The 226,219-nt window shown below is 39.5% G+C and overlaps 3 protein-coding genes across 14 annotated transcripts; 1 reads left to right on the top strand and 2 right to left on the bottom strand.

Annotated features, from left to right (window-relative positions):
- Window positions 1-14,323: 14,323 nt before the first annotated feature.
- TNFSF13B (TNF superfamily member 13b) lies at window positions 14,324-47,837 on the bottom strand. 3 transcript variants are annotated; one of them, XM_072760989.1, is made up of 8 exons: window positions 47,706-47,837; window positions 46,291-46,382; window positions 45,562-45,715; window positions 45,377-45,464; window positions 29,936-29,992; window positions 19,374-19,486; window positions 19,139-19,289; window positions 14,324-15,931 (listed from the first exon to the last, which is right to left on the bottom strand). In XM_072760989.1, exons 2-8 carry the CDS (start codon window positions 46,338-46,340, stop codon window positions 15,819-15,821), a joined length of 726 nt encoding a protein of 241 aa, XP_072617090.1. In that variant the 5' UTR covers window positions 46,341-46,382; window positions 47,706-47,837; the 3' UTR covers window positions 14,324-15,818. The 3 variants fall into 3 exon arrangements, with proteins under 3 accessions (XP_072617090.1, XP_025864658.2, XP_072617089.1); XM_026008873.2 differs by lacking the exons at window positions 46,291-46,382; window positions 47,706-47,837 and having other exon boundaries at window positions 45,562-46,262; XM_072760988.1 differs by lacking the exons at window positions 29,936-29,992; window positions 46,291-46,382; window positions 47,706-47,837 and having other exon boundaries at window positions 45,562-46,082.
- A 24,479-nt stretch (window positions 47,838-72,316) lies between these two features.
- On the bottom strand, window positions 72,317-93,130 carry ABHD13 (abhydrolase domain containing 13). The gene is made up of 2 exons (XM_026008872.2): window positions 92,958-93,130; window positions 72,317-77,361 (listed from the first exon to the last, which is right to left on the bottom strand). Exon 2 carries the CDS (start codon window positions 77,339-77,341, stop codon window positions 76,328-76,330), a length of 1,014 nt encoding a protein of 337 aa, XP_025864657.2. The 5' UTR covers window positions 77,342-77,361; window positions 92,958-93,130; the 3' UTR covers window positions 72,317-76,327.
- LIG4 (DNA ligase 4) lies at window positions 92,968-225,904 on the top strand. 10 transcript variants are annotated; one of them, XR_012002048.1, is made up of 6 exons: window positions 95,689-95,780; window positions 121,364-121,417; window positions 157,826-157,930; window positions 161,756-161,831; window positions 222,692-222,718; window positions 225,784-225,904. XR_012002048.1 is itself a non-coding variant. In XM_026008870.2 (3 exons), the coding sequence occupies exons 2-3, from the start codon at window positions 96,716-96,718 to the stop codon at window positions 102,448-102,450; spliced, it is 2,709 nt and encodes a 902-aa protein (XP_025864655.1). In that variant the 5' UTR covers window positions 95,605-95,780; window positions 96,648-96,715; the 3' UTR covers window positions 102,451-103,745. The 10 variants fall into 10 exon arrangements, 8 of the variants coding, with proteins under 8 accessions (XP_025864654.1, XP_025864655.1, XP_025864651.1 ...); XR_012002049.1 differs by lacking the exons at window positions 121,364-121,417; window positions 157,826-157,930 and having other exon boundaries at window positions 95,687-95,780; XM_026008870.2 differs by lacking the exons at window positions 121,364-121,417; window positions 157,826-157,930; window positions 161,756-161,831; window positions 222,692-222,718; window positions 225,784-225,904 and adding exons at window positions 96,648-96,740; window positions 99,767-103,745 and having other exon boundaries at window positions 95,605-95,780.
- The last annotated feature ends 315 nt before the right edge of the window (window positions 225,905-226,219 follow it).

Genomic DNA, 226,219 nt, shown 5'->3' with positions numbered 1-226,219 from the left:
CGCGATACACCCACGATGAACTTCAAGAAATCACCATGACTTTTGTTGTGCCTCTTCTCTCTTCTCAGAAGAAGGCATATTGAATGCAATTTTCGATACACATACAGGAAGTTAGATTTCTGGTCAGCAACCTTGCACTGTTAGTGTCCCTACAGAGCGGCCCACGTTTGCGTGGGTGCTGTCCAAGGTTTACACTTTATTAAACAAGCAACAGATAATGGGAGTTACTTGCAATTTGGAAACTGCTTTTCAATCCTGAAATTTTTTCCCTACAAACTCCAAGCCAGTGATTGATTTATCCCTAAAGACAATCACTCTAATGAAAAAGAATCCTGTAAGATCACTTCGATTAATTGGTAGCAGCCACACACTGTACTGCATTGAGAAATGGCATGTGATGAGGCTGAAAGCAATTTAGCCAAAGCAATTTGGGTTACCGTGATGGAACGGAAAGTATGATGTTCAACATAAAAGCCTAATTGAAAAGGAATATTCTTCTGGTGATGTGTTTGTCTTTTAAGTATGGTGCTTCTTAAAATATCTAGGTGCCATGACAAATTTGGGGGGAAGGGATTTCTACTTTATTATTTCCTAATTTACTTTTTAAAAACCTATATTCTTTCCTTTGCTCTCTTTGCAATAGCAGAAGTGTGAAGAACCCCAGATACCCATTCACTGAGAACTGTGACATCTTTATACTGATTATCTCTGGATCATTAATGTTGGGATGTGTTCTCTGGGGGGGGGGGGGATGATTTTATTTTTTCCTCACATATTATGAAAAAACTGAGTGAAATCATTTGGAAAATTATGAAAAAGAAAATGAAGATACTGATAAAGATCTGAGAATTTGATGAAAATATTCAAAGACAGGAAGAGTGGCAAAACTCCGGCAATGTACTAGAGATACCAGTTTTCAAAGAATTTGTGTGTTCGTTATTATGCCTAATATTATTATTCTGACCAGATTATCCCGGGGGCGGGTTTACACTTGGCTAAACAATATTGATCACATCAGTAATGGATACATAGGGACGGATGGAAAGCCTCAGGGCTCAGCCAGGGAGAAGAGTTAGATTGATCAGAGGTGTCAGCAGTTACTTCAAGGGCAACAAAGTCACAGTGGTTGGTGAGAGGCTCACCTCCTGGAACATAAGCCATATTTCTATAAACAGAGAGAAAATGTTTGAAGAGCATGACTTGTCACCATCCTGCTGCAGTAAAAACAAAGAAATCAAAGACTCTAATTGCTCTATGCTTTAGCCTTTAGGGAGGGATATAACTTAAAATCTGCCAACTCAGAAATCTTCTCCATGAAGTCAGTACAGAAAGAAAACAGTTTTGTCACTGAATACGTGTTAAATCAGAATGTGGTTCACATAATGGGTAATCTGCTAAGAGATTGCAAAGAGAGAATGAAATGTCACCCTTGTGCGTCTGAGCCAGTGTACCCCCTATGTCCATGTTCTCAGGATGCACAGTAACTAGTCCTCAAGGGACAAGGCTTGACAGCACCACTTGTCTCACAAGGTCCATCCTACATCCACTTGGTAACTGGAGTGACCATCTGTGCTAGTTAAATGGCTTTATACAAAGTCAGGACTTTGGGTGCACCAGGACTTGGGGTGGCTCTCTTCCATGATGCTTCATCTCATAGAGAAGCCTCCCTAGTCCTCAAGAAGGATTTACTAGAGTTGGAAGACTGCCAAGAACAGCTTTTAAAAGATTGACATACATTCAAAGGGACAGAGAAAGAACCTACAAGTTTTTGAAGGAAAAAGAGGGGAGATGTCTCTTTCCTTAGCTTTAATGGGCACAACGACACTCTTGGTATACTTTTTGTTTACCCTACACAGTCCACTCCCACTCATTTTCACAGCGGCACCGCTACGTCTGCTGTCCCACATCTGCCTTGCCAGCTGGTCAGCTCTGTGCCACCACCTTCGCCCCCAGGAAGCTGCTTTCCAATGTCACCCCTCCTTCTGTGGTTCCTGCAGCCATCTCACTGCCTCTACCTCAGCTGCTCTGGGACCGAGCTTCCTGCACTCTACAACATTTTTAAGTGCTTTAAAATAGCTGTTGTCACATCATTTCACGTGATACTGCTGCTATGTGATCTGTAGTTTCCTTATAGACTTCAGCATAGACGTGTGATGGGTTGTGTGGCAAGGTGCCTCTAATTCATGCTGGAGGGATGAGAGGCAACAATGGATGAAGCATGAAACAAAACCTAGGGTGGAAGCTGAAGACCCTCATGGGGATTCCAGACGCCAGAGGCTAGAATGTCCAGCTCTATGAGTAATACCACCTGCACTGGAGGATTATTCATTAGTGTAATAGTCCATGGGAGAAATATGTGATGGTCACACTGTATGTTTACTGACAGTAGTTTAGGCATCTCAGCCCTTACGAGATCATGTATAAAAACCTGGTGAAAAAAAAAAACAAACAAACCTGGTGAGTGAATAGCTTAATCTTCCAGATGGTGCCAAAGGTCTAAACCTCTGGTGGATCCTGTGACAGACAGCTTCAAAACTTCGGTGTATCTACCTTCAGAACATGGTTGATTATGCAATTGAGTAAAACTTTCATGCAAACCACTTACTGAAGTATCTGAAAGTATCTGATAGGACACAGAACTAGTTGTCTGATTGCACAGCCAAATTCAATACTCTCTTTCTCTCTACAGCATACTTCCTCATGGACAGTTTGCTGGAGGGTGTGGTGGGGGGATATCTCCAATTGTTAGAAACTACTAATGCCTGCCAAAAAAGATATGGAGATTATGACCACCAAGTAGATTTGTGTGAGATTTTAGCAGATGGATATCTGTCTCAGGAAAAGCTTAACTCATGAAGCAATGAGAGAAGTGACTGGATGTGCCAATACAAGACCCTGCAATGAAACCCAAATCTAAGAGAACAAGTAAAGTTTAAGTGTTTTCCGGCAAACAAAAACAAAAAGAAAACCACGCTAGTAATAAATGAATGAGGGGTGCTTAGGTGGCTCCATCGGTTAATTGACTCTTGATTTCGGCTAAGGTCATGATGTCAGGGTTGTGGGATGAAAGCCCACGTGAGGTTCTGGGTTCTGTACTAGGTGTGGAGTCTGCTTAAGATTCTCTCCTCTTCCCCCCCCCCCTCCTTTCTCTCTCTCTCTCTAAAAAAAATAAATAAATGAAAAAGTAATTATGTAAAGGGAATAAGAGTGATTCTACAAATTTCAAATCCACCAACAACCTATAATGAAAATCTTAAAAGAAAATTTGGTAGGGCACTTTTCTTTTGAAACAGCTTATTAAAAAAAAAATCAAGCTAGTTGAATGAAAATAGATAAGCCAGAAAAGAGACAAAAGTCTCAGTTATTGTCAAATCAGGCTTCTCTGATTTTCATTTACTCCCACGTTTCTTTTGTATCAGAAAATACTCGCATGCAACAGCATTCAAAGTTTTGGGTACATGGGTTGGTGAATTTTGGGAATTGCACAAAATGATGTTTGCTGAGTTGGAACCGCAAACTATGTCCTGGACAGAGGTCTGGTCTCAGTTCAGATATTTTCCTTTTAGCTCTGTGCTTTCAGTCTGTCCTTTGCACTCGTGTGTCAGGGGTCAGACAGAGACATGGGGAGGTCGGCTTTGGTCTGCCATTCTCAGATCATTTCCATTCAACATCCCTGGCTCTCCCAAACAGGTATGTCCTCCCAGCTCTTTTCTGACTTCCCTTAGAGAACAAGCCTGGCTCTTTCCACATGTGTCCCACACCACCCAGAGAAAGTTCCAAATAGAGTTCCACCTCCCCCTCTCCAAGGAAATGAGCACCCCCTGTGGGAGTCTGTCTGCTTCTCCTCACCTGTCACAGCGTCAGATCACATCCAGGTTCCATAGTTGTTTTTTCTGGGGCTTTGTCTAGTGGAGATTTAGTCTTTATTATTTTATTTTGTATTTTTTAAGACTTTATTTATTTATTCATGAGAGACACAGAGAGAGAGGAGAGACATAGGCAAAGGGAGAAGCAGGCTCCCTGTGGAGAGTCTGATGTGGGACTCGATTCTAGGACCCCAGGATCACAACCTGAGCCAAAGGCAGATGCTCAACCGTTGAGCCACCCAGGTGTCCCGGAGATTTAGTCTTTAATGGCGACATTAGAGAGATCCTGTAGCAGAAGGCCCTCTGACTACAACTACTGACTTCATTCCCATCCTTACCAGAAACCACAGAAGGACAGGGTATACAGAGTAAAGAGAGGAAAGCCAAGTGTTTAAACCCTAAGCTTCCTAATTCAACCAGGTATAGAGTTAAAAGTACTTTACTAGTTAGCCTTTTCTAGGACATGTAAGTCCAAGAATAGAGAGATCAGGGAAATAATTGTCACAATCTCTCATAAAGCTTATCCATCAGGAACAAAAACAGGATCATTCAATCTTTCTTATCTGAGTGGTGACTTGTCTGGAGTCATTTTTATTAGCAGCTTCCTGCCAAGCGCTGTTGAACCACTGTGTTGACGCCAGGAGATGTGTGGACACAGGAGACAACCATGCACTTAGCACACATTCTCTGTGGGCGTCTCAATTCCCTCTATATTTTTTAAGATTGTATTTATTCATTCATGAGAGACACAGAGGCAGAGATATAGGTGGAGGGAGAAGCAGGGAGCCCAGGATCAGACCTGAGCCAAAGGCAGATGCTCAACCACTCAGCCACCAAGGTGCCCCTTAATTCTATTAACCTGAAATGTAAACAATGTTGTATTCGTCCCAATAAGACCTTAGGTGATGCACAACGAAAGTGCCATATGTCTTTACAAACTGACATAACATACACATACACATAACATAACATACACATAACATACACAGTCACACTGTGTGTTGACACACAGAAACTGACACAGGGCAAGAAAGTGGCTTTCTGGGTTTTCCTACGTTAGAGTTTCTAAGACACGTCATTCTTTTAACACTGAATTTCCTCAATCGAGAAACATAAACTGGCAGCTTTTAGAAGCAAAATGCTAAGTGATGGTGGTAGAAGGTAAGATAGCTATTCCCCTGCCCTCCCTGGATGACATCAGATGCCTGGTGACCGAGGACACATGGGCATGGGTGATGCCACAGCCACACGGGCAGGATGGAGCTGCGGGGCCTGTAAAGGCACGTCTGATTCCCGCACGGGCTCCGCACAGATCGCTCTCCCTGTTCCACGGATCAAGAAACCGAGGCTCACAGAAGGCTCACAGAACTTCGGCACGTCCTTAGGGCTGCCCTCTGGGGTTGGAAATCAGACCGGTTCCTCCGGGCTGGAGGTCCCAGGTTCCGTCACCAGTCCACGTCGCTTTTTGAGTTCATGTAATGAGATACATGAAAAATGCAGAAATGAAGTTCTGTGTGATTTCAGAGGAAGGCTTAAGCAATCCGAAACAGAAACAGACTCGGAATCTTTGTGGCAAAAAAAGTGAATTCTTAGTCGAATGGACATACTGGTTCTCAGTTGTGAATAGAATGCAGCAAGATAGAAGCATTCCATCCCAACGCCACTTCCGACACGTATACAGGCCATTCCGTGATTATTGATTCGTAGCTGGTAAGTTCCAAGAAAAGCACGTGGGTGAAGACTTATGGAAGGCTTCCTTTAGTTAAGGAGTAACATAGGTAGGGCCCTTGAAATATCAGCTACACCCTGCATGGTCTCATTGCTTGGGTCTGGTGCCTTCATTTAAAAGAAAACTGATGATCCGGAACTCCGAGATTAATATGAATAACACAATCACGAAAATTACAATATTTCAAGATATTGATAACACGACCACGGCGATTCTCTTATTGGATGGTGCGTTGTTCATCTAGTTCACAATAGGGCTCAATCCATTCGTGCCTAGTGATGCGTGGCCAGTCCAGGTCAAACTCAAGCGAGCGAAACGCACTGAGGCTGCGTCCAGGCCCAGAGTTCATTATTAAACTGAAAAGCTGATTAGAAGTGACAGGGAGTGGGCGCGTAGGTGCAGCGTCTTCCAGGAGCGGAGCGGGGTCAGGAGGCCAAGTGGCCTGGGCATCCCAGGCCTGGGCGGAATTGCCTCCCGCAACCTGCAGGGGCCCCAGGGGCTGCTTGGCGGCTGCAGGCAGGGCCGGGGACCACAGAGGGACCCGAGGCCCCCCCACCCCCCCAGTTCCTACAGCTCGCGGTGGACAGTTCGGGACACGGATCGGGTTGATTTGATTGACAGGGAAGGCAAAGGAATCCAAACCCTCCGGGCTGTGCCGCTGGGTGAGGCAGGGGTGCGGGGGAGGGTGGAGGGCAGGAAGGCCGGGAGCCCTCCACTCCGCCCCCACAGGTGGCCACCAGTAGGTGGGGCGGCCGCTGGTCCCCGAGGGACCCCGAGCTCTCCCTGCGGGCACGCAGCCCCCGAGCAGGGCTGCAGGAAGAGGCCGCGCCCGCCGGCGCCGTGTGCAGCAGCACTGCAGCCCCTCACCTGACAGCGGGGCGGGCTGGGGCACAGCGCTGCCGCCTGCCACCTGCCAGCTGCCCTGCCCTTAGGTTACTCTCGGCTGCCTCCCTCGGGTGAAGGGTGAAGGGACACAAAGCTTTCTGCTTGCTCTGACGCTGGATCCCGCCCTCTGGCCTGCAGCCTGCTGCTCTCTGGACCCTGGATGCAGGGCTCGGGCCTGGCGCTTGCGGGATGCTCCCTCCCTGTTCCCTCTCAGCAGCGGATCCCTGGGAAGAGCTTCTTTCGCCATCGGGACTGCTTGCGGTGATGCCTCCCCTCTGTCTTCCCCAGCTCCCACCCACGACTCTGTTGGCTGCCTGGTGACTGGGACTCGGCACTCCCAGATGCCTGCGCTCTCGGGCACTAGCTCCTCCTGTGGGCGCCCGCGGCAGCCCGGCCTCCCCCCCCCCCCCCCCCCCCCCCGGGCCTCTCCCCTCTGCTCCCAGCCCAGCCCTGAGGCCCCCAGATTAGATGGTTAGCGCTGCACCACAGGGAGTGTCATCGAGCCACATTCTGACCCTAAGGTAGCTGATTCCACGCAGGGGCAGCTGAATTTCCAGAAAACAAAATGTCCTTGTGTTGAAAGAAAAAATTGGCTCATGTTGAGTCTAGTTGTGCTCTTCCGAGTTATGTGGGACAGAGGAACTAATGCTGCTTCCTCAAGAAAGCATTTCAAATATTTGAGAGTGGCACCATCCCCCTCCACCCCCACCTCACTTTCCAGGTCCTCTGCTCTCTCTCTCTCTCTCTCTTTGTTTTGTTTTTAGGAAAATTGGTAGAGTTGATAATGCATTCACAGTACTGCTCGTCCACATTTTCTTCTGTGTTTGATTAAGTGAATTTCATAGCTCTCTCCCTGGAAATTTCCAGGCCAGGGTGATTTAAAATAAGGCCGGTTAACTCCCTGCCTCCACTCCTTGCAGATCCACTTTCATTTCCTCTAAGAAAACCACTAAACTCCCCTTGTTTAAGTTTCAGTGGAATTTTATGTGATCTTTCCAGAAACCATTCTATTCTCTGACATTGAAAAATCCCCACTGTTGGTCTGAATGCAACTCTTTGGAGGCTGGATATGATTTAAAAGTATTTAAAAGTCTCTTTTAAAGCACCTACTATTGCTAACTCACTGCGTTTCTAAATAAGCATTACTATCTGGCGAAATGTGAATGGCAAACAGACAAGTATCAGGGTCTCAACATCATAACCAACCTCAGTCAAGTACCGATGGCCTGTGTGCAAAGCTAATGGGCACTGAATATGGGGTGAAGATGCGGTCAGCTCAGCAGACTCTGCTCCATCTGGGTTCACGTTCCAGATCCACTGTACTTTAGCATTTGTGAGCTTGGATGGGATACATAACTTCCCCAGGACCTGATTTCCTCAGGTAATTACCATACCTGGCATCGCAGAGTTGATGATTTTTGCAACCTAGGAGAAAATCTTAGCAAAACACACATCTGATAAAGGACTTGTATCAGAAATATACACAGAGATTTTAGAACTCAACTATAAGAAAAGGAACTTACCAATTGGATGGTGGGCAAAAGATCTCAACAGGCACCTCACCAAAGAAGATACCCAGATGGCAAATAACCATAGGATAGATGCTCCACATCCTGCGTCATGAGGGAACTGCAAATTGAGTATAAATGAGATAACTCTACTCACCCATTAAATGGTGAAAACCTGACAGCAAATCCTGGTGAGGTTGTGGAGCAACACAACCGCTCATTCGTGGCTGTTAGGAATGCAAGATGGTGCCACCACTTTGGAAGACAGTTTGGCAATTACTTACAAAGCTAGACACACCTTACCCATATGTTCCAGCAGCACTCCTTGATTCCACTCAGGGGATATTATTCAGCAGTAAAAAGAAACAAGTCATCAAACACCAAAAAGGCCAGGGGAACCTTAAATGCATATTGCTAAGTGAAAGAGGCTGGTCTCAAGAGGCTGCACATGATATGGTCCAAACTCCATGGCATTCTGGAAAAAGCAAAACTAGGCAGACAATACAAGGATGAGTGGTTTGTCGGTGGCTTGGGGTGTGAAGGGGTGAATAGGTGGAGCACAGAGCACTTACAAGGCAGGGAAAGATTCCCTACGAAACTGCAGTGGTGGCTACATGACATCATGCACTTGTGGAAACCCATGGATTGCACAACACCAAGAAAGAACCCTAATGGAAACTGTGCACTTTAATAATCCTGTATCGGTGTCTGCTCATTAATTCTAGCAAGTTCATCACACTGATACAATGAATTAATCACAGGGGAAATTAGGGTGGTGGTGATTGGGTGTCCGGGAACTCTGTGCTTTATGTGGAATTTTCTGAAAACCTAAAGCTGCTCTAAAAGTAGTATATTGATTTTTTAATTAAAATTAGATAATGTGGGGCACCTGGATGGCTCAGTTGGTTAAGTGTCTGCCTTCAGCTGAGGTCGAGCCCCACGTCTGTCCATCCGACTCCCTGCTCAGCGGGGAGTCTGCCCCTCATCCAGCTCATGCTCTCTCTCTCTCTCTCTCTCTCTCTTACTTGCTGTCTGATAAATAAATAAAATCCTCAAAAAAATTAGATAATGTGTGCAGATTGGTCTAGTGCAGTGAATATATAAGTAGTTTAAAAATTTAACGGAAGTAGTCTGCTATGTGTAAGCATCAGAATATATCACTAACCATCTCCCAGTAAGGGGTCAGAGATGGGAAGAGATTTCTACAAAGCCCGAGCCTACTTAGCCAAGAGAGCCTGTCCCTCAACCTCCATCCCCTGTCTCTCCCTGCCCTTATTCTTTCCCCCTGCTCTGACTTTCCAGGATTGTATCTTTTCCAGGATTGTATCACAGCTTTCTGTGGACGAGCAGAAACCTATTTCCCAGGTTTGCGAACCATTTCATACAGTTGGACAGGAATCAATGTCCATCACGCAGGAACGGAGTAGAAATAGTGATACCACAACTTTTCATTAAAAGTTGAATGTGATTTGAGGAAACAGGGTCTGGTTTGTCTGTGAACCATCTTCCAGTCCCGGTTCTATCAATCCTAGGATTTCTTTAATGCCCTGGAGTAGAACGCAGGTGGTTTCCGTTCCTTGTTCTCGTGCTTCCCTCTAGTGGTGACACTTGGGCATAACATCTCAGCCAGGCAAAGGCAGGACTGCCCCCAAAACAGCATTTTGCGGGCTTCCAAAGAACTGTAGCATCTATAGTTGACAGTTTCATGACTAGAAAAATTGTGAATTTAAAACTAGTCCTTTGGGAACCTGGAAAACACTACCTGGCCAGGTGATCGTGTATCTGTGATTTGATAGGGTGGATGTGAAGGGTTCTCCAACTCTATGGTGTTCTTCCCTCAAAAGGCACATCAACTCCGTTCCAACCGTGAGAATATCAGGCAAACCCAGACTGAGCGACATCCTGCAGAACAGCTGCCCAGTACTCCTCAAAACTGCAGAGGCCACGAAACCAAGGAAAGTCAGAAGCTCAGAGCAGGGGAGGTGAAGGGGCTGGACATGCCCTGGATAGGATTCAAGGAAGAAAAAAGATAGCGGTGGGAATGCCAGTGAGATTCTGGTCAAGCATGGAGTTCAGCTAATCATAATGTATGGGTGTCCTTTCCCAGGTGTGATGATGTGAGAAACGTAGACGATGTAAGAAACACAAGAAACATGTAGGGGAACCTGGGTGAGGCATATCCAGAACTTTCTGTACTCCCTTTTGTAGCCTTTTGTAAATCTAAACCTACTTTAAAATTTTAAAAACGTGCTTCGCATATTTTCCTTAAAAGGTGGTAATGGTGGTTGTAGCTGGGAGACCCTTCTTTCCATTCCTGGCAATATAATCTCGAGTTCCTAATATTTTTGTTTTTGTTTTTTAAAAGATTCTATTTATTCATGAGACACACAGAGAGAGGCAGAGACACAGGCAGAGGGAGAAGCAGGCTCCCTGCAGGGAGCCCGATGCGGGACTCGATCCCGGGACTCCAGGATCACGCCCTGAACTAAAGGCAGATGCTCAACCACTGAGCCACCCAGGCACCCCTCAAGTTCCTAATGTTTTCAACTAAATTCTGTAACTTTCTGCACAGCTCTTCAAATTCATTTTAAAAAAAACATTGCATTTTGCACTTTATATGAGTAAATTTTACAGCATGTAATGTGTACCTTAATACATTTTTTTGAAAAGAAAAAAATTCTGTAAGTTCTATCCATTGATTCCAATTTTATCCTCTAGCTCTTTAAGTAATGAAAATGTTTCTTCCTTCCTCTTCCTCTCCTTTTTATTTTTTTTGGATTTTGGCAGGAGGGGCGGTGTCTTTCTTTTTTTATTTTTCCCTCTCGTATAGAAATTTCTACTATCTTTATGCTTCATTACTTGGGAGTTTCTATATTTTTCACAGTCAGGTGTCATGTTGGGAAAGGCACATATGCGCAGGTGAGGGCTCTACTTTCCTGAGAAGCTGTGGGATCCACTCCCCAGGACAAACAGGCCGGCAGCCAGGATTCCCGTTAGTGTTAAGTTGCACGAAGGGAAATCTCTGCAACTTCCCAGACTCGCCCAGTGGCTGCACCTGAGCTCATGTGGGAGCATGAGACAGTGTGCCAGGCTTGCCAGCCTCCTCTCTGGGACCCATGGTGAGACAGGTCCCCGGGAGCGTGGGCTGTCTTCTCTTGGGGAGTTTGCTCCGAGGCTGGAGACGGCCTGCCGACGTGGCGGAGAGCAGTCCTCAGCAGGTGATGCTGTTTAGAAACATCTTGTTCATTTTTGCTCTGAGTTTTGGACCCTAACTGAGCAGTCCAATCAACTCTGAGGTTTAGACTTTAAAAAACAATCACTTGCCTTAACTTCCAAGGCAGCCAGATGGCCCTGTATGATGCAGTGGACTTCTCTGAAATGCAAACCAATGTGTGGCTCTTTTCATTCTCACATGACTCTTCACCCACAGCGTCCTGCTCATCCCCGAGTGTGGCTCCTACTCCAGGGGGTCACTGTGCACCCCTCGGGACGCTCACTCCCTGGCGAGGCCCCTTACAAAGATCAGCTGTTTCTCAAGGTTTGGAGGGAGCCATGTGGGGGGCGATGCTGAGGGCTGTGGGCCGGTCCCCCTCATCTACCTCCTGAGTCTGCTGAGGCTGCAGGCTGGGCATGTAGGGCGCCCCCAGGGCCCAGGAGGCTCTTCCCTGTGGACGTTTTCTTTCTCATCACCACTACCCACCCCCTTTCTGTTTTCTTGCCACTCCCACCTGATCCCCTGGATCCAGGTCCTTTCACACTTACCAGGTTAAATTTAGGGCAGCCTTGGCTCCCACACTGACACTCTTGTCCCTACATCTTGGAAATGCTTAGCCTCTGGGGCAGGATTTCTGTTTCCATTGGCACCATCAGGCAGAGGCAGTTGTCCTTTTGGGACCTGAAGACAGGCAAGAGTGGTGTTCCCAACCCTGAGGGGCTGCATTCTTTCTTCTTTTAAAATTTTTGGTTTATTCAAGATCTCTTAAGACCAAACAAAACCAGGTTCTTTCAGATCTTTTGCTAAAATAAAACCAAACACTGCATGTCTCTTTACTTCTTTTGAATTCCATACTCATGCTGCATTATTAATATTCTTCTATAATTTTATCTTATTACCTTTATTTTTAAGTGATGGAAAACATAATTTCATTGCATTCATTTTTAAACAACGCGAGACTTAGTTGACTTAAATAAGGACAGTGGTGAATGTGAGGACCTCAAAGCAAGCCTGAAAGCTGGTCAGGCCACGGCTGGACAGGGATGTCCCCAGAGTATGGTATCACTGACCCTGCATGGGCCCCTCACTCCCGTGCATTACCTCACAACAGATGAGGAACCCCAAAGGAGAAGCTGCCCTGGTATCAGCATGACCAGGGATCTTGGGCCACTGCCTTTTAACGGTGATTTGTTTGTAAAAGTTAATCCAACGTATACAAAGTTACAGAACTGATGTATGAAAATGAATGTGCCCACAGATCATCAGGAGCAAAGTGCATTTGATAATCACTAGCCTTGGGCAGCCCCAGGTGGCTTAGCGGTTTAGCACCGCCTTCGGCCCAGGGCGGGATCCTGGAGACCCAGGATCAAGTCCCACCCACATCGGGCTCCCTGCATGGAGCCTGCTTCTCCCTCTGCCTGTGTCTCTGCCTCTCTCTCTGTCTCTCATGAATAAAAAAATAAAATCTTAAAAAAAAAAAAAAAGATAATCGCTGGCCTCCTCATGCAGGGCCGCAGGTGACAGGTGGGCAGAGAGTCCCATGGGGTCTGCAGCCCAGCACCGGCCTGGATAAAACTAGCCCACGGCACTGCTGCCTCTACAGCCTGCTTCTGTGCCACTTTCTGTTAACTCTTTACCCCTCAGATATCTTTCTGGCAGTATTTACTGAAGCTGAATGTATGAACATTCAATGTCACAATAGTTCGGCTTCTAGGTATCGTATCAATCCAGCAGAAAGGTGTCCATAGGTTTCCTCAAATATTTTCGGAGAATATTCATAGAAAGTTTAAATGTCCTGTTTTCATGTCACGAATCTAGATTTTTTATATTAGCAACCAAATCAAAAACCATAAAGTGACACGGAAGCCAAAGCAAACACATTAAGCTGGCAGCCTTGATGCCCCATTCACGGGTCACCACCTCTCTCCCGGGACAGGCAAGCCTGATTTGTAACTCAAATTACAACAGGATTCATTAAGTTCCCCTATCAATACACTCCTGCACCCATAATCACCCAGGCCAGGAAGATCCCCTCTCTGGCTCGTCTGTCCCACACGGGCGAGCAAGCCCACACCCTCAAGCTGTCAGTTGTCAGCCCCGTTCCTGCGTTCACATGTAAGACCAGAGCCTCAGGTCTGGGCTCATACACCCAACCTTAGAAATGCTCTGTTCTAGAAAATCCCAGTACAGCATCATTTTTCTTAAATTGGGGGAAAGATAGGGAAGAAGGAAGCTGGACCACCAGTGCTGCCATGGGGATCCCGCACCCCCCAACCCCTGCACTACCTCATCTTCGTCCCGTTTCCTCATTGCTAAATAAACTCCTATTGAACGAGTCTGACTCCACTCACAGCTTACACTCGAAGAGGATGGGATTCACATGTTTAATGCTGGTTTAAGCTGAAAACAAAGTAAGAGTTAAGAATATTTCATGCAACGGAATGCAGCATCTGCTGATAACTGCGCTAAGCCATTGAAGCACAGGGTAGCTGTAGACTACGGTGGCTGGTATGCAAGCCTGTTCATCTGTAGCACTACCTTCTTTACCCATGTGCTCCAAGAATTACTTATTTTCTATCTATCCTTTTTTTCTAACTATTATCTATCTATCTATCTATCTATCTATCTATCTATCTAATCTATCTATCTATCATCTATCATCTATCTATCCATAAAAGCAATGTGAACAAATTCTTTCTGAAATATGTAAAATATTCATAATTTCAAATGCTTTGTTTCATACCCTAACATATATTACTTTATAATGTTTTACAGGTATGCACTGAATTTTAATTTATTTATTTATTATTTTTTAAAAAAGATTTACTTATTTTAGAGAGAGAGAGGGAAGAGGAGAGAAAGAGAGTGTGGGGGAGATGGGGCAGAGGGAGAGAGATAGAGAATCTCAAGCAGGCTCCATGCTGAGCACTGAGCCTGTCCCGGGGCTCCATCTCATGCCCCCAAGATCATGACCTGAGCAGAAACCAAGAGTCGGACACTCAACCAGCTGTGCCAGCTGGGTACCTCTGCCCTGAATTTTTAAAATGGCATTTAGTTACGTGAGGAAAAGCCAAAAGATGAGTTGGTGTTAACCAAACTCCAATCAAAAAGCCAGGCAGAAGAAATTGAAGTTTTTTATTTGGCGATTCAACTTAGCAGCAACACTAGGAAAATGACTCACCCCCCAGATCAGGACTCCTGCTCCACCTACGCATTCAGATTATAATATTGTAAAACAAAGTAAGTTGCAAAATATATTTGATTTTAACCAAAAAAGCCAAAATTGTAGTAATCAGAGTTTTAAACAAAGTTTAATCTTAGACACAAAGTACAAATCATTTTTTGTTCTGTTGTGAAAAGCATATTCTTCAAAACATTTTAATGTAGACTGGAGAAAATGAGTGTAGATCTGGGTCTATTGTTTTCCATCTACTGTTTAAACTAGAGAAGGAAATTGTTTAATGGAGTAAACTCCTTAAACCGATGACATTTAACAACAACAACAAAAAAAGACAAGCAGAATAGGGAAACTGATGTTCTAAGGACAGTTATGACAGCATTTGCAAATAGATTGTCTATTAGACTGAAATGAGGGTGATGTCCCTGGCGCATTCTGAGCACACAGCTCAGCTCACCCTTAAGGAAGCCAAGAACTTTAATGAAACCTCCACTTCTGTAAAGCTAATCACAGGAGTATGTTGTAAAGGCTGTGATAATAGCAGCAGTTCAAAACAGAAGAATAGGAAATAAAGGGCAAATATATTCCATTGTTATAAATGTATTCATTAACTTCTCTTGGGAGATTTTATTTTTACATAAGAACAATTATAGCTGGGCTTTTTTTTCCCCACCTAATGCTCATATGAGTAATAATTGGAATTACCCCACAGTAAAATTTCTGAAGTGAATGAAATTAGCTACGAAAAAATACATCAGGTGCAGATACACAAGAGAATTACCTCCCTCCTGTGAAAAATATCTGGTGCTCCATCAGGTGATACATAATATTACAGGTAAAAACTGCACACTTGAAGTAAACCAGATGAATTTAAATAGTACCTGAATTTGAAGTCCAACTGCTTAATATATTTAAATGTAAGCTTTTAATTACTTTTTTCATGTGTTAAGTGCAAGATTTGTTTGTTTTTCTTACTTTCTACAATATTAACTGAAAGAGACTGGCAGATTGCACACGAAGAGAGAGGATGGACCTGAGAGTTCCCACATGTCCTAAGGTCCTGTGGACGCCGGCAGCTGGTGTGCAGCAGTGATGGAATGCCGTTTTGGAAGAAATGATTCTTGCTCTTTTGCAGCCTGTGCTTCCTCCAGGTCAAGAAGCTATGACTAAATTGTTTAACATGGCATTATAGGGAGAAGCCTATTTCTATCTTTCCTTAAATGGGCCCTATTTCTCATAATTCACATGACACCCTTTGGCTGTGGTTGTCTGTTAAATTTCCTGTTTTGGTCTAGTTTCAGCGAATCAAAACAAAGAGCTCACAGAGAAGGCTACGGTAACTACTGTTTTTCTTCCTTTTGGTGTTTCCAGTTAAGAGTCTTCTCCTTGGAGGTACAGAGAAAAGAAGGGATACAGCCACAAACGAGGTGTAAGTAGGTCACAGAAGCTTCAATGCACCAAAAAACGTGCCGTCCCCGTCTCGTGATATTTTAGCGTCCTCACGCGGTATTGCAAGCTGGAGCTCATCTCCTTCTTCCAGCTTTGCGATGCCTGGAAAACAGTGATTTACAGGGACTTTAAGTGATTGTACAACGCGGGAGGCCAGGGGCGGGGGCATTAAGTAAAACAATGTTATTTTGGAAAAATGTGAACATGGGCATTCACACTTCAAATGACAGCAGCAGACTTCTAAACCAGTTACTACTCTATCAGCCTAAAGACAAAAAAGAGCTAAAGCAAATGAGCACAAAGAATTACAACGGGTATAAGTGTATTTATCACCTACTATCTGTAAAATGGAGACTCTGAACAGAAAGCCATGTCTTAATTGAAGAAAAAAAGTTAAGTATGTCATGCACATTCCTCGATGGGATATTGTATGGTTAAAAGTGGTTTTGCTCCATTTTATTGACAAATAAAACTGTTTATAATAATGTTAACAAATAATGTTAAATACGAACACAAACAGAAATACAAAAAATTAATGGTGCTAAATAAAAATATAAAATAGAAACACAAAAAGTACTCACACCATGTAGTATGTATATACTGCATAGACACTCATAAATACACTTAAATGTGGATATAAAATGTGTGTATAATTAAAAATAAAAAACAAGGGGAGCCCGGGTGGCTCAGCAGTTTAGCGCCGCCTTCAGCCCAGGGTGTGATCCTGGAGACTGGGGATCAAGTCCCACATCGGGCTCCCTGCATGGAGCCTGCTTCTCCCTCTGCCTGTGTCTCTGCCTCTCTCTCTCTCTCTCTCTCTCTCTTTCTCTCTCTCTCTGTGCCTCTTATGAATAAATAAAAAATATTCTTAAAAAATATATTCTTAAAAAAATAATAAAATAAATAAAAAATAAAAAACAAAACACCACCTATTAGCAAAGCGCACCTGTTAACAGTTTTTTTCTGGAGTCCAGACAACCGGGGTTAGGAGTCATGTGGATTATTTTTTACAATGTTCTATATTTCCATGTTTCCTTAAATGACCATATTTGTCCTCATAATCAAAAGCAATAAAGTACTTAAACTGACTGAAAAACCTGTATGTGCCTAATTTACAATGATGTGTTCTGCATATGTGTACACAAGGAGTACACTCAGTACATCAGTGGGGACCCCACTTTAACAGACAAATATGAGGGAAAAGAAAGGAGAATCAAGGGAGGAGAAGACACAAAGAAACTAACAAAGTAAGAAACTAAGAATACCAAAGCTGTTAATACTTTCAATCAAGTATTTAAAAAGTAGTTGCATTTTCAAATATCTGCCATGAAAACGTATTTATGCGAATTATGTTGTGTATATTAACATCCATCATCCATCTAGACACGCACAGGGCTATGATCAGAATGACAAAAATTCTGTCTCCAAGGATCTTGGGTTTTTTTGTAATGGATTAAGACAATAAACAAAAGAACAGTTTCAGGTATTGTGGAGGGTGACGTGTACACTTTTGAGGATTAGCAAAGCATTTGATGACTACATGAAATAGTAAAAAATAGACTGGAATTTATTTGTTGAATAAGTCAGTTGTTATAAAGACTGAATATAATGTAATATTTTGACAAAGGCTATTGATCACACAGCATTAGGTAATACTAACTCTCAAAACAAAGTCAGAGTGAACCAACGATTTTAAAGTAGGTTCGGTTTAAAAATTGCAACACAGGGCTATTGGCTATTTCAATTCTTCCAGGTTATAGAAATCAGGTATAACTTTGATTTGTAACTTCACCACACACTCGCTTTGTTAATGAAATAGTAAGACTCAGCTTTGTGTAAAAGTGGGCCTTGATGTTACACCGGGCTCCTCAGATGGACCATTTACATTTTTTCCAGGTGGAAGTACTGCATTCTCTTATATATTAATATATAGTTTTTAACGGTTTTGAACAGAGTTGTCCTAGAACAGATTAAAATTGCACACCTGAAATGCTCTGGAGAATAGTTCTCATACATAACACGAAGCTGCTGGCACTGAGACGCAACTTTAAGGTTTGGTTAATTATACTTAAAAGGCAAGGCACCTAGGGAATGTGGCTTAGAGTGTGAGCAGGGAGGGGTCAACAGCCAGACACCACCCCAAGAGCTCCTGGGGAAGCTCTGAGGGCTGCTGCATCTGAACACGGTACCAGGCATGGCCCCAGGGAGCTCCTGAGGTACCGGTTTGGATCTGCAACGCCAGGATACTGGTCATCATCACTGGCTGCAGGGGAACATCTCTTTATGAAAATTAGGGAGTTTTAGTTCAACACACTTCCTCATCATCCCCTTACAGCTGTTTATGGCTGTGGGTCCATAGTGCCAACTGTCTTCACTTTTTGAACTATTTTCCTTCCTTCCTGATTGAGTTACTATGTACTTGTTAGCAGGCACCTTCACATCTCAGGGCCTCAGACTCGGCGGCCAGGCTCCCAGCCTGTGTGACAGTAACTGTCTGAACTGAAGACATTCCTCGGGTTCTCAAGGGATTTGTCAAATGACCAGAAAGGAACAAATGTATAAAAGGCAAATATTCCTCCCCCATACCAGCTTTGATAAATTTACCCCCAAAATAAAATGAAGAGTATGTTGGCAATTATAGCCCCAAAGACCTGACTGAACAAAGCCCTGCCTTTCTCTTTTCCTCTCTACATTTTCACTGCCCCTGATCTGAAGAAGCCTTGCTCCTCCATGTCCCCATCCCAAATCAGCTGTCTGGTGTCCACGTGCACCAGACGTCACCTGTAGGAGAGTGAGAGAAAGCCACTGAGCAATTTGACCAGACCCTCAGTTCAGTCAAGGGCATTTCTTCAGCAACACGTGGAGAAAAAAAAAAAAAAAGCAAACGCTAGAGGCTCATTCTCTGGGGTCAGACCAGTTGGTTTAATCCAAGTTCTGGAAATTAGAAGCTGTGCCACCTGGACAACGTGTACTACCTCTCTGTGCCTCAGATTCCACCTCCCTTAAAAAGGGAGGATCATATGAAGGAGCCCAGGTAAGGTGCAAGACAAGGATGTCTGGCACATGGTAATCATTCATCCTGTTATCCTCATCGCTGTTCTTATGCAATATTATATGCTGAAGCAAATGAAGTTTAGAATGGCTATCCATGTTGCCTGCCCTTTCTCAATTACAGAAGAGTGATAAAACTATCGGTCACAATTTTATCCATTTCAATGCATATGAACTAGCTTATCATTCCAGAGAATAAAAACCATGCAGTGTATCAAGGAACATCTTCCTGTCTATTGATACAGAACCGTTATTTACCAGCTGAATAACAGGAATTATTGGGTAGTGTTTCAGGCATATTTTGAATACATCGGAACAAAGTCACCAGGCTCAGTTCATCCCCAAAGACATGGACTTTTTTCCTCTGTATTAGGTGTCCCATGGCAAAGGTGTTATCGGTGTATAAAACCTGAGAAACAAACCAAAGAAGCTGGTCAGAAGTGAGCATGGGACGGAGGCTGGGCGGTTGGCAGCAGGTGCGCGGGGAACCTACCTGACTGTATATGAAAAAGTAACCGGCTTCTTTTACAAGTATTTTATTTTCTTTCTCCTCCAGAGCTCTTCCCCTTTTAAAGCTGAGCAGCCACGGAACAAATGTGTAAGCTCCTGTGATGAAGACAGAAAACTTGTGAGAGCAGCAGTTTTTCACCTCCACTTAATGGTAAAACCGAGTCTGAAACTTAAGAGACGAATTTTATCTTTTGGTAAAAGAGGAGAAGGAGACAAATCAGGATGCTCCGTGCTGTCTCAGCAGTGGTCTGCACATTACTACCACACCCCTCAGACACAGGAACCCAAGGGCAAGCACTTTGCTTTTATTCTCATGTATTTCAGCAGCACTCACCAGACAGCCTGGTCTGGATGGGAGAGGCTCTGAATGACACACTAATAATAGGGATTTTCTGGTTTTGCTTTGGTTTCCACAGAGAAGGGAGTTAGTATGGGGAAGAGGTCCTCTCCCCAGTACAGCACCAGAACAGCACTTAGGGACAGCAGGGAAGGGACCAAGACAAAACCTATAATAGGACACAGTCAAGGAACTCGGAGATATTCGTCGGTGATACTCAAGTTGAAGTGGTTACTGGTCAGCACACTAATTCTCCTCCAGGACCCCTGAGATCTCTCTGGGGAGTGACAGGGGAGCCAGAGCTCAGAGCAGCCAGCAGCTCCAGAAGCAGGCAGGCGGGAGGGGACCTGGTCCCCACGCCAGGGCACCCTGCTCTGGGATGAACACCCATGTGGAATGTGCAAACACTCCTCTCCTATGAATTCACACCACAAATTCACTACATCTCTCACCACCATGTAAAAATATTGGAATAAATGGTGAACTTTGAGGCTGGCTTAATAAATGAGGGGGGGTTATAAATAAGATGGCGTGAAATAAGTGAAAAGAAGATTAGGGAAGTGGTAATATGAGGAGAGAATAGTGAAATGAAACTGTGGTAGTATAAAATAGTCTAAAAAATGTTCCCATGTAGTTAGTACTGTAGAACCACAGGCGTCCCCGAGCTTCACCTTGCTCATTGCATAAAGGGAAATAATAAAACTCAGAGCCCACTGGACAATAAGCCAGAAGCTCAGCAAGAACAATTTGTCCTAGCAGGAGCTTAAAGAAAATGTTTCTCTGTGAATTTTTGTAAGAAGGTGGCACCACCCAAGGATGTGGTGTTGGAGATGCTTTCATGTTCATAGATACAACTGCTAGGTGAATGTGCCTGGGTCAGCCATTCCACCAAGGCAAACCCATCATATCTGAACTTTTTCTAAATAGATCTTTGAGGGAATAGTATAAAACAAGAACCACACATTCTCTGAACACTTCTGAGAAGTAAAGAACCTGAGGTGCTCACACAAAGCAAACGACAAGGTGAATCTGAGTTCAGTTCCCTCAGGCAGCCCTGTAAGTGGGCATGCCAGATTGGAGGGCAAGGAAGGAGCCTGGCAGGTGCCTGTGGACGCAGGTGCTCTCGTGCCTCCTCTGCTGCACTTCTAGGATGCACCTCTGTCTCCCACAAGTAGGCTCTGCTGTTCTCAAGAAGGTCTGTGAGGAAACTTGGCTTGGGTGAAAGTCCTCTGGTGCTGCGCTGAAAGGTGACAGTCCCTGGAGAAAGCCTCCTCAGTTACAAGTCGCAGAGGCAAACTCACCATCCCCTGCTGTTTACACAGCATCAGCATCCTTTCAGTGGAGAGGATTATGGTAGCATAGTTTTACATTTGTTTAAGTGAGATCATGTGCCCAAGGCACTTCTAAATGCAGTGTGTCCAAAAGAGGAGGAGGAACTAATGATCATGGCTGTTCTTACTGTAAAATAACTGATGATGGAAGGGGACTGCTCTCATGGTCATGAGGACACCTGCCCGATGGTCTGACCAAGGAGCGACTTCCTCCATTCAAAACCATACACGTCTTAGGTTCTGACCTCTCTGGGTTCAGGCATCACTGCTGTCTGGTTTCTGGCTCCTCCCCAGGGCCTAGTCACTGAATTAACTACTTCAATTTTAAACATATAATAATTCAAATTGGTGGGGTACGATGCAGTTGCCCACCAGCATCCTGTTGTTTTTTAACATTTTTTTAGGGCATCCTGGGATGCTCAGCAGTTTAGTGCCGCCGTCAGCTCAGGGCATGATCCTGGAGTCCTGGGATCGAGTCCCACGTCAGGCTCCCTGCATGGAGCCTGCTTCTCCCTCTGCCTGTGTCTCTGTCTCTCTTTCTCTCTCTGTGTCTCTCATGAATAAATAAATAAAATCTTTAAACAAAAAAAACCACATTTTAAAAAAATCTATTTTTAAAAGCATTTTACGAGCTAGGTGCTGGAACTAGCTAGTTGTGTGAGATGGAGCGCCACCACGGAGGCAAGATGCACTTGTGAGCTGAAAGAAAGATACACATTTCCAAAACCTCTTGCTCATATTCTGTCTAGAGATATTTATTTACTAAATTTCTTTTTCAACACCTTAAGTTGGTTTCCTACTTCTTTACACCATACATCTATCTATAAAATCAGTAAGCTGGTTTTTACCCAGTTTCACTGCTGCATTGTCAGAATAGAAAGAAAAACAAGTAGTTATTAGGTATAAATTTTTATGTTTTCTTGACATTTTCTTTTGGCATTTCATCCTATCTTGCTGGAAATATTCTTACAAGAGACAGTACATGGTTGCTGGTTTTTATGCACTGTCTATATTTCTCCTCCCAGCACATACATGTTGCACACACATGCACACTCACAAATTACACTGCATGAGGCCAAATGCCAAGGACACAGCCCTGCATGACATCTGCATTCAATGAATATGTGCTAATGAGTGAATCTTAAATCCTTTAAGAAAACAGACGAAACAATACATTAAAAGCTAACGTAGGGCAGCCCAGGTGGCTCAGCGGTTTAGTGCTGCCTTCAGCCCAGGGCCTGATCTTGAAGACCCGGGATGGAGTCCCATATCAGTCTCCCTGCATGGAGCCTACTTCTCCCTCTGCCTGTGTCTCTGCCTCTCTCTCCCTGTGTCTCTCATTAATAAATAAATAAAATATTTTTTTAAAAAGCTAAAGTAATTATAAACATAAGTATAAATATTATAAACATGTTTCTACATCTTAAAACTTAATTTAGATATTTAGCATGTTAAATTAGACTATGGATAAATGCTAACAAGAAAATATGCATGAAGTGCCTATTCTGTAGGATGCTTTTCTTTTCTTTTTTTTTTTTAATTTTTATTTATTTATGATAGTCACAGAGAGAGAGAGAGAGGCAGAGACACAGGCAGAGGGAGAAGCAGGCTCAGGCTCCATGCACCGGGAGCCCGACGTGGGATTCGATCCCGGGTCTCCAGGATCGCGCCCTGGGCCAAAGGCAGGCGCCAAACCGCTGCGCCACCCAGGGATCCCTGTAGGATGCTTTTCTAAGCCAGAATGTATCACTACCAATTGATATTTGAGAATTTGTAAATAAAGTCCGAGAGTATTACTGCTTCTCTCTCTCTCTGTTAGTCCACAGCTAAAATACAGATGTGCTGCGGCATGTAAAGGCTGAACTTCCCAGGTCCACCTAGCTGTAAATACTTGATGTATTTAAAGGTTTTTGAAAACTTAATATGTACAATAATATGTGAACTTAAATTAACAGAATGCCAGTATTAATATGTGAAAATAATTTATACATATACTTGAAAGTGTCCGCTCTTAAAGGAGCTCTTTCCTGATCAGACTTATACAAAATCTATAAATTTTAGGTTGACAACATTTCATAGAAAAATCTGATATATTTAATTAATACTTGCTTTTTATTTTACTTTATGAATAGGAGATTTCCTTGAAAGCATTCATACTTCCGGTGTTACCTCCCTCAGAAACTGAAAATAAATGTTGCAGAGAGCAGCTGTCAATTACACCTATCCTATTGGGTTACAACTCTTGATTTTGTAATCTTATTATCATACAGCTGCTGGAAATAGTTTTAGGGGATAAGATAATGATAATACTTTTTTAAAAGGCAGATTATGTCAATTAATTCAAGAAATAGTAATTTCTTGTATAAAACAAGTACTGTTTGGCATAGAAACCCACAGTTATGGCAGGTTTGGTTTTATAGTTGAGGCAAGCAGCTAGGCTGGTCATGGGGGCTGAGCTCTTCAAAGGGCTGTGAGCAGCAGACAGAGATGATTACTCTATTTTAGAGAAACCACTATGTGGCTACCAGTCAAGGAAAGGAACAAAACTGGGGCCAAGGAAACCAGCCATGGGGACACATGAGGGCGGTCTAGCAGGATGGTGAGATGGGAATGAAGGGGAATAGATTAATTCAGGTTATATTCATGGGAATAAATGATAGGGTTTTGAGATTAATGTACTGAGTCAGAGGGAACAGTCAAGAATGACACTCAAAATTCTACAGGAGGCAACCGAGGACACAGTCATCACACTCACTGAAATGGGAATGCTGGTGGAAGGAATTTGGGGACAAATTGTACAGCCCAGGCTGAGATGCCACTGAGTTACAAAGGAAGAAATGTTAAAGAGACAGAGGTGTATACAGGATTGGAACTGAGTGGTTTGGGCCAAAGTGCTACATTTAAACCATCTGCACATAGATGCTAAGTGACAACATAGGAGTATTTAGCCAAAGCAGAGAGAAGAATGAAAAGAGAATGAGACTGTATCAGAGGACTGAAGAGCATCTATAGTAAGTTACATTTAAGAGTAACTTGCAAGGAAATTTACAAAGGAGTGGCCTAAAGGGTCAGAAAATGGGTAGAGAAACAAACAAGGGCAGTGTGTGTTTCATCAAATGTCAAATTCTATTGGGATACTACAAGTAAATCTCATCATTTCCTGTAGAAAATACTCACATGGCAAAGGCAGAAATAAACAAGAGCCTTCTGCCACCAACATGAGTGTGGAAATAATGTCCATCCTTTTCTACCTCCTGTTCCATCATGTGAAAGAAGCAGACAGATGCATGTTCCAGAGTAGTCGTAAGGGCTGCAAAGTCACTGGGATCCCCCTGGTACTGGGTGTGGAAGGGGAGGGACGAAGCAAGGAGAGCAGTGACAGGTTCTGGAAGTGGCTGAGTCCACAAAGAGCCAGCAAAAATCACCCCCCTAAAGGTGAAGAAGCCCTCGTATGCATGCAGACATCTCTGACCAGTACACAGTCCAAGAAGTTTCTGTGTCACCTAAAAGAACTTGGAAGATGAGGAGGGGAAAAAAAAATCATTTAAATGAAAATAAAAGTTTCAGAGTGGAAAATAGGTTTTGTACAAAAGAAGATGGAAATAAAGAGTTTAGAATTTGAAAAAAAAAAAGGACTATAGAATATATAGGACCCATAAAATAGTCTTATCCACACACCTGTGAACAGACCCCTGGTAGGCAAAACCAGCAACAACAAAAAGTCAAGCAGAGCAACCACAGAGGGCTGCTACAGACAGAGAGGACACACCCCAGGCCAGGAAAGTTGATTCCAAATAGCTTCACTAGTTTTGTGCTGCTGTAACAAATCACCACAGACTTAGTGGCTTGAAACAACACACATTTACTAGCTCGTGGTTCTAAACATCAAAAGTCTCACTGGGCAGAAATCAAGGTGTTGGCAAGTCTGGGTTCTTTCTGGAAGCTGCAAAACCTATCCCTTTTCTGGCTCCTGCAGTTGGCCTGCTTTCCTTGGCTCATGGCTACCTCCATCTTCCCAGGCACCCATCACACCATGCCTATCTCCACCTGCATCACCACATCGCCTCTCTGACTCTGATCCTACCAACTCCCTCAGTAAGGATGCTTGTGATTACCCTGAGCTCCCCAGATCAGCCAGGGTAGTTCCCCCAAAGTTATTATCTTACATCTGCAAAAGTCCCCTTTCCCACATGACCTACAATACTCACAAATTTCAGGGATTAGGCTGCAGACATCTTTTGGAGCTGTTATTCTACCTACCATAATAGTCAACTCTGAAATATACAGTAAAACAAGCATTGACTTTTTAAGGTAAATAAACAATTCTTTGTATAATCAGGCAAGAAAGTCAAGCCACTTATGAGAAGAAAAATTTCTCTTACCTTGGTTTTCTTCAAAGTGCATTTAATGCCAAAAGAGAGCAGAGAAATTCCTACAACTCAAGTAAAGAAAAGATAAAATGGGGATTTTGCATCCAGCCACCTTTCTTTAAAATATAAAAACTACAGGGCAGTCTGGGTGGCTCAATCAGTTGAGCACCTTGCCTTTGGCTCAGGCCATGATCTCAGGGTCCTGGGATCATGTCCCACGTGGGGCTCCCAGGTCCTTTTTTTTTCTTTGATACTTCCTCACTTTATTAAGGTTAACAGGATACTTATACATCTAAACATTTACTCCAGGTATTCAGTGACATTTAAATTCTGAATTGCCTTCCCATAATTAAGTTTCGTTAGGCACATTGGTTTGTATTTTATAGAAAACACTTATCTTAGGTCACAAACAGGAAAGAGTATAATTTGCAAATGTTACAAAGATGATACCAAATCTCAGCTAACCTCTTTCCCAAATTGCAACCACTGTTAGTATTTAATGAAAACAGAGGCCCCAAATAATTGCTTACACATTATCACTGTATGATTGTGGTGACTAAGAAATCCCTGAAAGAGCAGTAAGCCATGATTATTGGAAAGCTCAGAAGACTAGCAAGGCTTAATTGCAAAGTATTTAACAGAAGGCCACAAATTGTGTTTTCCTAAGAGGAGCTAGGAACTATGGATGTCATTTAGTAATGCATTGGAATGGCATTGCCTAGTGCGAGTGTTGCACAAAAACTCCAGGTCACCTCTTCTTTATCATTATTTTGGATAAGCTTCCACAATCATAGCATGGCCCTGCCTACCAGCTGCACAGGCAGCCACTAAGCCTAAAGTAAAGACCCCTCCCCCCTGCTCATGCTCTCTCTCTCTCTCTCTCTCTCATGCTTGCTCTCTCTCTCTCAAAAAAAAAAAAATCTTAAGAAAAGAGTATTTGAAGAATAAGGGCCAAATTCTTCTTAATTTTGAAGAAAGAATGAATCTACACATCCAAGAAACTGCATGAATTCTAAAAAGGATAAACTCAAAGAGATCCATACCAAAGTGAGTTATAATTAAGGGGTTGAAAGAAAGAACCAGGAGAAAATCTTGAAAGCAGCAGGACAGAAGCAATTTTTCCAATACAAACAAGGGGGATGCTCAATAATATTAATAGTTGATTTCTTTCTTGAAACCATGTAGGCCGAAAACAGTGGGATGACACATTTAAAGTTCCAAATGAAGGATTACATCATCAAGGTGGCAGCATAGGAGTCTTACACATCATCCCTCCACAGAAACAATAATATTGGTGCCAAAACACCAGAAATTCAGAATCCAGCTAAGAAGTAGAAACTAAGTAGTAGAGCACAGACTGAGAAGTAGTCACATTTATATAGGTAAGAAGAGCAATTTCAACTTATTTACATTAGCCCCTCCCCCAAACATGCCTAGGTCAGCACCACAAGATGGCCTCAGCCTGTGATTCCCCTGTGGAGGAATGGTGAGATCTGACTGTGCTCCAGGCTCCATGGTCTCTCAGAGTGCCTTCTGTGGAGCTGGTTTCCATCTTGACCCATACTTTGTGCTGAACATCCAAAAGAGCTTGGTCCCTGCTACAGTTAGAAACAAAAAAAGGGAAGACATTCTTCTATAGCCCCAGTTTGTTTTCTTTGTTTTGTTTTACATGATTGAGGAAAAGCAAAGAACAGATTATTTTCCTCCAGGAGGGAAGGGAGGAAGCAAAGGAGACCTTGTCCCTGGCCTTACAGTGGATAATATTAGGCACTGCTGATCAGTAAAAGTGTCTCCCAGTCAAAATCAGTCCATGAGAGGTAGCTGCATAAGCAACAAAGCAACTCTGCAAGGAATGTGAAGAATCAAGAAAATCCAACACAATCAAAGGGATAAAACAAATCTCTAGTAAATCTGAAAGAAATAGCTATAAAAAGTTGTAGATTACTCTGAACTCTAGTATAAAAGTTAAAAGACAAAAAAAAGCATTAAAAGGAATTATAACTACAGTAATTTGTTAATAGACACACAATATAAAAAGTTGTAAATCAAAGTTGTTATCAGCTTAAAATAGACTACTGTAACTACGTTGTTTGATATAAGTGTCATGGTAAACACAAATTTAAAAACCTATAGCAGATATCCAAAATACAAAGAGAAAGGAATCAAAACATATAAATTCACAAAATAGTCAAGCCACAAAGGAAGACATCAAGAGAGGAAGAGAGGAACAAAGGAACTACAAAACAGCTAGAAAACAATTAACAAAGGAAAATAGTAAGTCCTCACTATCAGTAATTACCTTAAATGTAAATGGATTACATTATCCAATCAAAAGGCAAAGACTGGCTGAGTGAATTGAAAGAAAAACAAAATCCAAACATATTCCGCCTATAAGAAACTCCCTTCAGCTTTAAGGAAATATAGTGAAGGGCTGGAAAGCAATATTTCATCCAACTGTTAGACAAAAGAGACAAGAAGTGGCTATTCTTGTATTAGACAAAAAAGACTTCAAGTAAAAAAAATGTCACAAAAGACAAAGAAGGTCATTCATTATATGATGACAAGTAGATTGATTCATCAAAAGAATATAACAAGTATGTATGTGTGTATATATACACATACACACACATACACACACACACACATACACATATACACTCAACACTGGAGCCCCTAAATGTAATAGGCAAATACTAACAGATTTGAAGGGAGAAATTGACAGCATTTCAGTAACAGTAGGAGACTTCAATATCCTACTTTCAGTAATAGATAGATCACGCAAAAGAAAATCAGTAAGGAAAAAGTGTTCCTGAACAATACTATAGACCCGATGGACTTAGCAGATATGCACAGAATATTCTGTCCTACAGTCATAGAATATGCAATCTTCCTAAGGACACAAAGAAAATTCTCCAAGATAAATAAAATATTGGGACACAAAATAAATATGAACAGATTTAGGAAGACTGAAATCACACCAAGTATCTTTTCCGGCCACAATGATATGAAACTAGAATCAGTAGTAGGAGAAAAATAGGGATATTCAAAATATGTGGAAATTAAACAAAACACTCCTGAACACTAACAGGTCAAATGAAATTGAAAGGTAAATTTAAAAATATCCCGAGACAAATGAAAATGGAAACACAATCTATCAAACTTTATGGGACACAAGCAAGCAGTGATGCTACAACATGCCCATGTGCACCACCAGGTGCTGGTATCACAAGGCTAACCAATGGTTCCAAAGGGCAAGGCACCCAGTTCAGTACCCCTTGGTCAGTGAAGAGCAGTCACTACATAATATTCTTTGGAATTCATGTTCACGATCAAGGAGTAACTTCATCTTCTTGTGTGACTATTAGCATTTTCATTTTGTACAAATGTGTAAAACAAAGGTAATATTTTTAAAACGTTTTCTTTGGTCCTTAAGTTCTTCTTCTGACTTCATTTTAGTTCTTAGTAAACAGTCTGATGCCTATTAAAGTGGCAAGCATAGGACTTTGGAAAATGCAGAGAGATAAATAATAACAGAATCTCAAATAGTTTCCTCTGTGTTACATGTTACATTTGGGATCACTAAAGTCACTCAGAAAGATACAGATGCAAGACAGCACTCAAAAAAAAAAAAAAAACAAAAAAAAAACAGCACTCCTGGCACTCAAAGGCAAATCCAAAAACATTCTCTGGGCTCCTTCTCATTTCCATCCTGGCCTCCAGCTTGACTCTCTGATACTTGTGACCTCCCTGTTCTGGGTCGCAGTCCAGACATTCCCTAGCCCCTGGCCTGCTTTATTTTTCCCCATAGCACTTAATTTTATCATTCTACATTTTACTGATTCATTTGCTTTTTTTTTGTTATTTTTTTCCTGTTTTCCCCTCATCACAAGGTAAATTTCATGAAAGTGAGGAACTATACATATTTTCTTCATTGCTAAGCTCTATGGCTCACACAGAAATTGGAACATTGTATGTCTTTAACCAATATGTGTAAAATATAAAGCAGTCATTTCACATTAGATTATCATAAAAGTGTGATATTTATTTGCACACATTATATATTTATTAATAATTAATATTAAATGTTTGTGATATGTTCAGTTTCATCTTCATCCTATTATGATTTCTCAATCCTAGTAAAATAGGTGAACTGATATTTGTGCAGATGATCTCAAGTCATTAGAGAAGCCAAATTGATTTCTAAAAAATAAAAAAACCAAAAACTGAATTTGGCTTAGTATTGATTTTGTTTTATCATATGCTAATTTTAAAAAATTTCTAAGTATTAGCACCTCTACTAAACTAATTCTGTTTGTTAGATTATTATATTAGCCTAAATATTTACTCCCCAATCATTTTGAATACATTTCAGCTTCTTATTTTACATCTGATTCTGAGAAGCTTGGAGGCAGACAGCTGATGTGAGATGAAGTCTGAATATAGTCTTACAAGTGATTAGATTGGGTGGAACCGTAATAAGAAAAGTTATAGGAGATGATCTTATTACCTTTTCGTATAGTAGGTGTGTCACTGTCTGCAATCAGTTGCAAGCAGTCCTGAGTGACTGAAAAACAAAAATACATCCTTTTAGCTATTTGAATAAGAATGATAAGGGAAGTAAGATGTCTGAGCGCATAAGGCTACACAGCTGTTCTTCCAGAAACACGGAAACAATTATGCTTCCTACAGAGCCTGCACTTTGTTTTAAAACTGCTTTATGAAATCTGCACATAGATTTTTGTTACAAATTTTACTTAAAATATAGTACATACATGAAATTGATGGTTTAGAAAAGCTCTATGTGCTGTTTGAAACACAGTAAGTGTACCATCCTTAGAGTTCAACCTAACTTGCTGTAAGGTATGATGCCTGGACAGAAAGTGAGTTTAGTGATGATTATCATGTGCCTTTCAAGCCCACCGTACATATGAGCCAAATGTTCAGAATACTCTAATGTAATGTTTTTGTTTTAGAAAAATCCTAACATTAAGGAGTGCCTGGATGGCTCAGTCAGTTAAGTGTCCGACTCTTGATTTTAGCTCAGGTCATGATCTCAGAGTCATGAGATTAAGCCCTGCATCCAGCTCTGCGCTGGGCATGGACCTGCTTGAGATTCTCTCTCTCCCACCCCCACTCTCTCTCTCTTTCAAAACAAAAACAAAAACAAACAAAAAAAGCCAATGTTAAATAGCAATTCACTGTTACTGCTAATACAATTACCATTACTGAGAATAAAAATATTTACTGAGTAGATACAAATACAGGCAACCTCACAAAAATCCTAAAAATTATGTACGGGAAACTAAGTCCTGAAAAGTGTAAACAGCTCATTTGGGGCCCATGGTGAAAAGTGACAGGGCCAGAGCTTAACCCGTGCCTGTTTCACTCTGGAGCCAAAGTCAAGCTTTGGGTAAAGTATTTTGGACCAAGAAGAGAGAAGAGACAGCATCTTTCAAAATAAAATGGGAGATTTCCCTGAAACTGCATAATCAGTAAAGTTTCTGGGAAACATCAATTTGCATCACATATCACGTGTCCAATATTCCAGACAGCATTCAAGGAAACAGAGGACTATTCTGTTATATAAAGACAGATGCCTCCAGGTAAAAGCATATTGAGAACACTGCGTAGATATCATGAAAAATAGGACACAGAAATTTAAGTTTGCCTATTTTAAGTCAAGAAGACATTAATTTAGAGTTTTTTATTACCCAGCAAGTATCTTATTCAGAGTTGAAGTATTACTTTAAAAACATTCTTCCCACATTTTAAGAGCTTGGCACAGTGAATTCCTGCTTCATTGGATTATTTTAAAATGTTCTAAGTTCTAATATTTACAACACAACACCTAATAACAGATGTAATAGTTACAAGCTATTCCCAAGCTGCACAAACATACGGCTCTACAAAGATCACCGCTGCAGGGAATGATCACAGAAGAAAATCTGTTATGAAGTCTCCCTCCGTGTTTGGGTGGAAATACAATGTTGCAATTCCTTTATCACCCTGAAACTTTCCTAACATATTTCTCTGTTTATCTGATCATTTCAATAGGAGCAGAACATTCTGGACTACTTGTGATTCTTTTGTTGATCTGCAAAGCAATGGTGGCCATGTCTGTGCCACAGGGGAAATGTGACTCATTAGTGCTGTTACTATGGTAGACCTTCTGCCACCACAAATAAGTAAAAGCATCGCAAGAGGAAGAACTGTTGTGAATAAGGATGGCATGAAAGAAAGAAGAAACAAAACACCCACAGCAGTGAAAGACTGAAGAGCGGGCACAGTATCTAGCTAGAGTAGCCCTACTAACCCTACCTTAAACGTGTTCCTATCTTTCTAGCAAACACTTCTTAAGGAACTACCACTCATAGGGCACCATGGTAAGTTCTGTGAGGGATGCAAGGGTCAATCAGAGTTTGGGAGAAGAGGATGCTGACAAAGGTCAAGGTCAAATTTCCAAATGTTCCATCTTTCCCTTGCTGTATGTGCATATGCATACAGAGATTACTAAGTGAGATAGTGTATGTGGCCCATTTAGTACCATTTCTGGTCCACGATACTTACAAGGTCAATCTTGGCTATTATAGTGGGAACAGTGCTAGCATTATTGCTCTTCACACTATTGCACTCAATAAACTGGACACATAAAGGAAGAGCACCAGGAGGCCATTAAAACCAAATGACCCCAATACAGAGAGACAAGAAAAATTGTAATATGTTATTCTGATTCCAATTAACCCTTCTTGACCATTTACCTAACATCCCATAGAATACTTACATGTTTTATTCAGAGAAAGAGTCTACCTAGAAAACATCTGAATTTTAATCTCTGCAGCCCAACTAGAGTTGGCTACAACTTACATGTTAAAAAACAATGATCTATTCCATCATGTAGTAGCAGAAATATAATTTTTAATAGAAAATACACTGCGGTAAGAAAAGTGTATTCCAAGAAAATACTCTTCAGAAAGTGGAATATTACAATAAAAGTTCAGTAATATGTTTGAATTACACTCACTGAGACCAGTGACATTCTTTGACTTTTCTTGTTCCAGACAAAGTCAATGGGCTTTTGAACGAGTGCTGTCAGAAATAAGCCAAGGACATCCCACTTTGGCCTCATGAGTTGCTGCTTATGTGTTGTCAACCTCATCAGTGCTGTTTACCTCTTTGCTTTCAGCTCTTCCATTTTAGGAAATCTAATGTCCATTATCATCTTCTCTCTAGTACAATCCTTTAAGACTCTCCAATTCAACAGATCTGGCCTTAAAGTATGTATTGTTGCTCACAAAAAGTGGGTCAAAATAGCAATACTGCTTTTTCACATCTCCCAGTAGCACAGATAGCCAACCACAAGAGTTTTGAGAATGCACAGTCGAAGGTTAAGAAACACAATGCTGGTAACAATTATAATGGTCATCGATGTGTTTGGTTTTCAAGTCTTGCATACATCCTTCTCTCTACTAAAACTGAAGGAAACTTGAAGAGTGTGAGAATAATTTATCTTTTTAACTAAACAAGGTAACAGCATACATTAAAACCTTTCTGTATGATGGGGATATACATATTTCTAAATATATATATTTTATATTATAATAATGTGTGAAAAAGGATAATTGATAAGTACAAATTTACAGCATAATATTGATTCATAACATTGAATTTTGTGTAAAATGTTTCTAAAACAAAAATATTATATTGATGGCAAAAATAGTTTACAAAAGAGAATTCCTAAAATAAGAGTTTTTAGAACAAAAATAATTTGCTATTGCTCAATATTTGATATAATAAAATCCAACCAACCTCACAGTGAGAATACATTTAAATATTTTCCATACGGAAAACATTTTGAGTTTGAAAGCCATGTGTATGACATTTTTGCAGAGCCTGAGTGGCTCAGTCTGTTAAGCATCTGCCTTCAGCTCAGGTCATGATCCCAGCCCCACATTGGGCTCCTTGCTCAGTGGGGAGTCTGCCTCTCCCTCTTCTCCCCACCCCCCATGCTCTCTCTCTCAAATAAATAAAACCTTTAAAAAAAATAAGTATGACACCTATGCTACATTCAAACACCATTTAATTAGGAGAAGGGATTTGACAGTTTATGGGATTGCTAGTATCTGCTGTATTATTTTCTGTATTGGAACTAGACGTTTTCAAACTAGAATTGGGTTTACTGTACATTATTTCAAGAAAGTTCAACCTAATACAAACTACCATAAATAATGCAGTTATTGCAGATTATGCGTAATTCCAGTAGAAAGCACAGAGCTTCCCCCATTACATCTGCCCCATTCATATGGACCTCACCTACTTGTTCCTGATCATCCTTCTTACTCAGCTCATTCAAGCTGCTTCCAAGCTCCTCAGTCTGGATGAGAGGCCCTTCCTGCATTTCCCTGTATCTCTTCTTCCTCCCGTCCTCTTACTTACTGCACCATAGTTTCTGAAGGTGATGCCTCTCTCCTATTGCTGCATACTTTCGTTACCTGTCAGTATATGGAAGTCATGTAGTTTGATTTTTATGGAACTAATTTTTTAAATTTTATTTATTTATTCATGAGAGAGAGAGAGGCGGAGACATAGGCAGAGGGAGAAGCAGGCTCCCTGTGGGGAGCCCAACATGGGACTGATCCCAGAACCCTGGGGTCACAATCTGAGCCAAGGGCAGATGCTCAACCACCAAGCCACCCAGCTGTCCCTGGAACTAGTTTTGAACAAATAATCAGTGGAAAAGTCTAACTAGGAGAAATCCCATAAAGATCTAAATATTGACCTAATGATGGACATGGATTTATGAAGAAATTGAAGAAAACATGACTTTGGGATAAACATTCCTTAAGGAATGGGAATACAAGAATTTAGGGGTAAAAAAATGGATTTTAGAGTTTTATTTGACCATTGATAAACAGTTTGCCAAAACGAGTTAACAGAGTTTTAAAAGTCTTTCTAGAGATCTAAATTGTATATATTTGACTTACCAGAAAAGCTTTTAAAAATTCAGAATTTTTAATCTTGAGAGGGGCCTGCCTGATACATGTTGTGCTTTAGAAAGATCATAATGCATCCTTGTGTAGAATAAAATGCAGAGAGTATGAAAGCAAAGGGTCAGCTGTTGACTGGTAGTAAATATAACATGAGGATTTGATCTCAGAAGCAATTATATAAATAGAGCATCCGAGGTACATTGTGAGAAAAAAAAATAAAAGTTTGTAACTAATGAGTATGTGTCTGAAGGAGAATTAAAAACTAATAATGAAAACAAGATTTCAATTCTGGATAATTCAGAAAGATGGTAGTACTACAATTCTGAGGCAGTATAAAAGGGGAGCTGGTTCTTTGGAGGTTTTGGAAAGAGGTTGTAAAATAAAATAGAAATTACAAGGGTCAACAGGAGTAAAGAAAGATATCTCAATGTAAGATTTGTGTGTGTGTGTGTGTGTGTGTGTGTGTGTGTGTGTGTGCTGAGTCCTAAGCACTAACTGGGCATTGTTACATACCCTTCATAATGTGAGTGTATCTTCTATGCCTAAAGCACTGTAGGATATACAAAATGGTAGCCCTTTGCCTTGCCTCATAAACATCAAGAGTAAAAAAGCAGACAAAACAAAATAAAACAAACCCCGGAAAACAAGATGCCATCTTCATAAGTTATTTCATTTTACAACTGATGAACTATTTTAATTTAAAATTACTAATTTTATAATCAAGTCATCATCTCCACAGGATGTGTTTTTATTTTTATTTTGCCATGACTTCTTTGCATCACTTTAGAATATTTCTCATTATTAATGATGTATACTCATAAAGCCCTGGATATCAGTAACTTACCAGTGAAGAAAATTAGCTTCATGCAAATTCCACAACACGCAAACATACTTGAAGTCAAGGAAGGTAAAAACAAAGAGAGAAATACACAACTGAATGCGTGGAGAAAGCTACCAGAGAGCTGCACAACAAACTCTTACACCTTCAACTCCCCCTTGGATATTTCTGTCTAGATGTCACACTGATAATTCAAATTTAACATGACCCAAATCAATCTCTTTACCTTCCTCACATGCACTCACCTCCTACTCGTTTTCTCTTAGTGGCTATAACCATCCTCTTAGCTGCCCAATCTAGAAACTTTGTAAAAATGCCAGATTCCTTCCTCTGCAATCTTGAAACCCAGCAAATAATTCAGTTTTAATGGTTTGAATTTTCAAGTTTTGCTCAGTCATTTATCTCATTCAATAATTTCACTGAACACTAAATTTGGGTCATGGGTTGTGCTCTGGATAGCAAAAAAAGAAAAGAAACAGAGAATACACAACCCCTACCCCCATGGAGATTCTGATCTAGTGGAAGGAACAGGTATGAATCAACATCACGAATACAGAATTGAAGTTGCAAGAGAAACACAGTGCCCAGACTTTAGCCCAATCAGGAATGCTTCTCTGAAAGGGATGCTTAAACTGAAGTCAGAAGAAAGAAGGGGGGCATGAACATTCCAGACAAAATTAACAATCATGAGTATATACAAAGGCTGAGGTTGGAAAGACACAAGTATGGCCAAAGGGGAGAAAGACAGACAGACAAAGAGAGACAGGGAGAGGACAACACACAAGGACAAGACAAGCATGGCAGCCATGTTCAGATTTCTACGCTCACTGCTCTGGACAATTGTACTCATCCGCTGAATTGTGCCTCTTCTCTTTTCTGCAATTTCTATTCCATTGCTTGCATTCCCTCCAGATTTCCTTTCCTAAACCAAATTTTATCTTGTCCTTGTAACATTTATAAGTCCTTCAGTGGGTTTTCCCTGCACACAAAACCCAAGTCTACCTTTACACCTCCATCCTCCCACCCCACCCAGAATGGGAGCTCAGCCTCATGCCTCCGTGACTGTTTATCCACCATTCCCTCTGGCTACATATTCCTCACCTTGACATCTGGTGAAATCCATCCATCCCTCAGGGCTCAGACCAAATATCAACCCTTTCCCTCATCCTTCTAGCTAAATATTTGATCCTATTATACTTTGTGCACACATCTACTGAAATAGCATTTCATTATCCATCCTAATCGTTTCTATTATTGTCTCACTCCCTAGGTTGAGCTACTTGATATTAAGGACCATCACTTACAAATTTGCAGTGTCTGGTTTACATCAGAATAAAAAAAAGAAGAAAAGAAAGAAAATATGTGCAATCATTTAGAAACAAAAATGGACATCATAACAATATCCAACTTTTTCCAAATGGTTCTTAAAACTAAAATGCTTGAGGGCAAATAGGTTCTATAAAAACCACCACCACCACTGATATCTGGACTCTCTAACAATAAGTCCTTGGGCCCAGGGTTATATGGAAAAGACTTTCCATTGCAAATAATCCTCAAGAATAAGGATTTTGAGTTTTCATTTGTAGACCTGTAGCACACTATAACTATTTTTTGAAGCAAATGGTTGTGCAGTATTTCTCTAAAATTTTGTGCTATTTCCCAGAAGAAGTTCTAGTGTAGCAGATGGGAGAGAAACAGAACAAACTGTGAAGTATGACCTCACAGCCAGTGTCAGAGCTGTCACAGGGTAGTTATTTGCAGTCATCTCCCCATCTACCCCAAACGGCCGGACCATAGGAGGAGGAAGAGAAAGCCTGAACTTGTAAAAACACTTCAGGCAATTTTCCTTTGCAAAAATCCAAGCAAAGGAAGAATGCCAAGGCGGTGGCAGGCATTCTGTCACAGTAATGCCACTTCTTGCCTGTTGTAACTTCATGATGCATCACTGTTCCCATATTCTGGAACATTGTTGCTTCTTCCCCAAATCTGCTCAGTCTTCAAAATTCAGCTCAGCTCTTAACCATCATGGTGTCGACCATCGTTCAGCCTGTGATCTGAGCCAATATCCTGTGATACCACAGCTAAATGTCCTCTTATTGGTACTCATGTAGATAACAGTCTAGGCCTCTGGGGGACCCAACAGATTGTGTCAAATCTGGTGCATTACTTGACCATCAAGCATGTACAGCTCGCATAATGGAAAAAAAAAACAACCTCAGAATTTGTAGTCATTCATCTCATTTGATAACTTTCCTGAACGCTAAATTGGGGTCATGTATTGTGCTCAGGAGAGCAAAAGCCAATAACACCAACCTAGTAGGGATTACCGAGAAGGTAAATGGTATCACAGATGCACAGAGCCCAACCCAGAGCTTGTGCATGTAACATACCCAATAACTTTTCCACTCTCCTCGTTTCTGTATATTCTGGAGTGCTCACCTCAGACCTCTGCACAGTGGATGTTTCCTCTATTTTTGAGCAATATCTCTTTCTTCTCTAACTCTTAAGAAATGAGAACATCTTTTATTTTTTAAAACATTGTATTTATTTGAGAGAGAGAGAGAGCAGATTTGTGCAAGCGGGGTGACAGAGAGAGAGAATCTCAAGCAGAGCCCCCCTGGAGCGCAGAGCCCAACATGGGGTCGATCTCAGGACCTTGAAATCATGACCTGAGCCGAATCCAAAAATTAACTGAACCCACAGAGCACCCCCCCTCCCGCCCCAAGAGCCATTAGAATACTCTTTTTTTTTTTTTAATATTTTACCTATTTATTCATGAGAGACACAGAGAGAGAGAGAGAGAGAGAGAGAGAGAGAGAGAGAGAGGCAGAGACACAGGCAGAGGGAGAAGCAGGCGCCATGCAAGGAGCCCAACATGGGACTTGATCCCGGGTCTCCAGGATCACACCCTGGGCTGAAAGGCAGCACTAAACCGCTGAACCACCTGGGCTGCCCTAGAATACCCCTTAAAAGAAAATCTGACCACAAGAAAAGTGCAGCTGCCCAATACAGTTCTTTTAAATAGGACTTGACTTATAAAAATAATAATTAAACATTAAAATGAATCTCATCCATTCCTACAGGATTATTAAGAGGAACAACACATTCTTCAATATTATGAATTTAGTTTGAAAATATCAACCCAGGGCACCTGGATGGTTCAATTGGTGAAGCATCTGCCTTCAGCTCAGGTCATGATCCCAGGTCCTGAGATTGGGTCCTGAGATCGAGTTCCGCATCAGGCTTAGTGGGGGATTCTGTTTCTCCCTCTACCCTCTGCCCTTCGGCCCCACTTGTGCTCACTCTCTCTCATACTCACTCTCTCTCTCTCTCCTTCTCAAATAAATACATTAAAAAAATTTAAATATCCCTCCATTTCTGCAATTTTTTTTAAAGTTGAAAGTATAAAGAATTATTGAGCCTTTGAGGAGAAATAGAAAGACTTACCCTGGCCTTCCTTACATACGCTGCCCCTCCCCTCCTCCCACCCTTCACATTGCCCATCTTGTGAACCCCTGCCCAAGATATTTCACTTTTTCATGCTCTTTGCCATTTTGTATTGTAACTTACTCATTAATTGTGTTTATTGATTACTTTGTGTCTTTCCCCTTTGCAGTAATGTAATCTCCTGTGGGCAGGATACTTTTATCTGTTGTGTTTTCTGATCAGAACCCAACACCTAGAACAGTCCTTAAGACCTGGCAGGCCTGTGGCATACATGGAAGAGATGCAACATCACTTGTGGCTGCTTTGATTGACTCATTTCCTGGCTCTTCTGTTTCCCAAAACTTTAAACTTGACAAAAACAGGGTTCAGAGATTTGGTTGTGAGGTCACTAATTTATTTTATTACTTTTTTGGAAACTGAACAGAAGCCAGCTCTTGCAACACTGAAAAAAAGAAGTAATTATTGAAGCAAGGGGGAAAAAATAGCACTCGGGGAAGCTTCTGGTCAAAGATCACCATGACAGCAGCCAGCTGTTTCTGTTCTAGGAAGGAACACGCCCTTACTGGGTAAAAGCCTCCATCAGCCTAATTCTGGTACAAATTGGATGACATTGTATATGCTCTACATTGTATATGCTTTCAACACTCATTTTACAGTCTTGTAAGATACCGCCAAGCCAGAAATGTCAATGAAACAAAGACTGGATGTTACAGACCCATCAGACCTCCCATCTTTCCTTGCAAAGGAGATGGATTATGGATTTTAAGAAAGAATACTCAAAAATGGAGTTCAGTTATTTGTTAAGTACCAATGCTGGTATCTTAATTGTGACAAAGTATTGTAATGTAAGACAACAGGAGACACTGGATGGGGGCTAGATAGCAACTCTCTGCACTACCTTTGCAACTTTCCTATAATTCTAAAATAATTACAAACCAAGAAAGTTTATTTAAAAATGGAGAAAAATAAAGTAGATTGGCCAAAATCTTACAACAAATACTTAGAAGATGAAATATGAGTAATTTCCCCCCTCTTGTTTGTATATTTTGTTCATGCTTTCACACTGTTTTACTATTATAATTGAGACAAGTATAATACACATTATCAACAAAAATAATTTTTGTATTTCTATAATCTAAAACACATACATTTCTAATAACTTTTAAATTCCCTACTGAATAACAAGAGGAAAAATATAAAGGTTACCTAATTTTATTAATAAACTGAGCTCAGTGCAAATCCATTTGAAAGAACCTATTCTTTTGATGGCTCTTGGTATGGTTATCTCTACATTTTTTAAGTGGATGGAAGAGTTAGATGAGAACTGAACTACAGGGATCATGATGATTCCATTTGTGAAGAAATTTTAACATGTAATATTTCAAAGCCAGATCACTTTAGTTATTAATTTTATTTGGGAATATCTCCAAATACACTTATGGGCTGAAAAGTGAACTTTTGGCTAATGCAAGCCATTTGGCAATTCTTTGATCCTGGATTTCCCCACATTTCTGTTTGTTAGATTACAATCAGAAATTATCTTATGAAACACAGAAACTTAATAAGACTTCCATTTGAAACACAACACAATTAAGAAAAACAAAACCGGAGCCAAATACCCAAACTGTATAACTAAGTAAGAGCAGCATTTACCCTTGGGAGGACTGGAAGAATGTCAAGTGGGCACGTGGGCTGAGGCTGATGTCGTCCCTTCATCTACTGCTATTCATTTTGTGAATACTCACCAAGCTGTATCCTTAAGATACGTGCCCTTTTCCGCATGTAAATAATACTTCAATTAAAACCAAAACATTAAAGAAAACCAGAAATTCATGAAATTAGAGTAAGATTGCTGAATATGAGAGTTTGTCTCTGACTCTTCAGCGAACCCAGATTGTGCCTCTACCTGGTGAACCAAGAAGCTCTGGGACAAGGGGCCCCTGAACTCTCCCTGCAACTCTAGCCTTGCAAGCAAACTCATCCTTTGGTAAATTAGCTGCTTTCAATGTCAAGTTAAAAAACTGCATAAGATGGCCTCCAATCTAAACCTGAGAAATGAAGAAATATGGGAAAATCACTCCCTCTTCAAATGATGCCAAGTCATTGCATCTTACCTCATAGTAAACCCCAAATCAATCAGCAAATATTCATAGAACACCTACTGTGTGGAAGTATCACAATGAATGTGCCAAAGAAAGAGGACCTGGACCACAGAAGCCTCTACTCTTAGGGTGTACAGACAGGACACATACAAACCTCCCCTGGGTGCTATGTAATCCCAGGTGTGCTACATACTGAGGATGTGGTGTGTTCTAGCCCAACACCCTGGAGTTTACTTACAAACTGAACAAGCACACAATAAAACTGAAGTGCTGCTGAAATTTAGATTGGATTTACAGAGAAATAAAAATGGGCAACGTCCTGGGGTGTTATTTAGCAACAGTTAGTTCTGAACCTATTTGACATAGTTATAAAATGATGGCACACTAATATTGAGGAGTATATGTAGAAAGCAGACTACTCTTTAAAAAAATCTGAAACAATATTATAATTCTGTTAAGTACAAGTCCAGTAAGGGTGTTGATGTAGCTCAAAACTATCCATGAGATTGAATGCTACATTATTTGTTGAAAATTCTGTGTATTTTAAAACAGTTTAATAAGCTATTTGAAAATCCCAGAACTCCAAAATCACAACAAAACCTTTTTAATAATTAACTATGAAAGAACAGTAAAACCTAAGAAAATTCTAATTGGGAAATTTAAGATTTGTTATTTAATAAAAAGATATTAAGCATTATTGGTTATATAAATTAAACAGTGAACAAACTCATTTTCTTCTTCAGAGTTACAATTTGCATAAAATTCCAACAGAAACTGTCAATGGTTCTATAATGCATATAGAAAATTAATAAATAAGAACAAGAATGGACAGTTTGAAAGCAACAGGGACAACCTAAAGTTTTTGAGTCTTACTTCAAATAAATCAGGACAAGGGGTGCCTGGGTGGCTCAGTCGGTTAAGTGTCCAATTTGTGGTTTTGACTCAGGTCATGACCTCGGGGTCCTGGGATTGAGCTCCACATCTGGCTTCCTGGTCAGTGGGGTATCTGCCTTTCCCTCTGCCTCTGCCACTGCCTTCAGCTCATAGTCTCTCTCTCTCTCAAATAAATAAACAAATATCTTTTAAAAAAATCAGAACTAGACTAGAAACAAACAAAAACAAAGAAAGTTGCATAGATTCAAATTATACAGAATTTTCTCAACTCCAAAGAAAGGACATTACCAAACAGACAAAGAAAGAAAGAAAGAAAGAAAGAAAGAAAGAAAGAAAGAAAGAAAGAAAGAGTCAAGGAGTTCCAGACAACCCTCTTGGTTACATAAACATTACTCTTGTAGTACTAAGCAAATTACATTTTCCCTGCACAGAAGTATGGCATCTAAAATGCCATTCAAGCCAGTTTCACCAATGAGGAATAGAAGATATGACCTGTAACTGAGGTCCTCCTCTTCAAGGAGAGGAGATCTCCTCTCAGATCTATGGACGGTATGAGTGTTAGTGTGTATATATATAGCGGGGTACTATTTATTGCATATATATGTCATCTATACATATATTTGATATATTTATATACATACTATATATACCTATACTAATATATATATAATGTATATATACACACATATATACTATATGAAAGGTCTATGAAAATCTCAGGCAAATTATGATTATGAAAATAGCAGTTATATCTGGACTGTGGAAACTGGGTAAATTTTTATTCACTTGATACAATTTTTTGTTACTTTCCAAACTTTCTAAAAATTACAAATTTATTTAGAGAAAATTTTTAATCAGTATATGATTTTTGGATGCCATAGAATCACAAATTTGTAAAATTTTGCACATAGGAGGAAAATTTAAATATAATAGAGGGTATTTATGGAAGTGGGACTCTGGGAGTTAATTAATCTCTTATTCAATGTCCTTTCTTCTTAAACCTGCTATAATGAGCCCTTTGCAGCTCTTTTGCAATGGTAAAGTTAAGGATTATTCATAAACCTAATGTGCAGAGGCTGGAGAATACTAGCATGGAGGTTGAAGAAGATTGAAACATTCTGACTCTATGAGATATTAAAGCTCACTATATTACAAAATACTTAACATATTTTATTTAATACATATAAAAAGAATAATAAATCAATGAAAATGTCTCAAAATAGATTCAACTATATGTGAGAAACTTAATACAATACAGTAAGCTTTCCAATGCAAACAAGTTAAAAAGAATCATCTAATAAATTTAGTTGAGATATTAGGAATAATTTAGAAGGAAAAAAATTAAAGAAGAAAGGGAAAGTTAAAGCTAGTAGACATGATCTACCAAATGAATGCCAGGAGGATTAAGGAGTTAAATAACAACAAACTAAAACACAAAGTTATAAACAAGTCAAAGTGGTAGAGAATAGAATAGGCTATATAAGAAATTATGAAGAAATACATTTTTAGCTTTGACGTATGACAGAAGATCAGAAGGAAAAGTTTATCATATTACATACACAGATGCAAAATCTCTGCACACGTTTTAAATAAGCAAGATATTGGGAAGATATTTACAGCAAAATTTTGATAAACAGAATGTTTAATATAGTTCATTCAAAATCACAAAGAATTAGGACAAATGAGGGAAGTTATAAATAAAAATTAGCAGAAGATAAAATTAGAAGTTATGTAAATATGCAGAAAGAAATTCTTATTTGTAAGCAAGTAACAAATTACATTTGAGATACTGTTTACAACTACCAAGCTAGCCAACGTAAATTTTAAAAGATAAAACACTGTAAGAATGTGGAGAACTTGTACACTGCATTTCTGACTGCAATACATTTATAATTCATTTTGGAAGCAACATGGCAAAAGGGAGTAAGGGTGATAAAGATGTTTATCCTCTTTATCTCTGATATTCTTTCTATGGAACATTTAATTCATCAGAAATAAGAGGGTGGCCCAGGTGGCACAGCAGATTAGCGCCGCCTTCGGCTCAGGATGTGATCCTGGAATTCCAGGATCGAGTCCCACGTCGGGCTCCCTGCATGGAGCCTGCTTCTCCCTCTGCCTGTGTCTCTGCCTCTCTCTCTCTCTCTCTCTCTCTCTGTGTGTGTGTGTGTGTGTCTCATGAATAAATAAGCAAAACCTTTAAAAAAAAAAAGAAAAAAGAAAAAAGAAAAAAGAAACAAGAAATCTGCACAAAAGTTTTGGAAATGGTCATGTTAAATAACTGTGTGACAGGAAACTAACATGGATGTGTGAGAATAACTTAGTAGTAGGGAAAATGCTTATTGCATAATGATAAGTGAACACAAAATAAATCCATAGTATATATGCTGTATTTTTTCAGTTAGGTAGGAAATACATATGATAAAATTGCAAAGTATGAAAATAATTCACGTATTAAAGTATAGTAAAAGTACTCACATTTCCTAGTTTATATATATTTAAACCCAACTGTTTCTGATACTTGACACAAAGCATGTAGAAAATTATGGTTTTAAGAAAGAGGTAAGAATTTTCTTTCCATGAATAAGGCAGTTAGTAAAGAATACATTTCCAGCCAAAGCATCTAATGTGTGTGAGTGTGTGTGTGGTCTGACGGAAGAACACCTAGTCTCTAAGTTGCGTGCTTCCCTCCACAAGTACAAATACATATGTACAGAACTACACCTGTTCTGCTCACCTCAAGGCCAACATGAGGACTTAAGGAAATGGTAGCCGTGACAATAACTATCCCAGCATGCGCCAAGCAGGCCCATGCTGTTTGCTCAAAACGTGTTCTTTCAAAAAAAAAAAAAAAAAGAAAGAAAGAAAGAAAGAAAGAAAGAAAGAAAGAAAGAAAGAAAGAAAGAAATGATACCAGGGATTGTTTAAGTTGTGATATTATTGAATGAATGTCATGCTCTTTTTCATTGTTGAAATGCAGGAACTAGAATCAAACATTTGGGGAAGCCCTGCCCAATTCAAGGTTTCAGGAATCTCTAAGACTGTGGAATAAGTGGGACAGAAAGAAAGGCAGCAATCATGAAAGAACTCTTACAAGAAGATTACAAACTTGTGGATTTCCTGGAAAAGCATTAAAGAAAAGCTTTAAAATCTGTGTGTATATGCATGCATGCATGCGTGCGTGCACATGTGTGTGTGTGTAAAATGAACTTTTTTAGAACTACAGCAATAAACAAATCACAAACACACACCTGCTCCCAACAGGAGCTTCACTGGGCTGCATGGCACACAAGGTGCCCTCAGGAAGTGTTTACCTTTACCTGACTGTCTAAGACTCAGGTAGACAGAACCTATACTGACCTGAAGCGCTTTCCTGCTGGAGTGATGGACACTGTTTCCAACACAGGCACTATCTATTGGAGGAAGACTCTGGGCTCTTTCTCATCCTTTATGCTGCCAGGACAGCACAGCCCTCACTATGGTCATGGAGGACAAAACGTGGCGTGCAGGCTCATCAATGTGCCAATGCACAGGCTGTGCCCTAAAGCCACATCTGGTGTAAATGCACCTCTCACAGTCTTTGAGTACTGATCAACTCTCGGGACCCCAAAGCAGAAGCCAGCCTCCACACCTGTGGATGCCAGGCTCCCTGGCTCCCAAATGCTTCTGCACCCAAAACTTACCTGTTTCTTCCGGACCCTGAATGGCACGCTTGTTTCTGCTGCTTTGGCTGGAGTTGCCTTCTCCTGCAGCGGATGGTGCCAAGATTCCCTAAGGAGAGAAAAACACCAAGTTATTGCAAAGATATCTGAGGTGTGGGGGGCAGTGGTGCGGGGCGAACCTGAGGCCGCAGCTGCTGCAAACTCACGTTCAGAGCTGAGGTGACAGCTGGGGTCTCCCGCATGGCTGCCCTGGGGGCCCTGGCTCTGGCCTGCGGAGGGCCTGGCAGCCGCTCAGGTTCAGTGTGCTGTTCCCGCAGCTCCGCCCGGAGGCTCCCCAGCTCCGCTTGCAAAGCAGCCGCCCTGTGGAAAGACACCACGGAGAGGCAGCAGGCCGTCAGGGCCAGTAGCAGGGTCACGGCCAGCAGCGTTCCATCTTTGGAGCATGGGACAGAGGGGCTTTCCTTCAGGGGGAGGATGGAGACACACTCCTTCAGTTTCATTTCTTCTCCCCTCTCAAGGCAAGGAGAAAGGCGTGACTGCTGGCCTTCTGTGCAACCATCCATGGCACTCCCGCAACTTTGAAGGTTTGGACCTTTCGAGTAAGTGAGCGCAGGGAATGGATCATTTCCTGTGAGCTGTGCTTGCTCATGTCCTACACGGACTACATGGCCTGGCCCCGCGGTCGCCCTCAGGAGAGCTCTCCTGAGCTTCCCTCTGTCTGCCTGGCCGTATCGCGGCCCCCCCCCCCCGGTATGATAGGTCTTCCTGGCACTGGCCCTTCTATTCGATTGCCCAATCATTTCCTCATTTCACTTTCAGTTTTTGTAAGAATTTTAATCGCATCTAAGACACACACACAAACGGGCCTCGTGCATCCATTGGTATGACAGGACATGGGGTTTGGGCTGGTACACTTGGGGCAGCTGGACAGGTACCGGAAGAGCCGCCGGTGGCAGGACAGGAGCCACTCTGCTCGGGGCCACATGGCTTCGGAGGGCAGGGGGAAAACACACTGACGTTCCTGCTGCTGTAATAAAAATAATTAATGTGAAGGTCAGATAAGCTAAGTACTAGCACTGAACTGTACTCAGCTGGAGAATGATTTATGAACAGTTTCAGAGTAGGAAATAAAACGAGATTTCCTCAGGGGAGGCACAGACATCCACTAGGGAATATTCTCTTTATTATTATCTTAGCAATGAGATAAAAAGAATGTGACTAAATTTGGGGGATGTACTTAGATTACACATGAGGGCTTCTTTATATGCAGGGGATGCATTTTGAAGTGAAACATGTGTACTGCGTTCCTTCTGGGACTCACTGCCCGGCAGTGAGCCACCCACAGGACGGCCAAGCCGGGAAGCATTCCCACTGAGCTCCAAGCGTCCACTCAGGCCGACAGCATCTGGGAAAACTGGCCTTATCTCCAGCTCCAAGTGCCTCAGTCCAGCCCACCATGAACTAAGTGCTCTTTCTCTAAAGCAGCTAATCTACTGGTCCTTATTAGGCTGACCCTGCCCCAATCTACTGTGTGTGCGAACAATCTGATTCAGCCCAGAGTCATGGTAGTTCCAAATCACACGGCTGCTGGATGTGGTCTTGCCGCCAAGACAGCGGTCCTGCCGTCTTGATGGCTAGCTCCTGGGTACTTCCTGGTGTCTGGGCTGCTCGGCTCCTAGGACCTGCATGTTGTGTCAGGAGCTCACACTTCAACAAATGCTACTGAGCACTTTCCAAGGCCTGGCTGGGCCTGAATCCTCCATGTGCCACGACTGGAGTGCTAGCTCTGTCTCACATGATGTCCCTATGCCAGCTTCAAAAGGAAAGTCACAGAAATAACGTAAGTGAGGGTAGGAGCTCCAGAGCCAGGGTGTGAATCCTCACTCTCCTTGGTCAAAACACATGGTGTGTCTGGGATTCAGTTTTCTGTCTGTGAAATGGGATGGTAAGGGTCCTTGGGAACTGTAACGGGGCTTATAGGAACCAGGACAAACTAGATTTAATATGTTTCCATTTCTCATCCATTTTCACTTATGAAATGAACTATTTTTCTTTATCACAAATGGCACCATCACAGACGTCTTCGTGCGGGTCTCCTTGGAATGTCTGCAGGGATTTCCCCGGGAGACACCTGCTAGGGTGTCAGCACATCTTCACCTCTGTCAGGAGTCACAGAGCAGCCTCCCTGAGGAGTTCCTGCTTCCTCCCTGGCTCACGAGGGGTGACGTCACCAGACACTCATTTTTACCTACTAGGTTCCTTTATGTCTGTGAATTCTAAGACCTTGTTAAATGACTTTTACAGAACTTGAAAAAAAAATAACACCTCTAAAAAGTTCAATGAAGATTACCTTGGCCGTCCAAAGCAGCTGTTCTCCGATCTCTCAGGTGAGTGTGTGAGCAGACCCCTTTGTGTCAGATGTCACGTAACACACGTCTCCTGTCATAGCTCTTGCTTCCAGGCCAATCAGGGGGACACACACTAGAAAAAAAAAAAAAGAAAGAAAGAAAGAATCAGTTTGGGGATTATACTAAACCCTTCTGATTGAAAGTAAGGGAAGCTCACTCAGGTTTATGTGTGTGTGTTAATATTACCCAAAGACATATAGAATAAAAGAATTTGAGGCAGTGCTAGAAATTCATTGCTCTGTGCTTTCACTCAGGACACTTGTAGTCACTGCTTCTTTCTGTGAGTTGACTTTCTTCCACTTTTGGTGGGACACTCTTGTCCATATGCTGCTGTAAAAATTCCAGAGAGGGGGAATAGTTCGATTGCGTTGGAGAATTAGTTCTGCCTTCATTGCTCTTTTGGATAGACACCTTCATGGCCGACTGTCTTCAGAGAGACCAGCCTATGTGTAGGTCAATTTAAAACAAGTGTCTAATCTTGGATCAAGTGGTGGGCAGCCCTAAGCATAGAGAGGGCTGGTGCGTCTTCCACAGAAGGCGGCAGGCCGGTGGCTTCCCCTGACCCAGATGTGAGGCTCATGGCTACTGCCATGTGCACATCCTTCACGGTGATCACACGACCGAATTTCTCTGAAGACAAGTGGAAACCAAGCAGCATTCATGTGCTCCTGAATTTCTTATTAGAGGAACAAAAGGAAGTTACTACTCCATAAATCAAGGATCTGTTTCCTGCTGAGGAAATGTCTTGACAATAATTTAACTGAAATTCTGTTAAACAAATAGCTTGCCACTCATTGAATAACACCCCACACCACAAGTTTATTCAGAGAAGGAAGCTACCATACCTGAGCCACAGAGTGCTCTCTGCCAGGATGCAGCTACTTCTTACCTACTTTTTTTTCTCACCTGAAATAGAAAACATTCCCGTGTATCACATCTACACCACTTGTAATAAATGAATCCATGTTGCTTGTCCCATCCACTCAGGACTGGGCAGATAGGAACATGTGAGAGTATAGGTGAAAAGAATTTAAGTTATGAGTTTATCCAAGGGTGTGAACCAGAGAATAAAATATTAAAAAAACTTAATTAGGAACTTCTGGCTTAATAGTATTATGAAGATTTAGCACCTTTAGGAAACCTCTCTTATACCTCTTCTTTGAGGATAAATTATCTTTATTGAGGATGTGGACCTCTCAACTACGTGAACAAGAGCTCTTCTAGATATGTGGATGTAGCTAACAATGGATCTCGGTAAAACTGGCTTCCTAAAGAGCTCAAAATGTGGTAAACAGTTGGATACAAATAATTATTACATTTGAGAAACAATCATGTTGTTTTCTTTTGGAAATATATATGCAGTCAGTGAAACTGATTTGTAAGGCTAAATGCTAATCACCTGGTAACTGTGAAGTAATGATGTATTTTTCTGGTCATTTTGTGTACAAAAAAATAATCCGGGCAATGCTGATTCCTATTTCTCAATAGTTACACTAAAAAGAGGAGCATGTGCATTTACTGGAGCTTAATTTGTGTCACTCTTGGGAAAAACATCCACTTTTGTTAATGATTTAGTTTCATTTGCAAATATGTCTTTAGTTTGTCGGGGCGCTGCTTTCAGACGTAATGCTCTTGAACAACAGTGTTTAAGTGTGTGCTTTCAATAAATTTCTGTCGACCTCAATACTTTTCAATGATAGTGCAGTTTAGTTTGCTCTTCTTTCCCCTTGTAACACCAACATGAATAAAATTTTAATTAGTATTAAGGTGGGTACGTGTCAGTCAATGCCATCATCTACCTATTCCATATACATGAATGAATCTGTCCATGCCACATATAAGGCCACAGAATACACACTCACACCTAGGTACACTTGAATAAAAACTGGTCATATTCAACCCATCTCGAAAACACTGGGAGAAACGATAGAGTAATTGTTTCTCTAGAGTAGAAGTAGAGTAATGAATCTCTGTAAGATTTCATGCAAGAAATCTTACTCTCTGCCTCTAAAAATCATTAAGGCAGAACTTGCAAACATTTAAAATAATTTATTTGGGATCCCTGGGTGGCACAGCGGTTTGGCGCCTGCCTTTGGCCCAGGGCGTGATCCTGGAGACCCAGGATCGAATCCCACGTCGGGCTCCCGGTGCATGGAGCCTGCTTCTCCCTCTGCCTGTGTCTCTGCCTCTCTCTCTCTCTGTGACTGTCATAAATAAATAAAAAATTAAAAAAAAAATAAAATAATTTATTTGAAATTTTGTTCAATAAATGTTAGAAGTAAAGTGATGGAAGTAGAGTGCCCAGGTCAGACATGCATGTCTGCATGCCTAAGGTTGCTTCACCATCTAAACAGACTCTTTCCTGCCCAAAATCTAGAAACTGATTTTTTTTCTACCTTCAGCACCACTTTATTATTATTTTTTTAATTTAAATTCAAGGGGCACTTGGTGGCACAATTGGTTAAGTGTCCAATTCTTGATTTCGGCTCAGGTCATGATCTCAGGGTTGTGAGATCAAACCACATATCAGACTCCTGTCTGGGCATGGAGCCTGCTTAAAAGTCTCTTTCTCTCTCTCCACCTCTGCCCCTCCCCCAGCCCCTGCCTATGTGTGCACTCCTTCTCTCTCTCTCTCTCTCTCATAAATAAACTAATGCACGTTAGTTCACATATAATGTACTGGTTTCAGGAGTAGATTTCAGTAACTTATCTTACATATAACACCCAGCGCACATCCCAAGTGTCCTCCTTAATGCCCATCACCCAGTTACCCCATCTCCCTGCCCACCTCCCCTTCAGCAACCCTCAGTTTGTCTCCTATTGTTAAGACTGTCTTATGGTTTGCTTCCCTCTGTTTTTATCTTATTTTATTTTTCCTCCCCTTCCCCTATGTTCATCTGTTTTATTTCTTAAACTGCACATATTTATTTCTTAAATTGCACATATGAGTGAAATCACATGGTATTTGTCTTTCTCTGACTGATTTATTTCACCCAGCATAATACCCTCTAGTTCCATCCACATCATTGCAAATGGCAAGAGTTCATTCTTTTTCATGGCTGAGTAATCCATTTATGTATGTATATATGTATGTGCATAAATATGTGTGTATGTGTGTGTGTATATATATATACACATATATATATCCCCTGCATCTTCATATATATATACATATACATACATATATACATACATATATATATATATATATATATATATCCCCTGCATTTTTTTTTTTTTTAAAGATTTATTTATTTATTTATGATAGACATAGAGAGAGAGTGAGAGGCAGAGACACGGGAGGAGAGAGAAGCAGGCTCCATGCTGGGAGCCCGACATGGGACTCGATCCCAGGACTCCAGGATCGCGCCCTGGGCCAAAGGCAGGCGCTAAACCGCCGAGCCACCCAGGGATTCCGCCCCCTGCATCTTCTTTATCCATTCATCAGTTGATGGACATTTGGGCGTCGTCCATAATCTGGCTACTGTGGACAGTGCTGCTATCAACATTGGGGTGCATGTGCCCCCTTGAATCAGCATTTTTTGGGTGGAATCAGCATTCTTATATCCTTTGGATAAACACCTAATAGTGCAATTGCTGGGTTGTAGGGTAGAAACTGATTTTGTTTAGGTGTCTGTCTTTGTGGGATGCTGACCAATTGCACTTTAAATCCTAATTACTGAACTGCAAGCCTGGTGATTCCATACACATTGTCTTTGGTTGCTCAGCGTGGACCAAGTGGCGAGGTTCCTCACAACCAGGTGTGAGGGGGGCTCATGAGAGAGAGTTCATCATCTTTCAGGAGAAACAGAAGGAACTCCTGCTCTGGCACACGCTGTCACAGGACAACCTGGAAGTGTGCTAGCTGGCCTGACTGCTAGGCTGCGGGTAGGAGCACAGAGTCAGGAAGAGACCTGGGTCTCTCACCACACTGCTGAGCTGCTGAAGTAATCAATCTTCCTGTTCCCTATTCAGGGATTTTCTATATTAAGTCATACATTTTCCTTATTCTTTCAGCCGGTTTGCTACATGATTAAATGCGGAAGCTCCTGGGGCATCCTTAACAAATTCTGTTCGCTTGAGGATATTTATAGGTCTGCAATTACAGACTCTTTGTGCTGAATGGGTTTGAATGTTCGTTCAGATTTTTTCCACACGTCCACGTTTTAAAAACCACAATATAAAGAGAAAAGGTCGGTAGCCACAGCTGGGAAAGCTGGATGCATTCACTAAGAGTCTTCTTTCCAGTTTTACTTTTTTTTTTTTTTTTTTATAACGTCAGTTATTTCGTGGTGTTGGGATCTTCAGAAAGTAACATGATGACCAGTGCTGCCATGTGCAGACGGGCATAATGGAGGGGTCTTCTCTGGAAGGAACCAGACCCCACTCAGTCACCTGCCTCGACAGGGAGGACATGAAACCAGCACTGTGGGTGTCCGCATGGGAAGGGAATCACCTCGCACAACCCAAGGGGATCCCGGGGTGTTCCTGGGGAAGCAGTGTGGATCTGTCCTTCTGTGATTCCTACCAGCTCCCAGGGGGAGCCTAACTGCAGGGGGGGCCAGAGGCAGCTGGATGGTGGGTAGTTTTGGAAGACTGTGAGAATAAACCATCTGGTGGGAAGTCCAAAGGTGCCATGAAACTCTGCACCTTTTCCTATCAAAAGAGTTCTCTATTTCCTTGCCCCCCTGAGTCTGAGATGAGCTTGTGAGCTGCTCTGACCAGCAGAATATGGGAGATGCAACCGAGTTCCAATTTATACTCTCTTGGGCTGTTTTCCTGAGACCACCATGTAAGAAAGTCACTGAGAAGCACCCTAGGGTCCCAGGGTAAGAAAGCCAGTCTATCCACTGTGGGATAGGAAGACACGGGAGTGTTCCCAGCCAAGAGCCAGCATCTAGTGGCCAACATGTGAGGGAGGCCATCTTGAGCTTTGCAGATCTCGTGGCTGCCAGGGACAGGCAACCATGATAATGAGGTAGGTGGGACCAGGAGATGCATCAACCAGAAAGCCACAGAATCACAAAAATGATAAATCATCATTGTTAGAATCCACAAAATCAGGGTGGCTTGTCACTTAGCAATAGAAAACTGAAATACCACATTCCCTGATTATAGTTTAATAAAAAATCATTTAAAAAGCTCACCAAAGAGTTACTTGAAAATGTAAAACTGCAATCACAGATAAAATCTGAATCAAAGATGTCTGCAAAACTGAAGTCAGAATTGGAAAATGATGAAAAAAGGGAACAATTTATATTAAAATGGCAATAATGCTAACGAGATCAGAGCTCTAAAAATGAAGCTATCGTCAAAACCCAAGAATATTCTGAAGAAATCAGAAGAGGACATAAGAGGAATAAAATAAGCCAAAACAATCCAGGAAGTGAAAATTAATAAAGGTAATCAGCATTGATGGTTAGTTTTTAATTGTGTATTTCTAGTTGGAATGTCAGAACTCTTTCAAAAGTGCAAAATAAAAAAGTTGTTTTGGAAATGACTCTGGCAATACCTAGTAACACTGAAAACACATACGAACTTGGTTGGATGCAACGGTTCTGCCACTAAGAACTTATCCATGGGAGGCGGAAACAATAGAAAAGGACATATAGATATTATCTCAAGGAAAATTAAATCTTGTTATGTTTAGTCCTCTATTGACAACAGGCAACTTCTTTGGTGTGTTTTCCCACTACTCAAAACATAAGGCTAAATAAAAGACCCTCTTGTTCTCAAACTGTTTCATTACCAAAATGATGGTCCAACTAATTTATATGATAATTTGTAAAAGTTGTGTTAGATAATTGTGTGGAGTCATAAAACTTATATGTTAGTAAAAATTCATCAATCTTATTGTTGATTACTTCTGAATTTTCTGCATTTAAAATGAACTGACTTTTGTCTATTTATCTTAAAAACAGGTTTCTTTGTTCCACCACTAGTGTAAAAAAAAGAGGGTGATTTCCAGAATTTTAACCAAAAGCATAATCTGTTATCTCACGGCTTCAGCTGTTTACATATTTTAAACTGAATAATGGGCTTCTAATAGCTTCAAAAATTAAACACAATCCAGACTCATGTTGGTATTTCCACACTTAGGAGAAGCAATCATGATGCAGCTCAAAATTCCTGCAAAATTCTCATTGTCACTTATCAACCAGCAGTTCTCGTGATACTTAACCAAGAATGACAAGTAAATCTGCTAGTGACTATTAAAATCTTCCACCAGGCAGCCTGGGTGGCTCAGCGGTTTAGCGCCGCCTTCAGGCCAGGGTGTGATCCTGGAGACCCGGGATCGAGTCCCACGTCGGGCTCCCTGTGAGGAGCCTGCTTCTCCCTCTGCCTGTGTCTCTGACTCTCTCTCTCTCTCTCCCTCTGTATCTCTCATGAATAAATAAATTAAATTAAAAAAAAATTAAAATCCTCCACCATTTCCGGATGCCTGGCTGGATCAGCTGGTACAGTGTGTGACTCTTGATCATGGGGTGGTAAGTTGGAGCCCCCTGTTGAGGGTAGAGATTACTTAATAAGTTTTTTAAAAATCCTTTACCATTTCAGAACACTAACCTTAAGTCATTAACTATAGATGGTTTTTCACTTTTTATAAAATTGCATTAAAATACAAATAACATAAAATTTACCACCTGACCCTTTATAAAGGCACTCTTTGATTTCTCTTTAACATAGTTGATTTTTGAATTTATCATTTTCACCCCAACTCAGACAAGGAAACCTATTTCACTTTGGGAAACTTCTGCATGTCTTGGGTTTTGCATCACAAAGAAAACTGACACATCATCTCAGGCTCCAGAAGGTGGCAAAGTGTGTGCAATACTCCATTCAGTATAGAGAAAGGTATTTTGGTTCCCACAACTGTCCTTTGCCTATAACGCCCTCTGGCCCTAGATTGTTTTTTATGGTGTTAAAAAAACCCTACAAAATAAAACCATCTCTCACTGTTGTGGAACTGCTGCCACCAACCATCTCCAAAACTTTTTCATCTTGCAAAACTGAACCTCTATTCTCGTTAAACTAACAACTACTCTGCCCCATACCTGATAACCATCATTCTTCATTTGGTCTCTATGATGTTGACTATTCTAGATACTCAGATAAGTGGAACCATATAGTATTTGTCTTTTTGTGACTAGCTTATTTCATTGAGCATAGTATCCTCATGGTTCACCCATGTTATGGCTTATATCAGAATCTCCTTCCTTTTCAAGGCCAGATAACATTTCATTGTGGGTATATATGTCTATGATTAATGTGTGTGTCCCTGTTCACTCTGTTGATGGCCCGAACAAAACTACTTATTCCAAATAAGAGGGAATTGCACCTGCTTGACTGCAGGGCTGGAATATAGGTCTTTTCCTGTCTTCAGACTTGAACTGAAATGGGCTCTTCTGGGGTCTGGAGTCTGCTAACTTTCAGACTGGAACTGTCAGCATCAGCTCTCCGGGTTCTTAGGCCTTTGGATTTGCATTAGAATATATGCATTAGTATTATAACGTGCATATATACACTTATTCTGTTGTTTCTGGGAAGAACTCTGTCTAATGCAATACCACATTTTGTTTATCCACTCATCCATCAGTGAGGGATGATGATCAACTTGGATTGCTTCCACATTTGAACTATTGAATACTGTTAGAATGTTCTTGTGCAAATAGTTCTTGGAGGTCCCATTTTCGATTCCTTTGGATATATATACACAGAAGTAGAATTGCTAAATCAGATGGTATTTCTATTTTTAATCTTTTGAAGAACCTCCATAATGTTTTCCACAGTGGCTGCACCAGTTTGCATTCCCACCAACAGTGCAAAGTGGTTCCAATTCCCCCACATCCCTGTCAACAAGTGCTACTTCCTATTTCTTGATAGTCACCATCCTAATGGATGTGAACTGATATGTCATTGTCGTTTTGATTTCCATTTCCCTGATTAGTGAAGAACCATGGACAACGTTAAAGCGCTTTAAAAAATTACCTTAGAAAAAAAGCACACGTTAACTTGTTTGCACTATGAAATAAAGCTACAGATAGACACATAGTTCTTGCTTGCTGATTGGCAAATTTTCTCAAATATGCTCGTAAAGAAAATCTCTGTCATCCTCCTATGCATCTCTTTTACTGTCACGTAGTTACCATACTCACAACACTTCTAACATCAGATATATGGGTGTTCTCCCCCATCAGTGATTCTCCACAAAACCAGACAGGTGTCCTACAATTTACCCTAGTTCTGACACCATCTACCTGGAGACAGGATCAGATCCCACAGGTTAAGGGCTCAGTCACTTCAGATTGCCTCCACCTCACTTCAGACGCCAATGATAAGTTCAGGGTGTCACATGTGCTTCAGATGGAGACACTCTAAATCAGAGGTCCTTACCATCCCGCCTCTGGTTTGACTAATTTGTTAGAGCAGTTCACAGAATTCAGGACAAGAGTCTACTTACTACTTAGCAGTTTGTTTTAGAAGAATATGATAAAGGATACAAAAATATCCAGATGAAGGGGGTGCACATAGCAAGGTAAGTGGGAGGGGGTGTGGAGTATCCATGCCCTCCTCAAGAACACCACTCTCCCAGCACCTCTATGCTCTCACCAACCCAGAAGCTCTCCAAATCCAATGCTCCTAGGATTTTTATGAAAGCTTCCTTGGGTACTATGGATCATTAACTCCATTTCCAGACCCTCTCTCCTCTCTGGAGAAGGGAGATGATAGGGTGCTGAAAATCCCAAGCTTCTAATCGTGAATTGGTTTTCTTGGTGATCAGCTCCATGCAGGAGCCTACCAAGAGTCACCTAATTAGAACAGAAGACACTGCTATCATCTAGGATATCTCAAGGGATTTACGAACCAGGGTCAAAGACACACATATATATATTTTTTCTAAATTCTTTTTTAAAAATAAATGCTAATTTATTTACAATGTGAAATAAAACTACACACTGTGTTCAGTGAGCTGCAACTTCCTCAAATATGCTGATTCATTTGCAAACACAGTAGTGAAGCAAATTTAGAAACACATTAGTTGGATTATTTCATAGTAACTGTTATCTACCCATGTGAGCAAAAGAAATCCACATCCTCTATAAGGACACATCTGCTCTAAATACCCACACTCTCTAGGTCACTGTGTCCTTGGTCAGGACAAATCAGGACATGTACTGTCAATCTGAACTCTACTGTCTCAGCCCTGGTGCTTGACCACTACTCTGAAGAACTATTTTCCTTTGGATTTGTTATTCTTGTCCAATGGACCATCCTACTTTTTAAAGGTGAATTTGCATATTTTTAATCTATTATAGTTTCTTTTCTAATACAAAACATAAACCCCAAATGCAATGTACAACCAGATGAAGATCCCGGTTAAAAAACAAAAACAAAAAAAAGCTTCAAAGACATACAGGGAGAGAATGAGGGGAGCTGAATATGAATTGGCTGCTTTATTGTTCATCATTATAGGTTTAATATTGATAATGTGCTTATGCAGGGGGACATCCTCATTCTTAGGTGATGCACACTGAAGTATTAATGGGTAAAGTGTCATCACACTGTAACTTACTTTACAGTAGTTCAACATAAAAGAATAGATACTTGATGGATGTAGCAGATTGACACAGGTGAAGCAAAATATGCCCAAATTGGGATGCTGGGTGGCTCAGCGGTTGAGCATCTGCCTTTGACTCAGGGCGTCATCCCGGAGTCCCAGGATCGAATCCCACATCAGGCTCCCTGCATGGAGCCTGCTTCTCCCTCTGCCTGTGTCTCTGCCTCTCTTTCTGTGTCTCTCATGTATACATAAATAAAATCTTTAAAAAAAAAAAAGTTTCTAAAAAAATTTATGCCAAAATTCTGACTCTAAGTGACAAGTGAATGCTTACTCATTTTACTGTTATTTCAACATCTCAGTAGGCATGAACATTTTGTAACCTCCCCAAAATGAAACAAAAGATCAAGCACTTTTTTCTATTTACAAGTTCTAGGAAAAGCAAATGTTGAAGATGTCACCTCAGTCTTTGTCTATGTGCGTAATTATCCTTTTTCTCAAAAGTAAAATGATGACACAAAGCTGATCATCATATAAAAAGCAGATTTTTCATTTAGCCATTATTTCTTGTATATAGCACTGAAATTGCAATGGAGTTTTTGGTATGAAAACAATCCAGCTAAACAACTGTGCCAGCTTTAATGATGTGTCTCTTGCTTCTATCCTTCCTTCCAAAAGGCAGATCAGCTGTTTTCCACTCTAATCCTTCAGGGTCTGTGCCCACCACATGCTCTTTTGATGTGGATTTTCAAACTACATAGCATTTATGTCAGTTTCTAATAGATACACATTCAGAATACAGACTGGAAAGACAAGGGGGTAGCTTCCACCAAGGAGGGACACCCATGTCTGCCATCGTGTAGGGCCTCTAACAGGTGCCTGTGTGGGTGTGGGCACCAGAGACAAATTGTGTCCTTAAAAGCCATGGAACATGATCTCCTGACTGAGCCTGGTATGGAAAGAGTGACACTGCTTTACAGTGAACTCAGGATTAGAATCACCCAACACAGGCCTAGACAGCAAGCACTTCAGCAGTTGTCATAATATACTGAAAATCAGAAGCACTGCTCCAGGTCAGTCTGATGGCTCTTCGACCAGCAACCATTCCCAGATTCCACCAGAACCATTCTCCATTCAATCACCTAGAGTGATGATGTAGCCAGACAGGTCAGGGAGGCTGAGGCAGGTTAGTTTGATTTAGAGAAACAGAGGCAGCTGAGTCCACAGAGTGTGTGACTCTTGACCTCGGGATGGTGGGTTTGAGGGCCACATTGGGTGTAGAGATTACTTAAAGTCTTAAAAGAACAACAACAAAAAAGAAATAAAAACAACATATGATGTTTCCTGTTTCCAAGTAGAAGACAGTCAATTCTTTTTCAGGGAATTCTATTCTTTCCGATTATAACACTTACTGTGTATTTGTATTGCATGTGCATATATTTCTTTATTTGCCTGTTAATTGTTTATCTCCCCAAACTCCATGAAGGCAGAAGCTGAGTCTGTTTTGCTTGCCTTTATAGAACCAAAATAGTACAGTGACAGATGTATCATAGACGCTCCATACACAGAAAGAATGCAGTAAATAGTACCCATTGTGTAGGCCACATGTCTTTAATTTGGCCACATCTATATAATCAAGAATTTAGGCTAGTGTATATCTAAATGTGCACTTGTCTACCTATGGAAATTTTTATATCGGAATCTTATCAGCATAACTTAGATTAACAATACATTAGATTTCTGGTAATTTATTATACTTCAGTATGGCAAATGTGATGCATGCCAATTAATCAGATTTAATGAATTAAGGTTGGTTATTATGTAGAATGACCTTGTCTGTATAACAATTTAGGTTTTATAAGAAACATAAAGACTGTTGGAAAAGGGGGTGCCTGTGTGCCTCAGTCAGTTAAGCAGTTGACTCTTGAATCTGGCTCAGGTCATGATCTCAGGGTTCTGAGATCAAGCCCCAAGTCAGGCATCATGTTCAGTGGGGCATCTACTTGAGATTCTTTCCTTCTGCCCCTACCCCCCTGTTCACATATATTTGCTCTCTCTCTCTCTCTCTCTAATAAATAAATAAATCTAAAAAAAAGAAGGTTGTCGGAACCTTCTTACATATGTATAGGCCTCCTAAGAGACTATTACTATTCACATTGCACTGCAACTTATTTGTTTCAGTAATATATCATGAGTATTTCTGCAGATCAAAAAAAAGAGTTAGTTCCTTCTATAATTTATTATTTCCCACTGATGGAGTTTCAAGCTGTTCTGTAGGTTTTTTATTTGCTTGCTTGCTTGTTTATTCTGGCTACTCCAAAAATGCTACATTATACTTTTACACATGCCTTCATCTACTTATATTTTAGGGATAGGCTCCCCAAAGTGAAAACACTGGGTTAAAAGTAATGAAACAAATCTTCAATTTCAATACATAGATGCAATTTGGTCTCCAAAAATGTAACAATTCTTAATCCTGCAGCTACACTTTCTCCTACCCTTGTCAGCACAGGATCTTAACAACCACTTAAATTTCATTCCTATTAACCTTGAAAAATGAAACAGTCCATTGTTCATACACTGACACCAAATAAAACTGCTATTCTAGCTATCTCTATACTAAAATGTCCCAATTCTTCAATAATTTTACTGAAAATTAAATTCTTATGGTTTTTAAATATAATTGCCAACAAATCTTCCTAGAATTCATACATTCTAAAAGAAATATACTTGTACTGAAGATACTCATCATGTCCTCCTTCCTTTTCCTACATTCCCCTCTCAGATAACCTGCCCCATGGACAGTTCGAGAGCTGAGTAGTGGAGCTGAGGGCATCTCTGATGGCACCAATTATGAACTAAATCCAAGCACAGCAGAAGTCAATCTGCTAAGTGAGAGCATAGATGTGAGTCCATCTGACCCCAGAGCAGGCCAGAAAGAAGCTTCATTCATTGATTCTTTGATCAAAATGGTCACGCTAGGGTCTGCTTTTGTTGGCATTTAACAAAACCGCACACTCTTTCATGGTATAACACTTAACAAACTAAACTAGAAGAATATTAACTCAACATAATAAAAGCCATATATTAAAAGCCCACATCTGACATCATACTCAATGGTGAAAAACTGACAGCTTTCCTTCTAAGGTTAGCAATAAGGGCAGAATGCCCATTCTTGACACTTTTATTTAAAACTATATAGGAAGTCCTAGCCAGAGCAATTAGGCAAGAAATAAAAGGCAACCAAAATTGGAGAGGAAGTAATAAAACCATCTCTGTTTACAAATGACATGATCTTATATGTAGAAGACAGGATTCAATTAAAAAAAAAACTATTAGAACTAATAAATTCAGCAAAGCTGTACAATATAAATCAACACAAAAATCAGTTGTGCTTCTGTCTAGTAACAATGAACAACTTGAAGGAAATTTTAGATACAATCCCATCTACGATAGCATTTAAAAAGAATAAAATAATCAGGAATAAACTTAACCAAGTAGGCAAAAGACTTGTATGCTGAAAACTACAAAACATTGCTGAAAGTAATCAAACAAGACAGAAATAAATAAAAATACACTGTGTTCATGGATTGGAAGATTTAGTATTGTTAAAATGTCTATAACATGCTCTAAGTGAACTACAGATTTAATGCAATCCCTTTCAAAGTGTCAATGGCATTTTTTTGCAAAAATAGAAATAATCATAGTAAAATTCATATAGAATTTCAAAGGACTGCAAATAGCCATAACAATCCTAACAGAAAAACAAAACGAAACAAAACTAACATCTTCACACTTCTTGATTTCAAAACATAGTATAATGTTATGATAATTAAAACAGCATGTTTCTGATACAAAACTAGATACACAGGGCAGCCCGCGTGGCTCACCGATTTAGCACTGCTTTCAGCCCAGGGCGTGATCCTGGAGACCTGGAATCGAGTCCCAGGTCAGGTTCCCTGCATGGAGCTTGCTTCTCCCTCTGCCCGTGTCTCTGCCTTTCTCTCTCTCTGTCTCTCACGAATAAATAAATAAAGTCTTAAAAACAAAACAAAACTAAATACACAGACCAAGGGAATAGAATAGACAGAAAAAAAATGCATAGCCATGTAGATGATTAAATGATCTTTGACCAGGTTGCCAGAGCTGCACAACGGGGAAAGGATACTCTCTCTTCAACAAATGGTGCTGGGAAAACTGGATATCCACCTTCAAAAGAATAAAGTGGGGCCTTTCCATTAATACCATATACAGAAACTAGCTTGAAATAGATTAAAGACTTAAACTTAATACCTGAAACTATAAACCTGTAGAACAAAAAGCATACAGGAAAAAATCTCGTGATGTTGGATTTCACAGTGATTTCTTAGACATGGCACCAAAGGAATAAGTATAAAAAAGCAGAAATAGACAATTGGGAATATACAACCTTAAAAACTTTTGCATAGCCAAGGAAACAGCAAAATGTAGAAGCAATCTAAAGAATGAAAAAATACTGCAAATAATATATCAAATAAGGCAGTAATATTCAGGATATATAAAGAACTACAACTAGCAACAACAGCAGCAACCCCCCCCCAAAAAAAAACTGACTTAAAAATGGGCAAAAGACTTGAATAGACATTTCTCCAAAGAAGATATACACAAGGTCAGCAAGCACAAGAAAAAGATGCTCAACATCACTAATCATCAGGGAGATGCAAATCAAAACCACAATGAGATACCACTTCACAACTAATATGATGGTCACTTATAATGACAAAAAAAAAAAAAAGCAGAAAATAAAGTGTTGGCAAGGATATGGAAAAAGTGGTACCCTTGTACTCTGTTGGTAGGAATGTAAAATACTGTAGCTGCTGTTGGAAAACAGTATGAAGGTTCCTCAAAAAATTAAAAATAGAGGTACTATATGATCCAGCAAATCTCACTTCCTACTACATATCCAGTATGATTGAAAATGGGATCTCAAAAAGATATTTGCACACTTATGTTCACTGAAAAATTATTCATAATAGCCAAGATGTGGAAACTAAATGTCCACTGACTGGTGACTGGATAAAGAAAATGTGATATATACATACAATGGAATACAGCTTTAAAATAAAAGGAGAGCCGGTCATGAGTTGCAGCATGGATGAACCTTGAGGACATTGTGCTAAGTGAAACAGGTCAATCCCAAAAAGATCAATATTGCCTGCTTCCACTTACATGAGGTATTTGAAGTAGTTAAGTTCATAGGAACAAAAAGTAGAATGACATTTGTCAGGGGCTAGGGAAGGGGGAAAAAGAGTCATTCAGTGAGTATAGAGTTCCAGTTCTATAAGATAAAAATGTTCTAGAGATCTGACACACAAGGTGCATACAGCTATCACTACTGTACTGTTCACTTAAAAATTATTAAGATAGTAAATTTTGTTATATGATTTTTACTACAAAGAAATCCTTCTCTTTAACTTATGACAAAATAATAATAAATATGTAAGCTATATAGAGGCAAAATATTTGACAAAAAAAGCACAAAGGCAAGAGATGGAAAAACCAAAGTGTTACTTGAAGATAAATTATAAATTTAAAAAAGATACTGAGAGAACTTAAGGCCTAAAGATGCATATTTTAGGATATTAATTTGACCCAAATTAATAAACAGCTCGTCAATTTGCAGACTTTTTTTTATAAAGTAACATGCTGATTTCAATGTATAGAGAAATGCAAATGATTTAGAACAGTCAAAAAATCTTAAAAAAGAAATCAAAGATTTGCACTAAATGATTTCCAAACTGTCTTACAAAGATCCAACAAGAGTAGTACTGAAATACACATAGAGAAGTGAATGGATCCAGATACAAGGCCGGACATAGTTTTTCTGGACCAACCAGCCTCCCCGCCTCCCCTGCTCTCCCACTACGATGGCAGCAGAGCCAGTACTGCCTTGATCTGCTCTTTCTCAAGGATTGGTTATACTTCAAAATAAAACAATTTCAAGGTAACAGAACATCTAAATGTAAATGCCACCATGTCTCTCTTACACTTTATCTGAATATGTTCATTTCTGCCACCCCTAAGTATCCAGCAAAGGAGAAAAAGAAACATAAAAATTAACTCTGACATTTTTATTGTCAACGGAAAGGAGCTGGCGTTATTAATTAAATAAAGCTGTGGTGATCCAACTGTAATGAAGTTTGTTAATAACAACCTAAATTCATGAATACATCTTAATAGACTGACAATACATTGAATGCAAGCATGTGTGACGGGTCATGACTGTTTTTTTGTTTGTTTTTTAATGATAGTCACACAGAGAGAGAGAGAGAGAGAGAGGCAGAGACATAGGCAGAGGGAGAAGCAGGCTCCATGCACCGGGAGCCCGACATGGGATTCGATCCCGGATCTCCAGGATTGCGCCCTGGGCCAAAGGCAGGCGCTAAACCGCTGCGCCACCCAGGGATCCGACGGGTCATGACTGTTAAGTAAAGTGTCTCAGAGGTGCTGTGCTGCCTCTCACAACATACAGGGTCAGTGGTGCTGGGCTGAGCGTACCCTTGTCTGTCTTCAGTTCCTGCGAACTCTGCACTGTAATAAAAAAGGCTGTTCTGGGCTGTGACACCAATTTGCTAATCTTTTTCACCATGATACGATACACCAACTTTTATAACCCATGTGTATTTGCATAAGCAATCAATACTCAGCAACCTCCAAAGCTCTCTAGCTGAGCATTAAGCTCATTCATTCATTCACATTTTGAACAAACCTTGTTCTAAAACTAGCAAGTGCCAGCTACTCTACCAAGAGGTGAAGAAAACACCCTTCTCTTTCTCTTCCAGGGATATCTTCTCTCCTCCTACCTTTAAATGTTCAAGCTCCTCATACTAGGTCCTAGGTTCCGCCTTTCCTTTCAGACTCTTTTCCTCAACTTTCTCCCTTTTTGTTACTTCTGTAAAACATACATGAAATTTACCACTTTATCTGTTTTTTCAATATATGGTTCAGTGCATTAAGTACATTCCCATTGTTGCACACTATCCATCTTTATGGTATCACTAATGACTACCTCAGTGCCTATCTTTAGATCTCTTTCCCAAAATCTAATGCCGTCTTGGATATCATATCCTTCAGGTTTCTCTTAGGTACAAGTGATAAAAATCATCTCTAGCTAATTAAATAGAAAAAGATTTCACTGAACAGATTTGGGGTAACTTCTAGAATCTTTGTAAAGAACCAAGGAATCATGCTTGGAGGCTCTAGATCTATATATCTCTCCTAATCATGATGCAGAATTGGGCCCATGAAACTACCACTGCTATTGCCACTGGTACAGATCTTTCAGCTTGCACCACCATTTACACTCCTATCTCTGGGAAACTATATCTAGAACCAAAGGCGCAAGAGGCTCTGAAATCCACATCTGGCTGCTGCTCTCTGCCACTGCCTACATTGGTGTGGGTTTTCCACGGCCTTTCTTTTCCATGTCACTACCCTCCACCTCGAAGTCTGGACCCAAAGTCTGGATCCCACACAGAAACCTGTATCTTTGCTGTGAGAGGAGTACCCCACATTGGGAGCCCAGTTCAGCTAGAACTGCCAAAGCAAGGGAGGGTGCTGGGGAGTTAAAAGAATGAGAAATGTTCATTATTTTGTTCTATAGCACTTCAAACTCATCATAAAATTAACCTAAACTAGCATTTCTGTCAAAACCTTCTTGTGCTCTCCCCATCATCCAGGCATTAAAGGCAGAGACACAGAACTAATAATTCTGTATTCTTCTGCACTCCTCCCCATCAGCCACATCCCAAGTATATCTTGAATCCATCCACTCCTCTCCAGATCCAACATTATCATTTGAATCCAAGATTTTTTAATTAAAATATCCCTAAATGGTCTCACCCATTGTAACAGCCTTATTGAGATATAATTTACATGCAACACTACTCACCCATTAAGAGGGGCAATTCAATGATTTGCAGCATTTTCACATAGTTGAGGTAGAGATAGATAATAATCTATTTTAGAACATTTTCACCACCCCAAAAAGAAACTCCGTCCATCAGCAGTCACTCCTCATATCCCTTCGGTCATTAATCTACTTCTTGTCTCAACAGAGCTGCCTACTTTGGACACTGTAAATGAATGCAATCATATAGTCCACTTAAACCTTCAACAATGGGGGTTAGGCATGCTGACTCACTATGCAGCTGAAAATTCATGTATGGGGCAGCCGGGGTGACTCAGCAGTTTAGCGTCACCTTCGGCCCAGGGTGTGATCCTGGAGACCCGGGATCAAGTCCCATGTCGGGCTCCCTGTGTGGAGCCTGCTTCTCCCTCTGCCTGTGTCTCTGCCTCTCTCTCTCTCTGTGTATCTTTCGTGAATAAATAAATAAAGTCTAAAAAAAATTCATGTATGACTTTGGACTCCCCAAAAACTTAATTACTAATAGCCTATAGCTGACCAAAAACCTTACAGATGGCAGTTAACACAGATTTTGTACTTTATATGTATTATATACTGTATTCTTTCTTACAGTAAAGCTAGAGAAGAAAGGTGTTAAGAAAATCATAAGAGAAAATACATATACAGCATTATACTGTATTTACATTTTGAAATTTTGTGTGTAAGTGGAACTTTGTCACTGTAGTTCAAACCTGCATTATTCAGGAGTCAACTGTATATAGTCTTTTGTGACTAGCTTCTTTCATTTTACATAATGTTTTTAAGGTTCCTTCATGTTATAGCATCTAACAGTATTTCATTTCCTTTTATTGCAGAACAACAGTATATTCACTGTATGGATACATCACATTTTATTTATTAAATTATCACTTAACACATATTTGGATTGGTTCCACTTTTTTTGTTATTATGAACAATGAATGCTTCTATGAGCAATCATGTACAATCAAAGTTTTTCTGTGAATACATATTTTCAGTTCTCTTGGCTATATACCCAGGAGTAGAACCCCTGGATCATATGCTAACTCCATTCTTAACCTTCTGTGAAACTGCTAGACTATTTTCCAAAGTGTCTTCTCCATTTTACATTCCCACAAGTAATGTAAGCATTCAAAATTTCTCCACATTCTTGCTGATGCTTGCTGTCATCTTTGATTATGTCCATCCTAGTGGGTGTGATGTACTATCTTATTGTAGTTGTGATTCATATTTCCCTTATCACTAATGACATTGAGCATCTTTTTATGTGCTTATTGGCCACCTGTATTCTTCTGGAGAATGTATTCAAATCCTTTGTCCATTTTTAAAGGTATTTTTATTTATTTATTTATTTATGATAGTCACAGAGAGAGAGAGAGAGAGAGAGAGGCAGAGACACAGGCAGAGGGAGAAGCAGGCTCCATGCACCGGAAGCCCGATGTGGGACTTGATCCCGGGTCTCTAGGATCGCGCCCCGGGCCAAAGGCAGGCGCTAAACCGCTGTGTCACTCAGGGATCCCCCTTTTTCCATTTTTAAATGGGGTTGTCTTTATATTGTTGAGTTGTAGATGTTTGCATATTCTAGAAAAAAGTCCCTTATCAGTCATGTGATATCTACATATTTTCTATCATTGTGTTGGTTGTTTTTTCATGTTCTTTATAATGTTCAGGCAGACTTTAATTTTTTTTTTTTTAAATCAAGCTCAATTTATCTATTTTTTTCTTTTGCCACTTGTGTTTCAGTGTCATAGCTAAGAAACCATTGCCTACCTAATCCAAGCTCACAAAGATTAGGGCTATGTTTTCTTCTAAGTGTTTGTTACATTTTGACTTACTTTTTATATGGTGTCATGTAGGAATCCAAATTATTCATTTGCATGTGGGTATCCAGTGACACATCTGTTTGTTGAAAAGATTGCCCTTTCAATACCAAATTATCTTGGAACTTATGTCAAAAATCAATTTTGGCAGGGGATACACAATCCAACCCACTACATTATCATGTTTGGGTTATTTATTAATAGTGCATAGATATAAAATTGATTTTTGTACCTTGATCTTGAATCCTGAAACCATGCTGAACTCATTTATTAGTTCTGATTTTATTGGGATTAGTTCTGATTTTAGGATTTTCTATATACAAATCATTTCATCTATAAATAGGAATAGTTACTTCTTCCTTTCTGATCTGGCTACTTTTTATTTTCTTGCCTAATTGGTCTGCATAAAACCTCCAGAATAATGTTAAATAGAAGTGGCAAGAGTATACGCCCTTGTCTTGTTCCTGATCTGGAGGAAGGTTTCCAGTCTTTCACCTTCAAACATGATGCTAGCTGCAAGTATTTTGTAAATACTCATTATGGGCCTAAGTTTCCTTCTATTTCTAGTTTACTGAGTGTTTTCCATCAAGAAGGTGTGTTGTATACTATCAAATGCTTTCTTCTTTTCACACAGTGTTATAAACTGAATTATGTCCTCCAAATATTTCTATGTTGGAGCCCTACCCCAGGTGTGACTGCATTAAGGGATAAAGTTAATGGGGTACCTGGTAGCTCAGTCATTTGAGTGTCTGATGCTTGATTTCAGCTCACGTCATGATCTCAGGGTCCTGGGATCAAGCCCCATGTCAGGCTCTGTGCTGGGCATGGAGCCTGCTTAGCATTCTTGCTCTCCCTCTCCCTCGGCTCCTCCACCTCCCTTAAAAAAAACAAACAAACACCTTAATGGGATAAAGTAAACCAAGATCATAATCATGACCTTGATAACTGGTGTCCTCACAAGAAGAGGAAGAGATCTTTCTCCATCTACTCACAGAAGAAAGGCCTTGTGAGGATACATCAACAAGGAGGCCATCTGTAAGCCAGGAGGAGAGCTCTTACCAGAAACCAAATTTGCTGGCTTCTTGATCATGAATTCCTAGCCTCCAAAATGGTGACAAAGTAAATCTTTGTTGTTTAAACCACAAGTCTGGGTTCTGTTATAGTGGCCCAAGCAGATTAATATGCATAGTGTATTGCATTAATTCAGATTGTAAACTAAACTTGCATTCCTGCGATAAAGATCACTTGGTCTTGGTCCATAGTCCTTTTGTATTTTGCTGGATTCAATTTGCTAGCATTTTATTGAGGGAGATCCTTCTTCCATAAAGGATATTGGTATAACTGGCAAAATATGAATGGGATCTGAGAATTAGGTATAATAATCTACTTGTGTTATTTTCTTGGTTTTAATGGTTGCATTGAGTATGTATGCAGGAGAATGTGTTTAGCTAAACCCATTAAAATATTCATACATGATGGGCCATTAGCTTGGGAATTTACTTTTAAATGCTTCATTAAAGATTCTTTTACTATAAATTCATCTTTTCTGTAAGTCTGTGATTGTTAACAACAATATAATGAAAGGATGGATGGAAAATAAAGAAAGGGGGATACAGAATTGAAAGACTAATAACTCCAGAGGAAGACATGAGAGATTTAAGTAGGAAGGGGGAATTCAACAAGATGCCATAGGGCTCTCTAATCTTGAGGAAAGGAAAAAAAAATAATAATAAGGCTATTTTCTGAGCCACGTTATAATCTGGATGTGTACTATTCTCACATGCCAGGATCATTCCTCCTCTGCATTTTCCAAAAGCTTAGTAGGAGATAAGAACACTTTGCTAAAAGTCCTTCTTATGAACTACTCCTCAGGCAGATTTGCCCTCAGCTTTTCTTCCAGTTCTACTCATAATAAATAAGAATTAAAGGGCAATGAGTTACTCGTTAATATATTTTCTTAAATTTTAGGCTCTAAGCAACGATTATTCTTATTAAATAAGGGAAACAAGTTATACTATTAGAACACAAATGGTTTATATTTTAGATTAGCTCCCCCATAGAAAATGTAAGACAAATAGTTAAGGTGTGCAAAACACATATACCAAATATGATGTTAAACTGAGAAAAACTGGTCTTCACAGGAGAGTTCTATTCAGAACTATAGGAAGTGTCCAGAACCTACAATTCTCCAAGACTATATGAAAATGTTTAAATCGCTCAAGAAAAGCTTCTATTTCGTATAAAACATTATTAGCTATATACCCTATCTGGTATTCTTAGTAAAGAAGTATGTCATGTAAACTAACCATTCTTGTTTGAATTATAATAACATCACTTATGCTGGGCTATAACCTTTATAATCATCTTAACAGCAATACCTAGATTAACTTCAGTGAATACTTCAGCCTTTACGAACTTCTGAGATGACACAGGGATAGGAACAAACTACTCAAAGTTCCAGGGTTTTCTGCTCTTCAGATAAAGTCTCTGGAGTGCAAAGGTATTTACATATATTTTCCATCTATATCATCATATAATGGAGTATTTGCTATATCTAAAGAACATTTTTCATCCATCTACTATTTTCTAAATCCCAGCTATGTGTCCAAGGCAATGAGGAGAAATGAGAACTGTGTCCATCCTTACAAAGTTTAGTCTACTGGATGACACTGTGTGCTTGATGCCTGTGTGTCTGTAATTTACAATGTTACTGATGAAAATGCAGAAGTCCAAATAACAGATAATGGTGAAATATAGTAAAAGACTGGGAAAGGCTTTAGCAATACTACATCACTTATCATTCATCTTCAGGTCTGCTTTTATTTGAGAATTACAATTGTTTACCAACTATCTCCCAAGATTCTGAGCTTCCCCCTGGGCTCTCCCTTAACCCAGTCCATCCCATATTTACAGGTCTACATGATTACAATAGAGGAGCCTTGAACTCGTGTTTACCTCAAGGTATATGCCCTGGGAATAAAGGCCACACAAAAAAACCCAATATGCCTCATTAAGTGCATATCTTACTGGTTTAAAAAATGATAATAGGGATCATGATAAAATTTTAAAAGGGGAATTATAGGTACATGGTTAAAAATGTAATGGAAGATAACAAAACTGGGACATAATCACTATCAACCAGAGAAGAAACCCCATGACAAGGGGTTCTTTGGCCTTCCACTGGTGTGCCTGCTAACTTTGTGGCCCTTGTTGTCTTACCCTGTACTTCTACCAGTTAATGCCAAGCTTAGTGGTCACATCTTAGCAATGTGACTTAATCACATGGATACCTTCGATGTTTCTACTTTAATCACAGGCTGGTGTGTGTGTGTTTACCTTCCCTTATAGGTGTTGCTATTCTAGATCTAAACCTTTAAGAAATATGAAAAGTATTTTATTAATTGCCTCTGTGCATCTTCTTCGTTCTTAGAGAAGGAAAGTGTGGACTAACTTCAGTGAGCACATTCCACACAGAAAACCTACAAGGTGCTTAGCACTGTGCTAGGTGCTGTATCAATCAGAAAGAAACCAAATGGCAGTCTACCATATCTTGGTTTATTATAGAAGCCAAGACATACAAAAAGGAAATAACAGTGTGTATAATGAAGAACTAAATTGAATATAATCAAGTACCAAACTACAAAAGGTAGTGAGTGCCATAATCTTCAGAAAGGGGAGCAACTATTCCTAGAACTACCATGAATTTGGGTTATGGGTATGGGAGCTCAGCAAGGTGAGAGGACATTCAATTTAGAGGTCAAAGCACCAGGCTTAAGTAAATGCAGAGATGAGAAAGGAGTCTGATTCATGGAAGAGGAGTCGCCACCATTTAGGAGAATATGGTTAAGTTTACTTTGTGAAGGACCCTACGGACCAAGAAGTCTGACTCTGATCTGATGAGAAATGCAGTCACTAAGTACCCTTTGGTAGGAAAAGGTGTGGAGTGGTTTTGGCAAGTTAGAACAGGACAAAGATCAAGGAGTGAGATCAGCAAAGTCAGAAACCAGTTCACTACTTTGTGATCAAGAAAAAACGACAAAAAGGAGTCAGAACAATACTCGGTATGTCACAAGCATTCAATAAAAGTGCTCACTATTATAAAATAATTTCAGGGACCAGCATGGTAAGGCTGGGAAAATAAACAGTAAGATCTATTTCAAAAGTACCTGTTTCACAACATGAGAAAGATGGACACTCATATTTTTTTGGGTCTTACTTTTCTATCAAGGGCTGAAAAAAGAGAATGAGCAGTCTTAATAAGGTTAACTTCTAGATCTTCCACAGAAAAGCATTTAAATGCTTTGTGGAAAATGTGGTTTATTGGGTAACATTCCTAACAAGTAAATTGCTCATGAGTAAAGTACTCAAAGGTTTGTTGTGGGGGGCCAGTGATCATTAACACGTTCTACCATCAGGTCTCACACTCGTAGGTATTCAGAAAATGTCTTTCCCTCCCTTTTCCTTATATTCTCTAACCGATCCAACTGTTGATGGCTTTTAGCATGTAAAAGAATGTAAAGCAAGAGTTGGGAGAGTGAAATAGGAATGTGAAAAAAAATTTTTTTTTAAATAAGAAGTAGTAGTTTAAAAAACTTTTTCTTGAGATTCAGGTTGGCAACCTTTCAGTAAAGCACATGGGAGATCTCACCTCCCATCACATCTATCAACGGAATGGTGGTCTCCAATAAGTGAACTCTTCACCTCCCCTTGTAAGGGGGCCATTGAGGTTTGTCATCCAGTTCCTATCATCAGACTGGTTCGGACACTCTTGAAACATGTGAGTTTCTTATCAGGGAAAGCAAGCTACAGACTCTTAAAGACTAAATGTATATCAGGCCATTTTTAATCATACTAAACCATCAACTCCATAGTAATGGGAGTAAAAAAAAGACCAGTTTTGTGAGAAGGCATTTTATGAATCTGAAGGCAAAGGGACGATGAACAGTTAAAATTTATTCATTCCTAGATTAATTTAGCTAATCAAATGCTTTGGGGCCTAGTCATTCACCAATGGTTCATATTACAGAAAATACTTACAATTAGCCTAAATTAAATGTCTGTGGAGGGATAATATGAAGGAAGAGAATATAAATCTAACTTCCACTTATCATCCTTACCATTACAACAATAAAAATTCATTAATTTCCATATGAATTCAGAAATTTTATTTAACCCTTAAGGAAACCTTAATGTCCTACCATATAATTCAATAGAAAATTGGGGGAAAAAAAAGACTGAATACAAACTATCTTAAGACATTAATCAAACTTTTAATGTTATCAATTTATTGCATATGTCAGTACAGAAAAATAGAAAGTATATTCTAAAAGAAATTTATTGTAAAAAAAAAAAAACAAATGTAAATGCTTGCTTGCCATGGCTAGCACATCGTTTACGGTAACATTCAAATTTGAGTTATAAAATTTTATTACTCCTTCAAATAAAATATGGCAAATAACAAAAATATGATTTACATCATGAAACTGGGTTAATGTATTTTATCCTGAATGTACTTGAATATGCCAAAAACAACTTGACTTTTCAGTATTCACTGTACTGACAGAAACTGTTATAAATTATGTTAAACAACACACACTCATCCCTGTTACATTATGAGTATATGGCACTTTTTGTAAAAAGTGTCTCTTATATGTAGTCCTATTTTTAAACTACATTTTTAAGATACAAAATATAAATGGAGGTATATTTGTGCCATTTGGCAAAAACATGTCGACTATAAGTAGGATGAATGTATTTATTCTGCTATACAAATGAATATATTATTTCTGATTAGCTAAGATGATGTGCATATATGGTAATATAAACAGAAGTGCTTTTCATTTTCTACCCTACTGATTTAAAAAATAGATGTCTGTGCTCTGTCATTTCTAACTTTACCTGAGTGATATGAAAATACATAAATCTAAGTGGATAATCTGAAAGCATTATAACGAATGTTTTTCACAGTTTTTTTTCTTCTTCTCTAATTGTTGTCAAACATAATAGGAAAAATGGAGAGGGGGGAGGTCAGTGGAAGAGTTCAGTATATCCCAATCATGACCTAATTTTAAGTGATTTCTGTGACATCCTGTTTAAAAGTACATTATTTTTTTCCCGACCTTAAGGAAGAAAGGGACTCAATAATAAAAAACTGCCCTTAAACTGACATTGAGAGAAAATTTATATAAAATTGAACATGACCTTCATTCTGTAATTTGACCAAACAAACCTATTCAGACCTCAAACCAAATCTTACAAAAATAAGAAATGAATATAAAAGCATCACGTGCTATGAATTCTCAACAAGAGACTATAATTGACACATTACCAAAGCTGGAACTTGGGTGATTATCAAGTGTCTACAGCTCATCAGGAAAGCTGCCCAGTAACAAAAAGGAAAATACTATTTTAATAAAAGTATCAATTCTACAGTCAAAGTATTTGCAATTCAGGTGCTCTAGTCACTTTCTCCATTAGAGACACCTTGCATACAAATGTATTGTTTTGCTCTGTTAGGTATCCTTTTTGCCAATCTCCTCAGTTAATCATTTCCTGGATCTACATCCAAGAACGAGGCCATATTCCCTTTCCAGCTATTTCTATTCATTTAATATTTTTTACCTTTCATCTGTCACAAATTCTTTCTCCCCATAGTTTGCAATATCCTTCTCAGTATCCTTTTTGCCATTTCCCCTCCAATAATCCCTTTCAAAATAATGATTTTGATCTAAATGAACTGTATCTTCCTGTATTTAAAATCGTTATACGATTTCCAAATTTGCATTAACTTAATAACTTAAAATTCATTCATAATCTCTTAGAGCTGCTCTTGCAGATGAGGCAGAAATTAATACACAAGGCAGACATAGTTCTATTCCCACTAGGACATGGGTCCAAATGAAGGTGTGACCTATGAAGCATTCACATTTTATTAAGACCGACTGCTTTGGCCACAAATTAGATGTTTTGAAAAAATGACGCCATGAGCTTCATGGACCTCTAATAACAAGAGTTTGTCTTCTACTCTCTACCCATCTAAGAAATTTCAAATACAGAAGCGAGGAAAGAAAGATGTATTACAACCCTAAACACAGCCCCTTCTGCTGCAGGAAGACACTTCCTTAATCCAAAGAGAAATGAAGGTGAGGATGGAAACAAGTACTTTACAATTTTTGAAATCCTAGCCTTAGGGAAAAACAAAACAAAACAAAACAAAACAAAAACCTGTTTAAAAACCCTTAAAAAAAAGCAGCATAAGAACAAAACACTGATGAAGAAAAGGTTTAAAGCTTTTATACTTCATCAGCATATTTACAGCTAAAGTTGATAAATCCCTCCATGAGTAGTAAACCAAATAATCACATGAAAACACACAAAGGTACTCTGTAAACTTAAAAGACTGATACAAGTCTAAGGTGTGCCAAGTAAGCTCATGCCTAAGGACACTGTATTTGTTGTATTAACTCTTTTCTTTTTAATATATTACTATTTAGTCATTCTACATATCAAGGATTGACAAGATGAAAAGTATCCTTTAATCATGGTGAATTTATACATAAAAATACACCTTCTAAAAAAAATACACCTTCTGTGATATGCATTACCAACTTTTTTTTAAAGCATGACTAACAATAATTTTTAGAAAAAGTGTCCTTAAAAATCATACTTGCTAGAATTTATTTTCTAAATACTGACATAGAGTGATTTAGACTGTTATGCAGCAAAAGTATTTCTAGCCCAATCTCCTTGGAAAGATTTTAAAATTAAAGTCAAGAATATTGACCCATTATTCCTCTACTCTAGCTGCTTGCACAAAGCCAATAAATATAGCTAAAATACTCAAAATATGTTAAAGCTGATGTAATGTAATGTACAGAGCTCAATTACATCTAATTTTTGAAGACGATTCGAAACAACCTAGCACAATTATACCTCATAGCTTATTTTTTTTAAAGTAAATCCTGCAAGTTTTAAGAGGCTTTTTTTTAAAGCAAGATTTTTCTTACTCTTCTATGTGCCTAAGTGCTACTTCTCACTTATAGCCATTTAATTGTTAAATGTGGAAATAGGTTCTGTAAGAATAAGCTCTAGAGTTCCTTCACTCCCACATTCCTACACTGAAGAAAAAATAAAGACTTCCTGAAACTGTCTTTCAGTGCTATCGTAACAACTGAAACATTAAACCAAAGAACAGCTTTTTTGCTTTTGTTTTTGTAACTTTTATTTTCAGAAAGTCCAATAAATGAGATCTTGACTTTAGTGGGCTAGATATACCTAGATACTGGACTTAAAAATCAAATGTGGGAGTTTCTATAAAATCGTATGTACAATCATGTAATGATGGTAAGACTTGATAATTTCATTCTTAAACAAGTTCTAATTATCATTATGACTGCTAGTAGTGGTTCAGCTGTAGACGTACAAAACCGACAGAAGCTAAAAGTCTCTTTGCCACCAAAATTACAAATGTTAAAAAGTTCAAATATGCACATCAAAGCTGCAGTAAAATCCTAAATTTCTATTTTTACATGCTATGATCCAGACTGTACCTAACAAAACACGGTACATGTATATTGGAAAATGGGGTCCCATTTATTTGTAAGAAAAAGCTGGATCTCGTATTCACCGGAGCAAAAGTCAACGGCAACCTGCACACAGGCCTCAATTTCACTTCTTGCCAAGAACAAAATAGAGTTTACATAAAAATAGATATGACCCAGGTTACCATATACATAGGTATATGACCAGTACTATTTACATTAAAAACATTGCATTGCATAATTCAAGGAATAAAATACCATCATGCATTTCATTTTAACTGTTAAGGGGAAGAATGCAGTTACAGACTATGTTTGCTTACCATGATTGTCCTGGTATTTACTAAAGGCAGAATACTCAAAGGTTTCTCGTTTACAAATCTCCTTCCACACCCAGCCATTAATCCATGTGTCACAGAGGGCACACCACTGAGGTAACAAGAAACTTTTGAATACAATATGCTATTATACTGGCATATTAAACTAAAGGTATGGATACATAACCACATTGAAAGGTTCGATGAAAATGTATGAAATAATCCCAAGAATTATAGTTCTTCAAATGTAAAAAACTATTTGGATTATCTCAAAGGAGCACTGAAGTCCTTTCAAAGTTTAATGTCACTCTTCAGACAAGTACAGACATAACACACTTCTAGAAAGGAACATTCTTTATCATTCTGCACAAATTAAAATACAGTGCATTAATCAAAAAAAAAAAACATCATATAATTGTTACATTAGATGAAGTTTTTGCCATTTCTTCAGGAGAATGACTTTTTATTACTTCTTTGATGAACTGTTCAAGGGCAGTGAAGTAACCCTGGCACTGCCATGTATCATTATGAGTTCCATCAGGAAAAATAGCTAATCTCTTAGTCCGAGATGGGGATAGTTCATAGAGTTGCTTCATCATTACTGGTGGGATCAACTGGTCAGAGAGTCCAGAGATGAAAAGAGAAGGCATTCTGCACTGAGAGATTTTTCTGTAGGACAAGAATTTATTTTTGTAGCACCATAAAGGAAGGTAACGCATCGGAAAGAATGAAAATAAAGTGCTGGCCATGTGCGGTATGCTTAAAAATGTGTTCTCCACCATAATGGCTGAAATCCTATGTGAATTTTCAGAAGCCAAATGAATAGCCACTGCTCCTCCCAAGGAACGGCCAAAAAGGAAGATTTTTGTTTTGTCAAGGTCAGGTCTAGTCATCACATAGTCTAGCACAGCTTCAGAATCCAGGTAGAGTCCTTCTTCACTTGCTTCTCCTTCGCTTTTCCCATATCCTCGATAATCAACAAGCAAAAGATTAACTTTGAGGTTAACCAACATAAGCAATGCATTTGGTAACCTGTGACCTATGTTGCCTGCATTCCCATGAAAATAAATTATAGTTGGGGAATAAGGTGAATTGTCTCCAGTGTATCTGATCAATATAAGATTTAGACGCACTCCATCTTTGGTTCTGATGAAAATGTTTTCATGTGGAATACCAGTGGGCATGGGAACATAAAGGCGTGACGAAGATGGCTGTTCTGGAAAATAAAGCAATACATCCTGGAATTTATATAGAATACCTGCTATTGATACGAATATTAACAAAAGTAAAATAACGCCTCCATACAGGTGAAAAGTCACTATTAAAGGTAAAAGAGAAATACGGCAAAGAGCCCAAGACCATGAAGCCAAGGCTATTAGCCATCTTTCAACAAAGTTCCACAGCATCCAGGACTTTTCCATTGTAGCTCTCCGAAAGTATCCTAAAGAGAAAGAGAGAGAGAGAATCAGTAATTCAACATACATTATTTTAAAAGTTAGTTCCGTGATATAAGAAATCATGGTCCTACGAGAATCTTTGAAAGGCTACATCAATCCATCCACCGTTGCTCTAATTTCCCTTGTTCCTTCAGTTCTCAAGTCTCCTTTCTCCTTCCACTACTGTGTTTAAGAAACATAAATATTAATCAAATTATATTCACTTTTTTTTTTAAAGTGCGTAATTACAACCAGGTACTTTCATTACTGCTTTCTCCTTGATTTGATAGGACAATCAGTTGATGTCATGTTCCCAAATTTTTATATAAGGGATATGGAGGCTCAGGGGCATAAGTAAATTGCTGTGCTACAAGCTCCTCAGGCAGAAGAGCCCAGGGGCCAACTAGGATAATCCCAAAGCTCTTGGTGTGCTTACCAGTGAGCTAGGTAGGTTGAGGGGGGAAAAAAAACTGTACTGAGGTTTAATTGACATATAACATATTATTTTCAGGTATACACATAAAGATATTGATATATGTTGGGAAACAATCACCACAGTAAGTCTAGTTAACATCTGTCACCATTCATAGTTGCAGAATTGTTTTCCTGTGATGAGAACTTCTAAGATGCGCTCTCTTAGCAACTTCCAAATATGCAAGACGTATTAATGACAGTTGCCAAGCAGTAGACCATATCCCCATGGCTATTTATTTTACAACTGCAAGTTTGTACATTCACCCATCTCATCCATCCCTGCCTCTGGCAACCAACAATCTGTTCTCTGTATCTAAAAACTTGGGGTTTGGGTTTGGTTTTTGGAGTTTTTTTAAAAAAAATTTTTCTTGTCTTTCTCTGACTTCTTTGTTAGCATAATGCTCTCAGGTCCACCAAATTTTGTCGCAAACAGCAAGGTTTCATTCTTTTTTATGGTGTGGTAATAGTTTGCCATGTGTATATATCACAATTTCTTTACCCATTCATCCATCCATGGACACTTAGGTTGTTTTATATCTTGGCTGTTGTAAATAATGTTGCAATGAACATGGGGGGGGGGGGGGGGGCGTATCTTTCTGAGTCAGTGGTTTTGTTTTCTTTGGATAAAGAGCCAGAAGCAGAATTGCTGGATCATCTGCTGGTTGTGGTTTTAATTTCTTGAGGAACCTCCATACTCTTTTCCACAGTGGCTGCACAGTTTACACTCCTACCAACAGTGCATGAGGATATCCTTTTCTCCACATCTTTGCCAACACTTCTTGTCTTGTTGATAAGAGCTATCCTGACAGGTAGGAGGGTATATCTCACTGTGGTTTTTGACTTGCATTTCCCTGACAATTTGTGATGCTGAACATCTTTTCATGTACCTGCTGGCCCTCTATATGTCTTCTCTGGAAAAATGTCTATTTCACTTCACAATCACATTGTATTTTGCTGCTATTCAGTTGTGTGATTTCTTTATATACTTTGGATACTAACCCCTAATCAAATATATGATCTGCATAGATAGTGTGCCATTCAGTAGGCTATTGACTCACTTGTTGACGGTTTCCCTTGCTGTGCAGAAGCTTCATAGTCGGATATAGTCCCACTTACTTATTTTGTTTTTGTTGCCCCTGCTTGGGTATCATAGATCCAAAAATCACTGCCAAGACAGATGTCCAGGGGCCTACTGCCAAGTGTTCCTCTAGGAGTTTTAGGGTTTCGGGTCTTAAAGTTCTTAATCCATTTTGAGTTAAATTTTTGTTTATGGTGTTAAGACTGGGCCAGTTTTATTCTTCTGCATGTGGAGATCCTGTTTTCCCAGTGCTATTTGTTGAAGAAATTGACCTTCCCCCACTGCATATTCTTAGCTCCTCTGCTATAAATCAACTGACCATTAGTGTGTAGGTTTATTTCTGGTCAGTCTATTCTGTTCTACTGATCTATGTATCTATTTTTAATGCCAATACCACATTGTTTTGATAGACCTTTGTGATATAGTTTGAATCAGGGAGTGTGATGCCTCCGGCTTTTTCTTTTTCAAGGTTGCTTTGGCTCTTTGAGATCTTTTGTAGTTCCACAAAAATGTAGGATTACTGTTCTCTCTCTTTCTGCAAAAATGCCACTGCAATTTTGATGGTGATTGCATGGTATCCGTATATTATTCTGGGTAATATGGACATAACAATTCTTCTAATCCATGAACAGGCAGTATCTTTCCATCAATTTCTGTCTTTTTCAATTTCTTTCATTAATGTCTTAATAGTTTTCAGTGTACAGGTCTCCCACCTCCTTGATTAAATTTATTCCTATGTATTTTATGAAAATGTAAATAAAACTGTTTTCTTAATTTCTCTTTCTGATAATTATTAGTGCATAGAAACACAACAGATTTTTGTATATTGATTTTGTAAACTACAACTTTACTGAGCTAGGTAGGTTGAAGGCAAATTTTACTAAAGAGATAGTTAACATATTCTAACCAACCAAGGCCACTCTGATATAATTTATTGTCAACTTTCTTTTTCACATTATAAATTATAAGTAAACAAACTAAAGTCAGAATAAAATATTTTCTTCTCTACCTGGAGGTTTTCCGTTAAACTTAGAACAATAATTTATTTAAATTAACCATGGGTTTCTAATATTGTATTATTTTTTAGAAAAAGTTGAATACTTTATTGTACACATTAAAATTTCAGATTGTCAGCATCATGAAATAATGCACAACTGTTCATATAGCTCTTATTGCAATTTCATATCATTGAGTCAAAACAGGTTGCTATGATTGCTATTGATAAAGCCACAAACACCTGGGGAATAAGTGTGAAACAATAGAGCAATTCTATTTGAGAACCAGAGATAAATGAAGAAAATGACTTACTAGAGAAAAACTTCTTTAAAGATTTCTGAAAATTATAATTGATAAAAGAAAACACAGAAGAAAAGTGATTCAAGCCAAAGCTTTTTGGTTATCAAATAAAAGTCCATGTATGGTATCTTAAAAAGGCAAAAAAGGTGAGATACAAGTTTTCTTATGTAGCAGTCATCTATTTATACATTTGCTTAATTTTAAAAATATTAAATTCTCTTTTACTCACTAATAAAACTACCATAAAGAAGTTATTCTTAAATTTAATAAATAACAGTTAATGACTAACTTTTAAAAATTTTACTGTATTCTATAAGCTAATAAATGTGAAATTTTCATTCACTGAACTAAACACTGAAAAAAATCATAAAACCAAGTTAAATTAGACAGCTATAAAGAGGAGTTAGATGACTTAATAGATATGATCTTTCACTATTATCTCACCAAACACATCTTACTATTTCACTAAACACAGACTTTCAAATTTGAGTTCTTGTTCAAATGACTCTCATTGAACATAAACAGCATAGCATTTTTCTAAAGTTTCTCTGAAATCAATACTGCCACCCAGTTGTAGCAAGTTTTATTACAATGAGTACTATGGTAAGCCAGAGAAAAGCCAATATGTGAGGTGAAACAAAAATTCAAGCTTAAAAACCACAGAGGCAATACCTGAGCAGTAGGTATCAAGAACTGGTTAAAGACCGGATTGAAAGAGTCTGCACTCTAGCAGCCAAATCAGCCAATTACATTCAATACTGAAAACTGTTCCAGATCAATTATCAGTTAATATCTTTTACAACCTATGACAGCTATGTATCAACAGAGCTTAGAATCAGATAGGGCTACTCTATATTCCTTCAACATAGTGGATAAGTCTTAACAACACATCCGGCCCACTTAAACTTTTCATCTAATGTTTAATTTTATTTTTATATTTTTTAATTATAAGTGGTATCAATGATTTTCATTTGTACCAAAAAGGTGTACTTGAGAAATGTGAAAATACAACAGTGTTAACTTTATACATAATTTTTTAAAATTTATGTAATGATTAGGATTAGCAGAGTTTGGGATAAAATACAAGTATATTAGAGCATTGCACTATTTGGAAAATATATACCATTAAAGATATTTCTTTAGTGAACAATTTCATGGTCTTTTTCATAGTTAAAGCCAATCATTTATGACAGTTTTCAGAGAGATGAGTAACTCAAACACCATTTATTTGGTGATTTAGTAGAAAAAAACACTAACATTTCATCACCCTAAATTCTGCTCTATCATACATTTGCTGAATAATTTTGTGTTTGTCACTTATTTCCATTTTGAATTTCCTTTTTAGTACAATGAGAATCTTTAAAATGTCTATATATAAGGATGGTCAGTATTACCAAATGAAACTAAAAGCATTTACAAATACTATGGAGATATGGTAATTTCATCTGCTTTTGTGACTAGTATTTCTAGCTGTACTACCATGTTTCTAACCATGTTCTGCTCAAATTAACATCAACATCAGAATGTACCAAGTAAATCTAGAAATTTGATAAGGGTCCCTATTATCTTGCATAATCAAGAGCTGACTCAGTTTTCAAATCAAACAAAATCTACTACAACATTACATACATACATATATGTAATATATATACACACACATACATATGTGTATATATAATATATAGGAAATAGTTATAATCTTCAATTACTCAAACTCTGAAAAATTATCTTTTTAAAAGTAGCCTCTTTAATTTCTAATTTCAACATACAATTTTGAATTTAAATCTATAAGGCCAACAACTGTCTTCCTTTTTCACTACCATATCCCTACTGGGTAGTACACCACTTGACATACATTCAAGACTAAGATGCTTTTTAAATGAACAACCCAGTAATGTATCTAAATTATTAGACTTCTTGGAAAACATAGCTGTATTCTGAGCATATATATATATGGCATATTTGAGTCCATTTCTGGTTAGAAATAGAGGAATTAAATTTGCAGTTTTCAACAGAGCATTCCTGAACAGTCTTTGTGACTTTTGTGATAAATGTAGCTAAATGACTTTGTGATAAACAAATGTAATCTTATAATCTTAAACTGTAGAAGATAGAATCAAAGTCAATCCATTTGGAAGAATATCAAATAGAAATCAATTGTAAGGGGGACAGGTGAATAAAAACTGCTCTGAAGTGTGTATGCTGTCTTCTATTTACTATGCTTTGGCATATCAGTGGTTTAGAAAGAGACCTCTACTCACAGACTGTCATTTTTACTTAACCCAATTATGCTAATAATTTCTGATCCCTAGTCTGTGTCACACCTCTATACTCTTAAAGGAACTGGAGCAAGCAAACCTAATATAGGAAGGATTTTTTTATTTACTAAATTTGTTGAAACGATCAGCAAAATACAATTACTGGAGGCATTTGCTCACATGTAAAACTTGTACAGACCCAGATGTTAGGAAAGTCAGTAAGAATGAATGCCACCTCTAATACAGTCCACTGTATAGATCCCATAGCTAGTGGTATGCAAGTTTTCCATATATTTTGTCAATAATTTAGTGTAAGTAAAGAAAGTAAAACCTTTTCTCAGGCATGAAAAAAATGACCTCTGGTTAACCTTCTAGTAGTTTCCCTGGAAACCCATAAAGGTGGGATACTAGCTATTTCTAGACAATGTTTTGTGTGGTAAACTTGACCCCGAGTGGTGAGCAAAATCTAGATTGATTTTTAAAGATTTTATTTATTTATTCATGAGAGACACACAGAGAGAGGCAGAGACGCAGGTAGGGGGAGAAGCAGGCTTTCCATGGGGAGCCTGATGTGGCACTCGAACCCAGGACTCAGGGATCATGAGCTGAGCCAAAGGCAGATGCTCAACCATTGAGCCACCCAGGTGTCCCTAAATCTAGATTTAAATACTGAGGAGGGCTACCCATGTCCAGTAGGAAGTATAAAGGTGGCCTTTTCTCAACAGGGATATGGCTTGTAACTGGCGTGTCCTCTGCTAAGTCCTGGATGCAATGCCCATGAGCTATTACAAAAGATACTATTTCCCAATAAGCAGGAAGCAGCTAAGTCAGAGTGGCACCTGCTCCCAACCACATCATCTTTCCACTAGCCTGAGTTATTATTTGGGAACAACACACCTGATACTAACATGCTGGCTTTTCTATCCCATATATTTCAACAAAGGCGAGAGAATGCCAAGTATGGTCTATCAGGTCTTGAGAGTGTGAATATCCAGCTGAACCCAAGACCATTGCTGGCCGTGGACAATAAACAAGGCAAGATGTTATACCTTAGAGTACATTTTATGGGGCAAAACATTTATGAAATGTGATGCCAAATAAGATGGATTATCTGCCAGGTTCTTTTGAATGATCAAATGCATTTGCTGAGGCCTCTTAGTATCCTAAACAATCAACTTTATACTAACTAGAAGGGTTGCATAACGGGAAAGAACATTAGACCTACAGACAACAGAAACTCAGACAACCAGTATCTTCTCATCTTCCATGCTTCTACCTTACTATGTTCTATCACACCAGATCCCACAGTCTGAAGTCTCTAAAACCCATCCAGCTGTGGCTTTAACCACCTCACTTAATCTTTACTTAATATAGGAGAATCTGATGCATGAGCTCTCATCACGATCTCTCATAAAAAGTAAACCTCATTTGCTAATAAATCCAATGGTTCTTTCTCAATAAACACTGCAACATCACAACCCCTAAGCAGCACCAAACACTGACTTCCTCAGCTTCCAGTATACTCAAATTCCAGCAGTCCTCCCTCTGACCCAACCCCTAATACAGGTATTTTCCAAGGTCTTGTCCATTTATCTCCTTTCCCTCAGCCATCTCATTCTCTCTCATGGCTCCAATTATCATACTGGTTGTATAAATTATTCTGATTCTGTGTCTACTCCATCTACAATCTCAATTTACCTGTTTCCTGAGTACCTGATGTTCAGTGACACCTCAAACTTATCTATAACTAACCATACCCTTCTCCTCATCTTACATTTTGAATGCTTTATGTTAATTATGAAAAAAAAAAAGCATGATGTGTAAACACTTTAAAAAAAACAGGTGAAATTCTGGAGCTCAATATATAATAATAAGTAAACTAAAGCTTAAGCACATTATTATAACACACACAGGTCGTGATTCAATGAAAAATCAACATTAAAAATAATTTTGTGCTTTTTATTTAGATGAAGTAATTAGAGGCCTCAAATTGATACTAGTAAGCACTTCTCAAGAAATAATCTATTGAGGGGTGCCTGGGTGGCTCAGTCGGGTGAGACACCAACTCTTGATTTTGACTCAGGTCATGATCTCAGGGTCTTGAGATTGAGCCCCAGGCAGTTGGGCTCCCTGACCCTCCTCCTGCTCCCGTGTTCACACTCACTCTAAGATAAATAAATGAATCTTTAAAAAAGAAGAAGGGGCACCCGGGTGGCTTAGCATCTTCCTTTGGCTCAGGTCATGATCTCATAGTCCTGGGATAGAGCCCCCATATGGGGCTCCCTGCTCCACGGGGAGTCTGCTTCTCTCTCTCTCTCTCTCTCTCTCTCTCTCTCTTTCCCCCTTCCCACTGCTCATGTTCTCTCTCCCCGTCTCAAATAAATAAATGAAAATCCCCCCCAAAAAGAAATATTCTATTGGAAGCATGACTAATTTTTATTATAATGTATAGGCAAAGTAGATATGAAAGTTTTCCTTTTAAAAAAATTGTTTTGAAATATTAGCAACATCTTGTACTGTCAGAACCATCAGGTTGGCTACAGTGTCAGTAGAGTGATAAGTCAACCAAGTGAGTGATAGGCATGCTCACCTGATCTCCATCACCTCATGTGCTCCCTCATATATACGTACCTGGAGAAATGCGAATGGCTCCATGCCTAAGGGAAAATATTTAAATACTGTCTAACCTCATGCTCAACAAAAAGAGAGCAGTAGCAAAGTCATGCCCCTCCTCAATGACAAGTCCCCAGAACACAACCACAAACGCCCACGGGAGTTCTCAAACCCATCCTAGGCCAGTGAAGCGGTCCCTCAGTTTCCCAGCCTTGTCAGATTCCAATGCATCCCTCCCTACTATTTAAAGGTTAAAGGTCATGCCACAAATATGTACAGATCCCATTATGCGCATGATAGTGCCTAGGGACTACAGACTATTTAAATTTAATAAATGTATAGCCCTTGTCCTCATGTAGCTCGTGATCTACTCAGGAAACACACGGGGCATATATAACAATGCACGTGTAATATAAGTTGACTTAATTATAGAGAAGACAAAGAAAATCAAAGATCACAATTGCCCTTAAACACAGCAAAAGAAAAATAAAGCCATAATGATGTGTCCTTTACAACATGATTTAGTCATATCTACATTTTATCATGCTTGTTTACTTAGAGAAACCATGTGGAAATCTATGCAAACTTTTAAAAAACAGGACAAAGCACAACTCCCTGATTAAGGATTTCTCTTACTTGCCATCAAATAGCTGTCTATGCCACATATTTTTATCCATTTAGCATAATTATTCACAGGAAGTGGAAGTATGCAGGCATAATCTAAGTAAATACTTGGCCATCACAGTGTCAAGGAAATCAGAGCAGCCAAACTGGATGAGCTTAACGTTCCCATTAAGCCTGAGACCTTCCTTTGCCAGTGGTTTTCAAAAGGTGGTTGCACTGCAGACGCCTAGGGACACCAAGACCCTCTGACGTGTCTCTGAGATCTGCATTATAATTATATTAAGACACTATTTGCACTAATGGTACAAAACCAGTGCTGCATACGACTGCAGCTGCCTGGCAACAAACAAGACAGATCAACCAGGAGTCCTATTCTTTATCCCCATGAATTCCAGGAAAGGGGGGGAATGTCAGTTTTACTCAAGAATGTCACTGAAAAACTCATTAAAAAAGTATTAATTATATCTCAACCAATGAGTACACATCTTCCATGTTCTGAGTGACAAGTGTGTGACACAATGAGGAGGACACCAGATCACTAGTGCTGTGTACTGACAGTCTGAGTTGTGAGCTGAACTATGTGCTTTGTTCAGGTGATAATATTTTTACTTAAAAAGACAATTAAACGGGAAGTCCCAGTGGCTCAGCAGTTTAGTGTTGCCTTCGGCCCAGGGCGTGATCCTGGAGACCCGGGATCAAGTCCCACATCAGGCTCCCTGCATGGAGCCTGCTTCTCCCTCTATGTCTCTGCCTCTCTGTGTGTGTGTCTCTCAGAAATAAATAAAATCTTAAAAAAAAAAAAAAAAGACCATTAACAAAACTATGGTTCCTCAGGCTTAGGTGTCTGGCACACATTCCACAGAAAATGAATGTGAAGTTGCCAATAGCTTCCCATGACTTCAGAGACTTTTCTGATGGCATTGTGGTAATGATATTATTAGCAAATGTGATTTTTGATAACCTTTCAAACGTATCGGCATTTGGAACTATCTGCCCAACACAGCAAACAAATATTTTCCAAACAACCAATGAATGATACCACATAAACAAAGCATGAGTAAAAGTTTATTGTGAGATAAACTGATGGATTTTTAAAAAAAATATTTTCTTTATTATTCATGAGAGACACACACACACAGAGGCAGAGACATAGGCAGAGGGAAAAGCAGGCTCCCTGCAGGGAGCCTGACGCAGGATTTGATCCCAGGATCATGACCTGAGCCAAAGGCTGATGCTCAACCACTGAGCCACCCAGGCATCCCTACAAAAGTTCTTTGATACAAGTTTCAGATTCCACAACGTAACTAACCCTTAAGATGCTATCTGTCTAGTATTGGAATAGTATCCATAATAACCATAATACTACTCTCTTATCAACTATGGGTCTGTGCAAGCCTGATCTGCCTCATAAAGTTCACCTCAAACAGCCTACCTTCTGAGAATGATACAGAAACGTGATGATCAGCCTGTATTCTATCAAGCAGACATTAAAGATATTTACAGAGATGTAAAACAATGCCATACTCCTCATTATTATTTTTTTGCAAAGACAGCTGTTCTGGATAAAAAATATATTAATATGCAATAAATATTTTGCTGCCACTTTAAAATGATAATTTACATATTTCATAAATTCTCAGCTTTAGTTTCTAACAATAAATACCTCTCTCTAGAGTATACATATACAAGAACACTTTGGCATCCCTGGTAATTCTTTAAAATGTAAAGGGTTCTGAGACCAGAAAGTTTGAAAAACACTGTTCTATAGTGCCTAACTATATAACCTTACCATCTTTCTCCTCCAGAAACTTGTCTCCTTCAAATTAAGAATGATATACTATGGAGAGAACTAGGTAACTATCAAATCATCCTAAATACCCCACAAATTGTCCTGAAGACTGACAGAACAGATTCCACAACTAAAAGGAGAAAAGAGGCCACGTCTAAGAAGATTCTTACAGCTGAGACTTGCAGTACTAGGTGGAATCAAAGCGGGGCAAGTGGACTTCCTTGTCTTGTTCCTGATCTTTGTTAGGGCTAAAGCATTAAATCTTCCACCACTGAGTATGCTGTTACTTTTGAGTGTTTTATATTTACATGGCCTTCATTTGTTGAAGTATATCCTCTCATACCCACTCTGTTGAGAGTTTTTATAATAAAACCAGATGTTTGATTTTTTCAATAGTTTATTCTGACCATTAAAATGATCTTATGATTTTTATCCTTCAATTTGTTAATGTGTGGCATCATGCTGACTGAGAATATTGAGCCACTACTGGATCCCCAGAATAAGTCCCCGAAACTAGTATAATAATGTATGCCAACTATACTGGAATTAAAATAAAAAATAAAAGAAAAAAGAAAAATCCCCACCCCCACTCCCAAAGAAAGAAGTACTACATTAAGTATTTTGTGCATTACAACATATGCAGGTTGCTAAAGCTTGCTAGATTTTGGAAGAGAAGTATCTTTAATAAAAAGACCTAATATTTTTCAGGTTCCCAAGGATCCTAAACATAAGACAGATGACAAGCTGTGGAGAGGAAATTTTCTGCCTAGGCAAAGGTTCTGTGTCACTCTGGGTGAGGCTTGTACCCGGTGAATGCTGCTTCCCACATTCTCAAATCACTAGCCAAGTCGATATTTAAATATGGCAACCTATTTTGTTTTTTTTTTTTTTTTAAAGATTTTATTTATTCATTCATGATAGTCACAGAGAGAGAGAGAGAGAGAGAGGCAGAGACACAGGCAGAGGGTGAAGCAGGCTCCATGCAGGGAGCCCGACGTGGGATTCGATCCTGGGTCTCCAGGATCGCGCCCTGGGCCAAAGGCAGGCGCTAAACTGCTGCGCCACCCAGGGATCCCGGCAACCTATTTTGAATGGGTATTCCCGCATATCATTTTTTTAGCTTGGGTTTCAGTTTCCACATTTGCAGAAAGAATCCCTAAGATCTCACAAATTCTTTTTTTTTTTTAAGATTTTATTTATTTATTCATGAAAGACAGAAAGAGAGAAAGGAGCAAAGACACAGGAAGAGGGAGAAACAGGCTCCATGCAGGGAGCCCGACGGGACTCGATTACAGGTCTTCAGGATCAGGCCCTCAGCTGAAGGCAGCGCTAAACTGCTGAGCCACCAGGGATGCTCAGGTCTCACAAATTCTATTTTATAGGTGATAGAGAAAAATCAAAGGCAGAGTTGGAAAATAAGCATCAGATTATAAACAGTCTTTGCTAACTACCACAGAAGGTTGGCGGGCCCAGTTATATGACTTTAACAAGTAACTGAAAAGTTAGGGAGAGGTAAGTATTCACCAAGATTAAAAATGATTCTCCAGCAATCTCGGATGTGCACAGATCCAGTGATTTTATATTTAAGTTGAAGTTTGTGAAGTATTTTATTCATCATACACTTTCCAGTCTCCTTCCCAGACCACTGTCAAATAACACATTTTTATTTTTATTTTTTTTTAAATTAATTTATTTATTTATGATAGTCACAGAGAGAGAGAGAGAGGCAGAGACACAGGCAGAGGGAGAAGCAGGCTCCATGCACCGGGAGCCCGATGTGGGATTCGATCCCGGGTCTCCAGGATCGCGCCCTGGGCCAAAGGCAGGCGCTAAACCTCTGCGCCACCCAGGGATCCCAAATAACACATTTTTAAAGCACACGTAGTTAAAGTTGTAGAAAATAACTCTGGCTGAGCAACCTTTACATAAAACTACAGACATAGCATGTTTTAGTTAGGAGTGTGTAATTACTAGGAGAGGAGAAAAGAAAACTAGGAATATACAAGGAATGATCATGAGTTTCTGTGAACTCTGCAATGTCTTGTTTCTGCTTTAACAGAACTCAGGTTAATGTTTCCAGTAGAAAAGTAATGTACATGATGGCAAACATTAAACATTACTTTCAAGTCTAGAGTAACAACCACCATCAACTTCTTCCTTGCCAAAAAATATTATCACCCCCCTTTGAAGTTGGTAATCTATTCAGATCAGTTCTTTATCCAGCAATATTTTATCTACAAATTAAAAACAACTTAAGTATATCAAGATTAAAACCCAAATTATGGGAATGAATACATTTTAATTATTGCCTCAATAACTAGGGAGAGTAAATCAGACAAATACGTTATTCTTTCAACCACACTTAAAATTATATTTTAATAAAGGTCAGAATTTTCACACAAAAAAGTAAATGCTCATTATCCTTACTATTTTTTCATTGCAAACGTTTACACTGTATTACACAGTATATGGTGATTTACTGATTCTGCCAACAGTACAAGATCGTTAAAAAAAACCACAGATGTTTACCTGCACGTGAAAGACAAATTCCCTCTATGAATGTGAGTGAAGGTTCCCCAACTATATACACACAATGGAAAAAGTCCTCACTCATGAATATACTATTATTTTTCAAGGCCCTTAAGTCCATCTCAAATTGATAATTTGGGGAATAGCTTGTTTAAAAATAAAAACTGATCATTCATTTAAAAACGTACCTACAAACAAAACAAAACAAAACAAAACAAAACATACCTACAAGTGACAGAACAGTGCACGTTCAAGCAAAGGCTGTAAAACTTAGAAAGCAAATTCATGTGTCATCACTAACAGCCAGATCACAGACAAACAATGAGTATCCCATGCTGCTCCTCAAGCACTCTGAAGGAATTCAGTTTCCAATCCCATTCCCAGTAATACAGAACTCAGACTCAACCTTCCTGCATCCACAGATCTCCTTTTCTGCGCAGGGAAGTTAAGAAATCAAGCTAGCTGCACAGCTGACGTGGAAACACAAGTAGCTATCTCTGTGCTGGAGACACCACAGAATGAATTATCTACTTCCCTAATGGGTATCCACATGTCATCAATAATGAAAAAGGGTGTATTAATAGTCCTTTGGGACAAATGAACAACAATGGCCTATGAAAATGTTGGAGAGTAACTGAATAGTTGAGATAGCTTTTTACATTGGGATTTAAACCTTCTTGAGCAGATATCTCAAACACACCAGACAGCCACACAAATGGCATTTTCCTGCTGCCCCCTTTACTTGAAGCATGGAAAACTTGGCAAATACAGCCAACTCTGAGAGAACAAAGATGACAGATCACTATCACTATGGAAGCCAATCACAATTTGTCCTGAGATTATAAATATCTGTAAGAAAGAAAATTATTTAAAAAGATTCACAAAAGCTAAAAATGCAAATAAGTAATGTTAGAATTAAAACTGATAATGAAATTCAGACAAAGTTTCCAACTTATGGAGGGGGTACTGTTCTAGATACTTTACTCAAAACTAGATGGATGAAACTTAAAAATCATTTTTCTCATAAAACCAACGTTGCAGAAATAAAATTCTCAGGCTAACTCAATAATGTATATAGTTCACTTTGGGAAAATACTACAGCTTTGCAACTTCAGAAGGTACTGCTGTAGGAGTCAGGACCTATAAGAAATAGTAACAAAATATGTAATAACTCATTATGAAGTGTATCCTTTGAGGGGGAAAACATCTCAACTAGAAAAATTAGATAAACTGGATCCCTTTTCTTCGGTCCAAACCTAAGAAGGGTTATCTAAGGGTCTCAGGCATTCCTGAATGAGATTTAAGCAAGAATTAGAAAGATTTTAGAATCTGAGTTATAACTGAGTTCTAAATCAGTGAAAAACAGAAATAGATTCCCCTGAAATGAGCAGCAAGAGAGGGGAGATCACAGGAAAACGTCAGGCCTGGCAGCCTCCTGAACCTATCACCAAGTTCTCACTTAGCTGGTGAAGCCTGTCACTCAGAGGGCAAGGGCCAGGTGTGCCCGAGAAGGCAGGTGGGGCTCCCGGGTCTGGACGCACAGATGGTCCTGAGCTGGCTTATACGCGTCATTTCAAATCACCTACCAAAGGGAGGCAGTGTGATGCAGCGGAAAGAGACCTGTTTTCTGGCTTGGTCTGTAATTACCTGGGTGACTTCTGCCAACTCACTTAGCTTCTCTAACTATAGGTTTCCTCCGAGGTAAATGGGAGGTGAAACACATAATTGAAAAACTGCTGGGATCTAGCGTGATACATAGTGTGTTAGTGCAGCTACTTCCCTAAGACCACATTCAAAGCGTTTATTATCCACCCACAGCGGGGTAAGGGAAAGTAAGTACAACTAGAACTTCTGGACTTGGGTTAAATAAGACAAGACTCACTGGAGAATACCTGAGTATGTGCACACAGGAAATAAACTGGGCAATGCCTTATTTTTCTGTGACAACCCAGCTCCCTCAGGAAGCCTTCGAGGGACCTCTGCTCCCTACCAGCAACCGTTCCACTTTCTGTAGTCAGTACAAATTTACGTGGTGCCGCCTACTACCACAGGATAACGAATTTATCTGCTTCACATAGGCTGGGACTTCCTTGACGACGAGGACTTCATCTCTTCGGTTCTGTATTTTCAGTACACAGCGCCTGGCACATAGTAAGTCCGTGCACAGGGACTGAATGGAGCAGTCTGCTTTGGGGTAGGGTAGTGAGATGACATTACATGGGTAACGGCCAACGGCTACTTACTGAAATAACATTGAACTTTTTAAGCAAAAGACGTGATTAATCTAAGCCTGCACACGGAGAAGTACTGACCCGTGCCAGGGAGACCGGGAGGGGATCACCCAACGTCAAACATCAGCACGCGAAGCCCCTGTACCTACTCAGTTACCACCTAGCAGCCCCATGTGAAGCGGCTGTGGAATAAAAAATATGGGGTTTGGTCATGACACCCCAGGAGTAAGGCTAATGATGCGTTCTGCAGGAAATGCATTCAGCGGACAGACACGCCGGCGGGACCGGCCGCGGCCATGCGGGGTGCGGTCGCGCTGGTCCCTGGACACCCCAAACTTCCCGCCCGGGAACCCGCAGGTCGAAGGCTGTCGGCGCCAGGTCCCCGCGCCCGAGCCAGGGACGTTCCGGCTCGCTGTCCCTCGGGGCGCGGGGGGCGCGGGAGGGCGCGGGGGGCGCGGGGGGGGGGCGCGGGGGGCGGCGCGGGGGCCTCCCGGTACTGGTCCGTGCGCGCTCCTGGGAACGCGGCGGACCAGGTCCCGACCCCCGCACGGCAGCCCGGGGCCCCGCGCCCGCGCCCGCGCCCGCGCCCCCGCCGGGCCCCGCACCCACCTCGCGGCAGACCCCGCCGGCCGCCCTCCCACCCCCGCCGGGAGCGCTCCCGGCCGCCGCCGCCGCCGCCGCCGCCGCCGCCGCCGCGCGCCGCACTTACTTAGACCCGCTCGCAGGCTGCGCAGTCGGCCGCGGACACGGAAGCCGGCGCCGCGCAGCAGCGTCCCCCGGCGCCGCTTCCGTCGCTCCTCATCGTCCTCCGCCAGCCGAGGGGCCGCCGCCGTCGCCACGGTCTAGCCCGGAGCTCTTGCGGCGCCGCTCTCGGCTCCTCCACTTCCGGCCCACGCTCGGTGTCGCCGGCAAATATCCCCGCCGGCACCCACATCACCTGCTCTCCTCTCAGCCTTCCTCCCCCAAGCGCGAACCGGCCCGCCCTCCCGGGCGTGCGCACAAGCGACGGTCGCGGGGAGTCCCCGCGACGGTGGCCCGCGAGGACAAGATACCGTGGAGCCTGGACCCCGGCCCAGTGGAGCTCGCGGCGCGCTACCCGCGGCTTCTGCGCCAGGGGGCCTCTGGAGGCCTTCCGACACTCCTCCGGGGCCCCCAGGTGAGTGTTTGTAATGCTCCAGATTTCCCTTCGGGACACAGCTCTAAGTGTGCACACAAATAAATATTAATTACATAAGAAAGCGTGTCTGCCTAATAGAGTTATGAGCGCATTAAAGTGTATTCCCCTACGTACTTAAAATGCATGCATAACTCCTTTTGTTCCTATTTTCTCCCAACCCAGCCCTCTCCGACCTCTAGCAGAGGCCTGCACCTGGGGAGATTTAGACGGGCTTTCGAAGGAAAAGAATGCAAAATAATCTTATTTTTGCAAATTTTACAAAAGCACGGGCCCAGGGGAACACTGCTAGAGCCCAGGGCGTGGGAAGTGGCCACACAAATGAGCCCTTGAAGCTAATATTTCATTAGATTCACTGTCTTTTTAAAAAAATTTTTTTTTAAGAGATTTTATTTATTTTGAGAGAGAACACAAGTTGGGAGAGGAGCAGAGAGAAACAGAGAGAATCTCAGGCAGACTCCCTGCAGAAGGTGGAGCCCAACAGGGGCCTCCATCTCACCACCCGGAGATCATGACCTGAGCTGAAATCAAGAGTCGGAGGAGGCTTAACCTACTGAGACATCCAGGTGCCTCTCATTAGCTTCACTGTCAACCCACCTGGGCACCAAGTTGTACTAAATTGTTTTTCTACAGATGTTTGTCCCCCTCCCTCAGCCATTCTCTATTCTCTGTACCTTATTTTATATATAGAGAAAATATTTCATATTAAAAACAAAACAACGACAAATAGAAATGTATCTTGCCATCAGTCAGAGCGCTCCAGGTCAAATCCAGGCTCTTGATGATAGCCTCCTGTGTCACCTAATAAATGCCAGGCACTAGGGTAGACTACTTATATAAAGTAATAATCAAAGCAACTCTAGAAAATACGTAATGAGAAACCCTTGATTATCTTTGAACCAACCGTTAGAAAAGCTAAAATATCATGGTAAATTGGAGACTAAAATTTGAATCAATTTGGAGTTTGGTTTCATAATCCATGGTTCTTCTCTTAGATCAGCAACATAAAGTGCAAACTCTGATACTGTAGGAGCTCAGTAGATGCTGAACAAGGTGCAGATGTGCACAGACAAATGTCCTTTCATAAGATGGGCAACTATGGGATGTCCTCTACCAAAACCGTTGGGTGCTGCTCCAAAATAAATTAAATAGTAGGTAGAGAAATTACCATCACCAGAGTATCCTGTGACTTTAAAACTTCATAGCTGATTTCAGAGACATTTTTGGATAACTTAGGTGAGTTGGACATACTAGGAAATTGTTGTTGGACTCGAAGGAGCCCTAAGTCTAGCTCTACTACAAACTAATACTGTGAATTAAATAAGTGTCAGTTTTGTAAAATGCGATTTTTGTACACTAAGGACCCCTAAGGGCTTCAAAATGTTCTCAGAATCCATTGCAGCAAAATATCACTTTCTTATAATACCACATCTTAGAGCAACAATATCTTATGCTGGAGGGAATAATTCCAAAAGTTGTTTCCCCCATTGTCATGGATAATTTCTCAATTCTCCATAAAAGAGGACAGGCCGTAACAAAACACTGGTAGAAATCAACAGCTCCTGGGACATAAGGACTGAGTTTGTTTTCATCTCAATCTTGAATACTTAGCACAATTACTGTATTGGTGCTGAATAAAGGTTTGCCAAATAATTTTATTTTTAATCCTGGAACGGACGCTAAAAGAGTCCATAGTTGATTTCTGGGCATGCAACTCTTTATGTCTGTATCAAAAATTATGTGTTACGTATTTTTATGAATTATGTATTATTTCTGCATGAAGAGACAAGAACTCCCATCAAAGTTGTAACATCGTGAGAAACAAGTAGCAGAGGGCAGCCTTAGGCAATTTTGCAAATGCCTGTTTTTCCACTTGAATGAAACAGCAGACGTTTTGGGAGGGAAGATGCCCCTTTCAGTCCTGGGCACTGTGACAACCAAGCAGTGAGACACTCAGACGCCGTCACTTGCTAGGGAACACGCCACGCGGACCGAGGACTAGGCTCAGGGCCCCGTGCGCTCGATTCTCGCTCAGAGACGAAATCCACCCTCATCGGTCAACCACTGGCAAAGGGCACTGCTCCTTTGGGAGGCTAACAGGAGTCGTGTCGGCAGCTACCGGCGCCCTCCGCAGCCTGGCCAGGAGCGCCCCGGCCTAGCCCGAGCGCCCCCGCGCCTGCGCACAGCATCCCCGTGACGTCACGGCCCCGCGCTGCGACTGCGCCGACGCAGGGTTTGATCAGTCGGGGCGTCTCCCGGCCTCAGCGGCGAATGCGTCTGCGCCCGGGGCAGCTGGCGGAACCGGCTCCCGGTGCTGCGGCTTCCGGTCTGGTGACCTCACCTGCGGCTCCGCGGCCGGTAGGACGTTTGCGCGGCGGCGCGGCTCGGGGTTGGGGGGGGTGGGGGGGGAGTGCCTGGGGGAAGGGCCTGGGCAGGCGGGCGCCGGGACTGGCTGACGAGGGGAGGGGGGGCCGCCCCGAGTCTTCTCAGCCCGGCACAGGCGTGTGGGCTTGAAAGTTCGTTTTTCTTGCTTCGGGACAAAAAGTGTGGCAGTCCCTCCGCCCCTCCGGGCGTCACAGGTGCAGGGCCCGGGCCACCTCGGCGACCGCGCTGCGTTAGAAGGCGGGCCTTGGGCCCGGGGTCCTTAATCGGGACCCCCATCCCCGGACGCCGCGGCGGGGCCGGGAGTTCGCCCGCGTCTCCCCCCGGGGCCGTGCTGGCTGCGGTGTTGCAGTGGTTGTGGACGTTCTGATTGCGGGGACCCCCTTCCCCAAGCCGGTGGGGACCCTCGGGCTCAGAAAGGTAACGGGATGCGCGCCCGGGTCCGTGGCGGGCTTCCTTTGGGGGGGCGGAGGAGGGGTGTGCCCTCCCCCCCCCCCCCCCCCCGTGGTTCCGCAGGCGGGCACCGCTGCCTGGAGTCGGACAGAGAGGCTGGAGCCTTGCTGCTCTTCTCACATCTCGTCTTTTGTCGTCCTTTCGGCTCCCACCGCCTTCTGGCCTTTTCCTGCCCCAGATTCCTTTCTGCTGAGACTCCCCCCGAATGTCACAAGTGCTTGGAAGGGAGGCCGCTGTGAACCTTTGTCCCCTAGGGAAGAGCATCGTCTGCTCAGGGGCTGTACGAAGGACACTTAACTTGCACCAGTCGCTTTCTCTCCTGTAAAATCACACTGAGTCATCATAGTCACTGAGTACAACCTTGCTAGTGTGTTTTGTGTGTCACTTTAGGACAAGACAGGCAGCCGCTGAGTGGACGATGAGTCATTATTGTATACGAATTGTACTCATTCTCTTGAATGTTTTGCTTATGTTTATTAAAAGGTAAGCGTATCCTTCCCTTTTTTCCTTAATATTTTGTAACATTTACATTTTGAATGTCACTTGCATCAACAAGCATTATAGAACTAAAATTAAGGATTTGCTGACTGCCAAGTACTGTGTTAAGCACCTTGTGTACATACCTGATGTCATCCTCATCTCACCTTCTACAGTCATTATCCCCATTTTACACTACAGAAACTGACAAAGACATTATGTGGCTGCCCCATGTCACGCAGCTATTAAGTTGTTGAGTTCACAGTTGAACTCACATTTAGTGGTCTCTAGAGCCTGAACCCTAACCACAAACTTTTTTTTTTTTTCCCACAAATCAAAAACATCAGCTAGCAACCTCAGAATCCAGAAAATAAAATAAGAATGTTTAAAAGCATTGGAAATTCTAATGTTTGACTTTTTTGTACAATTTTATTTTTTTTTTTTGGTACAATTTTAACGAGTAAAAATATTTAAGCCTACTCATACTAATTTTGGAACCCTTGTTATATTTAGAGCAATTTTGGGATACATGTTTAACCTAGATTTCAATGTGGTTATAAAGTAATTTGAGTCTTTGCCTGCAGATTGTTGAGAGAAACCAAGACCAAGTAGAATATTCAGATATTTAGAAACTATATACCCATCTTGAATGCTCAGAAAAGTATTTCTTAACATTCTTCATATTATATCTATATATAATATATGAATTATAAATACAAGATTATATACTGGCTTGAGGGAGCCTGTTTTGAGAGGTAGACAGTGAACATACATAACCAGGTGGTTCAGTCAGTTATGCAGATGAGAAGAGAGAGGGAGCAGTTACTGATTCAAAGATAAAAGTCTCAGGTAAATGGTGTCTCATGGGTTTACCTCTTGGTCTAACTGACTCCGTAGAAGTTGAATTTCCTTTGTCAGGCATTAGACTGAGAAGTGTGGCCTTTCTGCCAAAAGGCCACCAAATGGGTGTTGAGAAACTTACCCAGTGCAGTCACAGCTGCTAAATGTTTTTGACCAAACTGAATCCTAACCAGCATATGTGGGGGGTTTGCAGGGGTATGACCAGCTGCTGGCCTTTCCTAATGTGCTCTTCCAAGGACCCAACTCTAGGGGCTCAGTAATCCATTCCACAAACAGACCTACCAAGTGCCAGGCGCTACGGACACAGATCACCCCTCCTGAGTTTCTGGAGACTGTAGTAAAAGTGGTCCCATATCCAGCCATTGGATCTATTGTGCCAGATATCAGACAATGCAGCGGTGTGCCGGCAGTGTGTGTGCCTTCTTGTCTGCTGCTGCAGGGACTCTAGTGGTCTCCAGAGATGACAATAGACCTCCTTCCTCCCTGTAAGGCTGCTCTGACTCCCTGCTCTCTAGGCAACATGGGGATGTGCCAGAAGGTGTCTGAAACCACAAGACAGAATGTAGTTTATATTCTTAGGATGCACATTTTTACTTGAAGTCCTTATTGGGAGAGTGAATTGATTTTAATGTTACGTAGTTTAAATAATATAATAGCTCTGATATCATATAGATTTTAATAGAGTTTTCTGGGATGCCTGGGTGGCTCAGTTAAGCATCAAACTCCTGATTTCAGCTCAGATCATGATCTCAGGGTGTGAGGTTGAGCCCCGTGTCATTCTCTGCACTGGGCATGGAACCTTCTTAAGATTCTCTCTCTCCCGCTCCCTCTGCCCCTCCCCACCTCTTAAAAAAAAAAAAAAGAATTTGCATGAATATTTAAAATTTCAAAGAAATTTCACACTTGTGGTGACCACTTTAGGAAATAGTCTAGACCCTAACCCAGCAAGGTACCTGTTATTTCCTCTCTGACTTTAGACAATGCTTCAGTGAAAAACTGTCTCGTGACATTTTACTTTTGTTAAAACATTTAGCATTTTATAATTACTTCCCACTATATCCCCTTTTTCTTTAACAGAATGTATGCTGTATTAAGGCAGAAGCAAACTATTTGCCTATAGTATGTTTCCCTGGTGCATATGTAGCTGGTGAATTGTTGGAGGGTAAATGGCATGTGAATATGAACAAAAAACTGTACTAATGAATTTGAATTTATAAAGCTATTTAAATTACTATGATAAAATAGAGCTAAAAGAAGTACATTACGTAAGGATTTCATGGAGAAGGTTTTTTGAGTTGGGTTTTGAATACTGGAGTGATTTGGCATAGCTAGTAGTGAAATGAAAGTAAACGTAGACATAGGCTTTGTTTGGCTGAAAGAAGATTTTTTTTTCTTCCTGCAAAGCCGAGTTTCAATTCAGTGATTTGTTAAAAACATCTATTTCTGATGTTGTGTGGTAGTCTGACAGGAGAAGAGGAGAAATGTAAGGAAAGGCCTTCCCTCAGAAACCCAGAAACGAAATTAATTGAGCCTTGTTTTTCTGTTATTGTTATTCTTTGGCATTATGTGCTAAGTAAGGAATGGAATTGGGATCCCTGGGTGGCTCAGCGGTTAAGCGCCTGCCTTCGGCCCAGTTGCAATCCTGAAGTCCCGGGATCGAGTCCCGCATCCGGCTCCCTGCATGGAGCCTGCTTCTCCCTCTGCCTATGTCTCTGCCTCTCTCTCTGTGGGTCTCTCATGAATGAATAAAATCTTAAAAAAAAAAAAAAAAAAAGGAATGGAATCATTAATTCACTGAAAGTTGGATTTAGGGAGAAAAACAAAGTGGTCCATCTCAGTATCGTAAATGTAGGGAAAGGAGCTGGTGATACTTTCGATAATAAATACTAAATAAGATTGAAGTAAAATAGTTGATTTTTCACTAAATGTAGAGATTGAGAAGAGATATAATTTATAGAATTAATTCATTTTCATGTGGCAAACATTGATAAACATTTATTACAAATGAGGCACTCTCTGTAAGGTCATTACATTAAATATTTAGTTGAATTTTATCTTTTATTTAAAGCTATTCTCTTTTTGCCTTATTAGTTAAACCAGAGGATTCATCATCGCTTCTATGGCTGCCACACAGACTTCACAAACTGTTGCATCTCACGTTCCTTTTGCAGATTTGTGTTCAACTTTAGAACGAATACAGAGAAGTAAAGGACGTGAAGAAAAAACCAGACACTTCAGAGAATTTTTAGATTCTTGGAGAAGATTTCATGATGCCCTTCATAAGAACCAAAAAGATGTCAGAGACTCTTTTTATCCAGCAATGAGACTTATTCTTCCTCAGCTAGAAAGAGAGAGAATGGCCTATGGAATCAAAGAAACTATGCTTGCTAAACTTTATATCGAATTGCTTAATTTACCTAAAGAAGGAAAAGACGCCCTTAAACTTTTAAATTACAGAACACCCACTGGAACTCGTGGAGATGCTGGGGACTTTGCAACAATTGCATATTTTGTGTTGAAACCAAGATGTTTGCAGAAAGGAAGTTTAACCATACAGCAAGTAAATGACATTTTAGACTCAATTGCCAGCAATAATTCTGCCAGAAGAAAGGACCTAATAAAGAAAAGTCTTCTTCAGCTAATAACTCAGAGTTCAGCACTGGAACAAAAGTGGCTTATACGGATGATTGTAAAGGACTTAAAACTTGGTTTTAGTGAGCAATCTGTATTCTCTGCTTTCCATAATGACGCTGCCGAGTTGCATAATGTCACTACAGATCTGGAAAAAGTCTGTAGGCAACTGCATGATCCTTCCATAGGACTCAGTGATATTTCTATCACTTTATTCTCTGCCTTTAAACCTATGCTGGCTGCTATAGCAGATATTGAGCGAATAGAGAAGGACATGAAACACCAGAGTTTCTACATTGAAACCAAGCTAGATGGTGAGCGTATGCAAATGCACAAAGACGGGGATGTGTATCAGTATTTCTCCCGAAACGGATATAACTATAAGGATCAGTTCGGCGATTCTCCACGGGAAGGTTCTCTTACACCATTCATTCACAGTGCATTCAAAACAGATGTACAGATCTGTATCCTGGATGGCGAGATGATGGCCTTCAACCCTAATACACAAACTTTTATGCAAAAGGGGAATAAGTTTGATATCAAAAGAATGGTGGAGGATTCTGATCTGCAAACCTGTTATTGTGTTTTTGATGTACTGATGGTTAATAATAAAAAGCTGGGACGTGAAACCCTGAAAAAGAGGTATGAAATTCTTACTAGTGTTTTTACACCAATACCAGGTAGAATAGAAATAGTGCAAAAAACACAGGCTCATACTAAGAAAGAGGTAATCGATGCTTTGAATGAAGCAATAGATAAAAGAGAAGAGGGAATCATGATAAAACATCCTCTATCTATTTACAAGCCAGACAAAAGAGGTGAAGGATGGTTAAAAATTAAGCCTGAGTACGTAGATGGGCTGATGGATGAACTGGACATCTTAATTGTTGGGGGCTATTGGGGCAAAGGTTCACGAGGTGGAATGATGTCTCATTTTTTGTGTGCTGTAGCAGAGAAGCCTCCTCCTGGTGAAAAACCGTCAGTGTTTCATACTCTGTGCCGTGTTGGTTCAGGTTATACTATGAAAGAACTGTATGATCTGGGTTTAAAATTGGCCAAACATTGGAAGCCTTTCCATAAAAAAGCTCTACCAAGCAGCATTTTATGTGGAACAGAGAAGCCAGAAGTATACATTGAGCCTTGTAATTCTGTCATTGTTCAAGTTAAGGCGACAGAGATTGTCTCCAGTGATATGTATAAAACTGGCTGCACATTGCGTTTTCCACGGATTGAAAAGATAAGGGAAGACAAGGAGTGGCATGAATGTACTACCGTGGATGACTTAGAGCAACTTCGAGGGAAAGCGTCTGGAAAGCTTGCATCTAAACACCTTGATATAGGTGGTGATGATGAACCACAAGAAAAGAAGCGGAAAGCTGCCCCAAAGATTAAGAAAATTATTGGAATTATCGAGCACTTGAAAGCACCCAACCTTACTAATATAAATAAGGTTTCTAATATATTTGAAGATGTGGAGTTTTGTGTTATGAGTGGAACAGACAGCCATCCAAAGCCTGACCTAGAGAACAGAATTGCAGAATTTGGTGGTTATATAGTACAAAACCCAGGCCCAGACACGTACTGCGTGATTGCAGGATCAGAGAACATCAGAGTAAAAAACATCATTTCTTCAAATAAACATGATGTTGTCAAGCCTGAGTGGCTGTTAGAGTGTTTTAAGACCAAAAGCTGTGTGCCGTGGCAGCCCCGCTTTATGATTCACATGTGCCCATCGACAAAAGAACATTTTGCCCGTGAATATGATTGTTATGGTGACAGTTACTTTGTTGATACAGATTTGAACCAACTGAAGGAAGTGTTCTCAGGAATTAAAAATTCTAGCAAACAAACTCCAAGAGAAATGGCTTCTCTGATTGCTGATTTAGAATATCGGTATTCCTGGGACCGCTCCCCACTCTGTCTGTTCCGACATTGTATTGTTTATCTGGACTTGTATGCTGTTATTAATGACTTGAGTACCAAAATCGAGGGAACAAGATTAGCAATTACTGCTTTGGAGCTTCGATTTCATGGAGCAAAAGTAGTTTCTTGCTTAGCTCAGGGAGTGTCTCATGTAATCATTGGGGAGGATCATAGTCGTGTTGCAGTTTTAAAATCTTTTCGAAGAACTCTTAAGAGAAAGTTTAAAATCCTGCAACAAGATTGGGTAACTGAGTCAATAGACAAGTGTGAGTTGCAGGAGGAAAATCAATATTTGGTTTAAAGCTAGCTTTTCTAGTGAGGAAAGCCTGTGATCTGGTGGCCACATTGTAACATGTGGTCATAATAAAATATCAAACTATATTTTTATCCCTTAAAATTTATGCATAAATATATTAGATATAGAAAAACAATAATTTTAACTTTTGAGATAGGACACTGAATGGACCAAAGCCAAGAAAAAAATTCATTTTAACAGTGTAGTATTTAATGACTTTTAAAACCAAGATGAGAAAAAAAATAAAAATAAAAATAAAAAAAATAAAACCAAGATGAGGGACACCTGGATGGCTTAGTGGTTGGTCATCTGCCTTTGGCTCAGATCCTATCCCAGGGTCCTGGGATCGAGTTCCACATCGCGCTCCCCACAGGGAGCCTGCTTCTCTCTCTGCCTATGTCTCTGCCTCTCTCTCTCTGTGTCTCTCATGAATAAATAAAATCTTTTAAAAAAAAAAAAGTTTTTTTTAAATAAATAAAACCAAGATGAAATAAACAGTTTATCCCTACTGAAATCTAGAATTCTGACCCAAATATTAATAAAATACATTCAGAAGCTTTTAGAGTCATTAAAAGCATTGACCTAAGTGGATTTTCTGAAGTAAAATTTTAATAGTTTTTATCTAATAAAAGCATTGCAAGAAAAAAGAATTGTTACAATCGGACATATATTATGTCTTTTAAACTGAAGGTGAAAATATAAAATGTGAAATGTAAACAAATTTTGAAAGTTAAGGACAACCTCGGGAATAAAACCTCATAAAAAAAAACTTGTTAATGGCATCGTTAGGTAAATTAGGAGAAATAAAAGTAGATCTATTTAATTAAAAGAAACTTGCAGTTTTAAAAATACTTGACCCACATTTTTTTTTTTTTCAAAACTAGAGCATGTTTTAAAGAGAATGTTTTTAGGTGAACTGTACACCAGGATAAACAGTATTCACAGAGAGTGGTTTTCCTAGATGTAATCCATTGAGTACATGTCAAAATGGCATATGTCTCGTGACTTCCATTACATAGGGGTAAACTGCTTTGACTATTTAAAATGATTTTTATCCTTAGGTTATTTAAATTCAGTATGTATAATATGTATTACATTTGGATTTATATACCAAACTTTGGAATACAGTCTATTCATTTTGAAAAATATGTTTTCATGACACCTTTGCAATACCTGAAATATGGTACCTGAGGAAATGTTATTATTTATTTGTAAGTAATTTGAAATTTTATCGAAACAGTGGAACAAATGTTATTGTTATATTTCTTAATTTAAATAAAATATTTAATATGCTATTAAAATGTATGATGTATTTATTTTAGAACACTTCATAATAGTTATTTCAATCATAAATATGGTATCAATATAATTTTTTACAGATTCAAATCAGATTCCTATTTGAGGTCCTTTCTATTTCATATTAGAATGAACTTTATTAAAAACTTAAACTTTCAAAGTTTTAGAATACCTACTGAGAAAAACTACAAAATAGACACCAGTAAGAATAATAAGGGAGGAAAGTACATAATTTTACCACCAAAGCTATTAACATTCCCTATTTTATGTTATTGATAGTAAGGAAAGCACAAAATACTTTATTTACAGTGTAGCAGATAAATATAAAACTATAATGCTGTATATGATCAGCTTTTCTCAATGGGTGCATTTACAGGTCACTAAAATATACCAACAGGTCACTAAAATATACCAACATCACTTTAAATTGTTGTACACTGTCCTACTGAATGTAGTGTAATGTATTCAGCTAGCCCTTACTGTCACCTAACAGGTTATTTGACCTTGCACCCACTGCTGCCCCCCCACACTTTTTTGTTTTCCTACTAAACATAATAAATCTGAATCATAGTCTGTGTATTCTAGTTTTGTTTGTTTCTTATACATTCTTAGAATGGAGTCGCTTATTCAAAATTAATGTATTTTTTAGTAAATTGATGTGCATTTATGCAAAGTGCCTTTCTAGTTTCTTCTCATCTTTCTCATCCCTAAATGTTGTAGAGTTTAGTTTCTTAGCATTGGACCTATTCTCTTTCTTTATTCGCTCTGTAGGTATTCTCATCCCATCCCTTGGCTTTAACTTTGCTAATACCTCTCATGTATTTTTAGCTCTGATTTCTTTGCTGAACTCCAGTTCATGTATCTATCCACATTACATCATCACATGAAGTCTAATGAAACTCTCATACTTAATGTGTGTAACTATATCATATCAAAATTTTAAAATGAAAAAGAGAGTAGTATAATTAACCTACATGTGCACATTGCTCAGTGTGAACAATTGTCAATGATCAGTCTTTTTCATATTTATAGACCTGGATTGTTTTTTAACATTTAGATTACCTAATTTAATTTACAAGTGTTCTGGATTTCTCTGGATTTCTCAAATACACTTACACTCCTTCCTAGCATTCCCCTCCTCACTAAATGGTGTATCTATTCACCCTGCTGCTCAAGATGAAAACCTTGGAGCAATCATTGGCTCCATCTGTTCTCATATTTCCAATACACAGCAAGTCTTACTGGCTAGAGTTTCCAAATAATCCAGAATATGACCTCTCACTGGCTTTTCTTTTTGCACTTTTATCATTGCTCTCCAGAACAACATTTTTACTTTTAAAGATGCAGTCAATTCATTTTTCTTCCACTGGTCAGAATTACTGAATTCCCATCACTCATAACTTCCAAAATCTTATAAATAAATGGCCAGTTGGACTTGGCCCCAATTACCTGTCTTTTGTTAGCTCTCTGATTTGATTTCCTACCAGGTACCCCCTTGCTCACCACACTGTAATCTCACTGGTCTGTGTGCTATTGATTACAACTTCCTTCAGGTCTATAGTTTCCTCCACTCACATCCCCAATACTCACTATCCCTTCACTTTGCTTTACCTTTATTTCTTACCACTAGAATACAAATTCCATGAATAAAGGCACTTGATATAGTTTGTTCACTGTTGTAATCGGTCATTCAATAAATATTCATGGAATGTATCCTCTGAATCAGATGGGAAAGCCTACTTTGCTCTTCTTCAAAGCCAGGGGTTCCTGCCAGAAAGCAGGATGAGATATTTCTTGTTCAGGAACACCTTTTTCTGCATCCCTGATGGTTAGCACCGTTCTGAAAGAGTTCCTATCTTTAGGCTGATGGCATCTTCCTTGAAAATCAGGTAGCTACCCTACCTACTTCACAGTCATGCACTTTGTTTGACATTGAAGTGAAAAGGGCTGATTTGGAAGCTTGGAATTCTCACTCGGGAAAATAGATTGAATACAGCTTTAAAACATCTAATATGGAATTCCCTGAGCACTAGAGCTATTCTATAAACCATTACCATTCAGTTTCAGCCAACATACATTTGTACTTTCTTTGATAGTCATGTAAGTTTAAAAGAATGAGTATGACAGCCTTTGCTTTCAAGGAACTCACAGAATACCAAAAGATAGGTAATTGGAATACAAAAGATAAGTGCTTTCCTAGATAAAGGAATGATGGATTCCCTGAAAAGCCATATGCTGTAATGAAAAGAATACAAGCTTTAGGATCTAGTTATCCTGGGCTCTGTTCCAGTTTTTGCACCAATTGTCTGTGTTATCAGAGCAAATCACAGCCTCTTTGGACCTTAGTTTCTAAACTTTCAAATGGAAACTATCTATCCCACCCAGAATGTTTGAGGACAGAATTCTAGCACCCAGCATACAGAAAGGACCCTTCAGCTTTTATCTGCTGCTCTTATCTGGACCTCTCCAGAGGAGGTTAATTATACCAATGGGGGTTAATAAGTGAGTGGATTCTGGAACCATAAGTGGAATTCCATCAGGCATAGTGGTACGGAGGGTGTTTCCTGGCAGAGGGAAGGTAATACAGGCGTGGGGAGTACAAAAATTCAGGGGAGAGTATGTGTAAAATATTCAAATTTAGGTGGGAGGGAAAGATATAGGTAAATTTGGATAGATTTTTGAAAGATTAATGCCATGCTGCAGAATATGACAATACATTGAAGAATTTTAAGCAAGGTATTTCAGGTTCCTGTCTAAGGCTTACTTCTTGATTCCCCCCATTTTAGTTCAAGCTCATGTAGCAAAAATACTGTCAACTGAAGGGCTTAAACAGCAAACATCTATTTCTCACAGTTCTGGAGGCTGGAGGCTGGAAGTCCAAGATCAAGGTCCCAGCATGGTTGGTTGAGGGGTGTCTTCTGTAGACTTCTTATTGTATCATACCTGGCGGAAGGCACTAATCTCATTCATGAAGGCTCCCCTCATGACTTAAACACCTTCCAAAGCTCCTACCTCCAAATACCATCACTGTTAGGGGTTAGGATTTCAACATACAGATTTGGAGGACACACAAACATTCAATCATTTTGTAGAATAAGAAAGTTTTATTTAGATGTAAATTTGTCTTTCTATCTGGGGGCCTGAAGCTCCATATTCTTGAGCTTCTATAACTGGCCGCACACTCTTCCTATATATTGTTGTAAAGAGCAAATATATTTTAAAAGACTTGATAGAGTACCTGGGCCATAATAGTCTCTAAACAAAAGCAATTGCCCATTTCTCTTCATCTCTGCTTTTTCTCTGGTAGAAATGTGCCAGAGACAATCCAAATTGGTCCTTGATCAAAACTGATTTAAAAAAAAAAAAAAAACAACTGATTTTTTCCCTGATCTATAGTTATGACATTAAATAGTCATTTTACTGTTATTCAGGGTATCATGTCATGTGTGATCTCAAGTAAATGATGTGTGTTCCCCAAATGTAGCACTTATCCTCACTGGATCTCGGTATTGGCATTTGTTGAGTGTTGTAAAGGACAACATGGCCTTAGGTCCCTCACAGCTCTAAAATTATTATGCATTTGTAACCTTTCATTTAGGGTTATCATGTACTAGTTGAATTAATTAAAAGCCATTTTATATCTTTGGGAAGTTGTAGTGACAGTAGGATAATATCCTGATCTATGTAAAATCAATAAATAGTTTTCATTCTTTTTTTAAAAAATATTTTATTTATTTATTCATGATAGACATAGAGAGAGAGAGACAGAGAGAGAGAGAGAGGCAGAGACACAGGCAGCGCCTGACGTGGGACTAGATCCCGGGTCTCCGGGATCCCACCCTGGGCCAAAAGCAGGCGCCAAACCCCTGCACCACCCAGGGGTCCCCAATAAATGGTTTTCAATACATACTAAGTCTTAAGCATTATAGCAAATGTGAGAATTAAAAAGTAACAAAAATAAACAGCATGAAACATGAAATATGTTTTAGAATATTATATATAACTTTAAAGTTCTTAAAATTTAACTTTTTAGATTAAATTAATGATCCTAAATGTGTTAGGGGTATCTCTTTATTTGGAACCTATTGTTTGAATAATTAATGAAAAATAGCCAAATATGTATTCTATTAAGGAGGTATTAATTCTTAATATTACTCTTTTATACATTTAGAATTATATATATTAAAAGATCACATTTACTAGACCTCAATAATGTTAACTAAAAACTATTTTTTAAAAAGATTTTATTTGAGAGAGAGTGGTAGGGGTGGGGAGAGGGAGAGGGAGAAGCTCTGAGCAGGGAGCCTGATGATCATGACCTGAGCTGAAGGCAGACACTTAACCAACTGAGCCACTCAGCCGCCTCACTAAAGACTATTTTTACATATCTATAAAAGATACATGTTTTCTTGTATTTCTTTAGACTATTACCTGAATGCCAACAATATTAAAATTTCTGAATTGGGCAAAAGGATATAAAAACATGTATGAATGTCATGTAAGGACAGATGGCTTGCATCCTGGAGGCTTTTATTTCTTATGATATTCTTTAGAATTCACTAATAACTACAATACTGTTAAAAGTCATGCAAAGAAACTTCTTTAGAAATGTATGAAATATCTGTCAGAGGATGGACTGCGGTGGGTATAGTGTAAGGTCATCCCCATGATCCCTGCATAATGGTGCTCACATTCTTGTACAATCCTCTCCACTAGATCATAGATATGACCTGTGACTGACTTCTTATCAGTAGACTATGACAATGATAGATGGCACTGCATGATTACATTATGTTGTATAAGTCTGTCTTACTAGCTGACTCTCCCTAGCCTGTTTCCCTTCTTCCCTCCCTCTTCCGCTTCCCTCTCTCCCTCCTTCTATCACTTTTCCCTCTTTCTCTCTGCTGACTTTCACAGAAGTAAGCTGTCAAATATCTTATATCTGTGAGAAACCAGGTGCTGCCACAGCCACAAGAGCAGGGAAGCAAATGCTTTCCAAATTGAGCCTTCAGTTAGAAATGCAGCAATAGGTAACTAGTTCATGTCTCATAATGCTCTCCTCTTCCTGAAAACCTTCAGTTTTTATAAATAATAATAATAATAATAATAAATTTATAAATAAGGACTGCATATCAAAGTGCTAGTAGTGTTCAGGGCATATGGGGCAGTAAAGAAATATTTCCTTCTTCACCATTTGCTCTGTAAGGCTTACTAGAAAAAAAAGTCTAAATTGAGTGTAACACGTTTAACCTGCCCTCAATTTTGTCTTTTCTCTGCTTAGCCAATTCCAGCCAAACTGACTGACTATACTTCACCCTTTATACCTCCATGAACATCCTGTTTCTTCTTCTGAAATGTCCTCTTTGAGTACCTGCTATGACAATCCCCCAAGTTTAGATCCTATTCATCTTTGAAGAACTGATATGCCATTTTTATCATGTAATCTGCCCCAGTTTCTTAGTCAGGATGCATCTCCTCCCTACAACCTAGGAACCTATATGTTTTGTGCTTCTTATAACTTTCTGCCTCAAAATCTATTTGTCTGATGTTATCTTTTGAGTTAGTGCTTTGAGGATACGAATAATGCTGCATGAGTCTCTTATGCTTCAGTGTGTCTTGTGTTTATCGAGGTTCATAAATATATTAGAATACAACTACACAGTATTGCTTCACTACTTTTTCTTGAGAGTTCTTTCCTTGTCCGTAGCGTCACTGTTATTTTTAAGAGACTTTATACTGACACTAATGACATCACCAGTATTCATTGCTTAAAAATTCTCTGCTGGAATAAATATACATACAGTTATAACTCAGTAGTTGAGAGCACAGACCCCAGAACAAGGTGCCTGAGTCTGAATTCAGACTGGGCATATCTGGGCAAGCAATGCAACTTTTCTGTGTCTTGATTTCCTCTTGTATAAAATAGGGTAATAACAGCACCTACTTTATCACGTTGTTTTGAGGACTAGTTGTGTGTGTGTGTGTGTGTGTGTGTGTGTGTGTGCGTGTGTGCATACGTGTACATGCATAATGCCTGGAACACTGCATCATATCAGGTATTATTTTGTATATAATGTAGAAGGGGAATACCAGGTGCAGGGGTTCTGTGACACATGGTAATAACAGAATGTGAATTGGAGAAAAGAATTGTTATTTGTAAGGGAAAACCTTCCAACAGGCAGTCAATCATTTTTTGCCCCTTCTTCTACATAATGATTCACCCCTGGGGAGGATTTTTACACAACCCTCCTCTCACCGCCCCCGCCCCGGGGCTGGGCAGCACCTAGAGACTATTTGATTGTCAAGACTGGGGAAGTGCAACTGCCATATGGTAGATGGGGCCAAGGATGCCATTGAATATCCCATGATGAACAGGAAAGTCCCCCACAATTAACCAGACAAGGAGCTTCACAGTGTTGAAGTGGAGAAAGCTGTTCTAGAATCATGTGAAATGTAATGGGAGAAGACACTGTTTTATTTGTTAGTGATGCCTTCAGACTAGCCATAACCACAACTTTATTGCGAGTCAGTTTTTCATTCATAAAACAAATGCTCATTCCTGATTATTTCGTTCAAAGGGGTTAGTATGTGGGTTAATTAGTGTTTGCAAAGCTCTTTGAAGATGTAAAGTCCTATGTAAATGCTATTTATTATTAATTACCATTCTGGAAGACCTGTGCTGTGACCCTACTTGTTTACTAGCCCAGTCAAACCTCAAAGACCTGAGTGATACTGAATGAGTTTTGATAATTTGGAACGTTTATAATGAGAAAGACAGGCATCTGGGACCTAAGCCCTTTTTTGGATGGCTGGGATATGACTCTATATAAATTAGCTCATTAAAATCAAGAAAACTATAGGTTTTGCATTGGGGTCTGTTTCCTAAATTGGAGTAAATTTCTTCCAACTTTGCAAAACTGTATATAGCAAGAGAGGGTGGAATCCATGATATAACTTTAATGATTATGAAGAAACAGAAATAATGCATAGGAAAAATTACATTATTTTTATTTATAAGCTGCTTTTCTCTGGCCCACGAGTCACTGTGTAATTTAGACTGTCCAGTAAAATGAAGGCAATAAAATGGTTTGCAAAAACCTCAGGAAACAAGGCATAATACAATATGGTTTTTTCTCTAGATATGAAGTATAAATTATGACATAAATACAGTTTTATACTTCCACTGTAGGAATGTCTTTAAATTTCAAAATAGCTCTTAATCTCACCTAATATGATGTTTTCCTGTTACAGCAGTCTAACTTGTAGACTTACATAACAGTATTATATTTAACTCAGCATCAGTCTGGATCACATATTTGTCCATGACATACTGGGGTAAACCTGGGGTGGCTAGCCTTGTTAATCCATAAACCTGAGCTGTGGGATTTAGCTTTGTCAAATTCCATGGAATACCATGTGTGAACTTAAGCATAAAGTAAAGGAGACATTGCATATCAATGTCATTTTTTTTTAGATTTATTTATTTTTGGGGGGGAGAGGAAGAGACAGAAGGACCAAGGAAGAGAGAGAATCTCCAATAGACTCCCTGCTGAGTGTGGAGCCAGATGCAGCACTCCATCCCAGGAATCTGAGATCATAATCTGAGCCAAAATCAAGAGTCAACTAACTAAACCACTGAGGTTCCTGGAAACATGGATTATTTAATAAGTAGTTTGGAGATACTATGTAGTCATCTAGAAAAAAATAATTTGTAACCCTCACTGCTTAAACCAAATATATTTCATACAAACCAGATATTTAAAAGTTAAAAAAAAAAAAGGGATACCTGGTGTTTCTTGATTTGGCTCAGGTCACGATGGAGACCCAAGTCAGGCTCCACTCTTAGTGGGGAGTCAGCTTGAGAGTCTTTCCCTCTCCCCATCCCCCCGCTTACTAAACTGTCTCTCTCTCGGGATCCCTGGGTGGCGCAGCGGTTTAGCGCCTGCCTTTGGCCCAGGGCGCGATCCTGGAGACCCGGGATCGAATCCCACATCGGGCTCCCGGTGCATGGAGCCTGCTTCTCCCTCTGCCTATGTCTCTGCCTCTCTCTCTCTCTCTCTCTCTCTCTCTGTGACTATCATAAATAAATAAAAAATTAAAAAAAATATTAAACTGTCTCTCTCTCAAGCACTTAAAAAATAAAAATTAAAAAATAAAAGTAAGAAAACAAAGCCATATAAATAATACAAATTTAGGGGAAGAGTATTTTACATATTGAAAATAAAAACAAAGTAGAAGCCAGAGAAGAAAAGATCGCTAAATTTAATTTACAAAATTTATTAAAAAAATCTGCAGTAAGTACTATAAGTCAGTAGAAGGAGGTGACCAAGAAGGGGAAATATTTGTAATGAAATAGTAGAAAAATGACTTTTTTCTTTATGATATGAAGAGCTTCTACAAGAAAGACTATCATCTATGTAAGAAATAACAAATATGACTATTTTAAAATGTTCAAAACCACAAAAATATAGCTTAAACAAAACAGATGTTAAACCTATAAAAAGATAGATTGCTCATGGCTAACAAAGACATACTAAAGTATATTTTTCTTTTTGCTATAAAATTTACAAACCAAAACGTTGATATTTTGTTTCAATAAGAATGTGAGAAAACATATTCTTATGGTTTTTTAATTCAAATATTTATATCATGTACATATTAATCTTCTTCTATTGGGGCAAGTGGCAATACCTGTCAAAATTAAAAATTCATGTATCTTCTGCCCAAGTTATTCAGTTTCCAGGGATTTACTTTGCAGGTGGTGTTACACATACACAGAAGACATATTTACAAGGATAGTTACTGTAAAGTTACACTATGATGGAGAAGAAATAAATGTTATAAATGTTAAGAGATGTTTGATTTCATAAGTGATGGTACATCAGCCCATGAGAACATGAAACTCTGATATGCATAGAAATACCTTTTCCAGTCACCTGGGTGGCTCAGTCAATTAAGCATCCAACTTTCATCTCAGCTTAGATCTTTATCCCAGGATCATGAGTTCAGTCCCCATGTTGGGCTCCACAACCAGTGTGGAGCCTACTTAAAAAATGCCTTTTCCTTTCTAAGAGTTTCTCTGTTTTTCTACTGACTATATCTCAGGAAGTTGCAGGGCACTGAGGGAATTCTTTTACCATTTATATATATTTTTAAATATTTGATTTTTGTATTCATGAGAGACATATGGAGACAGGCAGAGACACAGGTAGAGGGAGAAGCAGATGCCTTGTGGGAAGCCTGATGTGAGACTCGATTCCAGGGCCCCAGGATCATGACCTGAGCCAAAGGCAGATGCTCAACCACTGAGCCACCCAGGTGTCCCACCATTCATATATATATATATATATATTTTTAATGATAGTCACAGAGAGAGAGAGAGAGGCAGAGACACAGGCAGAGGGAGAAGCAGGCTCCATGCACCGGGAGCCTGACGTGGGATTCGATCCCGGGTCTCCAGGATCGCGCCCTGGGCCAAAGGCAGGCGCTAAACCGCTGCGCCACCCAGGGATCCCCCATTCATATTTTTTTAAGGGAGATATAGACTAGGGTGCTCATACAGGTTTCCCCCCAATATCCAAAAGTAGAGTGTTCCCATGAAAACGTCTTTAAGCTCCACATGAAGTGAAGAAACAATTACCATTAATTAATACAGAAACATTTTTGAGCATTCCCAGGCCCCAAAAGCTCACCTTTCTTAGGCTTTTCTGAGACCTTAGGACACATCTTGCTAACACAAGCACAGAATAAATCAAGATAAGGCCCAGATGCTCACAGATAACATTTCAAAGCTCTGGTGGCTGGATGAGGAGATGCTGAGTATGTTTGCAAGGCAAGGAGTGGGCAGGGCTGGCCTAGCTGCTCCAGGTACATGCTGCCTCCATAGCACCCTGTAAAACCAGTGCTGACTGCTCTTTCTGTTTTTCACCTTTTCTTGTTAGAGTGAAAATCCTCTTCGAATTTCTTATGATTGGCAAAAAACAGGTTTTTCATAAAAGCAAAGTGGCATAATGCGAACTTTTGGAAGGTTGGAGATAACTGTACAAGCTATTCATCTCTTGGAGATCACACAGGAACTGTCTTCCCTACAGAAGGCAAATGAGAGTCTACATAGACAGAAGTGAGATAGAGATTTTCTCTTTTCTTTATACTCATTTGTGCCTTCCAAATGTTGACTGTGTTGATGTATTATCTATTAAAAATTATATCTGATCTATTGAAGGAAGGGCCAACAAGTGAACTACCTGTTCACAACAATAACTATTATCACCACAGCCCTTAGCATTTTCCAATATTTATGCCACGTTGCTGCTCAGGGATGTAAAAAATATTGTTGCCTTACCTATGTGACTGTGCAGTAACCATCTTGCTGATAGGAAAACTAACACCATTTTTTATGTTTATTTTGGTATTGAAAAACTATAGCATATTTGGTTATTCAATATATAGAAATAAAATATCTTAAAATGTTTTGTTTATTGAAAAAAAACCATGAAAATAAATGCCAATTTAATTACATAGAAATTTTGTTGCAGTCAAGAGATGCCATTTAATTGTCACAGGCTAGATTAAGAAGACTTGACTATTTTCCTGATACATTTTTACACTGATTAAATTTACCTGGCATTCATGTTTGGCATTGAAAACCAAGCTATATTCAAACTATGTTTTGTGTTTGTTTTTTAAGAATAATCGCTAATTCTAAAAACCTTGTCTAATCATTCAATTTCTCATTCTGCTGCTTCATTATTGGTATATAGAAATGCAACAGATTTGTGTACATTGATTTTGTATCCTGTGACTTTACTAAATTCATGTGTCAGTTCTAGAAGTTTCTTTGATGGTGTTTTTCAGGTTTTCTACAGAGTACCATGTTAGCTGCAAATAGTGAAGGTTGAACTTCTTCCTTGCCAATTTAGATGCCTTTTATTTCTTGTTGTTGTTTGATTACTATAGGTAGGACTTCTAGTACTACGTTAAGTAACAGTGATGAAAGTGGACACCCCTGTCTTGCTCCTGACCTTAGAGGGAAAGCTCTCAATTTTTCCTCTTTGAGAGTGATATTAGCTATGGGTTTTACATATATGGTCCTGATTATGTTGAAGTATGTTCCATCTAAAGCTGCTTTCTTGAGGTTTTTATTATAATTGGCTCTTAAACTTGGACAAATCCTTTTTTTGCATCTATTGAAATGATTATTGATTCTTGTCCTTTCTTTTATTAATGCAATATATCACATTGATTGATTTGCAAATATTGAACCATCTTTGCAACCCAGGAATAAATCCCTCTTGATCATGGTGAATGATTTTTTTAATACACTGTTGGATTCAGTTTGCCAGTATTTTATGGGGAAGTTTTGCATCCACGTTCATCAGGGATATTGGTCTATAGTTCTCTCAAAAGTTAAAAATAGAACAACCCTGCAATCCAGCAATTGCACTACTGGATATTGACCCAAAGAATACAAAAATACTATTCAAAGGGATACGTGCATTCCTATGTTTGTTGCAGTATTACCTACAAAAGCCGAATAATGGAACCAGCCCAAACGTCAAAGGGATACGTGCACTCCTGTGTTTGTTGCAGTATTACCTACAAAAGCCGAATAATGGAACCAGCCCAAGCGTCCATCCACTGATGAATGGATAAAGAAGATGTGGTATATATACAATGGAATATTGGTCACAAAAAAGAATGAAATCTTGCCAATTGCAATTACATGGATGGAACCAGAGAGTATTATCCTAGGCGAAATAAGGCAGTTGATCACTCATGTGGAATTTAATAAACAAACATAAGGAAAAAAGAGAGAGAAGAAAACAAGAAAGATACTCTCAACTGTAGAGAGCAAACCAATGGCTATCAGAGGGGAGGTGGGAATTAAGGAGGGCGCTTGTTTTATGAGCACTGGGTGATATCTGAAAGTGATGAATCACTATATTGTGCACCTGAAACTAATATTACACTGTATGTTAACTAACAGAATTTAAATAAAAACTTAAAAGAAGGAAAACCTGTCTAACTACAACAGCAAGCCACCATTTTATTTCCTTGTTATTATTGCAATGACAGTGACCACATTTGGATATTGGTCCTTTTATTGTAAATATAGATTGAAAGATAAGATATGGCTAATCTAAAACAGATACTCTAGATTAAATGGAAAATTAAAGCACACAGTCATTGCCAAGTATACCGGGCTCCACTCAGCAGTGCTACTTTTCTCTACCCTACAAAACTGGAGGACAGGCTTGGAGAAGATGCAGTTTTCTCCTTCACAATGTATCTCAGAATGGCTGTTCTCCATGCATCTCAAGCTGTAATGTAAATTTATTAATTGAAGGAGCTTCACCTTTTGTATCGGAAATCCCAATGCAAAATCAATTTAAACTTTTCTCAGTAGAAAAACTTGGTCATGTATTTCTTACAATATCATCTCCTAAGGATAAGTTCATTAGAAGATAATCAGCAAAATACTTTTTAGACAATCTGTTAACAGCCAGACATAATGCTTGCCTCGGTAGTAGCAGCTGCCAGCCTCATGATTCACTGAGCAGGACAATAAATTTCAACCTATTTGATTTGGTTAATTAGTGTAAATGAGATCACTGTAGGAGCAGTTGCTAATTATCAGTTACCATCAAATACCTGATGGGAGAGGTGGAGATGATATGCATAATTTTAATCATATTCATTTACTTGAACATAGAGTAATCCAGTTCTCAGTTAGCATTGCTCTTTAAAGTGAAATCCCATATATATGGCTGGATGGATGTGCAAGGATGGTTATCATAATATTGTTTGCAACAGAAAAAAATTAGAAACAATCTGAGTGATTATATAAATAGAATGTTTCATATGCGATTATGGTAGGCAGCCATTAAATTACTGAGGAAGGAAATTTAATGGCATGCAATGTTTGAAATATACATACAGTATACATTTTTAAAGTATATTTTAAATGCATAGATAAGATATAAACTCATAGATCTTGTATCAAAATAGGACCCTCAAATATATGTAAGTGTAGTTGTTGTGACTATCTTTTTTTTTCTTTGTATTTTTCTTAGTTTTCTATTACTTTTGTACTGAGGGGAGAATTCTAGTGAAATGAAATTAGTATGAAATTAAAAATGAAACCCTGAGAACTGAAATTGAACATTGAAATCAGAGATCTTATTTTTCTCTCTGACTGGAATTCATAAGACATGTTCATTTTTTTCCTCTTGGCTGATTTAATTTTTCAGGTATCTACTCCTGCATGTAGTTCACAAGTTTTTACTTAGTGGGAAGACAGGAGTTATGTTTGATTTGAATCCTAAACTGGTAGGGCCAATCCAGCTCTGATGGACTTGGCTGTGTTGCTGACACCACACAGGGACCACAGGATCTCAAGCTGGTGTGCTGGTCCTACCTCCAGGCAGCCTCACAGCTCTGAGTCCCGGTCACCAGATGCAGCCATGTTGAGAATGCACCTCGCAGACACATTTTTTCCCACTTTCTTTAGACAAATAACTGATTTTGTGGGGTTTCTTAAAAGATTTTATTTATTTATTTATGAGAGACAGAGAGAGAGAGAGAGAGAGAGAGAGAGGCAGAGACACAGGCAGAGGGAGAAGCAGGCTCTATGCAGGGAGCCCAATGTGGGACTCGATCCTGGAACCCCAGGATCACGCCCTGAGCGGAAGGCAGGCACTAAACCACTGAGCCACCCAGGGATCCCATGAACTGATTTTGTAGTACAATAATATCAGAGAAAAGATAAGAAATAGAAATTCACCAGGCTCCTGCCAATGACAGGAACCATAAATCAGGAAGCTAGGAATGTGTATCATAGGCCATTATAGACACCTGGGTGGCACAGTCGGTTAGGCGACTGACGCTTGGTTTCAGCTCAGGTCATGATCTCAGGGTGGTGAGTTAGAGCCCCACAATGGGCTTCATGCTTAGCATGCGGTCTGCTTGACACTCTCTCTCTCTCTCTCTCCCTCTGCTCCCCCCCCCCCCTGCTCATATGCTCTCTCTCCCTCTCTCTAAGTAAATAAATAAAATTTTAAAAAAGAAACATAGTATAAGAGAATCACAGGACTCTAGATTTCTTCAGGCCTGTCTTGGGAACTTTTAGGATGAGCTTAAGGACTGGATATGGTTTAGCACTTCTATGTGAATAAAACATCAACTCACAAGTAGTGCATATAGAAGGACCACAAATAAAAGGAGAGAAAGAGCAAGTAGAAAATATAATGGTCTGGTCCTGAGAAACCATAGGACGTTACTTCCTGGTCACAGATGTCCCTGGGCTCATCAGTATGTCCATCAGCTTTCACCACCGCCACTGCTTCATCACTCATTATGCTTGCATTTCTCAACATGAAACCTTTGTTCTTTTTTTTTTTTTTTTGAAGCCTTTGTTCTAATCAGCAGGCTTCCCACTGGCCCATCAGTCTTTAATAAATGATTTCTACAAAGAAGACAGGAAAGATATATGCCTTATTGTTATTTATAGCCTCACCTGGGTTCACAGAGATCTCGGAGCACCACTGGCCCCCCTCTCTGTCTCTGAATGTTCACCTTATTTGCGTGGGCCATTCCCACCTACACCTGTCCTGCAGCCTCCTCTAACCCCTCCCTCTCTGAAATCCTACTGTGTTTTTAGCCCAAACCGAACAAACTCATACTTCTCTCTGTTTTACTATAGTTATAGTAGTGTTTAGTAGGTCATTCAGGGAATTGCAAAATCTTACCAACATTTTCAGGGGATTTTTCCCACTTCAGTTATAATTCATAGAGGTCCATAGCAAATACCTACTGGTTAGCTGATCAGATATTATTGTACTATTTTACTTTTATACTTATACTTTATCCAAGTCATGTAAAATAAATAGAAAATAAAAATAAATAAAACAAGAAATAGACTGTTATAGTGCTGCAGACTTGGCAAATAAATAAACAATATTTTGTAGGATTGCTGATGAGTAATTTATGGAATTGACACTTTTTAGTACAGATGTAGAAAAATAAAAACTAACCCCCTGGTGGAGCAATGATGTCTAATTTCAAAGGCAGATATATCTATATCTATCTATCTATCTATCTATCTATCTATCTATCTATCTATATAATACAGATATATCTTGGCTAACAAGGAATTGGCATAGAGAGGTACTGAAGTTAACTTTAGAACATATTCAAAAACTAATCATAGAAAATAGATGGTTTATGATTGGAGTAGGGCCTGAGAATTGTTGATGGCAGGAAGCACCTGCTACCAGTTTTAAGTTGTGTCAGTGCAGTGGTTGCATGCTGGACTCTGAGTCTAGTATTGCCGGCAGGATGACTCTGGGCTGCTAATTCTGCTAGCTTTGAGCTGAACTCCATTTCTAGGTAGAATTGTGATGATAACAGGCTTCTCTCAAGGGATTGTGGTGAAGATTAGATTAATAACTGTAAAGGACTTAAAACAGCTGCTTGGCACCAGGGACAGATACATTTTTGTGGGGGCCTAAAGCTTATAGAATTTTCCAGCTCTTCTATAAGAAGATTTTTTTAAAGTTTATTTATCCAAGCAATCTCTACACCCAATGTGTGGCTTAAATTCACAACCCCAAGATAGAGTCACATGCTTTTTCAACTAAGCCAGCCATGCCCCCCTTAAGAACGTAATACAGAATTAGGCATGACATCAAGTGATATCATTAGGAAAGGCAGAGTAACGTGCTTCAAAAGTCCTCTCTTCCATAAAGCAACAAGAATACTGGCAAAACTTGTTAAAGCCAAAGTAGGCTTTGTACCCTTAAAGACTGTGTTAAGTGATTGGTGTCATGATTCAACGTTTCTTTGACTAAGAAAGTGAAGAGAGATATTGAAGGCAATGGAACCTGAAATTGAAGGCTGGAGGCTCTTGGAGAATGGGCTGGAAGAGAGAATTTTGGAGGATGCATGTCAGCTTTGGAGTTGGGGAGGGGTATATGTGTGAGTAGCAACTTTCCCTGTCCTGCTCATGGGTGACTTAATGTGAATAGGTGCAGCCCAGGTCCTCAAGTAGAATGAAAACATCATTTCATAGATTTGAAGTAGTTTTGTTTATGTTCTACCACAGGAAGAAATGGAGGGTCAGGGTGAAATCTTGCCTTACTGTGTGAGCAGAGGAAAAGAGTAATGTTATGGTAGAGAAACCTGGCAGACAATGCCTCAGTCAGGTGAGGAAGAGCACGATCATCAGTGAGAAGCTGTGTTGAGAGCAGGTACCCTGGATACGATGTGATGAGAATAGCATTTTACTTCTCTGCTCTTGCTCCCCAAATCCCATGACCCAAATCTAATCCAAGAAAAACATAAGGAACATCTCCAAAATGTTCAGCAAAATAGCAGCTGGTAGTCCCAAAAGCTGTCCAGGTCAACAAAAACAAAGAAGTCTGAGAAACTCAGAGTCAGAGGAGCCTAAAGGGATGTGGTAACTAAATGTCATATGCCCTGGATGGGACCCTGGAGCAGAAAAAGCATATTTGGTAAATTCAAATAAACTGTAGACTTTAGTTGATAATAATGCATCAACATTGACTCATTCATTAAGTGTGACAAATGTGCTATACTTACGTAAGATGTTAACAGTATGGGAAACTGGGTTGTGGGCTTTGGAGAAACCCTCTGAGCTATCTTTGCATCGTTTCATAAATCTAAAACTATCCTAAAATAAAAATGTTTATTCAAAAAAATGCCTTAGAGAACATTGTTAGTTGATGGAGAAACTGAGATTCAGACTCGTGCTCTTTGCATCATACGAAGGCACTCTATTGGCTTTCCAGGGCTGCTATCACAAAATCCCCCAAACTTGATGGCTTAAGCAACAGAAAGTTATTCTCTCACAGTTCTAGAGCCTAGGAGCCCAACATCAAGGTGTGGACGAGTTTGGTTTCTCCTGAAGCCTCTCTCCATGGCTGGCGGATGCGATGTCCTTGCATGGTCTTTCCTCAGTACACCATCCCTGGCATCCTCTCTGTGCAAAGTTCCTCTTCCTATAAGGACATAAGTCATATTGGATTCGGGCCTGCTCTGACAGCCTCATTTTACCTAAATCACCTTTTTAAAGATCCTGTCTCAAATATAGTCACATTCTCAGGTCCTGGAGGTTAGGACTTCAAAATAGGAATTTTGAAGGTGAGTCACAATTCAGCCCATACAGGTACTATTCATTTGGGGGGATAAAACCATGTCTATTTAAGAACTATTTTATGTATGTTTCCATTTTAGATTTAGGGCATTTACTCTGGGCAGATGTACTGTGTGAAAATCTAGGTTGGAGCTGCAAATACCTGCTTTTTGTAAGCATTTGTCCCAAATCTACAAACCCCAATTTTTCTCTCCCTTCATTCTGCCTGCCTGTCATGTCTTGCTTTGTATTTTATTCTCACCTGGCATCTCTCCTCACCCGACCCTAAGGTACTTGAGGATGTACTTGTCTCCTGACAGAGCCCTCTTCTCTTAGAGGCTTGTATTACAAAACAAAAACAAAAAAAAAAAATTAACTCCCTGAAAAAACCAACATGTACCAGCACTTTTAAAGAAATATCTAGAAAGTCCCATGACATTTTTATGATAACCTTTTCCCTCCTTCTTCTAGGTCTGAGTGCCAATCTCAAGATTCACAATCTCTCATCTTTAGAGCTATCTAGAGGTAATAAATGGGTGGATTTTTTTCCCTGCTCTAACTCTTTGAAAATTATAGCTGCTTGAAAGTGTTTTATAGGAAGTAGAAAAAGGTCAAAAGATTTAAAGTAGCCAATAATAATTTGGACTCAGGAATGTTTTGATTAAGCTTTTAAATTATGTTATATAAATAAATTATATGGGTTCGAATGAGCTTTAAGATTTCCCTAAACATCTGAAGAATTTTCAAAGAGAGAGGATGTCTATAATTAAAGTAGTAAATCTTTAAATAAGCAGTAAATTATGCAGAAGCTCTTGAAGCATTTACGGGAAGTAAAGACGAGGCAGTTAGGGTGTAAATAGGTAAATATATATAGGTACAATTATTTATATATATGTATATATGTTTTTTGGTTTTGGATTGGTGTGTTTCTGAAACACTGACTATACTAAATATTTTTAATACTATAAATATTACACATGAGGTGACTAAATAGATTAATATGCTATAATCATAGGGTTCTATGGAGGCTTAGCAATTATTTAAGTTCTTACTCTTAATTTAACAATAAGAATATTGAGACCTAGAGAGAAGGTATGCATTTCTTGATACTAACAAACATATGTACAAACCTAAAGGTGGGGCAGCCCTCGTGGCGCAGCGGTTTAGCGCCGCCTGCAGCCCAGGGCGTGATCCTGGAGTCCCGGGATCGAGTCCCACATCGGGGCCACTGCATGGAGCCTGCTTCTCCCTCTGCCTGTGTCTCTGCCTCTCTTTCTGCGTGTGTCTCTATGAATAAATAAACAAAATCTTAAAAAAAAAAAACAAAACTAAAGGCGTTCCATCTCATGAATGCAATAGACCAGTTGTTGTCGAAAACCGACCTTTGTGATCCCAAGCCAAAACATAACGCAGAGCCAGAACTTGGGGATAAAGAGGAACAGGAAGGACAGTTTTATGACCTTGCAAGGCAGAGGAGGCTGCGGCGGGCTGATGCCTTCCAAACTGCCCACCTGGGGTAAGAGGCTGAAGGTTTTATAGGAAAATGCAGGACCTGGGCAGTTTCAATAGTGCTGCCAGCCGCGTTCCCCACCTCTTCAAGATGGTCTCATGACCATGGCTGCTGCCAGCATCCCAGTCTTACTACTAAGTATGGATACTGGGTTCGTACAACAAATGATTGTACAGAAAAACAAGTGAAGGAGAGAGGGAGGTGTCAAGAATGAGGAAGAGAACAATGTGTTCACAGTGAAGCCTTGCTGAAGCATGAACGTGTCCATCTCAATTTCCACCCACCTTTACATCTCTATAGTGGGTTTCAAAGTGAAATGAAGAGAGATGCAAAGAAAGTCAAGTTGAAATGTAACCAATTTTACAGAGGAAAGAAGTCGATGTAAATATTCCAGTCCTTCCTACCCCTCCATGCAAATATACAGACATGCCCTGATTCCATGATGTTGTTTTGCTTGCTGAAAAATTTTTAAAGATTTTATTTATTTATTTATTTATTTATTTATTTATTTGAGAGAGAGAGAGCACACAAGCAGGGGGAGGAGCAGAGAGAAAGGGTCAAGCAGACTCATGATGAGCAGGAAGCTGGATGCTGGCTGGATCCCAAGACACTGAAATCATGATCTGAGCTGAAATTAAGAGTTGGATGCTTGACTGAGCCACCCAGGCGCCCCTACTCACCGATATTAACTCTCTACGGGAGACTCAAGATGGATGCATATTCCTTGACACTTCCTGTGGCAAAGAAGGGGCTCTTTCTCCTTCCTTGGAACCTGGGCTGGCCCTTCATAGTCTGGACTAAGAGAATATGGTGGAAGTGATGCCACACTAGTTCCATGGCTCTCTTTTAGGCAGGCTGGCAGCTTCTACCCTGATTCCTGAGTCCTGAACCAGCCTGTAAGATGTGCAGTTGCCCTGCTGAAGAGACCACCTAGAGGGACCCTGAAACCCAGGAATGGGAGAGCTGAACTCAGCTGAACTCAGTCCTACAGACACATGAGTGCAGACCACTGCTGACCTCAGGCAGTACCAGTCTGAACTCCCAGCCCATGAAACCATGGAATAGAGTGATATTACTGCTATCTAAAGGCACCAAGTTCTGAGAGAGTTTGTCTGAGAGATAACTATATTACACTTTGATTTAAATTTAGGAACTGCTACAACATTAATTTCAGGAAATGATTGTATTTTAATACATAATATAATAACTTAGCTAAGTATATTAAGATAAGTTGAAACATAATTAAGAAATACTCATGCCTGGAAAATTTGATCAGAGGCCATCGTGTACCTATTAATGAGTACAGGCACAGGTCATTGTTGCTTTTAAAATTGTGGAAATAATTGTACTCCAGATCCTGCCAAAATTGTGGTCCAGAGTGTAGAGCCACCAGCCTCACCTGGGAGCTTTCTGGAAATGTGGGGTTTCTGGACCTGCCCCACCATCAGAAGCTGCATTTTAAAAGCTTTAGCTGTTAAACGGGGAGCTTTAACAGCCATTACCTGGGTGATTTGCATGTAAATCTCTTAAACTAAACACTGAGAAGCAAGCACTAGTCTAAATAGTTTTATTAGAAGGAATGGGAATTTATTTTTATATATTTTAAAGATTTTGTTTATTTATTCATGAGAGAGAAGCAGAGACATAGGCAGAGGGAGAAGCAGGCTTCCTGTGGGGAGCCCGATGTGGGACTCGATCCCAGGACCCTGGGATCATCACCTGAGCTGAAGGCAGATGCTCAACCACTGAGCCACCCAGGTGCCCCAGAAGGAATGGGAATTTATGCAATTAATTGTGGGAGGAACATTCTTAATTTTATTGCAGAGCACCCCTTTCTCTGGAATGTTTGCACTATGGTTAAATCTAAAGGCAAAATTGTTCACATCTACTCTGCTCTTCCTCAATGGCAATGGATTCTAGGTCTGGGTTACTCTTTTCTTCTAACATCTCGTTGCTATTTTTAAAGGCAGAATTTCTTCAAACCACAAATATTCAAGAATAGGAAAATATACTTTAAAATTGGGCCATGTATCATATATATACTTAAGCTATGCCTTAAAAAAAAGCTATGCCTTAATTATATGAATAAAACATATAAACCCTCTTATCAGTTCTTTGAAAATAAATATTTTATAGGATAGGCTAGTGAAGAAACAGATCCAACAGAAATAGTATTACAAATGGAGTAATTAAAAACCGTTCTGATTTTATGGTGCTGGGAGAAGATGCAGCAAATCTGGAAGGCATCTAGAGAAGAGTAACTCAATTTATTAATACGATAAGGTGACTTCTTCTGGCAAAACTGGTAACCCATTTGCATACCCAGCTCAAGAGGACCTGGTCAGGTCGCCCAGGGCATTTTCTTGACATTGGTCCACTGCTGCCACCTACTGGTCAGGAGTGAATTTTCCTCTGTTGGCCTTGTTTGTTTTTTGTTTGGTTTTGGTCTCTTTCTTTTCTTTCTTTTTCTTTCTTTCTTTCTTTCTTTCTTTCTTTCTTTCTTTCTTTCTTTCTTTCTTTCTTTCTTTCTTTTTTCTTTCTTTCTTTCTTTTCTCTTTCTTTTCTTCTTCTCTTTCTTTCTTTCTTTCTTTCTTGATTTTATTTATTTATTTGGGGGAGAGAGAGAAAGAGAGAGAGCATGAGTGGGAGGAGGAGCAGAGGGAGAGGGAGAAGCTGACTCTCCACTGAGCAGGGAGCCAGATGCCGGGCTCCATCCCAGGACCCTGAGATCATGATCTGAGCCCAAGGCAGATGCTTCACCAACTGAGCCACCCATGTGCCCCTGGCCTTTCTGTTTTAATATTAATTGGTTTATATGTTTGTTTTTTTATTAATTCAGGAGATATAAATTAAGGCCTCTTCGAGGGTGGGCTCTGGTGATACAGCAATAAGACAGTGTGCTTGCTTTAGTTTGGTTCAATCAAATGTCAGGACCAGGCCATGACATCCAAGGAGTATGGAGTGACCCAGGATGAAAGGGAGCCCATGGGAAAGACATCAAATTCAGTCTTGGAGGTCAGGGAAGGATTTTGAAAAAGAAGTACAAAGAAATGGTTCTAATTTGTGGTTCTGGATTCAGGACGTGTAGGATGGAAGTCCCCCTTGTTACTCTGGGGAAAAGACTTAGCCTCTGTCTGTCTCAACTTTCTTATCCTGGAATTGGCCTCAGAGAGCTGCTGGGAAAGAAGAAATAAAGGACAAATAAAGAGCTGAGAAATGTGCCCAGTCAGGAGTAAGTGACCAAGAATATTAAATGTTAGCCTTGTTCAATCATATTCTTCCCAGTCTCAGGGCACACAGTAGCAGCAGTTTAAAAATATGCCCACTGGCTTCACCATACTGAGAAGGCATGTGTGGGCAGGTGCGGTTTCCTGAGATAAGCAGGTTAGTGGGGTTGGAGGCTTCAGCTCACCTGGCTAGTGTGCCTGTGTCACCACCGGCAGGCCAGCTGATTCCTCTTCTAGATCAGGGTGGTGTTTTTGGTTTGGGTTTTGTTTTGTTTTGTTTTGTTTTTGAGAACAAGATTTTGTTTTGTTTTGTCTTTTTCCATATTTTTCTCACCTTTGTGTGCAGACTAAATATTTCTGTTTCTTTTCTTCCAAACTTACTCTGATTCCACGACATGTTATCTGGTTCCTGGATCACTTATTGCCTGGATACTGTCCTGAGTCAATGACACTGAAAAATTAGATCTCTACGCATTGCCTGTTACAGACCTTCCACTTCAGAAACAGCTTTATCATTCAGCCGGTTCCCAACTTGTGCATTCTCTAGACTGATTGTCATTTTTTTAATATTTCAGATTCTCTCACCACACTGCATTTCACCCACGACTCTGGCCACAGAATACCATTTATCTGGTACTTGTTAACCTACCTAAGTTAGCCATTTGTCTGTTGCATAGGCCCCACCTTCTGGTTTATTGAGTTATTGTACATTCATCGGGAGATGACTGGACAAAAGGAGCAACTTTTCTTTATTTTGTTGATTTTTCCCCCAAATACCAGAAGAAGTAGGAATGAATACTCCTGCTTGCCAGATGTTTTGGTTTTTTTTTTCCCCCTTTGGAAACAAGAGTATTGCAACTTTGAGTGTTTCTGCCTATTCAATTTCAGACTTGGAGGTGAGGTCAGAATTGCCAGGTGGAGAGTTATTTTTTTAAAAGCTTTTATTTATTTGAGAGAGAGAGAGAGGGTGAGCAAGAGAGAGAGAAGGAGCAAGGGGAGGGGCAGTGAGGGAGGGAGAAGCAGGGTCTATCCCAGGACCCTAAGATCATGCCCTGAGCCCAGGCAGCTGCTTCACCCACTGAGCCACCTGGATGCCCCCAGGTGGAGAATTCTTAGAAGCCCTGCTGTAGGTTAGTTTTCTCTGTTGAAGTCCTATGTCCAGTCTTTTAAAACTGACTCAGAAGAATGGCTGCATGTTCATACCTACGTAGCATCTTACATTTTAATGGAGAACTTCTGCATTTTCTTTTTTGTGAGTGTTTGATGTTTTTGGTGCTCAGTGAGAAAAGATGAGACCCATGAGAAATAACAGCAAGGTCCCAGAGTGAAATCTTTTGAACAGAAGAGTCTCAAACAGATTCCTGGGGGGCAGTAACAGCAACCTAAGGGAAGCAGGAGAGAGCTGAGTGAACCCTGGAGCCTAGCTTGGTCTGCAGCTCTGGGGGGATGCTTCTGGCCAGTACACTGAGAGGTCACCCAGCCCCAGCCCAATCAAAGCTTTTCATGGGGGGGGGGGGGGGGGGCACCTGGGTGGCTCAGTTGTTGTGCATCTTCCTTCAGCTCAGGTCATGACCCCAGGTCCTGGGATTGAGTCCCACATCGGTCTCCCTGCATGGAGCCTGCTTCTCCCTCTGCCTGTGTCTCTGCCTCTGTGTCTCTCATTAATAAATAAATAAATAATATTTTTTTAAAAACCTCTTTATGAGAAGAGGCACTAGAGAGGGAAGAACTAGGGCCACTTGCGTAGTACACCTGAGGAGCGCTCCTGGCCCCCAGTGAGAAGAGCATGTTCTCTGCTACCCTCCAAGGTTCCGTGGGTTCAGGCTGCAGGCTTACTTCCCTCACCAGACTGTCCCAGCAGCCAGCCTGGTGACTGGCACGCGTCTCAACAAATATTTGGTGACTGACAAACCAATAGGCCTCTCCAGGTGATAAGGACACGGTAACGCAGAGCGAGGTCACAGGCTGGTGGGAGAGTCAGGCTGGCAGGGGGGCGGCAGCAGCCCCAGGACCACTGCTGGCAGGCTGCAGGCTGGTCACAGCTGAGCAGAGACTGGCCCTCAGAAATTCCTGAGACCAACAATCCACCTGCCGTCTTAGCTTGTTTTCTATGGGCAGGGAAGGCCTCTGGGCACAAAGGAGCAGTATTTGCTTTGCCCATTTCTGTTGTTCTCTCGGGATTGGTCTAGCCCAGGGAAGTCCAAGTTACAGTTCAACTTCTATTTCTACCATGTCATGTGATAAAAAATTGTTTCTCATAACACCTGTACCTGTATCCAGTGCACCATATGTTTTGTTGCTTTGCTTTCTCCAAGCTGATACATATACAGTAACTGTAAGGAGTAGATTTGCTGCTTGTCTGTTACATTTCCATGCATTAATCAGTTCTCATATGTTTGGTTTTCTTTTTTTTTAAGATTTCGTTTATTTATTCATGAGAGACACAGAAAGAGAGGCAGAGACATAGGCAGAGGAAGAAGCAGGCTCCCTGTGGGGAGCCCTACACGGAACTCGATCCCAGGACCCCAGGATCACAACCTGAGCGGAAGGCAGATGCTCAACCACCGAGCCACCCAGGTGCCCCAAACAGTTCTCATTTGCAAGGAAAAAGGAACTCAGAGAGGAAAGATAACTGAAATCTGTATGGCTTATATAAATTGTAGAAGTTGAGGTATAAATGTATCAATCATGCCATATTATCATTTGCAGAAAATACACAAAGGAAGTGGCTTTAGTATACATCACAGAAAGAATTTAAAGAAAGGTTTTTTTTTTCCCACAAAAGTTAATTAGAGGTAAACAGTATATATCCCTCAACAAATGTATATATATTTATTTATTTAGAAATTGAAATATAATTGGCATAAACCTGATTTTAGTTTCATGTGTACAACATAAAGATTTGTTATTTGTATACATTGTAAAAGGACCACAACAGGAAGTCTAGTCACTACACAGAGTTACAGAGTTTCTTTTTTCATGATGTGAACTTTTAAGGTTTATTCTTTGAACAACTTCCAAATAGGCAATACATTATTATTAATTATAGTCACCATGCTGTACATCACATCCCCTTGACTATTTTATTACTAGAAGTTTATAGGGCAACCACTGCTATGTTCTCTTTATCTGTGAGCTTGGTTTTTTTTTTTGTTTTAGATTCCACATGTAAATGAGATCATACAGAATTTGTTTTTCTCTAACCTACTTCATTTAGCATAATGTCCTCAAAGACCAGCCGTGTTGTCCCAATAGACAACATTAAATTCTTTTTATGGCTGAGTAATATTCCACTTATACTACATCTTATGTATCAATCTGTCATTGATAGAAGGAATATTTATTACACAGCAGCTGTATACCAGGCATGGTGTGGCTGTTGGGGATTGAACAGTGATCAAGACGATGAAATGTTAGCTTTCATTGTCTTTACAGATTTGCAGAATACAGGGGGAAAAACGAGAAATTGGGACAAAGTATGAAAATGTGGCTTGGGGAAATGGGTTGAAGGAAGGCTTCCTACAGGATGTGGTGTCCAATTCAGGGGATGGTGATTAGTGGCTGTGGGATGTGTGTTGGAGAAAGAGAGTCCCAGGCAGACAGTGGCATGAACAGACCCTGGTGAGGATTTTACTTTTACCCTCAGGGTGAGGGGGGGGGGGCGTGACCAGAGGCATGACACACACAGACTAGCTTGCTAGAAGACTCTGACCTGATTGTGGAGAACACACTGGAAAGGAGTAAGGACGGGGAGTGGGATGACCTGTTTGTCATTTGTCTTTCACAATTATGATGGGCATGCCCCAGAAGTATGAAGCATTTGGTATACAGCACCACAGACTTTTAATCAGTGCGTCCTTCCCTGTACATTAGCAGCCAGTTTTCTTTCCATTTTATTCCAGTAGTTGAACAGTTTCCCTTTTATTCTAGCTCTTCATCAGCATTTAGTGAAGGCAATCTCATCTAGTGTTGGCTAAGGCTGGCAATGTGCAAAGTCCTGTGCGTTTTCATGTGGGTTTGTAACAGTCCTTCAAAGCAGGTGATTTGCACCCATGAGAAGGTTTGAGGAGCATTGTTCTAAATCTTTCAAAACCCAAAACCCTTATCAGTGAAACACAAGCCCATGACCTAGCAACATCCCAACTGCCCGATGTGTTGGTTAAGTAAAATGCAAATTCTTGAGCTCCACAAAAACCACATTGAATGAGAAACTCTGGACATGGGACCCAGGCTCTACAGTTTTAGAAATTCCCCATATTAGGGGCCCTTGGGTAGCTCAGTTGGTTGGTCATTGAGCTCTTGGTTTTAGCTCAGGTGGTGATCTCAGGGTTGTGAGATCGAGCCCTGTGTCAGGCTCCATGCTCGGCAGGGAGTCTGAGTGAGATTCTCTCCTTCTGCCCTTCCTCCCACTCACTCACTTGCTCTAATGTAAATCAATCAATCTTTGGGACACCTGGGTGGCTCAGTCAGTAAAGTGTCTGCCTTTGGCTCAGGTCATGAGCTTAGGGTCCTGGGATCAAGCCCCACAATGAGATCCGTGCTCTGTGAGGAATCTGTTTGTACCTCTTCCTCTGCCTGCCTCTCCCCCTGCTTGTGCTCTCTCTCTCTCTCTCTGTCAAGCAAATAAATAAATAAAATCTTAAAATAAATAAATAAATCTTAAAAAAAAAAAGAAATTCCCCATATAATTCTGGTGCATAGATATGTTTTAACTCCTGATATAAGACAAGGGAAACCTCCAATATCCACATGAGATTCTATATTATTTGCATACCAACAAAATTGTTCTTCTCACAGACTATTTGGAGCAAAAACATTGCATAATTAGATTCCATTTTATTTGTGAATGTAATTAAACTGACATTCAGTTATGAAGTTCAGGACATTTTGCAAATATTTAAGAGTATTTTAAAATTTCTCCAGGGGAACATGTTGCATAGGTTCTGTTATGTGATAAATATCTGTCTTTCTATTGGCTTTGTCTCCAGAACTTGTAGCTATTCCTACAAAAATCAGGGAAAGCTCTGATGCCCATTCAAATTCACAGTGTGCCTGACTTTTTAATGCATTTAATCACAGAGTTTCATAACATGCAGATACTAAATTCAAATTGTGGAAGCTCAGTGTTTTAAAAATTTCCATTTCTATTAAATCATCACATTTGAGGTTTTTCACATCAACAAGTGAAAGTAAATGAAAAATGCAAAAGGCAAATAAAATGTGTACTGTTTGTTATTAGCTTCAAAGCTGAATATTTCACCATGAGGCCATTACTCTGTCACCTTTTGTGTAACATAGACCACAATGCTTTGATTGCTTGCCCTGGAATGTTTGCACATGGGGCTGGGCGACAGCGCTCCCTGGGGGCCACCGGTGCTTGCAATGCTCGAATCTCAGAGAATCACATGCTCATTAGAATTGAGGCCACAACTTTAATGAAAGAGGCATTATCTTTGGTATTTGAACTGTCTGTGTTAATAGTCTAAGCTTTAATATCATATTGTGGGTAGACTAGTCATTCATGTAGGAAATTAAAGCAATTCGACCATAGGGAGTTACTGAGATGGGGATGATGTTAGGTTTTATTAGTATGTTTGGTCTCTTATGCTCAAACTTGCACTGGGGATATGTTTCAAATGCTTCAGACACAGTTTTGAGAATGTTATATTTCAACCAAGGTGATTTGGTACACAACTGGACGTCAGCTGCCTGGCCTCCATAAGTTCAGAAGGTTTTCTGACAGTTCTATCTCCACCCCTTCTGTTTAGTAATGAATCTAATTCCATTTTAACTGTGTGTTCTGATTTCAGATAAAAATGAGACCACCACTAGCTAGGAAGAACAGCGAGCTCTGGTTACTTCTTCCTTGGTGGCAAGTGTGCATAGTGGGGCAGTTCATGCTGTTCATTCATAGGTGGGTGTTGTAGCTGGGCGGTTCTATGCTTCCCAGCCTCTCAGCATAAGGTGTGGCCATGTCACTAATTCTCCAGTAGAATGTGAGCACAAGTCATGTGTAGTATTGCAGAACCAGGGGTTTCTAGAAGCAGACACTCCATCTTCACTCCCACTTCCCTCCCACTCTCTCTCGAGGAGCCGCAGAAGGAAGGAGCCCAGATCCTGAATGAATACAGGCAAGAAAGATGCCTGATGACTGGGATTACCCATCTTACACTATTTTTCTGATTGAGAAATAAGATGCTGTGGTGCTGAGCCATTATCCTTTGACGACTATTTATTATCACAGTCAGTCTCTCTGTTAAAATGGAGAGAATGGCCTGGGGAGGAATGGAAGTATGGCCAGCCAATGGCACCACCTGGAAGGAAGGCACCATGGGGATGGCAAAGATGGACTCCCATAATCCACACATTTACCAAGGGCTGATCCTCACTTTCTATAAGTGCTGTAGTGTTTAGTTTTGCCAACTTTCTATCCAAATGTAATAATTAATGAATTTTCTTATTTACCCATTTGTTTAATAATAAAATATTTCCTGAGTACTGACCAAATGCAGGACCAGTAGTTTCTGAGGGATGGACAGAATGCCTACAAGGTGCCAGCTCCAGGCCATAGGACTTCATGACCAATGTTTAGGCCAAAGGGATTGAAGAAGGGAAGAGAGATGGAGTACAACATGATTATAACAGAATATCACAAATGCTTTCATGGAAATATGTCCAGAGTATTGTGAAAGCCTTGGCAAGACCATGGTTCTACATGAAAGTCACTGGGAGTGGTTCACCAATGTCCAACTTTCAGTGCTTAGGATGAATAAATCAGCTAGCTTTAGAATGAGGACATTTTTGGTAAGCAATAAAAATTAAAAATAATTGGGGCACCTGGGTGGCTCAGCCTTCTGCTCAGGTAGTGATCCCGGGGTCCAGGGATCAAGTTCCACATGGGGCTTCCCACAGGGACCTGCTTCTCTCTCTGTCTGTGTCTCTGCCTCTCTCTCTCTCTGTGTCTCTCCTGAATAAATACATAAAATATTTTTTAATTAAAAATAATTGCAACAGGTGGATAAAATTAGAATACTTCGCTATAACTGGAAACTAGAGAATGGATATAGCAGGAGCAGACAACAATCCACTGTGTGTGGATTAATGATTAAGCTTCAGCAGGATGCCCAAGGACCTCCCCTGTTGTGGGATTTCTCTCCTCTACTTGCCACTATACGTACCACAGATGGATCATAGCAATGCACAGAAATGAAATTCTTTATCTTTAGTGTCATGGGTTTTATTAGCACACTGTCTAAACATCTGTTTGTCATGTTGTTCCACACCAGCTTTTGAGATTCAAACAAGGTGTCATGCATGAGTGGAAGTCAGCCACCTAATTTGCATAATTTCTAAAAGTTCTCTGACATTCAACTTATTAAGGAATTATTATCTAGTGAAAATTCTAACTAAATATCTATTGAATGACATAATCAGGTTTTTTTTTTAAAGATTGAACTTACAATTAAAATTCTTTGGTGCTACTATCATGTAAAACTGGATATCTCCCCACCAAATTAAATGTATCCAATATTAATCAAATGAAGGTACTGATAAAACAGTTAAGATTTTGTAAAAATCCTAACTTAAATTTTTTAAAAGATTTTATTTATTTATTTTAGAGAGAGAAAGAGAGCAAGGAGGAGCAGAGTGAGAAGGACAAGCAGACTTTCCACTGAGTGCAGAGCCTGACATGGGGCTTGATCTCAGGACCTTGAGATCATGACCTGAGTTGAAATCAAGAGTCAGATGCTTATCCAATTGAGCCACATCGGTGCCCCTTAACTCAATTTTTTCTGTCCCTCTTTCCTTATCTACATGTACACGAGAATGTAAACTACCAATTAATGCTTATAAAAAAGGAAGATGGGGAGGCAAATACAAAGAGATATAGAGTAGTTACATATGTGGAAATGAAAACTTTATCTATGCTATTAATTCTGAATTTAGAATAGTTTTATTAAAAAACCAATGCAAGGCTGATACTTCATGCATGAATTTGCTCTATGTATGATGAATTAGGTAACAAAGACCTGATACTAAGAATACTTTCATTTTAGCCCCCAGTTAAGGATCACCTCTCTGCAAAGTGATTTTTCAGCCCAGCTCCAATAAATACAAATATGCAAGCTAAAAAGAGCAAGGAGAAAGTACATGGTGGTGAAAATCTTGAGTGTGGAGCCCAAGAACATACAAGGAAGGTGAACATCCCAATGGCACCTGGGTGGCTCAGTCAGTTAAGTGTCTGCCTTCAGCTCAGGTCATGATCCCAGGGTCCTGAGATCAAGCCCTGCATCAGGCTCCCTGCTCAGTGGGGAGTCTGCTTCTCCCTCTCCCTCTTTGCTCTCTCTCTCCCTCTTTCTCATGTGTGCACTCTCTCTTGAGTAAATAAATGTAAAACTCTTAAAAAAAAAAAAAAGAAGGGAAGGTGAACATCCTATGGCTGGGTAAGACAGAGTAAAGAATGCCCCTGCAGAAGGCAAGTAACTTCAAGAGGAAAGAAATACTTGTCCTGAGTCCCTGTATAGTATGCAGTATTCAGGAGTCTTATTTCTCTCTGTCGCCCTGCAGGGTAGATGGGAACTACCCACTCCAACTCAAACCCCTGTTCTCTGACCTTAAGTGCTTGCTGTTTCTGCTGTGTGCATGCATTGCAAGGAGGTGACTCCCAGAAGTCATAGAATTAATGGAACATGCCACAATATCTACATTTTGTAGGACTGTGAAGCTGAAGGACAATTTAGAGATTTCTTAATCTAATAGTGTCACCTTACATTTATTCATCCATTAGAAAATCACCTTAAAATTATATCCTAACCTTAAAATTATATCCTAACCACCCCCCCCACACACACACACCTCGGTAGAGATCACTATTTTGAGCCACCATCATTTCCTTGACTTACTGAAATAGCATCTAATTGGTTTCCCTCTTCCGCTCTTGACCCCTTAATGTCTATTCTTCACATACCATCCATGATGACATTTGTCAAAAGTAAAATCGATCACTCTCCTCTGAACAAAATTGTCCAAAGATTTTGCATCACATGCAACATAAAATAGCAATAAAATACAAATTCTTACCATGATCATTAAGGTCCTATATTAAAAAAACACCAAGACATCTCTTTGATTCCACTTCTTACATCCCTTATGCTTGATGCTTCAACCTTTCTGCTATTTCACACACATGCCAAAAACACTCCAAAACCCAGGTCCTTGGCAAATGTAAGAGATACAAGGGGAGAAAAAAAGGATAAAGCAGAGATGATTCAAAGACTTTTGTTCACAGCAGCTGAGTTTTTGGTGATGGTTTTTATTCAGATGGTGAAGATATAGTTTCTTTTAAGATTTTTATTAGGGAAAATTTAAAATATAACCCCAAATTAGAAGGACAATAATATGAAAACCCACATAGTTCTCTGTGATAAGACAACTCTTCCAAGTTGGTGCCTAGGCATTTCACAGTATGGTGGTCCTGCTCACATCTGAGTCTGGACACTTACAGAGAGATCTGAGTGTAGGATTCCCACCCCAAGTCCCCACCTTGTTTTTCCTGGGACACCTTTTAAAATAACCACTCAGAGTTAAGCCCCTGAAGAGTTAGTGACCTCTAGCCACAACCACCTTGTAAGTAACAAGTGCTGCCACCCTGCTCTCTATCTCTTGCTCACTCATGACCTGGGACAGAGAACCATCCTTCCCCTGGCTTGCAATGCACCCCCCCTGCCACCCACCCCCACTTGGGAGACCTACAAGTAATTCATCTTGTGACTTTTCTTCCTTTAATGTGGGTGTACTGAAACTATGCCTTCAGTCAAGATGACCCAGAGTTTTCACTTCCCCAAAGTGGAAACTCAGATGCTGAGAGAACTACCTGCCCATCCCATTTGGCCTGTGCCTCCTCCCATAGCAGGTCATGATCTGCATGTTCTGAATTTAATAGTTTAGCCCTGGCTTCTCAGCACATCATCACCCAGCTGTAGCAATCATCAGCTCACCGAGATCCTTGTTCCATCCGTACTTTAATTAGATTCTTCTCCTGCTACCTCCCACCACCATTAGCCTACACAAGCAAATCCCAGACCTCACATCATGTATTCTTATCAGTTATTTCAATCAATTCATTATTAAATTTATTATGCATATCATAAGGAATCTTTTTTAAAAAGAACCACGATTCTGTTATCATTCCTAAGAAATAAACGGTAATTTCCTTATAATATCAACTATTTATCAGTGTTCAAATTCAGAAAAGTCACTGTGAGTCATGAGAACCAAAAGTTTTCCTTTGGCTATATAAACTTTTAGATGCTTACTGGGGACCTTTTTAAGATGCCAAGTGAAGAGGTGATCGTGTGAATGTGAAGTCTGGGGGGCACTGCAGGGGGAGATGTCAATTTTGGAATCAGCAACATATACACATAAGACAGTATTTAAAATGATAACTTTAGAGGAGGTTCCCAAGAAAGTGAGAGTTCAGGAATCAGCCCTGGAAACAGGCTAACACCTAGGGGATGGGAAGAGAAAAGAAAAGTAAATTTTCAAATAAAATGTGAAACCCAGAAAAGATAAGTGATTTGGCCAAGGCCCACATAGCAATTTTCATCAAGGCTAGAACTTAAAGTTGGACCTTTTTAATTCTTTTTTGAGTCATTTTATGATAGAAGTTAAGGGACATATATTTCTCTTTTCAAAATCTGTGGACTTTGAAGTCTGTTATTCCATATATTGACCTGTTTCCATATTGTTATTAGTTTCATGATTATATATGTTGCCACAAATAAGAAAACTCATTGTGTCACAGAGAAAGCATTTCTTGTCTAGAGACTTTGCTCACAAAGGGATTGATTTCTGGTAGGACGTATGGTAACATTGTGAAGCTATCACTGCCTGGGAGTGTGAGCCTCCAGAAAGGGAGGAGTGATTTCTCAGTGATGGTTCAATGAAAGGAGAGAATGAAGCCTGCTGAATCTTCTGAGAGATCAGGGTAACATCTCCACAGTAACCCAAACTTAGGACTGATATAGAAACCTATCAAGTGCTCTGCTTCTGGTCTTCTGTCTTGGCAGAGCGACACTATTAATGCATATGTAACCAATTCAAAGCAAGATTTTGTTCACAAGTAGATACTTATTATTTGTAATTAAAACATTAAGGGCAAGAGGGCCTCAGAACAATATAAAGTTGACTCTCTGCTCCTCTCCATTCAACAGACAGCCAAATCTTCTGGTGCAGTGCCAGTCCTGTCCCTGAGACATGATGATGAAGGTAGAAATGAATTGATTTGGCTGTATTGGGTGCCTGGTCACCAGGGCTGCTTTTAGCTCTGGCAAAGTGGATATTGTAACCATCAATGACCCTTTCATTGTCCTCAACTACGTGGTCTACATGTTTCAGTTTGATTCCACCCACAGCAAATTCCATGACATGGTCAAGATTGAGAACAGGAAACTTGTCATTAATGGAAAGCCTACCTCTATCTTCCAGGAGCAAGATCCTGCCAACATCAAATGGGGGTATGCAGGTGCTGAGGATGTTGTGGTGTCTGCTTGGGTCTTCAGCACCATGGAGAAAGCTGGGGCTCACTTGAAGAGTGGGGCCAAGAGGGTCATCATCTCTGTCCTTTCTGCTGATGCTGCTATGTTTGTGTTGGGTATGAACCATGAGAAGTATGGCAACTCCCTTGAGATTGTTAGCAAGGCCACCACCAACTGCTTGTCCCCACTGGCCAAGGTCATCTACAACAACTTTGGCATTATAGAGAGACTCATGGCCATAGCCCATGTCATCATTGCTACCTAGAAGACTGTGAATGGCCCCTCTGGGAAAGCTGTGGCATTACAGCCTAGGGGATGCCCAGAATATCATCCCCACCCCTACTGGCACTAAGTATGTAGTGTAGGCAAGGTCATCCCTGAGCTGGATGGGAAACTCACTGCATGGTCTTCCATGTCCCCACCCTCAATGTGTCAGTGATGGATCTGACCTGCCACCTGCCAAGTATGATGACATCAAGAAGGTGGTAAAGCAGGTATTGGAAGGCCACCTCAAGGGCCTCTGGGCTACAGAGAACCAGCCTATCTCTTGCAACTCCCACTCTTCCACCTTCAATGCTGGAGCTAGCACTGCTCTCAGTGACCACTTTGTCAAGCTCATTTCCTGGTATGACAATGAATTTGGCTATAGCAACTGGGTGGTGGACATTAGGGCCCACATGGCCTCCAAGGAGTAAGAGCCCCCTGGATCACCAGCCCTATCAGGAGCAAAATGAAGAGAGAGGCCCTCAGCTGCCCCAACTCATCCCCCTAAACACTGAGAATCTCCCAACCTCCAGTTTCCAACTCAGACATCCTTAAGAAGGGGAGGGGCTTGGGGAGCCCTACCTTGTCATGCACCATCAATGGAGTATACTATATTCAGTCAAAAAAAAAAAAAGAAAAATAACAATACAACATCAGGCATGCTAGTGCAATGACACTTGGTATCTCACAGTTTCTTTATTAACTTAAATTTTCATGTTGTGTCATCTTTTGGATCACATTTTTTTAAAGCAAAAAACCTATGGTTTGAACTCATGATTCTGTTTGGATTTGTAGCCATAATAGCAAAAGACAGAAACCTGGCCACCATGACCCCTATATGGACACTTTTGTCTGGGTAATGGGAAGCTAATGGATGTAGAGAAGACCACAGGAAATGACAGTCTTCCTTATTATCAAATGCTTATTCCAATAAAGTCATTGAAAGCATTAATTACTCAGGAATTATGAACCTGAAAATTAGTTATGAATTGTAGTTGTTAAGAACGTTGATTATTAGCATGAATAAGTTAGAAAAACAAATGAAGTAATTTGGTGTTTTAGCAGATGTTTTTCTGAAAATGCGTACCAAAAAGTGGAAGTAAGCTCAAGGATACAGTATCTGACAAAAGAACAAATCAGTCAAATTTATTGAACGAAATCACCCCATTTGGCATTTATATATAACACTTTTCTTCTGACAATTTGAAGTTAGTTGGCTAGTGATATTAGATTTCATCCTCAGTGAAGTTAAAATATTAATGTATAACAAGGAAAAAAGAGCCTGATCTTAACTGCACAGGTTTCAGCCATGCAGAAGTGAGGATGGACATAGTGTAGGGATGTTGGCACCACATCTACCTAGACCACTGGCTGGCCTTTGAATAGGATATTAAGCCTTGTAAGCCCCCATTCCCTATCTGCAGTATTGCTCTTGCAATATTGTCCGGTTGTTGTCAGATTTTATTTTTATTTTTTATTTTTTTAAAAAATAAATTAATTTTTATTGGTGTCCAATTTACCAACATACAGAAAAACACCCAGTGCTCATCCCGTCAAGTGTCCCCCTCAGTGCCCGTCACCCATTCCCCCCCACCCTCCGCCTTCCTCCCCTTCCACCACCCCTAGTTCGTTTCCCAGAGTTAGGAGTCTTTATGTTCTGTCTTCCTTCCTGATATTTCCCACACATTTCTTCTCCCTTCCCTTATATTCCCTTTCACTATTATTTATATTCCCCAAATGAATGAGAACATACAATGTTTGTCCTTCTCCAATTGACTTACTGCACTCAGCATAATACCCTCCAGTTCCATCCACGTTGAAGCAAATGGTGGGTATTTGTCGTTTCTAATGGCTGAGGAATATTCCATTGTATACATAAACCACATCTTCTTTATCCATTCATCTTTCGATGGACACCGAGGCTCCTTCCATAGTTTGGCTGTTGTGGACATTGCTGCTAGAAACATCGGGGTGCAGGTGTCCCGGCATTTCATTGCATCTGAATCTTTGGGGTATATCCCCAACAGTGCAATTGCTGGGTCGTAGGGCAGGTCTATTTTTAACTCTTTGAGGAACCTCCACACAGTTTTCCAGAGTGGCTGCACCAGTTCACATTCCCACCAACAGTGTAAGAGGGTTCCCTGTTGTCAGATTTTAAATGGAAATATATGCAACACATATATATCTCACACAAGTATCTGACAAAGTGAAGGTGATCCAGCTATTAAAATCATAAGTTTGGCCACATTTTGCACTCATTTGTCAGCTCTGCCTCTTGAATGCTCAGAATAACTCCCCACCTAGAAGTGCAGCCCCTGCCCATCCTGCCATTCCATGATGCTCAAGTCATGCTTCTTCATGATGAGCCAAGTCACCTGAGAATGAACATGGGTCTGTGCCTACTTGAGTGGTCAAATACAAGGAAAGCAAAATGCGTTTATATGGTAGGATTTGAGAGTCAGGCTCTCACTTCATAGTCTAGAAATAGACAAAAAAGGGCCATAAATATACAGATCATTGTGGATTCACAGCAGACCATTAGCAGGGAGTTAGGAGTACAACAGGGCCACTTCTTTTAGTATAAGGCTGTAAAGTGTAACAAGCACAAACCATTGCTTGATGATTCAGACAAAATTGGCATGTATGTGTGAGGGACCAATGTGTGTCTTCAATATTGCAATCACCACCATTATGCATGGGTACAGATGCCCTTCCCATGCCTTAAGTAGACATTTGGGGGCTTCCTGATGGTATAAGGAAAGGTGTTTCTCTGTGGGTGCCTGCACTGCACACCAGCATCAGGAACACTGGAGAACAAAGAAACAGGAAATATACACAACCATTTTAAGGTGTGTCATCCTTCCAGCTTTCTGATTCCAGGGCGTGAACATGAATTCTTTTACATACCAGGATTAGCCAGGGTCTTCCAGAATATGTATATATATTTTTTGTTTTATTATAAAGAATCTATATCTGATTATGGACGCTGAGAAGTTCTAAGTTCGACATGAGCATACTGGAGACCCAGGAGAGCCAATGGTGGAAGTTCCAGTCCAAGCCTGAGCCAAAGGCAGTTGAAGACCAATGTCTCAAGCTGGAAGACAGAGTGAAATTTCCTCCTACCCAACCTTTTTGTTCCATTAAGACCTTCAGTGGATTGGATGAAGCCAACTCACATTAGGGCAGGTGGTCTTCTTTACTCAGTCTACAGATTCAAATGTTAATCTTATCCATACACTCTCACAGACACACCCAGAATCACGTGTGACCAAATGTCTGGGCATCCCGTCAAGATGACACTTAAGATTAATCGTCACAATGCCCCACTCCTGGCTGGGACACATTAGGCCGTATTTATTACTTGGAGTTTACTATTGAAAAGTTGCTTCCATTTGATATGGTCATGGATTCTTTACCCTTAAGGGATCCAAGAAAAGAATCCAGGGGGTTGACTGTGTTGTATGTGTGTGTGAGTTGTAGTGAATATGAGAATTTCAAGGGGAAGCCTCCATAGGACTTCAGTTGGACTCATAGCCTTCATATAACTCTCAGACGGATTCTTGACACCCAGCATGTTAACCACAATGTGGTCTGATACCATGGGATATAGATCAGAGTTGTGAGTGGGGCAGAGGTGTGTCTAGATGCTCAGAAGACAGCTGTCACATTTTCTGACCTGGTGTTCATGGCGCTAACCTTCTGTGCTCCTTCTAGACAGAGAATTCAATATTTAATGATTTCGTGGTTATTGAGGCATATGCTCTGATTCACTAATATAATTAACTCTTGGAAATGTATCCCAACACTCCACTACTTGGGATTTGTGACCTTTGGGGGATGGGTACTTCGTTGTCTTGAGTATGCCATGTGATGAGAGATGCCATTGTTCTCAGAGTCTGTTGGGGGTTAAGTAATTTTAGATCAGAAGGAGCTACATTTTCTAAGCTTTACTTATGAAATTTAGCTATATTATTTCTTAGGCTTCTATATGGATTTGTATCTCACTTTGGCTCAAAGCTTAGCCATAGTGTATAACAAAAATATGGCTCCCATCACAGAACACTAGACCTTGGTGGGGGCGGGGGGGGAATCTGATAACTAGTGGGAAATAATGGAAAGATTTTTAAAGTATATTTTATATTTTCCTTAGCATTCTCAAGAGATTATTGATTTTTTTAATCTCAGTGTCTCCTATTTGTTTAACCATTTTCCTCACTTTATGCTAAAGCATTTCTAAATAACAAGAGGAAAACGGTTTTATGATATCAATAATTTAAATTCCCTTTAATTTAAAAAATACAATCTTTTAAATGTCACATTTGTCTCACATTCTACTTTTCATTACAATATTCCCTGAAGTATGGATCTTATAACTAAGAGAGCCTTTATAGTCATTATCATAAGTATGAGGCTGCTTGCTCATAATCATATCGGTGTGTCCTTTTTGTAGACTACACAACCTTACAGAGCATTTTAAGATTGCATTTAGTTATTCATGGGGCCACCCAGTGAGAGCAACCGCTCACATGAATATTGGTTGAATGAATGCTTTGAGTAATATATCTAACTTGTTTATTTGGTATTAATGTGAAATTCTATCAAACATCACCGCCCGGTTCCTCAGTTCATGCAACGGGAATATTTCCTAGAGTTCCAGCAGGTGGCAGCATATAATATCGAAAAAACGCAGAACAGCTTCTAAAAACACGTAGGCACCAACAGGCTGTTCTCTCTTTACTGTGTCTGAATCCTCCTCGTGGGCCTCCCAACCAGCCTTAAATGTGAAAGTAGCATGTGTATATATGCTGATGATGAATAAGCTTCTCTGTATGAAGATTACATATCCTATGAAGGCCAAGAATAATAAAAATAGATGAAACGTATGGAGGGGTAAGTGATTCTCACTGTTCTAATCACTCACTGTGTATCATTTGTCAAATACTTATAACATCTTTTTGTTGGTGTTATTATCATGTGCATTTTACAGACAACAAACGGAGGAAGGGCTTTACCCAAGTTGCTGAGTAGAGGAGGTAGGATTTTAAACGAGGCTGTCTGGCTCTAGCATTTTTTTTTTAAAGATTTATTTATTTATTCATGAGAGATCAAGGAGAAGATCATGAGAGATCAAGGAGAAGCAGAGTGATAGGTGGGAGAAATGGAGGGCAGGAGGATGTCAGAGGGGCTGGCGTAAAGAGCAGCCTGTGTTTTATTTATTTTTTTTTAAGATTTTATTTATTTATTCATGAGAGACACAGAGAGAGGCAGACACACAGGCAGAGGGAGAAGCAGGCTCCATGCAGGGAGCCTGACGTGGGACTCGATCCCGTGACTCCAGGATCACACCCTAGGCTGATGGCAGCACTAAACCGCTGAGCCACCTGGACTGCCCCATGTTTTAAAAGCAATGTGACAAAGGTCTCCTCTAGGCATTGTCGGCTCTCTGGTGTAACAACAGTGACTTCCCCAGCCACCCTGTGAACTCTCTGGGAGGCGAGGCCACATTTTCTTGAACTTTGAGTCCCTCCCAACCTGATCTGTGAATACCTCACACAGCACTTTGTCCCCAGTAGGAATGCAGTGGCTGGTCATAGAGGGGGTGTGCAGAGGCCAGCTCACATGGCACCTCGTGTACCTCAGCTGGACACCAGCACCACTTCCCCAAGAATCGGAGCGGCCATGGGCTCATGGGGAGCTGGCCAAGCTGAAATCAACCAGAGAGGCTTTCTTAAATCTGGCGGAGAGATTAAACAGCTACAAACTATGGCCACGAAGAGAATAGCCAGGTGGTACAAGTCACAGTTTACAGAGGAGAGAATACACTCAGGAATGCTCTGCTGCCCCTGTCAAAACCAGGAACTGTACTCTTTCACTCGCAGATTGCAAGAAAAAATAAAGCACCCCTGGAGTGAGAGATCTGTCTGTAGGCGGTGCAGCCTCTGTCCTGGGCTGGAGCAGAAGGTCAAGGTGGGGGTTAAGCCTCTGGGAGGAAGGCTGGGAGATGCTGAGCAGCCTCAGGGGAGCTCAACTGTCCACTAGTACCACCTAGTCACACCAGCGCACCAGACCAGGAGCTCTACACACCAGTTTGGGGGGATACAAATATTCAGTCCATAGCTCTCACCAACGGTAGGACCATCCCTTTGGGAGCCACTGCTTTAAAAGCATTATGCTGTGTTTTGACTTCTTCTGGATATTTCTATTACTGCACCCTCTGAAGTTATCTCTCTCTCTGTGTCTCTCTTCCCCTACTCATGACAGGTTTTTGAGAGCAGGTGCTGGTTTTCTAACAGCACATGAATATTCTAAGATGAATTTATATGTGCTTTCAAATTGAATAAAAATGCAATTACGCGTGAAAGTAAGGTACACTAAGCAAAATGAACAGAACAGAGGCTACCAATGATATCACCTAAGGGAGCCCACGATTATGTGTGAGTTACAGGACTGATCGTACAGTATAATGTCTTTGACAGTGCCTTTTTTCACTTAAAAATATTTTGTGCTGACAACACTTGGGCCTACTGGTATATATAAAACAACATTAAGAGTAGAATAAAAAAGGGGAGCCTGGGTGGCTCAATCAGTTAAACATCTATCTTCAGCTCAGGTCATGATCCTGGGGTCCTAGGATCCAGCCCTGCATCAGGCTCCCCGCTGAGCAGGGAACCTGCTTCTCCCTCTGCCCCTCCTGCTGTTCATGCTTTTGTACTCTCTCTCTGTCTCTGAAATAAATGAAGTCCTTTAAAAAAAAAAAGAAGAAGAAGAAGAAGACTTAGTATTGTGAACATGGCAATATGCCCTACATTGGCATAAATATTCAATCTAATTCCTAAGATAATCCCCCAATCCCTTTTTTGCAGAAATTGATAGGTTGATCCTAAAATTCTTATGAAAAAATTAGAGATTTAGAAAAGCTAAAGCAAATTACATTCTTTGTTTTCAAAAGTAGAGTATTTATTATATGTTTACTTTTCTTGTTAAATATATTCCTAAGATTTTTTTTATAATTATGTCAATATTACCTATGATATTTTTTCCTGCTAAATCTGTTTCTGGTGCTTTTTAATGAAATATACAGAGGTGATTGATTTTTATTGCTGTGTTGTATATGACCGCCTTCTCAAGTTACTAATTCTAGTTGTTTTGTGCTAGAATCTTGTTGTTGTTGGGTTTTTTTTTGCTATACATTAATGTGATCAATGAAAAAATATAGTTTAGTTAATATAATCCACCACATCAATAGGCTAGGGAAGAAAAAGCCTATGGTCCTATCAAATGAAGCAGAAAAAAAAGAAAAGCTTTTGTAGAATCCCCCAACTCATTCATGATAAAAACAACTCTCAGCAGATAGAAATAAAGGGAACTTCCTCCACTTGACAAAGAACATCTAACAAAAATCCAGAGCAAAAATCATACCTGATGAAGAACAGTGAGATCTCACTGCATGCATATTAGAATGGTTAATGCTCAAAAACCTGACACCACCAGAGGTGAGGACCTCCTTTCTGGATTAAATAGCTGCTTTCTGTTCATGTACTCACATGGCCTTTCCTCCGTGCATGTGCAGAGATGGAGAAAGCTCTGGAGCCTCTTTGTCTTCTTATAATGGCACTTCTTATAATATCATTAAGGTGGGGATGATGGCTTCAACATAGATCTTAAGGATGTGCAAATATTCAGTCCACAACAGTGAATTTGCAAAATTATAAGTAGTTCAGAATGACTGCTGCATATGTTGCAGATGGAAAAGAAAGTAGAGATTAAAAACTGGGCAATATAAAACTCTGATTTTTAAATGTAGGTTATGGGAAGCTACGGAATACTTTCCAAAGAAGAGCAGCATGATGGGAGCAGCATGATTAGGTTTATTCAAGTAGCAGTATTAGAGTGGTTGGATGATAAGGGATAGCGTCAAGGAAGCCTTTGTGCAACATATAAGGACAGCGTGAACCAAGGCAGCATTCAATGGAGGGGACAGAAGAGTTGTGAGATGGACAAGGCAAAATCCACAAGATATGGGGAAGACTAGATATAGGAGAGAAAAGATGTAAGGGGCAGACAGTGGTAGCAGCCCTATGCACTCAATCTGGGAAGAGAAGTAAAATTCAGTCATATAGGCAGTTAAACTGACTCTGAGGAACACATATTTGGATTTGTTAAGTAGATATTTAAATAATCTGTCTATTTGAACCTGGAAGACATAACTTTTAAGGAAGGAAGTAGATAGCGTCAGATTCCAGAGAAAAGTCAGGAAGCCTAAGGATAAAACACTAACGGTTCAGTCCAGCAAATGCAATGTAGTACACTGAGATCCACAAGGCCCTTGTCACAGTCAGGCATATCTTATTTATTTATTTATTTATTTATTTATTTATTTATTCATTCATTCATTCATTCATTCATTTATTTTTACTTTTTAAAAACTATTATTTACATTCAGATAATTTACATATATTACTAGTTTCAGAGGTAGAGGTCAGTGATTACTCTAAAACGCAGTGTAACACACCGCCATGAAGAAAGTTCGATATATTTACCCAGAAGTGTATTATCTAGGGGATAATTTCCTGAAAAGTAAATTGAATTCTCTCCACTCAGAAAGAGTAATTACCAGGTAGCATGGTTACGTGAGCTTGGACTCACTAGTACACGCGTCAACTCAACATTTTTCAGTGGTTGGATATATTCAGTTTATTTTTTTGCTTTATGAATTTAGTTTTTGGATATAATTCAGTTTAACTTGTGGCTACCCTCATTCCAAAATAGATAAAACCAATGTGCCTCCTCAAGGTCACAACTAATATCTACCTGAAGTCTCAAAAATAATACAAAATTAATTTATTTCTCATGTAAGCTACTTTGCTATCTACCTCTAGAAAAAAAAATCTTAAAACTGAAATTAATTTAGCTCTTTTCTTGTTGAGCGTTCCTGGAAATACTTATTAAAACTTCAAACGAATATCTTTGATTATTCTCAGAAAATACTTTCAATTGCCAATTCCCTTGCTGTCTCAGTGTGCATTAACAAGCAGTGACCTTTGGGACCAAGGTGCAAAGCCATTTGAGGTGCCAGAGCACCCTACAGGAATGCAATTATTTCCTTGAGGATTTCATCATTCTCAAACTGGAATGAACTCTCTACAAGTGGAATTGCCCTTTTTTCTTGGGAAAATATGAGTTTCTTTGCTGCTAATATTCTAGGTACTTATACTCAATTGGAGGGGAAAATTGTTTTGGCTGATCTGAAAACACTTCTGCTAAAAAGAATTACAAGTAGTTTGTATAGGAAAATAATGTTCATCCATATTTATTCATTTTGAGAGATTCTTAGGGCACATGAAACCAAAGTGCTGATAACTTTAGCTTATGTGTACTCTGCTTTTGTTTTACTTGGAGCATCTCTGCTCCTTAAGCGGGATATGGTGGGCAAACCAGGATGGAAAGGAGTTTTATACAATCCTCTCTCCAAGATGTTGGGTTGTCAGCAAAGTTAGTGATTACTTTATATAGAGCTCATTATAATATGTAAATTTATAGCTGAGTGGTGTCTGACACCAACAGTACCATTTGGATTGCAATGTCTGAATTTATCCATAAGTGAACATGTTGCTTTATTATAATGCAGCGAGCATTATCCCAGGCTTGGGCGATGGGGTGACGGGCTTGAATCTGGGTGGTGCTGCTCTTGAGCTGAGCAAACCTGGATGGTTAGCCAGCCTCTTGTCACACAGGACCTCAGTGTCCACGTGCATGCCACATGGCCATGGGACATTGCTTAGAACAGTTCCTTGAAAACTATAAGAGCCCCAAATGTTTAGTATTCCTTTTTTTTCTCTTTTTTCCTCTTCATATTGTTTTTACAATATGAAATCTAAATAATATAAAATATAGTTAATATATTTTTAAATAAATATATAGAATAATATAAATATAAAATAATATAAAAATATATTATTTTTCAACATCTACTTTAGTAGTGTTTAAAATACACTTAGGAAAAGCACTGCAATCTTCAGCTATATGGAAATGTCCATGAAGGGGCATCTGGGTGGCTCAGTGGGTTAAGTGTTTGCCTTCAGCTCAGATTAGGATCTCAGGGTCCTGGGATCGAGCTCCACCTCGGGCTCCCTGTTCAGTGGGGAGTCTACTTCTCCCTCTATCCCTCCCCCCACTTGTGCTCTCTTCTGCTCCATGTCACATAAATAAATAAAATTAAAAAAGAAAAAAGAAATATCCATGAAATGTTTTCACTTTCTTTGGAGGAAACTATGCTTCTGAAGGTTTAGAAGTAGCTGTCTTTGGTTTTGCCACCACTCCTCCTGGAAGGAAAGAGCCCATGGTCTTAGTATCCTCATTATTCTGCAGAGCATCGATACTAGTATTTTGTTCCTGAATTACTTATGGGATTTTCCTTCTGACTTCCAACTTCCTTTCTGGATCAAACTTACTTACTAAGGTTCAATAAAATGAGTGGCTATAAGTCTGTTTGGTGAGACACAAGGTGGTATATTCTGCTTGATAGGTACCAAGCATTGGTATCTGTGGGTTGAAACAAGTGCAATTTACTACATAGTAAATCCTTTGATATAAGACACGTAGAAGGCTGTGGGTAAAGAGAACAAATTTTTTGAGGCTGAGAGGACCTGAGCTCAGGCAGGCATGAACACAGCCTGCACTTGGTGCCTTTGGGGGTTGTCAAAGCAGAAACTGCACCAGACAAAGGTAGGCCAGGCAGGGAGACTTTATGCAAGGTCACTGCAAGGCAGGAGAGAGGCCAGGGCACAGTCTGAGCTTCACTCAGACACCACAAAGGGCAGGGGGTCCTTAACGGTAGATGAGAGGAGAATATCTGTGGTTGCGAAGAGGCAGCACCCAAAGTAAAGGTAAACCCATGTCCTCATGACAGGATGTAGTTTTGCAACTGAAGGCAAAGCGTCCTGCCATAGTTAGGTTCCTACCCTCCAACAGGAACTGGGAGATGGCGGTGGGTGTCATCCCCTGGGATGTTTTCACTTCAAAGGGACAACTCTGGGTCATTGAGATAGAGAATCCTAGGTTCTAAAACTTGCAAGAGGTCTTTAAAAAGATTAGCAGACATCACAAAGAGGCAGAAAGGGATTCATAAATTTTCCCAAGTATGTGCTCTAAGTAAAGAGTAGGGAAAAGCCTAAGTAAAGGTTCCTTTGGCTGAGGGAACATGCGGGCTGTTCAGGGCTTCCTCTGCATCCTGGGCACGTGGCCGGAAGGCATGCCAAGTGACAGGACGTGAGAAGGTGGCTCAGGGCCAGAACACAGATGATGGTGGAAGTACCAAGGTGGAGCTCAGGCTTCATTCCCCAATCACTGAACTATTTCAAGCATGGGAATGAAACGATCAAACTTCCAAATTAAGCAAGTATGAAAATTTGCATATGTGTATGAAAGAAGAATTAAAGAGGGTAAGACAGGTCACGGGATGTGAAAGGAATTCTCTCGCTTAGTGCTCAAAACTGTGATGTGGGTGTTTATTGTTTCCACTTTCATATGAGAAATGCAAGGCTCAAAGTGTTTAAGTAACTTTTCCAAATGTCACGTATTTAGTAAATGTGAGTAATTTCACACCCATCTGTCTCCCAACGAGCTCGTGAGTTTCCCACTTGGCAGTGGGGCTACCAAACCAATGACCATCAAACAGAAAATGTTGTGGGCTTGCTTAGGGAGATATGAGGTCATGTGTGAATGGTGGTAATTCTGGATTTATGGCACTTGCATGATTACGGAGAATTGCAAAGTGAATCACTATCACTGTCGGATGGATTGAGATGGATGTCAACTCTTCCTAGAAAATACTCCTAGGATCTTGGCCATCATCAGCTTCCTTAAATTTCCTAGATTGAATGAGATAATACACATAACACAGCTTCACAGATTGTGAAATCCTAAGAGATGAAGGGTATTACTTCACATTAGAAGAATATAAATTGTTTATAAATCAGTTTCCATCTTAGGTGCACTAGGGTAGATTATATTCAGAGGAGTCCCACTGTGAATTATTTATAAAGTGAGGGATTAGTTCCTGTGGTATGATTGTGGATTTTCATATTTTGGGGGGCTGTCTGTGGATGATTCAAAAACCCTTCCTGATATCCAAAACATTACCTTGAGAAAATATCTATTTAAATATATATATCACAATGTTCTATATTGCAAGTTATGCAAAACCCAGTTCAAGCTGCTCTAAACACACAGTTAATTAACTGGGTTTGCGGCTAGAAATCTGGCCTTTGGGGAGCCTTCATGTAGTAAGTCAAGCTACCTGCCCAGGACTACATTGCATCCTAATTGTGCCCTCTGCCTCACTGTTGGTTTCAGCCTCCCCCGGCAGGGGCTACACAGCACCCCCATTCTTCTCCCTTCCAGTCACTCCACCTGGGCCAGCAAAATGGCTTCAACCCTTGCAGCCTTTCATTCTCACATCACGTAGTTCATAAGGAGAGAGAGCATCTCTCCTAGTTCCTTCTGCAGAAAGAAAAGAAAACTTCTCTTTCCCAGAAGGTCTTCGTGAGTTTCCCCTCATATCTTAGTGTTTTCCTTTGGCAACTGGATTTTCCCTGAACCAACCACTGTGAGCAGAGAATAAATTGTCTTCTTTGACTCATCTGAGGCAGCTGGCCCGTCTCCCCCGCCATGCCTGTAGCTGAGATTAGTGCAGTCCTGCCCCAACCACAGAGATCCCCAAAGGCTGGGTAACTATGCTAAAAGCAGACAATGGACATTCCCTGTAAAATTTCATAGACTGTCTTTGTGGTTGAATGTAAATTCACAATTTCACCAAATGGATCAATTTTCTTTGAGATTTCCTTTCTAATTACTTTGAAGTTCATTGGAATTCCTCCAATAGGTTTATTAAAGATTCAGTTATATTTCCTTCAAATTATCTATGGTTTAATTAATACCTTAGAGTTTTGTTTAACTGGCCCTGGAATTTGTCTGGATTTTGTTTTGGTATAATGTGAGGTTCCAAGGCTTTTTTTTTTTTTTCTGGCCAAATTGTTCTAAGTTCTTATTACCCTTTATTGAAAAGCTCTTCACAGTGTGTTGTGCTATTTCCCTAAATGTATATCTTCCCAAGTATCTGTTTTCTTCTGTTTATTTATTGACCATTCTCTTCCCATAACTCAGATTTTGTTTAACTATTAATTCCTTTTAACTTGCTTTTGTTTTAAATATAAATGCAAGGTATCCACATGGTGATTTTTTCGATCAAGGATATATAAAATAAAAGCCCCTTTCTGTACCCTTATCTCATTCCACAGAGTTAATAATTCATTATATTTTCTTCTGGAGACATTCAATGCATCTCTTCATACATATATGTAAAAACGAGATGTTAGTCTTTTCCTACAAATTTAGAATAATCCCTTATACATTTTAGGTAGTATCCCTTGGTCCAGCCTATGCCTTAAAAATACATGTTTCCTTAATATATGCTTCCCTTTCAACTCGGGTTATGGGGCTTTTCACAGTTTGTAAACCACCACATGTTCAAGTTTTTTAGTATTTTTCTTTATACCTTCCAGTATTTGTTTCCATTTTCTTGAGCTTCTCTATGTCAGTCTCTTGAGTATTGATGCATTATACCATTTTAATATCTTACTCTCTGTTACTGCTTGCTTTTCAGAATTCTCGTAGCTCTTTTTAAAAAAATTTTTATTTATTTATTAATGAGAGACACAGAGAGAGAGAGAGAGAGAGCGCGCACTCAAGGCAGAGACACAGGCAGAGGGAGAAGCAGGCTTCAGGCAGGGAGCCTGACGCAGGACTCGATCCCAGGTCTCCAGGATCACGCCCTGGACTGAAGGCGGCGCTAAACCACTGAGCCCCCAGGGCTGCCCTTCTTGTAGCTCTTCTATCAGTTCTCTTTTCCCTGCATGCTCTGGAATCTGAATGCTTGCTTAGCTCCCTCCGAAAATCCAGTTAGCATTTTTGTTGGGAATTTGCAAAAGCGTAAATCTGCAAAAGAGAGAGAGAGAGAGAAGCCAGAGAGGGTAAAATTTTGGAAGCTGGAAAGCAGATGTAACTAGTAACTAAAATTGCATGAACAGGAAACATTAATCTGGAACTAAAAATGGGCAAAGCCCAGAAGCAACCCCACTCCCACAGCTAATCCTCCAGAGGCTTGGGATTGGAGAACAAATAAACTCAGAGTGAAAAATCAAAGGCTGTGCTGGGAGAATTGCTTAAGTTCTTAGATACTGTCTGTACTTTTTTCCTGCACCAAATACCTGCAGTCTCTAGAGGGTAAAACAGAGTTTGCTTGATGGGTCAAACCAGGAACAACTGAGTATCAGAATGAGCAAATATATTTTAAAATACTTGGATAACTCTCTTTTCACACCCATTTCCCCCCCGACTTTTTCAACAAAGCCCTCACCTAGCTCTATCCTAGTGATTGGGGGGCGGATTACAGGTTTGTGGGGCCCGAGGCTCACATAATCTGGACACCCTTTACCATGCAGTGAATGTTGTACCAGTCAAAATTCATGCTGTGGCCATAATCCCCAGTGGGATGGTATCTGAAGGTGGAACCTGTGGGAGGCAACGGGGATTTGATTAGCATAGAAAGGTGAGACTCTCATGATGGAATTAATGCCCTTAATCAAAAGAGGAAGAGACACTTGAGCATGCTCTCTTTCTGCTTTCTATGAGAACACAATGAGAAGGCTGCTGTTGCAAGGGGGAAGAGGGCCTTCACCAAGAATTAGATCTGCCTGCCCCTTGGTCTGGGACTTCCTAGCCTCCAGAACTTCAAGTAATAAATGTCTGGTTTTTTTAGGCCACTAGTCCATGGTATTTTGTTATAGTAGCCTAAACAGACCAAGAGAACCGTTTTTCCCCACCCCCCAAAGTAATCAAGATTATAAACTGTCAAAACCAGAGGACCATGTGGACACATTGCTCAGGCCCCTGCCGAGGCCTGTTAGGGGTCCTGCACACGAGGAAGCTTGTGTCTCATTAGTGACTTCGGCACCTCCCGCTGCACCTGCACCACATGATGCTGGGGCTGTTCCTCTTATGTCCTTCCTCCTCCTGCTCCTCCTCACCCTGGCTTCTCCAAGACTGCTCAGTGATCTTACTGCACTTACTAAGGTAAGCCCAATCGACTTTAACTTAGGTTTTGGCTACATAGGCCAGACATTATTTTACTAACCAAATTTTGTTATTTGGACCTTTTTATTATCATATCACTGGAAAAAATCAAATACAGTTCTGAGCAGCAACTTCCCTAAGTATTCAAGATGATGCTTGTGATAGTACTTTTCATTTCTTTACTAACTCTGGTGCTGAAGGACACTTCCTCAGATAAAATTACATTAATGTCTTCTGAATAAAAGGACATTGGGAAAATATACGTGAGGAAAAATTATTCTAATAAAAAAACAAAATAACCATAAGCCATTTTGGGTATCAATCAGTTCTTCTGAAAAATATTAGTTCAGAATTGTCTTTTAATAACTAGTATACTTTCCTCATAATACATTTTGCTCTGTAAAGGTTGTCAGGATGACAATTTGAATACTATTTAGTTCTTTCTAACTATCTTAAAGAAGCTTGCAAACCTCCAATCTAACTGCCAGTTGATATCTTTGAATAGACTGATAAATTACTGAGATAAAGGAAATGTATAAATTGGGGCACCTGGGTGGCTCAGTGGGTTAAGCGTCTGCCTCCAGCTCAGGTCATGATGCTGGGGTCCTGGATCAAGCCCCAAGTCAGGTTTCCTGCCCAGCCAGGAGTCTGCTTCTCCCTCCCCCCTTCCCCCTGGCTTGTGCTCTCTGTCTCTTTCATGTTCTCTGTCTTTCTCAAATAAATAAATTAAATTTAAAAAATTACAAATCATTCATCTATTTAAAAAATGCATGTACCTCTCATTTTTATGGGATTTTTATGTTTATATATGGGAAATAGACATTGTGTGTCTACTCTTGGTGTGAATACACACATAGCATCCCATAGTACATATGTATTGAACCCTAAATGATTTTCTGCTTCCCAAACCATTCCTGATTCCTTTACTTAAATGCCTTGTTTTCATCTCCTCTCTCTTGTTGAACTTTCATTTTCACTCTTTCTCTCGACTTATCCAGTTTTTCCTGTTTCAGGATCATACCTGCAAGTATTGAGTTAGTGGTGTCAGGAGGTTCATTACAGGTTCAGCAGAAGGGGGACTCTAGCTGAGTGGGTGAGGGGGAAGGGCACAGAATGGCTGGGCAAGGCTGGGGGTGGAGGCTGATGGGCAGAGCGGCCTGCTCCAGGGAAGGGCACAGATTTTACATTTACATGTCATAATGTGTATTTACACATATAATCTCATGTAATCTTTTCTATGACCCTATATATCCTATTGTTCATCCATTTAAGATGAGGAAGGAGAGGCACGGAGAATGTGAATATATACTCCATGATCCACACAGCGGTGGGTGGATCCACAGCTCCATGCAATTGCAGGCATTCTACTTGCACAGAGAAATGTCATCAGTTACTAGGGAACCAAGAGAAGTTCCATTCGGATTAGCATCACCCTTTAGAAGGGTCCTGGGATTGATCCTGCATTGGGCTCCCTGCTCAGCAGGTAGTCTGCTTCTCCCTCTCCCTCTGCTTGTGCTCTCTCTCTCTTTCAAATAAATAAAATCTTAAAAAAAAAAAAAACTAGCAATAAGTCATCTGAAATAATATATAGTTTAAATACTACTATTTTTTCATTTTCTTTAGCTCACTGTTCATACATGAATGGTTTATTAATGTTTCAATGAGTTTAACATTTTTTTTCACATATATGCCTACTCCTATCTATATACAGGAGTATACTATATATATATATATATTTCTGTACCTTCTACAAGTGGTTCTATCTTGGCCCTGCTAACTTGACTTTTTTAACGCTGATTCTCTTTAACCGCATGGGAACGTGAACGTGGAGCTATTTATTAATGAAGTCATATAAAGCAATTTGTTGGGAAGATAGATGCAGAGCACCTAGCTCTCGGCCACACACAGAGAAATATCAAGAGATAATGGTACAATCTTCCTCTGAATTTGCATTTAGCCAGTAGGCTGAGCACTATTCCTTTCTCCTGATGGTGGTAATATTTCAAAGGAACCCACCATAATATGTGCAAGGGTAAAACCTAGATGCACCCTGCTGAAGAGTCATCAATTTCTGATAACATTTGCTTTCTCACACTAGAAATTACAAATAATGCATTTTGTAATGATGCAATTTCTAATTGCATAATGAACTTATACAGGCTACTGTCCAAGAATGCTCTGTATTATATAGAGAGAGATTCCACTGAAAGCATAGAGTAAAATGTAAAATTATTTCTGAGAACCAAGGTATGAACAAATCTTGACCCAAAACCCACAAATTTTTGGGCCTTGCAATTTAACAAATACTTTTGTTGATAGAATATCAAACTGAGGAGGCATTTAAGTAAAATTAAATGCCTAATAATATATTTGTCCTTTGAGCAATAAGTATTTTCCTCAACAAACTGATATGAGACCTAATTTGAAGTGTGTATTAGATTGTGGGGTCTGCCAATTGGCAGCTTTTGGGGAAAGAAAATGAATAGAAATTATAGAGTGGGAGATACTAGTAGTGAAGACAATCCTATGCTTGGTTAAAAATTTAATTATCACTGTACTCTTTAAAAAAAAGATTTTATTTATTTACTTATTTATTTGAGAGAAAGAGAGAACAGGAGGGGGAAAGGGAGAGAGAATCTCAAGCAGACTCCATATTGAGTGTGGAGCCCAATGAGTCATAGGTGCTCTGTAGCTGATCTTTTATGCTCTCCCTAGAACTATATTATTTTAGAGCTTTCAGAGCTTCATATTTGCTGTTATTTATATCCAGTAAGCACACAAGAAAAAACATCAAATAAATGGAAAAATTGAATTTCATGTGGTTAATATGTTAAGTCCTAAAGTGACATAGCATTAAAAATAGGAGGGCATAATGGACAAAAGTTAATCATCACACTTTCCCTGAAATATTAATAGGCCTTTAATCTTGCATTATCAAGAGCTTTGTGCCCTTTCTAGGGGGAATTAAGCCTTGTTCTTTATCATAGGACTTGACTAAAACTTTAATTATTGATATAATACAGCCCTTTTATAACATAGCTCATTATTCAAGTCAGATCTACTAATATATATTAAGCACCTACTTTCCATTGGAACTGGCTGAGGTGCTTTGGGGACACAAATTACATGTAAAAGACAAAATGTCACAATCTTTGAGCTTTTCAATGTGTCTGGATATAGTGTAGTCCAAAGATTACCCCCTGAAATATTATAACCACATATTGCAAAAATATGAAATGACATGTAGAGCTTATAACTTAGGGGAGGAGACAGATTCACAAACAGATAGTTCTAATATTGTATAGTTGTGTTTCTTTTTTTTTTTTTTTTTCAATTGATGAGCTGCTCAGGTGATAAGGAATGGCACTCACCCAGGGTTCAGGAAGCCATTGCTGATCAAGCAGTGCGATATCCGCGTAAGCAATGAAAATTCGGAAGACTTTTGGGGAACCAGTTCACATGAGCAATATACATATAGCATGTGTATGGACGCAGAACCCTCATTGTTTGATGTAGGAGCTAGGTAAAATGGTTGTAGATGAGGCTGGAAAGCTGAGGATTACCTTACCTGTGGTCATTGAATTTTACAAGGATTTATTGTGATAACAACTTACAAATATTGGTCACTTAACCAACGACAAGTTGGTTTTTGGATCAGGTAGTCTGCTAGATACTAATACAAAGCACCAGCATTGTTCCAGAATGCAAAACATCACACTGACTGCCATTCCAGTACAAAGGATAGACACCAGAGTATAGGATCTTGAAAGGAAAATAGATTTCCTGAGTCCCATCCTCATGGGAGAGGCCAGTTCCTGAGCCTATCACAAGTGGTTGCAGTGAGAAAGGCTTATAAAGCCGCAAATCACTCTCCTCCGACCTTACCAACCCCACTCTCCTACCCAGGATGATGGCAGGTAGAATTCCTTAGGGAATAGGGGTGGGTTTTAAGTTGCTTTAACTTGAATTTCAAAGGGCATCTGGGTTGCTATTAATACAATGCCAGTTTTGAAGGATGGTCTCAATGAAGATTAGTTTCCCCTCCTGTCCTGCCCCAAGCAGGACTGAAGAAAACTTATTAGCTGACAAAGTAGAATGACAGTAACTTCAAGGCTCTAGCAACTGTGTGTTTGATAAGCTAGATTTTAGGGAAGGATGTAGCAATTTAGTGCATTACATGTCAACCTGAAGTGATTTTTTTTTCTTTTTATAGAGGACTGTGACCATTTTTATTCTTAAAATATATTAAGCAATTAATCATATCTATACTATTAACATCAACTGTTGCCATACTTCATGACTGGGACTCATATTTTAATGTCTAGTTTCCAATCCTGGCTGTAACTTCCTCAAATCCAGGAGCCTCATGTGACACCCATATCTTTGCCATAGTGTAAAGATGCTCATAATGCTCCACACATCTTTATGATGGTGGTGATGAGGTATCACTAAGAGTCTTGTTTTGCCTTATTTATCATTTGAAGTGCTAATGGTTGTTTTCCTGTTCATCTTAGACCTAGTTTGGGAATATTTTAAACACAAACGTGTCCTTAAAATTAAGACTGTCTGGGACACATGTGGACTTGGCTTCCGGTCTGCGCTACAGGGGAGTGGGGCGTAGTGCAGCTGTATTTTAATAGCATGATGTGTTAGAAAGATAGTTAGGGGGTAAGTGAGAAGGAACATTTTAATCTAATCATGAAAGTCCTTAATCAGAGCCCTGCCTTCGGCAGGAGGTTAACATTAGGGAGATGGAACAGAACCACAAATATAGGCTCCACCTCATTAGAGAAGAAAAGCAGAGGCAATGATGTCACTGGCAAACTGTGGGATGCAGGATGAGAAAGCTCCAGAAGGCAAAGCTAGAGGGAATACTGAGGAAAAGGTGAGCAGGCGAGACCCCTCAGCAGGACGAGGGCTAACGGAGTAAAGAAAGTGCCTTGATTTCCGCTGCCTCACACATGTACTGATTAATTCAACAGCCTTCCAGTTTCATGAAATGGAGGTCAGAGAAACTTCAAGAACATCGAACCAGGGAGAATTAAGGGATTAATAATGATATTAAATAGGTTACCTTTTTTCTTTTCTTTTGGTTCACATGCATGCACTGAATTGTATTTAATAATCATCTCTTATTTGTTAGCTTGGGAATATAATGAACTTTTAACTTCTTAATGTTTTAGGAATATTGTGAGGGTGAAGAGACTGACTCATGAGTTTCCCTAAACACACAGTGAGCTGTCTTATTTCTTCTTTCCTTCAGGTGTGCCTTCTGCCTGCCTTGTCTCTAAGTCCCAGTTCAAAGGTGTTCTGTGTCTGGACCATTCTGACCAGGTCCAAGGAGAACTTGAGTTGTGTGTGTCTACAGGTATCTATTACAGTCATTATAATGTAATGTGATCGTAGAGTTAGTAACTTATATTTCCTTTTCCCATGAGGCCAGCTAGGATAGGAATGATGTCTTGTAGTTATTTTGACTTCCTAGGGGTTAGTGTGGTGTATATATAGAGTAAGGGCTTAAGAAACATAAGGAGAGAAAGTCAAGGTCTTGAGCAGAAAGAGGCCTTGAAGTTAGAGCCACAGTGGAATGGTTTTATTTCATTGATTCTTGGTGATCTGCTGTTTGGATCGTACATTGAAACTCAGCCTCCTTTCCCCAGGTCTGAGGGGAGGGTACCTTAGATCTGGGATCAGAAATTCAGGTCTTGTGGTGAGGACTCATGGATAGAGCAACTTCAGGGGAGGGGGCAGCAGTTGTAAAAGGAATGGGTTTAGGCACCAAAAAAAGTCCACCCTTTCTTTGAATCTGTTCCCTCCCCATTTCTTTCTTCAGATGACCTCCTCTGGTTTCTACATCCTCTGACAGAAGGAGTATCTTAATGGTCATGATCACAGTCCAAGGCACTATGTGGCAAAATAGATGTTGGTTCAATTATGAATAAAGAATAAGGGGGACCTGGGTGGCTCAGTGAGTGAAGGGTCTGCCTTCAGCTCAGCTCATGACCCCAGGGTCCTGGGATCAAGCCTTGCATCGGGCTCTCTGCTCAGCAGGGAGTCTGCTTCTTCCTCTGTCTCTGCCTCTTCCCCTGCTTGTGCTCTCTCTTTCTCCCTTTTTTAAATAAATAAATAAAATCTTAAAAAAAAATAAGAACCACAAATGAAACTCAAATAGCATATAAAACCAAATACCTGGTAAACAAAGAAGCACATTTTAAATAATACATTTTTTTAAAGATTTTATTTATTTATTCATGAGAGACACACAGAGAGAGGCAGAGACACAGGCAGAGGGAGAAGCAGGCTCCCTGCAGGGACCCCAATGTGGGACTCCATCCCAGGACCCCAGGATCATGCCCTGGGCCAAAGACAGACACTCAACCACTGAGCCACCCAGGCATCCCTTAAATAATAATTGATAACACATCAGTATGTAAGAGAATTGAGAGAGTCTTGTAGGTATTTATGTAATATAATTTTCCTACAATTTCTCCAACAAAAGCGGAATTGAATTGCTTCCTGGTAGTGCTAAAGTAAGCTATGGGTTCTGTCAAGTAAGCCCTCCGGATTTCACATTTATCTGGACTCTAACCTTGATAAATATTCAAATGTTACTGCTTGATCAGACACAAAAGACTACTGACTCTATAGTTCCATTTATACATTATTCTAGAAGAGGCGAAATTCTATCGATAGGAAGTGGAACTGGTTTCTGGGATGGGCCACAAAGGGCAGTGAAGGAGATGTGGAGATGGAGGAAATGTTTGGTGTCCTGTGCTGAGGGTCAAACAACTCCATGCATTTGGAAACTTCATCAGATTGTACATTCAAAATCAATCCTTTTTACTGTAGGTCAATTCTACTTCAATACATCCAATAAAATCTAATGACCAAGTTGTGTACATGATAACTTGTGATTCTTATCATTCATAAGAAAATTGCAACTTTCCTATGTTTCAGAGTTATGTTCTGAAGAAATTTAGAAAACTCAAGTGTTTGTCACTCTGTTGCAGGCAATATTAAGGGTGACAATTGGGTTAAAATAAAATCAGTGTATAGAGTAAGCAGTTGAAGATGGAGAGGCATGGAAGAAATGTAGGGAATGGGAATTAGCACAATCCCTGCCTTGATTTCTGGAATAAGAATTGACAGCGTTTCTAGTGCATTGCCCTGTGAAGTTACTGACCTCCAAAGCTTTATTTTTGTATTCGTTTATCCATTCTTACTGTGTGTATGTGTGTGTGTGTGTGTGTTCACACAGGTGTGCACACTCAAGCACTGTGTGTGGAAAAGATGATGAAACTAGAGTCCCAGTTCCATCACTTACTAGCTGTGTGGCCTTGGACGAATCACTTATATTTCTGAGTCTTTACTGAAAAAGGGCATAATGGAATCAAAGACAAATCCTAACACCCAATATTGTGAGAGGTTCAAAGGATAGTTTTGCTTTTACCAACAAAGTAACAATGAAATGAACCAAATCCTTGAGAGCTTATGGCCTTGACTGGAAGCATTCGTCTCTTCCTTCTCCAGCCCTCATTAGAGCAGGTGTGAGTTATACCAGGTGGTGACATTGACACTGTTTGTCTGTCTTCTTGTTTTCACAGCTAGTGACACAGTTTAATAATCTGCTTAATGACTTCAGGTGTTGACCTCTATGAAGCTATACCTCTGTCACTCTCTCTTAAAATAGACAGCATTATAAAAGCTTATTAAAAAATGTGACAGGTTTGAACCCACATTTATAGAATCACCAACAGAAAACTCTGCTTCTCAGAGGTATTTCAGTTTGCAGAATAAATTCAAATACAGAATAAGTAAAAATATGCAATGTGTATATCTTTCTATTTTTTAGTCTATTATCACAACGCATTTTGCTGGTTTGCCCTATCCTCCTTCTTTTTTAAGTGGGCCATGTTCCAGGTAACTTACTGAAATTACTATTTCTCATCCTTGCCCTTCTTGCTCAACAAAGAATTTCCTTCTTCACATGACTTTCTCATGGATAAAAGTCTTCCTCAACCCATTAACCCTAACACTCCTGGGATCATAATGAGTCTGCTAGACTCTTTATTCTTATATTTATTTATACCTCATTTATGGACCTTGTTGTCTGTGCTTTTTTTTTTTTTAAAGATTTTAGTTATTTATTTGAGAGAGAGAGGTAGCACGAGTGGGGGGAGGGGCAGAGGGAGAGAGAGAGAAGCAGAGTCCTAGCTGAGCAGGGAGCCCAAAGTGGGACCTTGATCCCAGGACCCTGAGATCATGACCTGAACCAAAGACAGAACTTATTACAACTTACTTTTTGCTAGGTACTTTCCATGGATTACTCAGTCAGTTCACTATATAATCCCATAAGGTACATAGGATTGTTACCTTGATTTTATAATTAAGGAATTTGAAGGACATAGATGTTAAGTATTTGGCCAATGTCTCACAGCTAGTAAATGAAGAAGTGAAGATTCGAAGGATCAAACTGATATCTCCTTGACATGTGTATTTGTTTTTCTTTTCTTTTCTTTTCTTTTTTGACATGTGTATTTGTATTTGTTTAAATATCTGTGCTTTTAGGTAGACTTTAATCTCTCAGAGGGCAAAAGATGCTTCTTCCTGATGTCTTGAGTGCTTAGCACATGACTTCACCCATGATAAAGTCTTGATAAGTACTTGTTGACTGAATGGAAGCACATGTTTGCAAATTATAACAACCAAAATTTATTATTTTTAATAAGTGAAGAATAAATATTACAGCAAATCAACAATGGATGATTAAATTAACAGGAAAAGAAATGAGATATTTTCAAAAGAAGTACAATGAAAAAGTAAAAGTAAACTATGTTCAATCTCAACAGAACTGAAAAGTGAAAACATTAGTTTTCAATTTTTACTTACATTTTGAAAGACAGACAACACTAGAAACCATCCTCTCTCAAATGCCTGGCTTTGTAAATCAACTGAGTGATGAGAACCCAGTATCTCTATTGTTGACTGGCTCTATTAGAGTCCCAGCTCTGCAGCTTGTTGGTTACATCCCTGGGCCTCAACATCCTCATCTACAAAATAGGGTGGTGATACAGCTTTCTTCAGAGGTTGATTGTGAGGATTCAGTGAGTTGACATTCATAGTTTTCATAATATTATCAGGCACAGATATGTTAAGTTAATGTCTGTTTAACACGCAATTCTTGTGTTTTCAGGAGAGGCCAGATGGAATCCTGTATTTGCTGACCACCAAGCAAGGGGCACCACGTGTCCTGTTCCCAGCTGAGCCAGGTACTGTAAGCCTTTTTGAGTACAGGTGATGAAACCACAGAGCAAGAAGCCAGTAATCCATCCAGGGACCCCGTTCAGCAGAGGAACTAATGTAACTCCTAACCTCATCTGTTAATATGACACCATCCCTCAACTGGCTGTAAGCTTCTTGACATTTATTTTTGATCTGCACACTACATATCATATGGTGCTTCACAAACTAGAATTACTACTAATCATTGAAGAAATACATATAGATTGAGTGCCTACAATAAATTTATGTCCTTAAGAAGTGTATAATGTATTTGGATAAATATGATACTTCAGGAGAAAGCCAATGATATAAATAAATTTGACATAAATGCCAACTGAATTAGAACTAAGAAGTGCTTTCAGGAGTTCAGAGACGATCCCTTGCATGCTTACTTAATACTTGATTGTTTTCTTTAAAAGTAACTTATTTAAAATCTCTATTTTTCTTCTTTCCATCTCTGAGATAATACAATTTGCTGCCTGGACTCCTTTCGTTATGGTTTTCCAGGATGGCATTCATTGGTTCAGAACAACTTCAGTGTTTCTTACTCTGCATAGATAAACATAGCACTGATAATATGGCCTTAAACACCCATTGTCTTTTTGTACTCCTTCAGAAAATATTCAATGATATTAGACTCCAGCAGGCTGTGTGACACAAGGTGTGAGACACAACTCCCTTTTGTCTTCTAAGTGTTAGAAGCCAGGCTTAATACTAAGCAATCTGTTATCAATTAGCTGAGGACAGTGAGGAGGTAGATGTGATCCTGGTGACAGAGAACAAAGTCACTACGTCTCCATTTGAACACCTCTACTGAGGGAAGAACTAACACACAGGGCAAACACAGCGACCGCTCCAGCAGGTCATGTCTCCTTGAAGAGGACCACAGAGGGCACAGTTGTGACATGCAAGCATCGACCCAGAGATGGCACAGCTCTCCTTCATGTCTCCTTGAAGAGGACCACAGAGGGCACAGTTGTGATATGCAAGCATCGACCCAGAGATGGCACAGCTCACCCAGGACACACTGCCTGATGCTCATCCTCAGACGTGGAGGGTAAGGAGCTTATGCTTTGCAAAAGCAACCCAAGCTCAGGATTTGAGAACCAAAGGGAAATTGTAGATCCTCATTCCTCAGAAGAGAAATGGAGATCCCAAGAAGCAAACTGATGCTCTTGAAGTCATGCAGTTAGGTAATGCCAGATCTGGAGCTGAGACAGAAAACAGGATCTTGATGATTAAAATCATGTCTTTATTCTAGGTTCTGCACTGGCCCTCATAAGCAGTATGCCAAGCATAAGGGGTTTTAATTATTCTTTTTCTCCATTTATCACCTGTCTACCTGCGCTGCTGCCCCATCACCCACCATGATTCCTGCCCCAACCCCCCATTTCCTCTTCCTGTACTACCATTAGTACCAGAAATGCTGGTACTTAATTAAGGATGGACACAATGGACACGCTGGCTGAGAGGTAGTACTGGAGATTTACTGTGAGGATGTGGAGACTCAGTCCTCCCCCCCATATACCACGAATGGGGCTCTGATTGGAAATGATGAGGTGTGGGCAGTGATTTTGGAAATATGAGGGCAATGCTGTCACCTGCAGGCCCGTGGAAGGCAGGAGGTCCACCTGCCATACTGGGTGATCCAGCAGAGGAGGTTTCCCACCAGGTGTGGCAAGTGTTACCTGGCTGCTCCTGCTGCTCGTTATAAAATGCAAGAGGACGGGAATACGTCAAGGAAGGACTTTCAACGAAATGAAATCGTGACTGGCTGGCTTGGAAGCCTCCCAGCTCTCCAGATGCCAAACAAGGCTAAAATTAAAAAATGGCTTCTGAGCAAACATCCAATCCAGAGCACTGTCAGGAAAGCCTGGTGCAAAGACGAAGGTGAGAAAGTCGCTGTGAAATGCTGCGTTAAAGCTTGGAAAGATCAGCCTCTGTCAGACCCAGGGCCCTCTGAGGCAATGAGGGTGTGCCCCGAGGTCCTCCACATCAGACAGTGGCCTTCTTCCCAGAAGAAGGCTGGGCAGCAGGAGCCCAAGGGCTTATTTTTTATGCAGTCTAGGTGAAATGTCACAAAATTCAGTGACTTGGTTCCTAGCCGGGGTGTTAGTCAAGTTGTTAAATTGTGCAGACTTCTCAGCAGAGCTGGAATCTATTTCTCTCCCTCAGAGAGGCTCCATGCAGACACAAGACAGAGCCTGAGAGGAAGGAACCTCCAGTTCTTCTCATTCTGTAAACGGTATCCCCGTCTTTTTCCTTTCTTCCCCACCCCCACCCCCTGCCCAGCAGACTCTGGAACACAGCCTTGTCGCCCCCCTTCAAAAGCCAGCCCCTCATGTTTGTTCTCTCTTGCAGTTGAGCCTCCTCCATACCTGGGGTAGCATGGACCTCTCTCCTTCCAATTCTTCCTGATGCTTTTTGGTGAGAAGGAAAGATCTTTCTCTGGGAAAGTTGTACTTTCAGGTTCCCTGGAGAATGAGGTAGAGGAAGAAACACAACTTACGTGGGCAGTTACAAGGCCTCCTGAGTTTTTACGCATTCATGAGCCCACAGAAGCCTCCTTTTGGTACTTGATACCCAGGGGTCCCTAAGCGGTGTGTCTTCATGAGGATTTGGGGACTTAGACTACTTCTGTGGACAGGTTCTGAGATAAAGTTTAAAAAGTTTATTTTTAGTAATATGTGTTAGAGTTTGTATAGGTAAATGTTCATGGAGTATTTACTTTTTATTTATTTATTTTTAAGATTTTATTTATTTATTCACGAGAGACACAGAGAGAGGCAGATATGTAGGCAGAGGGAGAAGTAGGTTCCCTGTGGGGAGCCCAATGTGGGCTCCTCGATCCTAGGACCCTGGGATCATGACCTGAGCCAAAGGCAGACGCTCAACCACTGAGCCACTCAAACGTCCCTGTATTTACTTTTTAAAAGTTAAAAACAACACGTGTATATAGCCTGATTTAAGAGAATATATATCCATGTTTACTTAAAATAGACTCTTCTCAAGTGTACTGTAAAGCATTTATAAAAGTTGTGACTGACTCATAAAGCAGGTATTAACAGATAGCAAATAAAGTAACTGGTACCATACATTCTCTGAACCTAATGCAGTTTTATTAGAAGTAAATAAAGGGAAGAAAAGGAAAAAAGATAACCAAAGGAATCTCATAATTTTATAAATTTGAATGTAATTTATATTCAATATACGTATACTCAATAATACAGATTTATAATCCACAAAGCTGAACTGATAGCCAACACTGTAGCAGAGCAGAGACAGATGCCAAGCTCCAGATAAGGCATTATAGCCTTGAGGGCCACCAGCTACCTGACTCCATGGGCCTGTTTCCATTACAGTGGAGGTCCCTATACTTACTTTCAAAATGGATTCGACTTCCATGCCTGCTGTATCTCTTCCAGGACTATCACTGAAACTTATTAAATGCCTTGTTCTCTTTTATAGTATTCCATACTACACTCTTTCTCATGAAAGTTTTCTCTCTTTTCTTTTTTTTTTTAATGGCAACATACACAAGCCAATACACTCATGCCATGGCATTCACTCATGCTATGTACCCAGTTATGAGATGCAGTTGGCTTGTGACAATTCAGGTACAGCATCAACTAGGAGAAAATACCCTGACAGTGTGGGCTATCATCCTGTGGGGTGTAATGAATGCACTGAAAGATCAGTGGAGAAATAATGCTGTCTCCTCCATAGCTGGAAGATTGGGTTGGAGAGCCAGTGGTAAAAGAAGCAATAGCATCTTTCACTCTTATACCTAAGACCCATTTGCAAAATACTTGTTATCCATCATCATGAATTTAGACTCTACTCTATCAGAAGCCTAGGGCCTCAGAGAGAGATGTTTCATCACAGGATATAATAATGTTTCCATTGAGACTGCCATTTTGTTTTCCTCATGCCATTGATCCAATAGCCCCAAAATATTCTGTGAGCTGGGCTTGTGTATCCTGACAAGTGTGGGAAGCTAGTGCTGCTTCTGGCAATGTGAGTTAGGATGAATGCATTAGAATCCGATATAATCCTGTGAGGTACCTCATTCCAATGTCACATCCAGTGGTAAAAATTCATGGAAGACTTCAGCAAGTTCGTATAGACAAGTCCATGAGGGGCTCAGGCCCTGTGGAAATAAAGATTTGCCTCCTCCACCTTAACCCTCCACACAAATAAAGAACTCATCCAGCTAAGATGCTCCCATGAAATAGGAGCATCTTTTTTCTTCCCATGAAATAGGTGGGAGGAAAACACATTTTAAACTTCAATCACATTCTCTTGATTAATTGCAGAAACTAGGACCCTAGCAACTACTCTTATTTTCAGCTTTGCTTTCTTAAGCATGTATTTATAAAAATGAAACAATGTCCTTCTCCCTTTTTCACAGCATGAATAAAAGGAGTGTTGATGGGGTTTAGCCATTAAGTCCTTAGGTTATAGGACAGTAAGGTGGGATTATGATTGACCTGGAAGAGGACAAGATGTTACCCAGAGATGCGTACAGTGATTGGTGCACTAAGGTCTCCCTTTCAAGGGAGTGAGACAGTGTAAACAAGGATGTTTGAGAGTGCAAACAAGTGTCCATGGAAGAGAATTATGGTTGGAGAGGACACAGCACTGGCTCTCAGCATACCTTCTAGTGAGTCTATGCAGAAACTTGAAAGCACAAAGCTGGTCCTTCACAGATAGGGTTCTGAAAATGAATTAAGTCCTTCCACTTTGATAAACATATGAGATCTGGAAGGTGCAAGTACATTCCTGGATGTTTTAGAAAGCCAAGTCAGTATATGTATATATTTTCTTTCATGAATAGTCAAGACTCCACTATCCCAGCATTTTAAAATATTTTTCAGTATCAAACACTCTATATTAATTAATTTTATGTTTAAAATAGTTGGAGTGGTTTCATTTCCTGTAATGGAATTCTTACTGGCACAATTTTTAATGAAGAAATATTAGAGGCATTCCCCTTAAGACAAGAAAGGATACAAAAATGGCCATGCTTACTGCTTCCATTCACTATGAAGAATAGAATAAGACAAGGAAAAGACATAGCATTTATAAGAATTGGAAAAGAACAAACTAAACTTATATACTGCTGCTGAGCATATCTGCTCCTGATGGTGAGGATATCTTCTAGGTATGGCCCCTGAGATAGTCCCACTCATGGATCCTAATGTTCATAACATTATTGTTTGTAATAACACAGTTGTAGGTATCACTGATTTGAAAATTCCAGTCTCTTTCTTACCTATTAATGTATTGTACAAATGTTTCCCTAATAAGCATGTTTTGTAACAGTGTACATGTTACATAGGCAGAGCGTTCTAATTTTGTTTGGGTGTCTCTACTACTGGAAAAAAGGGAAAAGTCTTTATTTATACAGAGTATAAATTCTCAAACTTCAAATTATCAGTACTAGTTCCAACTCCACAAATTCTTCAGATTCACAAATTTAGCCCCTCATCTACATTTAAGTAGTGCTATAATCATTCGTGTTTTTCTTTTTCTGGTTAAATATAGTCCTGCATTTATACAGCATAGTTTGAGATTATCTTGAATCCTGACTATTGATCTCCATTTGATATGTTTGTGTGTCTTTTTCTATCTTAAAGTTTATGCTAAGAACATAACATGACATTTTTGGTGTGCACTTGACAGTTCACAAATAGAGTATTGGTTATATATCTTATTCTAGATAATACATTTCTGTTTGTTTGTTCTTATTCATGAAGATAGAGTTGAGTAGCCTATAGTAGCCATGTTGCACTGTTGGCCCTATATATTTTCATCTCTCCTAACATCCCTCTGCTAGAGGACCTAGCTGAAATAACCAATAAATATTAGAATCACCACTTCCTTCTGGGAGAGAATACATCTCACAGTTCAAGCTTGGAATCTTTTGTTTGTAGTGGATAATTTTCCTACTATTTTCCACTCTCCTGTATCTGTAAAAACCCAACAGCCACCTAGTCTTAATATCCCACACTATAATTTCCTTGCCCAATAACTGACCTCCCCAAACTGATATACACTCTTCTATCCCACTAGAGATGGACTTCTACTAACTTATTTGGTTGTGGCTCTAATAACTGGTCTATTCTTTGCCAATCTTTTTCTCTGTGTGAGCTAAAGTATAACCTATATTGCAGATGCTGTCAGGACCCTTGTTAATATCACCATGAAGTCATGAAACTAGGACATTTTATCCATCTGATTGATTTACTTTCACACTTCAATCATCCAAATAGGATAGAAAACTGTCCCCAGGCACATCTTTTGTGGTCTGGTGGACACTGTGATCTTTCTTCCCCATCCTGCTTCCCCGTGAAAGGACCCTGCTTTCCGATAGTAGAATGAAGTTCTAAGGATGGCTTAGTGCCCTGGAATGAATCACCTTCCTCCTGAGTTACTCCTATCCTTTCTCTGCACCTAGCTACATTTCCTTTTTATGTACATTCCCACTGATATCTTACTCACTGGAGAACAGACTGTACAACTACATAAGCCTCTTCAAATAGATTTTTTTCCCCTTAGTTAGGTCATATGTTAGTGTATCCTCACGATTTCATCAGGAGAGCCTTCTATCATTCTTGAGCCATTTTCCCTCTTAAAGTCTCTTGCTTTTGGAACATACCTACATTTGCTCTTCAAAGTTTAGACTTTTAATTTATTTGACTCAGCCGAAATTGCTGGTGATACAAAATCAGTGATATACTGTGCCTTTAAAGACACATGCCCAGTTAGATTAGATGGGCAATATAAGACTGTGCCTTATGGTATAAATTGGTAAGGGCTCTACTAGAAGGTCTTGGCATGAATGTACGGGCACAGAGGGAAGAGGGCCCTCAGCAGAGATTTTGCAGAGTAGGAGTTTGCCTAATAGAACAAAATGATGGAGCATTTCTGACAAATGGGGCAGCATACATAAAAGCCCTATTATATGAGAGAGCTTATGGGTCCAGAACACAGAGAAGACATTATTGCTATGGCTGGAAGATGATGTATAGTAGGGGAGTGATTAACAAGGAAAGGACAGTAGGAGTGAGATTATGAAGAACAGGCATTTTCCTGCCAAAGTAGAAATCTCATCAGGAAATAAGAAGCACTCACATAAGAATCTTCAATAAAGAAATAATAAATTCTATGTTCTTGAGGGGAAAAAACTCTCTTAAAATCTTACTATTAGTTTGGGGGAATTCTAATATTTTATTTTTATAGGACAGGTGGCTTGAAACGACTCTTTTTGGAAAGCACTAAACTCATGGCAGCAGTTCTCGAGCAAAACTCACATGGTACTGAGAATTGCAGTCTCTATGGTTAATGTGATCAAGGCACTTAACCCCCCCACACCTTTATGTGAGTATCTCCCATGTCAGTACCCACATTCCAAGTTCAGCAATGAGTAGTTGTTTGATGGACAGCAATGGAAATTGCATTATTTGGAGATGTATGGAAGTGTTGAATGACTTTACTGTATGCCTAAAACTAGTATAGCACTCTATGTTAGCCAACTGGAATTAAAAAAAAAAAAAAAAAAACTTACTTTGAGACCATGGGCGAAATTAGACTGAACATTTTCTTGATTTTACAAGGCATCTCTAGATCACCCCAGCACATCTTCCTGGGTTCTTTAGATGCTACCAAAGACATGTTGTCTGTAAGCATGATTTGAACGTGTTCACTATTATATCACAAAGAGCTATCACAGGGCCTAGAAGCTAGTAGGCATTCAATAACATTTATAACATGAATGAAAGAGGCAAGCAAAAGTCTCACTGAGCCACAGTACATCCTTGGCAAGCAGTTGGTGAGAAGTCAAATAAGGAATTGTAAAAGTGATGGAAGATTCTAACAGGTTTGTGTCAGGCAGGAATGTGGGAGAGCCCTGAATCATCCCCAAAGCCTGACCTTGAAATACACACTTCTTTTTGCATGTATTGCCAGAGACAAGGGGGATGAGAATTTCAGGTAGAGAAAAATTCTCTAAATGCATGAAGTGATTGAAGGTTCCAATGCAAGTTTAGAGATTCCAAAAAGTTTTAGGAAAAGGTGATTTTCTACTACTTGTGTTTTTCAGTTCTTCCTTTCTTGGTTATGCCTGAGTTATGGAATGCATAAATCCGTACAGTGACTAGTGCTATAAAATAAAAGAATAACATACCTGTGAGTGAAAGACAGTGCTGGACAGAAGGATAGGGAGTATTTCTTTGTCACTGGATGTCTCTTTATTTTCTGAGTCTTACCCAATTTTAAAACAGTTAACGTTCAATCTCCTGTTCTTTCATTCATACACTCAGCCTAAATTTAGCACCTGATATTACCATAGACTATGCTTAGGGTTGAATGAGGTTAGATTTCTTCTTATGTGTATGTTTACCTCTTCAAACTTCAGTTTTCCATAGGACATATCACCTCACCTCATCATAAGTGCCACACAATAACTTGTATATTGATTGGTTTCTCACCGAGCAATAAAAGTGTATTGGGAATGGCACGGTCAAGAATTAGACATTTTTCCATTGTTGGTTGAAGCATTTTGTCAACTCAAGAGCAGTATCTTCACCTACATTTCTAAAAGGTGTGAGCAGTCTGCATATTATTCATAGACTAGGAACTCCAACAAATGCAGATGATGATATCATTTTATCTCTGAAAAGGCACTTAAAAGATATTTAGGCTTACCCTCTGTTTTACTAAGGAGAAAGAAAGAGGGAAGGCACAGTGAAGTACCTGAAATCACATACTTCACTGATACGCAAGTCAAGGCAAGAGCTTTATTTTGTTAATCCAACGTTGCTTCTGCAATAGTTTGTGATGATTAGTGTTATATGGGGTAATAGCCTGCAGAACATATGCTTTCTGTGGCATACACCCTCATAGAGTAGTAATCAATCATGTGATTTTAAGCATTGCTAATTATAGCTGCCATTTATTAGGCATTTTTTGTATATGAGGTACCTTATGCTCATATTTGGCCTAATCTTCATGACAACCTCATACGATGGATACTCTCCTTCCTATTTTATTTTTTTATTTTTTAAATTTTTTTTTAAAGATTTTATGTATTTATTCATGACAGACACACAGAAAGAGAGAGAGGCAGAGACACAGGCAGAGGGAGAAGCAGGCTCCATGTAGGAAGCCTGATGTGGGACTTGATCCCGGGACTCGGGGATCACACCCTGGGCGGAAGGCAGGCGCTAAACCACTGAGCCATCCAGGGATCCCCTCCTTCCTATTTTATAGGTAAAATCAGTGAGGCTTAGGAAAGTTAAAACCCTCCCCGCCCCAGCCATACTGCAGTTAATCATGAAACGAACACTCTAACCCAAATTTCATCTAGCAAACATCTCTATGTCCCTACAAGTAAGCTATTCTCCCTCAGTCAGACTTAGCTCTAAAATGAAGAGATAAGATAAGCAAGTATCTACCGATCCTTTCTACTGAAAATAATCAATGATTCAGTTCCAGGTACAATTATGGAAGTTTGCAAGCTCAAAAATGATCATTAACCCTGCGTTAAAGCTACCAGGAATTCAGTGTTAAAAGTTTCACTTACTCTTTCCACCACAAACTCCAATACACTGATCTTGAAGTTCCTACATGTCGGATGCTTTTCGTTGTCACAGAGAACCGAGGACTGCTCTAATGGGAAAGGCCTGCAAGTTGAACTCTGCTCACTTGTCTATTAACATTTTTACCTACTTTTAATTGAAAGGATGGTACACCAAAGTTTTTCTTTGAAATTGTAGAAGTATCCTGCTGACAAACACTGATCTTTTCCAAAATACCAGAAATGTATACCTTTAAAAAATAATCTGCCTTCTTATTATGTTAGGGGGTCAGCTAGCTCTCTTTGCAGGGGAGCCAATGATCCAGCGAGTTCATCTTCCATGCCCTGGTGTTCCTCTGTCTCCTACTTTCTATTATCTTTGAAAATGTTATGCTCATTAGCATCCCCACTGCACACAGGAAAGACAGGACTTACAGAGGTTTTCCTCTTGCCTGCTTCAAAGGAGCAGAGTAGATAAACAAGGTAAGTAAAACAAGGATCTTTGAGAGTACCTAGGGACACTATTTCTCATCTACATGAATTTTTCAAGTCACTAGTTGAATGTTTACCTTCATCTCCTACAGATTCTATGTCCTATAAGAAAACCAGAGAGCATCAATGGATAATAGGATCGTTTGGAGCCTCAATAATATATTTAGCTTCTCCCACTAGTTTCTTACTTTTACATTTTTATATAAAAGAAAATGCATTCTAAGAAATCACTTATAAAAAGAACCTTAATATTTTTAACAGCAAGTATGCTCAGAATCCCCATTTCTCAAACGGTGACCCCAAATCCCCTCCTAGCCTAGGAGACCTTCTCAGAGGCCTTCAGCTTTTCCATATTTTTACATTAAGTGTTTGATTTTATCTTTAATTAAACATTTACTACAAATGTATTTTGGATCATCTGATTTATGCTGGTAGCTGAATCCCAGCTGTTTATTTCTGCTATAATAAATTACTTTTGCGTTTAACTTCACTCGGCTAAAAACCACATGGAAACGTTTGTGGTACGCTGTAGAAATGAGGGCTTTGTAGTAATCTGAGAAAATTGATGGAGGAATTAGGGCCCTAACACATCTCTCACTGGCAGATGATAGTTGAGTTCAAAAAGACCTCTGTGATCACAGATATTACCGCCTTCAGATTGTGAGCAGACACATTTGTCAATTTGCAACAGTTTATTTTCAGCGAAGACTTTTCTGCTCCTGAATCTGGCAGCGATTACCATATATGCTCACGAAATGTAGAATTCAGAAATGCAGCTCTGCAAACTTTGTATTCAAATAACACAGGAATGCTAATTAAAATCATCATTAGAGAAGCTTTTGTGACAGAGTTTCGTTAAAGTGAGAAGCTTGATTAGCTCAAGCAGTCAAGTCAAAGTTATCAATATTTTATAGAAGATACCAATGCAAATAGATATTTTCTATATTGTATATTTAAGTCAATGTGGAACAAAATTTAAAATAGAAATAGGGCAAACTTTTCCTTATTATTAAATACATATTCTTTATTGTTAAAGCCAGCATCTATAGTTTAATTTCAACAAAATTATCTAGATGAATAAATATTATTGGTTGGAAATAAATTTATTCTTCTAGCTTTACTTTCATTTATTTTACAATCTCTTTGGATTTTATAGGTGCATCGGACTTATAGGAATAAGGATTTATACAGGTCATGCAGATTTAAGTCACTGTATGATGAAAACATGAGGAAATTTTTACTTAAAAGGAGACAGTATGAGAAAAAATAAAAAATAAATGAAACAAAAGGAGACAGTGTGTTATAAAAGTCTGAGAATATACTGTGATATGCTTCACAAGTGGTAGCTTCCTGGTAGAATTGTTTTGTTTTGTTTTTTAAGATTTTTTAATTTATGTATTCATGAGAGATAGAGAGAAAGAGAGAGAGAGAGAGAGAGAGAGAGAGAGTGACACAGGCAGAGGGAGAAGCAGGCTCCATGCAGGGAACCTGACATGGGACTCATCCCTGGTCTTCAGGATCACACCCTGAGCTGAAGGTGGCACTAAACCACTGAGCCACTGGGGCTGCCTGAAATGTTTTAATATACTGGATCACAGAACTGGGGAGAGTTTAGTTTACATCTATTCTACTCCCCTGGTTCAGGCAAAATGTAGACTCAAGTAGTTAGAACTCACATCCAGATCATATAGCAAGTTAATCAATCACATAATGTTTCTGAGCACTTACTTCCTTGCTGCTGAAAATAAAATGTGCACACATGGCTAGTGGCAGAGCCCTACCTGAAACTTACATCTTTTATGACCAATTCTCATCTGTTTCTATCTCTCTGTAAATCTTTCTAAGCCTGCATACCAGCTGAGATGAAGCCCAATGTCTATGTAGAAATCCCACAAATCCTAGGGACCTCTTCCATTCTGGATTCTAGGTCCGTTAACAACACAATTCATTTTGAAGTTCGTTGAGGGGGCTGAGACTTAATTTTAATTATAAAGAAGGAGGAGCATGGGAATAAGTTTTTTAAAAAAATCTGACCTCAGACTAGCCAGACAGAATGAATTGTGGCTCTTTCTTAATTGAAGGAAACATTGTATTATTTTGATATGAAAGGACAAGGCTTCATCACCCTCCATAGGTGTCTTTAGCTATGATGACAAATGACAAATTAATATGGAAAATTTGCAAATCATTGAAGTGTCCATGTTATTCCTACACTCAGTCTCTGGGAAAAAGTTACAAGGTGACATGTTGTATAAGAATATTAAACTGCATTTGTCATCAGTTCTCTGAGCTCCACTTCCACTGATGTTTGACCTATATAGCCTTGAATCCTGAGGATTTGGGTCCAAAAGTCCTTAAAATGGTGGGTGTTTCCTTTCCCACATTTTGTAGAGAACCTGGTAAATGGGAAGTTCAAAGTCCATGTGTGTAATATTATGGCATGATTTTTTTTCAAAAATACTTGCTTCATCCAAGGGGCTCTGAGTCAGTGCGGCATTTGGGTGAGAAGTTACTACTTCTGGCTGGATACACTGAGAAAGGCATTTTGCAGTTGACTAATACCCTTCACCAAATATCCCCCATCTCCTTCTTGCAAGCATGGGGCAGGATGGCTCATTGTAATCCCTTAGGGTCTGACCATGGGGTCCACTCTGTCATGCAAAATTCCACAGTTGTCTTTTTTGATTGAAATCTAGAGAAACAATTCTAATTAACTTAAGAAAGGCACTTCTGGAAGGATAGTGAGTAGTTCAAAGAATTGAAACAAGAGCTGGTCAAGTAGGCTTTGGAGAAGACAAGGATAAAATAGTTTAGGAACCAGCAACAAAACTCTTGAGCATCTACCTTGTTTGTTGGATTTGAACCCAGAATGAATCCTGGCTACCAGTAGTAGACTCATCCCCAGAACTTGTAAAAAGCACTCATGTTAAAAATATGAGGAAAAAAAGACTTGGGGCATCAAATTAAGGGCCCCGAGGCTGAAATTAACAGTAACACAAAGAAATATTTTCAAGTCTAAACCCAGCAACTAATATCCAGGGTGTGCCAAGAATTCCTGGAAATGAACAATAAAGGCAAAAATTTAATCAGAATTTAGTAAAAAATTAAAATTTAAGCTCTGATATCACAATGAATGAAGTTTATGAAGGGATAATCTCTATAAAGGGAAAAAAACCCCTTAAAGCTAACCAACTTGTGAAGACATACTCAGTATCATTGACAAATATAGAAATGAAACATAAAACAAAAATATCCCCTTTGAAATTTGAAATGAAGAAAATTAACACACTGGTTGTTGCCAAGAGTTAGTGAGGATGTGAACATATATAAAACTTCATGTCTGCTATTGGGAATGTGGACTAGGGCAGCCATTTGTAAGCGATTTGGCCATCTGTCATTTAGCCAAATTATGCACACAGCACAGTATTCCTCTTAGCTGTCTACCCTCGAAGAAATTCTCACACAGCATTATTTGTGTTATGGTGAGTTGGTTTCAAGTTGACCATCCACCCCTAGGAGAAAAGAAAGTTACAATTGATAGATAATACACCAACGGGTATTATGCAGCAGTTAAAAGCAGCAGTTAGAGGCAATGGATTTTATATAAATATAAATGTATAATTAGGAGTATTAGGTGAAAAGTGTAGATAGATGATAGATAGATAGATAGATAGATAGATAGATAGATAGTCGGATCTAGGTGGCTCAGTCAGTTAAGCATCTGCCTTTGGCTCAGGTCATGATCTCAGGGTCCTGGGATCATGCCCCACCTAGGACTTCCTGCTCAGAGAGGGGGTCTGCTTCTCTCTCTCCCTCTGCCCCTCCCTTCACTCATGCTCTATCTGTCTCTTTCTCTCACTCTCACTCTCCCTCAAATAAATATTTTTTAAAAAATAAAAGCATTTGCTTAATAAAGAAAGAAACAATAGAATATATTTAACTCAATACCATTAAAAAAATTTAAAATGCATGCACACCAAGCAAAATACACATTTTTTTTTCAAGAATGCAGTAAACAGAACAGTTTTCTATAGGGTAAGAGATGATCATTAGGGTATAATATAAAAACGCATCTCTCTCTCTCTCTCTCTCTCTCTCTCTCTCTCTCCTCTCATTTTTGGAGAGCTCCCTAGGTGATTACAAGGTACAGTAAAAACTACTATTGAACAAGACATAGAAGTTAACAAAAGAATAAATAAAAAGTTTCCAGTGGGTTTTACCCCTTATAAATGTCTTCACAAGTTCTCAGCTCCCTAGTGGGAGAATCTGATCACTGCAGCATGGGTCATGTGCACTCCTAGGTTCCTGGACTCTACCTGCACTATAGAGCAAAGGGAACTGTTTCCCAAGAAAAGAATGCTGAACAGTCCCAAACCCCACATGGGCCCAATAGCACCCAATACTAACTAGAGCAGACGTTTGGATGTTTCGATTCTCAAATTATATTTAAGGTAAAATCTTTGATTTCCAGATGATAGAGATTAATTAGTGTTATCAACAGTGAATCTCCATACATTCAGGATTCAGTTTATTTCGCTTAAAGAAATGATGGAATAATCTTGAGTGCTTCCTTAGTATGCAGCTTAGAATGCAGCTTTCTGATCATTGCACCTAGTATGGTAAGTGTGGGGAGCACAGCACAAACATATTTTGGATGTTGCCATAAGGAATTCCAGGCTAGATGCATTTTCATCTGTCATTAGTGCTACATGATGTCTTAGAATCAGGTATTATCAGATGTTTGTAAATGATTAGGAAAAACTACCTAAAGCAATGACTTGTGTGAGATGTTTAGGCAAAACCCCCATCATTTGCTCTGAACATTCCCAATAATGATCTTGAGTTTCCAGCATCGGATGGGACTCGGTTCCCTGTGCTCTCCTCTGGCATCTACTCAGCAACGATTTAAATTATGACTTTGTGTTTATAAAAGAAAGAAACTAAAGTCCAGAGAAATTAAGTCACGATAGCTAGAAGGTGGGAGAGCTTTCACTTGGACAAGGGACAATCTTATGGTTCTCCCACGTTTGTCTTCCCCAGGGAATGAGGTGTTTCTGGTGCACTCACATCCAGAACCTTCATGTCTGCACAAATGACCCTGAAATGCCCTGTCACTGTATTTTCACAGCTTCATTGTTTAAAATTTGATGTACTAGTGCTCCAATGTTTTCAGTCATAAGTAACATAGTATTACCGAGCCATTAAATGCTTTTGTCCAATGTGTACGTATATGTGTACATGTGCTATGTGTACATATACATATGCTTTATATGGACATATGTGCGTATACAACCTTGTACATCCAAGACACGAGTCCAGACATGGGAAATATCATGATGAAGGAAGACAGATATAACTCATGCCCTCAAGGAGGTATTGCTCAGGGGAGATCATTTCTATGAAAACGAGCAAACAAAGCAGCCCCCAACTCCAACTGTGATGTGGCTTAGGTGGTGAAGTGTTTGCTCATACTTGTGTGGTGTGTGTGCGTCGTGTGTGTGAGAGGGAGAAAGAGAGACAGATCAAAGGAGAGAACGTGGAATGGGACATGAGATAACAAAAGCTATGGATTTCTTTTATATAGGTCTTAGAAATTTGAGGAAAACTTTATTTGTTTGGGTGGATTTAGGTGAATATTTTCTCAGGAATACCTTCCAGGTGCTGGAAATCACTGGGCTGCCAGCGCTCACCAACCATGTGGGGGCTGCCTTCTCTCCTTCCCAGCATCTTCACTCAAACCCAGAGCGTGATTTACCAACCAATTTTACTCACTTTGCATTTTATGAGCTTTCGCCCTCACCGTCTTCCATCTGAAAACATTTCCCTGATCTTTTCTAAATATGTGTGTGCTGTGTGCAGAAGCACAGGGTCTCTGGGTAGAATGCAGCTTTCTGATCATTGCATTGTTCTTTAGGGCACATTGAAGTCTCACACAGGACCCTGAGTGCTTACTGACCTCCTCTTGTGACTTCTCCACATGTCATCCTCAAATCTGTGCTCCATTCTTCTTAGAATAACACATCCCCAGCAGCCTATTATGAATGACCCCTGTCCATCCTCCCCCTTGGACCCATTTTCCAAGCATGAGTCTCATTTGTCCAGATCCTAGTGAGCATTTCCACTAGCAACACACAGCATGCATGCAGCAATATGTTAAGTTTCCTGAAAGGTAAACAGCCCTGACTTCTTCATTTCTATTGATGATCTGGCATTCTTTTGGTCATTCCAGTTTAAGAATTTAAAAGCATTTTAAATCATTTTACACTTTTACTTCTTATGTCCACTCATTCACCAGACTCTTCTGATTCTTCCTTGGCAATCCTGATATGGAAGTAGGTTTATAGCCTTCTCCTAAGAAAGCACTGATGGGTTGAGGGGCATCTAGGCACCTACCACTGGAAATGACTTTGTTTAGGATCACTTGTCTCTGAGAATATTTTGCATATTTTGCGTTCGTTCTGATTTGGGGACCTAGGCTGGAAACTTGACTCACTTTTATTTGACCTTGGAGAAGATATTTTTGAAATTCCAAGCAGGTGAATGTGTTTGGGGGATACATTGTTGTGAATTAGTGATTCCTTGTACCCAAACTCTAGAAAACATTTGAATGACCTCTCAGTGGGCAGAGGGCAACTCTTGTCTTATATTGGTGCTGGTTAGCACCACCAATGCAGGCAAGTGTGCAAGCCTGGAAGCCCCGCTCCCAGACATGAGCACGAGTGCTGCTGGTCCCCACCAAGCAGCCGCTCTCAGGAGCCTCAAGAGCTTGGTGCAAATTCGAGGTCCACTTATTAAGTTTGCAGAGACGAGAGACAGAGAGAAACCTGCTTTATTATACTCATCTCCCGGTCAGAAAGCATCTCCTTTATGGGTTCACCTGCCATCTGGGTCCGTGAGTCTGACGATGCCCTTCTGTCCCTTCCATCAGCATCTTTGGCAAAGTGAGGCACACAACAAACATATTATAAAAAAAATCTCTGCTTTAACTGCCTCCTCTTTGTGGGCCTAAAGATTTATTCTTCAAAGGCTAAAATGTTTAGATCACACATGCTACCTCTCGGTGCCCTATTTAATGCCCTCAGCCTTGAGTTGCATGTTATTTAATGTGAAAGTAACATCTGGGGCTTTCTTTTCATTGCCCTTTGTGTGGTACACCTGGCTGTCTGCTCTTCTTTCCTGCCACCTCTTTTTGAGTGTTTTTGTAAATAATAATAAATAATATATAGCTTTTCTTATTTCTAACAGAGTCTGATACTATATGTGACACAGCTGTTTAACCCACTGACATTTTGATAAACTTACTCTCAATCTCTAAGTTGTACTTATACTTAATAATTATTTGACACTCTTTTCTCTTCTGCTCTTTCTTTATCATCATTCGTGGCTTGAATTCTTCTCTTTTCTTTTTCTTCCCCCTGTGACGTTTGAGGTTCCAGTGTGCTTTCCAAGGCTTTTTCCTCTTTTATGAGAACATATCAATGCTAAATAATTCTTGCACACCCTCTGAACCACCTCCCACAGACCTTGTCTCACTGACAGGACCTGTCGCAGGCCGCGGGTGGCAGAGGCAGCCCTGGGCGAGCAGTGACAAGAAGCAGCCGTGCCAGCAAGGCTGGAGGGATCAGGGAATGAGGTGGTACTGCCAGAACCGTGGTGGGAGCTGGAACCGTAGGAGACTCAGTGCCAGCCAAAGGATGGAAATTGAAGCAGAGAGGAGGAGGAAGAAAGATCCTGGTGTCTCCTTCCCTCTTCGTCCTGGCAGCTCTATAGGAGCCAGCTGGCGAGGGGGCCTGGGACACAGACCCCGGGGAGGGCAGGGCGTGGGGTGGGCTTCCAGCCAGCAAGCCAACAGCGGCTCAGGCAGACACTTCCTGAACTTTGCAATCCCGAGACTATCTTTATTTTGCACGAGCAGATGGATGCTGTCTTGGCTTGCCACAGGATTCTTGGTGCCGGTCCTGGTCTTTCCATAATTTATAATATTGCTCCACTGCCATCCAGCTACCAGGCTTGTTCCTAAAGAATCTGATTTCATTTTTATTCTTTCATTTTATGTTTCCCATCACAAAGTGCACGTTATATTTTCTTTTCTCTTGGAATTCAGGAATTACACCAGAGAGGTGGCCAACTGATCCTGGTATTTGGGGCAGCCTTTCAAACTACAGATTCAACTGCTTTTTTCACCCATGGCTAATTCTCTGTATTATTCAGTCTGCTTTCCCTCCTTTCAGCATTCTCGTTACTCCTGTGCTACCTTTCCAACGTTGCTTTCATCATTTTTTTTTCACAGTTTCCATTACTACTACATTCTTATCTTAGAGACTTCTTCCACCTGTTTCTCAAAACAGGGAATAGGGTGTCTAAACCAGGATTTCTGGGGGGTTATCATTCCTATACATATTCAAACATGATGCAGCTCATAGCTGGTGCTTAATAAGCATCTTTGGATGAAAAATAGATTATCGATTAGTAACATAGTTATTTTCAGTTTGCAGGCTACAAAATATGTGGACATAGGTAGAGGTATAGCAAGGTGGGTGTACATGTGAATGACTGTTCACATGTAAAAATAATGCTGCACTTGGAAACATTTGGATTTCTTTTTTTAAAAAGATTTTATTTATTTATTCATGAGAGACACAGAGAGGAGAGAGACAGAGAGAGAGAGAGGCAGAGACACAGGCAGAGGGAGAAGCAGGCTCCATGCAGGGAGCCCAACGTGGGACTCGATCCCGGGACTCCAGGATCACACCCTGGGCCGAAGGCAGATGCTAAACCACTGGGCCACCCAGGTTGCCCCACATTTGGGTTTCTAAGGGTTACACAAAATACACCATTAGGACTTTTACATAAAGCCAATCACAGAATGATGTACAAGCAAATATAGATTTTTCAGTGCACTCTGCCATTAACTTTTTTTTTATTTTCTAGTTCAAAACAGGAAACGAAGGCATGAATAGATGTACTGACCATTGTGCTTATAGAAATATATGTGTTTCATGCCTCAAATGATAGCAGAACATAATCTTTTGAGATCTATTTTTTTATTAAGGCATCTAAAATCTTACTTTGTTTTCTCAACTGGGAATGAGTATGATAATGCTAATCTAAGGAACAGTTTTTTAAATGATGTCTAGGAGACTAGAGTTTTATTTTTATTTTTATTTTTATTTATTTATTTATTTTTTATTTATGATAGTCACAGAGAGAGAGAGAGGCAGAGACACAGGCAGAGGAAGAAGCAGGCTCCATGCCCCGGGAGCCCAACGTGGGACTCGATCCCCGGTCTCCAGGATCGCACCCTGGGCCAAAGGCAGGCGCCAAACCGCTGCGCCACCCAGGGATCCCCGAGACTAGAGTTTTAAAAGAGAATCTGTGTGATGTTTTAACCATATTAATGTTAAAGCCCCTTTTATGAAGCACCTAGCAGCAGTGCGCCCACTCATCATGAATGAGGACAATGGAAGAGTGCTTGCCTAATATTGCAGACACATGATTTGATTTATAAATGTGCATTTGTATAGAATTCTCCATCTTTTATCCATTAACTTGAACTCAGAAGTAAAAAATATCAAAAGAAACTACTGTATTTGTCTCTTCCTTCTGAATTTCTTTTTTTATTTTATTGAACTGTAATATGGATCGCTATGGGAAGACTGATTATAAATCTCATCCTCCTATGGCAGACAGTTTATTTGAGTCACTGAGGTATTTCTATTAAGTGGTTTATTTGTTTATTTATTTATGTATTTACCTATTTAGAATTTATATGTAATAAAATGCACAGGCCTTAAGCATTCAGATGGTTGATTTTTGACCTGAGAGAGACCATCATTCAAATCAAGTTGTAAAACATTTCTATCACCCTATGAAGTCCCTGAGAAGACCCCAAATGCTGTGTTCTAATTTGTGCTGGGTACCATTATACCCTTCTGGGTTGTGGTGTGTCCAGCATCCTGGGGTAAAAGTCCCTCCCACCTTCACTTCCCCCACACACTCAGTGGAGCCCTGACTTCAACATGGAGACATCACCCACAGAAATGTGGAAAGATTCTCCTATGTAGGAACTGAGTCTTGTGCAAAGGCCCAGGAGTTAAGGTTATGAGGATTTTCACTCTGATGACAAGGACAGAAAGCAGTTCTTAACCCTGGCTTCACAGTAGGATTACCCTGGATAATCTCAAAAGGACCACTGCCCCTTCCTCCGAGGCTTCAGACCTCAGGTTCTTTGATTTTTCATCTCATGAACAATTCTCTCAAGAAAGAAAATAATCAGGCTCAGCTTGCTAGAATGGGAAAAGAAAGAGAAGCAACAATAGCACCATAAATATCATTTATCAGAAGTTTGCTAGCACTCCTGGCATCATGCCAAGCAGTTAAGCTACATTATTTCTTTCACGGGTATATTATTGTCATCATCCCTGTTTGACATGAAAAACATTTGAGTCTGAAGGATGTGAAGTAACCTGCTCAGACTCATCACTTACCAACAGGTGGAAATAGGTTTGAATTCAGTACTGTCTGAAACAAAATCTCATGCTCTGAACTATGCTACACTGTATTGCCACTTACAGTGTCACAACTGATGTACATGATTACTCCGTAGTTATTCCAGCAATTCTCACTTCACCTCAATGAGGACAAGACTGAACTCAAAGTACATTTTCTCTTTTAAAAAGACTAGATTAGGGGATCCCTGGGTGGTGCAGTGGTTTGGCGCCTGCCTTTGGCCCAGGGCGCGATCCTGGAGACCCGGAATCGAGTCCCACGTTGGGCTCCCGGTGCATGGAGCCTGCTTCTCCCTCTGCCTGTGTCTCTGCCTCTCTCTCTCTCTCTCTGTGTGACTATCATAAATAAATAAAAAAAGACTAGATTAGGGACACCTGGGTGGCTCAGTGGTTGAGTGTCTGCCTTTGGCTCAGGTTGTGATCCCGGGGTCCTGGGATCAAGTCCCACATCTGACTCCCTGCAGGGAGCCTGTTTCTCCCTCTGCCTATGTCTCTGCCCCTCTCTCTATGTTTTTCATGAATAAATAAATAAAATGTTAAAAAGAAGACTAGGTTATACATCTAATTATATGCAAAATAAAAATGTAATTAAAAAACGCAAACATTTTGTTGACATCTTTGAAACATTCTATAGACTGCTTCTCTTTAAATGCATTTCTACCCATGGCCTCCGTAAAGCAGGCTGGGCTCTGACAACATAATGTGTCACGACATAGTGCACTGTTTAGGGTCATTGTGTTTCATTTCTAAGTACAAATTTCTCTCATTTGCCACATTATCCCTGATGTCAATAATAATAGTCCCAATAACAAAACCAACGAAGCATTGGTTTTGTGTTGGGTATCATTCCTAGCAAGTCACACCAAACCTCAGTCTGTGTTTGCCTAAATATTGCAGACACATGATTTGTGTGTCTGCAAACCCCCCAGCAAAGAAACAGCCCCAGCAAAGGAATAGCACTGTACATGTGTTTATATAGATGTGCTTTGTTGTTGTTGCTGCTGCTGTCATTTAAGTTCATGTTTATGAAACTAGGAGATGAATTTCAGAAGCATACCTGTGGGGCACCTGAGGGGCTCAGTCAGTTGTCTTCATTTGGCTCAGGTCATGGTCCAGGGATCCTGGGATTGAGCCACACATTGGGCTTCTTGCTCAGCAGAGTCTGCTTCTCCCTGTCCCAACCCCTGCTATCTCTCTCTCTATCTCTCACTCTCTCTCTTAAATAAATGAATACAAATCTTCAATAATAATAAAAAAAAGAAGCATACTTGGGAGCAAAGTAAGTGAAATCCCTGGAATCCCCCATATCATTGTCTAGATTTTCCTCCCCTGAAAGGATGATGAACTAAAGGACAGGAAATGTCCATGGAAGGGTGCAACCTTGAGTCAGTTCCTCCTGGAAGCTTTCCAAAAGCCTCATAGCAGGCAGGTGTCCTGATGGAGAGCAACTGGCCCCATGCATACCTTTTGCTGTCCCACTGTTCCGTGGTTAGGGTCAGTCCCTAACCTCAACTCACAGGACTCTCCATCTCAACAGTCAGCCCTTCCTCCCCCTGGGGGGTCAAAATTGTGTAATCATTGCCTCTTTATCATTTGTATCTTATTTCCACGTGCCCCAAAATTGTATTAACACGGACTTATTACCTTAAAGGAATCAGATATTTTGTGTAGTTCTATTGATTCATATAATTTCTTTTATAACAAATCCTAATACATAAAGTATTTTCCAATATGCACTAACAGATACAGAAGCTTTTAAATTAAAATTTATAAGACTTCCCACTTATAAATTTAACCTTATAATGTCTATTTTAAGACAACAACTGTCCTCCCAATTAGGATTTTCTATCAATGTCTCCCCTTTATTCTAGGGAAATTCTATTTATGACAAGTCTGACAGGAGAATATTTTACTTTTCCTTAGTGATCTGTATGTTGATATCAAATTATTGATACAATTTTCACTTTTTGTCCAACCTGACAATCTCTGTGCTCCCTTCTGGATATTCATACAAGAAGCACTCAATATGCTTCCTTCATTTAAATATTCCAGTACACCCACTGCAATATTATTCCTGCTTAAAGTTCGCCTAACAGATGACCTATGTGTGGCATAAAGAAACCAGAATCCTTTGAGGAGAGTCTAACTCATAATGACTGACTCATTTATTCTAACCAGCTCTAAAACGCCTATCCTGTCACAATTCTTCTACATGCCCTGAGTCAACATCCATTAAATCAATTGATAGGAGCTATGAGTGGGCAGTCTGTTTGTTCCGTTTGTACAAACATTAAAAAAAAATCCTTTAGATTTTTAAAAAACATTTTTCCTGATAAAACAAGTCTAACATTGGCAGTATGAGAATCAGGCAGATATTTGAAAGATGTGATAATGATTAGAAAATATACAAGGAATGGCACAAAAGGACCCATGCTTAAAAAAATTTGTAGATTTTTTTTCAAATGGCTGAATTTTTTTTTTAATCTTTTTTTTTTTCTTATTTATTTATGATAGTCACAGAGAGAGAGAGGCAGAGACACAGGCAGAGGGAAAAGCAGGCTCCATGCACCGGGAGCCCAATGTGGGATTCGATCCCGGGTCTCCAGGATCGCGCCCTGGGCCAAAGGCAGGCGCCAAACCGCTGCGCCACCCAGGGATCCCTCAAATGGCTGAATTATTAAAGTTTAAGAATGTCACAAAATACGACAGAACTCTGAAAATAAATGTCACTAAGAGAGTTAATGAGGAAATGATGGTAGACCTAATTGCCAATATGCAGATCTTCATTGTAAGTCAGAATATCAGAATGAGCCTGTCACTTACAGTGACCTATGAGATTAAAAGAAACAGTCTGACATACACCAGTGTAAACCAGGGCTATCTTGGGGTTTCCCCCCAAATTAAAATAAAACAATATATTTGAATTTTGATTATATGATGCATTCATTTTGTAAAAATGTAATTCACTAAAAATAATTGACTTGGGGTCATTTTTTCTCTGTGTCATAATGAATTTCTGTGAATTTTGGTGAACAAAGAACTGATTGATTTGTTATCATCAGTGATCCCTGCAGTTTATCTGCAGAAAAATAACGATCTATGAAACTTCCCAGATTAGTCAAAGGTCTCTGGCACTTAAAAATTTTGTCATGTCATAAATTGGAATATTGTAATTTAAAAAGCACAGTTAGACATTAAGAATATAATCATGTTTACTTCTTTCAATACTCTTTAATAAGTGGCTTTGTGGTGTGTGACAGTGATGAAAAGAGAGAGTGAGATACGGCTGGTCTATATGGAAGCTGTTCAAAACCCTTTTGAGGATCATGGATATCAAGTAGGAATTACCACCGTAAAAGGTCTCAGAATTGCCTACTGAAAATACAATATGGACACAGGTTTATATAAAAATCAGAAAATAGAAAATAAAGATATAAAGAAATTTCCCCTAATTTTACTTTCTAAGGGTCGAAATCCTTATGATCCATGAAAATTCTGGATTAGAGGCTTTCAAATTATTCACATTTAAAATACTGAAGACTTCATTGTGTATAGAGGCTCCCAGCAGGGAAGATCTCTGTGTACTTCTGGGGGTGCCAGGGCATGGCTGCTAAGTGACTCATCTGCAGGGCAAGGCCAGGCCAAAAGAAGGCATGAGGCCAGTGGCTGAGAAAAGGGGAGGGGGGTGGTAGTGAAGAGCTGGAAAGTTGCCCATTGGCAGAGTTGACTAAATGTACAAGTAGGGCTGGAAACAGGTTTCAGCAAGACCCACAGCAAGCGAGCCAAGCTAGGGGTCAGGCTGAGCTGGGAACAAAGTGCTATTATCAGAGGATACTGGGTTACTGGAACAGATCAACTAATGACAACATCTTGCTTCTTGGGAACATACCAACTTCCCTTTGGATGGGCACTGCATCTTAATCTAGGCAGTTGTTTGCCCAATAGGCTGGCAGCTACTATAGGCTTTTATATCTTGGTCAGCGAAGTAGATATCTACTGTAGAAGAAATCATAGCAAAAATCCACATATAACTAACCCTTCCCACCCCATGCAGATACTACCTCTGGTCAATGTCCTCAACACAGAATCCAAACATTTTGTTAGGCACACTGATTTTGCTTTTTATTTATATGTTTTTAAAAGATTTTATTAATTTATGAGAGAGAGAGAGAGAGAGAGCACAAGCAGCAGGAGCAACAGAGGGAGAGGGAGAAGCAGACTCCCCCCTGAGCAGGGAGCCTCACAGGGCACTCGATCCCAGGACCCTGAGATCATGACCTGAGCCAAAGGCAGACACTTAACTGACTGAGCCACCCATGTGCCCCTGATTTTGCTTTTAAATATGAAAGAGTTTGGGGGAATATTTACTAACATGTTGCTCATAAAAATAAACCTCCAAATTTTGTGTATATATTCCCAGTGGGAATCTAATAGAACTCCTCAGATTGAACATCCTTCCTGGGCATGTCTGTGAGGCTGTGTCCAGATGAGATAAGTGTTAGAATGGGTGGACTGCGTTAAGTAGACTTCCCTCCCCCAGGAGTGAAGCCCTGAATCCAGGAAAAGGCAGACATGGGAATTCACCCCTGTTGCTTCCTGCCTGCTTATCCAGGTTGTTACAGTTCCTTATCTTCTCGAGCTCTCAGACTGAGATTTTCACCACCAGCTACCTGGTTTTTAGGCCTTCAGACTCAGGCTGAATTACACACCAGTTCTCCTAGGTCTCCAGCGGGCAGATGGCAGATCGTGGGACTTCACAGCCTCCGTAATCACTGAGCCAATTTCTCATAATAAATCTCCTATATATATATCCTGCTGGTTCTGTTTCTTTATGAACCTTGGCTAATGGAGACCAAGAGCAGGTTTTTTTTTGTTTTGTTTTGTTTTTGTTTTTGTTTTTAATAATCAGAGTGTCTCTCAGAAAATGGCCTCAGATGATTAGATGCTTCACTATGAACATGCAATTTCAAGCTGATGTAGGAAAAAAAAAGTGTCTGCCTTTGGAAACTATGTGGCAACATCAGGTCAGATTTTTGCCCTTTCTCTTAAAAGTAATGCAAAAACAAACAGAAAAATTGGGTTTTAAAAAAACAAAAACAAAACCCAAACATCAAAACATATTTCCATTTCTATCAAGACCACAGATTCCAAAACATGTGGAGGAGCTGCTAAAAGCAACTAAGATTGGTTAGAAGCCACAGGCAAGGCAAATGTAAGATGAAGAAGAGAGAAAGAGTGCAGTAATATCTGGCATCTGATCTCAGAAAGCTTAGGCAGACACAATTTCCTGAAGATGAAGAATTCACCTGAAGTCAAAATACTTTGTTTCTTCCTTAGAATACTGAGAATCAAAGCTGAAATGTGAAGAACTATGAGACAAGTTTCTCCTCAACTGAGCTGAGTTCAGGGATGCTGAGGAGATGGGCCACATGAAGACACACGCAGACAAAGAATAGTTGCTAGAAGCAACCATGTTGGCAAAGCTATTCCAACATCATGGTTCCTATTCCCCCATTGATATCCATCCTTTCCCTGGTGGTCTACAGGAGGGCCCAGGAATATGGTAGGCCCACAGTACTTTGCTAGGGAGTCACCACCTCTAGAACAAAGAATAGCAACTATCTCCCACCATACGATAACTCTCTCTCTTGACCTCCTTGGAGAAGGTGAGGCACTGGGACAAGAGGCCTGGAAGTCCTGGAGGAAATATTTGTGCTTGGCAACCCAGGCAATGAGAAATTATCAACTCTCATCACAGTAATTATCATTATTCTTGATTGTCTATGATGTGGATTTTTACTGAAACCATGGAAGAAAGAAACTACCATGTTCTGAATACCCACTAAAGCCAAAATGCTTTCATTTGTCTCATTTAATTTCCATCCTAATCCATGTGTATTCCCAGGAACTAAGGTTTAGACACGTTTTATCTACAAACATTATAGATCATGTAAGTGTTACTGCTGGTAATCGAACCCAGAATGTCTGCCCTGTGATATTCGATTCACTCATTTTCTGTTTCCTTCTAAATTGTCTGAATTCATGGAGGCCTTTCCTTATTTCAGGGAAACTAAAAAGCCATCAATTAAACATTACACTATCATGTCATATATGTCCAGTAGGAAAGACAAGGCACTGTCAATTGTACCATGATATTCATCAATGATATAGGATGCATCTGACTATCAGATGTTAAAACAGGAAAAGAAAACTAGAAATCATGAAAATAGGGGATCCCTGGGTGGCTCAGCAGTTTAGCACCTGCCTTCGGCCCAGGGCTTGATCCTGGAGCCTCAGGATCGATTCCCACATTGGGTTCCCTGCATGGACCCTGCTTCTCCCTCTGCATGTGTTTCTGCCTCTTTCTCTCTGTGTGTCTTATGAATAAATAAATAAAATATTTAAAAAAAAGAAATAATGAAAATAAGATCTATTTAAGTTGAGGAAAAAGTCAAACTTGTAAAATAACTCCCACAACTTTATATGTGAGAGAAATGATTGGTCTTGGGTAAAGACACTGAATCATCCTAGTCTTTTGATAATCACCCAAAGAAAAGTTAGTTGCATGCTGATTGCTGATACATAGTGTGACTCAATTTCAGGTAACACTGCAAAATATTGGAGTCATTTTTATGTATTTGTATGTAACAAGAAGGAAATAAGTAAAATATATATAAGTAAATCCTCTCCCATCACCTGCACACTTCCAAATAATAGATATTCTAGGTAATAGAATGACTCTTGCTGCTAAACCCTCACTTCCAATCAATATATTTTGAAAATTTGCAATGTTGACTCTAGCCTTAGTTATGACTTTTAAGTTTCTTTCTGTTGATTAAATTAATCTCACAGGGCTTTCTCAAAAAGGTTGAAACTTTGTTTGCATTCGATGGAAATGTTATGTTAAATTCGACTTCAAAGATTCAGGTTCCTGCGGAGAACACTATGGGTGTTAGTGGTTCCTATTCTCACCTTATTCCCTAAGGTGATAGGGAATTTAGAAAGTTGCAGGAGTCAAATCCTTTCCATCTGCCTTGATATCCTTCAGTGCCAAGAATTGTGGTCAGTGGAGCCCCAGAGGTATGTGTGGATCAGCATAATAACACCCTTTCCCCCTCCCATCACTCCACAACACAGTAAAGTCAGCTTTGACTATAAAGCAACTTTTCTAGTGTTTAAACAGTTATGCAAGAATGTATAAATGCAAAAGGTATTGTTGTAGCTGGTATGGCATTGTACATTTCCAATTAATAGGACTTTGAGTGAATTTAATGCTTGTGAAAGTTATTCATGTAGTAAAGACTGTGTTTTTATTTGCAAGTCAGTATGGAGACATCAGAATCTCTGTTCTGACAATTCACTTTACCCTTGAAAGAGCTGATTTTTTAGCTCTAAGAAAATCATTCCATATTTGTGCCAATAAAATAATTTATATAAATCTTTTTATACATAACTCAAAATACTCCAAGCTAATTCACTCATATGACACATCCACAGAAAACGTAGTCCTTATTATGAAGAGAAATTATTAGTTCAGAGTTGACTCAAGGGCATTATGGCTATATTTTAAGCAAGAAACTGAGTGGATATTTCCTCTAGGGTGCATTCTCTTCTCAAGACATTGTGGTACATGTTCTTTCAGTTGCCCCTTAAGGGGCTTAAAGGCACCCAGATTTAAAAAAACAACAACAACAACTGTATGTGTCTTTTTATAAAAATGATCGAAGTCTTCCTTCAATCATGCTATATTATTCATATCACTGAATTTAAGCCTTTACTACTAACTTGGAAAAAATATACATTGATTCACTATATGTTCTTTACAAAATAGAATTTTATATCCAGAGAATACTCTAAAGGGGATCTAGCTTCAGCCCAGCACCCTGAGAGCTCACTCACACATTCTGATGGCTTTAAACCTTCTGGGTTACACTACCCTGGCTCTGAACGGTTCAATGCCCAGAAGTAAAGGCACATTTCCAAGATGCCATTTCAGTGAGAAGATCTCATTGGAGTGTTACTGATGTGGAGAACAAAGGCAAGAAGGAAATATAGATAAAATTAACTTCCCTTATAACTTGCAGCCCACGGATAAATACTTGAGGCAGGCAGAGTGTGACAGTTCCTCCAGGAAACTCCCAACTGTCTTCACGTGAATGCTTTGCTGGAGGGAAAAACAACCTTAGCTTGACAATAGCAAGGCCTCCTACATCCAAAGAGTCTTTTTTAGCACATGAAAGTCCTTTTGGAAAATCCTCTTTGTCTTTAGCTCCCCCAGCTCCAAAGTATGCAATCAATTGCTCCTTGGATTCTAGTGCAGCTCTTTCTGCCCAGGAGTCCTGTCTCCAAGCTTTAATAAAAAACATCTTTTTGCACCAAAGAGGTCCCAAGAATTCTTTCGTGGCCATCGGCTCTGAACCCCAATTTCCACATCATTACTCTGGATAACATTAGCAGTGCTTTGTGATACCATTAGGGGTCAGAAAAGCTATGAAACTTAAAACCAGCCACTCTTAGGCTAGGTTATCTCATCCTTCCAAGAGCAGCAGAAATGCCATTGAGAAGATTCTTAGTGTCTCCTGAGTCCACCTGATATCTACAGCCAGCTTATGGAAGCCCATGCCTGAAACCCTTCTGCCAGAGTGCCAGCCAGGGCCCAGAGTTAGCATCCAGGATGGTAAAGCTCTCAGGATATTGTTTTTAAAACCCTGGAGGATGCTCAATGCTATAGGGTAGATTCAAACCATTCAGCAGAGAGCCTTGTGTATACACACGCAGTATACACAGTCCTGTATACATACACTGTATAGACAGTCCTGAATAGGATAATCTGTTAGGGTGTTGGAAATCAGAGGAGGAATCTGGACCTCGAATGCTGAATAGATCTTGTCCATTAGGGGCACTCACCAGGAAGCATTCCACCAACTTCAGTTAAAAACTGTTGTGTCTGTTTTGCAGACAAAAGCATAGAACCCTACAGCAATCCAGTGTGCTCCAGGGGATGGCCCAGGGGATTCAAGCTCGATGTAAGACAGATGTACATCTGTCTCCAAGACTCTTACATGGCAATATTAACAGAGGAGAATATTAAAAACAATAAACAAGTGAAGAACTTGTCAAAACACGTGCATACAAGGATCTCTGGCCATTCTTGCAAAGACCATAGAAAGGAGGTAATTAAGATCAGTTTATGAGGCTGGCATCCAAATCACAGAGGCTGGTGGAAGGAAACAGAGCTTCTATACAAGGAAGTTAAGAACGGAGGAGGTTAAGGTACAGTAGCTAAAGGGCCTGAACACTTAACATATCATGAGTAAGGGACAGGTGGGGGCTAGGTAGGGAGTGATAAGTAGGGGGCCAAGGGGTCAGACTCACAAAAATCCCAAGGATGTGGAGGTAAAAGGAAACCAGAGATAAAGAAACAAACCAGACCATCCTGTCCTAGATGTCAGAGGTAGGGTCTTGTTATAACAGCTACTTGTGACTAACAAAGAATTACTGGACCCTAAAAAGTAATATGGCATTAAAGGGGTGCTCACTAGTCCTCACTCAATGGTAATATCAATAGAGATCTTAAAAGGATTTAGGTTCCCTGGCTGGCTTTCAATAATAGACCAACACTACAAGCCCCCAGAGGACCCCTCTCACTTCTGAGAGCTTTTTCTATATCCTCGCTTAATAAAACTCTATAGCTTTATTCACTCTCCTTTATCCTCAAGATTCATTTCCTCACTCCATAAGATGAGAACCTGGCTCTTCCACTTCAATATCTGCCCATCTTGATGGGCACTGCTTTATCAGGGCCTATGTGGAGGCTGTGTACTCCAGCAGGCTCCACAGAGCAGAGACCATAGTGGCCAGTGGTGGCTACAGAGCAGGTAAATCACAGGTTCTATCTTCCACCACCCCCATCCCCCTTGGGGTAACAAACCAACCTTCTTTGTGTAGAACTCACTTCATGTGGCTTATGTAACTCTGATTCTTCTCCCAGTCTTGTGCTGGAGTCCAGCATACCCGGGAACTGCTCACAAAAATCCTGTATCCACCTGGTGTACAGTAATTATCAAACAGCTTAGCATTTGACCCAAGCAGGGCTCATGAGAATCCTCTGAGGTCATCTGCTGGAACAATGATGTGATTTTTATTTCCCTGGGCTTGTTAGCCAGGAGGATGATAGAAGCAGGGCTTCCTGTCTCTCTTTGGCCACCACACAAAGGCAGCCTGCCAGAGAATGAGATTATTTTAACCTCTAGGTACAAAGGAGCTCTAGGACTGAGCCACTGCACGCCAATAAATTCTTTTTACTTTCTGTAAGCTAATGTGTCTAGGGTTTGCGTCACTTGCACCTAAAGGAGTCTGAACACAGAAATAAGAAAGAACAGTGAACACAGTGGTTCGGTGGCATTCCTATGGTGAGAGTGGTTCCAAACTTTCACCCTGAAAATTTTGTGGAACATTCTCTTTTTAAACTAGTTTGCTATAGGTTTTGATGACAGGTTCTACTTTGGTCCTATTGTCTGGCTATGATGTTGAAGTGGGAGAGCGAGGTTCATGGAGTAGAAGAATGAATCTTGAGGACAAAGGAGAGTGAATAAAGCTATAGAGTTTTATTAAGTGAGGATATAGAAAAAGCTCTCAGAAGCGAGAGGGGTCCTGACAGGGTTGTCACTGGGGACTTGTAGTATTGGTCTTTTATTGAAAGCCAGCCAGAGAACCTAAATCCTTTTAATATCTCTATTGATATTACCATTGAGTAAGAACTAGTGAGTACACCTTTAATGGCTTATTACTTGTCAGGGTCCAGTAATTCTTTGTTGGTCACAAGTAGTTGTTATAACAAGACCCTACCTCTGACATCTAGGACAGGATGGTCTGGTTTGTTTCCTTATCTCTGGTTTCCTTTTACCCCCCCATTCTTGGGATTTTTGTGAGCCTGATCCCTTGGCCTCCTACCTATCTCTCTCTCTCTCTACCTAGTTCTGCCAGTCCCTTATTCAATGTGAGCAATGAACCTATCTTATATTTTCTTTCTAAATCTGTATATCAAGTGTTTTGAGTGTTTTGTTTTTGTTTTTAAGTAGACTGCATCCATACTGTGAAACCCAATGTGGGGCTTGAACTCACAACCCTGAGTTGGAGATCTGACCTGAGATCAAGAGTCAGATGCTTAACTGACTGAGCTACCCAGGTGTCTTGTGTCTTGAGTTTTCTTAATGAAGAGAAGTGGGTGAATACTTTTTGATGCTAATTAATTAACGTGCTAATGTTAACATATTAATTAACATACTGAATAGAGAAATTCAGATGGTCACTCCTACACTTAGAAGTCACTATCATACATAGCATGACTGCATAACATGCACATGGCATTTATACTTGCTAGCTCCCTCTATGCAAGAATGTATACGTGTATTATTTATAACATTGTTAAGAAGGGAAATCGAAGGAGTTCCCTAATATCATTTTTTTAAAAAGCACAATGAATTTTAGAAATGCAGTGTAAACAGAATATAACAACTTTCCTCAGCTTCAAACTAATGGAGACACGTTTTAAAATAAAGGAATACAGTAAGTATAAGGACACAAGAAAAATGGACTTTCGTATTTCCAACACATTTAAAGGTAGCAAAAAAGGCAGGGATATCTTCAAACAGATAATTGTAATAATCAAAATGTAAGACAATGAAAAAACCCACAAAATGTAAAACAATGAGAATACAAGCTTATTTTTCACTTTAGAAGTGATTCAGTGTTTTCTCATTTTAGAAACATTATATAGAAAATGATACAAACTTGTTAGAGATATGATATAGTGCAGAACAAAGCCACCCAATGTGAAAAATAAACCTCTTAAAAGAACTGGATGCCAGGAAACTGAATTAACCCAAGCCAATTGACGAAGCCTGGCTGATGAGTTACAAGGCAGCAATTTCCTCTGGCTTATTCTACCATAGATATGCAGCAAATCATTTGTCAGTCATGATGCCCATTGCCATAATTATCCCTTGTCCCTATCCAAGGCCATCACTGGGCCAACTTTATAGCTCATTAATTTGGGGCAATATTTATGGTGAACCTATGTGAGACCTTCAGGTCTTCAGTAAGACTGCCATAACTAGAGATTTTAGAGCAAAGGAAAAGTTGCATAAGGGTATTTTTTTGGATGTCTCTTTTTGTCTTTGGCAAACTCAAGCCTATGAACATGTATGGCACCTTGCACAAGCCCTGCATTAGCGGCATTGTAGAAATGTGAAGAGTAGATGGCGTGTGCTCATGAGACACCTGTGATTTAATTGAGAGGGCAGATACACACTCTAGAGCAGATGATTATTGTGCAAGGCACATATACTCCACCCATTATTTAAAGAAAACCCAGGACCGACACTTCAATATTGTGAGAGTTTTTCTATAAATAAGAGTATAAATTCTCTTAACTCTCATGGTAAGGGATGTTCATTATCAGCTTAGAAATTGTAAATTTTCAGGTTGCAGGCCCCTCACTCAAGGGTCATAGGGTCCTTAGGGTTAATGCCTCCGGGCGTCACTGAAATTCTAGGAAAAGAATGAAAAGCCCATGATAATCATTTAAGAGATTTAAGTGAATCTCCAATTAAATATTATGGGACAAAAGCCTATCAAGGCTTCTTGATGCTTTGACTGTCTGATTGATTGATTGATTGATTGATGCTTTTATTTATTCTACCTTGTTTTCATAGTATTAGACACACAAAGAATGACCATAAAGATATAGGAGTTCAAAATATCACCGTGGAATTGTTAAAAAGGTAAATTTATGTTATGTGTTTTTTCCCCAATTAAATATATATGTAATACATATGATTAACATATTGATATTATATATGATTAATGTAATACAATATATATATGTAATCAATCACATTGGGCATATGTAATTATATATGGAAAATTATAAAAGTATTAGATTTAAAGTACTTGAGCAGTCCTCACTGATAACTCTAACAGAAGGAAATGGTCAGGATTACGACATGCTCAGATTAAGGAGCAGAACATGCATCGTTGCAACCTTATTTCCAAATTCAATAAAATACTGACTGGAGGTATCAAACTGTCACACCCTCTTCAGCCATCAAGAATCATCCCTATCAGGGGATCCCTGGGTGGCTCAGCGGTTTGGCACCTGCCTTTGGCCCAGGGCGTGATCCTGGAGTCCTGGGATTGAGTCCCATGTCAGGTTCTTGGCATGGAGCCTGCTTCTCCCTTCTGTGTCTCTGCCTCTCTCTCTCTCTCTCTCTCTCTCTGTCTGTCTATCATAAATAAATAAATAAATCTTTTTAAAAAAAAAAGAATCATCCCTATCATTCCTGATCACACAAGAAATTCCTGGTGACACAATGGGCCATTAAAATAACCTTTCATTGAATATTGCCTTAATATCCAGGAACCAGCTCCATGAAAAGAGCTATTTGCAGTGTTAGTTTGGCAACTCATTGTCCTGGGGATTTTTTAAATTCTTGCGACAATTAATAAAAAATAGACCTGCCAAGCATAAGTTGCTATTGTAAATTATGAATACTTTAATCCACATTCAGAGAGTTTATCATTGAGGTTCTTCTTCTGGTGTGATTTATTTGCTTATGTTTACATCCACTTGAGAAAGAACAATTGTGTTTTGTTCTTAAAATAAATTTCTCAGAGCTGGGAACACAATCTTCCTTTTGGTCTTGTCTTTTCCTCACAGTACCTGGGATTTCCTTTAAAATGTTCTGGGTAGGGATCCCTGGGTGGCGCAGCGGTTTGGCGCCTGCCTTTGGCCCAGGGCGTGATCCTGGAGACCTGGGATCGAATCCCACATCAGGCTCCCGGTGCATGGAGCCTGCTTCTCCCTCTGCCTGTGTCTCTGCCTCTCTCTCTTTCTCTCTGTATGACTATGATAAATAAATAAAATAAAATAAAATAAAATAAAATAAAATAAAATAAAATAAAATAAAGATTTAAAAAAAATAAAATGTTCTGGGTAAAAAAAATAAAAAATAAAAAATAAAATAAAATGTTCTGGGTAGCTTGAGAATTCAATTTGAATGGTGAATATAAATTGGGATCCAATGGAGAATGTAGCCCACAGTCTTCTGTGCAATATTGTTGAGTGATTACTGTACATTGACAATAAAATTGTTTAAATGTTTTGGTTGACAATATATAGGAAATAGCAAATAATTGTCTTCATTTGGGGTTTTATTTTCATTTTTTGTTTTTGTTTTCTTTTTGGTAAATGAACTCCTTATGGAAGAGGAATTAAGTTCCACCTCCCAGAAGAGGGATATTATTTGGAATTCTTCTGTAAGAAGATCTCCTCCCTCCTCACCCATTTACTTACGTCAGTGTGAACTCCTGCATGTTTTTCTATACCTTGGGATGTAAACCAATTTTACATTATTTATTTTGTTGCTTAAACTGTTCCAGGTGTATCCACTGGGAAATCTTTTAGCTTGGCTTTGTCATTGTGATATATCTCTAGCATTTTATATGTTTGTTTAGTTTGGGGCCCTTTCTTACATGGTGGGACTACAAACCTAGGATCATCTTATATTTTCCCCACCCTACTCCCAGAATCAGATATTTCTCTAAGATACCTTGATTCCTTTTAGTGGGTAATAGTATTTAGAAATGAAGAATTGGGTGCTGAGTACTCTTGGCCTTACTGGGGTATCACTGCTTCCAGACTCTCTCAGCAGAGAGTTAGGAAACTGTGTATACATAATAACCTATATATACACAGATATCTAAAATTATTTCTGCATTTTCTAGAATATACACACTCGTATTCATAATGATGTCTGATTCTAATCCATTCTAGGACTCATTCTAGCTGTCTCTTCCTTGATTAGTTGTAACTTCTTTCTCTAACAGTAAGAAAGATGGATCTTATTATCAACATCATTTCTTAACCGATAGAAACCTCATTCATCTTTGAACAATAATTTGCAATAATAGGTCCTAAAGGATTAGAGATACTTAGTCATCAGATAAAACTTATCATGGTTGGCCACAAAGTTAATGAAAGTGGTCAACTGATACTGGTAAAATATTTACAAACTGCATTTAAATTTTTTATACATATAGTTAAAAACTTGGAGAAAATTTACAAGAATAGTACAAAGAATTCTTGGAATCATTTTATACAAAATCCCCAAATATTAACATTACTACATGTTATATTTTTTCTCAGCCATTCTAAAGTAAGTTGCAAACAGAATGTTCCTTTTATTCCTAAATATTTCATTGCATATTTCCTACTAATGGATCACCTCAAATATTTTGTCCTGTTTGATTACTTTTAGTAGAAGAAAGAATAAGAATATTAAGTTCAGAGGCACAAAAACTGCCTATTTGAACAACCAAGACAAGACAGTCATGGTCATGATGACAATGGTAATGGTAATTATAATGAAAAAGTGGTGTTGCCTTGTATTAACACTAAGGTCCTGATCAATGGCCTCACGTACACTTGGTCACTGAGATCGTGGAGAGGTCCATACAAATTATTACTAGTTAAGAAAAAGCACTAGTTACTACTTAATAAAGAGTCAATAATCTTTTTGAATAGAACAGTCTTGTTATTTTTGGTTATATTAAAATAATGACAATGTTTTCTCTAAATGCAAATGAGATGCCATTTACCTCTATGGCTTGAGTCCTCCAACACTTTCTGCGTTCTTCCTGAACCACCATATTTTTAATCCCACATTGATTTTTCTTGCCATTTAAGTCAGAGTTTTAAAATTTTTGCTTGACATAACAAAAATCTTATGTAACTATTGCTGACACAGTGGCACATTTTCTTCTGTGTAAAACACTAATATATGAATTTTTATTATGCTTGTCTTTGGATAGTAGCTCATGGCTCTTTTTTTTCTGGAAAGTATTAGCATTCTTTAACAGGGTTCATATTAATCATGGCTGTAGAATTGTTTTATGACAAATAGAGAGCAGTATCTCATTATAAAAGAACTAGCTAAACATACATTCTATGCCTGGCATTTGAAGAGGCTTAGTCTGCTAATTTGTTAAGAGTAATTAATGGTAGAAGGTTTGGCACTTTTCACTGACACCAACTCACTTCTAATTGGAAGTAAGAGTTCTGTTGTTCATTTTTAAAGAAGTTTGCCAGATTTTATGGGATAGAAAAGTTTGCTCTGTTCCTGAACAGTGAATCTAGGTATAAAAACATCACTTCTTAATCATAACTTACATTTATAGAGTTCTTCTGCTCCTTGACTCTGAAATAACATCTTTTTTTTGGATCAAACGCCCTTTCGATTCAAGATTGAATTTCAGGTTTTTAGGTTAAAAGTCTCTACCTAAGCAAAATGTCTTAGTATTTTTTATATGTGGCCTATTAGATAACATTGACAAATCTCTAAGAAGTAGTAGAATAAGGATTTAAATGTATTTTGTAAGTGTACATAGATCATATTTGTACTTAATAAAATTATTCATGTTTCTATGCTTCTGAAAGCTTTCATCAAAATGATCATGCAATTAATCCAGCTTGAGACAGATAATATGTATATAATTGATCAAATTAGATTTGGTATATATATAGGACTTCATTTGGTATATTGGGGCTTCATATATAACATTTGTTTGCCTAAAAATGAGATTTAGTCTTCAAGCATCATTTGACTCATTTGAGAGAGATGTACTTATCAATAGATGTTGTGTTGTATAGTAGAAAGAGGATGAACTTTGGAACCAGGCAAAACCAAATTCAAATTACCTGGAAGTAATTTTGTCACATAAAATGGTGATAGTAATATTTGCTTGTGAAGATTAGCTTTAATAAATGTCAAGATGGTATGTCACTTTCAGTTCCCTAAGGAGCAGATGTCATAATGGGATTAGGTACGTAAAAATTTCAGAGGAAGATATTTGTGATAAAGAAAGAGGGATCAGGAACAGTCAATGAGCAGGGAAGTCTCCAGATCATGATGCATGTCAGATCACCACAGGAAGGGAGGAAGACAGGCTGGGTAGGGAGACTGTCACATCACAGTTCCACAGATCAGTGATGAGGTCTCAAGCAAGGCTGCCCATTCGAGGGATCTCATGTCAGATAGGAATGGGCTGGCACTAATACCTCTGCCATGTGTGTTCATTGACTGGTGGCAACCCAAAGAAAGCATGGCCTCAGCATAAACCTGGTGCAAATTCAAAGGGTCAACAACTGGAGTGGACAGTCAGCGATGTCTGTCTCCCACAGGGAGATCTGATAGCAAGCATCTCTGGCTACTTTTGGTAAGGAGATTCAATAAAGGATAGCAAATATTGTGAGGTAACATTGATCAGAAAGAAAATGCTGGATTTTCAGGAAAAAAAGTTGATTTACATTATTAGCAATTTCAGAATCTATTAAGTCTGTGTATTTGAGGAAAGGTATACTGGCCAATAAAGCAATGTAAAGCAATGTAAGAGATTAGGTGGCAGAAATTGTAGACTGTTACATTTTGCAAAAGAATGTGCTACAGACTGAATGTTTGTTTCCTCCCCCAAATTCGTATACTGAAACCTAAGCCCCAGTGTGACCATATTTGGATGTGGGGCCTTTGAGAGCTGAGTAGGTCCTAATGATGAAACCCTCAGGAATGGGATTCTTGTAAAAGAAACCCTTCCAAGGTCCCTTGTTCTTCCTGCTAGGTGAGGACATACCTAGAAGATGGACACTAGGAATCAAAACCAACCCTCACCAGACACTGGATCTACCAACATCTTGATCTTGGACATCCCAACTTTGAGAACAGTGAGAAATAAATTTAAATTTCTTATAAATCATCTAGTCTATGGTATTTTTGTTATAGCAGCTTGAATATACTATGAGTGAAATGGCCGTGAATATAGGCTTATATGATTAATCAAAAATATAATTGAGTTAGATAGATGGATCTTAGGCTCTAGCTACATTTATAACTATAGCTCAATTTCCGAGCTAAGAATGCCTTCCTTGGGACAATAATTTTTATTGTGAGAAAAGTCATGTGCAAATAAAATACTGGAAAAAAAAACCAAATAAAATACTGGTAGCTAAGATAGAGAAAAGCACATGGACTAGTTCACTTCAACTGATGAGAAGATTGTTTCATTGAGTGTACAAAATACACTTTTTTTTTAAAGATTTTATTTATTTATTTATTCATGAGAGACACAGAGACACACAGAGAGAGAGGCAGAGACAGAGGCAGAGGGAGAAGCAGGCTCTGTGCAGGGAGCCCGACGTGGGTCTCGATCCCGGGTCTCCAGGATCACACCCCGAGCCGAAGTCAGCGCTAAACCGCTGAGCCACCCAGGCTGCCCCAAAATACACTTTTAAATGACTGAAGTCCACCTACAAATATTAAACCACATTGGGTGTAGCACGAAGATTTCAGAGCAGTATATTCTGAATTCCTCCTTCTCATTCCTTGTGTCATTTTTAAAAAAAGATTTATTTATTACTCAGCCATCAGAAAGGATGAGTACTTACTATTTACATCGACATGGATGGAACTGGAGGGTATTATGCTGAGTCAATCAGAGAAAGACAATTATCATATGATTTCACTCATATGTGGAATATAAGAAACAGTAGAGAGGATCATAGGGAGGGAGAAGTGACTGATAAGTCATCAGAGAGGGAGAAAAACCATGAGAGACTCTTAACTCAAGGAAATAAACAGGGTTGAAGGAGAGGAGATGAGTTGGAGGGTGGAGTAATTTGGTGACGGGCCCATGATGTGATGAACACTGGGTGTTATATGCAACTAATCACTGAACACTACATCGCAAGCTAAATATGTACTTTATGTTGGCTAATTGAATTTAAATTTAAAAATATTGTAAAAAAAAGGTTATTTATTTATTTTAGGGGGCACAAACTGGGGGAGGGGCAGAGGGAGAAGGAGGAAAAATCTCGAGCAGACTACCTGCTGAATGTGGAGCCGACCTTGAGATCATGACCTCAGCCAATACCAAGATTCAGATGTTCCACCAACTAAGCCACACAGGTGCCCCTCTCCTGCCAATTTGGTTACATGTTTTACTTTTACATAGGCTATAATCACACAATATATTGTTAATATGATTTCTTTGACAATTCTTTTAGAGAGATTAAAATATGGTAACATTTTATTTCCTTTCCAGCACTCTTCATTTCTTTGTTTGGTCCCCGATTTCTGACCGGTATCATTTCTTCTCCATGAATGACTTCCTTTAACGCTTCTTATCCAGTAGAGTGGCTGGCAATGAACTTCATCAGTTTTTGTCTGCCTGGGAAATTGGTTACTTCCTTTCATTTTTGAGAAATACTTTTTCTGAATATAGAACTCCGGAATGACAGTTCTTTCCTTTCCATGCTCTGGATATGGCATTCCTGCAGTCTCCTGGCTTGCTTCGTTTCTGATGAGAAGTGTCATAAGTCTTAACCTTTGTTTCTTTGTAGGGGAAATGTTTTCCTCTGGTTGCCCCTGGGATTCTTTGTCTTTGGCTCCAGAGTTCGAAAACAACATGCTCAGGCGTGTGTGTGTGTGTGTGTGTGTGTGTGTGTGTGTTTGTGTGTGTGTGTGTGTGAGAGAGAGAGAGAGAGAGAGATTTACTATATCTAGTATTTTCCAACTTCTCAGATTCTGGTTTTGCATCTGCAAGTAATTTTGGAAAATCCTCTGCCACCCTTCCTTTGGGTATTTCTTCCATTATGTTCTCTCACTCAGTTCCTCTGTCACTCCAGCTACAAGTGTGGTAGAGTCTTTGCTATTGTCCCAAGGGGTTGGCATTTCCATTCTGTTTTTGTATCTTTTTTCTTTTCTGATTCAGTTAGGGTAACTTCTCCTGACCCATTTCAAGTCTAGCATTGATTTCTTTGGTTGTGTCAAGTCTACCAACCAATCTCTACAGCTTCCATCAAGGTGCTTTTTATTCCTCATATTTCCATTGGACTATTTCTTACGGTATCCATCTCTCAACTGAAATTGCCTTCTGATCTTGCACATTGTCTGCTTTTTCTACAGATAGAGTTTAACATCTTAATTAGAATTATTTTATAGTCTCTGTCTTATACTTTCAACATCTATTTCCTAATAGATTTGGATGATGATGACTTTGGCCTTCTGGACTGTGGTGTTGTTTTTGTCTTTACTTCCCATGTGCCTCACAGTTTTGTGTAGGACAGTAGATACTGAGGCAGTATTCACTTTGTTCCTTCCTTCATGCCTTTAGTATAGGATCTGTTTTCTTCTGGGCAGGATTTGGGCTGAATTTGAAGTTTTTTTTGCTCTGGTCACTGGAGTTGAAGTTTGTTGTTGTTACGGAAACCACAGACTTTCAACTGCTCTAGTGATACCTTGTTTCTATCTCCCTGGTTGGTGTTAAGTCTTGACTCTGTGTTTGTCCCTTAAGAGAGTTTCCCCTTTGCTGGTGTCTTCCCTTATTTTTTGCTGGAGTTTCATTAGTGTGACTGTGGGATGGGGGGCAGACAGAAGGTGGGTTTTCAGTTGTATACTGATTTGATTTCAGGTGTAGGGAAATCCTGGGTGCCTGGACCTTGGGTGTGTGGCCTTCACAAGACCTCTTGTCCTCCTGCGGTTGTCACTTCTTCCCTGCCCCACTTCCCCTGGCTACAGCGCCCCAAGACTACAGTTCTGACCCTCCTCTCCTGCAGGTTAGCCTTTTCCCACTAAGAGAAGAAGGGAGGAATGAGTCTGTGCTCTGTCCCCTCTTCCAACAGCAGTGGGATGCCAGCCCTCCTCTCTCTGCTGACCCACGCAGTGTTTTCTCTAGTGAAGGAAGATAGGTTAGGTCTAGGTGGATTTTCATGGTGGGGTGTGAAGAGGAGAAGTGGATTCTTTCTGATTTAACTTGAGATCCTGGTGGATGTGTCCTGGGGTAAAGGTTCATAGGAGTGTGACAAGCCCTCTATGTCAGTGTCCTCCATGGCACTCACAGGAGAGCCCACGTTCAGTTTTTCGCAGCTTCTAAGGTGTTTCTAGTTAATCTTGCTAGCAGATCCGTATTGCACCCAGACATGTCTGCCCCCAGGCCAATGTGTGGGTTCTGTTCCTTTCTGCAGACTTCTAGGTCTCTCCAGAATTCAGGAGCATTTTCTGCCCTGTGGCTTCAATTCTCAGATGAGCTCAAAAAAAGTCATCAATTTTCAGTTTGTCTTGCTTTTCTTCTTCTAGAATGTGAGTGATATCTTTTTTTTTTTTTTTTTAGCTCTGTGTAGCTCTGAGGCATCTTTTTGTTATTGATGAAATGGCAGAGTTTATTTTGAATGCTTTATTGTCAGTTTGATTAAACAGTTACCCCAGGTGTTGCCTCTCAAGGCACCTATATTCATGTCTTAATCAAATGTCCAAATTTCCTGCGACAACTATTGTGATTTTTGCATCCCTACATTAGATCTTAAATATAGAAAAATTATAATTTTCAGGATATCTTTTAAACCTAAAAGTAGCTTGAGGTTTCCCAGAGAGGCCCTGGATAATCACAAAGATTTGTTCGCTCATCTATAAAAAGAGATGAGCTGGAAATCATTAGGTTTATTTAATATGTTGCTATTATAGTTGCGTGAGAAGATGCATCAAATCGGAAGAGATGCTGACTGAGCCTTGCGGAGAGAGCAGTGCTATTACTGTAAATATTTCAGAAATGGCGTATTTTATAGGAAGTTCCTAGATTATCTGTCAATACCCACACTGTCCACATAGGATTTTGTTTATCAGAGTCCTGCTGGTGTTTTGCCTGATGATACTACGTGACATCAGTCATTGGTTTCGCTATTATTTAAAATTCTTACTTGGCCGTAAGATACAAATTACTTACTTAATTTGTATCTGTTACCCAAAACTGAGCTTGCTTCTTGGTGGGCATTGAGCCCAAAGACATGATGAAGCCAAAGAATAGGACAAGGTAGTGTTTTACTGGCAACCAGAAGGGAGAACACCAAGGCTCTTTCCCAAAACAGTGTCTTGTTGAATAACAGAACCAAGGAAGTTTAAGCCAAGGGTGTACGCATATTCGTGAAGGGGCTTGCATGCTGGGAATTCAGCATGGAACTGGGCAGAAGACGGGAGTTTAGTCTAGAGTCTTCAGGGCTGCAAAGGTCCCCACCATCGATTCTCTGGCTCTGTTGGTCTTGGTTATCTGCAGATAACTCAAGAATGCACTCAGGTCAGTCTTTACATTTGAACCAGCCCTGGGATTTTTTTTTTTTTTTTTTACCACCGATCTGTTGTCCTTGATGTGACAAACTATCTCCTGGCCCATAGTGGCTCTTTGCTCTTACCTTCTTTCAGAAGATGTCCTGGGGCCCAGAAGGACTTTTCTAATGTCAGGAAAGCTGTGTCTCATCTTTCTTTTGCAGGGGACTCTTAACTCTTGCTGCCTACACACATCTAGTATCTTCTAGGCCAGCTATTCTCAATTGTTGACACACCTCAGACCTACCCATGGAGTTTTATAAAAATACCAATGGTGGGACCCTCTGCAGACTTACTGAATCATGTTTTATCAAACTATCTCCTGATAGTTTTGATATATTTTTAAAGGTTTTATTTATGTATTTATTTATTTGACACAGAGAGAGAGAGCACAAACAGGGGGGAGCTGCAGTCTCCCCTCTAAGCAGGGAGCCTGATGCAGGATTTGATCCCAGGACCCCAAGATCATGACCTGAGCCAAAGGCAGATGTTTAGCAGACTGAATCCCCCCAGGCACTCCTCATGTTATATCTTGAGTTGTAGTGTGTGTGGGTTGGGGGGGAAGAGCTCTTCCTCTGCAAATGTCTTCCATCAGGACTAAGAATTCAATTTACATGAGACAGATTAACAGGAGAAAAAAAAAGTTTTATTTCATGCTCACAAAAGCCTACTAATGAAACTGAGACCCAAAGAAATGACCAAGGCAGCCAGTTTTTACACACGTTAGGCAGAGAGATGATGAACTTGTGAAGAACTTACAGGATAAGAAAAACAGGTGTTTGAAAGCTTTTATTAAGACAGAATTCTAAGCAGAATTTGGGCTGAGGTAGTAGATTAGTAAAAAAAAAAATTAAAAACAGATAATAACATGGTTAATTTCTACAGTTTTCTCACCTTGAAAGTCCCAGTCTTTACTGATAATGAAGCAGAAGAGCGAGATTCATGTCCTAAAGATTTGGAGTCGAAGAATAAATCTTGTGGACAAAAGGGAGTGAGTAAAGCAAGAGTTTTATTAAGTGAGAATACAGAAAAAGCTCTCAGGAGTAAAAGAAGTCCTGACAGGGTTGCCACTAGGGGCTCATAGGGGTTGGTCTTTTATTGAAAGCTAACCAAGGAACCTAAATCTTTTTGACTTCTCTACTGGCAAGCACCCTGGATTAACAACTAGTGATCACATCTTTAATGACTTACTTCTTTTTAGGGACTGGTAATCTTCTGCTGAACACAGGACACTGTTTTAAATAAGATTTCCCTCCCTTGGACACCCAGTAGAGGGTGGTCTGAAGTGTTCCCTCATCTCTGGATTTCTGAGTCTGATGACGGAGCCTCCTACCTACCTCTCCTCACCTAGCCCCTCCTGTCCCTTACTCAATAAGGATGTCTTTGACTTCTTTGCAGAGGCATGGTATTTTCACATGGGAGATTTGTTTCCTGCTCTCCAGGAGGGCAGGGGAGATTCAGAGTGCCCTTGCACATGTTGTTTCTCAAGTAGCTTCATTTCAAAATAATCAATAGGCCACTATGGTCCATTTTGGGGCAGCCTGCCCTGGGCCCCTACCATATGTTATGTGTATTCAATCTCAAAAGTATTGCATCTTACATATCAAGATTTTTCCATGAGAACATGTATATTTACGAGTTTTTAAAACTCACATGTCACACTCACAAGCTTTCTTGAAAATAGCTGTATTAGTTATAGACATATTGTCTCTTTTTTGTGTGTGTGTGTGGTTTCATCATTTTTGTCTGTCACATTGTTAGATAACTCTTTTTTGAAACCCAAATCCAATTCCCTATAACGTATAATAGGCCATTTACGTGGTTCACATATTTACTTATTTTTCTTGTATTATTTTTCTACCTGCTTTACCCTAAGATAAGGTAATAATACATGAGGAAGCCCCTCTGTCTGGTGCCCAGTCCACTCTGTGGGGTCTGTGAACTGGCATTACCCAGAGCTGTGCGGTGAGATCTGAACATGCTCATCCATTTTACTGCCTTTTTTTTTTCTTTTAACTTTCTCATCCTACTGGACATCTCTTTTATGTTTAGAAGCCATAGTTGACTCTTTGCTGCCCAACCACAGAGACTATCTCAGCTTTTGTAATAAATAATTCTTGCAAACATCTATTTTTTTCAAACATCTAATTCACCCACATCCACCATACACACGCACACATACACACACAGACCACATCTTCCTAATAGACACAGATGCAATATTGTTATTATAATAATAATGGTAGTAATAAAAACTTATTTAAAATATTACTGAATCGAAGTTCCCATTTTGTCACTATATGTCTTTTGAACCAAGAAGTATTGAAATATATTTGCATCATTGACGTCTCCAGATATTTAAAAAAATGTATAGCGTATTCATAAAAATGAGTTTTCATTTGAACTGAGGGTTTGGGGAAGAGGAGAATTCACTATGTACAAAGGAGCCTGTCCTCAGTCATATAGGAGGTTCCTGAGTAAGTTATCAAGGGGGAGTTTGTGTACTTGGAGAAGGAAGCCTGGTGGCCTGGAGCCCAGTGCCAGGTGGCAAGAGGCTCAGGCAGGAAGCCTGCTTGTCCTGTCTCAGTCCCTGACATTCTGTGAGAGCCAACCCCACTAGTACACCACTTTCCCCACATTATCTTGTACACAGTTTTATTATTTATGGATGGTGAGTTCTCCAGGGTACAGACCAGTTCATGCTTGCTTCTGGTTTCTCAGTGTTTAGAACAAAGTCCTAACCCTGTCTTTCCATTTTGAGCTAGTTCACAACTTAGAGAGAATTGCTACAAACATATAGAAACCATACCAAAAATTTGACAAGGTATTTCGCTAGATGCCTGTGGCATAATGGGAAATATATTCTCTATAATAGCACACATACATACACATACAAGACAGAGAGACACACATAAAACACAAGCACACATGCAACACACATACACACACAGATGCACACACACAACACACATACGCGCACACACATTGTTAAGCCCTGCATGAAATCTCTCAACTCCTCTCCAGAGAGTTTAAGGATTAAGACAAAATGACCTTCCTGGTAAAGGAAGCATGTTCAGCTCATCCTCCCTGGCACCCACAGGACATTTGGAAGACTGTGCTGGCCTCCCTGCCTCTCTGGCCTGAGCCTCACACCCTGGACCTCAGTGTCCACACTGGCCACCCTGCACTCCCTGTACTCAGCACTGACCTTCTGAGGGTTTGTAAAAGCCGTGTCCTCTGCCCCATCCCCATCCCTCCCAGTGGCATCCATCCATCCTTCCCCATTACACCTCCCTTCCTGGAAAGACTGCCGTGGCCTCTTGGCCTCTGCCCTGTGAGTGTTCCTTCGTTGTGTTGCCATTGTGCTTTGCATGTTGTCCTCTAAATCTTGATTTACTTGTCTCTCTTTCTCACCAGACACAATTATCTTTGAAAGCAGAGGCTGTGTTTTGTTTGACTCTGTGTCTCCAGCACTTATTTTAGTTCCTAGCAGCAATATTTGTAGAATTAATGAATTATTTATGAGTGAATAAAGGCAAGTAAGAAATAAATTTGACTTAGAAATCTCTCTTGCTCCTGTGTCTGGGAGGATAATAAGATTAAGATAGGATAAGTGGGTGTAGAAACAGGCTTTGGGAAGAAAAATTGAATTCAGTTCAGACTGTTGAACATGAGTAAAGTGTGGAACATCTAGGCAGGTAGTTAATAACGTTTAACAAATATTTATTCAGAACATACTCCTTGCCAGGCCCAACACTCAGAATTAAAAGGGGAGTCAGCCTGGCCAGGGTGTACGGCCCCCGAGTCCCCTCTCAGGCAACCAGTCGGTCAAAAACTTAAAGAGAGCCCAAAGGGTTCTGAGGGCCAGGCAGTTAACAGGAGGGGCCCCAGGAGCAGGCCTGCTGTAGAGCTTCCCTGGGAGTACAAGGGCCAGGATGCAGATAAGGATGTATTCTTGCTTAGCTCTTTTTCACCATGGAGGGGAGCTGCTTCCAGCTTGTCTCCACGATCCTGAGCACAGCTGGAACTGCTGCTGGGTTTTTTGTTGTTGTTGTTCTTCTTGAATCACGGATTCTTCTGCAGACAAATTTTACACACAAACTATTTTAAGAAGCCACTGTAACAAGTTTGCAAAAAGAAAGCATGATGCCTATCCTTTAGGAGTTTATATTCTAAAGAAACACACATTCCCCCCACCCTGAATACATGTGCCATAAACTCTACACATGTGTTTGCTCAGAATGAGCTGAGCACAAGGTCTGTTTAATATTGAAAGAAAAGGGGAGTTTAGGGATATTCTTGTGTATTTCAGAATTGTTTCTTGAAGAAAGGATTTTAGGATTCCAAGAACACCTCCTCATATGTACTATTTCTTATTATCTGCTGATGAATTACAATGTGATTATTACAGAACATTGTTACTTGCTGCACATGACCTAAACACATAAGAGATAGTTGCACTTTGTTCACTGGAATACACAATGAATCATGGAGATCATCACCCTCTCCTGTAATGACCTTTGACCCCCCCCCAGGTCACCAACATTATCTTGCCTTCACCAGAACACTGAGTTCCCTACTCAGATCTGTGTATTTGATTTTTTTTTCTTTCTTTTCATAACTCACATATTACCCTTTTCTCTTGGAAGGACCTTCTCTTCACCCATCATGAATAGATTTAAGAATTACCCTAGGAGAAAATATTTGGTATATTGTCTTAAATACTCCATCACATGAGAAAGGAGTATTTCTATAGATATCTTAATCACCTACACTTTTGTTCGGTTTATGAACCAATTAGGTGGAAAGGACTTCATTTTAATATTATTTAAATTTAATATTTTAGTAAAACATTAAAAATATTTTTGTGTCTTGAAGTTGCTATATTATTTAATAATATTTAAAGAATCCTTAAATAATAAAACCTTTACTGTAGCTTGGAAATAGTGAAAAATTACTAGTCTTGAATGGTATAAATACCATTACTTATGAATATGCAATAAAATATATCAACAAGTTTGTAAAATATGCATATATATATTTATTTATAAATACATATTTATTTAGAAAACTTTGGAGACACTCCACTGAAGACATTTAAAAATGTAATAAACTGATAAATCAATATTCTTTGTCCCTTCCATCCATCTTGACCCTCCTGTCTCCCTTCTCTCTCTCTCTTCCTCTCTCTCCCTCTCTCTCTCATACTGGGTTCATTGAGTATACATTAGTAGCATGCATCTCTACGAGAGAGATCAGTAATGTGAAATTCTATTTTTTTTAAAGCAAAGACTTAGATGATTTATTTTAACTCTGAATTTATTTAGCACATTTATAAAAATAAGTTCACATGGAAACATTAGGAACAAAATTCACAAGTTTACAGGAAGAGAAGGAAGATTCTTTTTTTTTTCTCTAAAGATTCTGGTAATTAAATTTTCCCATTTTATCTAGTTCCACTGCTGAATAGTTTTATTTAGAGTAATCTTAAATAGTGAGATTTCTGGTAACAATAAGGACTCTTACATATAATTATCTCTATTTCAACTCATAAATGTATTAATATCAGCTAATTCTGCTTTGCTTTTATATATAATTTTTATTATGACTTAAGCACAATTTTGATATGAGACAAAATGGAAAAAAAGACAATCATAATTTGATTATTTTTTAATATGTCTTTAACTACAGGACAAATATGTTCTTTTTTATTGATTAGGTTTTATGTAAACATTTTGCCTACTGTTATATCATATCTTCTTAACTATCTTAACTTATTTTAAATCATTTTATATAACATCCTACTGAATAATTTCCTTTACTATTGCATACTACTAAAAAATAATTTCATTTCTGATTTTAATATGTTCAAAATGCTATAAATCTTTCTGCATTTATGCATCTTTTATATTTAATAATGGTTCTTTGGAATTGATTACAGAATATATCATTACTAAACAGCATGAAAATAGTAATGTTTCTTACAGGGTACAGTCTTAGCATTTTAAATTAATAATACAATTTTATGATATAAATACAATTTTACTATATTTTAGTAAAGTCTGAGACAGCCATTCTATAGACATTAGGCATTTAAAACTTGTCAATATGTCAAGTTTATTTCAATTAAATTATAATTTACATGAGGTTGAGTGTTTTTCCATACATATGTTTACTTATTATTTTTACTTTTATGTAAATCATATCTCATGAATTTTACAAATTAATTTTCTGAGATTGTGTAAACATTTCTTATGAATTTAGAAAACCTTCATATGTATTTAAACTTTTATTTTTTATCATAGTATTTTGCTTTTTACCAAGGAGATACATATACATACTAGTTTCAAGCATATATGTGTGTGTAATTATTTTAAAAAATCTATGTGTCAATTTTTTCTCCTTTCTGCCATGTGTTTTTTTCTATAGAATCTAAATTTAATAGTCTTTTCTAGTGACCTGGTAGGAATATTATATGGATTATTTTTATCCACTCCCTGTTGAATAAATTTTCAGTTTTATTTTTCTAACTTTTGAATGATGAAACTTTCATATTGATCCAAAAAACAACAGATTTTCATGTTGAATTCAGGAAAATGGAAGTATTTTTAATTAATTTAAGAATGTTTAATTACTTTGTCTAAGTCATTATTATATTATCTTTATTTAAGGGAACATCAGTAGTCTTTAATTACAAATCTACGAACATTTCAGTGCACATACGTTAATTCTGTTAGGAAATGTTTTCAGGCTTTGAGATTAGTAAATGAAAATCGAAACAGTCTCAAGGAAAACACTTTCTAAAATATGTGGGTAATTTAATTCAAAATCATATATTCTTTAATATATCTAAGATTAATATGATTGATGTGTCTTTGCCATTGCAATATAGATTTTATGAAGCATAACTTTTCCCAGCTATATAGTTTACTTAGTGATTTTTGCTTTAAAGGTGAAAGAATTCTGTTGTTGATTATGAAATATTACAGTGAAAGTAAATAGAGAAGCTTAGAATAATTTCATATGAAGAGATCAGCTGGACAAGTATCATTGGACATGTTGAAGAATAAGGAAATATCATGCATTATTCTACTGATAACAGATATAGTGACATAGTGATATATTTCTTAGCAGTAAGTTACATTGACTAATATTTGAATGTTGAACATTATTGCAGGATTTCTTGTTTCAGCTCTTCATGTAAAGACCTTGGAAGTCTCATCCTTACAACAAGAAAAAAGTTAAAGAAAAAAACAAAAACAATGACTTTTAATGGGCCTCTCAGAGAACTGAGGTCATAGTGAGAACAGCCGCCTCCAAATCTGGAGAGACAGTAAATGCAGAGAATCAGAGCTGAAATGAGCTTCCCTGAAGCACAGCTGGTTGGAAATACAAACTGCTAAGAACCCTTAAATGATAATTTTGACCAGATACTGCAGTGAGGGTTGGCTAACATGAATGAGAGAGACCTGGGGTCTATATTCTGGGGGAGCCTCCTCATGTGCAGAGGTCCTAGATCTACAAATTCCATCAGACATATGTAGTATGTGATATTCAGAGTAGATATCAATCCAAGTGTATCATTATTCAACTAAATATTAATAGTGCAAAAACACCAATTAAAAGGCAGTGATTGTCAGAATAGATTAAAAGCAAAAAAAGGTGGCCTAACAATATGTTGTCGACAAGAAATCCAGTTAAAAAAAATTTTTTTTGAGTAGTTAAAATTTAAAGACAAAAACCACTTATAAGCAAAGGGTTGGAGAAAGATACCATGCTAACACAAATCAAAAGAAGGCTGGAGTAGCTGTATTAATTTCAGATAAACATACTTTAGAAATAATAAAATCATCAGAGATCGAGAGAGGGGCATTACAGGTGATAAGAGTCTGTTCTCTAAGAAGAAATAACAATGCTTTGTGTGTGCGTACCTAATAAAAGAATATCAAAATATGTGAAACTTGCTATCTCAGGAAATATTTTGGAACCTACAAATGTGGTTTATCTATTTTCTTTTTTAGGAAAAATGATTATCTCTTATGATTTTCCTTGGATTCACTAGGTCTGTGTTCCACAAATCAACTCAACCTGATTACTTAAATGGACAGCAACATCAACAAAACCCAATGGCTTTATTTTTGGGGTGTGAGTGTAATTTTAGAAATATTTTGAATTCAATCTCTGACATCTTTAAATAATTTAGAATTATATTTTAATTAAGAAATATAATAATATATTAAAAATTTGCAATATAAGATTAAAATCATTGCAAATGTGTGAGATACTGAGGGAAATCTGTAACCTCCTGATTCCACTGAAGTTTTTGTTTCAACTGAGTGACTTCTAATGAATGAGAACAGCTGCCAGTAACTCTTGATTTTGGAATAAATGATAATAGTCAGTATAGAATGTCTCAATTTGATATTCATGAGAATGTAAATCTGCCTTAACATGATTTTTTCACTTGGGGCAGGAAACCCAAGCAAAATGTTTGCTTTGTGAACAATTTAAAAAATATGTAAAGTTTGAAGGAAAATCACTAGCATTATTTTCAAATAATATAAAGAAAAATTTTAATATGGAATAAAATTCAAACAAGGTGTTTTCGAAAACTATTTATTTATTTTTTTTTTTTTCCGAAAACTATTTAAAGATAGTTTTCAGAATAACCTTGGCAAGCCAATCTCAAGTAACAGAGGACCTTTTAGGAAGGAAGGTTGTGCTATTGATGTGTCTCAATCTATTTGAGGGGGTCCAGGACATGGGATTTGCACATCAACTGTATCCAGGGATATGTTTTTAATTGTTCAAAAGAGAACAAATGATTAACCAGCCCGGATTTTTAAATTACAGTTAAATCCAAGTTTTGGTTTCAATGATTATACCATTACACTGGTTTTTGTTACTGTATTTCTAGCTATGTCTCTGGAGAGATTAGTTTTACAGTTTTTTAAATTTTATAGTTAAATTTAATGACCCTTTCTAGTACCCAGTTATGAACTATTTCAAGAAATGTCCTGTTCTATTGCATTATGATTGAGACTATATTGAAAACTGGAAAGCATTGCAAACATGGGAGATGTCTGATTCAACGATTACTGTCTTCTTTCCATTCCATTTTGTGTGCATGTGAAAGTTGGAAAATTATGGCTTATTTTATAATCAGAGATCTAAAACAGAATTTTGGAACAACTTTAAGTTTTAGAAATATTGTTAACAAAGAACACCTTTCAACTTTGGACTACCTCCTAGGCATATATATACTCATTTTCCCCTTCTTGTTTCTGTGCAACAAATTCTTTGTATCATTCTGGTCCTTGTCTACAGGACACTGCCAGGGAGTTGTGGGTCATGCTCAATAGTTTTTGGCTGTTTTACCTAGAATTCTGGCAGGCATGATAGTGGTTAAAGGGTATTGGGGGCTTAAGCATTTCAGCAAAATTGTCCAGTGTAACTCTTATTTTGCTACATCGAAGCTAGAATTCATGGTTGGATGTTTCCATCTCAAAAAAGTAAGTATAAAAGATGAAATCAAGCCCTGGGAATGGGCTTCACGTTTAATACCCTTGATGTGCTATATAAAATCAATATGCTTTTCACTTATCAGCTGCTCCAAATCCTCCTCATTCTTTACAAAATGGAAGCATGAGGCACAAAACTTCCACTGTAATTACTCCAGATAATAGAAAAGACTCTTTTGACCTGGTTTTCTTTCCTTTCTTTTCTTTCTTTCTTTCTTTCTTTCTTTCTTTCTTTCTTTCTTTCTTTCTTTCTTTCTTTTCTTTTCTTTCTTCTTTTCTTTCCTTTCTTTTTTATAAGTGTGCTGCTAAAAAGAGCATGTCTCTAAGCCCAGTGTGGGGAAAGACCTTCAAAGAGCTACCCCTTTGATCACAACAGGGACAGCCTCTTTAGCCTCCCAATTAGCCAGGGACAGACACAATTTTAGTCACTTGGTTGGTAGGACCTACTTTTTCAGGATGATTCTCTATTATTTTGATGTATGAAAAACAGAGAAAAGTGGCTTATTCCTGTTGATATCTCTTGTTTTATCAAGTCCTTTTGATAGAGAGGTCACTGCATTGTATTTTCTCACACTCACAAAGCTTGTCACTGAGAATACTGTGTGAGGGTAACACAAAACTTCACTGTATGCAAACATCGCTCTATTCATAATTAATGAGTGGTTGGCCTTTTTATTTCCTCCCTCCAAATAATGTTACTATGCTGAGGCAGAAGATGTCCAGGCCTCAGTGTGATAAATAAGCATGAAGAAATCTGAAGCAGCCTCATTCTTAGTGGCAAAGTTGGACCTATTATCACCTCATGTTCTTGTTGGACACCTTTGGTTTGAGTAAGAGACAAGACACTGGGTCTCAGAATGAAAAACCATTTAAGGGAATGACTCACATGGAAGAGGTTCACTAGTGTTCTGTGTATTCTAAGACACGTTATTAAAGGCAATTAACCCTTGGGGGAAGGGGTGAGGAGGGGATGGCATTGCTCTGTGCATGTAGATGCAAACACATAGTGATTTATAAAGATGTGGAACCTGGATTGGATGCCTCCTGAGTACCAGGAACTCTTTTCCAAATACTGTGTTCTCATGAAAGGTTTCTGAAGCCAATGCTGTCATTATTCCTCGTACTGAACAAACAAAACAAAACAACTGAGGCACAGAACAGGTAATTGTCCTAGGACCTAAGCTCTACCTGTCCACCCCAGGGCACAAACTCTTAACCACCATGATCTGTGGTCTCCCCACATTGAAGGTGATTAGAATTTAAGACTTTATGACAGAGCAGAGTTTGATATCTTAGGATGGAGAATGCCAAATATTCTCACCAGTGGGGCAGGGCTAGAGGGGAAGTGTAATAAAAGCCAATTACTTCTTTTAAAACAGAAAATGGCTGGACAGTTATTTGTTAGTTAAAAATAACACTGAAATTTTTATTTAATTGAACTTGTCCTGAGCATATAAAATTGCCTGCATAAATTCAAGCCGAAGAACCATCTGTTTTCTTCCTTTTTAATGACTTTGCCAGCATGTGTTTTTCCAACATTTGTGCAGAATTCCCGAGAGCCTTGTAGAGACATGCTAAGGAACCCCATGGGCTACGTTTGGAACACCAGGTAATATTTCATGTTCTGATTACTGTGAAGAAAGCAAGAGGCTTTTTAATTGTGTTAGAAGGAAGGGAGATAAATATAAAAAACAGCATAAATTTTTAGAGTCGTATGTAAAATCAAATCTACTTGACCTGACATGCTCTAAAACTTGGGTGCAAAAGTCAAGTCTTGCAATCTTTGGTTGTAACTGAAAACATCATGTAAAAAGACTTGGTATTTTTATAAAGTTTTCCTGGGGAAAAAAACATAATATCCTGTTGGGTTAGCTCATTTCTGTGATTTAGTTTATCTTTGACCTACTTCTTGTGGCATTCATCAAACAAATACTTCTTATTCCCAGAAATGTACATTAGAGATAGGGTGAGACTGTCAAAGTTTATTATTAGAGAAAGTTTATTGTAAGGCTCATAGTTATTTGCATTAACCTAATTCTAAATACTTATTGACCTTTATTTTTTTTAAGATTTTATTTATTTATTCATGAGAGACACACAGAGAGAGGCAAAGACCTAGGCAGAGGGATAAACAGGCTCCCTGTGGGGAGCCCAATGTGGGGCTTGATCCCAAGACCCCGGACTCACGACCTGAGCTGAAGGCAGATGCTCGGCCACTGCTCCAGCCACCCAGGCACCTCTACTCCTTGAACTTTATTCACAGATACATAAAAACAAATTATACTTGCAATTATGTTTTACTTTACTGCCTTTGTATTTTAATGGTTGTATGTCTACACAGTACTATGAAGTAAGCAAATGTAAGAAGGGTCTGGCTTAAGACAAGAAAATAGAATCACATAATGGATTGGAAGACAGTCTAAGACTTGTGACCTGGACTGAAGGCCATCAGGAATATAGTCAGGCCCCCACATAGGGCCAACTGCCCTCTTGTTGGCTCTGAAGGAAATGGCATAACCAAATTTTTTCACTGGGTATACATGGATATACATGTTTTGGTGCATATGAACACACTATGAATGTAAAAACAGCCATTTATATATAAGTGGGTGAACAATTAAATTGCACCCTCTATGATGCAATCATCTTCCATGGCTGTGAGTAGACACATTTTACTCACCATTTAGAGCAGTCTGTTAACTAAGATTGTTTGCCTGTCATTTAATATTTAGAATGTAAAGGTGATACCACAACTTCAGAAAAACAATGGATTGAAAGAAATTCAGTTTGCATGGAATCAGGTATAAAAACCATATTGTAGGGGCACCTGGGTGGCTCAGTCAGTGAAGGATTCTCGCCTTCGGCTGAGGTCATGATCTCAGGGTCCTAGGATTGAGTACTGCATGGGGCTCCCTGCTCATCGAAGAGTCTGCTTCTCCCTCTCCCTTTGCCTCTAACTCCCCCCTTGTGCTCTCTCTCTCTCTCAAATAAATAAAACCTTAAAAAAAAAAACCGGAATTGTAGAGTTATCCATCATTATGATGCTTTTCCCAGGGTTGTGGCCTACTTTACCCCTTGTTCTTGGAAAGGTAAGGGTTAAGAGTGTGGGCACTGGAGCCAGATAAGTGGTTTCCAGTTTAGGCTCTGCTTCTTTCCAGGGCAAACTACTAATGTCTTTGTACTTCAGTCCCCTCTTGTAGAACATAGACAAATGACAGTCACCCACTAACTTCTGGTTTACTCCTTCTTGTGACATAAATAAAGATTTCAACAATTCACGCATCCTGGTTCTCTCCTGTATTCATTTCGATGTTCTCAGTCTCCATGCAGTTTATCCCTGTAACATCCTAGGCTTTTACATTCTCGCCTTCCTCCCTATTTCAACAACACACTTGCATGTTTGAAATATGAATACATACTTTGTTTTGTTTGTAAAAGCAGAACAAGTCATTCCATTAAAAGTGAAAAGACTCATTCAGCAAGATACTTTTAGATACAAGAATGATATTGTAATGAATTGCAGAATTTTTATGTTTCTACAACCTCAAGAGGAAGAAATTGAGGTGCAGTTTGGACAAATTCACACAGAGGCAAATCCTTGAAAAAATGGGGAAATGGTTGGTGTGGTGGATAAACAGGGATATATTGAACTGGAAGATTTCTTAAGATCATGTTGGGCACTGGTCATGCTGGTCATTCTTCTTGCTATGTGGTCCAAGTGGAGGGAAAAGTGCAAAAAAACTAAATATCGTACCTCACTGTGGCTTTGGTTTTCTTTCTATCACAAGCTACTGTTGCCTGGAAAGATGCTCTAGGGAGCAGGGTGGGAGAGTCAACTGTCAAAACAGATTTCTTTTTGTATTGTTAGCAGAGACAAATTCAGTTGGGATGTATAGAAAATGATTGCCTGTCTTCTTTTGAAGAGAGCATATGCCAAGAACACAGGAAAAATCCATATTTCTGAGATAATCTTTTGCAAAACCAAAATGAAAATTATAGTATCTTCATGTTCTAAATTAAAAAATTATGATAAAATTACAGGTCATTCTAGAGACAGTAAAAGCAAAATTGAGAATAGTTGGAATAGAATATGTTGGCAAAGATTTTTAAAGAAGCAAGAAGACAAACAAGATATTTTAAATAGCAGATTTTATAAAAGAGAAATTGAATTAGGACTTAACACATTTCTGAACCAGTCACAGAAAGGAAAGAAGGTAAGTGGGAGAGGATAGGGTAAAAGGTACTATGTACATGACAGATCCTTTACAATACATAGGGGAAAATGGAACAGCTGAAGGAGAAGAAGTAAGCAAATACAGAGAGAAAGAAAAGCTTTTGGATGAGTAAAACATAACCTGATTTTGTAGAAGACTTGCTAAGGTTGGAGACTATAGAAAGCAAAGACACACATCTGGTCATGATCAAGTGACCATTCAACTGGCATTCTTATTTTTAAAAATAAAATTAAAGTTATTAACAAATAGTGCAAATAAAATGACAGCATGCTTCTTTGCAGTTATTTAACAAACTGAAAAAATAATGGCGTGATATCTACAAATGCTGATTGGAAAAATATTTGAACCAATATGTGTCCATACCCCCTACCAATATTTAACTCATTACATTAAGCTCCTATGCGCAGTTCCTGAAAATATCATTTAAAGTCTGAGCTACTAAAGAAATAAGTCATATAAGGTTAGGAAATATAAATATGTAAGTATATATTGAAATGGTAGGCAAATATGGTAGTAAGACAAAGACCAGCCATCATCTGGAAATCATGTAAAAATCAAAATTGCTGGGGCAGCTGGGTGGCTTAGTTGGTTAAGCCTACAACTAACTCTTGAATTTAGCTCAGGGCATAATCTGAGGTTGTGAGATCGAGCCCCACTAGGGGCATGGAGCCTACTTGAGATTGTCTTTCCTTTTCCCTCCCCCTCTCTCCCTCTCTCTCTCTAAAAAAAATTAATTAATTAAAAAATAATTTAAAAAATCAAAATTGCTATTACAATGGAAAAGCTGAATGTTAAAAATTAAGAATCTTCTAAAAATCATTTGTGCTATTATTAAAACTATACAGTTTATGGTTTTAGATAAAGACAACAAATACCATTTCAGGTGTACGTTTAGAAAATGGAAGTAGAATAAAATCAACCGTCCATCTTTTTTTTTGTGTGTGTGAAGGAGAAATATTCAGTTTGACAGCATATAAAATATGATTTAGAATTCATTGGGCCCTGGAAACTTTTTTTTTTTTTCAGAGTTCTGGAAAATTCTTAGTTTCTATGTCTTTAAATATTTCCCCTGACCTATTTTTTTTAACCTCTTTCTGGAATTCTGGTTTGATATGTTTTTGGTGTTCTCTCTCCTTCCTCCATGTCTTCTAGCCTTTTCTTTTTTTGAGGTCACAATATTTACTTAGCTTTCTATTTTAGGAGAGTATTTTGGCCTAATCTCTCCTTTACATTTTCTATCTCTTTGTCCATCTGTTCTGTATTCTGGGTAATTTATTCAGATCCATCCTCCAGTGCAAGAACTCTCTCTTTTTAATCTGTTTTGTTTTAATTCCTGTTTATTGTTGAAAAGCATTATTTCGTGCATGCAAATAAAACCCAGGGCCTTGTTAAAGTAATCTTTTATTTTTCTCAATGTAATCATGCTTGAGATGAACTGTTTATTCTACTGTCAGGTATACCTCATCTGCTAAAATACCGGAATACTTGGACTATAATTTTGTTTGCTTTGCTTTTGTAACTTTTGGGCTTTGTTTTACAAGGAAACTTCCACACCATCAGAATGCACAAAAGAATATTTCAAAACTTTTGGCTTCTGAGATCACTTAAAAATGACCTTCTAATAATAGCTAAAATAGTTTAAAATATAAGTTTAAAATACAAAGAGTTTTTCATTTAAAATTATTATTAAGAGGTAAAAAAAGCAAAGACTTGGCGTTATGAGTTATGTCTCCCCAAAAAGATACGGTGAAGTTCTAATCCCTAGGATGTCAGAATGTGACCTTCTTTGAAAACAGGGTCTTCACAGAGATAAGAAAGTGGAAGTGAGATCATTAGGGTAGGCCCCCACCTGGGATGACTGGTGTCTTTACAGAAAGGGAGATTTTGGACATGGACCAATGTACAGAGAGGGGAGATGACCTGAAGATGTACAGATGGGGGCAGCTTTGTTCCTGGAGTCACATGTCTACAAGCCAAGAATGGCAAGGATTTGCCATCAAACACCAAAAAGCAGAACCAGCAGGAAGGATTCTCTCCCAGAACCATCAGCAGGCACACAGCCCCATCAGCACCTCGACTTCAGACATCTGGGCTCCAGATCTTGAGACAATAGACTGGCTTTTAGCCACTTAGCAGTTGGTGTTCATTATGACAGCCTTAGTGAACTGATACCTTTTAGAGCCCCTGTGACCCCGTTGGAAATTCTCTGCGTGGTGTCTTAGAATATTCGAGAGGAATCCATTATTGTAGTATTTTCTTTTATTTCTTTCTGTAATTCAATTTTTCCCTCTGCTGGGCTACTCATTGTCACTATTCGGGTTTTCTTTTCCTGGTCATCATTCAGGTCATCTTCATGTGTTCTCCTCTTTTCCTCTTTTTTCTTATCCCAATTCCCAGATATTTTCAAATCTACTTGTTAATTCTTTATCACACCTTGTTCATATATTTTCAAGGATTTTAAAAAATTCACTAAACATATAAAATATAGCTATTTTATAGTCTTCCTCTGTTAGATCGGATGTCTTATTTATAAAATGTTCTCTCTGTTAAATCACAAGGCTTTGCTTATGGATTCTCCTTTCTTTGTGTTCATTTCATGACTGAGTTGCATGTTTTCTTTGACATTTGTTTGTGGGAATGTTCCAGGACCAGGAATGATAATGCATTTTTCCAGGAAGGTCTTCATTTGCATCTTCCAGGCACCTGGGAGACAGGAAGGCCAAAATGAATCAAAGAAGATTCTAGGCTTTCTTCAGTATGGATCTGAAATATACATCCACAGGGGAGCACTTTGTTGCTTTGTGTTCTTAGATGCAAGTGATTTCACTTGTACTCCTGGGTGTGAGGAGGATTCTGTGAGGAGCAGTGATTTCCCTTCCTCTGAGGAAGTAGCCCTTTGGGGTCCCAATTTACAGGAGAAGAATCTCCCATTAGATTTCTTACCTGGTGAGTCCTGGGTTAATCTGACCCTAGCATACTATGAATCTAGAACAACCTTTATCACAAATTCCCTAACTTGCTCTCAAGGCAAAATTCCTTTCTGTGCTCAGTTTATCTCTCTGAGTTCCCATGCTCACCTAGTTTTTTGAACTGACAAATTCCACTTTCCATTCAGGTTCTCAATGCGGGCTGATTGGAGTCTCTAGCCCTCTACACTATGTTTTCAGAAACATGGTCTTCTTCTGGGCAACTGAGCATTTTCATGGGCTCAGTCCTCCCCTGGGAGAAGGAGGCTGGGCTCAGTGCTCCTACATAGATTAGAGGATTGGAACAGAGTTTGGACCTATGTTTATTCTCTTTCTTCCAGCTGTATTGAGGTATATTTGATAACAGCATCACACATATTTAAAGTGTACAACGGGGATCCCTGGGTGGCGCAGTGGTTTGGCGCCTGCCTTTGGCCCAGGGCACGATCCTGGAGACCCGGGATCGAATCCCACATCGGGCTCCCGGTGCATGGAGCCTGCTTCTGCCTCTGCCTGTGTCTCTGCCTCTCTCTCTTTCTCTCTCTGTGACTATCATAAATAAATAAAAATTAAAAAAAAATAAAGTGTACAACGTGATGATTTGATGTGTATACGTGGTGAATTGATTACCACCATCAGGTGAATCAAGTTAATTAATATCCCTCACCTCATAGTTACCTTTTCTCCCTGTAGTGAGAACACTTCAGATGTACTCTCATAGCAAAATTCCAGTACACAACACAGAATTATTAATTACAGTCACCCTGATATTCATTAGATGTCCAGAACCTACTCATCTAATGACTGAAGGCTTTGACCAGCACCTCCCCATTTCTGCCCCCACATCCCCATCCAGGCCCTGGTAATCATCATTGTCTGCTCTTTGTTTCTATGAGTTCAATATTTATTTATTTATTTATTTATTTATTTATTTAGATTCCACCTATAAGTGAGACCATACAACATACAATGTTTGACTTTCTCTGGCTAACTTCTTTTACATAATATCCTCTATGTGTATCTCTGTCTGGCAAGTGGCAAAATTTCCATCTTTCTCGTAGCTGAATAATACTCAATTTTACGTGTCTATATCTACTACATTTTTATCTGTTCATTCATTTGCTAACAATTAGGTTGCTTCTAAATCTTGTCTATTGTGAATAATGCTACAATGAGCATGGAGGTACAGGTATGTATTCAAGTTACTATTTTCATCCAATTTTGCAACTTGTGCAAGATAGAGATGTAGCTGCTTGCGGAGCCCCCACTCCAGGATAAGCGATATTGGTTTGACAAACATGGGGGTGAGGTATAAATGCTTTCTTTTCTCTTCCTAGGAAACTGCATGACCCTGAATGGCAGCAGTAAGTATCTTCTGTCCTCTCAGATCCTCCTCCTGTTCCACATTCTTTTTTTTTTTTTTTTTTCTGTTCCACATTCTTAAAGGGATTTCTGGAATTCCAGTCCTCTCCATGTTTTCTCTTCCTGAGTTTGTAAGATTATGTTAATTCCTGTTCAAATTCCACAACCAAATGCCCTCTCCAATCCCTTCTAGCCCTTCTGGTAGAATGTTCCAAAGAATGCAATGTTCATTGTTCTAACTCAGTGTTTCTCACTGGGGCTTGATTGGCATTTGGGTATAATAATTCCACCTGTGGAGCCACTGGATGCCAACTTCACTCTTGAGCCAACGATATCATTAAAGAAAAAAACAACAAAAAACAGAGACAAAGATTTCCAAATGCCCCTTGGGATAAATTCTATCTCAGTAGAGAATTCCTATGGTCAATGCTATCAAAATCAGTTCAGTTGGAAATGCTGTTCCCTAATTGTGTGTACGTGCACCTTAGCATCTGAGGAGTGGGAGGCCTATTTGGGGGGGAAAGGAAGTACTATCAAGAAGTAATTTATGTTTGTGTGACATGTAATCAAAATTACCAGTATGTTCCTATTATAGGAAACATACAAAGAAGGTACATTCTCCTATCCCTCTGGCATCTGGCTTACAAAGTGTGAGAGCTCTGTGTAGGTGTGGAGGCAAGGTCGAGTCTACAGGCAGAACACACAAAACAAGAGAGAATAGTTAAGCTAACATGAGGTTTGTGTAGCAATTAGAGAAAGTAGAAGAGTTCTGGGGGCTTGAGAGTTGAGTGTGGAAGTAGAGCACTGGGGGCAGCTGCCATCCTGGGAAGTTGGTGGGCTGGGCTCACCATAATAAGAGAAGATTTAAATACGTCCCAGCAGCAAGCATATACTTTTCTCTCCCCAGTAGCCTTTTATAGAAGAAACTGAATAAAGATAGAAATGCTTCTAATTTCCTTTTGATTGATGTGTGTGATTTGATGTACGTATTTGGAGGAGAGGAGAGAGAAGCTGCACCAAGCCTCAGCCACGAGGATAGTCGTTAAGCATGTGATTGTTATTAAGAACGCAAATCCTATTTTCACCAGCATCATTTATATTTTTAAAGATATGTTTTTGAAATTTAGAAAACCTCATATTAAGGCCACGACATTTGCTTTTTTTGGATGTCCATTCAAATAAAGACATAATAGGAAAAATTTCCTTTGAGCATTTTCCATATAGACAATATAATGCATTCATTTGGCAAGATAAAATCATTATTATTATTGAAATCTATGAAAATGACTTCGACGTTGGCTTGACTGTCTCAGAAAAATGATTTTTTATTTCCCGAAATAAAAGCTGATGCTAATATTTTTATTGTATGCTTTTCTTCTATATAATATGCTGTGAAGAAATATTTCATTAATCTGACATAAAATTAAATATTTTAAACTATGAATTGGTACTTAGGAGGATCTAAGCAGGCATTGTATTGACATAAAATATTCAGAAATACTGCTTGGCACGTGCCCTAGTATTTTTATGAAAATTAAAATACCTATTGTATTCTATTTTGCATGTCGAGGTTCTGGCTTTTGTCTCTCACTGTACATAGTGTTGTGATTGATTTAGCAACATGCATAGAAATAGCACAAATAATCACCTCAGCATAATACAAAGTAGTTACAGAATGATGATTGGGATATGTTGCATTATGCAGCATTTAGCGTGGGAGTGTTTTAGCTGGATGATACTGAAAATTAGCCTATTAGTTTATAATCTGGTTGGTATTAAAAAGCCCTGTCTGTATTTTGGTCACATTATTGAAATTAGTTCAAAATGTTTACACCCTAAGACTGAGCACCACCACCCTTAACCCACGGACACTGATGGCTGCTGTCCAGTAACACGTGTACCTCTCCTGAAATACTGGGGCTTAGATGTCATGTTAAGTAGTAAAGTGCTTTTCATGTTCTGTTATAAGTGGCTCTTACAGTCAGAAATATATTGGCTTCTACGGAAGAAGATGTTTGTTTTTTAATTTGTCTGACACTGCTGAGCTCTGTCTGGGTCAAAATCTCCCTCTGCTTTCCAGAGGGCAAAAGCTTTCCCTGTAGGCTCACACCGTGTCAGCAGAGGTCTGTAGAATTGCCGGGCAGGAGCGTTCTGGAAGAGGAAGTGGCAGCAGTGCGCTGTGGTTTCAGATCACTGAAATTCTCCATTTCTCTAAATTCTCATGACAGATTCTGGCAGGGCTGCTGTAGGACAGAGTGAGATATTTGCCTCCAGCTGGTAAGAAAGACTTAAAGAAAAAAGAAAACTGTAAACAGTATCAATTCCAGAAAGCAGAGAGAGGACTTTGGGGGCCGTCCGCCTGCCCACCATCTGCTCACACGCGGACAACCTGAGACCCCCCTGTTTGCAAAGGGACACACATGGCAGGCAACACACGGGCTGCCAGGCCCTACGTGGAGTGCAAGGAAGATGTGAGGAAGCGGGCTGTCCACAGTGTCATTTCCACTCACCTCTTCAGGCAGGAGACTAGCTGAAGCCAGCCCTGGGCCTTCCCAGGGATACACTTATTCCTGCCATGGTAAAAGCTGAATGCTAAAAGATTGCTTCCGGAAGAAGAAAAACTAAATTAGTTTGCAAATCTGAGAGCGGCTTCCCATCTGGTGAATACGTTTCCCTTCACCTTGCTTAGCTATTCTCCTACCCTAGAGAGTGCCCAAAAGTTTCCACCTCATTGGCACCAGCCACCCTGCAAGGTACGTGGCATATACTGAGATACTAATGAAAGACAGTACATAGCTGTATTGTGAGCAGAAAAATCAATGGTATATTTTCTGGGGTCAAAGTTGCACCCTGAATTTAGGCTAGAGGACATGGCGACAACCACTCAGGCTCTAGGACTTTCCAAGTAGTGAAACGTATAAAAACATTTGCCTAGGGTCTGTTTTTATAAAGCTTGAATCTAGTATCTTAGAGGTAATTTAAAAAACAAATTCCTATTGAATGTTTTCTGTAATCACCCAAGGCATAAAATCCATAGTATTTAATGCAACCCCCTTCTATCTGGCAGGTGAGGAAATGGAGATTGGTTGCCATAGATGAAAAATTAGTGGAGGAGGAAGCTGAACATGGTGTTGGGAGAAAATAATTAAAATGTGAATAAAAGGTAAGAGAGAAAATTGATCAATTGATCATATCGACAGATGACCTAAGAAGCCCTCTGGTACAAGATTTAGCAATATAATGTCACAACCCAGCTTCAGAAACTAACCAAAGTTCGGGTAAGCCTCCACGTATTTCTGCTGAAGAAAATCAGATTACATGAGCCTGCATGTGGGATTAGAGATGTTTTATCAACACAGAAGACAAAGAACTTAATCCAGTGTGAAAAGATAGGTCATCTATTCCTTCCAAGTGGAGCAGCATTTCACCAAAAAACATGTTTTTACCTATTATCCCAGTTCCCAAGAGTCAGTCTTTGCCACCATGGGTCCCAATTTGCTGCT

Source organism: Vulpes vulpes, chromosome 6, assembly GCF_048418805.1.
Source record: "Vulpes vulpes isolate BD-2025 chromosome 6, VulVul3, whole genome shotgun sequence".
NCBI lineage: Eukaryota > Metazoa > Chordata > Mammalia > Carnivora > Canidae > Vulpes > Vulpes vulpes.
This window is presented reverse-complemented; position numbering and strand designations above follow the sequence as displayed.

What these genes read in the sequence shown, in the direction of transcription:
- TNFSF13B (XM_026008873.2), bottom strand. Translation starts at nt 46,155, where the DNA reads ATGATTGGGCAATCGAATAGAAGGGCCAGTGCCAGGAAGACCTATCAT. An exon ending in TCAGGGTCCGGAAGAAACAG is followed by an intron (nt 29,993 to 45,376) that starts GTAAGTTTTGGG and finishes TTTGTTTTTCAG; the next exon opens with TCACTCAGGACTGCTTGCAA. An exon ending in TAATTCCTGTTATTCAGCTG is followed by an intron (nt 15,932 to 19,138) that starts GTAAATAACGGT and finishes ACTGTTTTCCAG; the next exon opens with GCATCGCAAAGCTGGAAGAA.
- LIG4 (XM_026008869.2), top strand. Translation starts at nt 99,715, where the DNA reads ATGGCTGCCACACAGACTTCACAAACTGTTGCATCTCACGTTCCTTTT.
- ABHD13 (XM_026008872.2), bottom strand. Translation starts at nt 77,341, where the DNA reads ATGGAAAAGTCCTGGATGCTGTGGAACTTTGTTGAAAGATGGCTAATA.